The sequence below is a fragment of the Podarcis tiliguerta genome, assembly GCF_965153285.1.
Source record: "Podarcis tiliguerta genome assembly, chromosome: Z".
NCBI classification, from domain to species: domain Eukaryota; kingdom Metazoa; phylum Chordata; class Lepidosauria; order Squamata; family Lacertidae; genus Podarcis; species Podarcis tiliguerta.
This window is the reverse complement of record NC_139553.1, coordinates 29,729,290-29,949,954: the sequence shown is the minus strand read 5'-3', so window position 1 is coordinate 29,949,954 and position 220,665 is coordinate 29,729,290. Positions and strand designations below refer to the sequence as shown.

At 42.5% G+C, this 220,665-nt stretch overlaps 6 protein-coding genes and 2 long non-coding RNA genes across 21 annotated transcripts; 3 read left to right on the top strand and 5 right to left on the bottom strand.

Annotated features, from left to right (window-relative positions):
- Positions 1-73,428: 73,428 nt before the first annotated feature.
- Positions 73,429-115,126, top strand: POF1B (POF1B actin binding protein). The gene is made up of 15 exons (XM_083423684.1): positions 73,429-74,334; positions 90,436-90,516; positions 93,048-93,134; positions 95,897-96,076; positions 98,895-99,025; positions 99,616-99,643; positions 100,906-100,980; positions 102,277-102,369; positions 103,382-103,495; positions 103,700-103,852; positions 105,925-106,035; positions 107,023-107,151; positions 108,911-108,987; positions 110,130-110,244; positions 112,113-115,126. Exons 1-15 carry the CDS (start codon positions 73,765-73,767, stop codon positions 112,131-112,133), a joined length of 1,965 nt encoding a protein of 654 aa, XP_083279810.1. The 5' UTR covers positions 73,429-73,764; the 3' UTR covers positions 112,134-115,126.
- A 3,216-nt stretch (positions 115,127-118,342) lies between these two features.
- On the bottom strand, positions 118,343-143,166 carry ZNF711 (zinc finger protein 711). Of its 9 annotated transcripts, none has more exons than XM_083423569.1 (9): positions 142,908-143,166; positions 138,256-138,353; positions 136,271-136,801; positions 127,327-127,485; positions 126,703-126,849; positions 125,909-126,046; positions 124,239-124,286; positions 123,280-123,423; positions 118,343-121,145 (listed from the first exon to the last, which is right to left on the bottom strand). In XM_083423569.1, exons 2-9 carry the CDS (start codon positions 138,332-138,334, stop codon positions 119,968-119,970), a joined length of 2,424 nt encoding a protein of 807 aa, XP_083279695.1. In that variant the 5' UTR covers positions 138,335-138,353; positions 142,908-143,166; the 3' UTR covers positions 118,343-119,967. The 9 variants fall into 9 exon arrangements, with proteins under 9 accessions (XP_083279695.1, XP_083279697.1, XP_083279698.1 ...); XM_083423571.1 differs by lacking the exon at positions 142,908-143,166 and adding an exon at positions 142,015-142,856 and having other exon boundaries at positions 124,239-124,283; XM_083423572.1 differs by lacking the exon at positions 142,908-143,166 and adding an exon at positions 142,015-142,856 and having other exon boundaries at positions 125,954-126,046.
- Positions 143,167-150,609: 7,443 nt separating this feature from the next.
- LOC310669608 (uncharacterized protein) lies at positions 150,610-166,335 on the bottom strand. Of its 3 annotated transcripts, none has more exons than XM_083423994.1 (7): positions 166,218-166,335; positions 159,178-159,283; positions 157,186-157,377; positions 156,234-156,336; positions 154,450-154,529; positions 152,662-152,827; positions 150,610-150,976 (listed from the first exon to the last, which is right to left on the bottom strand). In XM_083423994.1, exons 1-7 carry the CDS (start codon positions 166,318-166,320, stop codon positions 150,848-150,850), a joined length of 879 nt encoding a protein of 292 aa, XP_083280120.1. In that variant the 5' UTR covers positions 166,321-166,335; the 3' UTR covers positions 150,610-150,847. The 3 variants fall into 3 exon arrangements, with proteins under 3 accessions (XP_083280120.1, XP_083280119.1, XP_083280121.1); XM_083423993.1 differs by lacking the exon at positions 166,218-166,335 and adding an exon at positions 162,527-162,724; XM_083423995.1 differs by lacking the exon at positions 166,218-166,335 and adding an exon at positions 161,080-161,950.
- LOC310669786 lies at positions 150,983-151,924 on the top strand. The gene is made up of 2 exons (XR_014507388.1): positions 150,983-151,212; positions 151,491-151,924. It is a non-coding gene; the product is annotated as an uncharacterized lncRNA (long non-coding RNA).
- A 20-nt stretch (positions 166,336-166,355) lies between the features above and the next one.
- On the top strand, positions 166,356-184,953 carry SATL1 (spermidine/spermine N1-acetyl transferase like 1). Of its 2 annotated transcripts, none has more exons than XM_083424128.1 (6): positions 166,356-166,704; positions 172,007-172,058; positions 173,563-173,643; positions 179,277-179,378; positions 180,934-180,974; positions 184,614-184,953. In XM_083424128.1, exons 1-6 carry the CDS (start codon positions 166,624-166,626, stop codon positions 184,782-184,784), a joined length of 528 nt encoding a protein of 175 aa, XP_083280254.1. In that variant the 5' UTR covers positions 166,356-166,623; the 3' UTR covers positions 184,785-184,953. The 2 variants fall into 2 exon arrangements, with proteins under 2 accessions (XP_083280254.1, XP_083280255.1); XM_083424129.1 differs by lacking the exon at positions 184,614-184,953 and adding an exon at positions 181,664-181,807 and having other exon boundaries at positions 166,360-166,704.
- Positions 184,954-186,264: 1,311 nt separating this feature from the next.
- APOOL (apolipoprotein O like) lies at positions 186,265-203,510 on the bottom strand. Of its 3 annotated transcripts, none has more exons than XM_083424008.1 (9): positions 203,401-203,510; positions 195,280-195,381; positions 193,035-193,154; positions 190,242-190,296; positions 189,864-189,962; positions 188,542-188,633; positions 188,163-188,276; positions 186,978-187,158; positions 186,265-186,886 (listed from the first exon to the last, which is right to left on the bottom strand). In XM_083424008.1, the coding sequence occupies exons 1-9, from the start codon at positions 203,410-203,412 to the stop codon at positions 186,789-186,791; spliced, it is 873 nt and encodes a 290-aa protein (XP_083280134.1). In that variant the 5' UTR covers positions 203,413-203,510; the 3' UTR covers positions 186,265-186,788. The 3 variants fall into 3 exon arrangements, with proteins under 3 accessions (XP_083280134.1, XP_083280136.1, XP_083280135.1); XM_083424010.1 differs by having other exon boundaries at positions 186,978-187,155; XM_083424009.1 differs by lacking the exon at positions 203,401-203,510 and adding an exon at positions 203,267-203,379.
- Positions 203,511-204,925: 1,415 nt separating this feature from the next.
- Positions 204,926-206,888, bottom strand: LOC310669601 (uncharacterized protein). Its single transcript, XM_083423978.1, has 2 exons — positions 206,762-206,888; positions 204,926-206,374 (listed from the first exon to the last, which is right to left on the bottom strand). Exons 1-2 carry the CDS (start codon positions 206,780-206,782, stop codon positions 205,433-205,435), a joined length of 963 nt encoding a protein of 320 aa, XP_083280104.1. The 5' UTR covers positions 206,783-206,888; the 3' UTR covers positions 204,926-205,432.
- A 4,148-nt stretch (positions 206,889-211,036) lies between these two features.
- LOC310669775 lies at positions 211,037-212,951 on the bottom strand. Its single transcript, XR_014507377.1, has 2 exons — positions 212,719-212,951; positions 211,037-212,584 (listed from the first exon to the last, which is right to left on the bottom strand). It is a non-coding gene; the product is annotated as an uncharacterized lncRNA (long non-coding RNA).
- Positions 212,952-220,665: the final 7,714 nt, after the last annotated feature.

Sequence of the window (220,665 nt, the reverse complement as noted above, 5' to 3'; positions counted from 1 at the left end):
GCAGATGGGCCCCCACAGTGCTTTTCTTCTAGAAAAGAAAAGTTGCCAGTACTGTGTACCCTTGAGTACCCCTGGGGGTGGGGGAAGCACTGGGTCCCCAGGCCCCAAAAGGTTGACATGGAAGCAAGTCTCTCACACAAATTTCCCTCTTGGGAGTCCAGAATCAGGTAAAAGGCATTGCCTGCTCCAACTTTTGATGGTGTGTCAAAACAAATTAGACAGAAGGCAAGCCTCAGAACCCTCCTTCCTCTTTCCTCTCTATGTTAAAGGGGGTCCCTGCCCCTTCAGAGTAAGGGCCGTAGCTCAGTAGCAGAGCATCTGCTTTCCATGCAGAAGTTCTCAGGTTCAGTCTCCAGCATCTCCTGCTACTACTGGAAATTTTCCCCAGAGTCCCTGACAACGTAGTCAGCACTGAGACAGATAGACTGATGGTCTGACTCAGGCATAATGCAGTTTTGGTCTTCCCCATTCCCAAGTTGCTCATCTATCCCTGACTCTGATTTGCATCAAGAATGTCATGGCTCTCTAACCAGAAATGAGATGAATAGTAAAAAAAGAAGAATGCATGCAGGGGGGGAAATGTTTTGCTTGTTCTAGTGGCTGTGATGTCTTTTTTAAAAAAAACACCCGTTTAAATGCTCAGCTTTTGCCTTTCAGAGCAAATTAAAGACTGCAGATGTTCTCAGGCTTTGATTTTACACTACACTGGATGTGTACAAACTATTTTCATGACTTGTTCACATGGCAGATGTGCATTTTGAATGAGTTTGCTGGGGTAGTTGAGTACCCAATGGTTTGCTATGCAAGTATCGGCTGCGCTTTCATTTCCCCAGGAATAATGTGTTGAAACACTTGCTCTGAATTTCATAAATTAAGCATTGCAAAAGAAGAGTTAGACTTGCCCAGGGTAGGTGGAATAAAATAAGGCTGCAATCCTACATTCACTTACTTGAGAGTAAGTTCCACTGCACTCAATGGGACTTCTGAGTAGATAGCATAGGATTGCACTATTGGGTTTGTTAGTTTCAGAGTATATTCAAAAGATAATACAGCTTTTTTTTTAAAGTGATTTATCTGTAGGATTATTAATCAAGTTTGAGAAAGATAAGGTTAATTGAATTTTTAAATGAGTGGCTGTGTTATCCTTCAAGCACCTTGGAGCTCATTCAATATTCACGCCTTTTTATCCCATTTGGAAGTGATAGGTTAGGTTTGAATTCTTCCTTTAAAAAATGAAATAACACATATAAAATAAAACTTGTGATTATTGGACTATTGATCATTGCACTATTGGTCTAGTGTGTTAGAATCACAGCTGAAGATGGAACACACCAACTCTACTTCCCCAATGGTTTGTTTTCTTTTTAAGCAGAAGAAGGCAGGGCAGAGCAGGACTTACTATAGCTGGAACTAAGTTAAAGAAATCCAGACATGTCTGTTCAGATCTTTCCAAATTATTCCAAATTGGTCTTTCCAAATTATTAAGATGTGACCACACCATATATTTAAAGCACCCCCCCCCCAAAGAAGAAGAAGAAGAAGAACTGCAGTTTACTTATAACAAAGCTACAATTCCCAGAACCCTTAGAAATTTACCATCCCTTGGATTTGGTAGGGGACAGCCTTAGCTGTGGACAGCCTTAGCTGAAAGGACCTGTTAAAAACGTTAAACAAAGCAATGAAATTGGTTTCAAATTTTTTTGGGGGGGTCTCCTGTCTGATTTAATCAGGAACAGTTTTTTAAATAGTTCAAAACAATGGATTAATCAAACTAAGCAAGTGGCATTCAACTAACTTTGCACCCAGAATAGATCCATTGAAATTAACTTAATCATGTTCATTAATTTCAGTGTGTCTATGTTTAAAACTCAGTTGAATATCAACCAGTGTTTCAGCTCTAGGGCTTGTGCAATCAACTACAAACCCTATTCAGACATGCAGGTTTAAACTGTGGAGAGGATGGCGGGGCCACACACAATCCCTAACCTCAGCATCCCCGCCCATACCGAGTCCATTTCAGACCTTTCAATGTGAAGGTGATTCCTTTCCCATCTTTAGGAATTCAGCACCATAGAGTTTTGCTAACACATTTAAGAAGCGCTCTCACTCTATCAGGCTAAAGAAGGTCTGAAAAACATGCGCACATCCTGTCCCCAGCTTATGCTCATCTGCTTTCACCTGAATAGTGCTACATGAACAGTGTGCATTCTTCTTGAGAGTTACTTCCAAGAAGGTGTGTAAAGCAGACATGGGGGTCCTCAAGCCAGGAGCCTGAATGGAGCCCTTCAGTTCCGCCCCCATAAATCTCCCTGGGTCACAGCCCTCACTGACTTTCCATTGTATCCTGGGTGTTTTCACTTAGCTGGAATGAGTCCTCAAAATCTGAGAACACCTCTTGTTTGAATGGATGGAGGACAGAGAGGGGTGTGTGAATGAGTGTAGAAGCCAGTACACAGGCTGGCACATGGCCCCCTGGAGGTGACCGAAAAGGAAATGTGGTTCTTAGGCTGCAAAAGGTTCCCATGTCTGCCCTCTGGGAGGGTATTGGAGTCTAAAAGTGAATCCTATATTACAGGCTGGTTTTCAGGGCTGCAGACCAGCATGAAAGAAGCATGGCTCCATTGTCAGTGAAGTTAGCTCTTTATTCAAGGAAAAGCATACAACTTAGCAACACTTCCCTGTAGGTCTTGCTTCTAAGGAGCAGTTGCCAGGACTGAAGGTCCGTGCCTTCCTTTCTAAGTCTCCTCTCCCAGATGTTTCCCAAGCAGTCTCAGACTGTGACTGTGCACCTCTGGCCTCTGTTCTGCTCTTCTCATTACTCTGCAAGTTCTAGGAGACCAGGGGGGACTCCCAGGATTCTTCTGCAGTCTCTTGACCCACCCTCCTCTGCTTCATCCTCAGAGTCTGAACTGCTCCGTCACAGGTTCTTCCCTTCTCACTAAACCCTGTAGCCCCTTACAGCACCAAGCCCCTTCTCCCAGTCTTCTGCCTCTGACCTCTCCTCAGTTTCCCACCACCAACTCCCTGGCTCTGAGCCTTCCTCCTCTGGGGTTTCCCTTGCAGGTTCACCACCTGGTGCCTCCCAGTACTCCTCATCATCCAGCCACTGGATGAATCCGAGGTTTGTAATTGTTTTACTACTGTTGTATCAGTCAAGTTTTGTCAGTTTAAATCCAGATTTGGATGCTGTTATCATTCTTCTGCTGCCTGTAATTGATCCTCTATCTCTTGGAAGCCTTCTTAGCCAGCAAATGGCTACATTTGCTCTTGTCTCTCTCTTCCCCCCACCCCACCAGCCTCCTCAAATGATTGTGCTTTGGGCCATTTGACAGGTAATCATTAGAACTTGAATGCCTGAAGACTAACTGGACCTTTTCCTCCTATTATTGCAAGGGGGGATTTATGTAGGTAACTCCCATTAATGCTAATGGGACTTGCATGTGTAAATTCTCCTTGTGTCAATGACAGACTTGACCCCTGAAAGAAACCCACGTGGCTGTGGGTGGGTTGATTCGGAAACTGTCTGGGAATCACAATGAAATTTTCTTTCCCTGAAGATGACCAATGCTGGTTTTTCTCTTATTATCAGGTTCTTAGTTCACAAAGGAGAACAAATCATCGCTGAAGATGTAGAAAAATGTACCTCCTTATCTTCCTGTGGGAGGAAAAAATTGGGGGAAGCATGACCCCTCCCCAGTGTCAAACACAGAAGTGGCTGGAGAGGAATTGGTGCCTCACCACTGGACAGGGGGCAGAGAGAGCTCTGCAAGGACCTATCCTTATTTACCCTGCAAGGGCTGCCTATCAAACTAAGCTTATGCTTTGTGTTTAGAAAGCCCCAAGTTTGATCCCTGACATCTCCAGGTAAGGCTGGGAATGTCAAAAGAAAATAGGAAGAGTTTTGCTGGATCAGGCCAAAATATTCTCACAGTGGGATCTGCTGTTTTACACATATATGAGAATTGGAATTTTAGGTCCCTGGTTTATTTTTGTTTTTATACTTGCTTTAAAGCCACATCCACACTATACCTTTATTATTCCACTTTGAAAAGTCACAGCTTCCCCCAAAGAATCCTGGGGACTGTAGTTTGTTAAGGGTGCTAAGAGTTGTTAAGAGGCCCCTATTCCCATCACAGACCTACAATTCCCAGAGTTCCCTGGGAAGAGGCCTCGATTGTTAGACTACTCTGGGAATCATATTGTTGCCTGTGTTGTTATCTTATGCTCATTTGGACTTGCAAGAGCACCTCATTTCACTACAACCATTTCCCAGACACATTCTAGGCTGTCCCTCAAAAACTATTGTCAGCCTCTGGAATGATGGGAGTCTGGAGTCAGATCTATCAATAAAGCACTAGGTGGGAGCACAGCTTGTTAGCAATTCCACCATTATCTTTATTTACAGGCTGGCAGTTGCTGCTTATCAGAATGTGGATGGGAAGCCGTGCAGGAATGTTGTAAATCTTCATAGCACTTGAGATTTAGAAAGTTGACAGTGACTCATCAAGGAGAAGCTGCTGCTGTTGGCTGCATGGGAGGTCTGATCAAAGGAGACTTTAATAGAAAATGCTTCTCTTGTCATAACTCTCGCAGACAATAAATTCCATGCCAGTTGCATACATTGGCAAGACAAAGATGGGATGTATGCACAATGCATTACCAAACCCAGCTGTGCGTACTCGAGCAAACTCCGAAAAGTTGTGCCTGAAAGTGCTTAGAGCAGGGATGTTCCCCCAAACTGTCTGATCTCTCTGATCATGGTGACTGGTTTTCTGAATGCTCCAACAGACAGGATGTGTCTCTTCTGCAATTCCATCATGCAATGTACAAACATGGATTTGGGGATATGGGATGAATTTAAGCCTCTTGGCTTTCATTCACAGGGATAGAGATATCAGATTATATTCCTAAGGATATAGAGGTAGGTCAGAAAGTACCTTTTTAGCACATTTACAAGCTGTAGAAACTGTTGAGGACATTCCATGCACTCTAGAACCACCCAGCATAAATGATTATATTGACTGCAAGCCTAATTTTAGCATGGGAAAGAGGGGATACATTGTTGGCACCAGGGAAGACTTCCATAGGCACATGGGCAACCATGGGCACTATGTTGGTGTGTCCCTTGGTGTAGTGAAATTTCAGAGCTTGGTAGAGATTGCCCAGCAGGGTTGAGCCTATGGAAAGCCCATTGCTATTCTCAATAAGATGGCATGTGCCACTCCCTTAATTTTGAAGAAGTGTTAATTTTGGCCAAGAGTCTTGGAATAATAATAATAATAATAATAATAATAATAATAATAATAATAAATTTATTACTTGTACCCCACCCCAGGGTTGCTCCAGCCCCTCTGGGCAGCTTCCAACAGAACATACAATATATCAAACGTTAAAAGCTTCCCGATACAGGGCTGCCTTCGGTTGTTTACAGAAGGTTGTATAATTCTTTTATCTCCTTGACATCTAATGGGAAGGCATTCCACAGGGCGGGCACAACTAACACGAAGGCCCTCTACCTGGTTCCCTGTAAGTTCACTTCTCTCAATGACCCTTGCATCTGAACCTCAGCATCCAGACTGAACAATGGAGGAAGAGTTGCTCCTTCAGGTATTTATTTAAATTGCAGTAATTATTTCTAAATTTGTATCCATACACATTATTCAGCACATGCAAATTATATGCAAATTTGTGCCCTCTTGTGTCTTCTTTCTGCTCCATGATGCATTGCATAAGTGGCCACTCTAACACACAGCTTTTATTGAAAGTGTAATGCTTGAAGACAGGGATAGAAAGCCCCTAGCAAGACTTGTTCTGATCTTGCAAACTCCGTTATAATGGTTGCGGGAGTTAATACCTCTTTAATGAGGCATTATTTCACAAGCAAAATGCCGACGTCAAGTCCTGATCTAGATCCACCTAAGATATGAGATGTACATTCAATACTCATTACTCTGTGGGTTCAGCCTGGACAGCTAATAAAATCCGGACTCCAGAGGTTTCCTTAGCATTGCAATAGACACCTCTTGACCCGTCTTAAGAGGAAGTGGCCACTCTGTGTAAAAGACACAGGATGCTTATGGTTTATGCATTCCCAAACAACAGTTCTTCTGTCCAGCTACAGCATGTGGCATAGCTTAATTACCTTCTGACATAGCAATGGCATTCATCCTTCATCCTTATCTTCTTCTTACTTACATGCTGCTTTGTCCTTTTCTCATGGTTCTCTTGCAAACAAACCTTCACATTCCAACCTTCTCTTGCTCAACCCTTCTTCCGCACATTTCAGTTTTCATTCCATATTTTCAATAATTTATGTGACAATGCAACCTTCCGCTCAGAGAAGTATCTGCCCCCCCCCCCAAAGCAATGTAGGCAATGCACTCATTCCTTTAAAGTGTGGTATTACTGAAATGTTCTCTGGGCTGGGAATGATAGGGAAGATATCTTTATTAACTTCTTTCTTTGGCTATTCCTTTGAGATAGTGGTACATATATTAAGTCAGTCCCCACCGTCCTGATGCTCTCCAGATGTTTTGAGCTGCAACTCCCAGTGTACTGGTTGGGGATGATTGGAGTTGTGGTCCAAAAATCTGGAGAGTTCTGGGTTGGCAAAGACTATATTAAGGAAAGGGCTCAGGGGGGAAAACCCAAGTCAATGATAATAAGAAATTGGTCATTAATGTATTTTGTGGGGAAATCTTTAGAAAGGTTCCACTATGGATTAAACACTCAGTGTTACTGAGACAATTAAAAAAAATAAAAATGAATTCTTCTTTGCTGATGTGGGGTATTTGGGGGAATCTTATTCCTTAAGTGAGCACATTAATTTTACTGTGACCGCTCTTCCAACTGGGAGTGCTATGATTTAACAAACTCAAATGACTGAAAAATAATAAATTATACAGAAAATGTGTACTGAGTCCTCTACTCCACAAATAAGCTAGTATTTTATGCATAGATAGATAGGTATATAGATAAAGATATCAATATATCAGAAAATGGATTTTAAACCCAGAAATCCTATACTCACCCTCTGCCAGATCTGGATATATGTTTGTGATTGACCACTAAATCCAAATTTTATGCCCACTCAACCTGGGTATGGAGAAAGAGAAATGTGACTGATACCCCACAACATCCCTGGAAACACCACTATAGAGTCTATAACTGCAATAACGATGCAATTTGTGCATTATTTCCTTATTTCTGTTCTTGCATGTTGTTTGTATTGGAAATGCCAGAAGAGGTCTCTCAAACAGGCTCAGATTCAGATCTAAGCCAGAGAAGAACTGCTAGCTTCCCTGGCATTTCACATCATTTCTATTGAATTCAATGAAATGATGTTGCTTCCTTACATTCAATGCATGTGCATGTGTGAATAATATATTGGCAGTTGTGAAAATCAGGGGTGTGTAGAGAAACTCATCTCAATGGGTCCTGTGCCTGGGTTGGGCTTCCTATTTCCCACCCTCAGCTTTTGCCCCTGCAACAGGTGGTGCCATCTGGACAATACTTTGGGGCAGACATCAAGGGCCCCGTTCAGCAGAAGGGAACCATTGACCTTCAAACAAAGGAGGGCCAGCTTATATTATTGTTGTGAGGTTGTGTGCTACCCTGTTTCTGCTGAGCAGTGCACAAAGGGGTTCCAGGCGCTCACTCAGAATCATATTCCCATTCAGAAGCAATGCTTCCCCCCCAGGGGGTACTCAAGGGTATGCAGTACTGCTCCCTCTTCTTTTGTTGTTAAAAAATATGGCACTTTAACAACTTCATGGTGAGTACCTATTTTTCTGGGGGGGGGGGAGGACTGTTGAGAAGCAAGACACAGCAGAGGCTGTGGTGTCTTTATGAAATATGGCTTAATTACACATATCTAGGCTTGCCCCGCGGCGGGGTGCGCTCCCGTTGCTCGGTCCCAGCGCCTGCCAACCTAGCAGTTCGAAAGCACCCCCGGGGGCAAGTAGATAAATAGGGACCGCTTACTAGCGGGAAGGTAAACGGTGTTCCGTGTGCGGCTCTGGCTCGCCAGAGCAGCAATGTCACACTGACCACGTGACCCGGAAGTGTCTCCGGACAGCGCTGGCCCCCGGTCTCTTGAGTGAGATGGGTGCACAACCCTAGAGTCTGTCAAGACTGGTCCGTACGGGCAGGGGTACCTTTACCTTTATACCTGAGTTTAAATGATGGGGCTGCAGATCTTCCAGGATTACCATCTCAAGAGCAGCTTGATTTTCACAGCAGCCCAGCTCTGCAGACAGAGCACCACCCCCTTGTTCCTGCTTCCCAGCCAGCTCTAACAACTTCTGCCCTTCTGCCCCCATATGGTGTTCTCTCTTTCTCCTCCTTTCCAAAACACCTAGTCAAACACAACACATCCTCCTCTCTAAACCTTGAATAAAAAAGCGGCAAATTTTAATTTATGGCATCAGACCCCTCCCTGTCACCTTAGCAACACCTTACAGCACAGACCCAAACACCTTCTTTGACGTGTAGCTCTGTGTGGCCATTGTTTCGTTGTTGTTGTCATCATCATCATCCAATTTTTTTACCACCCTTCACCTGCAGATCTCAGGGTGGTTCACAACATAAACATATAATATAAAAGCACAAAATATAATGGCTTACGTTCAACCAAACCAGCCAGGCTAGTTTTCAACGGCTAGACCCGGGAATTTCCGTGTTTGGCACAGTTCAGGGGAACTGCTGCAGCCTGTATCTTCCCTTCAATTTCGCAAATATTACCTAAATGCTACCATTTATTCATTCCTAATATTAACCAGCAGACTATGGTGCCCCAGCTATAACATTATTCTGATCTAAGTGAAGTAATACACATTACCACCCCAACAAAGGATCCTGCAATCCGTTTTGTCCAGAGTCTAAAGTTGCCTAACTGTACCACTGCAACTTTCCCCATTCAAGAAGTCTCCAACATGGCTCCATGAAGCCTCTGAGCTCCCACACTCACTGGTTATGTGATGGTGAGGGTGGTTATCCTTTCCTGCAGTGATAAGTACATACAGGTGAGGAAGGAAGTTGAGAGAATGATGCTCTTGGCCTTTTCTAATTTTAGCTCTAGGTGCTATTCAAGGCTCAGACCAATTCTGCTGGATGTGGCTTTCAACCAGATACCTTGGGAAAGCAGTGTGTGGTACCCTTTCTCTTTCAGTGTCCCTGTGGACTGGGGTGGAGGCTGATCCAAGAGTGTGGTCAGGATAAAAGTTAGCAGAGGCAGGGTCCAGCACCCATGGCACAAGCTCAAAAGTTCAAATGTACCCACAGACCTCTAAAGAGGTTGGCAAGCCCTGCTCTGTTCAATGTTTCATTGCATAAAACCAGGGAAAGATTTAAGAGGGTGAGGGGTGTGTCATTTTCTTTATTCATGTCTTATATTGGCTTGGGAAAGATGGTTGGAGCAGGAGGGAATGAAGAAGCTTAGGTCATCACCAAATTTAGCCAGGGTGAACCAGCCCATCTCTAGGGGTGCATGTTACACGGGGCTCACTATAAAAGCCAAAAGGAATCATTAAAAATTGCCTACTCACTGCGAGGTCCACCATATTTACCCACCACCTGGCTGTTTTCTGACACACCACGTAGCAGCACCAATTCAATGGTGTGAAGCGTTTGTTGGAAAGCAAAAACAAACAGAAAGTGTTAATGATACACTGTATGCTAGAATAAGCTGAGGACAGGTGCAAACAATTTTCAGGCTGGAAAATCAAATTTAACTGTAATGATACATGATAGCAGATGTTTGGTAGACCACATTCTCCGCCCCGCCCCCCTGCTGAATCACACATCAATTCCACATTGTTATTGGATTAAAAAAACGGTATTTATTTGAGCATCAGAATATTTCGTTTTTGTCAGTACTTTCAGAGAAGGAGAAGGAAATGAAAGTTATTGAAATCTAACGTAAAATGGTGTTTTATTGAAATGCGTCTCACATGGGTATATGTTCCACCGAGATGTCATAATTTATGTATTACTTCATTGTTTAATTGGGACTTAATGCCAGTGTCATTAACATTCTGTGTGTTAATCTGCAAAGTTGGCTATTTATGGGCAGATAATGATGGCAGTCGTAATTTTTTGCAGCAGAGGACTTCTGACTGTGCAATTTAATTAAAAATAATTTTTGAAGTAACTGGAACCAGATATTCATTTTTGGCTTTATTAAGACCCAGCTTGTTTAAGAAAATTATTACCATATGCACGAAGCAGTGTTTGTTTTTTAACCGCTTTTGCTCAGTACAAAATTGGGTTGCTTATTTATATTGCCTATCATTATAGTTTTCCTCTTCCAGGAAGAGCCTGAGAATGAGAGTTATTTTGGAGACCTTGCTCACATTACACAGGCAGTCAGCCCTCAGAGCCATTGTATGCCCAAAGCATTGTGGGAAATTGAAACGGCCTCCTGGCTTTGATCACACACTTGCTGCCCACTGTTGCCACCCCCAGATAAACCCTCAATAGAGTAGCCTCGCCAGAGAAAGGTTTGCTGACTGTCGAAGAGCCAGTTCACACTCCACACATTATAATATTTCTGTACCATACCCTCCAACATTTCTCCAATGAAAATAAGGATGACCTATTCAATAATACTAATAATTTTATTACTTATACCCTGCCCAACTGACTGGGTTGCCCAGTTTCCAACATATATAAAAACATAATAAAACATTAAACAAGTTACCTATACAGGGCTGCCCTCAGATGTCTTATAAAGGTTGTATAGTTACTTTTCCCCTTGGCTCAGGGGTCACATAACTCCATACCCTCTTATGAAAACAGGGACTTCCTAAGGAAAAGCAGGACATTCCGAGATCAAATCAGAAACTGGGACAGCTTCTGAAAACCTGGGACTGTCCCTGGAAAATAGGTACTCTTGGAGGGTCAGCTGTACTTCTGTGTAGCACAGTAATGGGGAAACAGCCACTCTCCATATGTTACTTATTTCAATTGTTTAATTTCATTCATGGATCACTTCCCATTCGGAAGTGATTAACAATGAAAACATCCTAAGACCATCAACAGCAAAAAGCACATATGAAAACAATTTCCAAAACAGAACTGAGATAGCAATCTCCACTCAAAAGGCTTGTTGAAAAAGGAAGATCTTGAATAGGTGCCCAAAAGCCAGTGGAGATGATACCGGTTTGATATGTTACGAGAGGATGTTCCAAAGGGCAAGAGTTGTTGCACAAAAAGCCCTACAGAACAGGCCTCTTGTTGAGGCAACATCTGGAGGAGGCCTTATCCTGCAGAACACAGTGATCAGTTGGGGAAATAATGGGTGAGACTATTTTATGCAGATCCTGCTCCCAACCTGCATAGGGTTTTAATGCTGGACTCCAAGCCCCATCTGTCTCAGTCAGCATGGCCAATGGTCAAGGATGATGGGAGTTATGGTCCAGCAAATATTTGGAGGACCACAGGTTCTCCACCTGTGGCATAGAAGTTAGCATTTTGCAATGCAATTTTCCAAGCCCAGTGATATGTACAAATATGCACATACTAGGTTAAAAAGTACACACCAGCACATATTAACATACAAAAGTGGATTACATTTTGCTTTGCAAAATGCAAGTGTCCCTATTTTCCAGGGACAGTCCCAGATTTTCAGAAGCCGTCCCGGTTTCCGATTTGATCCTGGAATGTCCCACTTTTCCTTAGGATGCCCCCATTTTCATCCGAGAAAATGCAGCCTCTCAGATCTCTCTGTCTGGCCCTTGGGGCTCTCCCCGAGCCATGACCCCTCACCAGGTCTTACCCCTCATCGGCACTGCTCTGTGCATTTCTTAATTGCTTCTGCCTTGCTAGAAATTGCTTCTCTGGTTGGAGGTGTTTGTATATGTGCAAACCTCTGATTTTTTTATGGCTGGAATGTCCGTCCCACTTTCTCCCTTGGCTCTTGCCCACCACTGGACTGTGGCCCTTGGAAGGTTATCAATGTGGGCAATGTGGCCCTTGGCCTATAAAGGGTCCTGTATCCCGATCTACAGTGTGGTTTCATGTTTCCCCCCCCACCCCCAATGTAGAAGCAAGATTACCATTTAGGGAGGGCTTCTCTCTGTCTTGGTTACACACACTCTCTCTCTTTCTTACTGCTTCCCCCGATAGTTTCAGGAAATCCTTGCTTAGCCTCTTATCATTTGAAGCCCATTGAAAAGTTGTTAAAGTGAAATTTTGCATCCACGTTATGTCTTTTCATTTATTTTCATGAAAATTGAATTACGGTAGCATACCTGTCTTGGGCATATTAACAAAACAATTCATGTATAGAGATGGCTTAGGAACATGTGGTTCTTCCGTGCTAGGAATATCATTTTTTAAAAAGCATAAGCAGGAAGGATTTTTCAGAGATGAGTATATCTCTCAGTGTAATGTTGCATACAGACTGGAGATTGCCTCTCCTATTGAATTGTATAATGAAAAATCAATCAGTTTAATGGTTGACAAACTTTGACATTCAAATAAAAATGTTCCTGGTATTTTCATCAAAGACCTGTAGGCAAAAACTAGATTCAGTGACTTTAATTTATGCAACAGTGAATGTCTGCCAAAACATTGTACAAATGACTGTATAATGAGGCAATAATAACTACAAAGGGAGGGGGAGGGGGGGAAATACAACTAAAGGCCAAGCTTCCTTAGTTTTTAAGTGATTATATAAATTCACCAAGCTCTACAGTATGAAAAATCATATTTTCCCTACTGCTTTCTTTACAACTCCAATCTTATTTTGAGAGCAATTTCTCCAAGTCATCAGACATATATAATGTGATAGACTGTGCCGAATTATAGCAAGTTGTGATATTATATGGAGATTTCTGAACACCTTGCAATAATCCAATAGAACGTCTTCCGTTTTACACTGAATTATGTAAACAGAAGGGAAATTCAGGATCATTAAGCACTGAAGACCCAGACCAAAGCCAGTGCAGGCTGCCTATGGCTAACCTGCATAGAGTTCCACACTTCTGTGGGGAGAATAATTTGACAAACACCAACATCTACAATTTAATGAATGAAATTGTTAGGTACAGACCAAATCAAAAGAAGTACATCTTCATGAAAAACATCAGGATTCATTGTCCTGGTTTGCACATAGTGTTAAAGCATGGTTAGCATTAAACCAGGCAATTGTCACTAAATATTAGGAAGGCTATTTCCAAAAGCTGTTCGGCAGTGGAACAAACAGCTTTGGAAAGTACAGTATATGTATGTATATACGATAGTTTTAATTTTATCAACATTTAATGGTTTGTTTGTTTTTCATGATTGTGTTTCCTATGTTTTTAGTGGTTCATATTTTTATCTGTAAGCTGCCTTGAGTCCTGTCAGGGTGAAAGGTGGGATATAAATAAATAATTAATAATAGTAAAAGTAATGATAGAACTCAGCAGGGAGGAGTATGGGGACAAAACTAGAATTAATTGGCTCTGCCTATTAATGGATATGGCTCCTCCTATCCCTGGCTTAGACTCCATTTGCTCTTAGCTTTTCAGCCTTTTGCCCCACCAATCCCAGTGGGCTCCAGCCACCACTGCTCAGGTAATGCCAGTGATTAGGAGGAAAGAGGGTTATTACCTTCACATTCTTCCCAGATCTTCCCAGAAGCATCTTGTTGGCCAGTGTGAGACAGTGGATGTTGGAACCAGATGGACCTTGGGCTTGATCTACGAGAACTCTTACATCCTTTTCTGTTTTGTGTTGATTGATGATGCTTCATCACATGAAGGGAAAATGCCTGGAGGAACCAGACGTGATGACTGAGGATTTGCCTGAATAAAAGAAGATTTTAAAAGCCACCACATTCCAGCCCCTGAAAGCTTACTGCCTGACATTTGCTGTTTGGTCTCCTCCTTCTGCCATTCACTCATGCATTGGTAAACCAATTCCATGGGACGTCACCCACAGCTGTCTGTTGGATGTGCCAAGTGCATATGATATGACAGGTCTGGTTCACTGCTACATAGTGCCAAATCATTCAGAAATAAAGCGCATAATTCTGTACATGGTTGCTTTGTTGACTCACAAAGGAACCTCTAAAATTAATGTGCTGGTGATGTCTTTGTTAGGTTGATTAGACTGTGTGTGTTGAATGTCATAGGAAAAGACGGGCAGTTGACTTAAGCACACACACAAACAAAGCCGCTGCCCTGGATTGCTTCAGCGTTGATCCTGATTTGTCTGCACAAAATTTGTAGGATGTTGGACGATGCTAGCCATTTGCTGAGCATTCATTCTAGTTGGTTTTGGGACAGGTTATATGACATTGTATCAAGTGCTATCCCACACTTCACAGCACATTTCCTCACCACCGGATTTCTAATTCTTCTGGTGGTGGTGAGGAGCAGGTTTGTTGCAGGAGACTGAAAATCAACTTTAATTGTGCAACCTGAATTTGTCAGTGTGTGACTGAATCCTAACTAAAAATAATGAATCTCTGGATCCCCAGAGCTCAGTCCTGCTCTTGGGAATGTAATTCACCGACTATAATTGTTTGTCCTGAATCCTCCTTATTTCAGATCAGCTTTCATATTTTATACATCTTTTGCAGAATACTTGATATGAATTTTCTAGATATGACTGTGTGCATGTGTTTCAACACTGAGTAAATGTGTGTCCACCATATATATACACATACACACACATCTAAATCTTAAACTAGATTGATTTGATTATTTAATTTCTATACTGCTCAATATATTAAACACAGTGCTCTCCCCCCTAAAAAAAACATTTAGGGGTACTTTCATTTTCCTACTCATATTGAAATACTGCCCCGCATTGAGGTAAAACTTAGATTCACAAAATGTTTAAGGGGTATGCGTACCCCTGCATCCCCCCCCCCCCAGAAAAAAGCACTGATTAAATATATATCCAAGTGGTGTGCAGAAAACTGAAGCAACCACTGGTTTAACATTCATACCCTCTTCCTTGGGAACAATGCTTTTGTGAAGATCATTATAGAATTTTAGCGAACTCCCCAAACCACAGTTCCCATGATTCTTTGGGAGAAAGCCATAATTGTTAAATTGGTGTGAAAGCAAAATATGTTTGTAATGTATTATACCAGGTGTGGGGGACCTGTGGCCCTCCAGATATCACTGGACTCCAACTCCCATCAGCCCTAGCCAGCAGGGCCAATAGTCAGGAATGATGGGAGCTGTTGCCCAAGAACATCTGGAGGACCAAATGCTCTCCACCTCTGGTGCAGACAGGATTGAGTTAGATGGACCAATAGTGTCACTTGATAGAAGGCAACTTCTTAGGACTATCTCTGGCCCTTAGCAGAAGCCCAGAGGTTCACCCTAAATCTTGTTGTGAAAATGAGAGGATGGTGGAACTTCAGGCTAACATACTTGAAACAGAGTGACTTACAGTGCAGGCCTATGCATGCCTATTCTGATGTAAGCACCACCGAAAAGATGAGAACTTATTCCCAGGTAGATGTGTATAGGGTTGCAGCCTTAAAAAGTGTGGGGGGGGGGCTGTGTGTGAAAAAGCAAGAGCTCAGGCTTCTGCCATTCCTTCCAAGCTCCAAAGCATGCTTTCTCAGCAGCAAAACTCAAAACTGCTTGCTAACCTCCCCTTGTGTCAGCAACACAATTGGACAAATTTTCTGTCACCTGCACCGCTGTCAGCAGAACAGGGGAGGAAAAAAAGCACCCTCAAAAAGTACAGAAACATAATTTCAGCACTAACATAAGTATCAAAATGATTTACCTGTCTGTTCTGCTTCACTTTCATCTCGGCTTTCAGGGCCTTCATTCATCAATGTTTTATTTACACGCGTATATCTCATTTTTACACAGTCGCTTTCTCTTTCTCCCCCTCCCTCTCTCCTACCAGATAGCTGTGTTTCGTCCGTGTGGTTCTTCATCCCAGGGACAAGAACAATCCAAGGTTTGCAGATGGGACTTAGCTGCATTCTGTTGGAATTTTGTTATGGGAAGAACAAAGGCCTTCAGTCAGCCTTTGCCAACCTGGTGCCCTCCAGTTTCTTTGGCCTACAACTCCCACCAGGCCATCAGTTGTAGTCCAAAATCCTATAGAGGGCACCAGGTGGGTGATGCCTGCCTTACATTCTGTAAGAAAGGAGGGAAAGGGTCAACTACGGACACCTTGCGACTCAGCAAAAGAGAAGGGGTTGCTTAGACTTTATTCCCACAGCTCACCAGCTCCTGCTTCTCTTCACACCAGAGAGAAAGAAAGAGAGACTCAGAACACCTTGTTTTGTCTTAGCTAAGTAGCACAGCACATGTGTTGCAACCAGAAGGTTCCAGGTTCAGTCCCTGGTATCTCAAGTTTCAAGGAACACGTAACAGATGATGGGGAAAGAGAGCTCTGCTGGAAACCCTGGAGAGCTACCATCAGTCAAAGTGTATAATACCATCCTGGATTAGCCTTCTTCAACCTTGAGTTCCCAGATGTTGTTGGACTACAACTCCCACCATCCCTGCCCATTGACTAAGCTCACTAAGCATGATGGGAGATATAGTCCAAATGACATCTGAGGACCCAAGGTTGAAGAACTCTGTGGCGGACAGAGAAATAGCCTGATGTAGTATAAGGCATCTACCAAAGTTCCTCTCATCCTCCACTTTTAAACTCCAACTTTCCAGCCACACTGGATTATTTGCTCTGCTCTTGGGGACTCACGTGGAAGATGGAGCAAGCTTGTTTTCTGCTGTTCCAGAGGGGAGGATCCGAACCAATGGCTTCCAGTTACAGGAAAGGAGATTCCAACTAAACCTCAGAAAGAACTTTGTGACAGAAAGAGCTGTTCGACGGTGGAATGGACTCCCTCAGAAGGTGGTGGACTCTCCTTCATTGGAGGTTTTAAAGCAGAGGTTGAGTGGTTATCTGTCATGGATGCTTTAGTTGAGATGCCTGCATTGCAGGGAGTTGGACTAGATGATCCTCAGGGTCCCTTCCAACACAAAAATTCTATGAATGCTATTCTATGTATTCTGTCCTAGTACCTGCTAGCAATCTGGAACTGTGGCTCTTTAATCAATATACCACCAACTTGCACTAAATCTTACATGGCAGGACAAAATTGGAAAGATACCACCCCAAATTTCATCATCTGAACAGCAGTGGTACGATCTTGAAAACTGTGGGAATGTTACAATGCAAACTATAGTGATTTTCCAAGTTAACAAGGTTGTAAATTATTCCCCCCCACCGCCCAGAAATAATTCAGACATTAATGAGTGCTAAAATTCTGCCAGATTTGCATGCTTTTAAAAAAGAAACTTGCAAGCTGATATGGAAAGGTGGATAACTAAACTGAAGACAGGAGAACTGAACTGAGAGAAAGCAAAACTGACTGATTTGCCCATCCCTAATGGTGCCTATAGGGACGCGGGTGGCGCTGTGGGTTAAATCACAGAGCCTAGGACTTGCCGATCAGAAGGTCAGCGGTTCAAATCCCCATGACGGGGTGAGCTCCCATTGCTTGGTCCCTGCTCCTGCCCACCTAGCAGTTCAAAAGCATGTCAAAGTGCAAGTAGATAAATAGGTACTACTCTGGTGGGAAGGTAAACGGCATTTCTGTGCGCTACTCTGGTTCTCCAGAAGCAGCTTAGTCATGCTGGCCACGTGATCCGGAAGCTGTACGCCAGCTCCCTTGGCCAACAAAGCAAGATGAGCACCGCAACCCCAGAGTCAGTCACGACTGGACCTAATGGTCAGGGGTCCCTTTACCTTTACCTTTACTGGTGTCTATGTGGAACCAGAATTGTTTAGGGAGCACTAGCCGCCTTGTTCTTCCCTGGTGCAAGACCAGATAGAAGCTGCTACCTACATCCTCCGATGCAAACATTCATCTATCCATCCTTCCATAATTTTATCTGCATGCCACCTTTCCACAATTCAAACCATGCTCAAGGCAGCTTACAACATGAAAAAAATACAAAACTGCAACATAACAAAAGTAGTCATGAACAATAAATAAAACATTTAAAAACACACAACCAAATGGAACGATTTCCACATAAATAACGAGATCTAAGATAAAGATATATTTTTTTAAGTATCTAGAACAGCAACACCCCCACCCCACATGTTTACATGTGTTTTAATCTGGTCTTTCGCTTATTGTTGATCTTAATTTTGTTTGAAAGCGTAGGGTTAAACATGATATGTAATGTTTTATGTGCAGGACTTAAGAGATGTGTTGTTGTTGCTGTTGTTCTAGATAAATAAAAGTTCAAAAAAATTAAAATAAGGGCCTAGAGATTGTCAGTTATCCCAATGCCTTTGCTTCACAGGGGTGGCGAACTCATTGCCCCCTCAAATGTTGGACTCCATCTCCTATCAACCTTAATGAACTAGGTTGATGGTGAGGCGGCTTTTGTCCAGCAACATCTATAGGGCTGCAGGATCCCCATCTCTGCTTTACAGTCAACATTGAGAGGACCAAAAGGTGATAGGTTTAATTTTGTGGAAAACCAGGTAAAATACAATGAACATGCTTTTCTTTACTTTTCTAGGGGAGGGGAGCGTTTGTTTTTTTTTTTTTAAAAAAACATATTAAATACTAATGCTGAATATTCAGGGAAGGATCCTGGCATCCCCATAAGATGGTCAGGCTCTAAGGATGGGGAATAAATCCAGTGTGATTTGCATTTTAATAAGAGCCTACCTTATTCATTCTTTCAGAAACAACATGTGAAATGAAACACAGGCATCCTTTTAAGTTCACTCTCCTCCAAATTTGGCAAGGCAGTATGCTTGCCAAAAAAATATGTACAGGAATGCTGGTATTAAGTGAAAGTATTCATAAAAATGCACATATTAAGGAAGACGACATACAGAAATGCATATATTGGGAAGACATGATTTGCCTCAGAAGCTTTTGGCATTACACCAGGGAAGAACGAGGCAGCTAATTCTGCAGGAACTATCGTGGTTTCACATGGACACACCATACAATTTCTACCCTTGTGTTAGATCTTGAAAATATTTTGTAATCTGCCTTGGGAGCCTCTTGTGGCTGCAAAGTGAATATAAGTATGAAAGAGAGAGAGAATGAATATTTAATACCATCCAATTACTTTTTAACATAAGAACATAAGAAGCTTCCTTATACTGAGTCAGACCATTTGGTCCACCTAGCTCAGTACACTAACTAAAAGTGGCTCTTCAGGGTTCAGCAGGCAATGGTTCTCTCCCAGCTCTACCTGGAGATGCCAGGAATTGAACCTGGGACATTTTGCATGCAAAGTGGATGCTCTAGCCCTTTGGGCTCTCTACATTTAGGCTCTGGCTGTTCTGCATTGTTTCTCCCGCTCCCAGATGTACCTTTAGCCCCTTCTCATAGCAAAATTCTTGAAGCTACGCACAATGCTGCCTCAGGCTCAAGAGATGAAACTATCAGTGGATTGTGCTCATAAACCATTCATCCATCGGCAGGAGCAGCTGATGACAGCGGACAAGTTAAAAATCCAAAGTTGAAGGTATTAAGAGTTCCTGGACACATTTTCCCGGAGCATTCTAATAGGATATGAAGACAGTTGGGCATCACTTATATGAGGCCTGGAGAGCCATGATTTCCTTGATGGAGTGTCCTCACCAGGTCATCTGTGGCTTCGCTTATGGTCTCTGCAGAGAAAAACTACCTCGCCGAAGCTATGAACATTCCAAGAAATGAATATGAGCTCTCGCAGCATAGAAATGAGGGAGTTCAATTTCTGCAGCACCATTTTTCTCTGTCCCACAAGAGAGGAGCTGCTGTGATAGATGCGAGTTGCAAAGCCAATGCTTGTTCCTCAAGTTCTGTGTATGCCGACAGAATGCTGGAGCTGCTGCGCTGCCCTCGGGGTGCAATCTCCACCAGGTATATTATTTCCTGCTATCCTCTTTGTTATGCAATGCATTTTGGAACCATACCAAAACAATGGTATGGTATATGTATGCGCTTAAGTTTAGCATAAAAAAACTACTACTGTAGATAATTCCCTGCCCTCAGTTTATGAGTAGGATTAGGTAATTTCTTGAAGCATAAGTTTATGAATGACCATTAAACACAATTGCTATTTTCTACCTCTACTGTTGGGATGCGGGTGGCTTTGTGATCTAAACCACAGAGCCTAGGACTTGCCGATCAGAAGGTTGGCGGTTCGAATCCCCGTGACGGGGTGAGCTCCTGTTGCTCTGTCTCAGCTCCTGCCAACCTAGCAGTTTGAAAGCACGTCAAGTGCAAGTAGATAAATAGGTACCGCTCTGGCGGGAAGGGAAACGGTGTTTCCATGCGCTGCTCTGGTTTGCCAGAAGCGGCTTAGTCATGCTGGTCACATGACCTGGAAGCTGTATGCCGGCTCCCTCGGCCAAGAAAGCGAGATGAGCGCCGTAACCCCAGAGTCGTCCGTGACTAGACCTAATGGTCAGGGGTCTCTTTACCTTTACTGTTGGAGGCAGCATGCCTCTGAACTCCAGTTTCTGGGAATCACAGCGGGGGAGTGCTGTTGTGCTTTTGTTTTGCAGGCTTCCCATTGGGATATATTGCCGGCCACTTTGAGAGCAGAATGCTAAATTAGATAGGCCATTGGCCTGATCCAGTAGAGCCCTTCCTATGTTTTTATGTTAGGATTCATATTTATCAATTTAAAAATGAGGACTAATCACACCCAAACTTGGGCAAAGTCCTTGCCAGGATGTGTAACTATCCCTTTGCAGACTTGATTCTCATTATGTTTTCTTAATTCCCAAATCCATGTAATGACATTGCAACCCCTCTGTTACATAATTATGAGAAATACTTCGTCTGGGTTAACACAGAAGACTGAGTCACCAGGCGATCTAATTCACTTGAGTACCAAGGAACCGTTGCAATGATAATAATCCATTAATGGTACACATTGCAATTATTATAGGAGATTCCTTCCTTAAGCAGTCGTTACAACTGCATGATTGCCAAACAAATTGATTCTGATCGCTGCTTTTCAGATGGTTACCATTAAGATGTCATCATCATTTGACTCTAGTCGTGTAGGCATTGGAAGGTGTTCTTTTTTTAATGCATTAAAATGTTAAATATATTTAGGACTGCAGCCCTTGACTAGACTTTTGTGGTTACCTGCAAGATAGCAAGTCCTCCTGAATCCAATTAGATAGTATTGTAGTATTTGGTAACGTAATGCATTTAAAAATAATAATAATATGCAAAAGGTCTTATCTATTACTACCTATTAAGGTTGGAATGTGTGAAAAGTAAGCAATTTCAAGTAGATATGAAGAGGCAAAATGAGTGATAAAATCTAGCACTGTGGAGTGTTACCTTTTATGTTTCCCTACATTCATTTTCTTCCCCCCTTCCCGCGCCAGTTTTCAATCCCACCACCATCAATAGTCAGTCCGTAGTTCATGGCCACTGAGTAAAATTAACTCATTTTGGCTTTTAGTTAAGATTTTCCATTGCTGCTGTTTTACCATATCAGCCCCTCCAAGTGTCCCCATTTTCCAGGGATGTTCCTGATTTAGAGAAGCCATCCTGGTTTCTGATTTGATCCCAGAATGTCCTGCTTTTACTTAGGATGTCCCTATTTTCATTGGAGAAATGTTGGAGGGGATGGAGTTATCCAACCCCAGAGCTGTCTGGAGGTAATCTTGTATAGGGAAGTTTTTTAAATGACTGATGTTTTATTATGTTTGAATATATGTTAGAGTGGCTCAAACTCAGGACGAAAGGGAGAAACATGCTAAGAGGAAGGCACGCTTGGCAAATCCTCACCGTGATCAACTCCCACCCGGAAACCTATGTCTCCACTGTGGAAGGACGTGTGGATCCAGAATTGGCCTCCACAGTTACTTAGGGTCTCACTGTTAAGACCGTGTTCATGGCAGACAATCTTACTTGGCTATGAGTAATTGCCAAAGAAGAAGAAAGAAGAAAAGTGGCTGCAGCAATCCAGTAAGATGTGTGGGGTATAAATAGTAAAATTATCATTATGTCCCTATTGTCATTAGAAAAATGTTGGAGGGTATGCAATATTAGTTTTATTCCACTAGGGCTACATTGCTTTTTTATCTTTCGTTGGGCTATATACCATTATAATCTGTGGTCATTACTCTTGCCTGAAATTTGTCAGTTGTACCCAGGTAAGTTCTACTCAGAGTAGAACTTAATGGAATTAAGTTAGTTGTGTTGATGCATTTCAATGGGTCTACTCCAGAGCTTTCCAAACTGTTTTGTTGCAACACGTTAGTGTGTTGGCTGCAGTGCCTAGGTGTGTCACACAAATGCTCCTCACACTCCTTCTGGGACTAGAAAGGGGTTAGTTTAATCTCTGGTTTGCTAGTAAAACTGAATTACTGTGTCGCGAAATGATGCATCTCTAAAAAGTGTTTCACCAGCATGAAAAGTTTGTAAAACTTTGGTCTACTCAATTGCTGAATATGGCCCTGTAGAATTGTAATTTTATAAATTGCTCTGAGGGGAGAGGGTGGGGATTTTGGGTTCCTGTAGATGCGGTTGGACTCCAGCTCCCATCAGCCCCAACAAAGCATTGGGGATGATGTGAGTTGTAGTCCAGCAACATCCATGTCCTAAGGCATGGTCTCAAAATCTATTAAATTAAAAAAATGAGCCTAAACCAAAATTGCTACTGGGACAAAGCAAGCATAGGTATATGTAAAAAGAAGATGTATTTATAAAAGAAGACATAGGGTATGGATGCCATTCAAAGAGTCATCGGGCACAGTATCAGTCTGTTTTAGAACTCCTGGATTCATAAATTGCCTCTGAGTTCTCAGTTTCCTCATCTGTTAAATATGATTGAAAAGAATGTTGTGTCTGGGCAGGGGGGAAGCTCTGAAGATGAACTCATTAATGCAGGAGACATTCAGACACCATGGTGATGACGAGGAACATTCAAACAGCAACAAGGAAATGAATGGTTCTGTAGCCTGTGCGGGGATTGGATGATAAGGCATGGGGAGCTGCACATTGAATGATGAAGATGAAAAGAACTATTGAATAGCTGCCTCATTCACTGAGCATCATCCATCCTCGGTACTGACGGGCAGCCAAGCTAGCACCGAGACATAAAAATAGGACGTTGTCATGCAATTAAGTATGGCTTCTTGTAATATATACAGATGGAAACAATGGTCAGGTTCCAAATGCCACGTCAATTCTTGCAATGACCGTCACCATTTGAGAAGAGGACTTTGCAACCCCAGTTGCTCTTGCTTCCGAGATACACACTTGGTTGATTTGGTTAACTGTTGTGCTTCTCGGTTATCCTGGCAAACAAGTTGGGTGCGGTCCAGCCAAAATTAAGTACTTTGTGGTCTGCCGAAGATATCAGCAGCATGTAAAAGCGCTTCACTTTTGCGGCATTGCGCTCAACAGATTTAATTCTGCCATTCTCAGAATGCAGAGAACCAAAAGGTTTAAAGTGTGAGGGGGGACACTTTCTGATAAATAAAATTTCATACCACTTGGAGAAATTTCTACCTCTGGCTTGAATCTCAAATATATGTTTTTTGTTTAGAAGTTGATATTGTTTTGATATTGTTTTTTGATTGTTGATGAAGTTCTAGGCAACAAATGTGAAATATCAATTTATCAGGGATTCTTTGAGGACTTTGATCTTTGTGAATGTGGAGTGGCCTGATCTCTTCAGCTGATGTGTATGTCTGAATATAGCTATCCAATGGGCTTCACACATTTCTGAAAAGCACAAAGGATGTAGTTTGCTTATGATTGACTGGGGTCACATCCACACCATACATTTAAAGCAATCTTGAACCACTTTAACAGTAATGGCTTCCACCCCCAAAAAACTTGGGAGCTGTAGTTTGTTAAGGGTGCTGGTTTTGCAGCTACATGAGCTAAATAGTCTCTCAGCACATTTAATAAACTACACACAGGTCCTGCTATCAACACACTTACTATCCAAAAATTCACTTCTTTGCACATAAAAAATTATGCCCAAACCTCACTACAGTGGTACCTTGGGTTACATACACTTCAGGTTACATGCGCTTCAGGTTATAGACTCCGCTAACCCAGAAATAGTACCTCGGGTTAAGAACTTTGCTTCAGGATGAGAACAGAAATCGTGCTCCAGTCGTGCAGCGGCAGCAGGAGGCCCCATTAGCGAAAGTGGTGCTTCAGGTTAAGAACACTTTCAGGTTAAGAACAGACCTCTGGAACAAATTAAGTACTTAACCCAAAGTACCACTGTATATGCACTGCAGATTCACTTATCCAAATAACAGAATTGTTTACTTTCTTGTTTACCCATGCTTAGATGGTCAGCAGCAGCTATTTTCAGGCAGCAACCATGGGGAGAGGGAAAGAGAAGCAAGACTGGATGAATCAGGGAGTAGGAAAGTTCAGACAAATAAGTTTTTTTCCCTTTGTCTCTTTGTTCATGGCTACAGCCATTTCAGGAAGAAGCCATGGAGCAAGAGAGATCAGGCAAATCCCACCTGAGAAATATTTCCATAGGAAATAGCAGAAATCATGGACTTGTTATGTGAACACTCATCTAACGAACAGCTTTCACGGAACACATTGCATTCAGTAAGCAGGAACTGTGTGCCAGGATTTGAGGGGTGGGGGAAACATGACTGCTAAAGTGGTATAAAAGTGCTTTAAATGGTGTGGGCATAGCCAATTTTCCAGTTGCTGTATGTGGTCAAGTTACAAAGTCTGCTCCTGGACTCAACACTGATATTTAAAAGGCATCATATATATCTTGCTAAGAATGTCTTCTTCCACCTTTGGCTAATCTGTTTTGCAAGGCTGGTTGGCTGCCAGGAGGGATGTCTCAGAGTTGGTCCAATACCTACTTCAAAAAGATGGCAGGTAAGGCTTTAAACAGGGGTGGGAAACCCATGGTCTTCCACATGTTTTGGGGCTCCATCTTCCATCAGCCCCAGCCTGGATGGCTGATGTTCAGGAATGAGAGGTTGCTGTAGTTTAGCAATACCTGGAGTACCACAGGTTCCCCACTCATCCTTCAAAAGCAAGCAAGCAAGCAACCAAATAAACAAACAAACAAACTCAATGCATGTTTGTTTTAGTAGCAACTTGCCAACTTGCGCCTCACCCAGTTACTATTCCATTCTTAAATATATATTTCTTTTCCTTTGCAAACACTGAATCTGAACTGGTACTTCCTATCTAAAGTCTCTTAAACCAATCCTGCTACATACTGACCCCTGCTGGGAAAAACAAAAATAATTGCATTTTTCTTTTTTACTGACTAACTTTCGCTTCTCTCAATTTCTCTCTTTTTTTGCAATCTCAGTTCACTTCCTCACATTTCCAGATCAGTTTGCAATTTTATTAAAAGTCAGCATGAAAATACCTTTGTGTGCAGTTTTGTTTGACCTATACATTTTTGCAAGCAATTTTTGCCTAACAGAATGCATTTTTTGCATGTTATTTTCACTAAGGCTCATTCCCCCCTAATATACACAATGAATAGAAAATACAGTTTAAAAACCGATAAAAATCACTGCAACTTTGAAACATGTAAAACTGTTTTAGAATGGAACAGAACAATGTAAATTCAACAATAACAACAACAAAAACACACAAAAAACAAAACACCTTAATTCCTAAAGGCCAAGTTAAAGAGGTGCATCTTCAGTATATGGTGAAAATTGTACAATGACAATGCTCTATGGGCAGGGAGTTTCACAGTTTTGGTCTGCCACAGAGAAAGTTCTTTCCTGGAGAAACAGTGCTTAATGCCCAAGCAGGCATCTATGTAGTTTCCTTATGTAAAAACCAATTGCACAAACATTAAAATATAAGCACCCATAATTAAAATACAGTGGCACCTTGGGTTACATATGCTTCAGGTTACAAATGCTTCAGGTTACAGACTCCACTAACCCAGAAATAGTACCTCGGGTTAAGAACTTTGCTTCAGGATGAGAACAGAAATCGTGTGGCGGCAGCATGGCAGCAGCGGGAGGCCCCATTAGCTGAAGTGGTACCTCGGGATAAAAGCAGTTTCAGGTTAAGAACAGACTTCCAGAACGAATTAAGTACGTAACCAGAGGTACCACTGTATGTAACAACACAGTTCAATTAAATCATTTAATATTTTAAATTTAATCCTTTGCATGACCTCACATACACATAGTATCCAAATCAAACCTTGCTCCAGTGAACAAACACATTTGAAAGGTTTTTAAGGGCTTGTCCACACTTATGCTTGTCCCATGCCTAGGAAGCAGAGGGCTGAGCAGTTTTCTTCCTAGGCACGAGTGTGAGAGGTTGCCGCCTTGCCCCAGTCCTTTCCAGTGCCAGATTCCCGTATAATCTAAACAAGCTATAGCTTAGGGCCTCACTCTCTTAGGGGCTCCCCAAAAAATTAAAAAAAAGAAACCTGGATGTACATTTCCAAAATACAAGATAAAAAACAAATAAAATAAAACCTACATACAGTTAGAGCTTAATAATTATTTTGCTATTAAAATACTTATTAATTGTATTTCACTATTAATATCCTTAAAGGAAGCGGGTGGCGCTGTGGGTTAAACCACAGAGCCTAGGACTTGCTGATCAGAACGTCAGCGGTTCAAATCTCCGTGACGGGGTGAGCTCCTATTGCTCGGTCCCTGCTCCTGCCAACCTAGCAGTTCAAAAGCACATCAAAGTGCAAGTAGATAAATAGGTACTGCTCTGGTGGGAAGGTAAATGGCATTTCCGTGCACTGCTCTGGTTCGCCAGAAGTGACTTAGTCATGCTGGCCACATGACCCAAAAGCTGTACACTGGCTCCTTCGGCCAGTAAAACGAGATGAGCACCGCAACCCCAGAGTCGGCTACGACTGGACCTAATGGTCAGGGGTCCCTTTACCCCTTTACTATTAATATACTTCTTCTTAATTGTATTTCAGTTCAACTTTGATAAAATACATATTTTGTTATGTGCAAATGGCTTTAGGTACCTATTAGGTCCATAAAAAGGTAAAGGTACCTCTGCCCGTACGGGCCAGTCTTGACAGACTCTAGGGCTGTGCGCTCATCTCACTCTAGAGGCCGGGAGCCAGCGCTGTCCGCAGACACTTCTGGGTCACGTGGCCAGCGTGACGAAGCTGCTCCAGCAAACCGGCACCAGAGCAGCACACGGAAACTCCATTTACCTTCCCGCTATAAAGCGGTACCTATTTATCTACTTGCACTTAAGGGTGCTTTCGAACTGCTAGGTGGGCAGGAGCTGGGACCGAACGAAGGGAGCTCACCCCACCGCGGGGATTCGAACCGCCGACCATGCGATCGGCAAGTCCTAGGCGCTGAGGTTTTACCCACAGCACAACCCGCGTCCCATTAGGTACATAGATTACCATATATCATATATTCAACACAAAAAACAGTTACAATTTCTTGTTGACAAAGGACAGCTGGACATATAAAGAGCCCCATTACATTCAGTTGCTTAGGGCCTCATCAAACCTAAATCAGGCCCTGCTCCTTTCCCAGGGAAAACCTGCTCTTTCCTGCTAAATTGGAGCAAACATTACTATGGAGAAACACAATGGCATGGTGAGCGGTGGGGAGTGAGGAGTGATCCCGTGAAATGTTCTTTTAAAAAAGTGTAAGAAAGGGAACAAATAACTGCTTAAACAGCCCGGCAGAGGGAGCTATTTTCTTAGTTTTCACTTGAGACAGCACCTTACCTTGCATACCCAAATTACTGATTCTCAGTTAAATATTAAATTGGGGGTTATCCCCTTGCTAGCTGACTCTTTAAGATTTTGTAATATCTGGGCATTACTTAAAATTAGTACTCCTTTGTAGAGCAGTTGCAAAGAATCTAGTAGTATATTTCTCAAATATGCCCATGTGTGCAAACTCAAACATCATATTCAGTTTTTATCCCCCCCCCCCCAAAAAAAGCATTACAATTTTAGGCTGGTGTCCTCACCAAGTCTACTCAGAGTTAAGTCCTGCTGAGTTCAATGAGACTTACTTCTAAGTAAGGAGGGGTTTAGGGGTGCAGCCCAGTTTTGTTTTTATACATTTTCTTTTAATCTGGTATTTTATTTGGTTGCTTTCTTTGTGGTGTGTTCAAATTGTAACTACCCTAAATACCAGTAAAAAAAATCCTATCCCTGTATGTAAATGCACACATAATAAGCACTGTTCATTCAAGGATGGAGAAGAATATTTTTAAGCAAACTGAAATACTTTACACCTCCCAGACTAATTCATGGATTGGAGATATCCTTCTGATTTTGCACTTCTTCAAATTTGACACTAGGGATGGGGGAGAAATTTGATTTAGTTCACATTTAAAGGTAAGTCTGCCTGACCCATACTTTTCAAAACAATACATATACTCAAAGGCATTAACCCTTCAAAGTTTGCCCTTCTCTGAATTTTGTGTTGTCATTCTCCAGCCAACCAAAATTTACAAAAGTTTGCATTTTGTTAAGGGAAAGTGTGCTTAAAATGCACATATTGGTGAAAATAACATACAAAAATGCATTCTGTTAAGAGAGATTGCTGATCATGTACATCAGTGAAAACTGCATACGAAAAGGTATGAAAATGTAGGAGAATTTCTGGGGAATTTTCATGAAGAAGTAAAAAAAAGAAAATTCACAAAAATTCACAGACCAGTGTGAAAACTGGACGGAAAAGACTTATGAATCAACACATGTAAAACTAGCATAGAGTAGAAAGAGACCGATCCATCCACCCCTATTGTTCATAGATCTGTTGCCTCTCTCCATTTAAATGAAGAAGACAGGTGGCTCTTGCGATCCCTCACCTGTATAATAATAATAATAATAATAATAATAATAATAATAATAATAATAAATTTTATTTATACCCCGCCCTCCCCGGCCAAAGCTGGGCTCAGGGCGGCTAACAACAATCAAAATAACCCAACATTTTAAAAACCTTTCATTATAAAAATTAATTAAAATCAAATTGATGGCAACCATTAAGCGAGATTCTGTGCAGATTGCCAGAGGAGGGGGTCAGGCTGCGCCCTGACCAAAGGCCTGGTGGAACAGCTCTGTCTTACAGGCCCTGCGGAAAGATGTCAGGTCCTGCAGGGCCCTAGTCTCTTGTGACAGAGCGTTCCACCAGATTGGAGCCACAGCCGAGAAAGTCCTGGCTCTAGTTGAGGCCAGCCTAACCTCTCTGAGGCCTGGGACCTTCAGGATGTTTTTATTTGCATTTATTTTTATTTATGTTTTATTTATTTGTATTTGAGAGTGCCAAAAGCAATGGTTCTTTTGCTGGATCTTTATGCATTGATCAAAGCAATGCTATTTTAAATTTGCTTTTATCTGTTCTTATACAATAGAATTTATGTTGTATGGCTCTTCCTGCTGTTCTATTGGGGGTTGTCTGTGGATTTCTTTTCATAAAAGCAACCATCAGTTTTAATACATTTTTAATTGCAATGTATTCTTTTTGTATTCATGTTTTATGTCCTTTGCAAAAATTGTGAGTTGCTTGGAGACCTTTTTATGTGCAGCATGTGACTAATAACTGCAATCAATAATAATGATGGCAAATCAGCCCCAGGACGGATGGGTCACAGGAAATGCTTCCACTTACAGTTCCCAATGCCCTTTACTCAGGTCCTGAGTTTTTGCATTATTCAGTCTGATTTTCTTCTTCCTGTATGCAAGAAGCATAATTACTGAATGAATGAATGAATGAATGAATCTTTATTTGCGCCAGTCATCAGCAATAGCAATAAAACAACAATACAATATGCAAAGAATAGAAATAAAAAGTCAATTATATACAATACATTTTAGGGTTTGGAATCAATAGTCGAATAGTGGGTCTTATTTTGATTGCCCCAGCTAACAACCTTGCAACCTTTGCTGTCACCTGCTCATCTTGATCTGCCAAGAGAAAGGACACTGTGGCAGTGGTTGGGCAACCTGGAATGGACAATAAAAGAGGAGTGATAATCTCATTCCTCAAGTCTTTACAAAGAGCGCAAGCCAGCAGGGCATGTGCCACTGATTTGATACTGCCATCTCTGAATGTTTCAGTGTATTAACACGTGCCTTGTGTTACATTTCTTCTCCCAAAGGGCTTATGCACATAAATGTATTAAAATACATGCTTGTCTATAATTAGTGCATATTTCACCTAGGATTACAAGTAGAGAATGCCATGGACACTTGTAAGTGGCATGCAATTGTCAAGGATTATGACTTCCAAATGTCCACAGCAGTACTTCCTTGTAATCCTTACAGCAGCCCTATACAGCAGGTATGGAGAACCAGTAGCCTGGTTGTTGTCAGGTTCTGCCATGGACTGGCTGGATCATGGTGGGAGGCACCCACTGGGGAACCCCCAAGAGATCCCCAGGGACAGTGGGATGACGAAGAGTGGTCAGAGGGAGAAGAGCGAACAGATTGAGAAGAGGAGATGTCAGCAACTGAAGAAGTTACAGGATTTAGTGAACAGGAAGAGGTTGGGGCAGAGTGCAGTCCAGAATCAGAGGCCCAAAAAGAGGCTAGAGAGGAAGGGGCCAAAATGAAGAGATCAGACAGGCTGCTGCTGAAGCCAGGGGGTCCTCCCCTCCCGCTGCAATGGGCAGCTCCTCTCTTCCCTGGTCTCCCAGAACCCAAAGAGATATGAAGAGGGCAGAGAAAAGACAAGCAAAATGAAGATGCCTCAGATTGCTTCCGGAGGAATGGGGGGGGGGAGAGAGATAGGGAGCTGTGGATATGTTTTCAGTCTTCACAACTGCCTCACTGGGGCAGGATCTACCGGGAAGAGTTTCTGTGCTCGCTAAACCTGAGCTCCCGAGCTGTTTCATTTCTTTGAATAAAGAGTTAACTTCTCTGACACGATGTGAGTTATTACTGACCTGTTTCTGACACCCGCACTGACAGGCCCCAACCCCTTCCCCAAACAGCATGCTCAATGGGCAAAGCAGGAAGGAGTTGTAGTCTAGCAATATTGTGAGGGCCACAGGTTCCTTAACCTGGCCCTCTTTCTGGCTTCACCGGCTCCTTCATATGTTGTTTCAACAATATAAGCTCATATGTGGGGATAGAATGGCGTATGGTGGGGAACACTTTTCAGCCCAAGGTCCAAATGCCCTTCTGGACAACCATCTGGGAGCCACATGCCAGTGGTGAACAGGGCCAAAAGCAAAAGTGGGCAGAGCAAGAAATGTGGCTGTTGCATATGTGCTATAGGCTAGTTTCTATGCACACACCCTATATCCGTCCAGTCAAGCAAGAGCCATTATCAGAGCTTAAGGACACAACCTAGCCAGGTGAAAACACCCAAGGAAGGGTGCAAAGGAGATCTGGTGCAAGGTGTGGTTCAGGAGGGTGTGTGGCCTGAGATGATGATGAAGAAGAAGAATTTGGATTTGATATCCCGCCTTTCACTCCCCTTCAGGAGTCTCAAAGCGGCTAACAATCTCCTTTCCCTTCCTCCCCCACAACAAACACTCTGTGAGGTGAGTGGGGCTGAGAGACTTCAAAGAAGTGTGACTGGCCCAAGGTGACCCAGCAGCTGCATGTGGAGGAGCAGAGACGCGAACCCAGTTCCCCAGATTACGAGACTACCGCTCTTAATCACTACACCACACAGATGAGTCCTGAATGACGGATTAAGAGGTCCATTTAGCTCTCGTGCACAATGTTCCCTATCCCTGATGAAGGGTTCCATCACTGAATGTGGACATTCTGCAGGTCCATGGATGGCGGTGTGTGGACAAAACGTGATCAGTGTGTGGTTGAGTTTTGAAAATCTGTGGTGTGGAGGAGGCCTTGTGGGAACAGGTCCTTCAAGCTCACTGTTTGATGTTACCGCACAAGCTGATTTTTTTGCATGTGCACTGAGGCTCTGCCTTGCCCTTTTGATTCTGCTGCTGCAGTTGTTTGAAGCATGCAGATATTTATCATTGCGTTCTCCCAGCTAGCCCTAATTTCCATTATACACACCCTGTGGCCCATTTTCTTCGTGCTAAAGTGCAAACACACACACACCTTAGGGATTGGCACATAACAGAGCATATCATGTAACTCTTGGACCACCAAGTTGCCATACAGATTTATCAAGGCTACCGATGGTAGCACAGTCTTTTTTCTAAAAAAAAAAAATGTTTACTAAGTGCTCCAAAATCCCACATGTGCATTTCAATACATAATAAAGACTCCCCCCCCCACACTTCCCACCAGCTTTCCCACGGTGCTTCTGTTTCTTTCTCTGGTGCACCCTATCTTCTATCTCTTAAACCTTAACAAAACTATTGCAATCTTTAATCCCTTCTGTTGCTCATTGTTCAAATCCTGCTCGCGTGCTCATCATATGATACTATTTCTTTAAATCTGAAGAGAGTTTCCATTCTTCCACAAACCTTCATCCTTAGGTTCTCTTGTAAAGATAAAGGGACCCCTGACCATCAGGTCCAGTCGTGGCCGACTCTGGGGTTGTGGCGCTCATCTCGCTTTATTGGCCGAGGGAGCCGGCGTACAGCTTCCAGGTCATGTGCCCACCATGACTAAGCCGCTTCTGGCGAACCAGAGCAGCGCACGGAAACGCCGTTTACCTTCCCACCGGAGTGGTACCTATTTATCTACTTGCACTTTGATGTGCTTTCGAACTCCTAGGTTGGCAGGAGCTGAGACAGAGCAACAGGAGCTCACCCCGTCATGGTGATTCGAACCACCGATCTTCTGATTGGCAAGTCCTAGGCTCTGTGGTTTACTTTCTCTTACTTTAGCTGTTAACTTTGCCAGTTTTGTGTAGTCCATCACCTTGCTTATCCATTCTTCTCTAGTGGGCATTTCTGCTGCTTTCCACTTTTGTGCATAAAGAGAATCCCTGCTGCAGTTGCACCATATGGCAGCAGAGTCTCAGGGAGACGTGAAAATGGTAGAAATACAGGATCAAAATCGGGCTGCATATGCACCATGCATTTAAACAGTGCTTTTTTCTGGTGCATGGGCAAGTGCCAGAACTCACTGTTAGTTCGAGTCCACCCCACCCCAACCATGGCAAGTGCCACCAGCAAGACAACCGAGGTACACATGGCCAGCAGGAGAGTGCAGTGCACAGCGGGGGAGAAGCACATCACATGCTGCACCACACACTCTTGCGTTCCTCGGGGAGCAGGGTTTGTGTGTTTAGGCCAGTCCCAGGGGATGGTTGTGGCAGCTGGGCCCTGGTGGGGCTTTGCTCAATCCCCATGGGACTGAGCATCTCTAGGAAAACTAGGTGTCAGTACTGTGTAATGGTGAGTACCGCCAGAAAAAAACCACTGCATTTAAAGCACATTAAAAGCACATCCCCCAAGAATTCTAGGAGCTGTAGTTTACTCCCCACACTACAGTTCCTAGCTCCCTTAACAAACTACAGTTCCCAGGATTATTGCGGGGCTTCATGTTTTTAATGTGTTTTCCATGTATGATGTGTTTGCAGTCTCAGGCGAAATGTGTGTCCCTGTGCACATTTAATTCTCCATTTGTAGGTTCACAAATTGGGTGCAAGATTTGGAGACATTTAGCTCCCTTTTTGTTTTGCTTTTACAGAAAAAAATGTCTGGTTTTCACAGACCATATAATATAGATATGTGTTCAGAAATGCACTAGTAAGGGTTTACCTTAAAAAAAAAAAAGAGTTACCATTAAAATTTGAAATATTTGATAAATCCAGAACAAAACCATTACGTTGGTTTTGCTAATCGGAGTGGATTTCTAGCTTATCCTGTCTTTGGAATCAGGTGAATTCCAGTGTAATTATGTAAAGCTTGTTATATATTTAATGTTGCCCTGTTTGTTATCTTAAGCTTAGCTGCCGCCACCCAGAAATATAGGTGCAAAACAATGAATGAACGGGTTCCTTCTAGAATCCACACTCCTGCCCATCCACACCCAGTTTCACAATACAATTGAGAGCCAGTGTGACACACTCAAGTGTTTTTATTTTGACTTGGGGGGGGGGAGCTAATCTGCACCTTAAAGGAGGATTTGGGGAATCTGTGTTCCTCTAGGCGCTGTTGTACTACAATTCCCTTCATCCCTTACCACTAGCCATGCTAGCTAGGGCTGATGAAGTCCCAGTGGCGTAGCGTGGGGGGGCAGGGGGGGCCAGTCGCACCGGTCGCAACATCTGGGGGGGGGGCTCGCACTCGCAGTGCTAAAATCAGTGCTAAAGTCCACGGGTTAGGGGGCGCAAATTACTTGCCTTGCCCCGGGTGCTGCCAACCCACGCTACGCCACTGTGAAGTCCAACAACAACTGGTGGGTCACAGGTTCCCCATCTCTGGTTTAAAAGATGGCAACAGGGGGTTTACATTGCTGAACTAGTTTCATCAGGAGACCCAGGTTCAAATTTCCCACTCAACCAGGAAGTTCACTGAGTGGCCCTGGGTCAATCATTGTCTCTCAGCCTAATATCCCTTATAGGACTACAGTGGTACCTCGGCTTACAGACGCTTCAGGTTACAGACTCCGCTAACCCAGAAATATTACCTTGGGTTAAGAACTTTGCTTCAGGATGAGAACAGAAATCGTGCAGCGGCAGCAGGAGGCCCCATTAGCTAAAGTGGCGCTTCAGGTGAAGAACAGTTTCAGGTTAAGAACAGACCTCCAGAACGAATTAAGTTCTTAACCCGAGGTACCACTGTACTATGAGGGGCAGTGATAGAAAAACTATGCATATTACCCTGAGCTCATTGGAGGAAGGGGCAATACATAAATAAATTAACCCATGTGGGACCGCTGGGATTTATTTTGACACTGCAGGTAACTTTGCTTAAAAGGAAAGCCTCAGCTTTCTAAAAAAAGGGGGAAGGCTTGCCTCTTTGTCAGCTGGAGCTGCAGTAGGGAGCACTTCGGATGAAGCTCGTCTAAAATAAATTATCTGGATTTCAGCCAGTATCTTTTAAAAACTATAAACTCAAAGGGTAGTATTAGTGTCCTGACCAAAGAAGTAATATCATCATTAACACTAATTAAAAACAATGCTGTTGCCAATCATTTCCTTTTCTTTTTTTAGTTTAAAGTCAGTAGAGGCCCAATGGCTACCCTCGGGATACAAAAAATAAGAATAAAAAAATGCAACATTGAGCCGAACAGTCATAAGGATGTGTGAGGGTTCAATTAAAAGCTATATTTATATGACAACAGGATGTAATAGCGCTGATTAACAACCTGTTTTATAAGATATTTCAGCAACAATTTAAGCCGGCAAGTATTGAAGCTGTCATACAGCATGACAGGACAAGGATTCATAACATTAAGCCCAGCTCACATTTAAAGCCAGCTCACATTTAAAGACAAACATGCCTCATTCACACTTCCTAAAAGAACACATGAACTGAAACATAGCCAACCTTCAATAGTTTAAGTTCTCTGAATTTTGCAATGTGGCTCTCTAGCAAAGCAATTTGTACAAAAGGTATAGACTAGGATAAAGCAAGCAGAGTGTTGTGAGTTGGGGGTGGGGGTAGGCTGTATGCCTGAGTCCCTTCCAATTCCTAGATACAACAAGAATTCAATTGCTAGAATAGCCAAGGAAGCTTCTTGGTAATGGTCTAAGTATGGGTTGTTAAGGTAACAAAGGAAGTGGTTCTGTGCACTGAATGGGTTGATCTCCTCCCTCAACTGCCTGTTAGTTTGAAAGACAAAGGCCAGAACTGAGAATGGTGTGTGTAAGCTAGAAGTTATAGCAGACTGCCGACTGGGCACCTGAGAGACAGAGCCATGCCTGATTTCTGCTGGAATCCAAGGCTGTGGCTATGGGAGAAGCAGTGCCTTCTTGGGGTATTAATGCTGTGAGGCCCTCCATCACGGGCTCAGGTTGTACATATGTGTCAATAAACCATACAGTGGTACCTCGCAAGACGAATGCCTCGCAAGACGAAAAACTCGCAAGACGAGAGAGTTTTTTGTTTTTTGAGTTGCTTCGCAAGACGAATTTCCCTATGGGCTTGCTTCGCAAGACGAAAACGTCTTGCGCCTTTTTCTTAAAACCGCCAATGCATTCCTATGGGAAACCGTCAATGCATTTCCTATGGGAAACCGTGCTTCGCAAGACGAAAAACTCACAAGACGAAAAAACTCACAGAACGAATTAATTTCGTCTTGCAAGGCACCATTGTATATCCTAAGGACATCACAGTCTCTGCCATCCTCATTCTTAGGAAACCGAACCCTTGGTAAGCATCTGGAAACCCTGGAATCTCACACTGCTCAGAGATTGGGATGGTGTGCAACAGTATAAATGTGTATATTCTTGAAAACTACCTATAAAAACTCACATGCTCAATGAAAATGCTGCAACAATAACCACAGGGCATGAGGGAAAGAAGAAGAGAACTGGGGGGGGGGGGAGGGAGGAGAGGGAGTAAGAGGCTGTACTGTTTGTAATAATGTGAAAATCCTAATAAACTATAAATTAAAAAGCGTTGCAAAATAGTTATATAAGTTTTATCAAAATTTACTTCTGGGAACACCAGGTTGTCCTCTGAATATAATTCATCCAGTGAGTGTGTGGCAGTTGTAAGAGGTTTCCAAAACAGTACAGTTTTGATAGGTTCATGTCACCATCTTTATTCCAAATGGTATCTGATGATATCCAAATGTAGACCAAAACCTGCACCCTGATCTCAGTTGCATCATGCCAAATTTGATGATGATTATCTTAAAAGGTGACCAAATCAGTGCAGTTTGTGATGCCATATTGATTCAAAATGGCATCCAATTGTAAACATTAACCAGCTCCTTCATCTCAGGAATCATTATGCCAAATTTGGTGGCAATACTTTCAGAGATGCCCAAATGCATAGAGAATGGATAGACAGACAGACAACTTTTCATTCTAAAATACGTAGTAGAAAATGTAGCTACTATTTTTAAAAGGGCACAGGGGCCGTAAATTGGCTTGCAGTTCATGTGTGCACTGACCCTATCTGCATTCTTTTGCTGGAATTACTGGATTTCACTTCATTGCATGATCAGGTCAGATAAAGAGTGTTGGAGGTGTTGGGGTTTTTGTTTCTGTAAACTATGTCCTAAAAAGAAGTCTTTGGAGAAAATAGAAAGTAGTGCTTGAGTTGACTAAGAATTAAATATATGCTTCTGCTTCCATGGGAAATGTGTGTGTGTATGTAAGGAGTGTGGTTGTGTGTGGGTTTGGCCTTGCCTATTTTTGAACTTGGCTCAGCCCACTGCTGAAATGAAGCACCTAACAGTTTTCCTCCAGGGTAATGCGGACCTCAGCCTGAAAGTTCCCAGCTCCTGAGCTAAACTATCTCAGTTAGCAGGGCTGTAAAGACCATTCTGTACCTCAGATCCCAAAGAGGAATTACCAGTCAGTTTTGACTAATATGGAGCTAGCTGGACGAGTGGTTTGACTCAGTGCAAGGCAGCCACATCTGTTGTCCTCTGTGAGGAGCTGAACTGGCATCCTGGTGTGGTTGGCTTGCTTTTACATGACCTCTTCCAGTGCAGTAATAACAAGCCTTGCTCCTGGCTAAGATAATGCTAAACCTGTTCTATGAAAGTGTCTTCTTCTCTAATCGAGAGATCTGGATAAAACGGCACACCTTGAGATGTGTTGCGTCTTTCTGTTAATAGCAGGCGGGCAAAAGGTAATTGTGCTTGGAGAACATTTTTCGAGGGGAGAAAACGTTGTGAATTGAAACTATGAATGGACTTTAACAGCCACATAGCTCTAGCAGTCGTGCAGTTTTATCACCGTCTCACGATCAGTCAAGAAGAAGTAGAAAAGGAGGCCTAAATCCCTAAACTCCCTTGAGCCTTGGGTGGGGAAGACAATTAATCATGCTCATCTGTCATCCTTCAGACGAGGTTGCCTCCTCTCCCTTCCCTCCTTGCCTGCCAACATGGCAGGGCATTTATTATCAGTTAAGCGAGTCGCCTTCTCCCCATCTCCACCTACAACCAGTCTTTTGCTTTCCATTAGAATCCCTTAAAATTTGCTTCACTCTTCCAACAGCAGGGCCAGACTGAAGCAGCTGCCTCAGGCGGTAGAATCCGATAGGGCAGCATTCCTCGCAGGCACCACAGCTGTCCCTGCTGCTGCAGCCATGCTACCATAATAAAAGAGGCTTCAGAGGAACAGGGGCGGCACCTTTCTGTTTTGTGTCAGGTGGTGAAATAGGACAGGATGGCCCTGTTCAGTGGTTGGCAATTGGTAGCCAAATGTGAACCATAATGATTTGCTGCTTGGCCCAACAAGAGCAGATTGCTCCTTCCTTCCTGGGGTGTGCCACTACCACCTACACCCATTGTCTCCTCCACCTACCATGGGCTAGCCGTTTGTCTGTGCCATGTGCAACCTGTTCTTCTTTTTCCACCCTCCATTATTGGTGGTGGAGCAGTGCAATTTGCCTAACCCAAACCACTCTGGAAATTTGGTTATGCATTGACTACTGGCAATTCCATGGACTAGGTAAGTGCCTAGCAATTCCAATGATTATGGAGCATCTTCCTCTTCCTTACTCCACCCAGGGATTACCTCGCCAGGTTAAGGCATAAGAATAAAATAAGAGCTCTGATACATTCAGCATCCTGTTTTTCACAGTGCCTCCAGGAAGCCCTCCAGATGCATCCAGGAAGCCCTCAAGCAGGACCTGAGGATAATAGCTATCTGCTGCTGTTTGCATTCAGACACATGCTGCCTCCAAACCTGGACGTAGCACATAGCCACAATGACGAGTATCCACTGATAGCCTTATCCTCCACAGGTTTTGTCCAGTCCAGGGATCACCAACCTTTTGGGGCCAGTGGGGACCCTTGGAATTTTGAGAAACTACCATGGGCACCAGTCCAAAATTGGCTGCTAGGAGGGCATAGCATAGCACAAACTATTTTCAGTTCGCGTAACAAACTTTGGTTGCTGTGAGGGAATGATATATAATGCAAAATGCCTGCTAAAATGCTGCTTCCATGCCCCTATCATCAAAAAGGCCCTGGACATCTGCCACCACACTACACTCACAGAGAGAATCTCCTTGCACCTCTCTATTCAGAACAGATGATGCCTTGTCCTGGCATCCAATGATGTAAGGATATGTTTAGGGCAGGGTGTTCAATGTAGGAGAATCTGAGACAGTGCAAACAGGAAGAGCAAACTGTCTCCCATTCATTTTTGGAGGGGATATTACTGACACCTGTGGGTGTCATAGGACAAACCACACTGAGCTCAGTGGTGCCTTAAGGCATCATGTTGACAACTCCAAAACCATCTAAATTGGTGGCCATGACTGTATCATATAGATGAGTCCCAAATTCAGATAGGGCAAAGAAGTCACGTACCAGGAACTTGGTGTGCTTTGGCAGTGACTGGACTGTAGGAAGAGAAGATGAAGATGAGAAGATGAAAGACCACGGTGTGGGGAAGACCAAGAATGGCTCAGGCAAAAACTCACACACCCCTAGTGTGGGGGTTGTATGCAATCATGAAGGATAAGGTCACCAGTATCTCTTAGGCCTCCCTGTACAGGGAGTGCTGTGCAGCTCAGGTCATGCTTGTGGGCTTCCTTCCCATAGGCATCTAGTTGGCCATTGTGAAAACAGCATGCTAGACTCGATGGACCACAGGCCTGATCCAGGGCTCTTCTTATGAATGTTTTAGACAGCTTCACACATATCCCATTGAAAGCCCAGCCAGATCTCTAGCTGAGGGTCCCCAGTCTAATTGCCTAACTACAGGAAACATTTATGTGTTAAAAAATATGGCATATGGTTGTGCTTTTCTTGAAATATAGCTCTCTGCATTTGGCAGCAAACACAGTTGCTTCCAGCAGGCACGGAGGGTGTTTGTTGTTCGTTCCCCTGCACTCTCAGCAGGAGGCTTCCCCCTCATCAGATGGAACTAGGAATATTACTGGCACACTCCTAGGGAAATGCCAATGAGTGAAAACAACAGAATGTTCAAAGTGGGTATCCTTTCCCATTATTCTTTTTATCTGCACAAAGCTCACGGGGGGGGGGCATATCGCTTTGGGGTGGCTTAAAGGAAATAAGATTTCACTGTCAATTTGACTAATGAGATCCATGGAATAAGGCTCAGTTCATAGCAGTCATGGAATGGCTTCTAGGTCCATAGCGAAGCACAGGATTTGTGTCCAAAAAGTTGCACGTTAAATCCGTGGGAGCTCCAGGTAGAGACCACTGCCTTGGAACCCTTGGGAGCCACTATCGATCACCATAGACAATACTGGGCTGAGCCAATAAAAGGCAGATTCCTGTGTTCTTTTCTCTGCTATTAATGCTATTCCCCCTTCTTTCTACTTTATTATTAATGCTTTATTTTGCTATTTTCTCTCAAAGGGAATATACTGGGTTCCTGTTTTTGGGAGAGCAAATTGGAACATCCCCGCCCATCCCACTGACACCATTGCTTGCCCGTTCGACCTTCCTTTCCCCCTCCTACATTTGCCCACTGGCCTCCTCCTTCTCCACAGCCTCCTCCTCGTCAGCCAGAGGAAGCTGCACTGGTCTGCGTGGCATCGGGAGACACTGTGCCAATCGGCGCGGCCTCTTCCTCCACCACCATCGGTGCCACAGACAGAAGGAGGAAGAAGAGTAGTACTGTGTGAGTCAAGTTTTCCTTCTGCTTTTTGGTCCTGCACTCTGGTGTTGAGCGGCCAGAGCACAGGAGTCAAAATGAGACAGCCAGGCCTGCGATCAGCTTCTGAGAATTCAGGGTGTCCCGCTTAAAATGGGACACTTGGAGGGTATGGTATTCCCTCTCCCCTTAAAATTCCATAGACCGTTTTCTGGTTTAGTAAATTTCAGGACTTGTTTCATGAACCTGTTGTGGTCTCAGCCTTGCCGAAATATTGACCCAGGGATCTGGTGGCAGCTGGGGATTTCAAAGTGCAAGAATGGGGCGCATAGAGGGGTTCACTCTGTGTTAGCTGGGAGCAACGGTCCTGTCAAACAGCACATGACCAGGATAGCTGGGAGGTAGCCATCACAGATACCAATGCAAAAATGGAAGAATAGCATGCAAAAGATACTTTGCTCCAGCTGATGCACCTGTACCTAATGGTTTGATTCCTTAATAAAGATATTACTGTCATGACCCCTGACATGACCCCTTTTCACTTTTCAATTTCACTTTGTATGAAATTGTAAGGCATTTGTATACTGCCTTTCTATACTGCTATACACAAGGAGGTTTACAACAACAAAATATACAACAAAGATCACAACCTTATAATAATCTGACTCAGTATAAAAAAATCACAGTTACAACATAACTTTAAAATAAACTTATATCAAATAAAGTAATATTCAACAATCCATTAGAATGTAACAGTATACAACAAAACTAACTCTCGAAATATCGGCAAGTAAGAATTTAACAGAAATTCATTCGTAGCCATTACAATAAATCATTACTAAACTATAATCTATTTAAAACAATAACAGCAAGTCACAATGCATAAAATTCTGCAATACATACAGAAGCATGTAAAAGGATCACATTGAGAAACAAAGACACACAATTCATAATAAACAGTATGTAATACATGCAAAATAGCAGTTGTAGCAGTTCAGGGCCTTTTGGGTGGTAGTTCCCCATTTATGGAATGCACTCCTCCAATGGCATAGCATGGGTTGCAAGCATCAAGGGCCATGCGGAGTGGGTGGGAGGGAAATGGACAGAGTATGTATTTGTATTCAACTGTCTAACAGTGTCCACGTCACCCAGGAGACCGCAGTTGCAGAGATAAGAAGAGAAGGGTCATTCTGTTGTCTGGAGAGGTCACTTCTTGGTTCGCATGGAGAAGCTGTTTTTTTTCAACAGTTCCCAGTGACAGAAGTGCTCAGCTGTATTGAGGAAGCACCAGGTGTTTCGCACCCCTAACAATTATGTGCCTGGGGCAATTGCCCCTGTGCCCCCACCATGCTATGCCCCTCCCCTCCCCTGTGAAGTGCATCTCTCTTCTATTGACATTTAAACAGACATTTAGACTCATGAACTTGAGATTCAGAGGCTCATGCTCTACCAACTGAGCTATCCCAGCATCTAAAAAAAAATTACCCCAGATGGGACTTGAACCCACAATCTGTGGCTTAGGAGGCTCTTTTAGGAGGAAGGATGGGATAGAAATTTAATAAATGAACGAATGAATGAATGAGCTGATTTGCAAAAAAAGAAAAAAAACACACCAAACAAACCGCCAGCCCACTTTTTCGCCTTAATTAAGAGGGAATGATAACTGTGAATGAGATTCTTCCTCTGTGGAGACAGTTAAGTGCAGATTTGTTTAAGAAAATGTTAATATCAACACAACACTTAGAACATCAAAGAGTGCAATAAGCTGAAACTTGCCTAGGAATGTACCTAGCTTCACCCTTTGATTTGCACTATTAAAGGAAGCTAATTGAATGATGTGAGTCACGCATTTACATAGAGGGAATGGCATCCTACAAACGGCAGTTCCCAGCTTTCTTCGATCCAGGAATTTTGGAGCTCCAGGTCTAATACCAAAGTTGTCCAACCTCCAACCCCACCCTGGGTTTGGGAAGCCCTTGAGGCCCAGGGCTCTCTTGGCCCATCCAACTTGGCTCTATGTCTTGCTGAATCCTGATGGAGCCTCCCTCTCTTCCTCCCATCATTCCCACAGCTGCTCACACAGGTACTGCCCTGAGGGGCTGGTGTCAGGAATGTGATCTCTTTTGAATAGCTCTCCACTTTCTTTCGATAATGTTGTATTTTATAACAAACACAGCTGACTGCCACCTCACTCGGTTTACTCCCTGTCCCCACTGTGGTCCAGCTTGGGTCCCATCCACATTGTACAGTTAAAGCGCATGGCTCTCCCCAAAGAATCCTGGGAACTGTACCCTACCCCTCACAAATCTACAATTCCCAGCATCTTTAACAAATTTAAGTTCACGGGATTCTTTGGGGGAAGGGATATGTTTTAAATCAGGCTTCCTCAACCTCGGTCCTTCAGATGTTTTGAGACTACAATTCCCACCATCCCTGACCACTGGTCCTGCTAGCTAGGGATCATGGGAGTTGTAGGCCAAAAACATCTGGAGGGCCGAGGTTGAGGAAGCCTGTTTTAAATGCATATGGTGTGGATGTACATGCTCATCCTACTCAGAGCAGTCCTGTTGATATTAATTGACTTAACTAACATAGATCCATTTATTTCAAGGAATCTACTCTGAGTTGGATTTGGTTAGATACAACCCACAGTCCAGCACTGGATCCAGCAGCACTGCTATTGGGAGTCCAAGTAGCTTCAGGGGACAAGGAGTGCCTATTGCCAGTTATGACCAGTTCACAAGCTTTGGCTTTTCCTGGATTGGGATAGCCTTACCCAATGCTTTTGCAACCTTGTGATGAGATTGCTACAGTGCACTTTATGTGGACCTTCCCCTAAAGATGGTCTGGAAACTGCAGCTAGTGCCAATCGCTGTAGTCAGAGTATCGACAGGTGCTTGGGCACGTAGCCGTATTACACTTATTCTATGGAATCTGCACTGACTGCCCAGTTGCACCAACAGGAAGTATGTGGCAGTGGCTACACCCATCACAAAGAAGTGACCAATTTGGCACATCGTCATTGTACCATGGAGCTATGGTGCATCAGAGGTGGCAGTTAAAAACAACAACACTACAGCATCTTCCGTATGAAAAGTTTGCTGGAAGCTGTGGACCATACAAGGATTGCTACATACATATGCCACATGAACATCCTAAATTTTTTGAGGACTCAATTCAAATCGAATGCAGAAGTGCCTGTGATCACCCTGATACCTGTTCCTCAGTGCACAATACAAAGTACATCTGGAGAGGTCCCACATATACAAAAACAGTAAAAACAAATCACACATCTAAAGGCAAGTTTAGATACCGGCTGGGATAAAACTCTCCACTCAAAAGGTTTGTTGAAAGAGGAACAACTTCAGCAGGTGCCCAAAGGACAACAGCAAGGGCGCTTTTTTGATATGTAACGAGAAGGAATTTCAACATTGCGCAGAACAGACCTCCTGCTAAGATGAGATATACAGGATGTCATCTCCCACGGAGTGCAGTGATTGGTTGAGTATTTAAGGGAGGAGACAATCTTTTAGATATCTTGTTCCCAAGTTGTGTAGAGCTTTGTATTCTGGTACCAACACCTTGAACTTAGCCCAGTAGCTAACTGGCAGCCAGTGCAATTCTTGCAGCAGCAGCATAATATGATGGTGATACTCTGCCTCTGTGAACAGTCAAACTGCTGTATTCTGCACTAGCCGCAGCTTCCTAGTCAAGCTTGAGGGTAGACCCATCACAGTGGACAGGGCCCTCTTTCTTGTGGTATGGAATTCTCTTTCCCAGGAGGCATGGCTGCTGCAGTTCCACTGTCAAGGAAAAAAAAGAACACGGCTGTTCTCATCCAATGGAAAGGAAAGCTGAACGAGGCTACATGGACTTTCATGCCTACTTTGTTCTTCTAGCAAGATGATGGTGGATGCGACAGAGGAATATTTTGCTTATTAAGTTATTTTTCTTTCCAAGTAGCAGAGACCCATTTCAGGTGATGTTCTGGAGGAGAAGAGGAAACTCAGAAAGGTGGGGGTACATGGAAGGGGTCCCCAACTTTTGGGGAGTCCAGCAGAACGTATCAATTTCACAGGGAATAAACACCATCTCCTCCATAACAGGCAAAACTCCTACACAAATGCTCCCAAACAAATGAAACACAGACAAAAACGGCCACCCCCAAAAGGTACAAAAAGACCAACCAACCAACCAACCACACACACACAACTCAGTTTTTAAAATGTGAGAGGAGTAGGGGGCTTTTGCAGGCATCTGAGGGGTATCTGAGGGTGCCAAGTTGAGAATCCCAGAGCTAAGGAATAATTAGGTTGTATTTTATGTAAGAATTCTTCCCAGTTGGGTTGTTTGTAAACAGCTCCTGCCATTTCCAATGTTATTTTCATTGTGATTCCCAAAGCATTGGAGGTAAAGTTGGGACGAGTGAGCAAGAGCAGGTCTGATTTATGTTCTCTTGATAGTGCAAGATGTTCTTCAGCAGCTGTGGACAGGTTACAGCATGTGCCTAATTATATATCACACAAACATGTTACTGCTGAGTTTCTATAGGCAAGGTTCCAGGAACAACATGGGTTTGTACCGAGTAGCAAAATAAATGGCACCAGTGAAGTGTGAGAAATAGTCATTGAATACCGGGCAGAAATCACTCCCCTTCTGTACGAGGTGTCACGTGTGCCTCATTATGCATGTCATAAAGCAAGAAAAATGGGTATAAGAGTTAAGAAATGGGACAGGCTGGTTTCTTGGTAAGAGTTAGTGAAGCAGGACAAAGTCAGGAGGAGGAGATCCATTCCAGTAGCAAATTCTTCTACTAAGACACTTTGTAATCCCACCTGCAGGCCCAATCAGAGGTCAGGAGAGGCCCAGATCACTTCCAGTTTTTGAGGGCCATAGCAGCAGCAACAACAACAGCTAATGAAAAGAAAATATGGCAGAGAAGAAAATAAGAAGAGTGATATATATAATTTGATTTTTAAAATTTATTTAACACTCTTTTCTGTTTCCTGTGGAAATGCACTAATTATTCAGGGGTGGGGGTGGGGAGCTAGCTTCTGTGTACTGTTATAGTCGATATTAGGCATGGCAAGAAAATTTGAACTCTCCTGAGAGAATGTGTCACATTTTGGTCTGATGTGCTTAAAAAACAGATTGTGAAACTGATCAAATATGAAAAAATTAATAAGGGCCTAAATTTGAGGCTCCTTTGGGGTTTAAGGCCCTGAGCTGAATGGCTCTCCTGACCGCCATCCTCTGATTGGCCCTGATGATCTGATATTGTTAAACCAACACATGAAGGACCAGATGTTGGGGGAAAGCAGTGGAGCCAGAAAGAGCCACACACTCTGGGGCAAAGGTGGGAAGCCTGTTGCCCTCCAGACTACATCTCTAACCTTTTTTGGACCATTGGGAATGCTGGCTGGGGCTGGAAGGGGTTGGAGCCTAAAAACAACTGGAGGGCCAGTTATACAGATGCTAATAATTGTGAGTTATGCATTAGTGTTAATATAGATGTTTTAATACGCATAGGCAGATACAGTTGGATGTACTGCAGGGATGGGGAACTGGTGGCTCTTTAAATGCTGATAGGCTCCAACTCCCACAAGTTCCAATCAACTTGGCCACTGGTCAGGGATGATTAGAGATGGAGTCCAGCAATATCTGGATGGGTACCACATGGTGCAATCAGTCTACAGATCCCCAAATGAGGAACAGAGGAAGCTGCCTTATACGAAGTCGGAGCATTACTCCATCTAGCTCAGTATTACCTGCTCGGCAGCTTTCCAGCATTTGAGGCAGATATCCCCCCCCCCCCCAGCCTTACCTGAATATGCTAAGGATTGAACCTGGTACCTCTTGCATGCAAAGCAGATGTTGTACCACTGAGATTCAGCCCTCTATTTTATGTATTTTTGCATGTATGTATGTATGTATGTATATATATATATAACAACAAGCTTATTGTTCATTAGCCAATCAGGTAATTTGCACTGATAGGCAATAAGAATAATGCACATCCAAAATGAATGAAGCCATGCTACAATATGATTATTGTATTGCTTTCAACACTTGATTGGGAGCCGCCCAGAGTGGCTGAGGAAACTCAGCCAGAAGGGCGGGGTATAAATAATAAATTATTATTATGTTATTATTATTAAAAATTATACCATTGCAACCAGCTGAAAGGAATTAACATGCATTATAATCTAAAACAGTAAGTATCTTCTACTTCTCTAAAGTCACTTTTACAAGTTTTACAAGTCCTAACGTAGTAATCTGTTCTGGTCAATATTAATAAAGTTTTCCTTACAGAGTTATTTCTTATCCCAACAACAAGGTACTCAAATTAAGGAATTCTCAGATCTAGAATCAAAGGACATTCAAATGAAAAGTGTGCCCGTATCCTCTACCTTTGGGCATCCAGTAGGAAAATGTCCAAGCTGAAGGAATGCCTCTCCCTACGGAAACTGACAGGGACCCTGCAATCACCTGGGACCCTTTTTCTGTGCACCTTCCATGAAAGATACGGAAGGTAGCAACAGCAGAACAAGCATTTTCAATTATGGCTCCCTGCTTGTGGAATGCTGCCCTGCCTGGGGAGGCAACCTGGTGTCATCTTCATCTTTATTTAAATGCCACAAAAAACCTTTCCTTTTTAACTTGGCTTCTGGTCCTTAATTGAATGGTTTCATGTATTTGTGGTGTCTTTTAGTGAGGCCAGCTCTTTAGGACAATTTTGTATAGATCTGTTTCTAAGCTGTGTGTGTTGTAATGTTTATACAATTTTTGTAAATCACCTTGCATCACTTTTGTATGGAAAGTTAGTATAATAACAATAAAAAACAACAACAATAAGCACCAAGCGCCATAACTTTCTTTAACCTCCAACAAACTGCAAAGAATTCAAACTACATTTGGCCAAAAGCCATCTCAACTCCTGTGAACATATAAGGGACACATATGAGTGCAATTCTCCCAGGAAGGGCAGAGAAACCTTCATATATCATATTGGAGCAACTCCTGGTCACCAGTTCAATGGAAGTCTGAAAATCCACATCAATTAATTGTCTAAAGAACTCCATCTGGGCACCATCATAGCCGCTCATAATCAAGTGGGATAACAAAAAACTAATGTGGGGGAGGGGAGTGTACACACCCTGCCTATCAGTGCAAGTTACCTAGGTTATGTAAATAATTATGTTAGTTGTGTAACTTACTTTAAATAGTGAGCTGAAGAATGTAGCATTTGGCAGAAGCTGAACTGCAGTATAATAGGAGCAGCATTGATTGTGATGAGTACACTTTGGAATAGAAATTGTTGCCTTCTTACATCCCTGTTCTCCTCCCAAAAAAGGCTCCGCCTTTCGCCAATGCCCAGGTATTCCTTTCTGCACAGAATCATAGAAATATAGAATTGTAGCGTCGGAAGGAACGACAAGGGTTCTCTAGTCCAGCTCCTTGTAATGCAGGAAACTTTTGCCCCAATATGGGGCTCAAACCCATGAGTCTGCTTCCTTTCGCTAATTCATCTGTAGAACTTCTATTTCTTTTACCCCACCCTCTCAGCTGAGCCCTTATCAAGAGGGACAGACAGCAAGGTCAGAGTGCACAAAGAGAGCTCATCTCCCTCCAGAACAGAGGGGAAGGAGGTATGTTTACAAAATTCTAGGCTTCTGTGATCTGGCATGTTGTGTACACACCTGTGTAAATGGATCTATCCCTTTGAAACTGTTTGGTGGCTGGTTTTTAATTAAGTGGCTGTTGATCCCTTGAACCTACCCAACTATTAGGGATTAGTTTAAGTGAAGCAAAATCCTGGCCTCAACAGACAAGCATGGACTATGCATATATTTTTTCTTCTTCCCAAGAGCTCCAGGGTGTCAGAATTCATGCTCTCTCTGCCTCACCACAGCCCTGTTAGGTAGGCTAGTTCTGCAACAACTGACGTAAGATTGCCTACCAAGCCTTGTGCCCAAGCAAGTACTAAACCTAGATCTTCACAGTCGAAATTCAACACTTAAACCATTGCACTGCACTATACTGGATCTCATTCACATTGCTGTGTAGGAGTGATGGTAGCCTATTCTGCCATACCAATTTTGCTAGCTTGTAAACCAAAGGAGAGTCTTTGGTTGGGCCGGCCCTGTCTTTAAGCAGCATGAGGCAGCTACCTCGGGTGGCAGATTGAAGGCATGGAGTGGTGGTGAAGTACTGAGGGACAAGGTTAAATGTGCACCAGCTACAATGTGCACCCAGCTAGAGCAAGCCCTGCATCCCCTTAGCTAGTTTCCTGCCCGCAAATGCATTGGAGGATGCTGATGGGAGGGACAACTATCAATTTCAGTTTCTCCTTTTCCCATAGCTAAGTTCAATCCTTCGTTTTTCTGCGTCAGTATGCAATTGTGTGGTTTGTTGTTGTTGTTTTTTTAAAAAAACAGCCTTCCAAAAATTCACCAGCATTTAACAGATACAGATAATTTTTCTTACATATACTATTGCTATGAATAATAGAAAGCTTGCACAAAACAGTAACATAGGCTAATCCAATATATGAATATGTTTCAATAAACATGTTTGCAAACGATTACATTGCTTATGGAACACTGTTATTCCTCTCCTTAAAAACTATTAAAACCTTATTGAAATCTAAGTAAAGTTATTCGAATAATATATGCATTGTTAAAGATTTCAACATGAACATAAGAGCACCAGAAGAGGCTGCAGAATCATGCCATGATACAGTGGTACCTCAGGTTAAGTACTTAATTCGTTCCGGAGGTCCGTTCTTAACCTGAAACTGTTCTTAACCTGAAGCACCATGGAGCCTCCTGCTGCCGCTGTGCCACTGGAGCATGATTTCCGTTCTCATCCTGAAGCAAAGTTCTTAACCCGAGGTACTCTTTCTGGGTTAGCGGAGTCTGTAACCTGAAGCATATGTAACCTGAAGCGAATGTAACCCGAGGTACCACTGTACTAAAGTTTTATGATACTGCTTTAAATACATGCTGCAGGTGGGGACTTTGGTGTAGCAGCAACATATCTTGGACCATCCCTGAGTATTCCCAGGAAGAATAAAGAGGATTACTCACAGGGAGTCCCAGTTGGATATGGGACTACAGTCATACCTCAGGTTACAGACGCTTCGGGTTGCATGATTTCGGGTTACGCACCATGCCAAACCCGGAAGTACTGGAACGGGTTACTTCCAGGTTTCGGTCCTTGTGCATGCGCAGAAGTACTAAATTGCGCTTTGCGCATGCGCAGAAGCACTGAATCACGATCTGCGTGTGTGCAGACGCAGTGCTGTGCGTTGCGGACGCTGCGGGTTGCGAATGTGCTTCCCGCATGGATCACGTTTGCAACCTGAGCGTCCACTGTATTCTATTCCTTTTGCTCCTAGCATGGCTTGGTGGAACCATCCTTCCTGAATTTATTTTATCAATTGGACAAGGGATGTTTGAGAATTCTGATGAAAACAGAGACCGGAGTGGAAATTGCAGGTGCTCCGTTATTCAGTATTTGCTGCTTCTGTTTTCAGTCTGTAATTGATAATGCTTCCCCCTCCTAATTTGCCCTGCATACCCGCCAACATTTCTCTGATGAAAATAGGAACGTCCTATTCCATAATGCTAATTTTACTATTTATACCCCACACATCTCATTGGGTTGCCTCAGCACTCTGGACAGCTTCCAACACATAGAAAAACATAACAAAACATTAAACATTTTTATAAAAATTCCCTGTACAGGATTGCCTTCGGATGGAAAAGCGGGACATTCCGGGATCAAATCAGAAACTGGGACAGCTTCTCTAAATCAGGGACATCCCTGGAAAAGATGGACACCTGGAGGGTCTGGCATTGTGTTTCCTTTGCATTGCAATTGTTAGGGTGCAATGACATGATGCCAATGGAATTTACTTAATTTACTTACTGTATTTTTCCGTGTATAAGACTAGGTTCCCCCCCTAAAAAATAATGTCCAAAATTTGGGGGCTTCTTATATATGTATACATCTGCCCCCATTTTCTTAAACCCGAGTCCCAAAAAATAAGGGCGTCTTATAGATAGAAAAATACGGTAATTGCTTATGTAAGTTTTGCCACAGTGGACAGCAAGGTGAATAATGTAGTTTTTGGTGGAAGATGAACTGCAGCAGCATGGAAACAATGTTGTATGTGACAAATAGAAGGTGGAATAGAAAACAGTGCCTTCTTATATCCCCTGTAAAATGTTGCACCCTTGATTGCCCTGGTAAGGGAAGGGAAAGGCAGGGCCAACACAAGGCACCTTGCTGCCTGAGATGAAGATCAAGATGTTGCCCCTTTCCCATTCCTTGAACAGAAGGTGACTTCAGCACCTAGAGAGCAGTGCTTCTGTATCTGCAGATGTCAGATAGTAGTGGACATCATTCAATACATGTTGCAAGGCACATTATATGAAACTCCACGGGCAAAATATTTAAATAAAATTCTAGAGCCAACCGCCACCCTCGGTTACACTGATAAAATTAAGCATCTGCTTAATTTTGTGGCTAAGCCTGCCATGCTTAATATAGCTATGTTTGCAGTAAAAAAAGCTCATCTCAGGAAATCCTACGAGTCTAGCCTTGCAGCCTGAGATGTATGCCACATGTGCAGGCATGTTTTATGTATTACATGTGTTTTATTACACGTGTTTTATTATGCTGTTTTTATTATATTTGCTTGCTTGTTAAAATCTGTTTGCTCATTGGGGTTTTTGTTTCTTTGGCTATAACCTGAATTTAGTTGACCAATAAACTTTGGACTAATAATGAAACAGCACCTTTCACCATGGCCAGCTAGTTAGAGAATGCAGGGGGTTCTAGCTTATGAACTCAGAGGGTTGCTGCTTCCACCTCTCTGCCCCCCTCCCAAGATACACCACCTGAGGCATCTGTGTTACTCTGGTCAAGCCCATGCCATTCATTTAAAGTATATGTCTCTCCCTTACCCCCACCCCCAAGAATCCTGGTGGACTGTAGATTACCTCTCACAGAGCTACAGTTCCAAACACCCTTAACAAACTACAGTTGGTCTGCTGTTAATGTTTTTCTAAGCATGCCTTTTACAATATATGGGGCAGATGTGACCTCTGTCTAATGGTAGAGCATGGAGGAACCCTATGCTCTGATGGCATAACAAAACAGGATGTGCCATCCTATGTTGTAAAAGAGGGGAAAGAAAATAATTCAACACAGGGATGCCATTTTCTGCGATCTTCTCTCATCAAGCATAAAGTGTAGATCTGCCTTAAGCTACGAACCTGTGATCATCGCTAGCCTGGAATATTGCATTACCAAAAAAAATTTGTGCCTGTGTGTGCTAAAAACTAGAACTACAGAAAAGCCATTTATTTGACTTGGCATTTCTTCTTTTTGTAATGCCATTATGTGCTAAAAGATTTCAAGTGCAAAATTAAGTTTAAATATCCCAGTGAAATCATCCAATTTCATATTATTTTCAGTAAGCTAAGTCATCTTATTTTTTATTTTATTTTTTGCACATTTTATGCTATACTGCTTTTATATCAAATGCTTATTTCTTTTGGTTCATTTACTTCCTCGACATTGCGTACATTTTTGTATTCAATTATTTGCAGTAAAAAAGACCAGACACAGAGATAACGGCATTTTTGATTGAAATGTAAGCTTCTGGGTGGGGAGAGGAAGGGGGGGATAAATGGTAGTATTATTATTATTGTCTCAAATGTTGTCCATTCATCGAAGAACAATAAAGGAAGGTAATTTTGGTAGACCATAATGGAAAATTGATCTCATTGAGAGAAATAAGTCCTCAGAAAATAATTCATGGAAAGTAATTTGTAAAGTGCTCAATGGGTATATAAAGAAAAATATGTTGAGATCCACAACATTTTATACTTTTAAAAAATCTAATAATACTAAGAGAATAAACTGATCCATGCAAAGTTGTGATTATAAGTCTTCTCTGCAATTACTTTGAGTTATTGAATGAGTAATGATTCCAACTGGCAAGAGTTACTTTAGGAAATGTGAGTGCTTTCATAGTTCCAAGCAGAATGAAGTTGTGCTTTCAAAGGATAAAGGATAGGGATAAGGAACCTGTGGCTTTCAAGACGCTGTTGGACTCCAACTCCCATCAGGCCTGGTCAGTAGGCCCTGACACAGATCAACAGTCCAGAGGAAAAACAGTGTTTATAGTTAGTGATGTGAAAAATAGGTAGGGATGGGGGAATTGGTTCAGATGACATTGAAAAGCTAAATATTGCAGGGATGGCCTAACTTCTGTTGCCCATGCTCTGGTTAGATTATTGCAATGTGTTATGCATGGTGCTGCCTCTGAAGACAGTTTGGAAACTTCAGGTGGTGCAGAATTCAGTGGCCAGGTTGCTCACTGGCACAAGATGGTTTGAGCATATTATACCAACCCTGGCCCTACTACACTGGCTGGCAGTTAGTTTCTGGGTCCAATTAAAGTGCTGATTTCGGGAAGAATGGCAGATGAAGTTGGTGGACTATATGGCGGAAATGACTGGCAGAATCCAAGACCAGGGAGAAGAGTCGGTGGAAGAAGACTGGAAAAAGTTTAAAGACTATTTACAGTAATACTGTAAAATTAATGAATGTTAGAAGAATGTTGGAATGAAGTTATATGGCTTTAGTAGAAATGTTATAAGGATTTAAGTATAAAGAGATTAATAGAATATTAAAGGAAAAAATAATGTTAGAATGTGTTAAGATAATTATAGGATAGAAAACAGAGGAAGATGGAAAGGAATTGCTGAAACAATTGATAGAAGGGGAATACAAAAAGGGAGGTGTGAGGAGGCTGGTGAAATAAGTGAATGAAAGATAAGATATTGAAATTGTTTGAGGTGTTTTAAACTGTTCTTGTTTGGTTTTGTTAGTTTAATGTGTTAGTGATATGTAGTGTTTTTGTATTGTATTGTATTGTATTGTTTTTTGTTTGTTTTGCAGTGTTTAAATTGTTGGAAAAGTAATAAATATTATTTTTTAAAAAATAAAGTGCTGATTTCAACCTATATAGCCTTAAATGGCTCAGGACTGCAATACCTTAAAGACCACCTTTCCCCATATGAACTGACCTGGATCCTGCAATTATCATCTGAGACCCTTATTCCATGTGAGGTCCAGAGGGTGGCAACATGAGAACGGGCCTTTACTGTGGTGGCTCCCTGTTTGTGGAATGCTTTCCCCAGGGAGGCTTGCTTGGCATCTTCATATCTCTTCAGGCACCAGGTGAAAACAGGCTTTAACCAGGCTTTTGACTGATTAACATTCTATGTCCTTTTAATTGTGTTTGTTGGAGGACGGTTAATGATTTGATTTGTTCTTTTTTTATTATGTATTTTGTGTTTTTATTTTGTATTTTCATGCTTTATACAATAATAAATAAAATTAAAATAAATAAGTAAAAAGGTAAACTTAGCTGCTCTGGACTTTCCAAACTGAAATGCAAGGATAAACATAGGCATCCTTCAAAATTTGCTGTTCTCCAGCTTTCTAGCTGAGTAATGATTTTAAAAAATGCATATAGCAGAATAATGTGTATATATTAGTGGAAATAGCATATAAAAATGCTTAATGTTACAAAAAATTGCCTTGGGGTTGTCACCAGTGATGGAAGGATATGTCAATTTTGTTTCACTAATTTTCTCATTTTTCCATTCTTAAATTCAGTTCTCCACATTTTGCAGCAATTGGAACTTTTTTATTTAACATGACTTTGTGAAATTTTAGCAGCATTGTAGTGAGAATTTCTCTTAATAAACATACTTTTGCCTGCAGTTTTGACACATTTTCCAAGCAGTTTCCACTAATATAATGCCTATTTATTGTACATTATTTTTATTGGTATCTTCATCTTTATGCACACATTCCCCTAATATATGCAGTTCTGTAAATGTTGCTTGATAGGAGAACTGCATCGCAAAATTCAGACAAGTGCTGTGATTTGGTTTGCATATTGCTTTGGCAAGCGAAAATTCAACAGATTCAGTTTTAAATGCAAACCGGATTGATTTTCTTCCCCCACCCATAATTGCAACAGAGAAGAAGGCAGAAGCTGGTTCTCTTCCGCCCAAAGGGAGGACTAGATCTAATTAGTTTTCAGTTGAACATTAGAAGAAACATTTTAATGGCTAGAGAGCATAGTTTGGGGTGTAATATTTCCCTTGGGGGTGGGGGCAAAACCTAAGTGGCCATCCCATAAAAAAAAGACCTGTTATGTTAGGCAGACCTAAATCCCATTACAGTCCCTAGCAAACATCCCCAAATGGAACCTAGTCAGTAACAAATACTTGTTACCCTCATTGGTTTTGTCTCATATTTATTTGTTTAGAGAATTTGTACCCCGCTTTTCATCCCCAAAGGCTCCCAGAGTGGCCTACCTACATCAAAACAAGACTGTCCCTACCCGCAGGCTTGCAATATAAAAACACACGATATGCAAGGAAAAACGGGCATTGATAGCCTAAGGTGGGAACAATTCTGTGGGAATTATGTTAAAGTTGATGTGGGAGAGGTACTGTTGACTATGATGACACTCACCCGATTATCATCTTGGGGTAACAGGCTATACAGGTTTTGGAGAGAGTTTAAAAAGCCTGAAAAACCTGTTTGAGATGAGATTATGGGAGGTACAAAAGAAACGTGTGTGTAAACGATGGACAATAATGGCTCCATGTACCACTTCAAAGCTCCTTACAAGATGGAGACGGTTTGTAAGTAGAAGGTGCCTTCAATGTGCAAGGAAACTAGGGGCTTAAGTGCATACCCTGCAACTGTCATGGAAAAACTGGGACATCCTGTTTTCCCCCTGTGAGACCATGGTGGCCATTTTGGGCACTGTGCCCGAAAAACATGCTTTTACCCAGGCCATGATCTAGCATGGATCATGCAGGAGTGTGGCCCTGGAAGATGGCAACCTGTTTTTTCCCTGAATTGCGTTGGAGGGCATGTAAGGGTTACCTCTTGCTAGTGTCTCGCTTGAGGTGGCAAGCACTGGACCATGATCCTCCACCCCTTAGCCTTGATGGAAAGGTGAGTGCCAATGCAGGGGAGCAGTTATAGCAGCCACCGGTCTTGTTAGCTAGGGATGATGAGATTTGTAATCCAACAACCTCTTGGGACCCAAGATTGAAAAAGGCTAGGTTAGACTGTCAGACTAGGGCCTGGGAGGCCAGGGTTCTAATCTGCACTCAGCCATGTAGCTCATTGGGTGGCCTTGAGCCAGACATTGCCTCTCATCCTTACCTACCTCACGGGGTCCTTGTGGGGATAAAATGGAGAGGTGCAGTAATGTGTATGCCACTTTGATAGTCCTCAGAGGAAAGATGGAATAGAAATGCAATATATGAATGAGTGAATAAAACAGGAGCAACAGCATTTGCTCCTTATCCTTCCTAGAACTGCCACTCACTTGTATTTGAAGGATGCCTATTAATAGGGAACTATGGGAAGAACAGGATACTCACAGGGCTCTATTTAATGGGCAGCCCAACACCTAAATGGGCAGTTAAAGAGAAAAATGGGTAGTTAAAAAATTCAAGTCCGTTGTATTATGTGAGGTGACTGATCACAATGCGAAAAGGAAACTAAGTAGTCACAGAATCATAGAATTGTAGAATTGGAAGGGATCCCTGAGGGTCATCTAGTCCAACCTTCATGTAGGAATCTCAATTAAAGCCTGTGTGCCTTGCCCAAAACAGTCTCCCAGGCCAAAGCGGGAGGTCTGGTGGGCCAAATTTGGCTGAAAGCCTTACGTTCACCCTAACACACTTTACTGGAACCCTGTGCAGAATTTCCATTTTTGTCTTTTAATGCAGACCTAGACTTAGTCCAAGCTCCTTTGGAACCCCAGACCTTTGATGAAGCACACCCATTTCTTCTTCCCTTCCCAAAGACACTCCCTGTGGGTTCCACAGCTACTGCTGGATGCTTCTTGCGTGATGCTTGACCAGGACACTCTTCTGCATTAGCATTGCCTGATTATCTTCTCCCACTCTGTGGAGGCACCTAAATGTCACAGAAGGGATTCTAAGCAAGAAGGGATGTGCGAGGAAAATGCACTTGTGTGCCGTAGCTGTAGCTTTGTGTGCAAATTACAATTGCACACCAAGTGGGCAGTTCTAAATTTTTCATTAAAATCCCTTGCCGACATATGAGCTTCCAAGCAGCATCCAGTTGGCCATTGTAAGAACAGGATGTTAGACTTGATGGGACTTTGGTTCTGGTCCAGCAGGACTCTTCTTACATTCTTAAAAGTCACAGGCATCTCCAGTTAAAGGACTTAGATGGAGAGTGATATGATATGAAAGCAATATGAATGGGATGCTTTCTCTGGCTGTGGAGGTACCAGTTTCTGGGCACAAGCTAGCAGGGATTTTGCTATATTCTTATCCCCTGTGGGCCACAGTGGGAGCAAACAAATAGGTAACTATAATGATGAGGAGCAGGAGCCAGGGGCTCTTGATGATGGCCTTCCTGTTAGGACGTGAACCTTGGAAGATGCCTGTCTAGGCCATCTCCTGACATCGCTTGGCATCAGTTGCTTCTCCCCCTCCTTTATTTTCTGACCAGTTTTCAAGCAAAGAAAAGAGAGTGTTTAATATTTGGGAAGGCATGCCTGCAGTTCACCTTCAGAGATATAGCCAGAGGGATGTGGTGTTTGAACAACATGATTCAGTTTCAGTATAGGCTATGCAGCTTGCCAGAAAAGAAAAGTGTAAGAGGCAGAGAGAGAAATCAAACCATACCTGTATGGGTGTAAGTGAGCACTCAGAAACTCCCTTTCCTTGACCTACATTGGGCTAAACATCTACAGATGTTCCTCTGTTCTTTTAATTCTGAAGTTAAGGGTTGGTGCTCCCCCCCCCCCAGAAAAGCTTCTTTTTTTCTCCTGGGGGATCAGTAGGCAACAGGAAGTGTTTCTCTTATTCCTTGGCCTTTGGGATACCACAAGCTTCGTTTTCAGGTCTGACACATATAACTTGATTTGGTCTTCTGTTAACATTTGCACCAACAAACCCTTCTTCCCAACAAATATTAGAATACCTAGGGAGATGGATTGGATAGTAGAGGTTTAATGGTCCTGCAGCTGGCTGGACAGGTACACCTTTTGTTAGTCAAATATGGCAATACGTTTCCTTGGGAACCAACTGTTAGACTATAGTTGGGTTCTCTTCTGAGAAGAGGGAACCACGGGAATCAAGGATCGGCTTCCCTGCTCTCTTAGTTGGAGATTGTATTGTTATGACTTTGTGCGTGCGGGACAGCTATGATCCTGGATCCAGTAAGTGTTAGCATTTAATCAAGGCTTGGGGTATTAAACAGGGTGCCAGACACTGAGTCCCTGGGACCTAGCAAGTGTTAAGGGAGCCAGAGTGGTGTAGTAGTTAAGAGCGGTAATCTGGTGAACCGGGTTCGCGTCTCCGCTCCTCCACATGCAGCTGCTGGGTGACCTTGGGCTAGTCACACTTCTCTGAAGTCTCTCAGCCTCACTCACCTCACAGAAGTGTTTGTTGTGGGGGAGGAAGGGAAAGGAGATTGTTAGCCGCTTTGAGACTCCTTCGGGTAGTGAAAAATCCAAACTCCTCCTCCTCATCTTCCTCTTCTTCTTCTAGGCTAATCAAGCCAGGCTAGCTGTGTTCGGGTGATTGTGTGAGTGATAGGCCATTATGAAAGCATAGGAAAGGAGCACTGTGTGTAGGGCTGCCACACGTCTGCCATTACCAGAATTTCAAAGGCAGAATTGATGTCTGGGAGGAATTTTTGAAAGGTGGAGCTTTGTCCTGGATCTTAGGCAAATCAATTGAAAAACCACGGGTTTTGGGTGTTGTTGTTATTATTATTATTATTATTATTATTATTATTATTATTATTATTATTTTAAAAGCCCAACAACTTTGGGGTTTGTCTAAAAACCGCTCAACAACCTTCCGGATATTCTGGCTTTTACTTTTTGAAATATGGCAACTCTACCTGTGTGAGACTTGCAGGTAGTGAGAAGGACAAAAGCTAGAGTTCAGGGTTGAAAGTGTGTGTGATGTGACCTAGAGGAAAAAGCTTCAGGGTGGAAAGGCAGAGAGAGAGAGAGAGCCATGACTGATTTCTTCTTGCATCCAAGGCAGTGGCTATGGGAGAAACAAGCCCAGATGTCTAAAAGAGTACCTATTCCTATATAAAATATCTGAAGGAGCAAGACCTTGTCCTATATAAATGTGTCTTTGCATTAAGATTGCCAGAAGAGGCTCTTTCCCATAACTCATCATTAGGAGAAGTGTATGCACAAAAGAAAGGGCTTTCTCTGTGGTGGCTCCTCAGTTATGGAATGCTCTTTTTTGGGGCACCAGGTTAAATCCTTTTTTATTTGCCAAGGCATTTTAGATTATAATATTTTTAGCTGATTTAACCCCCCCCAATTTTATTGTATCATGGAATATGTTTTATAATGAATTTGTAATTTGAACTTTCTTTGTATACCACCCTAAAATGCATTTAAAAAATAAAATAAAATAATACAAATTAAGTAAAACTGAAGCAGATATCTGTCACATCTCTATCAGTGAGTGCTGTTTTTTGTTTGTTTGTTTAAAAAAAACATTTTTATACGTACCCTTTGTCAGTTCTACAAGGGCAACTCAAAATAAAATAAAATTTCAAGAAAATCAACACACGAAGCATATCACACTCCACAGTATATTAGTTAGTATATTAGCCAATTGGCACCCAGGCTCAGTATTAGCAAACTATGGTTGCACATGTAGTTAAAGCAGCCCTATTGATGCACACACAACAAGGTATTAGCAGGATTCCATAAGTACACAAAATCTGTGGGGGCGGGGTCACTAACTTTTTAATCCGAGAGTTGTTGTGGAGGATGTATTAAAAACCAAGTCACAATAACCCTGAAGGGTTGGGCCACATGAGTTGTGCTTATGGCGGTTCCCTGCACGTGTCCACTGGGACATTAGCCACAAGAAGAATGTGACGTGATGAACATCATTGCAAAACCCTCTGCATAGGACAACTGGCTGTACAGAATTCCAGGTTTTGCTCATAACCTATGACTCAGGGCTAGCTTACTCAATCAAAAACAAGCAAGTGGTAAAGCTCTTCCAGAGCAAGAACTAAAAGGGGGGGGGAGAGGAGATGCACATGCTAGACTACTGCTATGCACTCTGTGTGGGGCTTCCCTTGACCTTAGCTCCAAAGCTGGTACAGATTCAGCAACTAGGTAGGTGACTGGGGCATCCCATCAACACCAGGGAACACCTCTGCTCAGGGAACTCATCATCCTCATCAAACCTTTTATTGGCATCACATACAAACATCCAAAACAAATCAATACAGAATTGCCACTTCTCCAGTGGCACAAAACATTTGCTTAAAAAAAGGAGGCAGAGCAATCTATCGTCACATCTCTAGGTCTCCAGGGAGATCAGACGTCTGCAGTGTGTTTCGATGACAAAAAACCACATAGAGATATTTAGCCACTAACTTGGTGAGCTCCTGATCATTTCCCAGTAATAGAAAATGTATGACCTCCAACTCTGGTTTCCATTTGGGGATACAGAGTTGATCTAGAAATTGCTGGCGGAGATCAGCATATGGTTTACGAACCATATGTGATAGGGTTTCCACCAGGTGGTCTTCACATGGGCAAGTTCTTTCTCCTTCCACCCTGCCTGAGAACCTTCCCCAAAGGAGGTTTGATGGATTTGAATTAAACCTGGCCAGCGAAAGTGCTCTTCTTTCTTGAGGGTTAAGCAGAAATTCAAGGTAATTGTGGTTAGTTTCATGTGCCCAAGAAAGTTGAAAATAAAGAGGGGAACGTGTTTTCTCTGCTGCTACTGTTAGTTCTTGGCGTTCAATATTCCACAACCTAGTTTTTATAATAGCCTTGACAGATGGTAGGGACATCGATTGCAAAAGTTCCACTGACAGTCTGAGTTGCTGTACCTTCTTGTTAAACTGTTGTAGCCCTGGGGAAAGAAATGGGTCTAGCAAAACTTTGCTGAGGAGAGGATCTTTATCTGATGTAAGGAAGATGTTTAACCAGCATAGAAGAAATCTCGCCCAGGCAACAGTCTCTACCTTGTGTTGGATGTGAGGGCGATCTGGCTGTGACATCTGTCACCCCATTGATCGCCAGAGTTGATTCGGCTGATCCGGCTGGCTAGGCGGGTGTCCCCTTCCTCCCTCACCGCTCCATGTGCGTTCCTCCCGAAGCTGTGCACTCGGTGGAAGAGGACGACTATCCCAGATAGAAGGAGTGTACCATTCTTCGGCTCAGGGAACTGCAATGCCAGTATTGCTACCAGGCACAGTTCTAGGTTTTGCTTTTAGCAATAGCAGCGCTAAACAACTCAAAACCTGCTAACCTAACAGACTGCCTCAACTGCATATTTACCTGCCTGGCAATTACACCTTAGATGAGGAATTGCAATGAGGACCACATGCCCCAGAGGTGCACTTAGTATGAGACCAGGCTTTTAGTATTGCCGCTCCAGCCCTCTGGAATCAGTTACCAACTGAAATGAGATATAAATATATGGTGTCTTGATGTTTAGGCAGCTGTGAAAGATATTTTTGTTTAGGAAGGCTTACCCTGAAGTGTGACCCAGTTATTTTATAGAATATTAATTGAGCAATTGTAGATATGGTTTTGCTGATTTGAGTTAATTGTGCCAGCAATCTTTTGCATTTTATTTCATTGTACACTATTTTCTGTAGCATTTGGATTTGAAGCAGCTTATATATCTGCAATTAAATAAATACTTATGGGCCCATGTTGCTAGTAGGAATGGGAAATAAATTTAGTCCATTTCTCATTTACAGGTTAATATACCTAACTTGTTGTTTCTGAAATAGTGCATGAACTGAAAGACAGGAATATTTTGAAATGCACACTTTTCCATATTTTGCAACACAGTTCCCCAAACCAGTAATGTGAGTAAAGTGTGCATTAAAAAAAATGTATATATTAGTGCAAACAGCATAGATATTAGGTGACATGCACACTAAAATGCTGACAATTTTTCATGAGGATTAAAAAACAAAATATCACAAACTGATGCTCAGATGTGGCGAACTAATTTAAGATTAGAAAAATGAGAAACCAAAATTGACAGATCCACTCATCTCTAGTTGCCTGCTGATATGTCTACCAGCCCCTTCTCTCAGCAAAGGTTGCTCAGCGAAGGTGGTTACTCAGCACAGATTTTCCTTCCCTTCCCACTCCATGCATTGCATATACTGCTACTCTCCACAAATGAAGTCAAAACTATCCTGCGCAAGAAATACTATGCTGGCTTGCAACTGCTTTGAAGGCTGACTAGATCAAGGCACAAAACAGACGAGAAACTGAGTTTCTCCTTCTGTGTTTACTCAGCAGTTTCTGTGGGCTTCCAAGTTCTACACAGCCTGCATTGCGGCAGAAGCTTGAGGTAGCCTTGCAGGACCAATTAGAGGCCTGAATTGCAGCAGTGTAGCAAATTATGTTTGCATTTCAGTGCTGCCTAGGCATCATCTCATTTGCGGATTTAGCGTAATTTATTTTATGAGATATGAATCAACAAGCGTGCATTATGTAACAGGTGTAGGCCTTTTTATATTCCCTCTCGGTTAGTGATGATGATTGCAGTCTATTATTCTTTGATCCTTGGTGGGTGGAGTTTCTGTGAAACCAGTTTGACTCCCGATTATACAATTATTTCTTCTACTCATGCGGCTGAAACAGTGCTCTCAGTTTCCTCCTGGGTACAAAGCACACAAATACTGGGAAACAGTCAAACGTTTGAAAATTCACTCCTGTGCCAGTTGTCACTTTGTGGTGAATGGTTCATGAGTAGCACAATCTTTGCACTCAACCTGATCATAGACTCTGGAGCCAGGAATTGGTGGGTTGAATGTGACATGAAATCTGTCTGGTTTGACAAGGTTGCCCTTGCAATATATGTTCCACCCCAGCCCATAGTGGGGAGCTGTGAATTTTCAGCATGTTAGTGAGTGATGCAATTAGGTGATTATAGACTCTTTACTTCAAATTGCAGTATGTCTGCCCTGATGTGTTTAAAGATCCTTTTGCTCATTCTGCTGAGTGGGGCCTTAGGCTTTTTGCCCCAAAGTCCTGTCTTGACAGCTCACAGATGACAGCTCTTGGGTGTCTGTGAAGTCTTAAATGCTGTAACATGGGGCCAAGACAGTTGTACATGAAAAAGAGACTCACAACACTGTGAACACACTTTTAGATGCTAAACAATGTGCACAATTAAAACACACTGTTCCACACACAGAATTCTGGGAAAAGTAGTTTCTTAAGGTTACTGGGAATTGTAGCTCTGTGGGGGGAGGGCAACTAATCATGATCCAACATGGTAGGGACAGAGAATGTGACTGTGTGTTCAGTTTTTGAAACACCTCACAAGTGGGTGGGGAAGAAGTTCCTAGAACTACATATTGCAAGGAGCTGCATTTTTGAGATTCCTGGTCAGGTCCCAGAACACTGTGAAGATCCTGATGAAACCGGAACAGGGCAGTTAAAATGTGCCTGCACTCACATTTTGAAACTGCCTGAGGATAAGGACTTAAGCTGAGCCCTGCTGAATCAGAGCAAATGTCCATCAGTTCTGGCATCCTGTTTCCAACACTGGTCAACCAAACCATCTTTGAGAAGTGCCCAAGCCTTCCTTCACTGTTGCCCTGCTTCAGCTACCAGTATACACACAGACTCTGAACTATGTAGTTGTCTTAGCTGATAGCCAACAAGCAGGACCTGTGATGACACAATACTGCAGCACAAATTGTTCTTGTTCAGGGCCCTCCATTTTCAGGGATACACAATGTCATCCCCCCTCCCCAGCCAGTTTGCTATTTCCCTACAGTCAACACCCTGCGGCTGCTGAGCATGCTCAGTCTTCAATAGGCTACTTCCCTCCCCTCTTCGTGTTTTTTGTATTTTTTTTGTCTTAGGATTTCTTCTTCTTTTTTTTACATCTGCAAACCTTGGGTTCCCCCAAGCCTGCCAGTACCTCCTTCTTGTGGTTGGGTGGTGCTGTTTGGGCAACATAGGCAACAGCACTCACACCCGAGGGAATAATAAAAGGAATTATAGACCTATATTCCCATGAATATCTCTCATCCGCTTTACAGCCTTCTAAACTAATGGGCACAGCCCACATCTTGTAGCACTGGATTTTATATGCCACTGATATGTTATGTGAAAGTACTTTCTTTTGTCTGGACTGAATCTACTTCCAAACAGTTTAATGGGATGAGCTCCATGTTCTAGTATGGGGGGGAGAGGGGAGGGAGGAACCCTTCCATCTACCCCCCCCCTTCCCGAAAGCATAACGTCATAAAAAGAGGCCTTTCTCTGTTTCCCTCCCCTAAGGGGGGCTCAGAGTGTGATCCCAAGGGGCATGGCCTTTTCAGTTGTGGCTCCCCCGTGTGGAATGCTCTCTCCCCTGAGGCCCACCTGCTGCCTTTGTTGACATGTGCGTGATTCCAAGTAAAGAGTTGAATTTCTCCCAGATCTTTGATGGTCTGAGTTGATTCTGTTTTACTGCCAGTGTGCTGCCAAAGCTTTCTATGGCTGTAATTGGGGGTGGGGTGGGGCATTAGAGAGCTGTTTCCTTGAATGGAGGCTGGGTGCAGGACAAACATCTCCCCCCACCAGGAATGACATGGGAAAGGGTGGACAAGGCATAAAGCTGTGCGGAGATAAACCACAAGAGGGGACAACTTTTGAGATTTCCCCTCACAGAGCTATAATCCCTAGAAATGGAAGGGACTATGTGATGTATGAAATGTCTCCCCCAGCACCCATCCATGCATGTGCACCCTTGCACAGATAGTTGTGCACAGACTCCGTCTATTTCACACCCTTTGTTTTCTCTCACCTGCCAAGTTTCAAATTTATATTTCACTAAAACAGGGCTTGCATTCCAGCTCTGTAGTAATGGCCAGTAAGTCTGCCTTTACTGCATCAAAGGCATATTTGGGGCAGCATTACCAGTTCTGCCATGCTGGGAACCGAGCCTAGGGGCTGCTGCATGGCACTGCAACAATGACATAGTGAATTGAGTGGAATGAAAGGTGAGAGGCGAGGGGCCGCTGAATTTTGACCGTGCACAGTGTGCCACTGAAATGCAAGACCAAAGTCCACCCTGACCTTATACAGTGTTTGTTGACAGTACCTGGTCTTCATCTGGTTCCAGCTCCAACAGACACCCCGAGTGGCACCCCGAACACCAGAGGAGGTGCACAACACGAACTCCCCACAGAATGCAATTCCCAATATGCAGCTGGAATTTTGTCTTAGAGAGATGTGTGTGTGGTGTGGGGGTAAAGGCAGAAACGGTCAGCAAGCAGAATTTTTTTGACACCTCCTTCCCAAGCGCTTTCCCACATATATTCAGCCACTACCGATCTTCACCTCCCACACTGTGCATTTAAAGCGCGATGATGCCACTCGAAAAACAATAATGTCTCCCCACAAAGAATTGTGGAAGCTGTGGGTTGTTAAGGATGCTGTGAGATGTTAGGAGACCTCCATCAAAGAGCTGTAATTGTCTGTGTGGTTTAAGAGTCAAACTCTCTGGTCTTAAAGGAACTTTGCGTTCAAGTTGCTTAGAGCTTTGTGAATTAACACAACAACCTTGAACCTGGCTTGGAGTTGAGTATTTGGGCAGGTTCACATTGGCGTAAATCATCCTTTAGTTGACTAAATGTACTGAATACATCCTGAACGATGACTTACGTAGCTAAGAAGAATTCCTTACTAATCACCTTAACTCCACACCCTGGTGCGGATGGGTATGTAACCATCTTCTGTCCACATCACCTTTCCTTTGCTCTTCATCCTCATTTGTTCAGCTTGTGTTAAATCTTCTTGGCTAAGGCAGAATTTGAAAGACAGCAGTGGGTGGGTGCCCCCCCTTGAGTGCCATTCAGCATTTCTGGGCATCGTGCCCATCTGTGTCCTTCGACTTGTAATCATTTTAAAACATGGACCAGGAAACAGCAGTGTACTTTGTCACCCAATATTCCTTCTGACTGGCGTTTGCATTGAGTAATTCTTAATATCATTGGCAATGTAATTGCAGCATTCCAAATAGATCTACTAACTACACACAGAGAAAGAGAATATGAACCAACATAATTATTCCAGGAAGGAGGGGAAACCCAGGTTAACCTTTGCACAGCCCTTTAAAGGCCGAAGTTGTGCCTCTTCACATTCAACTTGCAGTTTTTGTTTGTTTGTTTGTTTGTTTGTTTGTTTGTTTTAGAATACAAATAGCAGGAAGAGGAGAGGGGAAAATTTAAGCTCTGCTGTGTCACTAGGGAAAATTATTTACTTCCATGGGGAAATCCACCTGTTGGCACCATTTTCATCAGAGAAGGGATTTTGCTCCTGGCCCACCACATTGAGCCAGGTGCAAAACAGTGCCTCAAGGGTGGGTGGGTGCGTTTGTGTGCGTGTGTGTGTATGCATGTGTGTGTGTGTGGTCTACCTCACCACATGACACTTAGTGGAATGACCTGCGTATAAAAGTACACACCTAGGTCAAAATTACCACAGATCAGGAATTCAAACAGCATAATTTAGAGAAGAGGAAAAACCACCCTTGGGGTTCTTGCTATTCTGACAACCGGGGGGGGGGGGGGCTTCAGACTTTGGTGTGCATTTTGCACAAGATTTTGGTGATATCTCTTACAATTTTGGTGAGATCTTGCAGGAAACTGGCACTGCTTCTCCATCAGATTACTGGCAGGTCACACTCGGGGAACAGAGGCTGGAGTCTGACTCGGGAGAGCGGGTCAGTGATTTGTACCAGCCAGGGGGCAAGAATTAGAGGCAGGAGAAGATTCAGAGCTGCCCAGTGTCACCCATCTCCGGCCTGCTAGGTGCCCTGCAACCGCTTTGGATGCCGAAGCCTTTAAGAGCTGCTGCCTCGCTAGTGCAACCTTTTCTGACTGCAACCTACAGCCCTGGGGTGGCTTTGTGCTGCTCTGACCTCAGCAGGGTCTCCTCCTGCCCGCTGAATGTGGCTCCTTGTGTTGCTCTGGTCTCCCCTCTGCTCTGTGACCCGAGACTGATATTGTGGCAGCCGCCATTGGGCTATCTGTGCAGGCACCCGTCCCCTTGGCTGCGCATGCGTGCACCCTTCCAGGCCCCAACCCGTTTCTCTGGAGCCCATATGATGTCACATGCATGACATGTTGGGTTGCCCAGCCGAGCAGCCGCAATGGAAATTTTGTGGGTGCCAAGATGCCCCGAGATGGTGTGTTTGCTGCAGGTGTAGTTTTGCACATTCTCAAGCAGGAAGACAACTGTGGCACAGATGTTGCAGGACGCTGCAGCAGCTCCCTTGCCGTTCACATGGATCTTGGTCCTACACACACTGTGTGTTCAGGCCCTTACCCTCAAAATTCCCTCACCAACACCTCTGTTTAGAAGTCCTGGTCATGAGCTGGCAGAGGCTGCAATCACCTAAATATGCTGCTGGCTGCTAACTCCTCCTCCAACTCACATACTACTGGGGGGGGGGGAATGACAATTTTTGTGTACTGAAGGATGAATGATGAAAGATAAATAAAATATACAGTGGTACTTCGGGTTAAGTACTTAATTTGTTCCGGAGGTCTGTACTGAACCTGAAACTGTTCTTAACCTGAAGCACCACTTTAGCTAATAGGGCCTCCTGCTGCTGCCGTGCCGCCGGAGCCGGATTTCTGTTCTTATCCTGAAGCAAAGTTCTTAACCTGAAACACTATTTCTGGGTTAGCGGAGTGTGTAACCTGAAGCGTATGTAACCCGAGGTACCACTGTATTTGGTTTTTGCATGTTCCTCCCCAAATCTGGTATCTTGAAGGCAGGATAATGTCTGGCTAATGAATAAGCTCCAGTTAGACAGAGTTGTAATTGGCTCAAAACATCCAGAAGCATTATTACTACTGATGACTAGTCTGTTGGTGTGCCTGTTTTTTGCCCCTTGGTTTCTGCAAGCGATGACTGCAGTTGGGTATAATAAGCAGACTGCAGGCTCTTAATATATTTTCCACCTGCTTGTTGGCAAAGAAGCTCATTGCCTGGCTTTAGGATTGCCACTTTTGCCTTTGGGAACCACAGACCAGACAGAATTTCAGGAGGTGAAGCATTCCTTTTGTTGCTTCTCCATGTTAGGAAAAGCTTCACTTAATGCATTTGTGATATTTTTTGTTTTTTGTCTTTGAGAAAAGTAAAAAAACACACACCAAAAGAGTCAGACGCCTTAAAGGCTTTGGTAGGGCTGTAAAAATTTTCCCATGTGTGAGAATTCTCTTAAACAAAAACCCTGTCCTCTCCTTACAACAGCTTGTGGCGTTGAGGTGCTGATCTTGCACAAAGTTCTTTGCCAATTAAAGGGTGTTGGCTGGATATGATCTCTCCTACTCCAAAAAAATAAAATATTTTTTTTTAAGTGCCCTGTTCCTGTGAGCCTATGTGAAATGCATTTGCATGGGAAGCTCAGAGAATGGTCTTCCCTACAAATTTAAGTGGCCTAGCTGTGATGCAGTAGGGTGAAGCTCCCAGCTTCAGGTGGCATTGTGAGGAAGAGGAAAATAGATGAACTGGTGTCTGAAGGGTCATCTTGGGCCATCCAGATGTGAGCTTCCATAATCCCTGGCCATTGGCCATTCTGGCTGGGGCTAATGGGAGTTGTAGTTCAGCAACATCTGGATGGTCAAAGGTTCCCCACACATGGATTAGACCGGGGTGGCCAACTCCCAAGAGACTGCGATCTACTCTGAGTTAAAAACTGGCAGTGATCTACCCCCTTTTGTTGTTTTCCCCCCAAAAAAATTCACATTAATCACATACAAAAGAAACAAAGAGAAAAGAGAAAGAAAAACATTACAGTGCACAAAAATAAAGAAAAACACATAAAAAAGTTTTCACTTCCAAATGCTAATTTCATTACATTGACAACTGACTTCTTCGAATCCCCTCTAACTGAATTTCATTTTATCACCTAATTAGCAGTTCTCCAAATTCGTATTTCTAATAATATTAACTTCTTTCATTTACTAACTTCTTCTCCATTATTAACACTCCAATCATTTGTATTTTTTAACAACATGATCTACCCCCTTTTGGGGGGTTCAGGTCAAACTAGTTGAGGTTTTTTCGGAAGGAGGAAGGCCCGTTTTTGGGGTGCCGGTCAGAAATGCTAAGCTTTTTTTTAGGGGAGCCAAAGTTGTTGAGCTTCTTTGGGGGGAGCCAGTGATCTACCAGTGATCTACCACAGATGTCCAGTGATCTACTAGTCACGATCTACCTGCTACACATGCCTGAATTAGAGGATCAACACCAGAAGGGTGGGGTACAATTTTGGGTCTGCTTCAAATTATATCAGGACAGCTGCATCTGCTGAAATTTCCTTTTCTGCTTGCATTTAAAAGCAGTGGCGTAGCGTGGGTTGTCAGCACCCGGGGCAAGGCAAGTAATTTGCGCCCCCTAACCCGTGGATTTTAGCAGGGGGCAGAGAGCTGCGAGTGCAAGCGCCCCCCCCCCAGATGTTGCATCTGGTGCGGCCGGCCCCCCCCTGCACCCCCCACGCTACGCCACTGTTTAAAAGAAGCCTACCTGCAAACCAAACAAAGCAACATGCAAACCAAAACAGAGCTATCATTTAAAACGGGCACATCTCTGATTTTGCAATGCAGTTCTCCAGCCAATAAATGTGTAGTAAACAGCATGTGCTAGGGTGAAAAATGTGCAGAAAAATGTATGTGTGGGTGGAAAAAATATCATTCAAAAATCAATTATATTAGAAAATATTGCTTCGGAAAAAATGTGTGTTAGGCAAAACTGCACATGAAAATGTGTATATCAGGAGAAAGTCACACTTAAGATGTCGGTGAGTTTTCTTGGCCATATGGAGGTGCCAGCAGGGATTGAAACTGGCACCTTCTGCTTGGGGTCTCAAATGTCAGCATTGCCCTGTGTGATGCCAAAATTTGCCCCCTTCCCCTGCCTCTCACCTTCCATTCTACATCATAGTTGTGGCGCCCCCTGCGGTGTCCCAGAGGCTTAACTCCCATCAGCTCTAGCGAGCATGGCTAATGGGACTAATGGGAGTTGTAGTTCAGTAACACCTGGAGGGCCCAAGGTCCCTCACACTTGACGTATTGCGCAACGTAACACTATAGCCACTTAATTCACACCATCCTTACCTTCCCAAATAGCATTTCTCTAGCAGTGTCTGGTAAACTGCATATGAAAAGGATACACACTTATTATAGGATTGCTCTCGTGTGGCTTTAATGAATACTATAACTAATTTGCATTGCCTGCTTCAAGATCGTCTATGGGGATATAATAACAGTGCAGCCATTGCATGCCGATAAATTACAGTACAGATATGGTTATTATGTTACCGAGACAAAAAGCTTGCTAGAGGCGAGACTGGTGTTATTCTACCCTCAACAAGCACATTTTTACAGCTGTCTTTAAAAGCTGACATGAGGCAGAAGCCATTGTCAGTCTCTTGCAAGAATTCGGGGAAAAATATATGATAGTAATAATTGCTTTAGGTATGTAATTTTAGGGTATGATCTTAATGCTTGTGGGGGTGTGGTGGGGCGGCTTTTTAGATGGCAACGGCCTTCAAAATGTGGTAAACCAGTCCTGCTGCACTGCGGGGGGGCGGCGGGGGGGTTTGCTCATTTGTTTTTTAAAAAGTTTGAGCACCCCTTATTTCCTGGCATAAATCCAGTGCAAGTGGTTCTCTCTGTTTTGCATCACTCCTTCTAAGAGCAAATTCAGTGTCCCCATGCCATCAGCATCAGGGCCAGTGGACCTACCGAGAAAGAGGCACTATCAGTATGCATCACAGAATTTTAGAGTCAGGAGGTACCTTGAATGTAATCTAGTTTGAGACACAAGAACTACCCACTTTGGAAGAATGGCAGATGAAGGTGATGGACTATATGGAATTGGCGGAAATGACCGGCAGAATCCGAAACCAGGGAGAAGAGTTAGTGGAGGAAGATTGGAAAAAATTTAAAGACTATTTACAGAAATATTATAAAATTAATGAATGTTAGAATGATGTTGGATTGAGGTTAAGGGGTTTTTAGTAACAACGGTACGAAGGAATATGCAAAAACGGAATGTTAACAAATGAAAATTTAAAGGTATAATATATTAAGATTAAGATAAGGATAAAGTAAAGAGGGAAAGGATTTGCTGAATAAATAAATGGAATTGGAATACAAAGAGGGGAGGTCTGGGAAACAAGCAAATGCAAGATATGTTATGAAAAATTGAATTGTTTTTAACTGTTTTTCTTTATTATTTTTGTATTTTTCTTTTTGTAACGTTATGGAAAATCTTAATAAATTATTATTATTATTATTATTATTATTTAAAAAGGTAATCCAGTTTGACCCACGGCTCAGTGCTGGATCTGCAGTGCAGAATGCCTCCACAGCATCCCTGACAGGTGCGCCAGCCAGCCTCTGCTTAAAATATTTGCAGCAAAGGTGAACCCACCATTTCTCACAACAGTTTGCTCCACTGCTGAATGGCTCTTGCCATTAGGAGTTTTCTTTTCTTTTTTCTTTTTTCAAATATATTTTTATTATTTTCTTCCTTAAACAATACTTTCAACAATACAATAACAAACATAAAACTTTCTGCTCTACCGAGCATGCGACTTCCCTTCCTCCTTTCAGCAGGTTTTCCACTTTCAAATCCTGTCTTGCATTTTAGTTCTTTCATCTATTGTCAATAATAATAATAATAATAATAATAATAATAATACTTTATTATACTTTTATACCCCGCCCTCCCCAGCCAAAACCAGGCTCAGGGCGGCTAACACCAAATATAAAAACAATTGCTTGAAATACAGCTTAAAAGAACAAGATTAAAATACATTAAAACATTAAAATGCAGCCTCATTTCAGTGGAAACTCAATCAAAAACTTTTTGGGGGATGAAAACGTCAAGTCTTCACCAAGGCTACCTATCTACATGGGCCAGAAAAAACCCAGGAAAGTCCCCAAATAGGAGTTCCAACACAGAAGGAGAAAGAATTGAAGATTTATTTCAATCCTGCTACTCTCTTCAAATTTTTACAATAAATTTTCAGATAAACAATAAATTTACTCCAGTTCCTTTGAAATTTTTGATCGTCCTGGTCCTGAATTCTGCAGGTCAGTCTGGCCAGTTCTGCCTGCCACTCTGCAATCGTAGGTACTTCCACTTTTGGGCCATTAAAGTTCTCGCTGCTGCTGTGGCGTACATAAATAGTCTTTGATCTATCTTCATAATTGCCTCTCCCATCAAACCTAGCAAAAATGCTTCCAGTTTTTTGGGAAAGGTATATCTAAACATCTTTTTTTAATTCATTATAGATCTATTTCCAAAAGTCATTAGGAGAATGAATAGCTGAATTTCCCATTTGTTCTAGATATGTCCTCTTGAGGAACAGTGAACAAGTCTTCTCTTCAGATATCTGAGGACCACTAGAATGTCTCCTCCCTTAACCTTCCCTTCGCTAGGATAAATATTCCAAGCCTTTCCATTGTTCTTCATGGGAACTGGTTTCCAGGCCGTTTTCGCCTTCTCTGGACATGCTCCCATTCATCAATGCCCCTCTTAAAATTTAGCATCCTGAACTGGACACAGTACCCCTGATTCAACCTGACCAGTGCCGAGTGTGATCTGGAAAGTAGCCATTCTACCAAATGACATTGGGCATTTGGCTGACCCCAAATAATCCAGTGAAGTTTATTTTCCATGTTCCTGTGCTATATGGAGGTGCTCCCCCTTGACAGGGCCTTCTTGGTGGCAATTCCATCTGTGGAATGCTTCCCTGTGCTAGTGTCTTGATCATCACTTTCGACTTTCAGCAAAAGTGAAACTCCAGTCTTGTCTACCCAAACAGTTGATGGCTGAAAGATACTGGCCTTGGCAACCTTCAAATTAGCAACTGTGAGGGCATGTGATGGTTTGTAAATTTCTTCAGATGTTCTAAATGTTTTGAATTGTTTTCAGCTGGGGTTTTAAAAATGTGTTTTTTATTATTTTGAATTGCATTGTTTTAACTCTTTGATGTTTGCAACCCTGGGCTCCTTTGGAAGGAAGGATAGGCTAGAAATGTAATATAAAAATAAAAATGTGTAACTCATAGCAAAGTAACTTGGAAGAATTAAGAATATTCAGTCTGCTGAATCAGGTTAATGGTCCATGAAGTCCTGTTCACACAGGCAGAGGCCCATGGGAAACCCATATCGAATTCATTGCCACAAGATACTATTCAGGCGGCTTAGAATAATAGAATCTTAGACACTATTTGAGTGGCAATGCTCACCAATTTTTGCTAGGGGAGAGGCCCCCTCAAATATTTTATTGGGGGAGGCGAAGGGACTTCGGCCCGTGGAGTGGCCCCTAGAAATTTGCTCCTATGCTTGGAACTAATCCCAAACGAACTCAACGGACAGCAAAGCTTAAGCAGTCCTTATACGGGAAGAAGAGTATTACACGCGATACGCAAAATTGCTTATAAGTTTGCACCGGAAGTTTTTTGCTTTTCAGATGAACCTAGACTGGGGGAGAGGAGCGGCCCAAATGACAGTGGCGAGTGCAGGACAGTGCACCGTTGACCTTCGCCTGGAGGAAGGTGGCGCCCTGCTGTTCACAGGGCGGATTTTTGCCAAGTGGGTGGGCGTGTAAAAGGCATGAAAGTGTTGTTATTATTATTAATAATAAGAACAAGAACGGATTCTTGGCCAAGAGAGAACGAACAAACGAAGTAATTTATTGATTTCTTTAGAAACTCTAAAGAAAACAATATTAAGGCAAAGGGAAGAGACGAGTGGGGAGAGGCGGGGTGGAAGCGACTGTCGGCTTTCCTAGCCGCGCCTCCAATAGGGCCAAAGTCCCCTCTCGCCTGGCGCAGAGACAGCAAGAGCGTTGCCCGGGCGGGTGCTTGCTTTGGCACCTGGGATCCTGGCTTCCTGCCCGTTTCCCTCCTGGCGGTCTGGCTCTGTGCCCGGGGCGGAGCGGACTCAGGTGAGCTGAGCCGCGACGGCGCGGCAGGCGTGTCCCCAGCGGCGAGGGCGGCCCATCCTGCTAACCCCACGCCCGGCGCACCTGCCCGGCCAGTGCCAGCCCGTCAGCTTCCCTCGACGGTCCTCCAGCCAGAGCCAGCCATGTACGGCATCCAGCAACAAACCCAAGCGACGACGCTGCCGCCGTGCATGCGGCCGCCGCAGCCCTGCTACACCCCGCCGGCCCCTTGCTACGTGCCGCCCGCGCCGGCCCCCTGCTACGTGCCGCCACCGCCGGCCCCTTCCCGCCCTTGCTTCGAGCCTTGCGGCCCTCCGACGATTCCCAGGCCGCTGCCCCCGCAGACGTGCCCGGCCCAGCCGCCGGTGGTGACCGCCAGGCCCTGTTACGAGCCGTGCGGCCCGCCGTCGGTGTCCCGGCCGCTGCCCCCCCAGCAGACGGTCCCTCTCCCAGCCACGCTGCCCCGCGCGCGGCAAAACCGCCCCGCGCCGCTGCCGATGCCCCTGCAGTGCCCAGACCCGGTGCCCTGCTCCCAGGACGGCTGCCACAGCGGAGGCAGCGTGGTCTACGAACGCGTCCGGACTTACAGCAGCCCCGGCGGGAAACGCGTGCAGCTCCTGGACCCGCCCAACTGCTTGCCTCGTGCGCCCTCCCCCTTGGAGACCACCCCGGGCTGCCAGCACGTCATCTGGAGCAGCGACCCCCCGCTGCAGGTAAATGATGGTTTTCCTTCCCGCCCCGTCGAAGGGCGCTGGCGTCACTCGGAGGGTTATCGGGGGCTTGGTTTCCGACTTTACTATTTTGGTCCCCAACCCGGCTTCCTCCGTGGCTCATTTTTCACGCGTTACGCTTAGCAAATGCACTCCCCTCCGAGGTAAGGGCAAACGTGTCCAAAAGGGCAGTTGCATTCATTTTCCTCTCTTATCAGTTTCCTTGTCCAGCATCATTTTATCAATTGGTCTTTTTATTGGGGGGGGGGGCATAGGAGGCAGCTCCTTGGAGGCCGAGGTCCATTGCCCCCCATAAAACATTTGAGGGAGCTGCCCCCCAAGTTGATGGTCATTGCCATTCAAATGGTGTGTGATTGATCATATGGGGCAGGCCTTAGCTGTCCCCTCCTGCCCATATTTTATTCAAGTTGGCACCCTTTTGGGGGGTGGGGGAGGTTACTGATTAGAACACAGCTGTGTTAATCAATGAGGCTCACCCTGATCCCCAAGATTAAGCACTTGCTAACATTTGGGGGCATAATGTTACACGGCAAGGAAAATTTTTGACTCACCGCACCCCCTTGGGTTGGTGGCTCATCTCCCTGTCAAATTCTGCATTTATGGCCTTGGTCTGTGGTGCTTTGCTTGTTGGAAATTGTCCCTGTGAAATCCCACCTGTGTCTTCTTCAAATTTAAGGGCCATTGAGTTCCATGGGACTTAATTCCCAGGGAGATATCAGTAGGATTCATAGAACCATAGATTTGGAAGAAACCTTGCGGCATCTAGTCCAGGGGTAGGCAACCTAAGGCCCGGGGGCCGGCTGCATCCCAAAAGCCTTCTCAATCTGCGGACTGTCCGGGAATCAGTGTGTTTTTACATGAGTAGAATGTGCCCTTTTATTTAAAAAGCATCTCTGGGTTATTTGTGGGGCATAGGAATTCATTCATTTTTTCCCCTTCAAAATATAGTCCGGCCCCCCACATGGTCTGGGGGACGGTGGACCGGCCCATGGCTGAAAAAGGTTGCTGACCCCTGATCTAGTCCAGCCCCCTGCAATGCAGGAATATGCAGCAGTCTCTTATGGGGATCTAACCAGCAACCCTGGTGTTACCAGCGCTGAACTGTATCCAGCCGAGCTATCCCATCTAAATCATCGGGAGGAATCCATTCATGACTGCTGAATGGTCACAGAATAAAAAGTATTTAAGAGCAGGGGGTTGGATTATTTTACCCTACCTTTCCAACTCTACAGTTCTGTGAGAAACTGCAATCCGCTTACAACCAATTCAGTTTCTAGTTTTCATTGGTGACTTGACCCAACATATATTTTCACAAACACAACTTTATTTCAGGGGTAGTGTGTGTGTGTGTGTGTGGTAAAGAGGAGCTGAGTCCATGTGCACATTTGTATTGGAAACGATTCGCCTCCCACAGGCATGAGTGGGAGCGAAAAGCCCACAGGCCTTGGTAAACACAGCTGCCTGTTTGCCTAGGGAAAAGCAAATTCTGTCTGAGCCAGATCATAGGGTGAAGAAGGGAAGATAGTGTCTGTTTATGTTGATGCACCAACAAGATATAGTAAGCTGTTGACAGTAGGAATTGTTATTAGTATAGAAACATTTATTTCCTACTTTTCCTCCAAAGAGCTCAAGATGGCATGCATGATTCTTCATTTGGTCCATTTGATTTTCCCCAACAACCCTGTGAGGTATGTTAGGTATGTTAGACAGCAAGTGGTCCATTGTCATCTGGTGGAATTCATAGGTGATGGGGAATCAAATCCAGTTGTTATACTCCAGCTTCCATAATCCCTCACTCTCTTGGGTTGCAAACATTGGTCTCTCTCAGCCGTACCTGGAAATGCTAGGGAAAAGAACCTGTGATCTTCTGCATGCAAATCTGATGCTTTACTACTGAGCTATGTCCTTTCCCCCCAAAAAAGGAGTTGAACATGTTCTATGACCCCCTGCTGGATTTGTGTCTGGACACGCCTTTGGGAAATAACTTTAGGGAACATAATATTTGGTACAGAGGAAGTTCCATTTGTTTATCTGGAACTACTTGAAATATCTTTTCCTGTGAAATGGATAATCTGTATGTCTTGTGTTATCTCCATGGTCAGTGGACTTTGGACTATGATAAAAGCAATGTAGTGTTTTCACTGAGAAGGAAAGGCAGGACAGTAAGAACAGCATGAAAGAAATGAGCATAACATAGACCAGCTTTCCTCATTCTGCTCCCTGCAAGGCGTTGGCCGTGCTGGTCAGGGCTGATTGGAATTATAGTCCATCAACGTCAGGAGGGCACCACGTTGGGAAAGGCTGCTATCGGCCTTCAAGACACACTAGTTCCTTAACATTGAATCCAAAATAGTTACCAGGAAGAAGACAATCCTTATATCTTTGAAGGTGGCTTTTTTGGTTTATAGTATATTCCGATACTAAAAAACAATAGGGCCAATTTTCATCTAGATGTAGAAGGCAGAACTGGGAGAGTACTGTATGATGAAATTTACAATTACTTGCAGTAGCACAATGTTTAAAGATTGCTCAGGGGACAGTCCATTCAGGGTTAGCTGCAGGGCTTTGTGATTTGCTAACTACATCTAAAGGTTTTGCCTGCGCAACAGTTTCATATGCAACCACCAATGAGGATAATTGGATTCTGACTGATCTGAACAATTTTATCCAAATCTGCTTTTTCAGAATTGCTACTGTTCATAGGATCAAAGGAACCTGCCTTTTATTGAGTCAGACCATTGGTCCATCTAAGTTACAGGTTGCCAACTCTACTCGCTTAGCCTGGTTTTCACATCACGCCTAGTCAGCCATGTCTTAGCTCAGCAGCAGAACAGCCAGGGAGGAGCGATCGGCGTCTTGGGAGCCAGCATGCTCTCTTGTCCATGCTAAACCATGGTTTGGTTTAGTGTAATGTGTGAACTAACTGGCAGTGGCTCTCCAAAGTTTTTAGATGGGGGGGGGGGCTTTCCCCAGCCCTACCAGGCGATGCCAGGGAGTGAAGCTGGGACCTGTGGCATGCAAACTAGATAACTCTACTGTGGCTATTAGTTAAAATCAGGGGGCAAGTACTCAGTATACTGTGGAAAGTTAGTTTCTGCTAATTCCAAAGGAAATAATGTTTTGTACGCTAAACGTGATTTAAAAAAACAACAACAACTTGTGTAGGTGTGCTGTGCCACATCAGCTTTTTGGGCTGTCCCGATGTTGCGAGGAAGGAGGCATGTCAACTCTAAATGCCAGGCAGGGTAACTCCCTGCAACTGCATTTGGTGGATTTGTCAGATGCATGGGTTTTTCCTTCCTCCACAATTGACCTTTCGGATGGCAGCCCACTCCATCTGGAGAAGGGGAAATCATGGAAGCTGGTGACTGGGGAAAGCCACAGACTTTGGTGACGTCTGCGCCATACATGTAAAGCACCAGGTTTCCGTGTGTGGATGTGACTTCAGTTGTTCCCAGAGGCCAGGGGATGGTACCTCACCAGCAGTTCTCTTGCTCCTGCCCAAGCCATCCTTTTCCACTCCTGCTTCACATTGCCCACCCATTCCACCTCTGAGTAATTCTTGGCAGCTGAATCGTCTTATTGCACTGAATTCTTGTGTCATTAAAAAATTACACAAAGTGTAGCAGAGAAGAAAGCATGTGTAGAGTTTAGGTAAAGGTAAAGGTACCCCTGCCCGTACGGGCCAGTCTTGCCAGACTCTAGGGTTGTGCGCTCATCTCACTCTAAAGGCCGGAAGCCAGCGCTGTCCGCAGACACTTCCAGGTCACGTGGCCAGCGTGACAAGCTGCATCTGGCAAGCCAGCGCAGCACACGGAACGCCGTTTACCTTCCCGCTGGTAAGCGTTCCCTATTTATCTACTTGCACCCGGGGGTGCTTTCGAACTGCTAGGTTGGCAGGCGCTGGGACCGAACGACGGGAGCACACCCCGCCGTGGGGATTTGAACCGCCGACCTTTCGATCAGCAAGTCCTAGTTGCTGAGGCTTTAACCCACAGTGCCACCCGCGTCCCATGTGTGTAGAGTTTACATTTGTGCTAAATATGGATCTCATGGGGATATAGGGAGCTGCCTTGTTCTGAGTCAGATCCTTGGACCATTCAGCTCAATATCGTCCACGCTGATTGGCAGTGGAGAGTATTTCCCCCCCTAGATCTACCCAGAGCTGTTGGGGACTGAACCTAGGATTTTTTTTTTTCCATGATAGGCAGATACTGTGCTACTGAGCTAGTCTGCAGCCTTTCTTAACATCTTGGTATGTTGAACCTGTCCATCTGTAACCTCTCTCTGTACAAGCTGGGCATGAAACAAAACCTATCATAGATATTTCAGAACCTTGCATTTGGCATTTATATCCCATTGTCTTTGCCCCTTTTGGCCAGTACTCTGGAAGGAGAGAGTCAGCTTGCTTCTGACTGAGCAACTGGGCGTAAATGCAGCTTGTGTATCATCCTGTATATATTAACAGAAAAATCATTCTCTGGTTGTGGATCTGTCTGAAGTCAAAGTGGCACCGTTCAAGCACAATAAAAAGGAAGTAGCAGCAGGCTCAGTGAAAAACCCTACTGTTTGCAGAATTATGGCTCACTGACTCTAAGCGGGGATGAAAAACAAGGGAGAAAGAATGAGATGGATTATCCTGGAATAAGACATGTCTGACAGGCTGGGACCCTGAAACATGTGCAGTCTGCACTGTAACATTTCATACCCTCCAACATTTTTCTGATGAAAATAGGGATGTCGTAAGGAAAAGTGGGACATTCTGGGATCAAATCAGAAACTGAGACAGCTTCAGTAAATCCAGGACTGTCCCTGGAAAATAAGAACATGTGGAGGGTCTGACATTTTGCTGCAGCTCTTGCTTGTTTTCATTCATAGCTCTTAATGTACTTGAACCTCAAAGATATAAGAAGCCATACCTCAGTTATCACAGTTATACCCAAACCACAAAAAGACCTCAAATAAGTTGAATCATAAAGACCTATTTCATTGATTGACATGGATGCTAAATTATTTACAGGCATAGTAGGCTAGTAGGCATTCAGAAATTTTACCCAACTATGTCCACCTTGATGAAGTCAAATTCATAAGTTAAAGATCCATGGCCTTCCTATTAGAGGAGTTCTCAGTACAATTTTCTGAAGTCCATAACTTACTGTTCTTCTGATGCTGGATGCAGTCAAGGCATTTGATTGTTTAGACTGGTAATATCTCTTTGAAATTCTACATTCCTTTGGTATTAGTGCATCCTGGGTTGATGTGCTTTATAATTTTTATTATGGGTCAGTGGTCCAAGTTTTAATGAATGGGGAATGTTCTTCAGCATTTCCTATTGACCTGGGCATGAAGCAAGGCTGCTGACTACCTCCCCTGCTTTTTGCTCTGACCATGAAACCCTTAGCTTTGGCATTGAAAGCAGAAGATGATGCAAAATGTTTTTGAATTATTTGGATAAACCTATATTATCAGTATGTTCACAGATGGTGTTGCACTATTCCTTTCTGATCCTGAAACCTTGTTACCTGCTATTATGCACCAACTTGCTATATATAGCAAGATATTTGGGTTCACTGATAGCTTCACTAAATCTGAATTGATACACAACCTGCCAAACCAACAACTGCATTGGCACAAAACAACTGGCCTGAAACTCTGTAGTGCTTCTTTTAAATAACTGAGAGAGAATGTACTGAATAATCTGTCTTAACTAGAGAAATTGAACTTTTCTCACTTGCTAAAATATTTAACAACTAAGCTCAAAAATTGGTCAAAGCTCACAGTCTCATGGTTTCTACAACAAAAAAGATTCAATTTCTGCACCTTCTTTACTTATTCCAATTGGAACTCGCTGGAACTCAGTTCTGGCACCTCTCAGGTGGGTGCCATTGCCATTCTAAGAGAACAAGGGAGGTAGGTGTTCATGGTGAGTTCCGGCACCTCTTTTTCAGGAAAAATAGCACTGCCAACAAGCATACCTGTCTCTCATGTGAATAATTGGCAAAAAATAATACTGAATTTTATTCATGCAAGCAAGAGGCCTCGGCTGCCTCATAAAACCCTTTAAAAGGTCAAGAAAGAAGTATAGCAATGCCTAACCTCAAATGGCAAACAACTAATAAGCTCTGTTCTCCTTGTATGGGTATGTTTTGTTATTTGAAATTAAAAATCAATTAAAAAGAAAAGAAAAGGAGGCCCATGCTATATATCCTGTGAGGCCCAGGCAGAGCTAATATTATAATCTGTGTTATGTTTCTGCATTGCAATGGTAATATCTAATCCCAGTTATCAAACAGAAGGCCCTTCATCATCAGCACTGATGACCCTAGAGAGATACACACTTTAGTGATGTTCATAACATAGGGTTGTTTGCAACTAAGTTCTGCTCCGAGTAGAACTATTGAAATTAATGAACCTGGTCGTGCTCATGAATTTTAACGGATCTGCTCTAAGCATTGCATACAATGTATGGGACGTATGAAAATGGCATTGCTTAGCACACTAATCCCATTCAGATAAATAGGATCTGGCTTGCCTGCATTGCACCTGGCAATGTGGTAGGTACAGTTTATGCCTCTGGCTCATTAACCGGAAACTAGTCTAGGGCACTTGGAACTACTTCATTTATGCTATGTACAAAAACAAGGAGCAGAAAACAAGAAAACAAGGAGCTTTTAACCCTTCCTCATCTTTGGCATTGACAAAGCTGACACCAACTTCAATGCTGATTTAATCATTGTCACTGTTGAACCTTCCCTCCATGCATTAGGTGTCTGCCTTTTTCTTGAAGATCATTTGGCAACTTTTAAAACACACACACACATATACTATTTGCTCTAGACTGAAGGTACCGGCCAGTCAGTGCTCAGCCAGCTCCTAAAAACAGACAAAACCTGTTTCCCCAGCTCAGTCTTGGAGACAAGTCTGAAACAAAATGCAGCAGGTGTGTTTCTATGGCTACTAAAATAAGTTTAGTTTTCCTGCACCCTTAAAATGAAGTGTTGTCTCGGAGAGTTCTTTGTTTATGCTCTTCTGTTGTGTCTGGAAAAATCCTCACCCGGTCACCCGGGTGTCTAAAAATTCTATGAATTTGAAACTTTCTGCTCCCCCAACCCTTTTGTCGCATTCTGATCTCTGCACCCAGAGAGAGAGATTTATAGAAAATCAATATTTCTGTTTGGCCTTTGTCACTGGAGCTTAAAATGCCAGAGTTGAACATTTTTTGACATTCTAAAAACTGAAGATGAATGCTCTCTCATTACAGAAGTAGTAAAGGTCATCCTGAATCTAGTTTCTGCTTATCTGAAAGAGAGCATTTGAACAGAAATCTTGTCAGTGCTATAGACTCAATATATCAAACCTCTTTTAGCACAAACTATGGTTTATATATCAGACCTAGTCATATCTTGTAGATGTTTCCTTACTGTCATAAGGAACTTACAGCACGATCAAGAAATAAGTCCCAATGTATTCATTGAGGTTTCCTCCCTAATATGTTTACTTAGAATCACAGCCTTCATTTATGAGTGTTTTTCCTACTTTGTAAGTTTTCCTTATTGATAGTACACACAATATTATTACTGGGGAGAGGGCTGTAGCTCAGTGCTAGAGCAGCTGCTTTGCATGTATCTAGCTTCAATCCCTGGCATCTTCAGGTAGGGCTGCCTGAAACTCCGGAGAGCTGTTGCCAGTCCGTGTAGACAATACTGAGCTCAATGGACAATACTGAGCTCAATGGACCAATTGTCTGACTCAGTATTAGGCAGCTTCTGTGTTCCTAATTTATCTTATTATTGCTCCTAATATGCATTATAAGGCAGCTTCCTGTATTAATAACAATAATAGAATCTCATTGCAGCTAAACTTGTGACACCTCAGGACCAACCCAAAACATTTTGCGGTCTAGAGCAGAGAAGCAAATGGCACCAACTGTCCCCCCAGCTCAAGGTACACCTTGAGTGCCCAGGTGCCCAAGGCCAGCCTATTCATTTTCATGGCTGAGATGGCAAACCCACAAGTCCTCCTCTTGGGGAGTAAACAACAGCAATTCAAAGAACTAGCAATTTGCTGCCTTTTCACGAGCCCCAAAAATCAGCTGCCTGAGGCAACTGTTATGTACTGAAGTTCTCACCCTGGGCCAGCAGGGGGATACTGTAGATAGTTTTCACTCAGATCCACATATGCAAATAAGGAATTGAAAGTGACGTTCAGTGATTGGATAGTTACAGAAAGTTGTTACTGTTGCTTTGTAGTTGAGCTCTATATAAGCAGGTTGGCTGAACCCTTCAGCCCTGTTCTGTTCTGGGCCTGTGAATAAACAAGAGCTGTTTGAAGAATCGCTGTGTCATCTGATATGTTTACCCACAACTTAACAGTAACCATCTCACTCCATCTAATGGTAGGGGCGGCCCTAATACATTGCATATAGACACTAGCTTGTGGCACAAAGCCAAAACTAACACTTATCGCTCTACCGGCTTTTGCCCTTAGTCTCCGTGTGATGAGTGAAGTGTGTGCTTCTCATCTACCAGAACTCCAAAGCCCAGCCCATTCACAAGTATATGGCCCTTTGAAGGTTGCACAGAAGTTCAGTGCTGATGGCTGCAGCTCTTAAATGTTGATTGGTCTGACCTTTCTGTCTGAGCTCCTGGGCCTTATAATGTTTGCATGGCAAGGATAAATCAACCCGGGAAACTTTCTCAAGTGTTTGCAGAGGCACAGAAGAATGCAAGAAAGAGAGATAAAGGGGTGGGGGATGGCGGCAAAAAAGATGCCAACCCAACAACCAGAATCATAGAGTTGGAAGTTGCCACGTGGCTCATCTATCCCAACCCCTTTCAATGCAGGAATATTTTGCCCAATATGGGGCTCAAACTGACAACCCTGAGATTAAGAGTCTCATACAAAATTAAGAGTCTCCCAAAATGGTCAAAGGCCTGGAAACGATGCCTTATGAGGAACGTCTAAGGGAGCTGGGCATGTTTAGCCTGGAGAAGAGGAGGTTAAGGGGTGATATGATAGCCATGTTCAAATATATGAAGGGATGTCACATGGAGGAGGGAGAAAGGTTGTTTTCTGCTGCTCCAGAGAAGCGGACACGGAGCAATGGATCCAAACTACAAGAAAGAAGATTCCACCTAAACATTAGGAAGAACTTCCTGACAGTAAGAGCTGTTCGACAGTGGAATTTGCTGCCAAGGAGTGTGGTGGAGTCTCCTTCTTTGGAGGTCTTTAAGCAGAGGCTTGACAACCATATGTCAGGAGTGCTCTGATGGTGTTTCCTGCTTGGCAGGGGGTTGGACTCGATGGCCCTTGTGGTCTCTTTCAACTCTATGATTCTATGATTCTATGATTCTATACTTTACTGACTAAGCTGTCCTGTGTGTCTGTCTTCTTTAGACCACACTAGTAATAGTGCCTCTAGCCCTGCCCACAATTGATATGTGACCCTGGAAAGATGGAAAATTTGTCTCCCATCCCTGTCTTAACTGCCATCTCTCAGGATGGCAACCTGTTTGAACATCACTTTCTATCAATCCCCAATTGAAGGCATATTGCATGTTTGCAATATGCTATTGCCAGAAAAGATGGTTCATTTGATAGGTGACTCACAGAATGTTACCTGTCATCTGGGGAGGAACTGAATGCCATCAGCATTAACTGGCTCCTGAGTTTCCACAAAGTGTACATGGTCTACTCAGGAAGAGAGGATTGGGAAGGAACGGTTTGAAGTGGTTGCAGGTGAGGGATCTGCTCCATGCGTTGGCAACGTTATTCAGCCAGGTCAAAATTGAAATGAAAGGAGTGGAATGCGAATCTCAAAGCTCAGATATGTTGTCCAACTAGTAGTGCCAGAAAAATCTCTCTCAAGAGCAGGGGAGGTCATCGGTTTGGAGTGTCTGTTCTACGTAGTCAGACTGCTACTTTCTTTACCGTTTTGAAGGCAGTCAGTGTACAACTATCTTTGGATTATGTCAGTTTCGAAAACAAGTTGGGGACCAGGTGCTCAGATGCTTGGAGCCAAAAAAAACTATAATGCAAGGAAGAGAAAGGAAAGACTAGTTTATCAAAGACAGGGTTTTGTTTTGTTTTCCATGTGAGGGAGCATTTAGTACAAGGATGACCAGGACTGGCCAAATACATATTGGTACCTGAGGCGTACCACAAAATGGTGCTGCCCTCCCTGTCAGAGAAGAAAGGATGTGTGAAGACCTACATCAGGAACAAAGGGGGAATAAAGAACATTGGGTTCTGCTGCCTCTGTGGTCACCTCACCTTGCCTCATGAGTGGGCTGGCCCTGGGATGGCCAACATGGAGCCCTCCAGATCTTGATGGGCTACAGTTCTCATCATCCCAGACCATCAACTATGCTGGCTGGGGCTGATGGGAGTTGTAATCTGATGTCATGTGGAGGGTGCCAGGTTGTCTACCACTGATTTAATAATATAACCCTGCTGCTACCTTGCGTCTTGAAGTGATGCAGTTCCAGAAGATTTGTATGTTTTACCTAGGAATGGGCAAACGTGCCCCTTGGAAAACATAATTGTCTCACTATTTGCCAAAACCCACAGTATATACTCGGCTGAATGTTTGTCATCTCCCCAGAATCCTGTAATTTTTTTTGCATGAGAGAGAGAGAACCAGAGACCCATGCTTGTTACAGACCTGCTCATTTTGAAACCTATTAAATTTGACCTTCGAACCATTTTTGAGTTTGGGTAGAATTGCTAGTTTTACATGGGTGGGCTTGCTCTAGGGTGTGCATGCTGCCTCCTTGGTTCTGCCTTGGTTTTTTGAACCTGCCATGTTGTTGATCCACCCCTCAGACCTAGGCTCCCATTAATACAAAAGAGATGATCCCATCCACATGTGGAAAGGACATGGAAGGCAACGGGGCCACATGGGCTAGCACCGCCAACATGCCTCGTGAATGCACCTCCATTCCTTCAAATCGTGCCATTCAGACTCTGCTCTGAATCTGTGGGAGGATTAGCTGCTGGGCATGAGGGTGGAGGTCTTTTACACTGAGTAAACAGATAAGACTCCCCTTCTAATCTAGTTTGGCCTTAAGTGATCTAACTTTTTCATAAATTCCGTTTGCAAAATTCTGATGGTCATTAGACATTTTCTGGTACAATCATATGTGGGACTCAGTCCCTCCTGTGAAATAGCTCTTAGCTGACTGGAATCAGGTTTGGCAAAATTGAAGCCTTCCTTACTTTGGGAAACTGGCAAGCATCTTCCTAGTTCAGAGAAACACCCCGCAGGGCTTCTTAAGTATCTTATTCTCTACAGGATTTTGAAACCCATCCTTATAAATCTCTAAAGATTAGACTTTGATTCAACTTTAATATCTTCTTTCATTCCCCGCAACCAATATGAGCTTGTGGGCCGATACGAGACGGGTTCAATAATTTTTGCAGCTTACTCCGCTTAAGCTGAGAAGCTTAAAAGTATGACTTCTTTATTTCCCAGGCCCCTGAGGCTACAAGGCGCTGTCTGGGCAAGTTTATGAGGATCTGCTGAAAACTGTTTGCTTTGAGAATATGAATGAAATGTTTATTGTTATTGTTATTATCATTATAATTAAAAAAAAACCCCTGAGTGTGATACAGGCTGTGTACACACCATACACTGAAAGGACATGGCTACCCCTAAAGAATTTGGGAACTGTAGTTTGCACCTAACAGAGCTATGATCCTCAGCTTCCTTAAACTACAGTTCCCAGGATTCTTTTGGAGAAGTGGCCACAGTTTGAATTTAATGTGATGACTGACACCTAATTTGGCCAGTAGGGCAGTTTAGAGCAGTGGACTGGAGAACTGGGTCATGCTTGCATTTAATCTTTTAGCCCCTCCAGAAGTCCTTTTTCGTGTGTCCTCATGATGCTTTGTGCTCATGATGGTATCAAGGCGGTTATGGGCACTTCTGCTTTCAACACTCTTTGCACCTGCAGAAGTTTTGGGGTGGATGTACTGTGTTGGTTCCTACCAGTGTATGTCCCGTGAATTGCTCCCGAAATCCTGTAACTTTTAATACCACAAATGAGGGTTGTTGTTGTTTTGTCCTGGGCTGTTGTTGTGCCATAGTGCAAGGGTCCTGCTCTAGATGCAGTAATGTTGGGGGACCATCACAGAACAACTAATAAAGCAGAATGATGTGTGGACATTCTGGTACAAACCCATTACTAATGCACTATGGTTGTGCTAGTTCCATGTTGCAGAATATACCTGAAAAAGTTAAACACAGAAAATGAAGTCAGTTATAAGGAGGAGGTGGCCAGACTGGTTCTTTGATTCTGGTGGTGGGAAACCTGTAGACCTCCAGATGTTGATGGGCTACCAACTCCCATCATCCCTGGACATTGACCATCCCAACTGGGGTTGTTGGAAGTTGCAGTCAAACAACTTCTGGAGGGCTGGGCTGTAACTCCCATCTTCTCAGACCACTGGCCCTCCTGGTTGGGGCTGGTGGCTGCTGCAATGTAGCATCATCTGGGGGTGGCACAGGTCCGCACCCCTTCTGAAACCCTTAAGGAGCATTGGCGGAAGTGGAAGGCAGCTGATCAAAGCCAGGGTTTGGTCCATTCTTTGTTGCCACCTGTCTGTCCCCGATATGCAACCACTGGAACATACATCTTGTAATTTATAACGGTTAAAGCAATTGCAATTACAGATCACCTGCAACTTACGCGTGTTTAACATGTGCAATTTCAACTTTACGCAGTTTGCTTATCAGGCTCTGGGAGGCTCTCATGAGATCTTAGATGGTCCCACAAGTTCTCACACAAGAACCTCCAAGAGCTGAGAAGGCAAAGCTCTCTGCCTTGCGTTAAAATTGCTCACACTGGGGTGGTTCAAAAGGGGTGATTTGAGTATACACACTTTTGCATATGGGCGTCATCCCTGGAAAGTAACACCTGCACAAGGTGCAAGTTACCTGTATATCATATAATAATAATAATAATAATAATAATAATAATAATAATAATTCATTATTCAGCCACTCTGGGCGGCTTCCACAGAAACCATAAATACACTAAAATACCACACATTAAAAACTTCCCTGAACAGGGCTGCCTTTAGATGTCTTCTGAGTGTCAGGTAGTTGTTTATCGCTTTGACATCTGATGGGAGGGCGTTCCACAGTGCGGGCGCCACTACCTTGAAGGCCCTCTGCCTGGTTCCCTGTAGCTTGCTTCTCGCAATGAGGGAACCGCCAGAAGGCCCTCGGCACTGGACCTCAGCGGCCGGGCAGAACGATGGGGATGGAGACGCTCCTTCATGTATACTGGGCCTATTTAAACAACATAGTGTTTCTTGGAAGAGTCTTAAGCAAAAGACAGCCCTCTGCCCTGATAATTTAGGTTTTAGATTCTGGGCACTGAAGAGAGAGATGAGAAAAGGTGAAGGTGCATAGCTCAGTCGTGGAGTATCTAGTTTGCAGGAAGGAGTTTACAGGTTCAATCCCGGGCGTCTCCGGGTGGGGATGGGAGAGAACCCTGCCTTGAAACTCTGGAGAGCAAAGGTCCTGAGCAGAGGTCTTTCACATTTCCTGTGACTTGGTCCTTTGAATGGGAGAAGCCAAGGACTGAACCTGCGACCTCCTGCACTACAAGCTTGTGTGCTCCCATTGAGCTTGGAGGCATTGTCAACAAAGTTCCTGCACCCAACTTTAGCTTACTTCACTCAATGCAAACTTTTATCATCATAACTGGAAGAACTGTGGGAGGCAGAGAGAGAGGGAGGGAGGGAGACAACTTTGTACCTCTGTGGCAAGTCAGCAACACTCCTACCTTTGAGGTTTTCTAATTTATAATAATTGGCATTTAGTTAAGATCCTTTTCTGCAGCGAATTATTGTTCTGACTCATCTGTTATAGGAGGCAGCTTGAAAAGTTGCTCCAGGCTTTTCGCACTGTGTGTGTGTGTGTGTGTGTGTGTGTTTGCTTGAGAGAGAGAGATGCACTAATTCTGTGCATGAGATCAGTTGACCTACTTTGAAATGGTTGTTATCTAATAAGGGACCCTGCCTTCTTGCAAAATATATATGCAACAAACAGGGTCCTTGCTTTTAAACAATAGTTTGATGGTTGGAATGAGTCATGGCAGCATAAAGAATATCAAATTTAATTTGGGGGCATGATCCAGCCAACGTCAAGCAATGGAGAAGCATCACAGAACAAATTAAAACTAGGGGTGGGGAATCCACCACTATTGCACTATTATTGTATCAAGAACACAGAATCATAGAGTTGGAAGGGGTCCCAAGGGTCATATAGTCCAACCCCTGAAATCCAGGAATCTCAACATGTGTGTTGCAGACTATACCTACAGCCGTGGTCTTGTCAGCACCGTTCTCTAACCAACTGAGCTATCCAGCAAGGCTTGGAGGGGCCCTAAAGCTGCTCTCAATAGGTTTATCAGTTTGCATAAGGAATGCAACTCCTACTTTCTGGTTGTGTCAACTTATTTTCATCACGGAATTTGCAAACTGATTTCTGTACATAGCCAAGAAATGTATTGCAGGGCAATGCTCTTTTTACAACAGCCCTTAAGCAGCAATCCTTAACTACCAGAAGTAGAGGTGAATGTGTCAAATCCACACATTCCCAAACAATATGAGAGCCGAAGTATACCCATCCTTGGAAATCTGCACATACCCAAATTTTGTGATGCAGTTCTTCCAACTAAGCAATTTTTACAAAAGGGATATTTTAGAGGAAAGTGTGCTTAACAAATATCTTAGCGGAAATAGCATGACAAAATGCATTATATTAGCAACAACAACAAAAAATGCTTGCAAAAATTACTCGACACATAAAATTGTTTATTACAAGATGTTTGCACTAAAATCCTAGTGAATTTTCAGGAGGTTTTTTTTTTTTTTTAATGCAAATTGCTGTAGAAAGATGAAGAAAAGAATTTAATATTGGAACAATGAGAAACAGACAAACGAAATTCCTTCAATCCCTAACCAGGAATACCCAACATGGTGCTATTGATATGCTTTTGTTACTTATTTCGTATATTTATATACCACTTAATTTTTAAAACAGTCTTAAGCAGTTTACAAAATGACAAATGCAATGTAGTGGTGCCTCAGGTTACGAACTTAATTCGTTCCGGAGGTCCGTTCTTAACCCAAAACCATTCTTAGCCTGAGGCGTGCTTTCGCTAGTGGGGCCTCCTGCTGCCGCCGCTACACGATTTCCATTCTCAGTCTGGAGCGAAGTTCTCAACCTGAGGTACTACTTCCGGGTTAGCGGAGTTTGTAACCCGAAGTGTTTGTAACCTGAGGTACCGCTGTATGTTTGTTTGAATCGTATATACAAAGACATTGAGAAACTACAATATAAATACAATGCAGTACAATATTAAATGATAACAAAGTAATAATTACAATAATGATAAGAAAGCAAAATTATAGCAGCATATTTTGAAAACAACTTTAGAATCAATGGCCCTTTCCTTCCGCTGCCTTTCTTTTGATAAGGCACACCCTGATTCACAAAATGCAACATTCACCCACTAACAGTTACACATCACATGCCCAAATTCTGCCATGCATTTACACAAATCACGTAGTACCTACTTCTCACGCTGGCTGGAGCTGGTGGTGGTTGGGGTCTAACAATATCTGTAAGGCATCATGTTTGTTACCCCTCCTACCTCACTGGGAGAAAGCTGCACTGAACTTAGTGGGGCTTAGCGTCGAAATCAGAGCTTTCCAAACTGTGTGTTGCAACATATTTGTGTTGGCTGTGTGTATGTGTATCATGTGGATGCTCCCCATGCTCCTCCTGGGGCTGGAAAGGGGTTAGTTTAACCTCCGGGTTGCTAGTAAAACTGAATTACTGTGTTGTGAAATGATGCATGTCTAAAAAGTGTGTCACCAACATGAAAAGTTTGGAAAGCACTGGTCTAAATAGATATGCATGGGGTAGTGCTGTTGACCAACTGCTAAGGGGTAATCTGCTTGCTTGGTTTCAAGGAAAGGCACTGAGGATTCCACTCCCCTTAGAGGAGTTCTATTTTACTGCACAGCCATATAGTATTAAATGTTTAACTTCTCTCTTCCCTACAGGAAGTCCAATCTCCGTCCTTGAAATTGTCTCCTTATTCCCAAGGCAGTGTCCGGAGGGTTATATTGGAAAATCCTGGCCAGGTAAGAAAACTTTGTTGCTCTCATAATGGTTAGGTAAAGGTAAAGGGACCCCTGACCATTAGGTCCAGTCATGGCTGACTCTGGGGTTGCGGCGCTCATCTCGCTTTATTGGCCAAGGGAGCCGGCGTACAGCTTCCGGGTCATGTGGCCAGCATGATTAAGCCGCTTCTGGCGAACCAGAGCAGCGCACGGAAACGCTGTTTACCTTCCCGCCAGAGCGGTACCTATTTATCTACTTGCACTTTGACATGCTTTCAAACTGCTAAGTTGGCAGGAGAAACGGGCACTCACCCCGTCGCAGGGATTTGAACCGCTGACCTTCTGATTGGCAAGCCCTAGGCTCTGTGGTTTAACCCACAGCGCCTATTCTCCAAAAGCTGGGTCCAAGCTGTTACTGGGGTTTGGCATGGTTTGATATACTTTTGCAAAATTTAATACTCAGACAGGTTCATTCAAATACTTATATTCCCTTTCCCTTTCAGCTTTTTCCTTTTGTGCCAGTAGCAGTGAATTCAGGCTCACTAGCAGAGGGATTTAGGATTCCCTCAAAACAATCTGAAATCTGAAAATTTGTCGCTGCCTTGAATTAATCTGAGATCTCATTTAGCATGTCATATTTATTAGTAAAACAAAATGAAAAAAGAACAGAAAACAACCATGACACATTAACCTTTATATGCTATACAGTGGTGCCCCGCAAGACGAAATTAATTCGTTCTGCGAGTTTTTTCATTCTACGAGTTTTTTCGTCTTGCGAAGCACCAATGTGTATTGACGGTTTCCCATAGGAATGCATTGGCGTTTTTTTAAGAAAAGGCGCAAGACGTTTCGTCTTGCGAAGCAAGCCCATAGGGAAATCCGTCTTGTGAAGCAACTCAGAAAACGGAAAACTCTTTCGTCTTGCGAGTTTTTCGTCTTCCGAGGCATTCGTCTTGCGGGGCACCACTGTATATGTTTTTCAAATAGTCACAAGTGGTTGAACTGAAAATTTTGATTAAAAAGCAATCAACAAGGCACACTTTGCAGAACATTCCTATGCATGTTTACTCGGAAACAAATTCCATTGTTTCCAGAAGGGCTTCTTCTCAGGAAAGTATGTCTAGTATTGCCATCTAAGGCTACAGTCCCAACTCCAGTTTCCTGGGAGTAAACCCCATTCAATTCAATGGGACTTACGTCTGAATAGACACAGTTAGGATTGCAGCCTCAAAAAGCGGTGCAAAGAAACCCAGGCTTTACTTGGAAGTTATTTCATTGAAATAACTTGTAAACATTTTTTTAAAAAAAATGTTTATTAAATAAAGCTTTCTACACTGATATTTAGCCACTAAAGCGCCTAGGGAAATCAATAGCAAACAAAACAGTCCTCAAATTTTCAGTCACAACAGGAAAGGAAAAAAAGATGAGGAGAAATCAAAAGAAGGAAACTCAGGCATCAGTGCGTAGAGTTATCAAGTTCCTATGATGACCAGCTTGAAAATAAGCTGTTCAGAGAGAGGAAGGCCCAATACTGTTTTCTTGACTCTTTCTTTTGTAGCCTGATGGAGTATCTGTGGCTAGATGACAGTTGAGGGGGTTTCAAATGAAGCTGAGCCCTCAAGTGAACTGAGGGTGTGGGTCTTGCTTCCCATCTCTCCCTTCACTTCAGCCTGATTGAATGGATACTACTAGGTGGCAGTTAAGGGAGAGGAGGAGCCAAATGCTAAGTAAACTCGTAGCAGAACCAATGAAGTGGATCTTGCTTCTTTCTCTCTCAGCCAGATGGAGTGTTTTAAATTGAGGAGGAGATCCTCAGGCCTTTAGCCCATATCTCACCCTCAGCAATCTCCTGAGGCCACACCCCTCACTACCAATGCCCCTTGCTTGCCTGAACAGAGGATGGAGAGTAGAAAGAGGCTTTGTGTACAGTTCCTGGCTCTTGTGTGGGTGAAATGTAACCTAAAGAGAAGAGTCATATCCATTGTTCTGCCTACTTTTCCCACTGGTGCCTCCCACTGCTAGAAGGTGGCCCCCAAAAGACTTCCCATGAGGGAATGTAGCCTTGGACCTGGTTTTAAGTCATGGCGACTCACTTTCTGTTATTTTGCTTTTTAAGAAAGCTGAAGCTGCTAAAAATTCCTCCAAGCATTATTATTTTTTGCCTGCCTAGAGAGCTGTGTACATAAATATATGTGCTCCCTAGGGATAGTCTCATGAGAAAAAAGTTAATTACAACTTTGATTTTTGTTTTCCCTCTAATCGCCCAATTTAACTATTGTTGTATCTATTCATTATGTTGCCAGTTAATTTTATGAAACAATGCATTTCTTTAAAATAATGAATTCCCCCACTCCCGCAGAAAAAAACAAACCCAAGCGTCAGGAAATGGTCCTGAGGGGGAAATATTCCGCACAATATCGCTGTACTCCAACTTAACATTTCCATCTGGAACTCAAATAGAGACAGCCCCTTTTATTTCTTAGTTGCTGATGATGATTTGAATCACACAAGCGCTGTTATGCAAATGTGTAATGGTTGTTTTATATTTGCAGGAGCCCCTGTCTCCACTTCTGAGAGATGGAAATAAGGTGATATACGAAAAGACAATAAGAAAATATGAACTGCTAAATCCAGATCAGGTAAGTGTCCCTAGCTTTTAAGAGGAACTCTCACCAGAAAAACCCCAAACTCATAACATTTAAAAGTAGTTTTCTCAGATCTAAGGATTGCTGTCAGGAGCCAATAAGAGCAGAGCTAAGTTTAAGTTGTCTGAATCCCTAAATAGATCTGCTACCCTCTCCCCTTTCACCATTGTTTGATCTTCTGGACACAAAGAAGCACCTGTTTCTTTTCAGACTTTTCAGTCCTGCCTTTGCAATGAACACTGTCCCTGTGACCGATGAATGGAAACCTTTTTAAAAGACTGAATGGATAGTATTGTTTTTGAAATCCCCATTTCCCCCAGGAGTATAATGTTCCAGGGAAATACTTTTTCGGAGTTTGTTTCCTTGTGGGGAAAAGGGTACTGGAGGTGTATTTTGAATATCTATCTATTTCCACATATGCAAGTTGAGAAGGGAAGTGTAGATGGACCATTCTAACCTTGAAAGAAATATAAGTCACCCCACAAAAGCAATACATATGTCCTAGGGAGTCCCCAAAGGCAATCGCTTTTCAGCTAGCTGCAAAATCTCAGGTCAGGAAGGTAGGTAGGTAGGTAGGCAAAGTTTGAAGGAGCAGGTTGGGATGTAGACCCAGGCACAGAAACAAGTCTAGAGACCTAAACCAGTAGTCTCAGCACTTGAAAAGGAGCTTGGATTTCTCAGCAGCTTAATAGTTCCAGTAGCCAAGGAAGCAGCAACTGGTCAGAGCTAGGGCACTAAAATAGCTTTCATCAGCCTGGTTCACTCCAGATGTTTTGGATAAGAATTCTCATCATCCCCAGTCAGTACATCCATGCTGGCTGAGACTGATTGGAGTTGTAGTACAAAAAATTTGGAGGGCACAAGGTTAGCAAAGGCTGCATTAAAACAAAACTGGCCAAGAAGATACGGCCATTAAGAACTAATCACCAGCTTTTGAACTAGAAGTAGAGTCTTGAATTCCTAGCTTTTACAGCACCAAATGTTTAATGAAGCCTACTACAGAGCAGAGGGACGCGGGTGGCGCTGTGGGTAAAACTTCAGTGCCTAGGACTTGCCGATTGTATGGTCAGCGGTTCGAATCCCCGCAGCGGGGTGAGCTCCCGTCATTCGGTCCCAGCTCCTGCCCACCTAGCAGTTCGAAAGCACTCTTAAGTGCAAGTAGATAAATAGGGACCGCTTTATAGCGGGAAGGTAAACAGCGTTTCCATGTGCTGCGCTGGTGCTGGTTCACCAGCTGCAGCTTCGTCACGCTGGCCACGTGACCCGGAAGTGTCTTTGGATGGCGCCGCTCACTGCCTCTAGAGCGAGATGAGCACACAACCCTAGAGTTGGACACGACTGGCCCATACGTGCAGGGGTACCTTTACCTTTTACTACAGAGCAGAGAAAATGTTTGCAATCCGGGATGACCACATCAGAGTCTTCAGAGTCTGTATGTTGACCAGGAACCTACATGTATTTGGCTCCAGCACCAATCTGGCCAAAAGCCAGAAGCAAGAGAGCAAGAAAATTTGGTCTCAACTAGTGTTTTCGCAACAGAGGCAACATGAAGACTGACATCAAAGATGACAGTGGTGGACATTTCCCAACCCTTCCCCCTAGCTCAGCTAATCTGACTCCACATCTTAAAGATTACGATGCCTACAAAGTGATTGAGTTCCAGGTTGCTTAAGCAAGTATGCAGCTGCATCATCTTGACGCCCCCATAGAGCTCCTCCTGAGCTTGAATCTGCAAAACTCAGGTCAGGCAGGTACATGGTGTTCCATGGGGAAAACGAGGATGGAGACCTAGCCCTAGAGACCAGCGTGGAGACCCAACACCCTGTGAAGGAAGGCATTTCTTCTAAGGACATGTCAACACCACAAGTTCTAGGCCATTTTCAAACTTGTTTTAAGGTTTCAATCTGATGCAGGCTCTACCTGAGCATAAGACCCAGTGTACATGGTGTGTGAGTAAATGTGCACAGGATTATGCTTCAGGAGTCTCAAGGAACTCTAGAACTAAGACTTCTCTAGCAAAGCATTGTAAGTGTCATGCTCCAATTTTCAAAGGTCATCTGAAGAAGGTATAATGGAGATACAATATTAAGATAATGGAAAAAAGGGGAGGGAGAAAAATGGGGGAATTAAGGATGATATGTTTTCAGATAATATGTTTTGTTTAAATTCCTAATAAAATTTTAAAAAAGATAATGGAAAAAAGCTCTCATGTTGGATTCCTTACAAACCTGTTTAAACTTGAAGTGTGGGTGTGCCCTCTGTGTCAAATGAAGCACATTTGGCTACATTTGGCATTTAAATAACTAGTGGTGATGTTTCAAATAATGTACTAAGGTGCAAAAATGCAAATACTAGGGCAAAGAGTGCCTATAAATGCATATATATAAACACACATATACATATCCAGTATAGAATATAGAAATGGAATATGGAATATAGAATGTGTGTGTATGTGTAAGTGTAAACATTATATAATATATTCAAACATATACAAAATATATAGATACAAAGTATGCAAAGGTGCATTGTATTAGGGAAAATTGCTTTGCAAAAAAGTGTATATTAGACAAAAATGTGCACTATAATGTTGGCGAATCTTCACGAGGACTTTATGAAACATTGCAAACAGATGTGGAGAACTGAGACAACAGAAATAAATTGAAATTTACAGGTTCGCCCACCACTAGTTATGACCGGGAAGGGTTTGAGTGCAATACCTCAGTTCTGAATGAATTCTGTTTCTTTTAATGAAAAAGCAATACCAATATGGCCTCCAGTCTGACCAGTGCCAAGTCAGCCAACCAGTAGAACATGTCCAAGTGGTCCAGCAGTGCCAGCAAACCCAGACGGGCAATTGCTATGACGTAAGTCCCATCTGTGTCAATGATTTCGGAAGTGGGAATGTGAAGAAGGTCACCCTTCAGACCTGCGAACCGGTAAGAATGGCTCCTCTTTAGAATAGACTTCAGGTTCCCACAAATGTTTCTGCTTGTTTCTTTTTGACTTGAGTCTTCTGAAGTCACAACGTGGCTTGGTGACAACCAGGCGGAGACTAGCGTGGGAAGCTCTGAGAAGTGGAAAATCCCAGCGCAATGAAGTTTACAGTGCTTAGGCCTCATCTTTAGATATAGTGGTGTTTGCTGAGAAATACACAAAGATGTGCATTGTTGGTTTGCCTGCTTTTTATTTGCTATCCTGGGATTCCATGCAAGCATAGTTTATTCTTAAATACAGAATAAAAGATGTGAATGAAAAACTCGGGGCCTGACAATTATACACCATGACTATATTATCTAACAATACCCAATGATGGAAGAACAATTTTGTTGTCATGTCTTAACATTTTACCCTCCAAGGTACTAGATGGGAGATTTTTTTGAAGTTGCCCCCAAGGGCAGATGCTATCCTTGTAATCATTTAGCACCTGGGGGTGGTGGGGGATGTACCCCAACATCTGGAGAGCACCAGGTTGGTGAAGACTGTTTTGGCGCTTGAAACAGTCTCCTGTCTGTTTTTTTTTTGGGGGGGGGGGAGAACAGTTTCCAGGTCAATATTTAGGAGATCCTACTGAGTATTTTCCTAGTGGGGATTTGTGTGTGTTTAATAATTCCATTGCCGAATAGGTGGCAATATATCTGAATGTTGTAATATCTCTTAGACCTGCTATGATTGTTAACTCTTAGCTTCTCACTTTTGTTCTTCTGAGGTAGCATTTAGAAATACAGTTGGGACTTCCAATGAAATGTTGCAGTGTACAATTCTGTCCAGCATTCTGTCCAGCAGATGCTCCCTCGCAAGATGCTCCAATCCACCCCCACCCCACCCCCAGTTGAGTTAGCATTCTATAGCTGCTGAGCACACTCAGTTAATATTGGGTGGTGGATAGGAGGAAACAAATTACTATTTTGGCAAACCTTGGGACCAGCATTTGAAATTCGCCTGGTGACAGGTGCATTTTGCATCTGCTATAGGCCACTTGCAACCAAGTGATGATGCCCAGATGTCTCCACCATCTGGAGGTACATGCCTGGGGATCCTTGGAGCGTGACTGTTTTCACACATCCTGTAGAATTCTATCAGTTAAATTTTGTCTATATAATCAGAATGAATTTCAAGAACCAAAAAGTCGTATTGAAAAATACGACTTTCAAACCTTTTGCCCCCAAAATTGCAACTAGACCTTCCATTTTGGTGGCTGGAACCCTGGTTTTAGGAGCCATTTTGCACCTGGCTTATATATCTGAGTTTCTGACACTGCTTGGGATTCTTCTGAGCCTGCTAATAACCTCCTGTCCCCTGCATAGATAGTGGGGTTTTTGTTTGTTTGTTGCATAAAGATCCACATTTGCTATTAGCATCTAGGATAAAAGCTGGATCTCGTTTTCTCAACCATTTTGCTTACGGTTGCAACATGAGTAATGTGCAGCTGGGTAGCACAGGACCACTCTTGCTCTGAGCTTCTGTGCTGATGGTATTGGGAACTAGAGTCGAAATGTGTGTTCATTTGCCTCCAGCAAAAGGCAAGCAATTTTGCAAGTACCTTAGCAGAAAAGTGCTGTTAGCCACAAAATTATGAAACCAAACGTACTAAGGTGGAGCGCTTGCGGGCAGAGAGGAGAAGACTGGATTCTAATAACATGAATTAAATACAGGACATGCCAACAGGCCTTAGGCCCCCCAGGAGGTCAAATGCACATTGTGGGAACAGCTGGAATTGAAGCTGGTGGCTTTCCTAAGCCTATACTGCTGCTTTTATTCTGGTGTGTCTGGGGGGTCGGAGAGAAGAAAGGATGAATCATTTTCGTCTGTTTTGTCTCCTCTCTCTCTCACAAAGTTTTTAGCTGACTAGGCTTGTTTCAATGAGCCCCTGGGGGTTCTGGCTATAGTTCTTTACTTTTGCATCTTCTCTTCACCTTTCCTCCACAAAGTTGGAGCTCACATCCTCTGAGAGTAGGATTTGATTTTATGACTTAAAATTTCTTATAGCTCACCTTCCAGGGTACACTGCCCTGACAAGGCACACAAAAATAAATAAATAAAACACATTAAAAATATAAACAACAGCCCATGAATACAGCAAATTAAATATTTAACCATTAGTTTTAAGCTAACAGCTGCTAAAGAATATTGGATACAGGGCATTAAGTAAATGCAAGCTGGAATCAGCATGCATGGAGAGTTCTTAGGTGTGGTGAGCCTTTATGTACTTCCCAGGGGAGGTGTTCCAGAAATGTGGGGCCACCACTGAGAAGACCCCATTCCTGACACCAATCCTAAGGGTTTCACCAGCAGACCAGAGAGCAAACCTTAGGTGCTGATTTTAAGAATAGGGCAGGCTCATATGGTTGCAGGCAATAATTAGTTACAATGATTTTACAATGCATGCGGGTCCTTTTCATCTCTAGCAAAGTTCCTCTTTCCAGTTTGCTCATGCACATTTTTCATTCTGTATTGGCTGTGGTGGTCGCATGCACTGTATTGCTTCAGACTGCCATTTCTATTGTGTTTCCGGTACTTAATTGAATATCTTCTTTTCCGAACAAGACTCTTTAAATGGAGATTCTTATACAGTCTGGGTGTCTGTACTGAATTTGAAATTGTTAAGTACGTTTTAATTGTTGACATTTTTCTGTTAATCGCATTGGGATGCTGTTGCTGCTGTTGTTTTAAAGAAAGATTGCAAATGCCCCAAATCATTTCCCACATTCATGGGCAAAGCAGACCCTAAAGCGGTCTTTTATTGTCTCCCACCAGGTGAAATGTGTTTATGAAGTAAATGATCAGTTGGACTCTCGGTTCTTTGGCGAGCTCCTGGCAGAACTGCACCGCAAGGGCAGCGAACTCTATAGCTGTTTACTCCAGCATATTGAGAAGCTAGGTGGAAGGTAACTTTGTGCCTACTCCTATTTCTGGTGCTCTGGGAATCTTAGGAATGTTAGTCAGAGTTTTATAGATGGAAGGAGGGATGGTCATTTCAGCTGCATTCTGCAACTCCATTCTGCTTGCGTGTAATTAACCATTTGATTGCCTGCTTTTTGAGAAACTCTGTGAATTTAGAAAGCAGAAGGTTACAAATTCTGAATTTGAAAATGAGTCTCCCCAGTTCTGCAACCAGTCACATAATCCAAGTTTCATGATTGGAGCATGTTGTGAAATTTTTTTTTATTGTATACATGTCAATCATTATGGAGCCCTTCTGCAAATAGGCACAGTTAATGAACAGTTGGACTGTGTGCATGTGTGTGTGTATTTTGAATGGTGTGTGTTTCTTGTTTATAAATGAATGCATTTTGTCTGCTTCTGTCTGCATTTGCAGCTATAGGAATGAAAAGGTTATATTTAAGAATGAAAGATTACTTCTTACCTGATTCACCCAAGAGGACTTTAAAGAAATGTTGAAAACTTTACACAGCTGGCTAATGAAAATTATGTGCATTTGGAAATACTCTGTGCTAATGATGTCCTTTTCTTACAGGAGATATGAAATCGATTCTCTGAATCAAGTAAGTACTCCTAAAGATTTATAGGAGATCATATATAGATTTATATATGATATCCTCCATCAGTGGTCCATGGCTGCAGTCCAGTGAATCTCACAACAAATATCCTGAACTTGTACAGGCATTACCTAACCATAGTTAGCTACCTTACACCTGGTCAAGAACCCAAATATAAGTGAAACCAGGGTTTTTGAACGCTTGAATTAAGCGCTAGCCTGTGGAGGGATGTGTGGAGATAGTAATGCCTACTTGCCAAAGCGGAAAATGTTGAAGAGGTAGGGAAAGTGTCTTAGCCATGGTTTCTTAATGCAAACCATGGAAAGCAAACCTGCTTCTCACACTGGTTTGTGATCAGTCATTAAACCATGGTTAGGTGTTCAAACTAATGCTTCCTTAAATGATTATGAAATCATAGATGGGTTATATATTATATAACATATTTCTATCATAATCCCACTTTATCAAAATGATGGGCAAAAACTATTTCCACACTGAGCAGATTGAGTGTGCAAAAGATTTAGTGGTTGCCATGCTCTTAGCAAGTTGTAGATAATGAGTATACAGGCTGTGTCCTCCATTGCGTGCTAGGCCTGTTACCAAACATTTTGCAGGAAGGCTGCTGTAAAGTTGATGAATACTTTCATTGCTTAAGTCCATCAGTTGCTGAAAACTTGTGACATTTTCTTCTTTGCTCGGTTGAAGAAAAAGGCTACATTGTCTGAAGTTGTTCACAAGGGACTCCTCCTTTCAGTACAATCCCTAAGTGTGCACTTCACTAATTACTGAGGTGCAAGCTCTCTAATGAGGGTGAGCCACAAGGTCCCTTGATGCCTCAGAGATACTGCACTTTCCAGTCCTCACAGCCCTTTTACCAGAAGAAGCTAATTGTGTTGGGTGGAGCTGCTTCACTAGTGTAATGGCAGGTGGGTTGTTGTTGCCTACTGGGAGGTACAAGGGTGTGGGGAGGTCAGCTAATGCATATGCACCAACAAGAGCACTATATTGGCTCTGCCAGGGTGCTTGCACCGTGCTACCCTGCCTCTCTCCCTCCTAGCAAGCAACAGTGACTAACCTGCCAGAGAGTTAGCATAGTTAGCCCCACTTAGGCAACAAGAGTCTCTTGCCATTCTGCTTTCTGTGTCTTTCAGTTGCTCATAATATTTTGTGCTTGTTCCATGATCATTATTTTTTTGCTGCTATCAACAGATGAGAACCAGGTCTAATACTCACTCTGTCTTTTTTGTCTCTTGTTTCTAAATTAATAGACGGAAGATATTGAGAGTTTGATTCCTAAAGGGATTTCTGAATCAACAAAGCAACAAATCCGTTATCTCCTGGAGGTAGGGCATTCCGTATGTGGGCGTGAGGTGGAAAGTAATCTGCAAAAACTAAAAGGGAATGTTTGCCTGGCTTTGTGTTATGAAAACACTTTAAAAAAAATACCATCGCTCTCATTTGCAGCGACTTGTCTGAACAAATCAACAGATTCCATTGTGGATGCTGATCCATGCTTTACATGTGTGATTTGAAAATGCCAGGTTTCTCCCTAGTCTTATTTTGTATTCTTTATTTTAACTTCTAAGCATACAACAATCAGAACATATTTTTAAACAAGCAACAGCGAACTCTGGACAAATTTAAAATTATAATCAGGAATCAGATATTGGCTAGAAAGAACTCTTTCATGCCTGCAAAGGCAGGAAGAACACTATATCTTTAGGGAGGGGTGTTGGGATTACAAGCCCATATAAATTCTATAAATCAAACCAATTCACAACAAAAGTGTAAATAAAATAAAAATCAGCAAGGGGGAGGTCTTACCTACTTTGATTTTTAGGGATGGGGGAGAAATTCACTCTAATTCACAGTATCCAAAACAATATGAGGACCAAAACACAGCTATTCTTTCCAATGTGCAGTTCTTCAAATTTTGCAGCACAGTTGCCTAGCTAAGTGCCAAGCACAAAAATGTATATACTAGGGTAAAGTGTGCATAGACATGCATTTATAAGTGAAAGTAACATACATGAATGTACTTTGTAAGGCGGAAACACTCTGCAAAAATGTGTACATTGGATACAGATTTGCCCATCTCTTACAGCAACCATAAGATTCAGTTCAGATCCTGATTCAGTGCTTTGGAAAACACCCTGATTTGCTTTGAAGCACTCCAGAGGCAGATACAAATTGGGTTCTGAATCTGAGTCCCATATCTGAAAAATGAAAAGTTGTACTTCTCTCATTCAATATTAAAAATGATGTAGACTTTTTAAATTTCCCCATGATGTTGAATGGGCTATATAATTTTTCTTCTTTTTGGCAGAACTTGTTGAAATTGGCTTGCCTTGTATAGCTCTTACTAAGAGGATAAAACTTGCTACATCCCAGAACAAACAGATGCAAGGGTGTTGTTGTTTTTTTACTGGGCACCTTAAACTTATTTTATTTTGAATTAATGGGTTGTATCCAGTGTTAGTTCTACTCAGAGAAGGCCAAATATGGCCTTTGCTAACTTAGGTATATTAATTTTAATGGACTTATTCTGAGTAGAACTTAGTTGGAGTAACTAGATTATTTTGCTTCTCTGAAATGACCCTGAAATTTGCTTTTCCTTTCTTTCCCTCCTTCTTTCCTAGATGAGAGTAACTGCTGATAAGTCAATGAGGCTTGTCCTTGCTACATTCAACAGCCTTCGAGAAGAGCTTGTTCATCTTCAGGATGACTTAGGGGTGAGTGGCTGTCTTGGTTAGTCTGTGTCCAAATGTATTTGATTAGTTCATCAATTGGTATACAAGACTGGGATTCCCAAATCTACTTAGAGTGCAACTACCAGAATTGTTGACCCCGCCTCTGCTTGCACGGCAGACCCTTCTACTGTACACTGCCTCCTTTTGAAACCCTCCTTGATTTCAAAAGACCACTGTCACGTGACATGTTCTTGATAAACACAAATTTTCCTATGTCCAATTGGGCAGAGGCAAGTGACTTCAGCATTTCCAAATGAAACTTCGTGTTAGCTGTTTCTTCTCAAGCATCTTGTAGGAACTTGTCATCTTCGTTTTTGGTTGATCAAATCAAAGGCTATGGATGCTTTATGGTCCTCTCTGAAAGTGACCCTTAGGCACGCACTGTAGCAATTCCTCAGAAGCGAGTCCTTCGCTGAGAACTTGAGCTTGCTTCCTCTCTCTCCTCTTCCCTTCTCTTCCCTTTTTCCTTTAATGCTGTTTCTTTTAGATATGTGGGCAAGGGCTGCCTTGTTTTAATTGATTGCATATAAGCCATTCTGGGAGCTTCTTCAGCCGAAGTGCAGAGTACAGATGTTATCTAAATAAGTAAACAAAATACATACCAAAAGAAAACTCTTCCCCCCCGCAAAGGTTCCTAGTCCTCCCAGCTCTTTTTTGGGGATATAGCCCCCTTGGACCAGTATGTGACTGAGTTGCAGTTGCTGATGGAACAGTAGTATGTGCCCCTATTCTGCTGTCCTTCAAACTGTGTTTTTGAACCACTTCCTGGCTTCCATTCAAATCACCTGAGAGATTTTTAGCTTTGGGCCCAGTAAGGAGGAGTTTCAGGTTTGTCTCTACACATTGCAATAAGCATGTTAGTTTCCCCATTAGAATTCTTGGTCCTGCGCGTCCACCATCATAGCAGCATGGGCCCATCTGAATTTTCAAAATTGTCATCAGAATTTTCAAAAAAAAAAAAGTCCTTTTCATAATGAGCATTTTGCTTTCACAGAAACTGGAAACTGACAAAGTGCTGCTTGAGAAAGACCTGGCTTTTAAAGAGTCCCAAGTAAAGGAGTATGAAACCCTTCTGGAGTCGGTGCGAGAGAATAATCGCCAACAGCAGGTAGGTTTGCATGCTTATCGGACTGAAACAAAAAATCTTAGTCGACCTGAGTTGAGCCTTAGGAGCACGTGGCAATGTTAAGCGTGCTTGCTCTGAGGATCAAAGTACCTTGGTGGTAGGGGGTACGCAAGGTACAGCATTCCCACTGGTAAATTGGCCCCAGGTTGTCTAAGCTGACCTGCTTCCTGCCATGTGTGTTCACAGCAAGCCCTCAGGGAGTACACTCTGAAGTGCCGCTCGCTGGAAGAGCAGCTCCTCTCTCTCCGGCACAACGATGGAGACCGAGAGTTCCGGCTGAAAGACCTGGAATACAGCAAGCGAGCCTTGGAGCAAGAAATCCAGAATCTGAGACTCCAGGTAAAGGCAGGCCTTTGTTTCTATTAACATGTGGCCTAATGACGGGTGACTGGGCCTCCCCAGCCTTAGTTCAGAAATCTAACCCAGGCACAGGGAACCTTTTATTGTTATTTTTTGTCCTGCCAAGGGCCCCATTCACTTGGAAGGAATGAGGGTGAAAGGTTGCGTTGCTGGCACTTGGGGGGTGGGGGGCAAATGCCAATATTGGTAGGTGCTAGAGCCCAAAATGGGTGGGTCACCCTTTTCTCTCTCTCATGTGCTTTCTGCTGCTCCCTTCATAGGGACGGAGGAATGCTGCCTTGAGCATAGGCCCATCCAGCTCAATATTCCCTGCACTCAAATTTGGAGTTATACTTGACAATCTGATAAAGTTGACAGTTTACTTGGACTTTGTGATTTTAACTCACTTGCAAAGTACTCATTCTGTGTGCCTTATTTCATAATTTTGTTTTTCACCTTTTAACTTTTGTCTGTTGATGTAATCGTTCTCTCTGTTTTATATGCATTATAAAATGAAATACTGATAATAAACTTTGCAAAGGGGGGGGGGAATGCTGCCCACGCTGGCTGACAGCAGTGCTCCAGAGTTTCATACAGTGGCACCCCCCAGCTTTATCTCAATGGGGTGAATGTTGAATCTGAGATCTTCTGCATGCAAAGCAGAGCATGCAAAGAGAGCCCTCCTCTCTTTCTCATTCTGCCACCCTGTTTTCTCCCTCGTTGGCACCCACCCATGAAACTGGGCTTGAGAGCTGCATGTAGATGAGAGGCTTCAGGTTGCCCCCCTGTGGTCTAAGGGCTATGCTACAACCATGAGCCAGAAATCAGTGAATACTTGCTATTTTCTGGTTAAACCAGCAAGATAGGCAGAATAGGCAGAGAAGGCTTTTATGGCCATCTGGTGATGAGGATCACACCATTCTCTGCATAAGAACATAAGAAAAGCCTGGCTGCTGGATCAGGCTAATGGTCCTTCTGCTTTAGCATCCTCTTCTCAACAGTGCCCAGGTCTAGGTGTTCCTGGTTCTAGCCACAGGAGCTTCTGATGCCTCCAGTTAATTAAAAAAAGGGAACGTGGTGTGGTTTGAAAACAAGTAAAATCTATATTGGAGAACCCTTGGCAAACTGCTGCTGGTCAGCAGGCAGTTCTAGGCTGCAAGTAGCAATAAAAGAAGGTAAGAAGAGCCTACTGGATCAACCCAATAGCCCAACTAGTCCAGCATCCTGTTCTCACAGTGGCCAATCAGATGCATGCGGGAAACCCACAAGCAGGATTCAAGCTCAAGATCCTTCTCCCTCGTGTGGTTTCCCAGCAACTGGTATTCAAAAGCATCATTTCCTCTGCCTGTGGAGGCAGCCATCTTAATTGATAGCCACTGCCAGGGATAGCCTTTATCCTCCACGAATTTGTCCAGTCTTCTTTTAACACCTTCCAAGTTTGTGGCCATGACCACCTTCGTTAGGAGTGAACTCAGTGAGTTCAACTATGCGCCATGTGAAGAAGAAAAGGTAAAGGGACCCCTGACCGTTAGGTCCAGTTGTGGATGACTCTCGGGTTGCAGCGCTCATCTTGCTCTATAGGCCGAGGGAGCTGGCGTACAGCTTCTGGGTCATGTGGCCAGCATGACTAAGCCGCTTCTGGCGAACCAGAGCAGCACGCGGAAACGCTGTTTACCTTCCCGCCGGAGCGGTACCTATTTATCTACTTGCACTTTGACGTGCTTTCGAACTGCTAGGTAGGCAGGAGCAGGGACCGAGCAACGAGAGCTCACCCCGTCTCGGGGATTTGAACCACCAACCTTCTGATCGGCAAGCCCTAGGCTCTGTGGTTTAACCCACAGCGCCACCCTAATCTCTTTTATGTGAAGAAGTACTTTCTTTTATATGTCCCGACTCTTCCAACGTTCAGCTTCCTTGGGTGTCAACCGGTTCTAGAGATGCGAGAGAGGGAGATGAGGGAAATTTCTTTGAACATCAGTTTTGTGACGGAGCTCGGTGAAAGTGACCCTGCTTTTTATCATCTGTGCCGTTTGCAAAAGTCAAACTAAATTAAGCATTTTGCTCTTGCACAGGCTTCCTCTAACACTCCAGGCCAGACCACCGTTGACGAACTATCCAGCCGCTACGTGGAGATGATCAACCAGCTTAGAGAGGATAAGGACAGGGAGATCCGCAACCTCAGGGTATGTCAGCTTTCCTTGTGCGGACACCACAGGGGGAGAAAGTCCACATCGAACCTCTCCAAGCACACCTCTGCGTTTGTACAGCTCAGGGCCACAGTGGTTGTGGCATCGGGAAATCAGTGATTGAACTGCCTGCTTTCTAAAATTATTCCTACTATTAAAAAGGTTAATGGCAGCCACTGGGATGCTATTAACCTTTTTAATAGTAAGAATAATGGGCACTAGCAGTGTTGTTTAGCCCTGTCCCTTTATATCATTTTTGCCTTTTAAATTGCCCTCCACCCGAAGTTGCTACCTGCTCCATGGAACAAATAGTAGCTTCAAGAAAAAGAGATTTTAATCAGGGGGGTGCAATGAGCGCAGTGGGTTGACCCCTTCCATATGCATAGCCCCAGTTAGTTTTAAACACACAATTACTATTGCACATTTGAAAAACCAGAAGGACAGCTGAACCACAAATCTCTCAATGTCACTGGGGATGTGAAAATTCTTGCTGCTCGCTATGAAAGCTGGCAGTAGCATCTTATTAATCGTTGTTTTTATTCTGAGGGTCGTAAGCCTCTGGGTGGGTGTCATTGGGTCCAAAGGGTGAGGTATTTTTATTTAGATTAATTTGTTTTTTATTGTATTCTTTGCTGAAAGTTTCAATGAAAATACATTTTTTTAAAAAAAAGGTGGGGTACCAGTATTTTAATAAGCAACAAAATAAAGAGTACCAGTGTTAAAAAATAAAATTTAAGTTAGTAGTTTTGCTTGTTTTTGCAACAACAACCCTTTATGAAAGGGGGTTAGTATTATTGTAACCACACTGCATAGGTGGTGAGATTCATAGTGGAGACTCCCTACATTTGCTCTGGAAATCCTGGCTTTCCCATATTCTCCAGTTCCATTCCTTGACTTTTTATCGCTTGCTTTTTAAAAAATTTGTTTTCTTTAAAAAATATATATCTGTATCTGAGTATGTGACCTGATGTTCTTGTTTTCTAGTCCAAATTATGTGAATTCCAGCGGGATTTTTCAAGGAAGCAGGGGAGTGACACTGACCTCCAGATTAGACTGCAAGACCTGACTTTAAGGCTGGAAGAGAGAGATGCCACATTGAAGCAGTTGGAAGATGTAAGTAGCGCTGCTTTGCAGACCGTGGTGCAGCGGGCAGTTGTTTGGAACTGCCCAGGCAGTCTCCCCCACTTTTATTTTTATTATTATTAAATTTCTTTACCAATCTTCATTCAAGGATCACAGGGTGGTTCACAAGATAAAAACACAAAAATACAGAACATGGTAACAGACTGAAACAATACGCCCCCCCCCCCCCAGTTCAAAAGACCATAGGTTGTTTAATTAGCCAAAAGCTATGTTTTAGGAACATAGAATCATAGAAATGTAGAGTTGGAAGGGGCCACAAGGATCCTGTAGTCCAATCCCCTGCAATGCAGGAATCATTTGCCCAACGTGGGGCTTGAACCCACAATGCTGAGATTAAGAGTCTCATGCTGTACCGACTGAGCTGTCCAGGAAGCTGCCTTCTACTGAGTCAGACCATTAGTTTGTTGCTTGCCTGTGGTACACCTAGGTTTCAGGGAGAGGTCTCTCCCAGTCCTACCTGGAGATGCCAGGGATTGAACTTGGGAACTTCTGTATCCAAGGCAGATGCTCTACCATGGAGCTATGACCCTTCCCCAAAGAGAAGGTTTTCCTGCTGCCTCTCTTGATTCCTTAATGCAAGCAGATAAATCAAGGAATAGCCCACGTTGAATGATCTGGAGTGCTTTCATGATAACTGCTCAGTACTTTGAGTTCCCAGCCTTTCATTTGTCTACATGCTCAGCAACACAAGGTTTGTACACCTGCATGGAGGTTGACAGGCACACCAGTACAGAGCAGAAGTCTCAAGAGTTTTCCATTTCTCCAGTCTGCCTTCTCCTCCTTCCTTGTGAGATAATTTGGCATTTAGTAAGCATTCTGTAAACATCCATATCCATCCTTGGCTCAGTGATAGAGCATCTGCTAGCACAGAGAGGAAATCCCAGGGTCATTCTTCAGGCAAGACTGGGAATGTTCCCTATCTGAAACCTTAGAGAACCGTTGCTAGTCAGTATTGATTAGTGTGGCACCCAGCTTAACACCCCAAACTCATAACAATACTGAGACAGATGGGCCAATGTTCTGGCTTGGTCATAGGAGCCCAGTTAAGAATGTTATTGATATAAATGTGTTGAATGATACAAGCAAAGCCCACTAAGGGATAGCAAACAGAATACCACTATGTAAACAACGCAGCAGTTTTCCAAACACACAGTGAGATCTCCAGGATTCAAACTCATTTTGCACTTGTTCAACAAATGGGTGGCAGCTATTAACCTCTTATTGCTTTAATTTCTTCTTCCTGTTAAGGAAATGCTGTTCCTGTGAATCCTGAAAACATATTATTGTAAAAATCACCCACTGCATAATATGGAGTATACAATATAAGACCATGGTCCAAAATATAAATGGAATACCTATTGAATTATATTATACATGCATCTCAATGCAACCCCTGATGTTCCCAAGGTGCCTTAGTTTGGCCTGGTTCAGGCATGTGTGTGTGTGTATCAGCCTACTAAGCCCAGAAATACATAGGTCTTGTGCCTCCATCCTCCATCCTTATGCCATTCCTTCCTTCTTCTTCTTCCATTCAACATTTCCTGGCTAATTAACCATAGTTCAGCGACCTCTTGATCAATATCCCAATATGAAGTGTTCTTTAGTCATGACAAGCCTCTACTTTCAAAGAACTGGATTTTACTTGTGATCGTCACTGTGTTAATGCCTTGATAAAGATTTTGAGTGAAATAGCCTTTTTAAAAAAAATCTCTCTCTCTCTCTCTCTCAGGAAATCTTCAGATTGAAACAAGAAAAACTAGCAAACAATTCATCCCAAGGAGTAACAAAGACTATCATCACTAAAAAGTAAGGGCACTGCATGCAACTCTTTTTCTTTCTGACTGTCTGTCTCTCTTGTGCTGCAGGTGTGTGCAATGCTTTACAGCAGGAGTGGGGAACCTTGAGCCCATTTGGTTCTCCATTTGACTCTCCATTTGGCTCTCCAGGCTGTTTTGGAGAAGCCACACTCACCCGCCCAAAACCTGATGTCACACATAGAGCTGGCACTTATCAGCTAATTTTCAAACTCTTGGGAACCCCATGCAAGGAATTTTGGCAGATGGGCAGGACATCCTACCTGTCAGTCATGTGATAATGGTGTCATGTGACTGGAAGGTGTAATAATAATAATAATAATTATTTATACCCCACCCATCTGGCTGAGTTTCCCCAGCCACTCTGGGCGGCTTCCAAAATAATAATAATAATAATAATAATAATAATAATAATAATAATAATTAAAGCGATACAACATCAAACATTAAAAACTTCCCTAAATAGGGCTGCCTTCAGATGTCTTCTAAAAGTCAGATAGTTGTTAATTTCTTTGACATCTGATGAGAGGATGTTCCACAGGGTGGACACCACTGCCAAGATGGCCCTCTGCCTGGTTCCCTGTAACTTGGCTTCTCGCAGTGAGGGAACTGCCAGAAGGCCCTTGGAGCTGGACCTCAGTGTCCGGGCAGAACCATGGGGGGTACTTCAGGTATACTGGGCCAAGGCTGTTTAGGGCTTTAAAGGTCAGCACCAACACTTTGAATTGTGCTTGGAAATGTACTGTACTGGGAAGGATCTGGCTCATGGAGCCGAAAAGATTTCAATTCCTGACCTTACAGAACATAAGAGCTACAAATCCCAGAGTGGTCAATCCCTCCTTTCAGAGAACTCTTAGAATTGTAGCTCTGAACTGAATGGGAGAGTGGGTCTCCTAACAGCCCTCAGCAGCTTTAATAATCTACTGGTCTCCAAATGCTTTGGGGGAAGCCAAGACTATTGCCATGGTATAAGAGTGCTTTAAATGTATCATGCGGATCTGATGCCAGAATGTTTTGCACACTTTAGGTAAAGGTAAAGGTGACCGACTCTGGGGTTGCGCACCCATCTCGCTTAATACCACACTATATGTGGTATTAAAATAGAAATGCTGATAGATCCTTTTGAAATTCCAGGTACAGGAATCAGTATCCTATCCTTGGCCTCTTGTCTGATGACTACAATGTCACATCACCTGTAAAGGAATCGCAGACAATTGTAATTGAAAAAACTGGAGAAATGTGGAAGCAGGTAAGTCATCCCTAGGGGAATGTTTGTTCTGGAAGTCACTTAAGAAACATGTACAGCTACAGTGACTGTTTTTCTGAGCATTATTAAGTCTCAGAAAGACAATTCATTTAATTAATATACTGCTTTGTGCCAAAATGGCTTCTAAGCAGTTTATAACTAAAAATCCATACATCAGTTCTGGCACTTCTCAGGTGGGTTCCGCTGCCATTCTAAGAGAACAAGGGTGGCGTTCATGGCGAGTTCCGGCACCTCTTTTTCTAGAAAAGTAGCACTGCCATGCATAATTAAAATGCACAATAAAACAATTCCACTGAAGCATTCATACACCTTTAATTAAAATGTAAATAAAGCAAGCCAGTTAAAAAGTATGACATTTAAAAAGCATTTAAAGCAGTAAGATGTCAAGTTCAAGTTGTGGGCGTGCTTGCCTAAACAAATGTGTCTTCAGGACCCAGTAGAATGCCATGGGGCCTTTTGTATTTCAGCCGGGAGGGCATTCCACAACACTGGTACTACCAGTTAAAGAAACACCTCTGTTACTGTACGCCAATATTTATCAGGCCATGGCAAAACTAACTGGGTTTCATTTAGCGATAATAGTACCCGTCCTGGATGGGCATAGTGGATTCCCCACAGTTATCTTTTGTGAGGGATATCCTAGGGTTGCCATAAAAAGAACTGCCAACATGGGTTGCCATATGTCCAGATTTTCAGAGACATTTTGCCGATTTCCGCCCGGACACTGCTTCCTACTACAGTATTCTGGATATCTCTGAGAAATTCTGGATATATGGCATCCCTAGGATTTCCCAGGTGTGGGCAACAGCCCATATACAACATTTCTTCATGGGCAGCCATTTTGGATCAACATAGGAAGCTGCTTTATGCCAGGTCAGACCAATGGTCCATCTAGCTTGGTAGTATCTACATTGACCGGCAGCCGCTCTCCAGGGTTTCAAGCAGGAATCTTTCCCAGCCCTCCCTAGGGATTGAACATTGGATTATTTACATGTAAAGCTCTGCCGCTCCCCTACCACAGCCCTTCCCCCAAGACATTGTCCTCAGACATTGTTTTCAGATTGCTGGATATTGTGAACTGGGTTGTAATCTGCGTCAGTGGCTCCCAAACTTTATAGGATGTGGCACCCTGGGCTGGGGTGCTGAGGTGAACAACTGGCAGAAATCTAGGATGGCCCTCCCAATGGCATCTGTAGACAAGAGGTAGTGGCAGTGCGGGGAAATTAGGATATATGGAGTGAGACCCAGGTTTTGCCAGCAAAGACTTGCTTGTCATAGATGTATCCCAGTATAGAAAATTTGTGCCAAAAGTTAAAAGGCGTATTAATCCTAAATCTTGAGGACAAAGTCCAAATATTGAAAGTCTGCCCAGCTAGTTCCACATACCCAATGGGACTTTAGGGTTGTGTTCTTAAACAGCAATTCCCCAGGCTCCATGGCCTACGGCTTTTGAAACATTGGGAGTTCAAAAGCAGTTTGCAAAATGATTGCAGAAAGACTTCGTATGCAAAATCAACAACAACAACCCCAGCCAACTAAACCTACATAAGAGCAACGCTCCCAATTAGATGTTTGAAAAGGGTGTGTTGAAGTTGCCCTTTGCATGCCAGACAGGAAATCTCTCATTTTTCAGTTGATTTTTCTTCCTTTCTTCAAAATGTCGCAAAGGGCCCTTTGCGGTGTTGCTGTTTATTTAAACTGGTTAGGGCACAAAACCTTAGCTTCTTGCATTTGCTGTATGAAACTTGAGCTTTCAGAATAAATAGCAAATAATTATTATTTTTAAAATCCAATGAATGTATGCAGACATACAGCATGAATGATAATGTGTTTTCTTTGTTTTGCAACAGGAGGCCTTTACGGCTGATTAAAGAACTGCTTCCTTTCTTTCAAGTATGAACAAGTTCCCTGGACAAGCCACAGCTGATCAGAGGAGTTCATGTGCAAATGAATGTTGTTACATTATTTTTCTGCTTTTCTTCTTCTCCTATTGATTTTTCAAGTCTGAAACGCAAAACAGTCACGGTTAGGGAAAAAATGTTACAGGCACACTATATAATGGTGTGTGTGGAATGGGGGTGTCTTGGCTTTGATTGTTCACATATGAGTGGTTTTCAAACATTCTTCTTCCTTCAGTCTTAATTATATTGGCTCATCAGCAAAGATACTCTGATGTGTCTTGAAAATGAGTTTGAGGTGTATGAGTTCATACAAGGGACTGCCAAGTTTGTCCTCCCCATTGACCCATGGGAACAGAGAATGTCACTTAGAATGTACCCAGTTCACTGCAAAGGTGAGTAGCAATGGGTGAATGGTTTTTCAGGAAAGCTCATAAGATGTTAGGAAGCTGCCTTGTACTGAGAGCATTAGTCCATCTCAGTACTGTTTGAAGTGATTTCAGGTGGGATGCTTCACAGTCAGTCCTACATGGAGAGGCCAGGAGGTGAACCAGTTGATCTTCTGTGTGCAAGGCAGATACTCTAGCACTGAGCTATGAACTGAGCTTTTCATCAAGGGATGCTTGTGTTCCCTCAAATGCAATGTGGCAACTACTATAGCAAATTGTCTTTTGAATGAATTCCCCACCCCCTACTGCCCTGTCCTAAAATCTCACTGAAAAACAGACACACACAACTCGTTATGCTTTGGATAAAATAAGTTTCTCCTCTCCCTCCCTCTCTCTCTTTTTTCGAAAAGTTCAGGTGTGCCACTTTTGAAATTAATCCATCATGCTGGATAGTTAGCAATGTCTGTGGGTTGACTTCATCACTTTGCAGTGCAAGGTCAATTGACAAAACTGAACAGTCAGGGTTGAGTTGTATATAGTAAACTTGCTTGCATGATTTCCGTGGTGTCAAAGGGCAGGGGGTGGGGAGCCCGACATGCTGGGGTGTGTGAATTGACTAGAAAGGACCATTTCCCATGGTAGATATCATGGTCAACTTAAGTTGGGAGGTTATTAGCAGGTGTCATTCAGAGAAAATGACATGATGCTTATGCCCATTTTTCAAGTGTGACTTGGAAATGGTGTGATCACACAGTGACCATATTGGGAGCTTTAAATAGTGCAGAAGTCACACCATGCTCCCCCTCAAGCTAATGAAGACCCTTCTCCAACTTGCCTAATCTGGGAAGGTCACAGCTATAGGGCAGTAATGGTGGGTTGTTGTGTTCACTGATAAAACTTGTTAGCCATGCACTTAAACCTCATTGATTTTTCAATCGGATAGAGAGGTGCCTATCTCCATTTGGGCAGTGCTTATTGTAAATAGAAAACTTGTGGGGCAGCATAGCAGGAAGGGTGTGTATGACACTTACCCAGAATCAGCCTAATGATGTGTTTGATGGCAAACACTCATACTGGTGTGTCTGCCGAAATAACATCATGTTTCCTGATTCACATTGGTGTTGCAGCTAGTATTCATGTGGCTGTTTAGCTTTTCCATAAGGCCAATGAGTGTTAAGCACAAGAATGTTGTCACCACTGCCATAATCACTCTTGCAAGGGGATGAGGTGGGCTGATAAAAAGAATAATGAAAATGTGCTTTCGAGGAGTGTGGCTGGTGATTGTTATAGCCCTTGGGACTAAGCTTTTAAGCAGTTATTATCAAATTTGTTTTACCAATTGTGACTGTTATTATTATCTTGATAGCATATAATTTTCTGTTTTGCATGTAGAGCTTTTTGTTTTCTTGTTCAGTCCTCTATACAGTACTGAAAAAAAATGAAACAAACCCCGAGTTTTGCCCAGCAAAGTTGTTTTGTTAACAAAATAACTCCAGTTTTACTCCCACCTAAAATATTGGAACTCTGGACCAGAGTAAACTGTGGTCTACTGTTGTAAATCATCTCAATTTCTGATCCACAAGTAGCATATGCTTTCCCTACCCTTCAATTTTGCATTCCCAGGCAGGCTGCAAAAAAAGGTTAATCCACCCGAAGCGAGCTTCCATTTATGCTTTGTTGGCTGCCATAATACCTTGCATTGGTCTATTTATTGGTAAAAATGAGGGCAGCACCCAAAATAGAAATCAGAGAGAGAGAGATGGAGAGACACAATCTGTAGGAGGGGAAAATAATAATCAAGGTTTCCATTTGAAATGCATTAGGTATTTTCTACTTTTTTCCAGAACTTTGAGATTTGCCTCTCTCTTTTTTAAAATCTTTATTAAAAAAAATGTTTTCCCAGATTCTGCAAATTAAAGAGGCATACCCAAGGAGCACCATCAATTAGGAACCCAATAAAATGAACTAAATTGGACAAGAGCACATTCCACACTCTTGAACACTCTTGATCTAGCTTTGAGGGCCTTCTGCCGATTCCCTGTGAGAAGTAAGGTTACAGGGAACCGGGTTGAGGGCCTTCTGTGGAATGGCCTTCCATCAGATGTCATGACTTTTAGAAGACATCTGAAGGCAGCCCTGCTCAGGGAAGTTTTTCATGTTTGATGTCGTATTGTGTTTTAATTTGTTGGAAGCTGCACAGAGTGCCTGGGGAAACCCTGTCAGATGGGCAGCAAATAATAAATTATTAATAGTATTATTTTTATTATTAGTATTATTATTGGCACACTTCCCAATCATTTCATTATAACACCAACTGGAGATGTTTGTAGCTCAACAGCAGAGTGGTGTTGGTTATGCAGCTACAAAATAACACTTTACTAGGTTTTTGTAGGGATTTGTTTTGTGGGTACATGGGCGCTCCCTTCCCTCTCTTTTCTCACAGCGTGATGGATGTTGGTCATTTTGGGAGCTGACACATAACAGTCTGTATCTGTATCAATAAGCCCTTAGCAGTTTACAGGGGGCAAGCCTACATATATCTTTGTTAAAACAAAATAAATATATTTGTAAGCTTGATTTCTTAGCTGTCGCCTGAAGTTTTTAGATTATTGGTGTATGAAGTTGGCAACTCTACGAGATGATAATATCAAGTATGAAATGTTCTTTTTAAAAGTCAATTATATTTTTTAATTGGGGTGGGGAGGATTCAAGTCCCCTGATTTTTTAAACATGTAATACATGTTCTTCAGTGCAGCAGTCTCTAGCAGTAATAGGCTCACTAATGAGCAGAACTTGCCTGCAGAGCGCATTTTTCTCCATTTCACGGGGTTTGCCATACACATATCATAAAATACCTTTTTACCTGGAGCTTAGTTCTTCCCATTGAAGTATATGGGACAGGCAGCATCTATACATACAAAACCTCTTGGCTATGTGGAATAGCCAGAAGTCGCAACATTGCCTAAAGGGCTAACATAATGGACATTAATATGGGGAAGAGGAAGTCATGAATGATGGGCAAGATGACCAAACCTTCCGGGCAATTATTGCTTTTTAAGGATGCAGTACAAAAGAGACTGGAGCTGCACTGAAATTCCCGCCAGGGACACAACAGGTCCCCAGAGGTTTTCACAATGCAAGCTGACACACTCCTAAGGAATCTTGGGGAAGCCATCTCATCTTATCTCCAGAACTGACACATCTAAAGCAACAAAAAGATGAGGTTGTAAATCACAGCTTTGAAGCAATTAAGAAATTAAAGGACTTCCCTACCCATCCCTCACATTTTATTTTTACACTGTATTGAAGCTGGTACATACAATTCTCCCAAGTTCAGTAGGTGTTATGGCACAGCCCAGAGCTATGTAGCTAACCTCCCCTTAGAAATATGATTTAGTCCTATGCTGATGTGGCTTCTTGGGCAAAATCACCCAAGTTTACTTCTCAACCTTTCTAAAGTCGTTTCAATGTGTGCTACTCAGTTCAAAAATGGTTAGGAGAGTAGGAAAATGGTGTATTCACTATTTCTCCCCTTTCACACATAATCCATTCTCCCTGATTAGTCCTAACTATGTATTATTCTGCAGGTATACTTTTGGATTATTATTTTTGCAAGCTAGATGTGGGATTTCTGTCTTTTTTCCAGGAAAATACAAACAAAAAATGAAATGAAATGATAATTTAAAAAATGAAACAAAACACCACAACCCAATGTATCCCAAAGCATTTTATCCACACTTTGCAAACTTGTTTTTTTCTAAATAAACTATCTTGTGTGTACATATTTTTGAAACTTGGAATGTTTTGCTGTTACACACACCCACACTTTCCACAGAAGCACAAACTCCAATACCAGAATTGCTGCTGGAATTTGAATACCGGGGAATCCATATACTATTAGTGCTAGGACAAATATCACCCTGTGGCGGAGAATTCACTGAACCCTGGTTTGGAACAGCTAATTCAACTCAACCATGCCTGCAATCCATGGCTCATGTTGCCCTGGGAAGGGAGGCGAGAACGGCTGCACCTGAGGGGAAGAAGGAACATGAGCCTGTTCCAGAATTCAAAACCCTGGCTGGAAGATTAGGAAAGAAGCTGAATCAGCGTCTACTGCAGCCTGTCACTGCCTTTTTTGGAGCTTTTTTTTTTTTAAATGGTCACTTGTAGTTCCCTTGCAATTAAGGTAAAAAGAAAACAAAGAATTGCCCATCCCAGTGTAAAGCTATATAACAAATAGTCATACGCTTTGGTCACTTATCAACAAGATTTTGAAGAGCCACCACAAGTAAGTGCAGGATGGATTGGGTAATAGTCTGGAGCCATAAAATATTTGAATGAGACATCAGGGAACCAAAGGGTGCAAAGGCTTAAGCAAAGGTACTTTTTATATGCCCCACTGGATACTTTTGGAGGGTACACCTCCATGTTACTGCTACATCACAGTGAAGATCTGGTATCAAAAGTGATCTCAGTTTCAAAAGTGGTTTGCCAAGTGGGTTCTGTGGGGCAGCAAAATATAAGCCCAGGAAACATCTGGGAAAAGTTGAGCAGTAATCTGAATCTTTTTGGGGAAAAAATACATATTTTTTTTGTATTGCTTGATGAAATAGATGTGCAGAGGTGTTTTGGAAGCTGCTATAAAAAGTCACTTTTCCATCAGTGATTTGGTCATTCTAACTAAGGCTCATGTGCAAATTAGCCCTTTTCCTCAACGCATCTCACTTCTACGACTCACTGGCTGATGAAAGGGAGGAGTTTGAAGGCAGAGTCAATTTGAGTATTGCAGGACCATGTTATGGAAAGCACTAGGAAGCAAAATTAAATGTTAACATTAGAAACATGGACCAAGCACACACATCCTGATCCTAAATATGCTTCAGAATTTACTTTGCAGCAAGTCTCACTTTATTGGCGCTTATTTTCAAGTTAAGTGAATTTAAATTTTAGATGCAAGGTCACTTAATATAAAAACAATACTGGAATGCTATTTCATAATAAAATTAATGCAGCCCCCTATGCTGTGTGGCATTTGCCAAGCAGAGATATCATTAGTACTTCCTTTTTGGAGCACTCAGGCAGATGCAGCAAGCTGTTTTACCCTGCTATGTTTCTACCGGCATTGATCCAAATCAGAGTAGCTGTTCTGTTACTGTTATTTTGAACAGCCTTGTTCCAATACTTGCACTATGATCAGCGTGCAACCATGGGAGCAAGCTGCCTGCTTCCACACAAGCCTGCTAGTAGTATATGTGCATGCACAAACTCACATACAGTGCACACTCAGGAGTGAGGTGATGCCATTTAGTCAACAAGTTCTTCAAAAACACTAAAGAGAGGGGTGCAAGTACACTTGTTAACACAGGTACATACTGTAATACCACATCATGATGGAGCTTAAAATGAATTTAGTTGTACTTTTTGTCTGCTTTCAATATCACTGTTCCAGCTCTCAGTGAACTACTGCAGATTCAATGAACGGGCAATATTGGTTCACTCAATAGAATTTAAGAGGAGGCAAGACTGAATATGAACACAATTTTTAAAATCACACACTAACAATTAAATGAAAAAAGTCTTAACCACCATCTTTTTCTGTAAATGAGAGTTCTGTCTTTGCACTCTTAATCAATTACAATTAAAAAAAAAAATCTGACGCTTACTGTGATTGTGATTTACAATAAATCCTCAAAAACAGTGATCAGGATGTCAACAATTAAAATTTGAACTAAATGATGAGTAAGCAAAACAAATATCTAGCCTGAGCAAGGAATGCAAACTTTTTCAAGAAGCTTGGAGTGCAAGAGATGCATTTTATTGTATGCTCATTACAATGAGTAACACATTTTGAAATAATAGTCCCACATAACAGTGACAATCTTATTTTACATCGTGTACATCATTTTTTACAGCCACATAAAACACAAGGTTTCCCAAAGTTAACTTTCTGAAGTTTAGAAATATAAAAAAAATTTATTCTCAAGGAACTGATTCTCATCTGGTGCAAAAACAAAGTATGAACATTATCTGAAACACAAAGCCACAATATAGTAGCATGAAGTAAAGTTACAATTTATTATGTGAACAGCTGTGTGCAAACATAAAGCAACTTAAAAAAAAAGTTTTAAAAAAGTACACATTATATGCATAACATTTATGAACAGTTTTTAATTATTAAATAGCCCTAGACCAGCTTGTTATATTAAGCGCCATTTTGATTTGCAGCATGCTAACACAAAGCATTGTTTAAAGGGATGCATATTTCAAATGTATACACTGTAAACTGAAGATCCACCTCCAAACTCTAGCGGCAGCATATTGTTCTGGTTAAATACTGCATATATAACTTTCTTACAGATTGAAAATGCATGTTTATAGTATGGTATATGTTTTGTATGAATTGATTAAAAGGTGCAATTTTCATTTCTATATGGAAAGATTTTTAATTTGCAAGGAAGGACCACAGTAGTCTACCCTTGCCAGGAACACTGCCCCCTAAGATTCCCTAGGCATTTCCAACTAATGTAATCTTGATACTCTTTTTTGAAAAAGGAAAACAGTGAAATAGCAAGAAAAATAGTGCCAAATCATAGCACCAACAGCCGCAGCCATTAATTTTTTATACTCTTTTCAAAAATATTATAATAATTAGATCGGCCAAAAGGTAATTTTTTTATATGTGCCATACTGAACATTCAACTGCAGTTTTCAGATAAAAAGGGAAATTATATACACACACATCTTCAATCCTAGTACTGAACAACACCTTTTGAGCTCAAAAACAATGCTGTATTTTTAACACCATATCCTGCGATAACATAGGTCAGCAGCTCTGGGGAAAAAAAGTTTAAATATTGCTCATTGAACCTAAATAAAGGAAGGAAACTATGTTTCCTGGTGAAATGTGTGTTTGCTTTAACAACAACAAAAAAGACAGATCTCAAAATCTAACCAATTCTTGTTTCCCAGCACAGTCAAAAAATGTAATGACAAAGCAACTGACTTCTACCTGCATATTGTAGACTTGCCATAGCAAACATTTCTAAAAACTCCCACCCCCAGTTTTCATTAAGGATATAAATGGCGTTATTGATAAAGGGCTAAGATAACGGTCTTAGTATTTTCTTTAGCTTAATTATATATAACACTTTAAACAGAAGACATTCAAGGTCTCTTTCCGCAGCTTTTCAAACATTCATCTCTGCATTTTATAGTGTTCTTTAGGTTTTGATGAGCAACAATCATAGGGCTATGAGATCCCCTGTCAACCCTAATACTTTTAAAGACTTGTAATACAAAGAATGTAAAGTTATGATTTAATATCAAGCTTTGAAACCAGGAGAAACAGTTCATGAGAGTTTTCTTCCCCAATTAAGCAGATCACAGTTTCTAAACCGTTTTCTTCTACAGCTCATATGTTACATTAGGGCCTCTTTGTGATGCCTCATTATATGCTGATTTTTCTCTGATGGTCTACGGAATCCCTTTTTGCAGTACTCACACCTGTGCGGATAGTCTTTTGTGTGTATTGATATGACATGCCGCTTGAAGCCTGATGCATCTGTAGTGCTATACTCACAATACTGGCATTGATAGACTTTCCTTCCACTGTGGGTCTTCATGTGCTTCTTCAGTTCAGTTTGTTGCCTAAATCCTCTCTTGCATCTTTTGCATTTGAAAGGCAGGTCCTTAGTGTGAACTGAGAGAATATGCCCACTAAGTACAAAAGGATCTGAAGTCTTAAAGTCACAGTGCCTGCACTGATGTACCTTTTTACCTTTATGCGTTTCACTGTGCTTCTTGAGCTCCGATGGACGGTGGAAACCTTTTTCACACACCTCACATTTGTGAGGAAAGTCCTTTGTGTGAACAGATATTATGTGCCGTTTCAGGTCACTCGAGTTGGTGCTCTTGTGGTCACAATGTGGGCACTGATGAGTCTTATGCCCTTGAAACAACTCTGTGTGCTGCTGGAGTTCTTTCTCATCTGTGAATGCCTGCGGACAATGTTCACATTTAAAGGGCAGGTCAGTACCATGCTTGGTTTTGATGTGTGTCTTCAAATTGGACTGATCAGCACAACGAAAGACACAATGCTGGCACTGGTAAGGCTTCTCCCCTGTGTGGGTCCTCATATGCTTTTTGAGCTCAGAAGGATGGCGGAATCCTTTCCCACACTCAACACAAACATGAGGGAAGTTCTTGCTGTGAACCGCAAGCAGATGTCTATTAAGCAGTCCTTGCTCTGCTGTCTCATAGTCACAATATTTGCACTTGTGCAATTTAGGTTCCTTGTCCCTTAAGATCAGTTTATTTGAACTCAGTGGGCTTGCTTCTCTGTATCGCCTGGTGTACTCTGTGAATTCATGCGTTTTGTCAACTTTGTTGATGAGCTTATGGCTTTCCAAATGATTATGAAAGCTTACTTTCTTGTTAGTTGTAAAATCACAGTCTGTGCATTGGTATTTCTTCTTAATCATGTGATCTGGGTGGTTTTTCATATGCCTTTTCAAGAATCCCCTGGATTTAAATTTTTTCCCACATATGTGACAAGGGTAGACGGTTAAGGGTTGTCCATCAGGACCTATTATAACAGCTGTTTTAAACAAACAGAAAATATTATGAAATAAATTGTAACAAGAAAAAGAATGATTCTGACATCAATGAAGCAGAACACAGTATCATTTTTTAAAAAACACCAATCATGTAATGTTTTGAATAAAGAACAGAGCAATCCAAAAGTGGGAGAGTGAGAACTAAAGGCAGATTAATTGCTTTTTCCTATGACCAACTAGGTTCTTGCCAGCAGTGGAGAAAGTACTGGGCCCCCACATTTTGTCTTTTTAAAGTTCCTTTCCTATGCTAGCATTTATTTACAGTGGTGCCCCGCAAGACGAATGCCTCGCAAGACGGAAAACCCGCTAGACAAAAGGGTTTTCCGTTTTGGAGGTGCTTCGCAAAACGAATTTGCTATGGGCTTGCTTCGCAAGACGAAAATGTCTTGCGAGTCTTGAGATTTTTTTCCGCTCCCCACCCCCTTTTCTAAGCCGCTAAACCACTAATAGCCTTTTAGCAGCTAATCCGCTAATCCCTTAAGCCTTTAATAGCCGCTAATAGCCGCTAAACCGCTAATAGCGCTAATCCGCTAATGGGGTTGCTTCGCAAGACGAAAAAACCGCTAGACGAAGAGACTCGCGGAACGGATTCTTTTCGTCTTGCGAGGCACCACTGTATTTTTAAGTTTCCCTCCCACTGATTTCAATAGGATATCAGTGAAGTGGGAGTGGGTTGAATTCTGTGGATCCAGTCTCAGAACATTTGTGGAACATTCTTTTTGCCATTTTCAAAATCTGTGCTTCCGCAGTCTCAAAGAGGAGGCATACAAAGTTGGATCACTCTCTTCTAGGGTCAACCTCTCTCCCATTCACTAGATCTTAAGAATCCTATTACGACTAGAATTTGTATTTATTGCTTATAATTCTTATAGTCTTTTCACTTTCTATTATTCAACCATATTTTCAATTCTTCATAATTTTGTCAATGTATGCTGAAATTTACTGCTGATAACAATTAAACAAATCTTCACTTCTGAGGATTCACCAAGAAGCACTAAAATTTAACACTTTTACAAAAGAGACTGAGGAATGAAAGACAGTTCTTGTGTCCAAAGCTGAAGCTAAGAACTTCAAACTTAGCAAGCTTTAGCTGGATAAGCTCAAAACACTTGTCATCAATATTTGGGCTAACAAGTATGGAGATTAAGTCCTAAAACAATACCGGAAAAACAACAACTTTACATGCATGGCTTTCAAAGACAACTGACCACCTCAACCAAAATTCCAAAGTCAGGGTAGTACAATATTCCAAAGTGAAAAAGTGTGGTGCTAGAAGGATGATGGTTAAGTCTATTTCCCTGTATCAGTTTTTGTTTGAAAAATGGCGTGGGACATTTTTACCAACACATTAAGTTGGCTGGAACAAAAAAAACTTCCTAATAAGGCATATTCTATGCACCCTGGTGTTTAGAAGCACATACAAACATCTCCAAGGTTTGGGTATTTATATGTATTCCTGGATAGTTTCTGTTTGACATTTTTACTCCAGTATTTTACACTGGCTGGGGTAAAGAAGTACTTCTATTGAAAAATTCAGTTGATTTCCTTGGAATATTTATGCGGAGACTTTTTATTTTTGTTTTCAGAAAGAAAACTGTAAATGTAAGTGGCTGAATTACCGAAACATTGATTTCTGCTGTGCAAATGACTATGTCCCATAATGTAGTCTAATATTGTAGTCTAATATTGTATAAATTCTACAATGAAAAATGCACTGAGTGGTGGTTCTTTGCCCTTGCTGATTTTTTTAAAAATAAATCTTTGTGCTGGCTGTGCACAAGCTGACAGTTCAACACAACAAAGAATAATCTCTTATAAATTACCTTTTAGAAATTTCCAATCCACATGCCTCCTACTATGTTAATATAACAAGAACTTAGCTACTGCAGAAATACTACATGAACTTGTAGTATAAGAAAGTCAGGAAATACTCTTCTGACTATGCAGCTAATAAGATAAGAGAAAACTGGATGAAATCGTAAGGTATCTTTTCCCAAAAAAGAAAAACTCCTAACGCTGTAAGAATACGGAATCAACTACACTTTTATCTTCTAATTTAAGAATGCTAAAAGCTACAGATAAGTAGGTAAAAGCTAGCCAAGGAAGTCGTTTTACCTGTTTGCCACTGCCTTGCTTCCCCTCTCCTCCTTTTCTTGGCTTTCTGTTTAAGCAGTCTGTTTGTGCTAATGCTATCACAGATTTGCAGGAATTGTGTTGCATTAACATTTTTGTTTTCTAATCTTGCATCCAAGTTGGTTCCTGATGTGAAAGACCAGATACACATCACAATGTGGCAAGAGGCTCCCTTATAAGAGCTTATTTTGAACACTGAAGCTGTTTAGAGAAAGGACCATCTGTTGCAATTGTGTTTGCACTGAGATTGGGACAATGGGATTCTGCTTCATCATAAGATGCTAGAAACACACACTGGATAATAGCTACATATATTTTGTAATACAACACACAGAAAGCAATGATTTGCTTTTGTTTCTATTCATCTTACACAAGCTGTTCTGAAGCTAAGACTGTGAAGAACAGGAGGAAATACTTTGAATTAATAAATGGAAAAAATGTCAGCCAATATCATTCTCACATTCAGGCTGTGATCATATGCACGTTACTAGGAGTAACTCTCAATGAACTCAGTGGGGTTTATTTCTGAGTAGACATACTTAAGGTAACATATTGAGAAGAACTCCTATAATGAAAGATTCACCGGATCCAGCACTGGGAATAGAGCAGAAAGGCACAAAAATTGCTCCAGCATAGCTTCTTCTTGCTTCCTTTAGCATTTTAATGGAGTATTTCATCCAAAAATGAAACAGGTAGCTGCTTGTAAGAGCTGGTGCCAAGTTTAAAAGGAAAGAGGGTTTGTTTTGGGAATGTCACAGCAGGGCTATTGACAGCCCTACACAAGGAGCTGGTTAATATCATAATTGTGTTTTCGTTTACATTGAATTATCTGCTGTATTAATATTAATGTGCCAATTCTTATATAGTTGCTGATGAAGCCTAAATGTAGTTCACAACATCTTTGAAATACTAGACATATGAGCAATTCTTCATCTACTGACCTGTTGTTTGACAGTCTTCATACCTCCGGGGAAGTCTTCTATCATCTCCTAGGGGAACAGGTAGTTCATTGAAACAGTTCACACATTCCAACTGCATAATGATTTCAAAGCAGTCCAACACAGAAAACAACTAAGCTAATCATTTCTATTTCCAAGTTACTTTTTTACCAACCAACCCCCCCCCCCAATTTCCCACTAACTTTCACTTTAGATACATGATTTGCTGTCAGTTGCTTCAAAATAAAACTTACTAATAGTCACTGCTTTCCAAACATTCATCTTTTTTATGCCATAAATGTGTCTTCATTATTATTTTTCATTACACACAAAAATAAGTAGCAACTAGCCTTTAAATGTTTGTATGAAGCTATTCTACAAAATAACATTTGCACATTAGTTCACAGCATTAACAGAAACACCATACAACTTGTTAGCACTGAGCCTCTGATTTGTAAGAATCATATGAAGCAGCCTTACACAGAGTGTGACCATTAGTCTTTCCTAGTTTTGTCAACTTTGACAGTAACTTTCTAGGGTATTAGATATTGTCTTTTTTTAGCATCTTCTGCTTGCAATCACTTTTTAATAGAGATGCTGTGGATTTAACCTGAGACCTTCTACAAGCAAAGCATATTCTCTACCCCTGAGCTACTGTCCCTTCCCATAGGAACATAGGTATGTGCACACATTGCTACACATCAGCAGTTGTTTGGCTAACCAGGGGCTTCAAGCTACAGGCTAACCCTCCGTATTCCCTTTGCTACAATCTTTTATTCCAGTGCAAAGATTCAGACACGCATATATATGTAAGAGGGAACTAAACAGAATGAGGAAAGTTAAAAGGAAGTTTAAGAATTATGCTCTTGCTCAGCCAGTTGTGAGGACATGGGACAGGATGGAAGACATAACAGTAGTCTATATTGCAGCAGATTTGGGCTGCTTAAAAGGGAAAATGTTGGCACTTTAAAAAACCAAAAGGGCAAAATATAAGAGCTTTTCTATTCTGGAGACCATACCACAATTCTGACTACCAGAATTAAATTGTTGTCTGCCATGGAAAGTGTGTTAACAGTATTTGTGGGTGTCTGCTTTGTACAGTGGTCAGATAGCATATGACTTTTGTCACATTTGTAACACCATCTGAATTTGCCATCTAGTGAGGAGTTTTTTAAAAAATGAAATATATATTTGTGTTTTGGGGATCTGGGTTTCAAATGCTTCTCTAATTTCATTAGGTGAATTCAGCCATTTTTGTAACATTTTCTGGGAAAAGAGAATGGGTAGCACAGGGGTAAACCTCAGAGGCCTAGGAGCAGCACTTTGAAGTCTAAGTGTAGGTGGGCTGACAATTTCCTATAATTACAAACAGAATATGCAGACACGTGCATGAAAATGGGTTCTTTGAGCAAGTGTTTGAAGTTCCCTTACTATTATTAAATATTAAAACTTAAGACTTATTTTAGAAAGCTTCATTTCAATTGCCACATGAACTGCTAAAGGCAGAAAGAACTCTGGAGAGTCTTTAAAACGAATCCATGGTCCTCTGTACAATACGTTTTATTATGCTTTTATGTCCACTAAATGTTAAAATTATTATTTGGGCAGAGATGGGTTAGTGCAATTAGAAAGGAGAGAAGGGACTCTCATGAAGTCATAATCTAGCATCCTACCATAAGCAGCAGCCCATGCAACAGGAACAAAAGTTTTATTCACACCAGTGTCTTCAAGCTGTGCTTCAGGCAGCGCTGTTGCTTCTTCTTCACCAACAATAACCTCCATGTAAACTTCATCAGCTATTTCAGCACAACCTATATTTAGTTTTAAAGGGTATAGAAATTAATGACACTATATATGCCATTTTCCAGCTTTGCTCAATTAATTCGTATTTGATTTAGTAGTTATCTCCTAAACCAGAAGCTACCAATCTATTTGTGAAAATCCAAAATCAGAACGCCAGATTCATGAAATTGCTGATACATATCTCATAGGAAAGAAGCCCACTTAACTTGGTAGGGGTTGTTTCTCAGCAAGAGCAGACAAGTGGGGAGGGGCGCACCTACATAGCTGACATCCTGTTAGTGGGGTCAATGCGCATACCAGAAGAAAGCTCTGGTGGGGAGGTTGGTGCAGTACAGGCTGCACCTAGTTCTAAATAAAAATGCTGAGGATTGCATTTCAAAGAAAACTGTCCATCTATGTATCAGATCATGATGTGCAATATAGTGCAAACAACAGCACACATGACAAGGTTTGCAATGACCTCTCATTTGCAGTTGATTGAATTTCAGCTTGTTTGTGGACTGGTGACATAACTTAAATGGTGTGTGTGTGTGTGTTAGGATCTCTATCCTCATTTGAAGTATAAAATAATAATATAACAAATCCCTTCATGTTCACAGTGGTTGGGGGGGGGGAGAGAAATGACAAGATTACTTTTTTAGCAACACAAAAATATAATTCTTACCAATATCTTCATCCTCTTGAGAGGAATCTTTAACAGCCATATAAACCATCTTCTCTCGCTGTACTCTGCCGACGCCTCCTTGCTCTAAAACTCCAGCTACAGAATGCCCATTATGAAAGTCACTCTCTGTTACAATTTCTGTTCCACCTTGAAGAGAATAAGTAATTTTTATTTGATAACATTTTGATAGGAACAGTAAAATGTTTCATTTCTTTTCTGTGCGCTTGATGAAATAACAAGACAACAACGGTCATTAGGAGGGAAAGACAGCACGGTGGGGCAGCATTTTAATTTCCATTTAGCATGACAAATTGTCATGGGTTGGACATATGGGAGAAAGGAACAAACTCAGAGGAGTCCTTACAAGGGCATGGGGAAAAGGGTTGGTTCTGGAAGTTGAGTGAGATAGCCAAGGCAGAACCTGGGGGTGCTTCAAGCTATATGTAATCTATAGGCAGAGTTTTCATGGTTTTGTTTTGGTATCTTAGTTATTTTAGATTCCCTTATGAAAGACAATGGAAGGAATTTAATTGGAAACCACTACGAAGAAGTATTTTACACAATGTAGGCAACTGGATTTTGTAAACACCACAAACTAGCAACATCAGAAGTTGCGATACTTACCTATTTCCACATCATCCTCAGCTTCAGCTTTAAATATGTAAACTTTAATGACTTCAGAACCAAAACCATCATCTTTAGATACATCATCATGTGAAACCTCAGTGCTGATTTTTAAAGGTGTGTTTCCAATATGGTCTAGCTTTTCCCCAACATCATCCACTATAAAAAACAAACAACAATAAAAACCAGTTAGAAGGATGCAAGAAGCAAGTATTAGCAATGTTGCTCAATTGTTCTTAGCTTATTTATGCAAAACACAACATGATTCGCAATATAAAGCTGGCATGCAGACCAATCACCTTATTTTGCTTGTTTTATGAATATTTCACATATGAATAGATTTGTTTTATTTTACTGTTTTAATAAATTTCACCACCAAAAATTACAAGCACACTGTTGAAACGTGTCTGTTACATTATAATCTAGAGCGAGATGAGCACGCAACCCTAGAGTCGGATATGACTGGACTGTAAGGGCAGGGGTACCTTTACCTTTACCCCAGAATTGTTTTTGTATTGCTGTCCCTTTCTCCATATATATAGTATAAAATGTTAGCGAGTCACTCTGTAAGGCTGTAAGACTCCCTGTAAGACTCCAGGAGAGATGTAACACTTCAGATTTATAAATCAGAACAGGATAGCATTATCACTCCAATATACCCCTTCCCAACAGGCATTATTAAACTTATGCCAAACTAACCTTAACCTAATGAGGGTTCTTTCTTAACTAGAGTATGCTAAACAATTCTAGATATTGATCAGTATGAGTTGTATTCAACTAAGTCCTACTCAGAATAGACCCACTAAAATTATGTATGTTAACTTCAGTGGGTCTACCCTGAGTAAGATTGGTGTTGAATGTCACATTATATCTTGTTTAACTATGCTTCAGGCCAGTGCCAATGCGTATCCTAAACTGAGTTAGACTTACAGTGCAAGCACAGGAAGAAGAATGAAAGAAAGCATGTGATATGGCCTTGCTTCTCATCTTTTAATCATGATTTAAGAGATTTGGAACATTACTTGTATATTGAGCTTAATTCTGAACTCATAAACAACATAGCAATTATTCCCTTTCAATACTATGAGCAGTATCATCAAGTCAAAGTGCTTTAAACTAACAAAATACAGTATAATTTCCTTTGCTTGGAACTTGGAATTAAATGCCCAATATGACACCTCTATGCAATTGCTCAGCAATAGGCAAATCAGGCTCATTTTCACATAATACATATTTACATGTACTAATGATATGTAACACTTGGATTTAACAGGGCAAATTTGTGTGTGCTCATATTGCCTGTGCTGGATGTCATTTAATACCTGCTAAACAGCAGCAGTATTTGGTGTCATTGATGAAAGTGGTATTACAGAAATCTGTGAACGAATCAGAACACTGCTGGAACTACTGAAAACAGAACTAAATAAAAATAAAAAAGCTAAGCACGATTTTTGTTTTTACATTTATCAGCAATGCTATTGTGAATCATTTTTTTAAAAACTTCCAGTTATTTTTAAATGGGTGCTTGGTTTTTTTGGGGGGGGGGGAGTTGCAAAATGGGCAATATCCATCCCTCCTTATGCAACCTGCTTGTGAGAGAGGGCATCTCTGTGGCATAATGTAGCCTTCCCCAAGCTTTGGTCCTCAGATTTTGGAATGCAATCTCTGTAATCCCCAGCCAGCATGACCCCCCCCCCACCTGAGGGGGCGAGGGCGAGTGGAGGCCCTGGAAGACTAATAAGGAGGGGGGAGTTAGGAGGTGCCCCCAATACCCCGCCTTCGGGGATGATGAGGACTGCAGCCTAACATCTGGACTCAAGGCTGAGAAGTTTGGCAAGTATAATGGGAGCCTTTGCTCATCAGAGTAAATAGTGTGCGTGCTGAAAACTTGGGGGACTGCATTATTGGGGGATCTCCTCCAATTTGCACAGGAAGGGAGGATCGTGCCACCAGCACAAAAAAAATATGGTTAATAAATACCGTATTTTTTTCTCTATAGGACGCACTTTTTCCCCTCCAAAAATGAAGGGGAAATGTGTGTGCGTCCTATGGAGCAAATGCAGGCTTTCACTGAAGCCTGGAGAGTGAGAGGGGTTGGTGCGCACCGACCCCTCTCGCTCTCCACGCTTCAGGCAGCTATCCGCAAGTCTTCGGAGTGCTCCGAAGGCTTGCGGATACCAGGCTGAAGCCCGGCAAGCACAGCGCCAACTCCCGCTGCGCTCGCTGGGCTTCAGGCAGCCATCCGCAAGCCTTCGGAGCGCAGCGGGAGTTCCCGCTGCACTAGGAAGGCTTGCAGATAGCTACCTGTTTTGGGGGCTGGGGTCGGGGGAAGCTTGGGCTTCCTCGCCCCCAGCCCCGCAAGCTCCGGGAGCAGCAGCGAAGTTGCACGCAATCTTGCTGCCGCTCCTGGACCTGTTCTGGGGGCTGGGGTCGGGGGAAGCTTGGGCTTCCCCTGTCCCTAGCCCCGCAAGCTCCGGGAGCGGCAACAAGGTTGCACACAATCTTGTTGCCGCTCCTGGACTTGGAGGGGGGGAATAAAATGTTTTTTCTTTATTCCCCCCCCCTAAAAATGAGGTGAGCCCTATGGAGCGAAAAATACGGTAACTCCTTAACTACTCACTTAATGGAGAACCTAATCCCAGATTGGAACAATGAACATTTTATTCTTCTATAATAGTCCCTTGTTTTTAAAATGCAAAGTATTCTTTTTAAAATTACATGGATCAGTATTATCAGTATACCTATGTCACAGTGGGATTTTAAAAAGGCAATATTCTCTATAGAGAATATTGGTGATAAAAAGTAAGGTGTAAACGCTTGTGGCTAGAAAGCCTAAGAATTACAAACTATTCATTAACGGTGAAGCAATAATTCAGCAATCAAAAGATGTGTACTCAAATGTCAAAACTAAAAGATGGTAAGCATGCATAAAATGTGACATTTTTGAAGTTAACATTAGTGCCTTGCCTATTGTTTTTTTTCTTCTGTTTCCTTCCTTCATGGTTCTGGTTGAAAAACCCTGTTTGATGCAGAACAGCCCAGTTCTGCAAATTTTCATGCACTGGTTTAATTTGAGTCATCAAACATAATTCTCGGAGAACAAGTATAAGGCAATAAGAACATAACTATAAATCATAAGGCAAAGAATACCATTAAAAATTCAAAGTTCCTGAGATGCTAAATGCATAGGAATAAGCAAAAACAAAATGACAATGCTTAATCTCTAGCTGAGAAAAAAAGTGAAGAAAAATGGGCAGGCATTTTTTTGAAATGAACCAGTCTAGTTGCTCCTACCTGCTGGTGTTCTTAGCCAATGAGTGAAGTCAGAGCTGTGACTGATGAGTTGTTTGGATACTAGGCAACGTAACTGCCTTTCACCCTCCACTTTAGTATTTTTCTTACTTCTGTCTTATTTGCTAGTCCCTGGATCTACACAACTGCTGTTCTAACTGTTGTTTTGCTGCCTGCCAGCCACACAGAGCAATATGCAGGTAGCCACTTGAACTGCTTAAAAACTGGGAGTAGAAGAAGCAACTCCCCAATAACTGCCTGTGGGCCATATGGAACAACTTTTTGAAAATGTGAGAAAAAAATTATGGGGATCCTGCTGATGCCGCACTGTCTGTTTAGTTTGCCTGCTGGAACATGCAGCGGAAAGCTGCTTGAGAGGCCTCCACTGAATACAGGAGTGGGTGTGGATATGGTAACCCTTTTCTTGTTTCTGCTGCATACCCTACAACATGGATTGTCCCAAAGTTGTGGGGTGGACTCATTGCAGAGGTGTCGTAACAACAATAAATTAATTCTAGTATTCCCAAATTGTGGAAGCAGTAATGCTGAGTCATTATTTTTATCATCACATTTTTCCTGAGAGGCATCATTATCATCACGAACTTTTCCTCCTGTGTAGTGCCTAGCAAGGATTGCTTCCAATATGTTTTCGGAAGGGAGTGTTCAGTACAAAGGCCAGAAACATTACTATTATCATCTCCTCATACAGCCCTAATTTTGGAAAAAAACTTCTAAATGACAGTCAACCTCAAGCATTGCAATGTTCAATGCCTACTGTGGTGAGTTTTATATTCATTTTGTTATTTTCCTTGTCTATCTATTTTTTCTATTCAATGCAGATGAAAAGAAAAGAAAAGAAAAGAAAAGAAAAGGCTTGCCAGCTAGCATCATGCCTTTATTTGTGGCTATGTATGTATATGGCTGGCTATAGTAATTTAAAATTATTTCAGGATTCAGTTATATTTTATTTTCCAGTTCTAATCTATAGCAGCACATCAGCAACAAACATAACATCCAAGACTTAACAGCATTTGGAAAAGTAGAAAGCATTTCAAAACTTATTTGCTAACAAATTAACACAAAGAATAGCTTTTCCTCCATTTTTGAACCATGTTCTATTCCTGTCTGGTTTCTTTTTCTGCTCTTTTGGAAGTGCCAGCCATTTTCTGACTGGTGCCCTTAGCACCTTCTTAAAATTCCAAATGTTCCTTCAGGCCAAAATGTTGGAAACCAGTGGTTTGCATGTCATCCAAACCAGAGAGGTGAAGGTATCTCCTCTTTATCCACCAAGATTGTTTTACAGGTGTGTATTGTAAAGAGGAGAGATCTTTTTTTAAAAAAAAGAAAAACTTTTATTGGTTTTCAGAAAAGGAAATACTCCCCAAAAGTAAAATACAAAATATAACAATACAACCAAAAAAAGAGGTAATTAGCATGTTGCATGGCTTTCATATTATTATTATTTAAAAAAAATCTATACCACCCTTCATTCGAGGATCACATATGACAAAGGTGCTAACAAGGAGAGACTTTAACCACAATCCCTGGTTCTGATGACATACTAAATGAAACACTGGCTTAGATACCACTCTATGCTGAAAGGACCGAGAAGCAAAGGAGGTACAAGTTCCTCTCTTGAAACAAGCAGGTTTGCACAATCCTAGCAAGCCATAATATGGTGAATGAGGTTGCTGAATTCCTAAAAAAAAAATCTCCTCTGTAAATTTCAGTGCATGACTTATGCATGAGATGAGATTAGACATTAAGTCACTGAGTTGATGATAAGAACTGAAGTATTCCAGTGGTCAAGTGTAATTATATTCTTCACCATTTCTTGCCCATTTATCCTATATAAATGTATTCTATCAAATAGTAACTATATGGCATGGCAGGTGGGGGGAAGCCAGGAAAAATATTTTTATCACAAAAATAGTACCTTCAGGTAAAACATTAGTACCAGCATTATTGTAACACATTAAAAAACACATAACTTACCTCTCTTTCTCTCCCAAACACTTCTGTTTAAAATTGTTAAGTCTTGCCTGAAAGGCAGCAGCATTACAACAGGCAATATAATAATGAAGTAGTATCTTGAAATGATCACCCATGGTTCAAAGGTGTGTACCACACAACAAATTAACACCTGCTTAACAAAGTCCTTTAAACATAATAAAGTTTGCATCCAGTCACAAAATATCTGCAATGTAGGATATTTTAATTGAATATAGTAATTTCTGCTTTTAGAATGTCTAGTGTTGCAGACAAAACACTCTTCCCTGTTCAGGTGGTTCAAGCAGTAGGGAGTGCAGTGGTACCTTGGTTTAAGAACAGTCCTGTTTAAGAACGATTTGGTTTACGAACTCAGCAACACCGGAAGTAGTATCCCGGTTAGCAAACTTTACCTCGGTCTAAGAACGGAATCCAAACAGTGGAAGGGCACCAGCGGCGGGAGGCCTCATTAGGGAAAATGCGCCTCAGTTTAAGAATGGTTTCGGTTTAAGAACAAACTTCCAGAACAGATTAAGTTTGTAAACCAAGGTACCACTGTACTAACATTTCTTTCCCACACATACTGCCTTAAAAATGTGGAACAGTGACATGGATTTAGTCGGATGCAAACAGAGGAGACATTTAGGATACAGTCCTACACACACTTACCGGAAAGTAAGCCTGACTGAACTCAGACAGGATTACTTCTAAGTAGATATTACATTGTTAAACTCTACTGAAAACAGCTGCTTGAAAAGAAAGGTTTTCAGCTGGAATCACAGGAAGTCAGGAAATAGCATACTGTTTCTGAAGTAGTTATCAACGTTCTGTGTTATTTTTATTTATTTATTTATTTAAGGTGTTTATATATTGCTTTTCGGGTAGACCTTACAAGTGGTTACAAAACATTAATTTATCACACTGTTGTTGTTTTTCCATTTTTTAAAGCCCTTGTTACAGAGACATCTTAGGTGCTTAAAATATTGGAAACAAGGGGTCAAATAAAAATGTCGCAAACGTGCTCACATTTTTCAACTCTTGCAAAGTATTTTAAGGGATGCTACCATATATTGTGTGTGTGTGTGTGTGTGTGTGTAATACTTCAGACACTATAGAAATGTATTGTATCGATCAGCCATAGCTTGACATCTAAGTTAATTACTTATGTCAATTCCATTCAATATGCACACTTTGGATTCCTCCTTCAACCCATGCTTCTTTCTCAACAAAATATACCTAGGTGTAACAAGATTTGCACAGACATCATCATAATTATATAGATATGAACTAAATGAAGAAATTTCAGTTTCATGCATTAATAATCCCACAACTCTCCTCACCAAAATTTTCATTTTAAAGTAATAGCTGCAGGACTATTACTTTCTGGTCTGGTCCACATAGTAAACCCATTAGTGGAAGACACTGAATAAATTCTGTAAATTCCAGTTATATTATATTGTTGCTCTCAGCACAAATAAGTGTGAAGGGATTGTTTGCAAGAGAAATTCTGCAGAAAAGCCTGTTTACCAAAGAAGAAAAAGGGTAATATTTGCTGCCTCTAACTTACCTTTTCAGCTGTTTCCAGATGTGAGATGTTCAGATTCACTGTAGATTGCCAGCTCTCAATTCATATGATGTCTCAGCATACACTATGCTGGTGATGTCACACCAAGCACAGAAGTCCATGAGACGTAGTTTTACAGTTGTGCTTTTATTAAGTAAGTTTAAATTTGTTTTACCTAGGTTCTATCTCAAGGAATGTATTCTTAATTTTAGCAAACTATGCAGCACCATATTGCAGGACTAGGTAACTTTTGGCCAGCATATGAGATGTGGCTTAGCCACCCATATTATGGCTCAAATAATAATTTCTGAACATGTGGTCTACAGCATGACCCACAATGTGAATCTAAACATTGCTTGTAAGAAACTCCACTACCATTCCAGATTGCCGTGATGACATTACTGGTGGTGGAATCCTTGCTAAGGGAAGTGGCGTGACACCACAAAAAAGTTGTCAACCTACTATACTGTAGTAAGCAATAAGAATAAGATTGGACCCTGTTATTACTAGGTTTTTTTGTTGTTTTTATGATACTTTTTGTTTTTACTGTTTTCATGTCTGCATTTTTGTATACCACTTAGAGACTTTCAATTTTAAGTTGTTTAGAAATTGCTTTAAATAAAATAACAGATTTTTGAAAGAAGCTGGTAGTGGAATATTATGTTACCCCTGAAGAACAGCTGCAATGGGTAGCATAGGATTACCAGTACTGTGCATGCAGGGCTATCATATGGATCAAGAGCTAGCAATCCACTGTGGGGGTTTGAACATCACAAACATAAAAAACAAAAACAAATATTTCATTATTTGTGTGGGGTTTTTTTTAGCTTACACAGACTGATGTCTTCCTTGTAACAGTTGTCATACCATGTTAGTTTCCCTCAGCAAAATCAACAAAGGAGTCTTAACGGCAACACAAAGAAACATCTTTCTAGCTCAGAAAACCCTGCATGCATCTGATGAAGTGGGTCATAATCCACAGAAGCTCATGTCATGGTAATTTTGTAAGTCTTTAAAGATACCACAAGTCTGTTGTTCTTACTATCCGATCTTCAATTCATGTACCTTGGAAGTCGAACGGAATCTGTTCCGGAAGTCCGTTCGACTTCCAAAACGTTCACAAACCAAAGCATGGCTTCCGATTGGCTGCAGGAAGCTCCTGTAGCCAATCAGAAGCCACGGAAGCCTCGTCAGACGTTCAGGTTCCAAAGAATGTTCGCAAACTGGAACACTCACTTCCAGGTTTGCGGCATTTGGGAGCCAAAACGTTAGACTTGTGAGGCGTTCGGGATCCAAGGTACGATTGTATTGCCACTAATTCCCATAACTGCCCATTATAAAATTAGTTTTTTGTTGTTTTTTTCAAATTAACCTTTAAAAATGTCTACTTATTTAACATTGAAGTATTCCATTTGGAAATGTGTTCTAAAGAATGCAAAGAATTGAAGTGTTGTATGTGCACTGCTATGGAAGTTTTTTGTTTTGTTTTTGAAGAGTCTTTCATAAGAATTGTCAAGTCCTCCCAGCCATGGTTCCAAGAATATATATATATTAGAATGTTGTACTGTTCCCATAAACCTCTTTAACTGTGAAAAAAAAATCTCACTATGAGCTGTATTCTATCCTATCGTGTTCTTCTGCTGATAGAAGGCTCTTTGATCTAAGAGGTTTCTGTTAGCAGAAAGGGAAGGTAGAATTTATTTTCTCAAATTCTCTTTCCTCTGCAACTCCTCCAAAATCTGCTCAAGAGAGCTGGTGAACCCTTTGGAAGTGAAGTAGGAAGTGTGAATAATTGCAGGAGAAAGGGGAATTTGCAGAAATTTCCATTTTGGCTCACGGAAGCCTCTTCTCAATCCAACAGTATTCTTTAAGCAGAGGGGTACAACTGGATAAAGATTTATGTACACTAGCCACCTACCGCTACTCCCTAGAAACCATTTTTAAGCAGTATTGAGTATTTTACGGTTGTAATGCTATTTCTTCCAAAATTTTATTGGGAAAATTATATTCAAACTAACAACCAATTATACTTCATAACTTCTCATCACTGGATCACTTCTAGTCTGAACAGACTCAAATGTCATATAAACCTTAACTTACAAGATATCATTAAGTAGTCTTCAGATGTGCTCTTGCCATCATCATCATCTTCAGTCTTTATAGTAACTGTAGAACCAGGAACAGTGCCAGCTGCCTGAATCACAGTTTCTGTATCTGAATTGGTTACAAGAACCTCTTCTGAAACCATTGTGGGAGAATCTGGTCCTGACACAGAATCTTGTACCACATGTTCCAAATGACCATCAGGGCCCGTAACAAGATCAGCCACAAAAACCTGATCAGGAACTCTAACAGTTTCTGTAATTAGATCTGAAGTCAAAACATGATCACTGGTATCTAGTGCTTCTTCAATAGCTACATCAGCCTCCAATACAGATTCAGGAACTATCACCCCTTCTGTGACAACATCGGTTTCGGTTATGATATCAGGTCCTTGGACAACTTCAGCCGCTAAGCCATGATCAAGAGTTATTCCATCATCTGTGACAACATCAGAAACGAGTACAGCTTCAGGAACTGACACAACAATATGATCTCCATCAATGTGAGCAGTACCAGCCATTCCAGCCACTATGAAACAAATGTAAATGAGATAAAGTATTAATAGTTATATTGCTGTAGAACAATACTATGCATCTAAGAAATACATAGAATGAATGCAGTCAGACAAACTACTCTCCTACCTTTCATTGCATTTAATTTTAGTTTAAGGAGGGCACATTAGGAGAGTGTTCTGTAATTGAGCTATCCTCCCCATAGGTAGGATAGGTGACAGTAGCTCATGTGAAGTCTGGTCTTCTGAAGGGAAGGGGAGGTTTTGCTGGAAATATTTGATAACCATATTCAGAAAAAATGGTGACATTCAATAATGTCTGCTTGCTTGTGCAACAAAACTCCACTACCACAATGAAGTTTTTGGTTTCTATTCTTCAGCCCCCAAGATCTGCTCCAAAGAGTCATCCAACCCTCTGGATCATATTTTAGGTGCACATGAAGACCGCAGGGTGAGGAAATCCCACTAAAGGAGCAGGCACCCTCTTGTGCTATCCTAGATATCACCCAATGCTTAAGGAATTCAATTAAGTTGTTCAATTATATCATTATGCATATAATGATCAACTTTGGCAAGTATTTGTGCTATAGTACAACACACCTACTAGAGATTAAAAATCAGTACATTCAAAGAACTTACTTCTGAGTATACATGCTTAGGTTGTTATAAAGCAATTCTATACACAAGAAGCTGGTGTAAAGCAAGCCAGTATAAGTTAACTGGCTTACACCAGAAAGTTACACCAGATTCAAATGCTATTCAAGAGCACAGTTACTGCCCTAAGTCTGGCAGAGAGAAAACAAGCCTTACAATTTTTATTTTTTTTTTATTTTTTGAGATATAGTACCTTTTCTGCTAGCTTGACTTATGCCAGATCACATGACTGAGCTGAACAAGTTACGATCCAGCCTAAGTCTCTCTAATTCTGCACACACCATGTTATTTTTACAAGACTTATGCCAGCTTAAGATCCACTGGGCTCAAGTGAGTCAGTTGAGTTACAGCTGAGCTGCGATGGGGGAGATAAACTGGTGTGCAATGAATGAGAGTTAAACCAGCATAACCTAGCTGTGCTGGAATCTCCTGGATGAGCTGAAGATTTGATGGATCCTAACCCACTCATCTTGGCAGATCTAGTTATAGAATTGCTTTCCTAGTATATGGAATACAACTAATAAAAAAAATATTTTAACTCTCTACTGCCATCTAATATTGCGGATTCCATTATTTCAAAAATTAAATACAAGAATATTATAAACAATTGTGTATACTGCAGTCCATACACATTCCCCATGTAGCCAAAAGAGGTAGCCAAAAGTGTCAGCCACCCACTGTGGTACAGCGACTCTCAGGCTCCTCTCCTACTATCTATGCCATGTTTTGCACCCATGCCATTCGTTATTCATTCATAATATACAGCAGGTGACTAGTAAACAGTCAAGTTAAAAATAAAAGTTTGTTGTTGTTTTACCAAAATCCTGCATAATCATAGTGTGAGGCATTTTGGACTCCTGTGTCTGCAACCCAAGACTTCCACCACCTGGATCCATAATCTTCTATGCTGACAAACTGAGAAAAGAAAGTGAATAGAAATTACTACTTGTAGTGACAGAACTATCTTAGAATGTGTTTCATACAGAATTCAGTGCACACATATTTAGCAAGTGCATGTGTGCATCTTCTTCTTACTAGACTTTACACAAAGAGCAAATATCAGCATGACTCCTCAGCCTCTCCTGGTAGGGCAGGGGAGATAAAATAATGAATGCATTTATTTTGTGCTTTGACAGCTAATGATTTTTGTTGCAGTTTTTGCACATTTATAGTGTGTGAAATAGTAAAGAGTCATGCAACAGGTATGTAAAGCCACTGGGACAAGGCTGCAGCAATAATTTTACCACCACATAACAAAGACCATTTCAGGTTCTCTGTCCATAAACATACCTGCACAATGACAGCTGCCAGAATCCTATACGTGCACAATTGGAAGGAAGAAAAAGTCCCAACCAAAGAGGAATGGGTTGCAAACCTAAAGGACTATGGAGACTGGTGAAGTTGAGAGTGAGAGACCAAAGTGACCAACTTTTTATTAAAGAATGGAAACCCTTTTCACAGTATTTGAGAAAAAAACTATACTCAAAATAATGGACAGGATTTGAACTATGAGCAGTGGATTGAGAATGACAATAAATGTAACAAAGGAAACATGTATTAGATATAGTTTGACATATAATACAACAGAATATGGGGTGGTAATAAAAACAGCACAGAGGTAAGGGTGGGAAGTCACCTTGTTCGTTTTGCAAAAGAAACATATCTTGAATTTGAGGTTAATGTGTTTAAGCTTTTAAAATTGAATAAAATGTATTATTACATAAAAAAGGATTATGTAGCACCTCACACAGGTATGAATCAATGCATGGTATATCCCTCAGCATTGTTAACACTTGTGCCTATGTTCACCAGAATCCCACCAGAATCCCACCGTGTCTGAATGAGACAAACTGGAATCTTCCTGATTGCCCTACCCTTCCTTTCTAATCATCCTTTAGTCACAGTGGGCCAGTGCGAGAAAAAGGATGGCCCCGAGATGGTCCAGTCAACAGGGCTTTCCTCTTATGTTTTACTAACCATGCTCTAACCTTGTGGAGCAGTAAGTAGCAACCTGCCTTATGCTGAATAATTAAGGCTTCCATTTGTTGCCCACATCCCAAGGAGTAACTTGGGGGAATGGAAGATATCACCTATGTGATTTCAGGGGCTTATGACATATTTATTTATACCTTAACCTTCTGACCATGCACACAAAAGATAATTTCCCCTTATCTTCCAACAATGCATGTTTACAGGTAAAATTAACTGAGCAGGGCCTGAATAGCCTTGTTCAGTACTGTATGAAAAGGAGTGCCACCTCAGAGGAGTACCCAATCTAGCAGATCAGGACAAGTGTTCCCTCTGTGTGAGAAAGTGAATGTGTTGCTTCATTTTTATATGTGAGAAGAGCGTATGACAGTGACAGGAGACCCACCAAAAGTCATATTCACAAGGCTCAGAAAAACCTGGAGCTAGCCCTGGTTCAATGAGGGCTTGCTCCTAAGAAATGTCCACAGCAAGGGTAGGCACATCCTTCTGTTACAGGGCCACATCTGGGTACTGAAATTGCAGGGTGGGCAATAAATAGCACTGCAAGCATTCCACTCATGAGGGATCCATCTTTTTGCAAGGCATATAGAGTCCCTCCTGGGCAAGACCACATCCCTGTCAACAGCAGTAACTCTGAGTCACTCAGCTGTTAGGCAGCAAATGTTTGCAGGTAGTTGTTTTTTTTAAGTGGCTGCTGCAGCTGCAATTGTCTCGCCTGCCACTTTCCCAACCAGCACAGCAGATGAGCTAAGCAGGACCAAGTCAACAGAGCTGCCATTAGGCAATAATAATAATAATAACAATAATAATTTATTACTTATACCCCACCCATCTGGCGGGGTTTCCCCAGCCTTTCTGGGCGGCTTCCAATAAGAGATAAAAAATACATTAAAACATCAGTTGTTAAAAACAGGGCTCCCTTCAGATGTCTTCTAAACATCAGATGGTTCTTTATTTCTTTTTAAAGTGTGGAATTACAGGTGCTAATAAAGAAACACCTAAATTTTGTACAATTATTTTGTACAACCAGGCATTTTGCACAATTAAATACAAATGGAAATGTCCAGGACAAACATATACGGAAAAGGACTTGACCTACCCAATGAAGACTGTGGATGCAAAATTATACTTCCCCAGGTAAAAAAAAACTATGCTTGCTTGCAGTAAGAAATCTAGGTCTACAGCCCTACTGAATGTCAGCTGCACTTACTTCCCACAGCAAAAAAAGTCTGTTACAGCAGAACACAAGATCAGATGTTTTTAATCATATGCATCCGATGAAGTAGGCTCTAGGCCATTGAAATTTATAGCATAAATCTGCAGCATCTTAAGGAAGTCAAAAGATTGGATTGGGATTTTTTCTGAATCATTTCCCAGTAAACCCGAACAGGCTAAGCTCTGCAAAACTAAAACATACGGGCGAGTGAGTTCCAATTGAACTTAAAAGTAAACATGCAGAGGAGATCGGACTGCTTATGAGAATCAAAAACACATGTTCGAGACCAAGGCGCGTTGCTTTGCTACCTAAATTTATATGCTTCATTTCTATAAGACTTCTAGCTTGCTATTCCTCAGCGCGCAACAGACAGCTGGGGAAATGCGCGTGCATGGGACGGAGACGCGCATACTATATACAAACACACACAAAAACACACACACACAACCCTCCTCTTCCTCTCGCTTCCAATCAGCGCCCGTGATGAGCAAACAATAAAGCGGCGCTTTGGAGCCCGAGTCGGGCAAAAGGGGGTGGGGTTGTACCCATCCTTCCCCGGGGCGGTGTTGCGCGGCCGAGGGAGGGCAGGGAGCCAGCGGTGCCTAGCGCGGGGCCCGAGAGGAAGCACGGCAGCGAAGGGGCCCGTCGGCTGTGGGAGACAAAAGACTCTCTCGGGGAAGGCGGGAGGCGGCTTCCACCAGGGACAGCTCCCCTAGCAGGAGTTGCGAGGTGGGAAAGCAACGCTTTCCCCGCATCGCCGGGCCTCGTCTTCACCGGGCTGCCGCCGCTTCCTTCTCCCCCCCCCCCTTTTCTGTCTTGCTTCTACGTCCCGCGGTACTATGAGGCGCAAGAGGGAGGACGGTTTGTCTGATTGCTACAGCCGCTGGGTGTCAGTTAGCGGGCGGGCGTGTGTGTGTGTACGCGCGTGTTTTAAAGAGCTTCTGTAGTGGAGGGAGACGAGGGCCTCTGCCGAGCTGCGCTTCTCTGCTGCAACGGGCGCCATTTTATTTTCCGCCATTTTCTGGCTGCCTTCGGGCCCGGCCACAGCCCCGGCCAGGCAGTATGCGGAGGGGGAGAAGCCCGAGCGCTCGCTCGCGGCCGCCTGGCTGTGAGGCGCGAGCCGGTTCATACGCTTCGTATTTTTGCTTCGTTCGGTTTTTTAAATAAAAAAAAGGCGGTTGTTTAGATGAGCGGCCCTGTAGGCCTCGGGGCGCGGCCTGCTCCGGGGCCTAAGCGGCCTGGCGCCTCCTCCCCCGCCGCCTCCCCGTTTTTTTAAAAATAAAATCGAATTTCTGCTCAATTCCCTTGTCGCGGCTGAGCGCACATCCCCTTCCCCGCTTCCCCCCACACCGCCGCCGCTCTCCTCCTCACCTTCGCTTGGCGGGCTCGGGCCCGAGCGGGTGGGGAGTGCAGGCCCGAGGACCCGGCCGCCTCGGCTGTCGCTTTTCGGGGCCTGGCATTCGGGGTCCGCCAGGTCCGAGGCCTGCACCAATCACAGGCTAGAGCTAGGAAACGGCGGCGGGCGGGAGCGCGCGCGGCCTGCTCACTCGCAAACTCACTCCCCCCTCCCTTTCTCTCTTCACCCTCGGCCCCCCCCCCAACGCAACCACCAGCAGTCTCGCGACCAGCCGTTGCTGGAACACACGTCACCCAGGCGCAAGCATCAACCGCGCGCACTTGCGCGCCCCCCTCATCTTGTTTAACCCCCCCATCTCTCTCATCTTCTGAGACCCTGCCGCCGCCGCCGGTGTCCAGAGCATGCGTAGCAAAAGCGAATGAGGCTTTCTATATGCCAGTACTTTCCTTGCCATTAGTTGTCGCGCGCGGGGAGGGGGGGGAGCCCACGCAAAACAAAAGCCAGTCGAGAGGCGCCCTGGATTGACTGCAGTGACTGGGGAGGGGGGGGGAGGATCGCGGCCACCGAAGATGCGCGAGCGCTCGGTGGTCCGTCGCTTCACGCCATAGCTGACCAGAAAGGAGAGGTGATGTTGTCTTGACGATACCCCAGAAAAATAAATGATGGAAAATAACCGACCTGATTTTTTGGGTTGGGGGGTGGGTGAGTACGGCAAGAGTTCTGATCTCGAAACCCGCCCCAGTAAAAAAAAAACACGGGAACTTAACAGGTCATTTCAGCACCGTTACAATAAACGATAACTGAGTTTGGTACCTCAAAACGCGTCGAATGTTTATTTCAAAGAGGCAATAGAAGACATGGCAGGTGTCCCCCTCCCCACAAAAAACACACAACTGAGTTCCTCAACCGTTCGCTTTTTCTCATGTACAAGTCGTGATTCTTGCTCCCCTAACTCGTTTTTAAACGTCGCCGCGGTTGTATCTGGCCAACCCTTTAAGGAATCTTTTGTCCCCTCAGCGGTTGGCAAAGGGGTCGCGGCTGCCATCCTAACCAAGGGCTACTTTGGAGTAAGCCTTGTGGAACCCATGGGCTTGCTTTTTAAGTCGGCAAGCCTTTGGATCGCACCCATTCAGCTGGGCTTCGGACGCATAAGATGGCGCTGTTGCTCTCCTTTACTGGAGAGTTTCCCATTTGAAAATAGGAAACAGCTAATCACCCTGAACCCAGAGTATTTTAGGCTATAATCCTCGACACACTAATTACGTTCACTGAGATCAAATAATAAAGTTGGGAGGAACTCCAAGGGTCATCTAGTCCAACCCCTGCTATGCAGGAATTTCAACGAAAGCAACTGTGATAGATGGCCATCCAAACTCTGCTTATAAACCTCTAATGAAGGAGACTCATACCAACTTCTGAAAGCTTTTGCCATCATAAAGTTCTTCCTAATGTTTAATCAAGAGTCCATTGGACAGGAGCAGGAGAAAACAAAGCTTGCACCATCTCCCATGTGAAAGCCCTTTAGACTTTTGAGGATGGCTGTCGTATATCCTCTCAGTCTCAACTTATCCAGGCTAAACATTTCCAATTCAACCATTCCTCAAAAGGTTTGGTTTCCTGCACATATTCCAGCTCCTGCTCCTGCACATATTCCAGCTTGTCTGTATCACATATTCCAGCTTGTCTGTATCCTTAAATTGCAGCACACAGAACTAGACACAGAAGACCAAGACACAATAGAGCAGTACCAGTGCTATTTTTCTAGAAGGTGCCATGAACTACCTGGATGAAGGGATGCTCATAAAACTTGCTGATGACTTCAAAATGGGATGAGCATCCCTTCAACTCCTTCATCCAAGTAGCTCCGTAAAGACGTTGAACAAGACAGAACCCTGCACCCCACGTGTTTGTGCTATTAATATCCATTTCAACACATAACAAATGCTGTATTGTTTTTAACACTTGACTGGAAGCCGCCCAGAGTGGCTGGGGTAACTCGGTCAGATGGGCGGGGTATAAATAATAAATTATTATTATTATTATAGCAAATATGTTCTCTTCCACTCTTCCATTTTATTGATAACAGATTTGAATTCAGGTGTGAATGGATCATCTTTGTGATTTTTTGTATCATTTCTATTGATAAAAAATGCTATATAATACTTTCAAAAATCTGATTTGTATTGAACAAGTACTTTGTCCTGAATATCCCACCAATGGAAAATATCAAGGGGGGTGGAATTCCTACTTTCTCACACAGTACACAATTTTATGAACCTCTACATGCCCCCATTTACCTTTTTTCTGAACTAAAAAGCCCTAAACACAACCTTTTCTCATATAGGAGTTTCCCTAGCCATCAACAGTTAGCATGATTGGGATTGGTTCAAAGATCCACACCACAGCATGTGGTCTACTGGCAAGACTCCCCTGGAACTACTATAGAGAGGAGACAGATTCGCTGGGGGGGGGTGTGTGCATGGAGAAAACCGGGACTCAAGACTTGTTATCAAGATAAGAAACTGCCAATATGGTGATACAATCAAGCTTGGTAAACACCATGCCAAATGCTCCAGTTTTTATTGGATCCCAATAAGTTCAATTTTGCTATGAAGTAGCCAAGTGAAACTCAGTAAAGCTACCGATAACACAGTTTTAAAAAACCTCACTGGCAACTGAATGTAACTGAAACACATTACATATTACTTGATATACAAAGCTTAATAGAAATGAAATGAAAATAAATTAAATGAAAAAAATTGAAATGAAAATTGTAAATGCTATTAAATAGAATTATGAATGATACAAAATTCATATAGAAAATGGAAACAATGGATATGATTGGCATATGGGTTAAAAAGTAGCATTCAAAGTAAATAATGCAACTCCTACACCTGCAGCAAATCTAGTTGTGAAATAATTTAAAGTTCCTAGCATATTAGAGCAGTAAAAAATTCACTTACCGAACGTAGACCAGGCCCTGTCCTTACCACAGGCAACGGACACAAAGCAAGGCAGATATCAGCAAGAAGAAAGAAAAATACAGCGATGTCACCTCCTTCGCTCCAAAAAAGTTAAAGGAAGAGCGCAAGAGCTGGGTTGCTTTTTAATTGTTGAGCAGGCGGAGCAGGAGGATTGGACCTTCCCACCAGTTGCTCTATTCATAGGGGTGGACCAACATAAAACCCATATGAATGAGCTAAGGGCAACCTGGTTGTATAAGCAGTCCCCCCACGCAATAACCTTTGTGAAACTTGCAGAGTTGGCTTGCAAGAAGCGTTATGCCCCCACGTTGTTTGGGTTACATGTACGCTTTCCCACCATGCTAATCAAGCTGCACCGCCAAGCTCTTCATGAGCTTTTTATCAGAAGCAGCAAAAGTGTTCACAGATCCAAGCAGCTTTCACAGGAAAGACACAGACTGGCATAGCATAATCCATATTGATCCACCATGGCTCATCTACCGTGTGCATAAAATACACCTTAACTGCTGGTTGTGATGCATATGGAGGTCCAGCAGGGCCTGGGATTAACAGCCCTGATAACCTGTTAGGCTAAGGTCTATGGATAGCACAACCTATTGGATCAAATTGTCTCATCCATATTCATTGAGCAACACAAAAGAACATAACTACTCTCTGAAACATTTAGTATCAGAAAGTCTACATCAAAATACAAACAACCTGAAAGCTTTCAAGTGAACACATTTTACAAGGTGAAGATAAAGGTAAAAATCAAAGAATGAACACCATGAAAATGAAATAAATTACCGGATCCAGGGTCTTGGAGCCACTGGTGCCCAGTCTCACTTATGACTATATTGCCAAAAGCCCAGTTCTGGAAGCGGGATTGGTCTTAAATTATACAGAGTACATTCAGCCTGACATCTAACAAAGTGCTTGTTGCATTTTGCAAAATATTCAGATCAATCCTAACCCCATTGCAAACAATGTAATCCCAATGGACCTTTCCAAACTGCTTCTACTGGTTGACCAAGCACTGGGCAAACTGATCCTTTATTAGCTTCCAGGCCTTGTAACCCATTTGTCTTAATAGCATATCTCATACCCTTCAAGTGTCCCAATTTTCCAGGGTCACTCCCAGAATTCTGGAAGCCATCTTGGCTTCTGATTTGATCCTGGAATGTCCTTGTTTCTCCCACCAGTGATACCGCCACCAAGATTGGGGAGGAGGAGAATCTGGCGCTTCTCCCAAGCAACAGCAATGGCAGCGGGTGTGAGGGAGCACCTTGTTGCCTCTCCATGGCCACTGCTGGCTTCCTTCCTTGGGCAGCTCATAGCAGCTACTGGAGAGTGGAGGAGGAGAACAAATAACAGAACAAATAACACTAGCCCAAGGTACAAGACAAGGATGTCCTCTTTTCCCAATTTCATTCGTATTGGTCATTCATTGTATTGTATTGGTCATTCTGAGAGGCAGGCAGAGGACAGGGCTGCCCTAGGTGGGAGAAAGGGGGAGTGGGGTGCCCCTTTCTAAAAATAATAATAAATGGTGCATGTTTCTCATTTTGTAAAGTCTGGATTAAGGTGTTTTTGCCGGACACGTGTGTGCCGTGTCCCACTGGTGTAATGAGTGTAGCATTCACCTTTCTTCTGATGGGAAATGCTTGGGGGTGGGGAGCAATAAACAAGAGATTGAGGAGGGTAAGTTGGGGAGAGTGAGAAATGTCCCTATTTTCATCTGAGGAATGTTGGAAGATATGGCAATATTTTATTGCAACTGAACCTGCAAATTCCTGTGAAGTAGGCACAATATTTGGGTCTGCCTTAGGCCATATTTCATCCAAGCAGATCAAAGGGTATGAAAAATCACCCTGTATTCACAAACCCAGTTTCAGTTGAGACATTTGGAATCCAAATTGGAAGACATTCAGAATGTGGCTACAAGGCTTGATTCTCTTCCATCTGTTTATATAGGAGGGCCCATATACTGGATGCCTCTTCTCAAGAGTCTGAGATCATGGGTTACATTCTCTCTTGTTGTCTGAAAGCCACCATAACTCAAACTGTAGAATGAGCACTAGTCTTAATCCATGTTGTCAAAGACAATTCAAGTACAGTATCCATACCCATCAACTGTTCCAATCTAAGCCGGGCATTCAATTTTTTGATTCTGTACTTTCAGCATGCTACCCAACAATGTGTGCGGTTCTGACCTCATGCGAGACCATGGAGCCTGAAAACACACATTTTGGGGCAAAACGTGCAAGATTGTGATCTGATGCAAAATCAGAGAGCCTGGAAATGTGCTTTTTTGAGCATTGTAATTTTGTGTGAGGTTGCAATCTTGTGAGTTTTGCCCCAAAACACATGTTTTCTGACTTAGTGATCCCACACAGATCATCTGACTTGTGGAGGATCAGGGCTGGGAAGACACACGATCCTGTTTCTGGCATCAAGGTACCTTGTTGGAAAGTATGAAGTACCGTATCTATTTTTGGTTTTACAAGGGGACCATATATTTGATGCATGATTTCTCAAGTGGACCATAATTTTCCTTAAATATTTCCAATTTTCAAACTTGGCACAAAACTTCCTGAGGTCAGGGCAGCCTAATATTGCTGTAATATGCTTAGAATTATTTCACAACCAGATGGGCTGGAGTGAGATAGGAGTTATTTCGTTTACTTTAGTGGCTTTGTCAATGCTACTTTTAAATTCATTTGCCAGTCATATCCAGCTACTACCTAATTAATAATATTATCCTTTACCCTATTTTGTATCAATTTCTTTCCATTCAATTTTATATGTTTCCATTTTGCATGTAAATTATATGATTCTATTTTGTATCATTTCCATTAATCTTGGGATATTAATAAGCCAAGTAATTCATTTCAGTTATATTCAGTAGTCTGTTTCGGGTGTGTGTGTGGGTGGCTGTAGGTAAGCTTTACTCCCCATTCAACTAGGGAACTACAGAACCCTTACTCCTGCCCTAAATATTTAGCTTCTGTATCACCTCGCCCACCATTTTCTATCCTCTTTTGCCAATCATTTTTATTGATATTCTATAATTTTTAACAAATTGTCACAAAATTAATACAAATTCAATATACTGTATTTTTCGCCCTATAGGACGTACTTTTCCCCCTCCAAAAATGAAGGGGAAATCTGCGTGCGTCCTATGGGGCGAGCGCAGGCTTTTGCTGAAGCTTGGAGAGTGAGAGGGGTCGGGAAGCTATCAGCAAGCCTGGGGAGCCCGCGGGAGTTCCCGCAGGGCTCCATAGGCTGCGGATAGCAGCCTGCCGCCCGGAGCGCGGGGCACACTGAAGCCGCGGCTGGGGGGGGATAATTTTTTTCTTTATTCCCCCCCCCCAAAAAAACTAGGTGCATCCTATGGGCCGGTGCGTCCTATAGGGCGAAAAATACGGTAAATTTAAAAGTTGACTTTCTACCCACCCCATATGTCCCCTCTATTTTCCTTCCCCATTTGCTGCTCTCAATAATATAACTTTTCCAACCATCATTTCATTCATCCCTTTTCCCTACACATCACCTGTTCAGTTACCAATTTCTGCTATAGCTTTTATACATTGTTATAACATGTCCTCAAAATAGTCAAGTAGAGTAAATCCTCTTCTATATATCTATAATAGCCATTCAATCAATTTTCAAACATTTCCTTCTGATACATCTTGAGTAACACTTTGCCTGGGGGGGGGGGGAACAGACCTTGCTTCCTCACTGACGACATACACATATTCCTCCTTAAACTGGCCTTGAACATTGCTATCGGACATCTGGCCCCAGTAATGAACAACTCAGCTTCTGGCCCTAGTAGTTAACAAGTCAGCCTCCCAGGTGCAGTATGCAGAGAGTGAAAATGAAACCTCTGGAATTTTTTTGGTTTATATAATAGACATTCTCCCTCTCTAACGCTGCCAGTTTCCCAGCTTCACCAGCCCTTCACATTTCACCATATTTTATCAATTTGACACACAACAAGTTCATTAATAAAGAAACACAATCCATATCTCTTCTTTTCTGTCTGAAAGTCTCAGAAGTCGTCAACACACTGTGGTCCATCCTGTCCCGTTCACTGTTCTTATTTCCAACTTCAAGCTTCAAAGAGGGAGGTTGGTGTAATCTCAACAAAATCCCTGTCTCCTCTCCATCCTCCCCCTCCCCAACTGATTAATTTTCCTGCAGTCCGGCCTTCCAATCCTCAGTTCCATTAGTCCTTAGTTATAAAATAAATGCAACGCAAGGAGTATCTTTAAAGTCCACTCTTCCCAAAAATTTTGCATTCCATTGCTTTAGGGGAGGGTAGATAACGCAGATCCCCCCCCCAAAAAAAACCCCATTACTTACAACATTGACTTCCTTTCCCCTCCAGCATAAATCAGGACCTTTTTAGCAGGTTGCCTCTTCACTTGCCAATTATGTCCAAATTCAAAGGTATTCCAGAGTTTACCATGATAGCTTGCTGGGGCTGTCCTTGGACGCAGCAATTAAACCCAGCTCCCTTACCTTTTCATCTGGGGGATGGTGATTTCCATCCCCATTCACACACACACAAAAAAGCATTAACAGACGACCGTGGATTGTGCCCTTTTGATACCCTCGAAATGTTAGGGAAGACATGCTCCTAACCCAGTGCTTTTTTTATTTAGAAAAAAAATGTTTAGGGGTACTCTCACTTTCCAACTCATATTGAAATACTGCCCCTCAACGAGGCCAAACTTAGATTCACAAATGTATCTATATCTGTATCATCTATCTACTTATGCATGTGCATAAACTAATTTTAAGTGTACTTTCCTTACAGGATGGGGGTTGATCTAAGAGAATAAAAGTGCCCAGAGAGAGTAGGACCCACATCATTTGTTCAGAAATCCATATGTGACCAAAGACTTTTAAAGTTTGGCAACCCCTGTTTTACAGACACAAGTACACGTTGTGGGGAAAATTTGCAGAACGTTCTAAAATGACTGAGGAGCCCTCCCCGTGACTGAGCCTGTCTCCATCCAAGGTTCAATAATACCCAAAAAATAAATTATTATTATTATTATTATTATTATTATTATTATTAATACAGTGGTGCCCCACAAGACGAAATTAATTCGTTCTGCGAGTTTTTTCGTTCTACGAGTTTTTTCGTCTTGCGAAGCACCAATGTGTATTGACAGTTTCCCATAGGAATGCATTGGTGGTTTTTTAAAAAAAGGCGCAAGACGTTTCATCTTGCGAAGCAAGCCCATAGGGAAATCCGTTTTGCGAAGCAACTCAAAAAACGGAAAACTCTTTCGTCTTGCGAGTTTTTCGTATTGCGAGGCATTCGTCTTGCGGGGCACCACTGTAATGTGTTATTTATCCATATGCCTCCCATCTGACAGGGTTACCACAGCCACTCTGGGCAGCTTCCAACAAATTAAAACACAGCGAGACATCAAACAGTAAAAGCTTCCAAATACTGCTTCCCTATACTGGGCTGCCTTCAGATGTCTTCAGAAAGTCAGTTGTTTATTTCCTTGACATCTGATGGGAGGGTGTTCCACAGGGCGGGCGCCACTACCAAGAAAAAATGGATCCACTGAATACCAATTATTGCTATAGAGCAGAACATAAGACGCTTTGGACAGGAAGAGGTGGATTGGTAGGTTCATTTATTAAATAAGAAAGATGCTGCCCAAACAGATTTCTCATTTTAATGGCTGTGCTGATTAAATATTTGCTGCATCTTGATATGTATGTATTCATTGGGTGTGGCTTGTGATAAAGCCCTAATGGAGAAAGCTAGAGGTAAGAGAGCAGCCATAAAAGGCTGCACCAAACAATGGAGGACGATTCTGCAGTTGCACCTGTTTTCCATATTTATTAAAAGTTCCTAGGTGTATCTATCCTGCTGGTGCCCAATCCCATAGGGCCTTCCAGCTCTTTGACCATTCAGGTAATTCACTGGTTGATGGCCATACTTCTGGTGCTCAGGCCGAGGTACCACGGATGCCCCAGGTCTCTGAAAGGGAAAGTTAAAATATGAAAATTGGTTGATGCATTGGAAGGACTCCCTGCCCCCTCTCTAGAGCCTCCTTCCCACCAACTGCCATGTGGGATTCCAGGAGCATGAAGGAAGCAGGCAAGGATAACACCAGGCCCTTGCTACAGTTCTAGCAAGACTGTTTTCTCTCCCCCACTTCCCACAGGGCCACCTACCACCAACTGTAATTTGCAGCAGGTGGAGAGAAACACCATGTACCGTATTTTTCGCTCTATAAGACGCACCAGACCACAAGACGCACCTAGTTTTTGGAGGAGGAAAACAAGAAAAAAAATATTCTGAATCTCAGAAGCCAGAACAGCATGAGGGATCGCTGCGCAGTGAAAGCAGCAGTCTCTCTTGCTGTTCTGGCTTCTGGGATAGCTGCTCAGCCTGCATTCGCTCCATAAGACGCACACACATTTCCCCTTGCTTTTTAGGAGAGAAAAAGTGAGTCTTATAGAGCAAAAAATACGGTAACTGCTCTAGACAGACTCCTCCTCCTGCTACAGGGCCAAAATTGCTTCTGGGCATGTTCATGAGTACCATTATTTTCCCCCTTTTCCCACCAGCTTCTACTCCTGTGGATACACTTTCTTAAAGAGCCATGGAGAAGCAAAGAGTTGCAGTGGGGTTGGTGAGCATAAGACAGAAGAAAGGGAGTGGGTAGGTGGGGAAGTAGATTAAGCCCTGGGGCTGCATCCACACCATACATTTAAGGCACACACACACCCTCAGGAATTCTGGGAACTGTAGGAATTCTGGGTAATAAATGACAGCTCTTGGGTTTCTTCGTGGGGTTGGGGTAGGGATGCACTTTAAATGTATGGTTGTGCACACAGCCTAAGAATCAGGAAGAGGAAATGAGTGATGTAACAGACAGGTTACTTCTAAGGGCTCTTTCCAAATCCAGGTCCAAGCAGTGGGTTGTTTTTTCTTTTATGTTTTGTTTTCTGGTCTTTTGTTTTGTCCCACTGCTTCCCCATGAAAAAAAAACCCCTCTTTACTGCTGAATCGGAACAAACAGCAATCCACAGAAACCTCAATTGCTGTTTGTTCTGATTTAGCAGTGAATAGCAGGCTTTTCTGGGGTGGGACCAGAAAACCCCCCACAACTCGGACATAGACCTGGAAACTGTGGGTCTGTGCCCGAAAGCATGGCAAAGAAGGAAGTCTGAATAAGCCCTAAGGCTTCCTGAACACCTATGTAGTAAACCTGATACACAAAGGCTTCACATGTGCTCCATTTTCAGTTTCCTAGTGCAAATTTTATCAGTGGGATCTAGGGAATTGTGAACAGAGTTCTGTTTACAGATGGGGATTGTTCCTTTTTCCTACTGCAGCCCTGAAAAGTAACCCCTGAGGACTGGGAATGATGTGGCATCTGGTGTAGGGCATCCTTGCCCAACCAGGTGCTTTTCAGATGCTTTGGGCTGCAGCTGCCATCCTCTCAAACCATTGGCCATGCTGACTGGGGCTGGTGGTAGTTGCAGTCTAAAACATCTGGCGGCACCATGTCAGGGAAGACTAGTGTAGCGGGTTCCCACTGGAAACTGAAGAAAGAGGTCCTTCCACTCATGCAGAGAGCTCTCTCTGAATCCTGCCCCAGTAAAAACAAAACAAAAAACCCCACTCCTTGTATAACTGAGATTATTTGTACATACAGGAAATTGTTGCATGGGCATAGCAGAAAATGGGTTTATGTCCTCATAATCCACATCAGGCACCTCACTCTCCCAAGAGTTAAGCTGGCCAGCTTGGAAAGACCGACCCACAAATACATCATTTTGGTTTGGAACAGCTCTTCTCAATGGCTGGTGAGGCATCTGACTATAATAATCAAATTAAACACTTTTTTAAAAAATGCAAATATAATTTTCTTATGGGCAGATAAATGCAACAAACAGTTATGTTTCAAGATAAATATGGCACAGTAAACCATTAAGGTGCTGCAAGTCTCTGGACTCAGCTACACAGCTGCAAATAAAACATTTTAAATGTGTTGTAAAGTGCAATATACAAATGTGAGACAGTGAGCTATGCCAAATTCAATGTATTTTTCAAAACATTTTTTTAAAAAGCATTTTCACAGCGTTTTTTAAAATATGTTTGTAGATTTCACCTCTGTTACGTTTCTGCAACAGAATAACATGGCTACTTCTCTGGAATACAGATCTAGGCAAAATAACAACATGATAACCGCTTATTGTATGCACTGAATCAAAATGAATAGCCTCAGTTTTGGGACCTCAGTTTTGGCATCAGTTTAGCCCAAAGCATCCCACCTGGCTGCAGCAAAAAGAAAGATGGGAAGCAGGGCCCAGTCCGTTGGCTCAGCTGAGAGACCAGCTCCATCTAGCTTTTCCTCTCCTAAGAGGAAGTGGGGTGTAGTGGTTAAAAGCGGTAGACTAGTAAGCTGTGAACCGGGTTCATGTCTCCAGCTCCTCCACATGCAGCTGCTGCTGGGTGACCTTGGGTTAATCACACTTCTTTGAAGTCTCTCAGCCCCACCCACCTCACAGAGTGTTTGATGTGGGGGAGGAAGGGAAAGGAGAATGTTAGCCGCTTTGAGACTCCTTCGGGTAGTGATAAAGCGGGATATCAAATCCAAACTCTTCTTCTTCTCACTTAAGTGGATCCTTCATTACAAACTGGTCATTATAGAAAACTGCTAATGAACTTCTGTCTCGGTTTGCTTGTTTCCTTCTTCATCCCTTTTCCTAGTTGCGTCATATGAGCTCCTGCAGATCACAGGCACCAGCACAGCTTCTCACCTGCACTCATTCATACAAAGGTCTGAACATAGAATGAACATGCAGCCGAGGACTCTGTCTTTTGCAGGTTTTCTGTACATAGAGATGAGGTAGGCAAGCAGCTCCTATAGCAGGAGTGGGAAACCTTTTAATCTCGAGGCCCACAATGCCTTCTGGGCAAACTTCCATGGGCCTCATGGTGGTGGAGGCAAAAATCGATGCATATAAATTTTGCCTTTGTGCAGTAAGCTAGTTTCTATAAACACACACACCTATATCCTCTGTCCAGGCAAAAACACTTAAGGAAGGTACAAAACAAGGCCAGTGAGAGGTGTGGCCTGGGAGGAGGTTATATGGCCTGAACAGCTGGGAAGGTTGCAGGCAACTGGATAAATGTTTATTGGTAAGAAAAACAAACAGAAAATACGAGACTATGTGACAACTATAAGGCATGTTCTAAACTCCAGGTCCATACAAATTCTAAAATGCCTTGAAAATGATGCAGAACAATGGACTCTTCTTCCTCAGGAGAAGAAAGCTTTCAGGTAAATGGAGGGCAAATTTCAGAACAGTTCAAGATCATTTTACATTTGAAAATATATAATGGTTTCCATCATTGCCGAGCAGTGTGCACAATTTATCTTCTAGCAGGAAAAATATATCATCATTGTGAAAAAGTTTGACCAAAGGACATCATACCTGTAGTCTCCAGCATATGGTGACTGTATTTGTTCATGAGGGTAACTTTGGAGATTGTACCTGGGAAATTTAATATCATCCTATACCAAGAAAGAGAAAAAAGAAAGAAGGGGGAATTAAGCGACAAATTGACTTCTGTTTTGTTATTTTAAAATGTTTATTATGAAAAACAGATGACAAAGATGCAACCCTTAAAAACAAATATGCAATCCCCAAAATACTGAAGGCAAATAATAAGATAATATGTCTACTGTTACTCACCAGCCTTCATCAACTGTATGCCATCAAGATATGGGACCCATGCTGACTGAGGCAGATGGGAGTTACAATATAGCCTAAAAAATATCCGAAGGGCACCAAGTTGATGAAGGTTGGTATCCAGGAAGAGAAAATCAGAGTGAAATAAAGACCAGTTGCAAACACATCATGATAGAGTTAAAAACAAACCTGGTTATTGTACCTTGTCCTTCCTATATTTCTTATTGCAAAAACTCAGAAAATACTGCCATCATTCTACACATAAATGATTAAAGTTTCTGTTCCTTAACTGTATATCGGGAGTGGAGAACCTGCAGCTCCTAACTCCTCTTGGCCCCAGCCAGGTGACTAACGGTCAAAGATAATATTAGTTGTAGCACAGCATCTGTTGGGCTACAGGTTCTCCATCCTTGCTGTATAGGAATGAATGAAAGAATCAGTGGCTTTCTCTCCCACAGAAGAAATAGAAGTGGTAAGAGCTGTTTGACTGTGGGACCAGTTACCAGTGTCCCTTACTGGAGGTCTTCAAGCAGGGGCTGTACAAGCATTGGTCAGTGATGCTCTAGCTAAGGATTTCCTGCATTGAGCACAAGGTGTTGTTGTTGTGGTTGTGGTTCTAAAAAAACTGTATGATACCAAACCATAACAGGGCCACCTATCTGCAGAAATGAACTTATTTCCTTGTCAAGCACACTCCCAGCTTAGCTTCCAAACTATCCCTATAGCATATTTGGCTGGCAGATTTTCTAATAAGATTTTTTCCCCCTGCACTTTATTCTTTTGTCCTTTACAATACCTATCAGGTGTGACATTTCTTCTAGCCTTTTAGACCTTCTTAGAAGGCAAACGAGACATTTTCTAGATAAGATGTCTGCTGCCTGATGTAAACAAGTTAATTAGCTGCAGGATAGCTTTATCCTGTTAGAGGCACCTTTCAGATCAGTGCTAAATGTTAAGTGAAGTTTTGAGTGAAGTCCATGCTTTAAATGCTATTTATTTGTATTATTGAGGTTTATCTGTTTTATGCGATGAATAATCCTTCCCCTGTGCTTTACATATATGTGTTTTATGCTTATGCTGTAATGGCCATTGACTGCAAAGAGTAACAAAACTTGAACTGGACTCTTGGCACTGCAGCAGCTATTCGTTGCTGCAGATTCCTCCTCTGACCCCACCAGGAGTCTTCTAGGCCTGGTTGGGATAAAGGAGGACAATCATATTGCAGCTTCTAAGCAAACAAAGTCCATTTGATGTCAGCTAATGCAAATGCCCTAATCTCATCTTACATATCAGACATCCATTGTAAATGTCAATTGCAGAGTGGATAGGGGAAGAACGCCTTTCAGAAAAGGCTGCCAGCTATTTACAAAAAATAATGCAAAACCCAGGAGCATTTCAAAAATAAACAATGCCATCCACTGAATTAAACAAAGCACCCCTTTTACCACAATTAAATTCCAAGTCCATAATAAGCAAGCAAGGAAGCAAGCAAGCAAGCAAACAAACAAACAAACAAAATATTTTACCTGTCTTCCTTGTGAATAAGAGGAAGATCTCAACCTATTGGCCAGTTTAGGAGCATATTCTGAATGATGCTGTGGTTCAGGTCTCAGCTGCCTTGCCTGAGTACTGAAAATATATAGAAGTCAAAAGAATGTGAGCCCTCAATTCATTCCTTCCTTCTTCCTTCGTTCCTTCCACATACATATAGAAATTTAGTATACTGCTGGCGAGGAGGGGTGAGAAGAGGAACAGCCTGCCCCATTTCACCACCTGAGGCAAAATGGGAATGTGCTGTGCCCTGCCCCCACTTCTACCACTGCCAGAATACCCACTCCTTTCTCAGTGGGGTGTTCGTCTAAGCATTGTCACTTGTCTTCTATGTACAGGGGGCAGCTGTGCACAGGTGAGAGGAGGGCATTCTAGCACCTGTGGAAACAGTGGGGCAGGTGAGGTACCACCACTTGCATTTCCTCCTTTTTTAAAAAACAAAGTAATAAGAATAAATAAAAATGTGCACCCCACACCTGAGACCATTCTCTTGTAACTATCCAACCTCCCAAAATTTCAACACCTATTGCGATTGCCATAGGGCTTTAAAGGTCAGCACCAACACTTTGAATTGTGCTCGGAAACATACTGGGAGCCAATGTAGGTCTTTCAAGACCGGTGTTATATGGTCTCGGCGGCCGCTCCCAGTCACCAGTCTAGCTGCCGCATTCTGGATTAGTTGTAGTTTCTGGGTCACCTTCAAAGGTAGCCCCACACAGAGCGCATTGCAGTAGTCCAAACGAGAGAAATTCATATTTCAGTTCGAGAAGTGTGAAGTCCATTGTTCTCCATTAAAATACAAACAGCACCTAATTTCTCCTTGATTTCTACTTGGGATCAAACTAGGTAAGTGTGCATAGACTTGCAGCCTACATGGATGTTCATTTGGGAAATAAAAGATTTCCACTGCAATATATACTGACTCACCGGCTTCGCTTGGCTTGTTTCTCTGGCTTGTCCTTGCAATACCGGATCCACTGTGTTGTGACAGCAGCTGCAAAAGACAGAGCCACTGCGGGGAAAACCACGACTAAAATCAAGTCCAAAGTGCTCCAAAGCTCCTCACATTTGACACCCATGTACCAGTAATTTTTCCAGCCATTTTGGTAGGAAGGGCACCTGTGGATGGAATCAAGCAAAGCAACATCAAAATAGTTTGCATCAACCCCCTAATAGTATGATTACAACCCATCGTAATGCTTTTGTGCTGGGGTGCTATCCAGTGACGTGTGGTCAAATTGGGCAGGGCTGCAATTTTTAGCCTTGCTGTTTTCCTCACAATGGAACTTGTTTGTCCACGGACTGCTTGCTAGGGCCATGTGGCCAGTATGACTAAAGCGCTACTGGCACATGAAGGACCGTGATGAGTGCCAGAGTCCAAGGAAACACCGTTTACCTTCCCGCCGCAGCGGTACCTATTTATCTATTTGCACTGGTGTGCTTTCAAACTGATAGGTTGGCAGAAGTTGGGACAGAGCAATGGGAGCTCACCCTGCCACACAGATTTGAACTGCTGACCACAGAGCCACCTGGCTGACCAGTTCGTGGTTTAGACCACAGCACCACCCGCGTCCCTAATGGAACTTGTACAGCACTTTAGGAAAGTGTGCCATCTTACACATGCAAAGGGCCAGGGGTAAAATGTAGGGTTGCCAAAAATTCTCTTTTTCCAGGACATGTCCTCTTTTTCAGGGGGAAAATTTCTGTCTGGTTGGATTTTTTAAATTTGCCCAAATGTCTAAGGGTGCAGGAAAGGGGTACTTTTTGTTTTACACACGTAGTACTAGACAAGCAAGTGCAAAACATATACATACTGTGTGACTTCTGCATGATGCAGGAAAGGACCAGGTTTTTGCTTTTGTATATTTTGAAGGGACATTGTAGAATGCGTCTGCTCCCACACAGAGTGTATGTGCAATGAACTTTTTCATAGGGAAACAGAGCCAGAGGTGCAACCTTGGGAGGGGCATGGGAGGGGCAGCATCATGTGTGCAACATTCTGATGTCCTGACAGATGGGCTTTGGGAAGATGGCAGGACAGATCTTGGACACATTGGAGCCTTGCACCTTCCTGCCTAAGCCAGGTAGAAGCTTCCTGCGCTTTGGGAAGGAGGCACCAGGGGAACATTTAGAGGACTAGCCTCGTCCCCTTAGGCCAAAGGCCACATGTCACTGCCTGCAACCCCTCTCCCCACCCCACCCAACCCCAGGCACGAGTGCTCTTTTTTGCTGTTCACTATATGGCAACCCTAGAACTCAAATGGACTCTCTCTCTCTCTCTCTCTCTCTCTCTCTCTCTCTCTCTCTGAACCTTCGGATTCTTCCCATGCTACACCCTCTTTTCACAGACCACACCCTTCTCGGCTTCTTATGCCTGGTTGGAAAGTGTCCTTGAGCTAGGACAGCGCCTTTTGCATGCTCGGATAGAGAGTAGTGGAAATGTGGGGAATGTCGCAGCCTCTGACATTTGCACAGCTGGGGTGTCGCCTACTGTAGAAAGTTAAGTCATATCCATGGCCCCACTCACTGTAGAATCTGGCTTCTTTCTCCACTGGCATGCAACCCCCTGAAAGTTGCTTATGGTGGAATGTGGCTTGGGTTGAAAAAGTTCCCCACCATGGCTTAAGCACATGGTGCCTGTGTAGACATGGCAGTTGGTGCAGTGGAGCTGCACCACTCATTTGACCTCTTTCTGGCTGCACTGATGCTGCATACCAGGATGGAAAGGCAATGGGAGAAAGCTAATTCAGCACAGCTGCTGCACATCTATTCCATGTCATCCTTGCTACAAGCCTTTCTCTCCCCACCACCCCTGTCGTAATATGCAGCAGTGAGGCGGACAGAGGGAGGTCAAGTGCCCAACCATTGTCTTTCCTCACAAAGCTCAACCAAACCCTAAAAGGAAGGAAAGTAACTTACTTGCAAAAGGGAATTTGATCTTTACAAGCACAGGCAACTCCTTCTGGGCAGAAATCATTTGTGCTGCCTGGACAATCGTCAAAGTCAGCCACACCGGAACAATTGGCTGAAAACAGTGGGGAGAGAGTTGAGCTGCATAGCAATGTCATATTGACCATAATTTAAGATATCCATAGATATAATTTGTGAGCACATTGTAATGATGTGCTGCTTTGTCTCAGGGACCCTGCGGACCTGAGTTGTTTTGCAGGGGTATTCAACATGCCACTTGGCCTATCGCTCAATATCCAAAAAAACCCAAAAGTGCTGCACCGACAAGCACAAAACAACCCCTCTGCAACACCACAATTCCAACTTAATGGTGTAATGTTGGAAAAAGTTGACCACTTTTCCTACCTAGGCAGTTATCTTTCCACAAGAGCCAACATTGATGCCAAAATCCAGCATCAACTGAGCTCTGCGAACACAGCTTTCTCCTGATAGAAGTGCAGAATGTTTGAGGACTATTCAGAGGGAAACCAAAATGCTGGTAACAAGCCATTGTACCACCAACTTTACTGGACGCTTGTGAAACATGAACCTTTTATAAATGCCAGCTCCTTGAAGGATTCCATCCGAAATTTTTTACAGATCACTTGGGAAGACAGATGAACTAAAGCCTGTGTACTGGATGAAGCAAAGATCACCAGTGTCAAAGCAATGATTCTTCAACATCAACTTTGTTAGACTGGTCATGTTGTTCTGGTGCCTGATTATCGTTTTCCAAAGCAACTACTCCATTCCCAACTTAAGAATGGAAAGCAAAATACCGGTGGACAACAAAAGATAACTGGGAAACTCTGCGAGTGCTGTGATGGAGAACAGCCTTCAACAAAGGTGTCATAGACTTTGAAGAAGCATGAACTCAGGACGCAAAGGAGAAATGTGCCAAGAGGAAGGCACACTTGGCAAATCCACACCATGATCAATTCCTGTCCAGAAACCTATGTCCCCACTGTGGAAGGATGTGTGGATCCAGAATTGGCCTCCACAGTCACTTGCGGACTCACTGTTAAGACTGTGTTCATGAAAGACAATCTTACTTGGCTACAAGTGATTGCCAAAGAAGCAGAAACGGGTATTCAACATGCCACCAGTGCAAGAACAGTGCATTAGTGGTGGATTTTTATAGGACCACCAACATTTCATCCTGCTTTATTATTTATCATCAGTATTATTATTATTTGATATAAACAAATACACCTGCCCCGATGCATGAAGCACCTTTGCTCCCTGCTTCATACGAGCACAATTAAACCAGGGAGCCTCTAATTAACAATACCTATTTCATCTAAACTGAGAAATTATGGATGGTATTTAACTTTTATTCAGAGCAGACCTGCTGAAATTAAAATAACCTAACTTTCAGGTAGTCATATCCATTCATTTTAACCGGACTAATCCCAGTAAAACTTGGTTGAGTACCACCCAATGGGTGCTACCTAGGGTGGTCTGCTGCCATATGCAACCACATCACTCTGGAAAGGTAGGTCTCTGCTGCTTGCTGGGAGGGACGAGACAACAAGGAGGCTGGTACAGTGAAAACTTGCCTGCAGAGCTGATCCAACTCTCCTGCCAGTGCATTTGCACTACTCTGATGCAAAGATACACAAAGGTATACCTCCTAAAATTACTTCTGTTGTTCTGTTTTTGATTATTATTACTACTACTACTACTACTACTATTACTATTTGCCTGACCTACACCATAAGGTGTGAGGGTGAGTTACAACCACACAAAAAGATTTTAAACCAGTTAAAACAAATTACAATCAGAAGAATGGGGGCTGGGGGGGGGGTTAAGAACAGGCCAAGGTAAAGAGATGTATCTATAGCATATGAGAAAACGTATACCAGTAAACACCTGAGAGCAGATCAGAAGCCTGTGACCTCCTTTGCATCTGGTTAATAATCATCATCATCATCCAGCTCCGGAATTACTGGCAGGGACCACTGTTGTTGATAGGGTGACCATTAACACATTATCATAAAAGAGGACACAGAACTGCATGACATCTCTGTGTGCTATTTTATATGTATGGATGCACACTTATGACTAATGCAGAGAAGACTATGATCAGGTAACCTGAGTGCTGCTCTTTCTGCCCTTTAGATGCTAATGGCTGATGGAAAACCTTAAAGTACCTCCCTTCCTAGGGTTATTAGGGGAAGAGCTGTGGCTCAGTGGTAGAGCCTCTGCTTTACATGTAGAAAGTCCCAGGTTCAGTTCCCGCCAGCATGTCCAGGAAGAGCTGGGAGATCCTTTCAAATAAAAGCCAACTCCTGTTTTTCCTTTGAATGTTCTCTTTCAGCAAGCTAGTTTAGGGAGCTTTCTAACTGTTGCTATTGCTAGTCAGAAAAACATAAGAACGTAAGATGATTCCAGCTGGATGAAGCCAAATACTTACCTAGTCCAGTATCCTCGTCCCACAAGTGACCAAACAGATGCCTAGAGGAAGCCCTGGTTGATCTCTTGCACACCATCTAGAGATCTTCCAGTACACCCTTATCTATGTCTGTCATGCCTACCCCTGCCTGACGGCACAATTCTACCCATATTTCTTCAGAGGTAAGTCCCATTGTGCTCAATGGGACGTATCCCCAAGTCCAGGGGCAGAGAACTTGTGGCCCTTTCATACGTTGCTGGATTTTCATCAGGTCCAGCCAGAATGGCCAATAGCCTAGGATATTGGGAGATGCAGTCTAGCATCCTTTGAAGGGTTGCACAGATCCCCAGCCCTGCCCTGAAATCATAACCTAACTTACTGCAGATTAATATTGGACTCCTTAAGTTCAGGCCCCATGTGCACCACATGTTTAAAGCAGTGTTATACCACTTTAAGAAGAAGAGTTTGGATTTGATATCCAGCTTTATCACTACCCGAAGGAGTCTCAAAGCGGCTAAAATTCTCCTTTCCCTTCCTCCCCCACATCAAACACTCTGTGAGGTGAGTGGGGCTGAGAGACTTCAGAGAAGTGTGACTAGCCCAAGGTAACCCAGGAGCTGCATGTGGAGGAGCAGGGAAGCGAACCCGGTTCACCAGATTACGAGTCCACCACTCTTAACTACTACACCACACTGGCTCCCAGTCATGCCATCCCCCAAAGAACCCTGAGAACTGTAGTTTGTTATTGGTGCTGAGGAAGACTCTTATTCTATTTACAAAGCTACAATTCCCAGAGCAGTTTAACAACTAATCGCTTTTCCCTGGAAACTCTGGAAACTGTAGCTCAGTCAGGATTGCGTTTTGCACCTATGGGGATCTTGTTTAGCTAGGTCTCATCTATAACCAGCCCCAAATGTTTCTTACGATCTGCAGCTTCCGTCGTCAGCCAACTCTTGGACAACACGGCCAGGAGAAGGAAGAGAGCACCAGAGGTTAACATGGTGGGATGCTGTTTGGAACAAGAGTTAATCCTCTTCTCTGGGACTCTCCTGCCCATCTGAGATTCTCCTTCAGTTTTGATTTCTTGTTCTTCTTCTTACTCCTTATAGCAGACCAAAGGTCCTGGATTTTGAACTTGTTTTACAGCAGCCTTCTTGTAAGCAATTACTAATTAACTTTTCTAAGGTAAACCTATTTGGATCCATTTTTTTATTTTTTAAAAATTACAAAAGAAATAAAATATTTATAAATATATATACAATTCCATAATACCACACATCCATACACGCAAAGTCAATGGTGGTTAAAGGAGCACTACATAACTTAATAGCTATCCTTGGTTACTATTCTATTTTGAGCAGGAGATCAGATTGTATGAGTGAAAATAATATATGAACATTGAACATTGTCCTGGAGTTTTAGTTTTATATTGCAGTTATCTCTCTCTCTCTCTCTCCTAATATATAAAACACATCCTCTAATAGCTCTTTTATAGCATACAAAATAAATCAACAATGCTATATTCAGTGTTTTTTTTCTGGGGGGACACATACCCCTAAACATTTTGTGAATCTAAGTTTGGCCTCATTGAGGGGCAGTATTTCAATATGTGTAGGAAAATGAGAGTATCGCTAATCATTATTATTATTATTAGAAAAAAAGCACTGGGTAAGGGGCATGTATCCCCTAACATTTCGAGGAGGGTATCAAAAGGGCACAATCCATGGTTGTCCATTAATGCTTTTTTGTGTGTGTGAGCGGGGATGGAAATCCCCATCTCCCAGATGAAAAGTTAAGGGCGCTGGGTTTAATTGCTGCGTCCAAGGACAGCCCCAGCAGGCTACCATGGTAAACTCTGGAATACCTTTGAATTTGGACATAATTGGCAAGTGAAGAGGCAACCTGCTAAAAAGGTCCTGATTTATGCTGGAGGGGAAAGGAAGTCAATGTTGTAAGTAATGGGTTTTTTTTTGGGGGGGATCTGTGTTATCTACCCTCCCCTAAAGCAATGGAATGCAAACTTTTTGGGAAGAGTGGACTTTAAAGATACTCCTTGCGTTGCATTTATTTTATAACTAAGGACTAATGGAGCTGAGGATTGGCAGGATGGACTGCAGGAAAATTAATCAGTTGGGAGGGGGAGGATGGAGAGGAGACAGGGATTTTGTTGAGATTACACCAGCCTCCCTCTCTGAAGCCTGAAGTTGGAAATAAGAACAGTGAATGGGACAGGATGGACCACAGTGTGTTGACGGCTTCTGAGACTTTCAGGCAGGAAAGAAGAGATATGGATTGTGTTTCTTTATTAATGAACTTGTTGTGTGTCAAATTGAGGATAAAATATGGCGAAATGTGAAGGGTTGGCGACGCTGGGAAACTGGCAGCGTTAGAGGGGGAGAATGTCTATTATATAAACCAAAAAAATTCTAGAGGTTTCATTTTCGCTCTCTGCATACTGCACCTCTGCATACTGGGGCCAGAGGCTGAGTTGTTCATTACTGGGGCCAGATGTCCAATAGCAATGTTCAAGGCCAGTTTAAGGAGGAATATGTGTATGTCGTCAGTGAGGAAGCAAGGTCTGTTTTTTCCCCCAGGCAAAGTGTTACTCAAGATGTATAAGAAGGAAATGTCTGAAAATTGATGAATGGCTATTATAGATAGATAGAAGAGGATTTATTCTACTTGACTATTTTGAGGACATGTTATAACAATGTATAAAAGCTATAGCAGAAATTGGTAACTGAACAGGTGATGTGTAGGGAGAAGGGATGAATGAAATGGTAGTTGGAAAAGTTATATTATTGAGAGCAGCAAATGAGGAAGGAAAATAGAGGGGACATATGGGGTGGGTAGAAAGACAACTTTTAAATTTATATTGAATTTGTATTAATTTCGTGACAATTTGTTAAAAATTATGGAATATCAATAAAAATAATTGGCAAAAGAGGAGAAAGAAAGGTTGGGCGAGGTGATACAGATGCTAAATATTTAGAACAGGAGTAAGGGTTCTGTAGTTCTCTAGTAGAATGGGGAGTAAAGCTTACCTACAGCCACACACCCAGAAAAGACTAATGAATGTAACTGAAATGAATTACTTGGCTTATTAATATCCCAAGATTAATGGAATGGATACTAAATAGAATCATATAATTTACATGCAAAATGGAAAAATATAGAATTGAACAGATAGAGATTGATTACAAAATTGGGTAAAGGATAATATTATTAATTAAGTAGTGGCTGGATATGACTACCAAATGAATTTAAGAGTAGCATTGACAAAGCAACTAAAGTAAACGAAATAACTCCTATCTCCCTCCAGCCCATCTGGAGCATATTACAGCAATATTAGGCTGCCCTGACCTCAGGAACTGCAAAGGAAATGGTGTGGGATCCAGGAACAGAAATAGCAATGGCCAGGTGGAATTCTTAACCCATGGACCCCTTTGCCCTATTTTATTAAATTTGTATATCTCCCTGTTAGTAAATCAGTCCACCGAAGCTGCATTTTGTAATTGGTACAATTCACATGACTATCTTGAGAGAGTGTGAGAACAGGAAGAAACAGTCTTATCTCTTCCAGCTGCATATGTTCTTTTGTAACTGTGCTTTTGCTTTTACAGTCCCCGTTTGTTCTCAGAGCTGAAGAGAACGGTAACCATTATGCATTTCTCTGTGTATAGTCTGTAAATAAATAGTAGATTAGTTCTACGGTGTCTCCTGCTTATTACTATACAAAGTCAGGAGATTAGTGTGCATAAATCATTATGATGTGTGTCACTGGAGCATCTGGAGTAGAAGGCAGTAGCTTTTCCAGAACCACGCTCACCGAAGGACAGCTGGAGGAATGGGGGGGGGCTGCCGATACCCCAGGGCATTTTCTAACTCTCCCTTCATTATAAGATCTCAGGGCAGTACACAGAATAAAATGCAGGATAAAGGTAAAGGGTCCCCTGACCATTAGGTCCAGTTGCGGACGACTCTGGGGTTGCGGCGCTCATTTCGCTTTACTGGCTGAGGGAGCCAGCATTTATCCGCAGACAGCTTCCAGGTCATGTGGCCAACATGGCTAAGCTGCTTCTGGTGAATCAGAGCAGCGCACGGAAATGCTGTTTACCTTCCTGCTGGAGCGGTATCTATTTATCTACTTGCAATTTGATGTGCTTTCGAACTGCTAGGTTGGCAGGAGCTGGGACCGAGCAGCAGGAGCTCACCCCGTTGCAGGAATTTCAACCGCTAACCTTCTGACCGGCAAGCCCTAGGCTCTGTGGTTTAGACCACAGCGCCACCCGTGTCCCAAAATGCAGGAAAAAAACAAGTAATTTAAGTAAAACAAACAACAGCAATTTCCACTCCCGTTTCTGTTTCTTTTAGAATTCTCTGGCATCCCTTATCTTAATCTTGAAGAAGTAAAATCAGGCACAGTGCTAAAGTAACATATTATTGACTACACAGATTTTCCATGGACCACCTGAGCAGAGCTCACAAGCCACTGGTGGTTTGTGGACCACTGTTTGAGAACCTCTGCCTTAGGTGACTGCAAGAGTGAGGGTGGGCCTAAATATCACCCATAAGGATTTTTGAACATGGAAAGCTATGATAATAGTTGACCCACCTCTGTGTTGTTTCTTTGAGTCCCTCTCTTTCCTACCTGTGCAAAGCAATTCACTAAAGGGGAGGAGATTAGGGGAGGTAGAGAATTGTGACACTGATCCCATTGTGACTCTTCATATGATCCACATATGCTTAATGGCTCAACCACCAACTGAAGCACAAGGTGGGATGGAAACTGGGCAGCAGCAGGAAGTCAAATCCCCACCTATGTAAAGGGGGAAGGAGAAAACAGGGTGGGGAAGGGTGGGGAGGAATAACATCTTTTTCCCACCTTTTATTTTTTGTGCCTTGGCTAACAATAGCCGTTGGAGATGGTGAATGAAGTCAGTCCCCCAAGGAGAGGCCCAGCAGCACTCAAGCTCCCTTGTGGGAAGTGATCAGCATCCTTGCTGCTTCATGCTCTCAGGATGTCTGGCACCTCTCTGAACCGCTTCCGGGTTCGTCCAGCAGAACCGCGGGACTGTACGGAAATCCTGCGTCTCATCAAAGTAAGCGGGGAGTGGGGAGGGGAAGAGAGGCTGTAGGGAAGGAAAGTTCGATTTTTAGGCCATTGGACACATTTGGATTTTTGAGTGAGTTGCGTGGGTGCCTCCCTTTCCCCTGAATCTCTCTCCCATACCTCTGAATCTGCCCATCCCTACCCAAAGACAAGAACAGAGAAACACACAAAGACACACACTTCCTTCTTCCAAAATATTAGGGTGAAAATTGGATCAGAGTAAAAAATTGGATCCAAGAAAATTAATCTGAGCACTGAAAGAGGAAGTGAGAAAGAGCATCACTCTTCCACTCTTTCCTCAAGGTAGAAAAGGGTAATTACCTTCGCTACCTGATGACCAGGGCTACCCTGAGGAGTTCTCCAAGATGCTATTGTATCCATTGGCGACCCCTGGGCTTGGGAATGTCATGAAACACAGTTGAATCCTATAAACTGCTAGACTGGCAGATACGTATGATTGCGGTAATTTCGGAAGGAAGGAAGGAAGGAAGGAAGGAAGGAAGGAAGATTTAAATATTTGTAGGATCATAGATCATCCCAGAGTGGCTTATAAGAAAGGAGCCACTATAAAACTTTATAAACTAGGCAATTAAAATAATACATAATTTGTGAAAACTCTTTAAATACTGTATAAAACGAAGAGGACAGCAGATAGCAAAGCCACATATAAACCACCACAACCAGTCACATAATAATCCCCAATGCAAAACCAATGCCATTTACAAAATTAATAGGTTCATTTTATACAAAAGCAGACAGGAAAATAAAAGTCTTTAGGGGCTGTAATGCCATGGGTGACACTAATGAGTGTGACTTCTGCCAGCACAGCAGCAAGCACGCTCTGCTTCTTGTCCTTCCTGGTCAGGCCGTCTGATGGAATGGCTTCCCCCCAGGGGCCAGCCGAGGGAGCAGGGAGGGCTGATGGTGCTGGGCTATTACAGCACAGCCAAGTTTGTTTATTTTATTTCATTAATATCCCCACCCCACTTTCCTCTTACAAGCTTGATGTAACATGCATGCTTCTTCTGACAACAACCTTGTGATGTAGGTTAGGCTGAGAGACTATAGCTGTCCCAAGGCTGCTCAGAAAACTTCATGGGGATTATGAACCCTGGTTTTTCAGGTTCTAGACCACACTGGCTCTCTGTGGTTGCTAATCCCCATTGAACTCGACGGGACTTCCTTCTGAATAAACATCCACAGGTCTGTGCTGTTAATGGTTGCTAAGATAGACAAACCCCTCCTCTTCGCCCACGATCATTGCGATCCTGCGTGCTTTTCCTGCCTTCCACCCACACCCGTATACATTTTTTTTTTTTTTTACACAAGCACATTCGGTCAAATAACACATTTAACATCACATCTAATTTAGCCCTTTACTTTTTGCCCAAATGCAATCAAGGAGATAGCCAGGCAGAGAAAGCAGTCCTTTAATTAGCATTTTGAAAAAATGGATGCAGTTTCTATTATTTCTGGCCCCTCCACCACTCTCTTCTACTGGTTCAAACCATGCTATTCTGTCAGCAGTTTTATCAATTTATTTTCCTCTTTTAAAACTGAATTACCCCTTTTAGTTGTTGTCATTACCAGTATTCCAGTGATTAAGGCAAGGTGTATATTTTGTGAACAGAACAGCACTTGGGATAGCAAGTGGCGCACCTGTAGCTTTCTGTGCAAAGAACTCTTGCTCTGATGCTCCAGGGCATTTAAAAGCTGGTATGTACCAGTTCCTCTTAGACAAAATTGGATGTGCATCCTTCTCCGTCTCAAAGCAGGGTACATATTAAAGCATATATTGAGTTGGAAAACTAATCATGCAGTTTGCCTCTTGAAATATGGAACCACAAATTGTGGTTTGTTGCTTTCAGAGAAGCTATCTTATCTGAGCTGTTTCCAAGGAACAGGCACAACAAGTTGCATTATGCAACATATAGAAGAATTTTATCTCTCCTACCAAGAGAGAGGTCTTGGGCTGATCTCTGCCAGTGCCCTAAGGAAAGCTATGGATTACTAACTGACGTAATTTATTAAGAGTGCTGGCACTGCCCTTGGGACTTCCCTGAAAAATATTGTTTGGACTGTCAGCTTCCATAAACAGGAGCCAATCTGCAGCAATGATGGAGGCAACCCAGAGTTAGATGTGTGTTTGTTTTGGCATATTTTGTTTGGTTTGGTTTGCTTTTTAGAGAAAATCTGGAATGTGTGTATATTTTTGAAGTTCGTATAATTTTTATTTTAAGGAAAAGAAAACCAATCAATACAACAATAACAGTCAACCAAAACCTGAACTGATGATCCCCAGAGATTTTCAAGTGTCTCTAGGAAGAAACTTAATATTAGTAGATGAACCAGCGCTTGTCCCATGCGCTATGACAGTGTTGGCAGCTGCGGTTGCCTCTTCATGGCTGCTGGTGCCAACTTCCTTCTTTGGGCAGCTCATGGCAGCTGCTGTAAAGCATGTGAAGAGGAGGAGGAGCAGGAGAGGCTTCCACCGCGGAAGCGCAGCCCTTTGTGACATGTCAGCTCTGAGGGGCAGGCAGAGGGCAGGACCACCCTGGGCAGTAAGAAAGCGGGAGTAGAGTGCAAGGAGCCGATTTTTCTTTTTCTTTTAAAAAAAAATGCTTTGTGTGTTCAGTCTAATCTTGCCCCTTTCTAAAAATTTACTTGTGCACAAATTTCTTTTTTGTAAATCTATCGAAGAATAAAATAAAATCGGGATTAAGGGGTTTCCTTAGGACAGTGTAGGGTGCGTATGCTGTGTCCCATTGGTCTAGTGATGGTGTCACCTGCCCTTCTTCTGGTTGAAAATGCTTTAGAGGTGGGACACAAAAAATGTAGGGTGGTTGAGGAGGGTCAGTAGGGAGTGGGGAGTGAGAAAATCCCCTATTTTTGTCTGAGGAAGGGTACAAACTTGCTGCTCTCTAAATGTTTTGCACAAGGGCTCCCACTATGCACAGCCAGAGCTAGATTTGTAGTCCAAAACATATGGAGGTCACCAAGTTGATGAAGGTTGATCTGAAGGTTCCAACGCCCAGCATTCTCAGAAACTGTCCCACCACACACCACTTTTCAGCCCCACTGACACTGAAGTATTGTGCAATATGTGAAAGAACCCTGAGCTACCCATCTAACCGTGGTTAAGAAGGAATCATGTATTCTTTATGCAAGCCACCACAAGGAAATGAACAATATATAGCTTGCAGATTGTGTTCCAGGGACCCATGATGCTGCCGTTATATTACTTCCCTATAACTTGCCTATATTGTCTGGTACTATCTGCTGCAGGCGGTATCTCCGTGGCAGGACAATTTATCAGCTTAACTATCTGAGTTCCTTTAAACTGGAGATGACGGGGATTGAACTTAGCACCTTCTGCCTGCAAAGCCAGGGTTCTGCCACTGAGTTATGGAAAGCACCTCCATATCTTCCTTGGTAAAACAAAAAGCAGCAGCAAGTAACAAGAACAAAAAGCAGGCTGCTAGCAAGTTCCACAGAGAAGCAGCAGCATCTTGTTGCTCATGGCATGGAATATTCCAATGATTAATATCAATTATCAAAGCTTCTGCTTTGAAGGGTTTCACTCATAAATCTGTTCCATCCTGTTTCCAGCTCAATCTGTTGCTTTAAAACTTGCACATACAAAAACAATATTTCTTTTTTATTTGTTTACTGGAAGGTTTGTGCAGTGGGCAGCAGAGATGTATACATGTGATACAACAGAGTCTATTGCTTACAGCCCAAATATTTATGGAGCAAAATAGTGGTAGCTGTTGTTGTTGTTATGATTATGAAAAATACATAAATAGAAGTAGAACTCATAGAACGAATCTGCCTAACAAATATCCATTGACTTGTTCTGATACTCTGTAAGGCTCCTAATAAAATAGGCAGGTCAACATGACCCTGTACTGCATTACACTAGTAAATAATTTCAAAAGCTCGGATGTCCCAGGGTTGAAAAACATACTCCGTTGACCTCTGGTGGGAGGAGGGGGAGTGACAGAGCATCTATTTTCTGTCTCCCCCTTCATTTCGTGGTACAGGTGCGTGGGTGGAGCTTGCTGTTCTCTCCCTGTACTTGCCTTATATCAGAGGCTCCCACATCATGTTTTCCATTCCTTGTCTGCGAGTACCAGACACAACTGCAGCTTCTAATTAGCCGGTTGTTGGTGTTTGCAAACCTGTCTTTGCCGAAAGACACACCTGGTGTCATATATGATATCAAATTTTGGGCAAGTTGCTGCGGCTAATGAGGTCCATGAGCCAGAAGCCCCCCACCCCCCAGCTCAGCTATGGCACCTTGGAAAGGAATCTAAGCATCCCTGTCACCATCACTTTGCTTGTGTTGGTGGCACAGCCACCAGCCTCCCAAAAACTTGCCATATTCTGTCTCTGTCCCAGTTTCCCTGTTGGGGAGGGGTCACCAATATTCAACCTTGCATGAGAATTCTTCCACCACTCCTGGTTTCACAGAGAAGGTAATCAATGGCTACCAGCCATGGCGGCTATGTACCAACTCTGAATCACAAGGGGGTAGGAGGATATTGTTGCACCCAGGTCCTTTTTGTAGGCTTCTCAGAGGCATCTGGTTGGGCACTATGAGAACAGGATGGTGGGCCACATGTCAAAGGTCTTCTCCTTTATTCATTTATTTACATTTATTAAATCAGTATACCGCCCTTCATCCAAAGATCTCAGGACATTCAGAGCATTTCTGCCTGCATGGTGGAAAGGCTCCCCTTTGGCACCAGACACAGCTCCCAGGCAGGTATTCCACACAAGCACAAGAAAGGTTAGTGCGACGCCTGCCTGCCTGGCCTCCCCCTTGTCCATCCATTCCCAACAACGGGCTCGTGGACTGGCTGGCTGGGTTCCCTCACCCACTTGCTTGCTTAGTCCGCCTCAACTCCTGGTATAACCAGTACCCCCTGGCCAGTCCCAGAGGCACCATTCGCCTGGGGAGCTTATAGCCAGGGTGGCTGCAACAAACAGAGAGGGCATCAGAGAAGGGAGGGAAGGAAGGAGGGGCAGAGGCCAGTGTGGCTTGCGGTGCCCCTGACTATCATTCCAAGGCACCCCAGGGTGCCAATACACACTGGTTGAAAACCCTTGCTCTAGGGCATCCGATTGGTCATTCCGGGAACAGGATGCTTGACTAGATGGGCATATGCCTAATCTCTTGGCTCTCCTTATATCAAGGAGCTGACCTTCACTAACAATACCATTCCAATCTTTCATAGTGTTGTTGTTTTTAAAGTCTGCTTTGCTATTTTGGTTTCTTCTCTTGGCAGGAACTAGCTGCTTATGAAAACATGGCTAATGCAGTAAAAGTAACAGAAACAGGTAAGGTAGATGCCTAACATGTTAAATTTAGGAGGCTGCTATTTATTTTACCTCCAGGCCTTCTTCAGAGTGTAACATGCGATCAAGTCCTCGGCCCTGTCCCTCAGGTGAAGAACCACACAGTTGTTGTTCCAATACAGTTTACAATTTTAAAACACTAAAACAAATGCATTATATAAGGTGGAGACTGACATCCTCTTATGCCAACTGATGGCCTGGGCTCCCTCAATTCTGCCTCCCCTCAAGGCAGGTGTCTTTATTTTTATATACAAATTGCATCACCTGGTGGCAGGATGCTGGTGGTAATTTTAGGATCAGAGCAAGAACTGAGATGGAATTGAACCAGTTTCCATCCTTGCTATGGTCCTGATTTGATCGTCTTTCTAACACACACACACACACACACACACACACACACACACACTGCAACTTGCATGGGGGGGCAGAAATCTTGCACATTGTGCAAATCTACATTTCAAGTGTAATTTGGCTCACAGAAAACGAATGTGAGGGAAGATGGTTCTAGCTCGAAAGACCTGACACCTTCCGAATGGTTTGGACTCCAACTCCAAGATGTTTGGAGGATGATATGGTTGGCTAACACTAGAGTAGTCTAACATCTCCCTAACATGCCGGTTATTTACATGCAGGGATTTAAAACCCACCAGCACCTACCTAACCCTGTTCAAACATATTAAGCAAAAAGGCTGGTGTTCATGTGGTCTGGCCTTGCATCTGATCTGCATATTGGTGAAGATGCCTGTTTTGGCCTTTGATCTTTTTGTGTCAACACAATTCACATGTTGCTGTCCAAAGAAAAGAGCCCAAAAAACACAATTTTGTTTGGGTGAACCTCTGATTTCACACCCTCCAGTCCATCATGGCTGCTCTCCCACACCCACCCAGAATTCTACTTTGAGAAGATGCTGGTGGCAACATTATTATTCATTATTATTATTTATTAAATTTGTATACTGCCATTCATCTGTAGCGCCCAGGGCAATTTGCAACATAAAAACACAAGATAATCCCCCCCCCAAATACCGTATTTTTCGCTCTATAAGATGCACCAGACCATAAGACGCACCTAGTTTTGGGAGGAGGAAAACAAGAAAAAATATATATTCTGAATCTCAGAAGCCAGAACAGCAAGAGGGATCGCTGTGCAGTGAAAGCAGCAATCCCTCTTGCTGTTCTGGCTTCTGGGATAGCTGCACAGCCTGCATTCGCTCCATAAGACGCACACACATTTCCCCTTACTTCTTAGGAGGGGAAAAGTGAGTCTTATAGAGCAAAAAATATGGTACATAATAAAAACAAGAACAAGGCCAAACCAACAACAAACCCTAACCCTCCCTCCCTCGCATTCCACCCCATCCTACTACTACTACTACTACTACTACGTACTAGTAAGTACTACTACTTAGTACTACTACCTATTAATAATCTTCTTTTATCTTGAGACAATATTTTAGTGCTTTATTCAACTATCTAAACATTTCAGATTTGCTTCGAGATGGTTTCGGATCACGTCCTTTCTTCCAGTGTTTAATAGCAGAAGCAAATAAGGATGATGCAATGCAGGGTAAGCTTTCAAGAAAACAAAGTTATCATTTATTTGTATAACCAGGCATCCCATAGAATGAGTGCCAACACTGAAAATGCTCCACCTCAAGAAGCTACCCACTGGACTGCATCTGGTGGGGGTATCCAGAGAAGGACCTCAGAAGATAATAGGGCCTAGGTGGGTTGGGGTGGGGAACCTGTGGGCCTCCAGAAGTTGCTAGACTACAACTTTATCACTTCTGCTATGCTGAATGGGCTTGATGTGGGTGAGGGGTCCAATGACATTTGGAGAGCCTCATCACTGGCAATGCTGAGGCTCACAGTTCAACTGCAACCTTCTAAGCCTCCCTATCTGAACTTTGGTACTTTCATCATAGCACATCCCACCCTAGCTATACCCCTCCCTGAGGGAATGCAGCATTGAGTTCCTCTTGCCTGCCTGCCTGGATCAAAAAGTGTGTTTGTGTGTAGAAACTAACTTAGGTCATTTTATGGCATCCATTGCTCCACCTATGAGTATAAGGGGTGTTAGGAGATGGGTAGTACATTGTGCACGAAACAGGATGCCCACTGCCCCCCTTCCTATTCATCCTGGCCCTGGAACCTCTAGCAATCCGAATCTGGGCAGCCCGACATCAAGGCAGTGGAAATAAAAGGCAAAACCTATAAATTACAGCTCTTTTCAGATGACCTAATGCTCACAACACCAGACCCCATCAACACAGCAATCACCTTAACCAAAGAACTCAGCACATTTGCAATGGTATCGGGCCTACAATAAACTTTGCAAAATCTGAGGCTATGTGCTTCAACACTCCCTTCCATACCCAAAAAAGAATTCACCAACATCACAAAGAAAAAACTCTGCCGCACCAGGTTCAGATACCTAGGGGTACAGATAACCAGAAACCACAAAAAAACTATACCACCACAATTACAAACCCCTATGATGTCAAATTAACAAAGACCTGATGAGATGGAGCAATACCAGCTTCACTCTCTCAGATAAAATAGTCATGATCAAAATGATTACCCTTCCAAAATTAACCTACCTATTCCAAACCCTTCCAATCTGGATTCCACCAATCCAACTCTACAAATGGCAGAAAAAACTACACTTGTTTATCTTCTCACACGAAAAGCCAAGAGTAAGCCCCAAACACCTGCACCTCCCCACCTCAGAAGGAGCATGGGGAATCCCCAACATAGAACTATACTACATCGCCAACCATATAATCCCATACATTCTAGAAGATGAGAAGAAACAATGGGTACGCTTGGAGAGAGACATAATCGAAAACACTCCCACCCCAGCATATACTTTCCTCCAAAACAAACTAAGGAAAATCCCCACCACACTAAACAGGTTCACACAGACCAGGCTTCCTCAAACTCGGCCCTCCAGATGTTTTTGGCCTACAACTTCCATGACCCCTAGCTAGTAGGACCAGTGGTCAGGGATGATGGGAATTGTAGTCTCAAAACATCTGGAGGGCTGAGTTTGAGGAAGCCTGACACAGACCATGCTTACATAGAAAGAAGAAGTTGGCAAACTGTCCCCAACCCTATCCCCACTAATCCCCCTGGCTTACCACCCACTATTCCACCACACAGCACAAAATCTCCAGATAAAAACCTGGCAAGCCAAAGGTCTATATCACATAGCAGACTTCTACAAAAATAACAAACCCATATTGACACAAGAAATACAAAATAAATATCCTGACTAACACACCACCAACTACACATCTTAAACAACCCAGCAGTAAAATCAGCAGCCACTAGGCCCTTGACCACCTTCAAAGGTCTTCTGCTAACAACAACGGGACATAGCAAGGGGATGGTATCTACAATATACAAAACACTGCTCCAAAGCCCCACAAACCCTCTTCACACAATCAAAAAACGACATAGGCTGTGAAATTAACCCCACCCAATTGACTAGAATGTGCTCTAAACCTCCCTTTAAAGCCATATCAGCAAGAAGAACTCACTCTGAAACTCACTTACAGATGGTACCAAACACCACAGAAACTGGCACTGATACACCCAGGAACCTCACCAAAATGCTGGCAAGGCTGCACCTCCACAGGCTCATACCTCCACATGTGACGGGAATGCCCCCAAACCCAACTCTTCTGGACAACAGTCATACAAGAAATAAGCAAAATAACTAAACAGGTACTAGAAGTCATGCCCTACTGAATATATTACCTATAAAGAGCTCATATCCCACCTACTCTCAGCAGCCAGAAACAACATAGCCAGACACTGGAGGGACCTGTCTGGGATAAAGATGGAACACTGGTATCAAGTAGTACAGGAAACAGCCTTACTAGAAAAGCTAACCAATAGACTGAAACTGACACGGGAAGAAATAGAAGAGGATGCCTTCACTCCAGCATGGCTCCCCTTTATCACATACACAGCCCAACAAGACAACAGCATGAACCCACCGACAGCATACAATTCAATATGGCTAACTTAACCCAACAACCACCGAACAAGCAGGGTTTTCATTGCCATTGCCCCTGTTCTGTGGAACAGCATCCCTATTGGGATATAGTGAGCCCACCATTTATGTGGGTTTTATGCTGGGAAGTTCCCAGAGCCAGATAAGCAAAGTGGAGGGCTTAAACAGCTCTTTCTGTGGTGGGTTTACCCTGCTCTCCAACTATTTTTTAGCTGTGCGCTGAAGGTTCTGATTGCGCAGGTAAATTAAGGGTAAATCGTGGGCCCACTTTACTTTTGGGGGAAATAGAAGACATTATTGCTTTGACAAAGGGACGTGGGTAGTGCTGTGGGTTAAACCACAAAGCCTAGGACTTGCTGATAAGAAGGTTAGCGGTTTCAATCCCCGTGACGGGGAGAGCTCCCGTTGCTCGGTCCCTGCTCCTGCCAACCTAGCAGTTCGAAAGCACGTCAGAGTGCAAGTAGATAAATAGGTACTGCTCCAGCAGGAAGGTAAAAGGCGTTTGCGTGCGCTGCTCTGGTTCGCCAGAAGCGACTTAGTCATGCTGGCCACATGACCCGGAAGCTGTACGCCGGCTCCCTCGGCCAATAAAGCGAGATGAGCGCCGCAACCCCAGAGTTGGTCACAACTGCACCTAATGGTCAGGGGTCCCTTTACCTTTACCTATTACTTTGACAAGCTTCTACATTTCAAGAGAAAGGTTTCTGCTTTAAATGTTCACTTTGTATTGTTTGCAAGCCTGAATTTAGTTGGATTTTTCCTATTCTTTTCGAAACTGTTTTTCAGTTTTATGTTTGTAAATCACATTCAGACTCATGTGAAAGGCAATAATAAATATCTCCCCACAAGAACCCCCAGACATCCAGGACATAAAACATGTAACTTGCCCTCCTTGACATTTAAAGTGTGAAGAATATTCTACTTTGTTTTGGAATTGCTTGTCAACAATGGATTGCTACTTCCCTCAAAATACTTTCTACAATTTTAAATGAGTTTCAGCACATGTTGTTGAACCTCCTGCCATCTGACCAAGAGGCACACAGTGTGTCCTAAAAGATGACAGCCTTAATCCTTTTAATTGCTTGGAGAATTTAAAAAACTTTTTTTTTAGAAATCAGCTAAACATTAAAGGTCTGGCTATAGCTTCATAATCCAAAAGAGGCTTTTAGATTTGTGTTCTGTTAGTCACAGATGTATATACCACCCTGCTGGATGGCAAATTGTGTTTTGAAGCTAATAAATATTTCAAAAGCAATTCTTGGCATTGCTTCCTGATGAGAGGGAGAATGGGTCAACTGTGCAACAAAAACGAAATTAACACCCCCCACCAAGAATATGAAGATATTTACATGAACCTAAAATGTGAGCCCTTTGATCCTGGCCTTTTTTTAGAGCTAAGTCAGTGGTTGGGGAGGTGGTATTTGGCTTAGTGCAGTAGTGCTGGGAGAGAGAGGTAATTAACCTCTCACACAGTTTCCCCTATCCTTCCCTATGTCGGAGCTATTAAAATGCTCTCAGGGGCGGGGGGGGGGGGGGGAGGAGAGAGAAGTGCAATAGAATCATAGAATCATAGAGTTGGAAGAGACCACAAGGGCCATCGAGTCCAACCCCCTGCCAAGCAGGAAACACCATCAGAGCACTCCTGACATATGGTTGTCAAGCCTCTGCTTAAAGACCTCCAAAGAAGGAGACTCCACCACACTCCCTGGCAGCAAATTCCACAATGTAGGCTCTTATTTTTCTTTCTACCCACCAAGATAATATCACTTTATCTAATACAGTGGTACCTCTGGTTACGTACTTAATTCATTCTGGAGGTCCGTTCTTAACCTGAAACTGTTCTTAACCTGAAGCACCACTTTAGCTATGGGGCCTTCCGCTGCTGCCGCGATGCTGCCGCACGATTTCTGTTCTCATCATGAGGTAAAGTTCTTAACCCGAGGTACTATTTCTGGGTTAGTGGAGTTTGTAACCTGACGCATATGTAACCTGAAGTGTATGTAACCCGAGGTACCACTGTACAGTGGTGGTAGTGTCCATTGGGACTGGTAGGGTAGAAGGCAGGGAGACCAACAGAAGGTGGCGCCAGAGTAAACAACAGGTAGAGCCAGAGCCAATGACAGGCAGAGTAAACTAACTTTGCTAAGTCTCCATCCTCCTGGCTGCTGAGTTCTACAAGGGCAACAATGGGACTAAGGAGGCGGAAGTTGAGAGGCAGTGCTACAACCTGGTCTAGCTGCAGTTAAGAAGGTAGACATGAGGACGCTAGCGGAAGGTAGACTGAGGTTGGAGGGGCAATGCCCCCACCTACCCAAGCAGACCAGCCTGTGCTGCTTTAATAGTTAACTCCGGTACTGAGTGCAGAGAGGATTGGAGCCAGTGTGGTACAGTGGTTAGGATGTCAGACCAAGTCCTGGTTCAAATTACCACTCATTTATTAAGCTCTCTGGGTGACCTTGGGCCAGTACTACTTCATAGGGTTGGTGGGGAGGAGGAGCTCCATGGAGAAAAAGGTGGTATATAAATGTAGTAAATGAAATAAAAGAAGTAATAAATTGGTGGCAAAGTGGGACCACTGAGAAGAAAGGAAAGGAGAAAATCTCTGTATGCTCAGGGGGAAGACAGAATTACTAATGGGGCTTCTGAGGCACAATTGCATCATTATGTTGGTGTGGGACTATTTTGGCTTTGTTACTGAAAATGTTTTTAATTAAAAAAAATTGAAGTGGCTTTTCCTTATAGCAGTGTGGTTCTCTTTCCTTTTATTAGTATTAACCAGTAAGCCCTTTTATATTGAGGAAATTTGATTTGCTTAAAAAATAACAGCACATGGTTTTGTTTGCTTCCCTGGCTTCTTTAGATGGCCATGACAAAGTAATTCCCCCCCCCATTTGCAAATTTAATACGTCTTACAAAAGGTGCTATTACCAAATTCAGTAAAATTCTGGTCTATTTATGTTGAAGTGATAATTTAAAAGAAAGGTGTAGTATCTAATGTTAGTTAGGTAGACCTGTTGAAATTAATGATTATTACTAAACTAAAACAAATGTGTGCACTCTGAGTAGAAATTAGTTGGATACAGTCTAAGATGATTAACTAATTCATAATTCTCTAGCTGATTGACAGCCTTACACAATAGTAGTTATTTCCTTACAATAGCTGTTTTGTGTCTCGCCAGATACCGACATTGTAGGGTTTGCTATGTATTACTATACTTATGACCCTTGGATTGGCAAGCTGTTGTACTTAGAAGACTTCTACGTTATGGATGAATATAGAGGTAAAAATAATACTGTTTGCACATAATAAAGTGAGAGATAGTGTGGAGGTGTGGTTAGGTGGTTGGGCTGAGATTGGGAAGACCCCGGAGATAAAGTCCTCATCACTTAGGCCTAAAGCCTAAAACTGGGTTAGGTAAACTGTGGCCCCCAATATATTGTTGGATTCCTAGCTCCCATAAGCCCCAGCCAGTTGAGCAAGACAGTTTGCATTTAAAGGGAAACATACCTAATTTGCATTTCCAAAACAAAATGCAAACTGAAACAGTCATCCTTAGAATTTTGCACTGAATTTTGCGATGCAGTTCTCCAACCAAGGAAAGTGTTCAAAATTGCATATACCAGGGTGAAATGTGCATAAAATGCACCTAACTCCTGCACCAAGCTGGTGCCAAACGTATTGCTTTCTGTTCCTTTGGACCATCAAGACCATATACACTGTCCAAGCTTGCTTAGTGAAAAATGAATCATGTAAGGGAAATTGCTTTTCAAAATTGTTTATACTGGGAGTTTTGCACTGATTTGGAATGTGAATAACTGAATTTAAGACTGCCCAACTGACACTAACCACGGTGGCTTCTGAAGAACCATTTTGTCCTGAGGAAAGGGGAGAATAGGATTTCAATATTGAGTTATTTCTCATTTTGCCTTTTTTGTTTTCTTGTCTAATTGTTACTCATGCTTATTGTTACTAATTCTATGGAGCCAGCTTTGTGGGGCAGTATAGGGAAACACCTTGAATAAATATTTACATTCTACATTGAACAACCATCAGTAACCTGGTGCCCTGCAATGTTTTGGACTACAGCTCTCGTAATCATTGATCATTAGCTCTGCTAGCTGGGGCTAGGGATGGGGGAGAAACTAGATTCAGTTCACATTTATAGGCAAAGCTTCCTAATTCACATTTTCTGTAACAATACACAAACTGAAATGCCACAAGCTTTCCTTGGAGATTCACACTTCTCTCAATTTTGCACTACAGTTCCCAAGCCATGTAATGCATGGAAAAATGCATGTGCTAGGGTAAACTGGGCACAAAAATGCATATATTAGTAAAAATAGCATACAAAATGCAAAGCTATATGCTAGAGAAAATTGCAAAGTTGTATATATATGAGGGAAAATGCACAATAAAATATCACTAAGTTCTCACGAGAATTTTTATTTTTTTTAAATTGAAGTGATGTGCCAATGTGGATAACTGCACTTGAGTGTGAACAAATGAGAAACCCAAATTGATAGATTCACCCATCCTTAGTTGGGGCTGATAGGACTTGGGAGTCCACCAGGTAGAAGGAGGCTAGCCTTGCAGTTCCATTTCCTTTTCTTTCCTAAAATAATGATAATGTACAGGCTTCTTTGCAATTTCAAAGAAATTTAATTTTTTGTATGTGTATAGAATAATGCATTAGATTTTACCGGTAAATATTCCTATTTTGTTCATGGCTCATGGCAAAGAAGATAAAATAGCATATTGTCAAAGCAGGCAAACTGTTCACATGGGTATGTTGCAAGTTTTGGTATCTGAGGTTTTTCTGATCTGTGTTTTGGCAGGTTGGGGCATTGGAACAGAACTTTTAAAAAGATTAAGCCAGGCAAGTTATATTTTCCTGTCTTCTATTTACTTGTATGTATTTACTTTGTAAGCTGTATATTCAATAGTACAGACTTAAATCTACTTTAGTCAGAAAGCTGCTGGCATATTAAATTTGACTGAGAGTCTTCTCTAGCCTGGTGACCTCCACATGTTGCTGGACTACAACTCCCATCACCCTTATTGCTCATTCTGGCTGAGGATGATGGGAGCTGGAGTCCAACAGCATCTGGAGGGCTACCAGTTCCCCAAACCTGGTTTCATTATTCAAGTCAGCTGTGAGAATCAAGAAGCAAAAGAGAGGATCAACTGGGTATCAGTGGTTAGAACCTCTAATCTTATTCTCACAAGCAACAGATCAAATTGTAAAAACTGTTGATACAACTGTTTCACGCTTCAGACTGCAGGTAGGGGCTTGCATCTGCAGGAACACACATGAAAAGTTCCTTAAATTTCTAACAGAACACAAGGTGAAATGTGATTTAATAGCAGAATGCAGAGGCTAAAAAAAGGGCTAATGCGCCAAGAAAAATATATGTAGATTTTAATAATTTCTTCCACTCTGGAGAGATTCACCTCACCTGGAGTGCTGCATCTAGCTCTGGACACTGCAGCATAGTGATAAACTGGAACAGAGAGCAATACAGCAACACAGAAAACCTGCCTTCTACCCAATCTTATCATTGGCAGCTCTCCAGGCTTTCAGATGGGGGCAATCCCAGACGCACTTGGAAATGCCAGAGGGTGAAAGGGGAACGTTCTGCATGCAAAATGTATGCTCTGCCACTGAGCCATGGCATCTCCTCCCAAAGATGGTGAGGGGTCTGCAAACCATGTTCTGTGAGTTGGGCTTAAATCTGGAGGACAGGCATCTTCAAATATCTGAAGGGGTGTCATGGCCTAGGACCCTCGTACCTACGGGACCGCCTCTCCTGGTATGCCCCATGGAGAGCCTCAAGGTCCATAAATAACAACGCCCTAGTGGTCCCAGGCCCTAAGGAAGTTAGATTGGCTTCAACCAGAGCCAGGGCCTTTTCAACTCTGGCTCTGGCCTGGTGGAACGCTCTGCCTCATGAGACCAGGGCCCTGCAGGATCTGATTTCTTTCCGCAGGGCCTGTAAGACAGAGTTGTTCCGCCTGGCCTTTGGCTTGGAGCCAATTTGATTCCCTCCCTCCCTCTCTTTCTTTTTTCTTTTCCTTCTCCTCCTGCGATGAGGCTACATTTTAATATTTTAATGTTCCATTATTTTAATGTTGTATTTTACTTTTGTTTTTAAGTTGTAATCATTCATCTTGTTTTTATTATTGCTTGTAAGCCACTCTGAGCCCGGCCTTGGCTGGGGAAGGAGGGGTATAAATAAATTATTATTATTATTATTATTATTATTATTATTATTATTATATAGGTTATTGTATTTTAGAGTTTTATTGGAAGCCGCCCAGAGTGGCTGGAGACACCCAGCCAGATGGGTGGGGTATAAATAAATAAATAAATAAAATAATATAAATGAGGCAAAATTGTTCTGTGGAACAGACTCCCTTGGAAGGAACTTGTCTTTAGAGGTTACTAAACAGAAAACAGCCACCTATCAAGAATGATGTAGCAGTGGATTTACTGCATTGTCATGAAGGGGACTAGACTAGGTGACCTTTGAAATCCCTTCTAACTCAATACTTTCCTAATCCCTCTGTACTAATAAATAAAATCAGAATTTTGCATATATAAAACTAGATGTCAGGGGGAGGAGTTATAGCTGAACACTCACTGTTGTGCTAGCTTTCTATATGTGGGGAAGCTTTCAATATGAAAATACATTGAACCATGTAATCCTCACTTGTAGTCTGAAGGGGTACCAACAGTTTTAACCATCTAATCATTTGTATGAATGAAGTTTTTACTTGCATTCCAACTGGTGACTCAGCTTAGTTCTCCAGCTGTGATACAATATCCAGAAGGGCAATCCTAATCAACTTCCTGAATTTGTTTGGGAAGGGAGACTAGGTAGAAAAAGAGGGAAGAGTTACAGGTTTGAAAAATATTCCCATGTGGAAGATACAACCTAGACTAGAACTTACCTCAAAAAACAGATTGAAACAGATTGGATTTTAAGTCTTCTCCTTGAGTGCTTATGATTGGGATGATACTATAGTATGATTTCTTACCTGTCTGTGATGTTCACCTTTCAGCTGAACGGGGCAGGAATCATCCTTTTAATATTGTTGCATGAGCATTTCTAAAATACAATTTCCTGATGCATTGTCTTTAACTGTTTGTAAGCTTTGTGCATTTTATGGATGTGTAAGTTGCTTTGAGACATTTGTGAGTGAAATGAAAACAATTATAGGCATCTTTAAATAAAACAAGGAGAAATTAAATGGTGGGTGTGCAATGTACCACCACAGCTATTGTACATATCAATTGGCTCTGAAGCAGAAAAGCATTTTGCCAGCTAAAAGGTTTTATAAGAATTCTTAACAAATTAGTGACTAATTAATGACTTATATCCAAATCTTTGATCTTGTATTAATGCTTAAAAATGCCCAAGAATGTGAGAACAGCAAAGAGCTTTAAGTTGTCCCAGTTTAGATTCAGAACTCTAGATGCAGGTATTATAGTCCTACAACTTTCTGTGCAATCCGTAAATGCAGTGGTTCTTGCAAAGAAAGCCAAGTAACTGTGTTTCTTTTACTCCAAGTTTTGTTTCTGCATTTGCTACAGTAATAATTTCAAGCAACAAGATTAACTGGCAGCTTAAATATAAACGGTTTAAAAAAGTAACTCCCACAAGAGGTAGTGATGGCTACCAACCTCATGTCTTAGAGGGAATGCATAAAGGGAAAGGCAATAAATGGCATAGAGTGGGCATGTACAACACGTCGATCACGTTCGACTGTTGGAACCTGAGACTGATTATGGTTGATTGCAGGTTGATCACTGCGCTCCTGGGGGGACTTGAGATGCTGCCCTGCTATCTCCAAGGGAGAGCTGGTGTGTGCATACGCTGCCAGATTGCTATCCTTCCCACTGCTGAGCGCTGGCGGTGGGGTGGGGTGGGATGCTGCTTGAGGGAGAGCAAGAGAGGGAGGAGGAGAGAGAGTGCCCCAGCTTGCTATCTTTCCCACTGTGCTGAGTGCTGGCAGTGGAATGGGATGCTGCCTGAAGGAGGGAGAGAGAGAGAGAGAGAGAGAGAGAGAGAGAAAGCAGGGAAGGAAGAATCATGGAGCAAGGAAGGAAGCAACTCGGAAGGGAAAGAATTCACACACACACACACAGAGAGAGAGAGAGAGAGAGAGAGAGAGAGAGAGAGAGAGAGAAGCTGGCTCCTCAGATCTGTGCAAACTAATATAAAAATATAGTTTGACTTTTCTCACTTGTTTAGTTACTTCTCCATCTAGTAACTATTTGGATCTATCATAATGAAATCCAAACATAACTACTGTATCTATGAAATAAAGATGTATTTATCTATCTTGCTTTGGAGGGTGGTAGAGCACTGCCAGTTTTTGATACTTGTTGGTAGATGGGAGGCAACTTAAGCTTGGATGTGCCTGGCATAGAGGAAAAGGCAATAAATGGCTACCAGCACTGGACACCCCTCTCTTATTTCCCCAAATGCTATTGCCTGTGCTTACTTTTCAGATAGCAATCGAAACCAACTGCAGCTGCATGCATTTCCTTGTTGTTGTTTGGAACAAGCCATCTATAGAGTACTATATGAGGCGTGGTGCTTCAGACCTTTCCACTGAAGAAGGCTGGCATCTCTTTAGATTTGACAAAGAAAATCTAGTCAGAATGGCTTCTGGAGACTAAAAGAAGGAAGTCCGCCATTTTTTTTATCACTCTCAAAGCTTGGAGTGCTCATCAGGCTTGCAATGAAAAACCTCACTTACAAGGGGGGACTTCTGGTTAACACAGTGGCTTCAAAGCAGAGTGCAAATAGCAAGAAAAATTAAAAGAAGCGTGCGTGTTTTATGACTGACATGACTTTGATAAATTGCTTTACTTTTTCTTCACATGGATGTACAACACTTCAAATGCAGCCTGAATCTTACGGATTAGTTTAAGCAAAGGTATACTCAACTGGTGACTCATATGGAGAAAGAACACAGGTGGGACATAATGTGCTGGTCTGGCCAGGAAACCTCTTGTTTTTCTTCAAATACAAAAATAGTGCTGGTGCCCTAGTGTGTTAGAGCATGCACAAGCTTGTGCCCAGAAGGAAGAACAAGACTTTGTGGGAAAGAGCACCTGCCTTGCATGCAGAAAGTCCCAGATTTGATTCCTGGTGCCTCCAAGTCAGAGGATGCCAAGCTGGGAAAGGCTGCCTTAGACAAATCATTCTCTCAGCCTCAGTCCCCCGATTTCCAGTGACTTGCCTATTTATAAAGGTTACAACTAGAGAATGCATGATACACTTTTAAAAACTGTACCTATTTTAGGTATTACCATTAAAATCACAGGCTTTGCATACAGTCAGAGATGCAATCACCAGTTTTTCTGGGTAGGGCTGGGAAAACACACTCATCTGAAACCTGGAAAGCTTTTGCCAACAGAGAGACCATATTGTCTGACTCAGCTTCCTATGTTCCTGTGGTCTTGCACTTTTCCTACCCTTACCCAAAGCAGTATCATGACATTTGTGTCACATGGCTTGTTGCTGTATCACCAATAGTGGAGAACCAAGGCAGCGTCCCAGTACCCACATAAAGCAGGGGGCGGCAGAAAGTAGATCAGTATCTACTAGTAGACCCCAGAGTGACTTTTCAGTAGATCAGCTACAGTTTCAGCAACTATTTTAACTATAGCAATGACAAAATGATACCCCAAGTTAGGCTGTTGCATTGCAGAAAGCTAACCAGGAGTGGTATTGTGTGTGAAAGGATTGTGCGCTCACTTCAGTTTTAGTATGAAAAACAAATGTGTTGGCTCAGAATGTGCTCAGAAGCACCCTGTTGTTTAATCCTGTATGCCTTTTTTGGCTGGCTCTTTGGTAGATCTTTTTGGCTCAGGCACAACTTCATCCGATTTTGTATCATAAATAGAGTAGATGGGTGTGACTTGGCCAAAGTGGAATTGAGGTCAAATAAAAAACCTGACAGAACTAATCAGCCCCGGAGGCTTGAAGTGGAGAAATAGGAAGATACCTGCATTCACAACTGCGAAGATAGCCTCGGTATCATCTTCTGGGTTTATATGCAAATTCCCGCTTCGCCACTACACAAGGACTGTAGAAAGCAGATGAAAATTCATGTCCTGTATGAAGCTACCAAAACACCTCCACAGCAAGCAGTTTGGGAAATGCATTTTTAATTATATACGTATATACCTATATATCCATAAACTATAATTATCAATATGTTTCCCCCTTTTCCTCTGAATGACAGCAAGTTTTTAAAGGCCAGCATATTAGCAAAGTGCTACAGTGTTGAGCAGCCACATCTCCTGGACTAAAGATAAGCCCAAGGAAAAGAAGTTTAAATATTTCTCTTTTCATTATCACTTCATTATCTGTGCAGGAGTGGCACAGAAATCTGTTTCTCCAAGTGATTTACATTAATAGCCAGCTTGACAATGACAATCTCATCTGAAACCCTTTGGCTGTCTCGTGATTTCCAAAAATTAAAAGAACACTTGTAGCAATAAGTAATAAGGGGGAAAATGATAAGTGGAAAGGAAGGGTGAGTGAACTGGCTGTGCAGTTAAAGATCAGGTTGAAGAATTACCTGATCAGATACCACCATATAGATCACAACTTTCCCCATTTTAATGTCCCATCATTATTGTAATCCAAAATTTTTGGGAGTTTGTGCTCTGTTAGCTTCTGGTACTGTACATATCCACATCTTCTGGGCTGGACTGGCCATGGTCCATGAGGCTGGGGTCTGGTTTAAACTTTGTTGCCTTCAACACATCTGTTAAGTATAAAAAAGGTGTTAGTGTGTGTATGTGTTTGGCACTGTCTTGTCACTTAAGATCTTCAGGACAGTTCCTGGTTATTCATACCTGATCTCACACTTGGCGGTTTCGCTTCAGCTATCAAAGGAACAGAATCTGTCTGCGGAAGTGTCTTCTCTGCATGAAATTGCATTTGTGATGATTTCACCTTTTCTTCTGATTCAAGGGCTATCTTCCGAGCTTCTGAGACAATATGGTCTGTTCCTGGAACTGCTCCAAGTACTTGCTGCTGTTGAATTAAAGACTAAATTGTAAAATTAGCCTGATATTGCCAAATCTAAATTTAGGCAGAACACTCCTTGTAACATAGGAAGTTGCCTTATACTAGAGTCAAATCAATGATCCATCACCCAGTATTGCCTACACTAGCTTTCAGCAATCTGGTGCCCTCTGCTGCCCACTTCCCCAGCCCCAGCTCTGGTGCAAAGCATCTGGAAGACACCAGGCTGGCAAGTACTGCTCTACAAGGTTTCAGATAGGAGTCTTTTCCAGCCCTGGAGATGCCATGGATTCAATTCTGGACCTTCTCAACGCAGAGACTGTGCTACAGTCTTTCCCCCACAGATTGGTGGCTTGTCTTTTGCTTAATATTGCTATGTAAAATGTCATGCACATGGATAGCAGTGCATAAATAAGAAAATAATAGCAAAATGGCTGAGGATCCTCCTTGGCTTACAAATGAATGTGGCTGATAGTCACTGTGCCCATTAAAATACTTTCCATTGGTGTAATAGGGTCCATGTTTCATAACCCTGTCTTGTTCAACCATTATGTCTATGTTATAAGTATTTCTAGTCACTACCTTCTATCCATTCATATGCCCATGGTTTATTTATTTTGGTTTTACTTCATGTCTTATTTTTGTTTGACAGTGATCCATAATTTTATGTGGTCAATGTATAATTGCCACCAGATACTGCTTGATAACACTCTATATTTTGCAGAATTTTGTATAACTATTTTTAATTTAATAAAAATTATTTAAAAATACACACAAATAATAGCAAAAATATATCTCTTAACATGTGCAGAGTATCTGTCAGTCTCCAAACCAGTCTACTATATATAGTATATAAAAATCTGTTGCACGTTTGGAAGTTCAAAGGCTGAAAAATAATGATGCTGGATATCTGCAACACTATTGTTTTTATGCATGTGTTTCAAACGCAATGTAGATCAAAGAAAGATAACTAGCCCATGCTGCTAAAGGGTAGATTTTGGAAAAGAACCTACCTGAGTATCTTTATCCTGGGTGAGTAGAACTTCTGTAGTGGACTTTTTGGTCCATAGCGATCCTATTGCTTCATAGGTTTTATGGCTTGCAGCATAGGCCTTTCCACCTATTACCTAGTTTAATATTAGAAATGTTATTGCACTGAACAACCAGTTTTAAAAATATTGTAGCATAGGCAAGGCTAACAAGACTTCTCCAATGAACTGTGATGCAGCCAACAGTGAAAGAAAGAACAAACACAATTATAGATAGCAATCTATTAGTGCTTTTAAACTTTAAATAATTTTCCAGTTTAAAATGCTAAAATGTGATGAACAAGTGGCAAGATTTTTAAACAATAAAAAGGAAAGCATTCATACACCATTTAGTAGAACTCACCTTTGCAATAATTACTGACTGAGCTGGATAGCAAACAGATATGCCCAATGTGCAGAGTCCAAAGGGATAGCAAATCTTCTTAAATCTAGATCCTGCAAAATCAATCAATCAATCAATCAATCAACCAACCAACCATATAAGGCAGTGACCAGGAACCTGCAGCCCTGCATATGCTATTGGATTACAGCTCTCATCAGTTCCAGCTCCAGTTCCAGCCAATGATGGCCAATGATGACAAGGTCCTATCCCAAAGATGACAGGTTGTGTAGCCCAGCAACATCTAGAGGGCCATGGGTTGCCCATCTTTGATTTAAGCAACATTAAGCAAAAACAATCATATTGAGACGGCTAGGCTCCACACTGGCTTCCAATGTATAAGCAATATTTTTATATAGACAAGCATTCAGTCAAGTGAACTATCTTCAGCCTGTATCAACACTGCCCATCTCTTCTGTTCTTAATGGGAATGAGGCTGCAAAAGCATCTGAATCTGGATACAGTTACAGACTACTAGGCATAAGGCTGTACTATGTGTTCCATTGCATGCATCCTCATGATTCTACTTGGATGTATTAAACTTACAGTGGGGTAGGTGCAAGGTGCACAGGACAGCAAGCTTTGTAACCATCTGCATTAGGATCCACATTCCAATGTGGCAAGGAAGCAAAACACACACACACACACACACATCTCCATTCACCAACCCCAGCTCATCAACTGGCTTCCCCCAACATATGACTAACCCTCCCTCCCTTTGTATCTTACCCACCTGCTCCCTCTCCTTGCTCACCAGTTGCTAAACTGTTTTGTAAAGCACTCTCCTTCCTCTATTGAACCTGACTGTAAAAATGTTTAACCAGGGGTGGGGAGGACACAGGGCAGCTTGCTAACCCAGGATAAGACATAGGTGAAGGGCCTCCCTACCCCACTGTTAAACCTTGCTACAAACACATTTAATGGAGGGGGATAGACATTTTGTGCCTCTCCCCATTCATTAAACAGCTTGCCTGGGCTGGTTCCTGTTCTGTTGATAGCATTCTTGTTGAGATACAACAGGTGCCCCACTATCTGTACTTTCTGCAAACAACTGGAGACTATTTTTTGTTTTAGGATGTTTTCCCAGTTGGATAAATGGGTCTTTGCCATAAGTGTGTATTTTGTACTCTCTTAGTTTTGTTTTAAATGTAATGGGGGAGATTATGTGTATGAGTTATAAACTGTTTTTTTCTGTTTTTAATGTGAATTGTTTTGACATGTTTGTACAGAAGGTGATTCATAAATTAATACTAATAACAGTAACTTATAAGCATGTAATCCCTTACCTTTTCTTGCAAGGACTAGCCCAGTCAGTCCTGAAACTGTAATCACACCAACTTTGGGAAGGAATTCTGGAGGTGGATTCTTCAGATAAACATAGGCATCTTTAAAAAAAAAAAAGCAAGATTTGCTAAGCCTGAATATTATTTTCTAAGAATTAATAAAAATAATAATTTATTTGTAATTGGATGTAGAAATGATTACTTCATACAAATTCAGACTTTGTTAACTGTGCTGTATTTACAGTGGGGCAAAATATTTATAAGAAAATATAAAATATTTATACGAAAATCTGGAATGTCGCCTCATTTTAAGAAGGTTTGTAATTTGCATGGACAAGAACAAAGAAATGAAAGATTTAAGCTTTGCACATACTCACTCACCTTTTCCAAACTGTACAGATGATATTATCCCATTTTTGACAAAGAGATAAGCATCCTGCACAAACAAAGTAAAATATAATTTTCCCCATCTGATATTTATGCAACTGTCTTAAAAACTCCTAATATTTATCAAATAATCACATTGACAAACAGTTGGAGACAAAACACTGGAAATTTTCCCACTTTGTAATTCAGCTCTTTGAATTTAGTATAACTGATCAGCAAGTGGAACATGGAGGAGGTGGAAAAGAGGCAGATTTAAGTGCAATGTTCCTGAATCACTTAACAATGGGGTGGAAACCTGTGTCCAACTTCATCTAGAATGCTCAATGCTCAAGGATGATGGGAGCTGTAGTCCAGCAACATCAGCAATAACAACATCACGTCTTAGGCAGGGCAAGAGAAAAGCAAGTGTTGGATTGAGCCCATGACTTTCCCCAACAATCTAATAGCTGGTAATGACAAATTTGTCACAGCTATCACTTCTTTGGTGGTGGGGCAGGAGGAGACTCCTACTGTGCTGCTGCTTCTGTGGATTTGGAACCAGTATATATGATGCAAGTAGGAGGCAAATAGTGCCATATTTTATTAATGCCCTGTACCCAATGCTGCAAAATATTACTGTAGCAATAGCAAAATATTACTGTAGCAAGGGTTGCAAACTTTTTTGGATCCGTGGCCACATTTGCAAGTCTGATAAACTATCAATGACACACACCCCACAACGAAATACCCCCACAGCCTTTTCTATTGGCTACAAAATAATACTTCAAGCCTAATTTCAGCAAGCAGAGGAGCAGGGAACCTCATGGGTTCCGGGGAAGGCCTTTGTGGGTGCCACATGGTGACTCTGCTATAGCATGTGCAGTGTACAATATATTCAATATGAAACTTTTGATCTCTTTACATAGGAAAGTTATTCAGCTAGAGAAAAACAAAAGGCAGCTTTATTAATTTACACTGTGGTACACATTGCATTACCAACAGCAACTCATTCAATGTCAGAGGGAGCAAGGCTGTGTAAAAATCACTCCCCCTCCCACATATACTCCAAACTGAATAATGGCTGGGATCCAAGGAGATACTTTAATTAGGTATGCCCAAGGCCTTATATGTGTGTGGAATTTTGAACATGTCCCCTTTGAAGAGCAGCCCCCCCCCAGCTGCTTATGAAACTTCTGTTTTGGAAGAAGTCTGCCATACCTTTTTTTGGGGGGGGGGTTGCTTTTTGTGAATCATATATCCAAACACACTTGGGCACGCAAAACTAGTCACATGGTGCTTTGGATCCAGGCCACAAATAATAAATAAACTTAGCCTTTCTGAACCATCTGCTGTTAAGATTAACATCCTATTATTTTATTGTGCATTAATTTCCCCATGTTGTCAGCTGTCTCAGTTGCCTGTTATCAGACAAACAGATGGGATATAAATACAAACAAAATAAAATACAAACACACATCCCCCTTGCCTTCCATCATAACTACTGGTAGACAAACATAACAGGAAATTGTTATTTCATTGCATTAATCCACTGGCATGGCACAAGCTACATTTATAAGGTGTTTGAGGTTTTCTGATTTAGCCTTTTCGATACATCATATTTTCTAGCACCACCAGAAGATGTAAACATTCTTATGCATCAGCACCAATTTTTAGGTGGACATCTTGTGTATTATATTTCTTTATTTAGGACAAGCTGCCTTCTACCTAGTCTACCTAGTGCTCAGGAATTCCAAGAAACCATAAAATCTTTTTTGAAAGGTTCAGTCCACAATCTTGATTTAAAATGGCATTCAACTGTATCCAAACATAAACGAAAAACTGCTCCTTGATCTTAGGAACTAGCACACAAAACTTAGGTAAGATATCTTAAGAGGTATCCAAATGCATAGTGCAACTTTCTAAAATATGTAGTAGATCCCAACTCTGCACTCCTATAGTCTCTGGGAGGACATCTTAGGGGCCAAAGTTTCATCAGGCTGAAAACAGAGAGAGGTCTGCTCTCAGCAAGGAAGATCCATAGTTGGAAGCCTTTTGCCTGTGGTTCAGAAAGGTCTGCAGCTGATTCCTCTCCAACCTCAGAGAGGCCAAAGAGGAAGCATTCTGATGGCATGTTGGGAATGTGTCAAGAAGGAGAAATTACATTTACTGCCCTCTCATTGATTTCAACAAGAGGCAAAATGTTTTGGAAAACTCCTCCCCAATGCTCTACCTTCATCTTCCCTTCAGTTTTCCCTCCCCTACCATCTGTTATTTATTTCAGCTGAAATAACATATTGCAGGAACGAATAAGGAATTGAGTTTGGGACATCACAGTGGGAAAGATATTGTGTGTTTCACAATGATACATTTCAGCTTATTTTGCACTGGTGTTTTGTGAACAAAACTTGGCACTGAAAATTTATTTTGAATTTACACCACAAGAGGTCACTACGCTCCAAGCTTTGAAACACAACAAAAATAAAGAGAAATTACTGACTGGTGGGCATAAAAAGGTTGGTCCAGATAACACAAAGCAAACCTAAAGCAGGAACATCATTCTTACTCCTAACCTTTCTTCTACCAAAAGGGCAACTTCCTAGGCAGAAGGTTTTTAAAGAGTGTTTGAATATGTTACTTCTCTTCTTAAGGGTTTGACTAAGAACTCTGAACTCAAAATGCACTGGAAATCCTGAACTGAACTAATTCATAGAAATCTTATTCCATGCTGACTCCAGTTTATCCAATTGCTCACTTATGGCAAGACATGTATGATAATTCTTGATCTATTAAATTAAGTAATATTCTTACCTTGCACCCATTGAGATAGTAACTTGTTGTGTTTCTTACTGATGAAATCCTACTTTGCAAGCGGCCAGGCTTTTCATCAATGTATCTTGAATTAAGAGGTGGTGCATTATAAATAGGAAGCTGGAAGGAAATGGGGGGATATGAGTTATAACAAAGCTTGTCTTGGGAAAACCATGAAAAGGGAGGGGCAATCCACATACTTGGAATGGGATTATTTTATCCATGGCCTCAATCCAGCAAAATTTGTCTGTGTAGTACAAGACTTGCATGAATAGAAGGGTTGTTCTACATCCACAACTACTTTGGATACTAACAGCTACTGGATAAAAGGGTAGATCCAAAGACTTCTGTGTGTAAGTAGGCATGTATTGTCATTAAGTGACAGTAAGTTGACCCTGACATTTTGCCATGGATATGGATGATCAGGGAAATGACACACACACAGGGATCTGAGCTTAAGTCATCTAATGCAGTGGATTCTACTTTCAGAGAATTCCTTCCATTTCAACATGGCTGTTGAGGTCCCCAGCACATCTAGGAACATAGAAAGTGGTCCATCTAGCTCGGTATTGTCTACATTGACTGGAAATGGCCCTTCAGAGTTTCAGATAGGGTCTCTCCCAGCCCTACTTGGAAATGATGGGGACTGAACCTGGGACCTTTTGCACAGAAAGCAGATACTCTGTCACTGAGCTATAACCATCTCTACCACATAATACCTGTACGCAGACAGGGTTCAGGGTTGTGTTCTGGAGTACTATGATCAGCTGAGCTAGCACCTAACTTGAAAGAACCAAGAGTTGTCTTTCAAATGCATCCAAAATCCCACTGCATCTGCAAGAGAAATTGGTAGTGGCAGACAAGCAGTTTTTCAGTGAAGCTTGCCAGCCATTACCAACTTTCTCATTGATGAACCTAAAGATCCCTCAGAACACAATTTGAGAACCACTGGTCTACTGCGGGTGTAGCCAGTGTGACCCCCCCCCCCCGGTATTGTCAGATGCCAACTCCCACCAGCCCCAGCCAGCATGGCCAGTGGCTATGAAGCAAGTTTTAATCCAACAATACCTGGAAGGCACCATATTGGATACCCTTGGCCTAGTGCTATCTCCATCACCCTTGAGCAGTGCAAATGGTGGTGCAGATTACCACCAGCTTCATGGTGCAGATGAGAAGGCTCACTCTTGTATGAACACTTCTGAGTCACACAGAACACCTTGTCCAATGTGACTGCTGTGCTTTGGACCATATGTCAGCAGCAGTTGTCCTAAGTTTTAAGCCCCCAAGTGGGGTGGAAATCAAGAACATAATCTTCTTTAGCCCTTCACAAAGAATATGTAGAGTAGGGAGCTGGAGCACAGTAGCAGGCCCTCATGCTGGTCTCTATGCGCTCTGTGTACCTAACCTACAGAGTGCAGGAGACGTTAGAGTGTATATATGTAGGCTCTGTACACAAGATATGATGAATGTGTTGAGATCAAGAGATGGTAGTGGAGCTTGTTGGTGCAGTATACTGCCCTCTTCTTAAGTTCATCATACCTAGATTGATAACAATCAAGCATAAATAAAGCAAATATGAAAGCAAACCAAATCTCCCCCCCCCAAACCCCCCTATGCATTAATACAAAAGCCACAGTAAATTTAAGTACAAATGTGATTCAGTCTTCCAAGTGGGACTTGCAACAAAATGTGGCGCTGTGGAGTGCTGCTGTTCAATATTCCAGCTGCTGCACTGCATAGCCTCTGCCCCTGGTGTTGCATACCCTCCCTATCACTTAGCATTCTGTAGACACCGAGCACACACTCAGTCCTTATTGGGCTCTCCCTCTCCCAGGTTGTTTTAAAATGCAAACCTTTGGGCTCTCCAAAACTTGAGGGTATCCCCTTCTTGTGTGAGCACTACTACCTTGGCTACATAAGAAACAGTTCTCAACACATAAACATTGAAACTATAGAAGGAATGCTTCTCTTCAGCTTTAAATTATATTATGTATTATATCACATATTTGCATTAGCTTATCTTTTCAGTCCTCCATTTTTGGATCATCTGCAATGGTAAGTGATGCAGCATCGAGAATCATCATCATCATCATCATCACTACATTATTATTATTATTTTACTATATCACTTGTTGCATTCTATTATATAGTTCTGTTTCCTGTGAAACAAAATTCAGAAGAAAGCCTTCACTGCACCTAGGTGCTTCTGCTCATTCAATTTTTAAAGAGGTCATACAAATCCTACCTGATGTGCCTTCATGCGACGAGATTCTGGTTCCTCTTCAGATGCAGCATGTACAATAGATGCACCTGCCAAGGCTGCAGGAAAAGCCACCCATTTTGCTATCTGGGGGCGGGGGGGGGGGGGTTAGAGGCCAAAAGAAAGCAAGAAAGAAGCTTTATAGCTGAATAGCAAATAAATGAATGAATGAATAAATGCACATGTTCATCAATATTCAGACCAAGTTCAACAACAACATCCATTAACCAGCTAAGTCTGCTAAAGAGTATAAGCACAATAAATTATTGTTTTTCATACATCTGATATAGGAAAATACAGAATTGAAAAAAATGTATACAAAAGCATTTTAAGAAACATAAACATTCTCACTGCAAAGGGGGGGGGGGCGGTAGGTGTAGAAAAGGTTTCCAAATTGCAAATGTTCAGGTTGTTCAAACTAATCATTTTTGGGTACCAAGGAAGTTGCTTACTATAATTTATTGAATTGTTTCCTTAAAATACGCTTTTCAGGAATATTACTTGTGATGTGGTCCTAAGCTTCTTGGTGCAGGGACTCACATTTAAAAAAAAAAATTGTCACTGTGAAGCACAATGTGTACACTGAAGATGCATTATGCATGGTCTGCTGCAATAAAGTGCTGGTAAAATGCAGGATCACTGTATAAATCCTTAGAATTAAAAAATACCTAAAATATCTCCCAAGATGAAGGAAGGGACACGGCTCAGTGGGAGAGCATCTGTCTTGTATGCAGATGGTCACAGGTTCAATCCCTGATGTCTTAAAGGCAGGGCTGAGAAAGAAGGCCTAGAGAACCACTGCAATCAGTGTAGACAATGCTGAACTAGATGGACCCCCAAGGGCTCACTCAATATCAGACAGCTTCCTATGTTCATATTTTAACAACATTTAGTGGGAGCAAAACTGCCTTAAAGGTATAGGCATGAATGAGGACGCTACACAGAAGTCTGCTCTCTAATGCTCAAATGGCGTTTACAGAATCTAGCAAGAACGTTTTAAAATATATATTCATTAAAAAGGTCAAAGTTTTGAGACCTCAAGAAGAAAGACAAGAAAAACATGGAAAAGAGTGGAAGAGCATTGCTCAATTAGACCAACAACCTGTGAAGCCTGATCACAGAAATGTAGAGTTGGAAGGGACCACAAGGATCATCTAGCCTAGTCCATGGATAGGCAAACTAAGGCACGGGGGCCGGATCCGACCCAATCGCCCTCTCAATCCTGCCAGCGGACTGTCTGGGAATCTGTGTGTTTTACATGAGTATAATGTATGCTTTTATTTAAAATGCATCTCTGGGTTATTTGTGGGGCCTGCCTGGTGTTTTTACATGAGTATAATGTGTGCTTTTATTTAAAATGCATCTCTGGGTTATTTGTGGGGCATAGGAATTCATTCATTTTCCCCCTTCAAATATAGTCCGTCCCCCACAAGGTCTGAGGAACAGTGGACTGCTGAATAAGTTTGCTGACCCCCGATTTAGTCCAACCCCCTGCAATACAGGAATATTTTGCCCAGTGTGGGGCCTGAACCCATGACCCTGCGATTAAGAGTCTTATGCTCTACCAACTGCTTCCAGAGAGTTAAGCGGCTGGGCAAGAAAACAGGAACTTTCATCCAGTGTTGCTTTGCAATAGTACTTAAAGGGACCCCTGACCATTAGGTCCAGTCGTGGCCAACTCTGGGGTTGCAGCGCTCATCTCGATTTACTGGCTGAGGGAGCCGGCGTACAGCTTCCGGGTCACGTGGCCAGCATGACTAAGCCACTTCTGGCGAACCAGAGCAACGCACAGAAACGCCGTTTACCTTCCCGCCAGAGCGGTACCTATTTATCTACTTGCACTTTGACGTGTTTTCAAATTGCTAGGTTGGCAGGAGGAGGGACCGAGCAACGGGAGCTCACCCGCTTACAGGGATTCGAGCCGCTGACCTTCTGATCAGCAAGTCCTAGGCTCTGTGGTTTAACCCACAGCACCACCCATGTCCCTCTAATAGTACTTACTGCTACTCAATGTATACTGAATGGAAATGATAGCCTATGAAATTCTCACTGGAAAGCCTTCTAAGCCAACAGCCACATTTTATTGTGGCAGTGAATTCTACAAATTAATATGCGCACACACCATACATTTAACGCACATGGCCTAACACAAAGAATCTTGGGAACTGTAGTTTACTTCTCAGAGCTACAATTACTAGCACACTTAATAAACTAGTCTCTAGGATTCTTTCAGGGAAGTTATGTACTTTAAATGGATAGTATGTATGCAGCTTGTGTCAGTTACCTTCTCTCTGCAATATGCTATCCATTCCCTATTATTTTGCATCTCTGGAAACTACTTCCTCCAAGTGCTGCATCTCCTCTTCCACTCTAATAATCAATTTCATTCCTACTAGGAAATGTCTTATGCTCTCACCTCTTTAAGGATAAAATGCCAGTGGAGGTGAATTAGCATAACAAACCATTTTTACTGCATTTTTTATCATGAGTTAATGTTTGATAAGCCCCATAGTCACGTTACAACTTCAGGAAGCTGTACTGGATTTTAATGAAGGTTTTATTACTGTGTTGTATTTATTAATTCCCACACTAGCCGAGTTCAGACATCATCGCAAACCACTGCTAATGACTTACCAATAGTGTTGATATCACATGCACTTTCATTTTTTTCGTGTGTGATCAACAAACCAAAATCTCTGACTTAGTGTTATGCATGAACTGAGAATTGTGGTTTGTTTCACTCAAACCATAATTGGCAAGGCAGCAACCAATACCTGGCTTCACGATGAAATTTGTTTGTCAAACCATTAACCATAGTTTACAGTGATATGCAAATACAGCCATTGAGGAATGGAGCAAATAGTTGAATCTAAGGACACCAAGTTTAACTAATTTGTGGATTAAAGTCTCCTCCCAACAGAATGCATTTCTGGCGATCTTTTCCACATATCAACATTATTATTTATTTAATTTCTCCATGTTGAGGCCCAGGTGGGCTACAACAATTTAAAAATAAAATACAGTGGTGCCTCACAAGATGAAATTAATTCGTTCTGTGAGTTTTTTCGTTCTATGAGTTTTTTCGTTCTATGAGTTTTTTCGACTTGCGAAGCACCACTGTGTATTGACGGGTTCCCATAGGAATGCATTGCTGGTTTAAAAAAAAAGGCGCAAGACGTTTCGTCTTGCGAAGCAAGCCCATAGGGAAATTCGTCTTGCGAAGCAACTCAGAAAATGAAAAACTCTTTCGTCTTGCGAGTTTTTCGTCTTCCAAGGCATTCGTCTTGCGAGGTACCACTGTATTAAAAAGGACTGAAACATGAGATGATAAGAGTTGTAGTCTGGCAACATCTAGAGGGACAAATGCTCCTCATTTGGGATGTAAAGTATCAAGCTAGCTACAGCAGAAAAAGAAACAGACAATGAAGCAAACTGACCGTGTTGCAGGAATAGACAGAGGGGCGGACAAATGAAGCACAGGGGGGAAAGAAAAATGCAAAAATTAGATATTTGATGGAAAAGCACAAAAGAAAATGGCATTCTGAAATTATACCAGGACTGTCAACTGTGTGATTTCTTTTTTTTTTTTTTTAGCATGCAGAAAAGGGGGGAGTATTGCCCATCCCCTAAGAGCAATTAACTCTCATACTTTGAAGTCACTGAACATTAATGAGCAGGAGCATAGAAAGAGTATTAGGAAGAATACAGCAGAATGAAATGATTAACTCAGGAGAAGGCACATGTGTGATAAATGTGGTAAACGTTCAGAATCTGACTTATAAAGTGATAAAATGCTCTCAGCCAAATTTTATCTAGTCATTTAAATATCAAGTGTGATAAAAATGTATCCTTGTATCCAGAATTGGCCTGCAAGATAGGAGATTTCTCTGCTCTTTTGATGTTAAGGTGCATAAGAGTGGCTGCAACTCGAATATAATTTATAGCTAGAGGAAATAAGTTCACATTTTATGTTTCTTGGGAGAGCCGAATAATGAAGTAAGTACTTAAGAGATAAAGGACAGAAAGCACGTGAAAGGACTCTCTGCCCAGATACCCACTCTGCAATTTAACTTGTATCTTCCAAAGCCACAAGTATGAAAGAGTTGTGGCAGGATAAAGGCCACATCTGCATCATACTTTTAAAACACTATGATGCCACTTGAACAGCCATGGCTACCCCCAAAGAATTGCAGGAACTGTAGTTTGCTATGGGTGCTGAGAATCATTAGGAAACCCCTATTCTCCTCACAGGGTGACAATGACCAGAGCAGTTTAAAATCAATCCCTCTTCCCAGGGAACTCTGGAAACTGAAGCTCTGGGAGAGGAATAGATGTTTCACACACTGCCGTTTCCTCAGGTGACTGTAGATTAAAAAATAGTTATGCTCTTGTGCACTGTTGTGTCAAAATTGCTCAAATGTCTATTTTGTCACATGACAAACATGTTTGGAAACAGCAGCATTCAGTGGGCAGACTGTGTGGGAGTGTTTTGGTTTTTTTAAATTCAAACTGTTAAAAGCTGTATGTATTATAACACACATTCCACTCTACTTAAGGGGCTAGGAACTGTGCTGTGACTTTTGGAATTAGCTCAATTCTTGAATGACACTAATTGCTCTGCTTTGGAAGGTCTACTGAAGTCAACTGTGCAACGACTAACAAAATGATACTGTACATCACTTCACTGCCCAGTAATTATTTTGAATCAGTTTATTGAAAAGAAAGATTTATTCACAAAAGAACTATTAAAATGGCAAGGCTCAGCCAGATCCTGCCTCAGTGGATGACTTTGTTTTAGCTGCATTTCGGAGGGCTCAAACTGGAGCAACATTTAACTACAGGGTGGCTAGCCTTTTTTTTTTTTTTTTAACTTGATTAGCTCATTGAAGTTTTGTCAACCCTTTGAGGGCAGCATGCCATCTATAGGCTTGGCCTAAATGGCCAATACACATACCACATACAGTGGTACCTCGGGTTAAGAACTTAATTCGTTCTGGAGGTCCGTTCTTAACCTGAAACTGTTCTTAACATGAAGCAGCACTTTAGCTAATGGGGTGTCCCGCTGCCGATGTGCGATTTTTGTTCTCATCCTGAAGCAAAGTTCTTAATCTGAGGTACTATTTCTGGGTTAGTAGAGTCTGTAACCTGAAGTATCTGTAACCCGAAGTACCACTGTACAGTGGTACCTTGGGTTACATACGCTTCAGGTTACATACGCTTCAGGTTACAGACTCTGCTAACCCAGAAATAATGCTTCAGATTAAGAACTTTGCTTCAGGATGAGAACAGAAATTGTGCTTTGGCGGCACGGCGGCAGCAGGAGGCCCTGAGGTACCACTGTATACACAAAGGGAGGCTCGCACATTCATTCACTCACACAGGCAGATAGCATTGCCCCACACAGCTCTTCCACTGATTAGCAGTGGAACAGGAGAGCTTTGCTTCCATCGCTGGGCTGTGAGGAGAGGTCCCAAGAAGTGTGCTGGGGATTGAAAACCCTCACTTACCTTGCAAAGAGAGCCTCTTCTCCCCCTGGGGTGGTACCACTGAAATAATGTTTCAGGGCTCGGGAAACAGGAAGAAGTGCACCTTCCTGTTCCCTGAACACTATGACCTTCATGTCCCACACTATTTTTATTTCAGAGCTTTCCCAACTTTTCATGTTAGTGACACATTTTTTAGACATGCATCATTTTGAAACACAGTAATTCAGTTTTACTAGCAAACCGGAGGTTAAACTAACCCTTTTCCAGCCCCGGCAGGAGAGTGAGCTGCATTCGCATGACACACCTACACACTGCAGCTGATACATGAACATGTCCCGATACACAGTTTGGAAAGCTCTGATTTATTTGCTTAACAAAAATTTCATACCACTTAACTGTAAGCAAAACCTTTACAAATAATATAAAATATACATTAAAATTGTCAATAAAATAATTGTTAAAAGGTTTATAAAAATGCAAAATGAGTAAGAGCAAGTTTGACTAAACAAAAAGTTTTTTGTAGGCACCAAAAAGTGTTCAATGAAAGCGCCTGCCTACTGTCAATGGGCAGGGAGTTCCAGAATGTGAGGAGCTGCCACTCAAAGATCAGTTCCTTACAAGTGCATTATGTGGCACTCGAGAGACAAGAGGTGCCTTTGCAAGGTATGCTGAACCAGAGGCACACATTTTTTGGAAAGCTGGCAGCCCTTCCAGTCCCACAGAGGAAACTCCACAGCACTACAGTAGGAATTACATTAATATTATTATTTTTAATCTTAAATTGCCAAATCGCTGGGGATCTTGGAGAACATACCCACTTACCCATCCATTTGGGGAGGAATAGATCCAGTCTGCATGCTGCAACTTAGCCATTCTTGCTATATGCTAATAGCAAACTCATTCTTTGGTTGTGGATCCCATATAGCAAAAAATGACACCATCCAAACACAAGAGGGAGGTATCAACAGGCATGAGGAAACCTCAAGGCTTATAGAAGTACAAACAACTTTTAGGTTTGGGTGTAATCTTAAGATGTTTTAAGGTGCATACAATATTATAAATGTGATGAAAACATTAAACTTTTAGCATGAGCCCCAATGATTTAAGACCTGGGTTTTAAGCTTTTTTCTCTATTTGAAAAGTCTGATCACAGATCACTCAATTTCGAGATTTGTATCTGTTATTCAGCAGTTATTCAGAAGAACAAGATGGAGATGGAACCACACATGTTCAGATACTTTCCTCATCTTAACAACTAGTCTTTAATGTCCAGCAGTTCTAAAAATTGCTACACATTTTCCCACTAGGGAGTAGAAGGAAAGCGACAGAACAGAGTGGACACAGGAGGCAGCACTCTGCTCCTGCTCAGACACTCTTTCGTTTTCAGGACTATGTCTGAAACTCAACAGCAGCTTTATAAGAACCTGAGACCACTTAAGATTTCCTTGCTGAAGCTGCAGCAGTAGGAAAGAAGCAGAGTTGGGACTTTTCTTTTTCAGAGTTCGGACTTTTTAAGAGCAAAGGCAGGCAGAATGGGATCTGCTTTGCTTGCTAGAGCCGATAAATCCACCAGCCAGAGCCAGGTGCAAGAGAGATCGAATAAGAGAATTCCAAGCCCAGAATATATATATATATATATATATATATATATATATATTTAGTGTCATAACTGAATACGAGTTCCACACAGACAGTTCATGGATCCATTCCTGGTTACCCAAAGTCCTATTCATTTCAGCTGTGCCAAAGTGGGGAGTACAGTGGTACCTTGAGTTACAGACACTTCGGGTTACGCGTTTTCAGGTTGCGGACCGCAGGAAACCCGGAAGTACTGGAAAGGGTTACTTCTGGGTTTCGCCGCTTGTGCAGAAGCCCTAAATTGCACGTGCGCAGACACAGAGCTGCAGGTTACAAACTCTGCGGGTTGCGGACGTGCCTTCGTCACGGGTTACGTCCGCAACCCGAGGTTCCACTATAGTGGGATGTAGTTTTGTGACTGTTACTGTTAAACAACCAAAAGAAAACATAGTAATAACAATAACAATGCATTGCCAAGCCACACTGAGCTCCACCAGCTGAGCAGCATGGTGGTTGCAGCCTTTCCCAACCTGGAGGTGTCCAGATGCTTTGGACTACAACTCCCATCAGTCCTTGGCCACCCAGGAGTGGAAAAGCTGGGTGTCAGACCAGCCCCTAGGAGACCAGGGTCCTCACTGGGCAGAGTATTGTCTCTTAAGAGCCTGAGCTATCTCACAGGATTGTTTGTGGAGATTCAAATGACATTGGGTGGGGGGAAGGCAGAGGAAGGGGGAGGAAGAAACCGTGCCCACTACCTTGAGGCTACCTGGAGAGCGGGGGAAAGCTGGGCCATACGTGCTATGAGGCATGGAAGCGGGGGCGCTCTGAACATGCTCAGGCGCCCCTCGCATCTCCACGACCGCATTCAAGAAAGTTAAGGCGTCCTTTAAACGAAGGGAAAAGCTCACCCTGTATGTCATCTGTGCCCTTTAAGCACTGCCCACTCAAAAGGAGGGCGCCTCACGAATCCTTTCCTGGAAGGGGAGGCAGGGGAGGGGAGGGGGAAGAAGGTAGGATGATAAACACGAGGGGAACCACTCACCTTAGCCGCCATTTTGGCTCCTCCTACTCGAAGGAGGCGACCAGCCGAGCGCTCGCGACCAACGGCGCCAACGGTCAGAGACGTCAAAAAACAGCGTGGGCGGGACTAAACAGGAGAGCGCCGCGGGATTGGCGGAGAGGAGAAAATGACGCGTGCTTTCCCCTCCCCCTCCCGGTGTTGTTGGTATTTGCTGAAGGGACACGTTAAGATTTTGGTTGCCCACCAGCCGCAAATGTTTCTTTTTGTACAAAGAGGGGCGTCGGGATGATGATGATGATGATGATGATGATTAGGCGGGGAGGAATAGGGCGCTGCCTAACACAGCGTCAATACTAACGGTCCCCTCAAGCTCAGTATTGGAGGGTTATTATTTTACACCCCCCCCCGCTCTTTTCCCGGGTTTCAGCTATGGAACTTCTTACGTTTGTTTGTTTTATTTCTTAAATTTTTTATACACCGCTTGATTGTAAAGACAAACAAACAAAAATAACAGAGATTGACGTGGCCAGGAACAATATACTGTATAGTCCAGTTAATCGTACCTTCTGGGCGGTTCACACCTTAAAAGTCAACAAAATGCAAATACAGTAATCTGTCAACTCATGTAAAAGCTGCACCAGTAAATTGCTACCTGCTGTGTGGATTAAGCTTTGGTATTCTGTGGTAAAAGAATCTTTGGGTTTGTTATGTACTCCAGGTCTAAAACATGATACACTTGAATGCCCTTTTCATGCATTCTGGAACAGATACCTAATAGTATTAATACAGTAATGTGTTCTCCAATGTTCTCGAAGCTACAAACATGAACCTGACCAAACTGCGGGTGGCAGTGGAAGACAGGAGTGCCTGGCGTGCTCTGGTCCATGGGGTTACGAAGAGTCGGACACGACTGAACGACTAAACAACAACAACAACGTGTTCTCCAAAGAAGATACAAAATTAGGCAGTGCTGGCTTGGGCAAGCAACTCAGGTACAGTCATACCCGGGGTTAAAGTTGCTTCAGGTTGAGCATTTTTAGGTTACGCTCTGCAGCGACCCGGAAGTAACGGAAGGCGTTACTTCTGTGTTTCACCACTCGTGCATGTGCAGATGCTCAAAATGATGTCATGCGCATGTGCAGAAGCGGCAAATCGCGACCCGCGCAGACACGGGTTGCATTTTTCTCTGGATGCGAACGGGGTTCCAAAACGGATCCCGTTTGCATCCAGAGGTACCAGTGCAGTTTGGAGCAGCAATATTTCCCTGCCTCCATTGCTGCTCCAAATACAAATAGAAGGAAAGGGGTGGGTTTGTCAGTTTTTAATATTGTTCTAAATTTGTATTAATTTGGTGACAATTTTTTTAAAAAAGGAAAATCTAAAGTGTAGCAGTATTTTAGGTAGGGCACTAAAGTATCAAGGCAACTCCTGACTTCTTTTGCAAGGGATTCTGGAACACACCTTTCAGAACATTCATTATTCTTTGGAGTAAACCATTCACCTGGGTCAATTTAAAAACAAGCCCAACTATTGTGACCCAAGCAGAGTTCATCATGTAGAATTTCTGCTCTTCATTTGCTCAGATTTGTAAACTGGGTGTTCAAGAATTATGTTTACTTGTTCCATTATAAATAATAGGTACGGTGCAGTAGGAGTCTCCCAAGAACTATCAGCAGCCTTAACAAACCACAGTTCCCAGGATTATTTGGGGAAAGCCATCTCTACTTACAGTATGATACTGCTTTAAATGCATGGTATGGATATGGTCTTGGCCTCTTCCATGAAGTTGGACAAAAACTGGTCATTAGTTGTATTCTGCTATTCCAAAGAGACTCTTCAAGTGGCAGGCCTAAAATGATAACACTGGGCAACAATTTTTTACTTTTTGAATGTTGTCTAGATTTCTACAACTGATTTAGGGTATTTTTGCACTGCTGAATCAGGAAATGGCATCCGTTTCTCTCATCAGGTCAGGTTTTCTGTAAACTGAATGGTGGGCATTGATAAAGGTAAATACACATAAATTGCATGTTGCTTCACCATTTTTCAAACTTCAGGGCTTGAACTTCTGTTTCTTGGAACTCCTGGAATGCTCAGCAGCACGGAGGTCTCTCTTCAGAGTCCAACAGTAGTCAGCCATCATGACTGCGTCCCAGCGACCCTGATACCTGGTCTCCATCTCTTTCATGTCCTGATGGAATCTCCCCCCCTGCTCATCACTCATTGAACCCAGGTTCTCAGGAAACTGGTCCATATGTGAAAATAGGTAGTGCATCTTGACGCTCATGTTGCAGCCCAGGTTTCTGAAAGCAGTCAGCATGTTGTTGACAAGTTCTGCATAGTTTCTGGCCTTATTGTTGCCAAGAAAGTTCTTCACTACCAGAACAAATGCCTTCCACGCTTCCAGTTCCACTTTGTTCATTGAGTTTCCGAACTCTGGATCTCTGATGAGCTGACGGATCTGAGGACCATCAAAGATGCCAGCTTTCAACTTCTCCATGGTCAGTCCTGGAAAAGCCTGGCACAAGTAAATGAAGCAGTCACCATCCTTGTCCAGAGCCTTGGTGAACTGCTTGATTAAGCCGAGCTTGATGTGCAGCGGTGGGAAGAGTATTCTGTCTCTGTCCACCAGAGGGTCGTTGATGACGTTCCTTTCTTCGCAAAGCACCAATTCCTCCCGCACAGGCCAGTCCTTCTTCGTGTAATGCTGAGCATGGTCCCTACTATCCCACATGCACAGAAAACATGGGTACTTGGTGAAGTCAGACTGTTGTCCCAACAAAAAGTTCACCATCTTCAGGTCAACACAAATAAACCACTTATGCTGATCATAACCAATTTTCTCCAGCACATACTTCACCGCTTCATAGTTCTCCTTCAGTGTACTCGAGTGAGCCAGGGATATAGAGGCAAACTGGTTGCTGTTGTGCAGCAGAACACATTTCAGTGATCGCTTGCTGCTGTCAATGAACAGTCTCCAATCTTTGGGTTCGTACTGTGGCACTCCAAGCTTGAGCAGAAGCTGCGCAATATCTGCACAGTACACCAAGTCCTTCTCTTCCGAGAAAAAACGGAGGTACTCTTGATGCCTGTTGCGCAAGAAGCTGTACAAGCACTGTCAGAGAGGATGTTTTTTTCCTTCAAGCTGGATGCCAACAGTTCGTCAGAGTCCTTTGACAAGCTGAGGTCGCGAACTAGATCATTCAACTCCTTTTGGGAAAACGGATGTGGAGCATCATCTTCAAGAACCACTTCTTCTTCTTCATGTCCTTCAACACTGGAGGCATCTTCGTCACTAATGTCAGGAAGTTCTCCGAAGATAGACACTGGAATTTCATCACAATGAGCTACAGGACGACGTGCTGATTGAAGATCAGGATACTTCGTGGGGCGGCTGCCCCATTAACTTAGTTTTGATCCCCCAACTTTATGCTTTGCTGAACCAATTTATGGAAGATTTCGAGGTTTTATGACTTCAAACTGATCCCTTTTCAACATAATCACCCAGAACTATCAGACCAGAATACTTCTTGTCATTAAAATAATAATTTCCAATCAAAACAATTATTTGACAAGGCATTTTACCCCCACCAACTTCTTCTAAAATGCTCTACACAAGCGTACATGTGAACAAAAACGTAAAAAAAGACATGTGGCCATAGCTCAAAAACTTGACCTGATTGAGCAAAACCAATGTGATTTTTTGATTCAGCGCATCAGATTCATCCTAAATCAGCTGAAAAAACACAGACAACAAACTTGTTGTTGACCAGTGTAATCTGAGTGATTTCCTTATTTCACCAAATATATTTCCATCACAATTCTTACTCATGCACCTGCTTTGATACCCTTTCGGTATATGGCCCTGATTCCATGACATGTTGATAACTATAGCTGCACTGAATGTTCATGTGTAGATATTTTCACTGCAAAAGTGTGGCTTGGTTGCTGCTAGTCCATGGCTGATGGTTTTCCTGTTCCAATGCTTTGGCATAACTTTTGTGAGTGTGTGTAATTTTTCACAGTAATATGGTTCCAGAAGACTGAAGATTGAGTCATGAACATGATGCTGCCGTGAGGGCAGGAAGCTCCAGGTTAATTTTGAATTGGATTTGTGACATTGCCTAGTCTGAGTGGCTATATGGTAATGTCACAAAGCCAACGTAGAGTATAGACAATCCTCCCAACTGTTTCAACCACTTTGCATTGGCCATATCTGTAACAGAGAGACATTGAAAGATGGCACAAAGCCTAAATTATTAGGTTTATACAGTATAGGTCTGGTTTGGGGGAACTTTTTATGAGGGTCACCTTCCCTTTTGGGAGTGGGGGCATATGCCAATGGTGGGCAGGGTCAGAGACGAGTGTATGGAGTAATACATGTTATTTTTACCCTTTTTAAATACAGCAGGATGCTTTCCACCCCCATCGCTCTCTATCCACCATCCAGACACACTTGAGGTACCATCAGAATTCAAGAACATGCCACTGCCCAACAAAAGCACTCAAGGAAAGTGCAAAGCTAAGTCTGTGAGGGATATGGCTGGGAAGAGGATGTGGCATGGGGAGAATCTTGGGGGCTGGGGAAGAGGGTTGGAGGGTTGCATTTGCCCCCCTGATCTGATAACATTTATGGAGTATTTTCTAAGCATACATAAATATCCATCTGCTCATTAATTTTTAATTTTTCTGGTGAAATAGACTCTACTCTACTAAATTTTATGCCAGAATATTCTGCTAGACTACACCCATTTATCTGGGAGTAAACCCCATTGGATTAAATGGGAATTACCTCTGAGTAGAAATGTATAGGCTAACAATATTAGCCTATACATATAACCTCTTTAAGGTGCCACAAGAATGAATGAATTACTTTATTACGGTCACAGACCAGCATAAGCAAAACATCTAAATAGATAGCATAACAGTATCTCTAAGCGGATAATTATTAAATAAATGGGAGCAAGAACCAAACATAGATTAAAACATATACATAGAATATTTGATTAAGCATAGGTAATGGATGAGTAAAACTGATAAGAAAAATTAAAAGAGATCAGTTAAAAACAGCTGTATGGGGTGGGGCTTCAGAAGTGCGGATCTAACAATACGGGCTTTCAGTTTAGGACTGATTTGTAACATGGACCATCCTTCGACAAATATCTACCATGGCAGCGCAAAATCTGGAGACTAAATATGTGACTTCTGGGCTTTTGTCCTGTAGTAATAGGGAGATGTAGTGTTGTTCTGAATGCCCAGGGAATTTATATAGGATGGGCTGGATAAACCTAGCTCGAATGTCTATGTAATACAGTCATACCTTGGGTTACGAATGCTGCGGGTTGTGCGTTTTCAGGTTGTGGACCGTGCCAAACCTGGAAGTACCAGAACGGGCTACTTCTGGGTTTCGGTGCTCGCGCATGCGCAGAAGCGCCAAATCGCATCATGTGTGTGCGCAGATGCGGCACTTCAGGCTGCGAACGCCGCGGGTTGCGAACATGCCTCCCGCACGGATTATGTTCGCAACCAGACGTATGACTACTGGCAATGAAGAAGGGCATGTTCTATTGTTTCCTGCTGCCCAGAGCCACATGGGCATTTTCTCTTCTCATATGGTATCTTCCTATAACGGCCTTCCTGAACTGCTGAAGGGAGGGCCTGACAACAGGCCAAAGTGAGACCCCTTCATGGTTTTGGTATTTCAAGGTTAGCTATGTATTGCATTTGGGAAGTCGAGTATCTTCTAGTTTTGTTAAAATTTGGGGGGACCTGGCTAGGTCTACCTGTCATTCTATGTCTACCACACGCTGTTTAATAATGTTTTTTGCTTGTCGTGCCCCATGTTAAGTAAGATCTGTGGATTGAATCCTAGAGTTGTTATTATATTATCCGCTGCTCGTTTCCATAACAATTGGAAATTGTCTTTAATAGTCAGGGAAGCAAGGCCACTCGGAAGGGAGGCTAGTCTCAGCCAGTGATTAAGAATGGCGAGCCATACTCCGGCCTCAATTCTTATGAATTTAGTTTTGAGGCGTATTGTAGCGTTGGAGATATATTTAGGTACTTGTAGGACAGATCTTAAGAATTTGGATTGCACCAATTCTAATGGAGTGCAGTTGGCAAAGGGGCCTAATTGGGCACCATATAACAGTTGTGCAATCGATTTGGCCTCAAACAATTAGAGGGCTGCCAGTACATAGTGTCCACCTTTGGACCTAAGGTACCTAAGAATGGTGTTAGCACTTCTCTGAGCATTCCCTGCAATGTAGATGCCATGGATTTTTCTACTTCCCGATGAGTGAAGGGCTATACCCAGGTATTTAAAGCAGGTGACCTGCTTGATCTTATGACCGTCAATGTACCATACACGTAATTTAGGCCTTTTGGCAAAGACCATGATTTTGGTTTTCTGATAATTAAGGTTCAATTGGCTCTCTTTGCAACATGCAGTAAGTGTTTTCATGGCTCTTTTGGTGTTCTATTGGTCTATTGGTGTTCTAGAGAGGATTGCAGCAGCATCTGCATATGGCAGCACTGAAATATGATTTCCTGCAAGTTTTGGAGGATGGAAATTAATACTGCGGAGATAAGGGATCATTTGTATAATAATTGAACAAAGATGGGGTCAGTATGCATCCTTGTTTGACTTCTTTCTCGGTTTCTTTTGCATTAGATAAGTGGCCCTGGGAGGTACAACCCACCTTTAATGAAGTCCCTTCATGTAACATGCGTATTAGGTATAGCGTCTATCTATTGTGGAGGTCTCCAGTTTTCCCCATAACTATTCTGGAAATAGAGTCAAAGGCTGCTCTGAAGTTAATGAAGGCCACATAAAGAGAAGCAATATTACTAGATGAGTACTTCTCTATTAGATGGTGAAGAACTAAACATTGGTCGATGGTCGAACGGCCTTCTCGAAATCCCACTTGCTCATCTGCAAGGATGTTTTCTTGTTGTAGCCAGTCTTGCGTACAGTTTGCTTATTATGTTAAGAAGACTGAGTGGTCTGTAGTTGGCAGGATCATCTTTTTGCCTTTTTAATATGTTGGGACAATGATTGAAAGCCCCCAGTCTTCAGGAATATATCCATAGGTGTCTAAGCTGGTGAAAAATGAGGCTAAAATCAGGGCCCAAAAGACCAAATTATTTGTAATAGCCTCTGTGGGTATTAAATCTGCACTTGGGGCTTTCCCCTGTTTCAGTTGGGCTACCAGACTCTCAATCTCTAATGTTGTTACAGGGGCCCATTTTGGGAGGTCCAGAATACTTTCAGGGATTTGGCCTCTCCCCACTGCTCTGTCCTTGTAAAGTTCTCTAAAATGTGACTCCCAAGTCCTTGGCGTTATATAGGGTTCTTCCATTAGTGTTTGTTTGGTTGGGAGAACATTATAGCATTCCAGAAGATGGCAAGGTGCCGCAAGGCTTCTTGTTTGTTTTGCAAACTCTGTAGTTGGAACTATAATTCACTATAGTTTTAAATATGCATCCAGATATTAAAACAAAAATTAAAAGGCATTGCTGAGACAAATTAAAATGATAAACCTTTCACAAGATTCATGTAGCAGTTCATTATGTGTTTTCTTGCCTGGCTGAAGCATACACCAGTTTCCCCTTTTTAAGGATACAAAATATTAAGAAAAGAAAGAGCCCTCAAACATCAGAGAATTCAGTTTATTGAAGTCCAAATTTACAACTGAAGTTTTACAACTTTTTCCCAAAACAAAAGCTACTTTTGAATTTAGGAAGAATAAATGTCCTTTTTCAATAATGTACAGTCTATATAGTTTTTTTAAATAAGTTAATATCTTTGAAAAAAGAGCAATATGTTCCTTTTATAATGTTGCAGTGCAACTTACAACTTACAAGTCTGTGCAATGTACCATGAGGTATATGCCCAGTGAGCAACACACAGTGAAATTTTTCCATTCATAAAGTTTCATTGTAGACACGCAAAAAGTTAACAAGTTATCTGTGGTAGAAAAAAAAATTGCAGCCAAGTACATTAATTCTAAAAAAGGAAAACAAAGGAAAACAAACATTCATAGCCTATATAAACCAGTGGATCACTTTCCAACATAAGACAAGTATAAAATTAAAAAGACTTTGGTGAAACTGAAAAACACACATACAGACACATAAAGAAACCTGTATTATCCAGGGGTTGAAATTTAGTTTTACCTATCTGAGGCTGCAATCCTGTACCCACTTACCTGGGAATAAGCCCCAATGAAATCAATGGGACTTACATTTGAGGAGAAATGTATAGGATTGCGCTGTAAGTCCATTTTCCATGTGCATCCATGAAAATGAAGGCTCTTGACTGCTAAGGGATGAAAGTAGAGGCAGCCCATGAGAGAGACCTCCCTCATCACAAGTAAAGATGAAGGATATGTTCTGAAGTTTTCAAACAACAAGGCAAAACATATGAATGGGATCTTCCCTGGTTAATGATTTAACATCACATTTTGGTTTTCTTTCATGGCTAAATTAGGAAAATTACAATAGGTTGGAGTTAAAAATAATAGCTACAATATAGGTGTACAGTTGCTTAAAGCTTTCACTTTTCAAGCTCCTATGCAGGAGGGTTCCCGCAATATAACATTTTTCTTTCTCTATCACAGAAAATATTTCTAGATGACAGACTCTTAGAAATAATCAAGCACAACATAAAGTATGATAAATAACAGTTCTGCCTCTAATATATATATATATATATTTCCTTATATATACATATTATTGTGTAAACAAAAATGCTCCTAAGACTGGTTCTCCATGATTTTTTTTTAAAGAATACAAGGCGCTAGAGATTTTTTGTTGTTTGAAAACAGTCCAAGTGAAAGTTTGGTATATAACCTCCTATTGCTACAGAAATAGTTAAGAATGTTCATATTTACAAAAGAAAGACCATGGTGAGACCCCATAGCATAGTCAGTCACAGATGCTGACTTTTAACTTAGCAGATTTTTCAAAATACACTTATTTGACCTCTTTTTGGCAGGAGAGTGGTTTTACAGAGAGTTGAAGGTGGTTTGAAAAGCTTGGTGTTTATACTAAACAGCATCATTCCAAAGCCCCTGAAAACAGTTTGGAGGATTGTGAGCAAGTGTAGTATGTGTGTGCTCCTTCCTATTTGTTTTTCCTGTCTCTTGCCAGTCATGATTTCTTATCTCCTGTTTGAACCAAACCACGGGCAGGCATAGGCAAACTCCGGCCCTCCAGCTGTTTGGGACTACAACTGCCACCATCCCTAACCACTGGTCCTGTTAGCTAGGGATGATGGGAATTGTAGTCCCAAACATCTGGCAGGCCAGAGTTTGCCTATGCCTGGTTTACAGCAACATCCAAAGTAGCAAGGTGAGGTTTTAACAATCTGATTCCTCCCATTACCTCTGACTATTGACCATGTTTATGGGAGTTGGGAGTCCAACAAATTCCCCACTCCTGCTGCTGTTAAACTACCATTTACCAATCTGGGTATCACAGCAGCAAACTGTAGCTTGATTCATAGAGAAAGCAAGAAAGTAGTCCTGAAGAGGAGTCCTGTAAAGAAATAGTTTAGAGCAGACGTAGCCAACATTACGTCCAATGATCAGGGAAGGTGGCAACTGTAGTCCAACAGCATCTAGAGGGCACATGCTGGCCACCCTAGTTTAAAGGATTGTCAGAATCTGGCTATTGATTGTGTAGTCTTGATCCACATTGGTGTTTTCAATCCTTTAAGTGGTTTATCAATTGCATTCTACAGTGGTACCTTGGTTTACAACCATTATCCTTTCCGGAGGTCCGGTTGTAAACCAAAACAGATTGTAACCCAAGGTGCGCTTTTACCAATGGGGCCTCCCCCCAAAAATGGGTTGTAATCCAAAAAAAATGGGTTGTAATCGAAAAAAATGGGTTGTAATAAAAAAAATGGGTTGTAATAAAAAAAAGGGACACGTACTTCCAGGTTTGACATGGTTGTAATCCAAAGCGGTTGCAAACCAAGGTACCACTGTATATAGCAACCTGGCAAGAGTAATTATCTCATCCATGCTTGCAAAGCCTTTTTTTTCAGCCAAGGGAAGATTGGGTCCTATTTGGCCCAAGATTCCTGTCTCTTGCCACCTTCAACTCTCTTCAAAACCCTCATGTCCATCTCTAGTCTGAGATTTCTTTTAACAGTACAGCTTGAAAACCAGCCATGTAGTACTAGTGCTTTGCTACTTCAACCCCTGAATATACAAAATAATAATAAATTACTACAGCCTACTTCACAGTTTATATGCAGGTAAAGTGCAAGCCATAGTACAAGGGTGTCATACATTTTCTACATGTAAGCATTTTTCTTTTTTTCTTTTTTTTTAAAGGCTCTCTATTTGTACAAGTCTTGTTATCTACTTAGTAAATTAGGCAAGAGTCACCTATGGCCCAGCAAATTAATGGTGTTGACAACAATATTTTTGTTGTAGTACAGTTTCAGTGTCACATATTATAAAGATTCTTCATACGAGTGCAGATGGGTCTCTCCTGCCCAGTTTCCCAGCTCCTTTCAAGTCACATCTGCAGGACAAATTTAAATCAGTTTCAAACCAGCTCAAGTGGTATGGCTCCCTTCCAAAGAGCACAAACCATTATAGTTCTGCAGGCGCATCCGCAACGGTTAAAGAAAGGACACTCCTTACAAAAGTGTAGTTTACAGGATTCTTTGGAGAAAGCCAGGGCACTCAAACTGATTTGAAATCAGCTGCAGAGTGATTTATAACTGAGACCCTAACTGAAATGCTTCAGGTTTCTTTGCTTCAGTATATGTAATAATTCACTAATTTGAGGGGCAGAGTTCCTTGGTTGCTTCCAACACAGCAACAAAGCACCCTACCTAATCTTTTCAATATAAATCTTTACCATCAACTAGTACGCCACATACTACATAGGTAGTGGCATTATTGCACACAACATAGTGCTTTAGTTACTTAACTTCATGCAAAGTGAGTGCATTTTTCAGCTTAAAAAAATAGTTATTTTTGATTTCACGTTTGCCTGAACTAAAGTGATATCTATCAGGAAGTCCTCCAGTGCAAGACCCTTTGATATAAGCTATGCAGTAGAGCACAGCAGGGCCTAGCAGTGTATGTCTGATGAATATTAAATAGCATGCTGTTGCATCCAGACTAAGGCTGCATTCCAAACCTCCCCCTCCAGTGGGGCTGTATGGAGTGGCAGGCCCACCACTGCACGGCAGACGTGGCAGAAGAGCAATCAGGCGCCATCCTGTCACATGAAGGCAATGAAATCGGTTTGGGAGCCAACTGGCTGAGCACCACCCTTGGAACTCCCATTCAGTGGCTTCCTGCTGGCTGCTGACCAAGGAGCGGGGTGATCCTGCCAGTGATTCCCCCTCCTGCCTGCATGTTTGGCAGCTTGCGGGAGGCCAGATTAATCAGGAGAGCTGGACAGAGGGACACCTCTGCTCATTCCAACCACCTCTGCCCAGCTTGGCATAATGGGGAAGGGACTAGATTGTTCTGCCCATTAGCTGCACTTAGTTTCCATCAAAATCAATGGGATGTAAGTCATGAGAAATTTGTCCCTTTCAATGGGAACTAAGTACAGCAAGTGTAAATAAGGCTGCAATCCTATAAACACATACCTAGAAATATGCCTCATTGAGCTCAGTGGGGCTTAATTCTGGGATGTCATAGACAGAACTGTGTAGCTAGTGCACTAAATGTAATTGGATACAACTCATGGTCTCTTTAAGAAGTAAACTTATGATCTTCTACATCCTTTCAAAAGTGTGATCAACTTATTTCTACAAAATAACATTTCTTTAAAAACAACAACACCCCAGGGTTTATTTTCTTTCTTTTAAATGTCATTCATTTTATTTCAGGGAAATTAAATTTAGATTTAAGTGTGTATACAATATATCCTATACAAATGAACCCCCACCTTGAAACTGAAGTATTTTATTTTTATTTGTTAAATGAAGGCTGTTAAAAGGAAGAGAAATTGCTAAGGCAGGCAGGATGTCTAGAAATGTACTAAATCAAAGAAATCAGATACATCCAAATCTGGCAATTAGACCTATAAAAGGCTAGATTTAACAACCATGATTAGTTAGGAGGACTGACAATGAAATTGTCAAGTGGTTCTTGTAGAATTTTGAAAGATTCAGAAGGAGGCTTTGAGAGACCCCACCGTAAGGGGTAAAGTCATCCAACCTTCATCCTTGGGATTCACCAAAACTGACTACCTTCAGTTTTGCAAATACTGGTACTACCATCTGCAGTTTTAAGCTTCCGTACATTGCTCTGAAAGCTGGGCATTTTCCCTAGAACAAAAGCCAGTAAACCCAGGAAGTCAGCATCTTTGGGAAATATATTTGTTAAGGAACTGGATTCTAAAGCCAGTTTCATAAAAACAACAAACCATGTTTTTTGTAGTCCGACAGCAAGTGTTGTACCTTTGTTTACTCCCCCCCCCCCACTACATGGTGTTTCTCTTGTAGGTTATTAAACCACTTGCCTGGTCTATCTGAACTGGAAAACTGTGGTTTAACCCCAGCCTTCCAACCAGGAGGGGTTGGGAAGTTTTGACTTTCACTTTCAATTAACAGCAGTTTATAGTTATATTTGAACTCTTACTCTTATTGAAAGAAGTCAGCTTGAAGTTGACTTGTTTTAGTAAATAATAGTTAAGACTAACCACAGTTTATCTCAGAGCTCAGACATAACAGTAAACTACATTAGGCAAAAAAGAGGAACCAAAGCTAAGCTTCTGTTCACCTGCTTGCCTCCATGTTGAAGAGGAGAGGGGGGAAGTGGCAAGCCCATATATTGGGTTCAATAAGTGTTACTGATAACTTGATGTCAGCGAGTATTGATAAGGCTGCTTTCTAGTAGCGTGTTCCTGGTGCCCAACAAGATGTATTGATACATGTGCGGGTATTGATACATGCCAATGTATGCAGCACAGGATAACATGCATAGAAGAAAAAGCATGGGTGACAGGTGGATGTGTAGATTCAGCATAATTTAGATTTATTAGGGTTACAGGGCCATCTTCAGCCTAATCTGTTCAACAAATCCAGTGTGCAATAGCTACTGCTGAAGGGGATGGATGATGTTTTACTGCAGGCTATCATAGCTGCCAGCTCCAGCACCGCAGAGCTTGCAACTAGAACACTCTCTATTCCCCTGGGCAACTGCAAGTGGGATTAATATTTGTTGCCTTATTGCTTCCTGCCATATGTGAGGTAAATATAAAATGCAGCCTCCTTTGGGTCCTAGCTTCCTACTGCCATTCTAGCTCTAATTAAGATTACTCTGGCTCTCACCATCAGGTAGGTCATTGCTGGTTATCCTGTAAATTTGGGAAAGGATGTGCATCCATGGATGGTATAGTACCAGTTTGAAGGGGCCCTGAGCAAAATGCCCTCACTGAGCCCTGGTGGGTTTAGCTGGCAGCATTGTAGGAGCAGGGCTCTGAGCAGTACTGAGTGGCTGCTATTTAAATTACTCACAATGCCCCAGAGTTATACTTAGTTGTGTGGCATTGTAGTGAAATTAAAATAGCACCAGAATGGGGGTGGGTGGCTTCTGGGCAAGCATCTGTGGTGTGCCCTACTGGGTGGCCCAGCAGCTGCCCGAGGATTTTGGGTTCTGATGGCAGGCTTTAAGATATGTATGCAACTAGTGATGAGGAGGGGGAAATGAATACAGGAGATTTAAAGGCAAATGTATGAGATTTGACATTGCACTTACTAGCTCTGGAACAGCTTTAGCTGGTGAAAACAACCAGTGGTCTTTGTAAAGCCCTACACATTCAAAGGGAGGAATGCTATGGTTTCAGTGGTATGGCATCTGCTTTGCATGCAGAAGGTCCCAGGTTCAATTTCTGGCATTGGGAAAGATGAGACCATGGAGAGCTGCTGCCAGTCAGTGTGGACAATACTGAGCTGGATGGACCAATGGACCTGACTCAAATATAAGGCAGCTTCCTATGTTCCTACTGTGGCCCCTTTGTTATCTGGGACTTGCACAATTCCCAGTCTTTAAACACACACACACACACACACACACACACACACACAGATACCTGCAGCACAAGGAGGCAAATGCAAATATTGCCATCAAAGCAACAAAACAAGCTCTCTAATGATGAATTCGTTGAGCTCAGACCCCCTGGAGAAAATAAAGAGATGTCTGCTGTCGACCTACAAAAAGCCTTGCTCCATTTCATGGAGCCCCAGGAAAGCAGAGCCACTGCCAAGAAAGTGAGGTATATTCTTTGGTTAAAAATAGTACTGGCAGCAAGCCTGGATAAAGACAATTAGGGATGGATTTAGACATTTGTTTGCTGATAAGCTCATTTGGGGTAACATTTCTTCTTCCCCAATGGCAAGAGGGTGTCTCTGTCTGGGCATGCCGAAGACTATTCCCAAAGAGAGACTGCCACTGTGTGTTCGATGTTTCAGACAATCTATCTTGTGTTTTTTTCAAGGTATTTTTTATGGGAATAGGATGCTGAAACCCTAGAGCAAAAGTGGTGAATCTCAGGCTCAGGGGTCACACTATGAGTGTTTTGGCCTGGCTGCAATGTCCTAGAACTCTGATAATGCCTCTACCTTGCCTGGATAGAACATATGAAGAAATGTGTGTAGAAATTAGTATACAAAGGTAAAATCCATATATGTTTCTTTCCCTACTTTTTCACCTGGCTCCACCCATCACTGACATGTGGCCCCTGGAAAGGTGCCCGGAAGGAATGTGGCCCTTGGGCAGAGCAAGATTTCTCACCTGCCCTAGAGAGTGACAAGCTTGGACTACTGCTTCAATGCCACAAATGGGCAGAGCAGGAAAACTGGGATTCCAGCTATCACTGGTTGAGCTGGAATCCTGCTAGTCAGGGGCAGAGCAGTTGTAAGGTGTTGGTGAGGAAACGAGAGAGACAGCAAGGTTTAGGAAAGGTGCTGCAGCTTAAGGGCACATTCAGACCACATATTTAAAGCCCCATTATACCACTTTAAACCACCAGGGCTTCTTTCTGGGAGCTGTAGTTTGTTAAGGGTACTGGGAATCATTGGCCCTCACAGAGCTACAATTCTCAGTGTGGTTTAACAACCAAGCCCACTTCCTAGGGAACTCTGAAAAGGGACATTAGCAATGGACAAGCTGCCTTTGAAGGAAACCCTCTATGATTGATCTTCTCATTGAGGAATTCCCCACAGGCCACCTAGAAACCCAAGATGGGAAGCAACTGTGTACTGTACAGCAGGTGTAGGTAGACCTCAGGTTTACAGGACCTTCTTAGTGCTTTTAATAGAACCTTAAGCTGCACCAGCTGGAGCCACATGCTCAGGTTGGTGTCAGTGATCTATTGCAGTGCATGAACCACACATTTCGATAACCTGCACACACTTACACAAGTTACATTTGAGTTACTACAAAGCAGATATTCTAACTAATATGCAGATTGTGCATATGTGCGTGCAAGCCTTTTTCTGTTGCCATTGTTGAGTAGTTGGTAAACCCTTGCAGATCTACTACAAATCTCCCAGAGATTTACCAGTAGATGCCAATCTATTTTCTGTCCGCGAAAAACAGAATTTCACTTTACAGGATGCAATATGCAGCTTATAGCTAGCAGTGGCAGGGCTTGGTGGAGTGGCAAAGGAGGAAGGGAAAGGAGAATGTTAGCCGCTTTGAGACTCCTTAAAGGGAGTGAAAGGTGGGATATCAAATCCAAACTCTTCTTCTTCTTCTATAGTTTCACCATTTGCACCAGCCAAAGTAGAAGGGGAGGAGAGGAAAACTGACCCTTTGTTACACTAGCTTCCAGGCTAGCACAGCAAAGAGGCCTCGATCAGAGCTGTTGCCATCATGTGACAACCGTGGGAATGGTCCAGGATCTAGTGAACATTGTGCTAGTCCAGAAGTGCCCTATTTCCAATGGCTACCACAAGCAGTAACGTCTGCTCTATCAGCATTTGGCCAGGCACACAGGGATGTTCCTTGAGGCTCACACACTGGTGGATGCCAGCAGAACCAAGCAGAGCTGGGCGAAGGGATATCTCCACCTCATCAAAAAAACCAAAACAAAACCCCAACATGTTGGCTTGGGATTTCTGTTAACTCATGACCTCACTTGATTGGGCAGCCTTCTAGCTGAGTTCAGTTATGATTCTATAACCTTCCTTTCCTTCCTTCCTTCCTTCCTTCCTTCCTTCCTTCCTTCCTTCCTATTATACCAGTTTAGTTCTCAAAGTGGCTTTTCACATCTGATGATATTACTTTCTTCCAACTTGTCTCTGATTTCAGGGGCCGGGGCCTAGTAAATCACTGTTCCTATTCTTGACATTCAGGGAAGCATGATTAAATTTCTGATTGCTAGACTTGGCAATATATGTTTGTGGGATAGATCAAGCAATTAAGATTGGTACCATGGCAGGCAACAATGTTAGCCACCAACCCACTTGAAACCTGATGAAAATCCGCCCCCCCACCTGCTGTTTGCATTAGAATGAAAGATCCCCTTAATGCCAACCTTCCTCCATGTGCAAATAGCAACACTGGTGTGTGTGTGTGTCAGGATTATGGCAGGGAGTGAAAAGGATAAAATTCGCCTTCTGGTGGCAGCTATTTACACTTTAAAAAAATCCATATCTGCTAAATGCCAAAATGCTAGCAAGTTTGGCCCCAGCAAGCTTGGAGTAATAAGCAGGTGCATTTTCTTTCTAGTGCATAGGCAGGTAAGTGCTCACGCTTGAGCACTAAAAGGCCCCATACAGGGCACAGCTTTCAGGTTCACAAGCCACATCTGGTTAAATCAATTTTGAATTGGCAATAGCATATTGTAGGACAAGGAGTAGCTTCCTAGTGGCACAGCAATAAAACTGCTAGCCCAACCATTTGTAAAGCAAAGCAGGGTCTGTTACGGTTTCAAATTTGATGGGGAACCATGTGTTCAGATTCCTGCACTGTAGGAGGTTGGGCTTAGATTACCCGTGGGATCCCTTCCAACGCTATGGTTCCTCCAAGTATACCCTTTTTAAAGCATATTTTTAAAACACCCTCCTTCATTCACATTAATGGAGCACTCTACAGAATAAATGAAGACAGAATACAGCAAAAAGAAAGCAAAGAGAAAGAGAGTGGAGAGCTCAGCCAGGTGCCATTGTACCAGGGGGTGGTCTATGCATATGTATATCTCACAGAAGATGGTGTCATTTTGAGGAAGGAGACTGGACTGTGCTACTTCAGGCTACACATAGAGGACCAACAAGAATATTTAACCCCCTTCAACCAA

Bases quoted from the DNA above. Each gene is read 5' to 3' on its own strand.
- ZNF711 (XM_083423569.1), bottom strand. From the start codon at position 138,334: ATGGATCCAGGTGGTGGAAGTCTTGGGTTGCAGACACAGGAGTCCAAA. The intron at 126,850-127,326 runs GTAAGTATCGCA...ATTCTCTTCAAG, and splicing joins TGAGGATGATGTGGAAATAG to GTGGAACAGAAATTGTAACA. The intron at 121,146-123,279 runs GTAAAACGACTT...TGTTTAAAACAG, and splicing joins AGCAAGGCAGTGGCAAACAG to CTGTTATAATAGGTCCTGAT.
- LOC310669601 (XM_083423978.1), bottom strand. From the start codon at position 206,782: ATGGGGCAGCCGCCCCACGAA. The intron at 206,375-206,761 runs GTATCCTGATCT...GGAGTGCCACAG, and splicing joins TGGGGCAGCCGCCCCACGAA to TACGAACCCAAAGATTGGAG.
- LOC310669608 (XM_083423993.1), bottom strand. From the start codon at position 162,659: ATGGGCAGGAGAGTCCCAGAGAAGAGGATTAACTCTTGTTCCAAACAG. The intron at 159,284-162,526 runs GTAAGAAACATT...CACTGTTTTCAG, and splicing joins GACGACGGAAGCTGCAGATC to CCAATTGTTCCGGTGTGGCT. The intron at 152,828-154,449 runs GTATGATGTCCT...TGATTATTATAG, and splicing joins CCATATGCTGGAGACTACAG to TCAGATGCCTCACCAGCCAT.
- APOOL (XM_083424008.1), bottom strand. The intron at 188,277-188,541 runs GTGAGTTCTACT...ATATTAAACTAG, and splicing joins AGTCAGTAATTATTGCAAAG to GTAATAGGTGGAAAGGCCTA. The intron at 187,159-188,162 runs GTAGGTTCTTTT...TTAATTCAACAG, and splicing joins CCCAGGATAAAGATACTCAG to CAGCAAGTACTTGGAGCAGT.
- POF1B (XM_083423684.1), top strand. From the start codon at position 73,765: ATGTACGGCATCCAGCAACAAACCCAAGCGACGACGCTGCCGCCGTGC. The intron at 74,335-90,435 runs GTAAATGATGGT...TCTTCCCTACAG, and splicing joins GCAGCGACCCCCCGCTGCAG to GAAGTCCAATCTCCGTCCTT. The intron at 106,036-107,022 runs GTATGTCAGCTT...CTTGTTTTCTAG, and splicing joins GGGAGATCCGCAACCTCAGG to TCCAAATTATGTGAATTCCA.
- SATL1 (XM_083424128.1), top strand. From the start codon at position 166,624: ATGTCTGGCACCTCTCTGAACCGCTTCCGGGTTCGTCCAGCAGAACCG. The intron at 172,059-173,562 runs GTAAGGTAGATG...TAAACATTTCAG, and splicing joins AGTAAAAGTAACAGAAACAG to ATTTGCTTCGAGATGGTTTC. The intron at 180,975-184,613 runs GCAAGTTATATT...CTTACTTTTCAG, and splicing joins TTTTAAAAAGATTAAGCCAG to ATAGCAATCGAAACCAACTG.